Below are 288,358 nucleotides of genomic sequence, written 5' to 3' on the forward strand. Positions count from 1 at the left end.
GGGCGGGGGGTGGGGCAGGGAGTTCTTCCCCGGCCAGGATGGAGGCCTCACTCGGAGCTGAGTGGGCGGCTCGAGGCTTCAGCACTGTCCGGGCCCACCCCGTCGTTGAATTCCCCGGTCGTTGGGTTTTCACGCGTGATACATTTTTTCCCAACAGTTTAAAGATACAAACGTTAGTCACAGCTCACAGGCTGTACAAAATCAGAGAATGGGCTGCGTTCGGCCTCCGGGCCGTTTGCTGTGAAAGGAACTGAACAGGGATTTTACAGTAATTTCTAGCCCTCGCTGGTCTGGCCCAGTGCATAGAGCGTCAGCCTGTGGACTCAAGGGTTGGATTCTGGGCAAGGGCACGTGCCCAGGTTGCAGGCATGATCCCCAGTAGGGGGCGTGCAGGAGGCAGCCGATCAATGATTCTTCTCATTAATGTTTCTCTCTCTCCCTCTGAAATCAATAAAAATGTATTAAAAACATTTTTCAATTGCAGTTGATATCACTATTATGTTAGTTTCAGGTGTAAAGCATAGTGATTAGACACTTGTGAGGTGATCACCTGATAAGTTAGTACAAGATGGGATATTTTAGAGCAGCGGCTGCCAAACTTTCGGACCTCACGCACCACCAGTGATCCGCGGACCACCGGTTGGCGACCGCTGGTTTAGGGCAGGACCAAGGGGTGAAGGTGGCTTCACTCGCTCTTACCACTCAGGAGCCTCTCTTGGGGAGGGGACATTTGACCTGAGTCCTGAAGGAAGGGCTGGCTGTGGGATGAGAAAGGGGGTGAGCATTCCAGACAGAGTGAGCCGAGCCGGCAAGTGCAAAGGCCCTGGGGCACGTGTGAACTTGATGTGCTTAATGAATAGCAAGGAGGCCGGTGTGGCTTAGATGAGTGAGAGGCAGGGAGGCTGCTGTTTGTGAGTGAGGGGTCCGAGGCCTTCCCACAGTGGGCTGTGGTTTTCCCTTTGTCCTTGGTCACGAGTCAAACCAAAAAGTGCTGTTTGCTATCTGATGTGACCTCCCACTGGCCCTTGTACAAACAGGCCCAGTAAGTGACTAGCTCAAGGCTGCAGAGCTCGTGAAATCTAACGGAACTGTTGAACTGCTCTTTCTGTAGGTGGGGTATTCTTGTCATTTTTTTAACTTAAAAAATGTTTAGTTTCCTTTTATTGGGCTTGGATGTGCACCTTCCCGGGATTATCTCGTTTTATCCCGAAGACCACAGAGCAGGTGGCACAGCCCCATTTTGGGGGAGAGGCCGAGGCTGTGAGAGGGGAAGGCACAGTCACCCCACTGTCATCTTTCAGCTCACCTTTCTCGTCTCTGGGCCCTTGCCTGGCACACCCTTCCGTGTTACTCTCCAGGCCATCTTCCAGATGCCACCTCTGTAGCCACTCCCCACCCATAGCCCTGCTATCCTCTGTGTCAGACGCCTTACAAATAAGTTTTTACTGATTTTTAGAGAGGAAGGGAGAGAGAGAGAAACATCATGAGAAATATCCACCTGCTGTCTCCTGCACACCCCTTACTGGGGATCGATCCTGCAACCTGGGCAGGTGCCCTGACCGGGAATCAAACCGGCGGCCTCTTGGTACACATAGGACACTCAATCCACTGAGCCACACCGGCCGGGCAGCCTCAGCCTCTGATCCCTGGTCAGAGTTTACTGTCTCCTTTACTGCTGTGCCCCCTAACCTCACCCGACTCCAGCCCTTCCCACCCGAGCCACAGCTTCCTACACAAGAAAGCGGAGAAATGGTTATTTTCCAATAAATGGTTGCATTTCACTTTTCCTATTGATTTCACTAGGTAATACAGTCCTATGCCTCGAAGAGGGCCCTGTGTTAGTCCCGCCCAGCCACCATGGCCTCCTTCCTGCGCATCCCTGAGCCCGCATTTGCAAACCAGCGCAGAGGACGCTTCCTCGCCCTGTCTGTGCACAAGTGGCAGCATTTGATACACACCCTTCTGTCCCGTCCCCCTTTCTTTATGTCACCTGGAGCTTGGTGACATGTTGTTCCATGTTGGTACCCGTCTAGTGCGGCCCTGCATGTGGGAGAGGACAACGCCTGTCACAGCCCTCAGGTGATGGTATGCAGATGGGCAGGGGAACAGTGAGGGGCCCCTGGGACTCACCCCAAGTGGCTGCACGGGAGGGTCAGGAGTGGGCAGATAAGAGGGAAGGACTTGGGTGACCCAGACAGGACGGTGGGCCCTTCTTCCTCTGACTTTAGTCTGGGCCCAGTGTTCCCAGATGCCCAATGTCTCTGATTCCATGAATGAGGAGAGGAGGGAGGGCACCATGGGCTCTGCCCTGGTCCTTGCCCTTTTCTCTTAGCAATGGCCAGGCAGGGACCGGGACCGGGACCGCCCGGATGGTCTAGGGGTGATCTTGAATGCAATTAAGTCCTCTCGCCACCTGGTGGCCACTATGCAGAAGTGTAGCCCCAGAGAGAAAGGTGGGTTCAAGTCGTTCGTTCAGGGCTCTCCGTGCGAGCCAAGTACTGGAGACAAGTGCTGAGCAAAACAGCTGCGGCCTCTGCCCTTACCCGCCTGGTATTCTCATTGGGAAGCCGTCAGATGTGCATCTAAAGGTGGGGTAGATGCACTGGTGGTAAATAAGCAGGGTGAGAGGGAGTCCGATGGTGTGATTGCCCACGGCCCGAGAAGCTGCCTGTGAGCAAAAACTGAAGAGGTGGGGACAGAGCCGGGATTGCTAGGGCATCGATTCTAAACTCTGGCTGAACATTAGAAGCACCTGGGGAGATATAAAACCAACCAAAAATGCCCAGATGCCACTTCCCTGAATAATGACAACCGTCTCTCTGGGGCTTGGGCATCTGTACCTTGCAAAGCTGCTCGGGTGACCCTAATGGGCAGCCATGACTGAGAGCTACTAACCTGGTTGGAAGAACAACCCAGGTAGAAGGAAGAGCAAGAGTAAAAGGCCTGAGGCGGGAACCTGGCATCTTTCAGGAAGAGAAGGCAGGCCAGTGAGGCCAGGATGGAGGGCTCAGGGGTGGGGGTGGGGCTGAGGAGCTCAGAGAGGCGGAGGGCTGGCTGAGGTGGGAGGTGAGGTGGGTGTATCTGCATTGGTTAAACCAGTGGTCGGCAAACCGCGGCTCGAGAGCCACATGCCTCAATCAGATTGAGGACGTTTTTAGCAAAGGCCAGCTCAGGAGTACCCTAATTAAGTTAATAACAATGTACCTACCTATATAGTTTAAGTTGAAAACATTAGGCTCTCAAAAGAAATTTCAGTCGTTGTACTGTTGATACTTGGCTCTGTTGACTAATGAGTTTGCCAACCACTGCGTTAAACCTAGGTTCCACGAGGGTGTATCTGATAATTGAGTCTAAGTACCTGAGCTATTTAATTGGCTGAACCTGGATACCATCTTGGTCTATCTGATTGGTTGAGCGTAGGTCACGTGCTTACAGTCCAACTGCAAGGGAGGCTGGAAATGTGAGATTGCCTGCTTCTGGTGCAGACTCCTGAGGTGGGGAATTGTCCAAACAAAAGGCCTTGGGTTGACAGAAACATTGATAGCACCCACTGCAGAACTGTCCAAAGTTTCTGTCAGTCAGGTCAGTCGTAGAGAGCAGAATTCACCCAGCCAGTTAGAGCAGAAGGGTTTGGTAAGCCCATGGGAGTGGGGGGTGGGCGGGGGGTGGGGGAGTAATCTGTACTGTGTACATTTGGCTAGGTTGGGAACTACATTTCCCAGAATCCCTTTCCTTGAATGGTTCTAAGTTAAAATTGACCAAAAGAGCAACTTGTGTGAGATTTTTGAAGGTGGATAGGAAGCAGTGTTAGGGGCAGAAATAGAATTCTGGGGAGTAGCTATTGGTTGTAAGAAATACTTATAATAAATATTAATCATGCTCTGTTAACTGTGACTGTTTTGTTCTGGTTAAAGAAAGCATATTCTAACCTGGCTGGGAGGTGTACGGGGACCTGGGTACTCCCCCGGAGATGCTGCTCATCCGCTCCATCCGGGAGGTGCCTGTGACCATGGAAAGAATAACCTTGTTGAGGAAAGGAAACAATGGAGTCCCGGATGTCCCCTGCCCTTTGCAAACCCCCAGCCCACGTTGCTTGTAATCTGTAACCATTATACCCATTCTTATTCCTTTTGCCCACTTCCCCACGTAACCTTTGCCCTTGTACCCCATATGAACAGCTGGCTTATGGGGGAGGGGTGCAGAGGGGATTTTCGTGGGTGACCTGCTGCTCTCTCATGCTGCTGGCATTATTGGAATAAATGCTCCTATATGATTCCACCCGGTCTCTGTTGGATTGGCTCACATAGGGACAGGCAGCCTGGCCCCCTTGGTGGTCGTTTCAGCAGCAGCCTCTCTTCTTGCCAGGTCACGGTGGCTAACCCTGGCGGCAGGCAGGCAGCTGCAGCCGCGGCGGCAGGCTCCCTGGCCCTTGCTGTCCTCCGTGCTGCGTCCAGGTCTGCTTGGCTCCGGGACTCCAGTGCCTGTCCCACCCCGGATGCTTGGCTGCAGAGGTGACGGCTCCCCACTGATTTACCTACCAGTGCCCCTCCGCAGACCCACTCGGGTGGCAGGACGCGCCTCACGGCTCTTCAGGTTGCGCGGCTGCTGACTCCCTATGCCCCCTTTCAGACCTTCGCTTCCCCAGCTCCTCCCACCACGGGATAAGGTCCAATGCCCATCAGGTACTATTTACCCCAAACACCTGGGCCAGATTGGCTGCTTCCCTGATTGGGTCTGATTGACACAGGATGAGTATTTACAGAATCACTGGGAAGATGGAGAAAGCCACACTGCGGGACTGAGTCACCAGTGGGTTGGGGTTGGGTGGGGGTGGTGCTGTTCCCACAGGAGAGGGTTGGCCCACGCCGGCTTTGCTCTGGTCAGCACCTGCAGGCACGTGCCCCTTTCTCCCCACTGACCTCAGTACCTAATACAGCCTCTGTGACCGCAGCTGGTTGGCGGGCCGCACCTGCTCCAGATCCTGGCTGTAAGGGAGTCTGCGGGGCAGTTTGTTTTCTAGCCTCACCAGTTCAGGAAAGCGCAGCAGAAGGAGGAGGGCCGGCTGGATGTCGAACAAACCAGTTCTCACCCAGAGATGTGGCCGGGGATTAAACCTTTGGCTTTGCCATCTGGCCCAGGACATGGTGTTAATGGGAAACCGTTGTCTGCCTGGCCCGGCGTATAGTCCAAGGCCAGGCCGTGGGGCACGAGACAGCTTGTTAAAACAACCCAGCACTGACCTTGGTTCACCTTGATAAACGGAAGAAGGGAAGTTCGTTTACGCAGCATCTTCTATAGTTCAGGCAGTTTACGTACAGTGCATCGAACAACCTGCTGTTTGCAGCGGATGACATCAGGCCCAGAGATGGAGAAAGCTGCCTGAGGTCACACAGCTATTTAGTGGCAGAAGCTGAACTTGACCCCAGTCTGATGACACACAAAAAATGCCTGCTCTTAACCATTACTATACCTTTGTCACTACAGGAGAAGCTTTTGTATAAAAGCCACTTACTCACTCACTCACTCATTCATTCTTAATTAGGTACTCAGTCTCAGCTGCCGGTTTAGGCCGGATCCCAGTCAGACACCCCACAAGGAGTCCCTGATTGGAGAGGGTACAGGCCAGGCTGAAGGAACCCCTCCTGCCCCGTGCATGAATTTCATGCACCGGGCCTCTAGTATATACATACACATACACACACACACACACACACACACACACACACATATATATATATATATATATATATATATATATATATATATAGAGAGAGAGAGAGAGAGAGAGAGAGAGAGAGAGAGAGAGGAGGGCTGGGTCTCTGTAGGCCAATTTATAGCAGAGCAGGGGGCGGGGCTGTACGGGCAAAGACACACCCTCACTACCTACAGCCAAATACTCATTTTTTATTTATTTTTTGCCAAGTAGTTAATGATGGAATTTAAAAAGCAGTATTTGGCTGCAGCAAGCTTATCAGCATCCTCAGAAGTTCTGGATATGAAAATAAATCCCCATTTCCCCCCAAACAATTTAAACTATTATTACATTCACGTTATTAAAAATCAGAGCAGGCAGTGTTTCAAGTTGGGCAGAGCCCTGTGGGGCCGATGGCTCCTGAGGCCACCACAGCGCCCAGTTGCCTCCCAGCACAGACACTCCTCTCACCACGTGGCACAAGTCCGTTTACCACGAAGCCTGGGCGGGGCCTGAGGGAGATGCTTTGGGAAACCTTTCGAGGGCATGTGCAGGAGGCTCAGGCCGGCCGCGGCATCGCACTGCCCTCTGGTGGTCACCGAGAGCACAGCCCCGCCTGCGCTGAGCTAGCGTCCACAGGGGCTGAACAGTGCGGGGAGAGTGGTCCAGCTTCTCCACTCAGATTCTCCTTTCCCCAGAATGACTGCAGACCATGCAGCAACCGGAGCCACCTCAAAGGCATCAGGCGAGAGCGAAGCCAGGCACAGAGGGGAACATTCTGAGGGCCCGTTTACTCGTATATGAACTAGATAAGGCCAAACGAAGTGAGAACCAGAAGCCTGTGGAATGTGGGCAGAGGCTGGGCAGGGCCACCAGGGAGCTTTCTGGGGGCTCGGAAATACCTTCCGTCTCGATCGGGGTGGCGCTCACCCACGGGCAATCACAGGTAAAAACACATCAAGATGCCTGCTTGCGCTTTGTGGGTGAACTCCCTGGATTATAAAATAAAGCTAGAAAATCTCCTTTAAGTTCACGGGGAGTCCCGTGACCAAAGGCCCTGCCCCCATCCTTCCCACTCCAAGCCATTCTCCCCACAGTGGCCATTCTCCTGCTTAGAAGTCTGGGGTCCTCGTTGGATTTGGAATAAAATCCCTACTCCAACAAAGTCCAAAACCCATGAGCAAAAGGGTCCAGCCAGACCCGACCCGGCCTTGCCCTCTGCCCCCCTGGCCTCTGCCCAGGCCTCTGGCCACTCGGGCCTCCTTTCTTTTCCTGCAGCCGGAAAGCCCCCTCCTGCTCACCTGGGAACGCTGAGCCTCCCGGTCTCTCCCTGGGATGCGTTCTCCGGCTTTTCTCATCATCCGGGTCTGATCTCGGCTGTCACCTGCGCAGAGGTGACCAGCAACGCATCGCCCCCCCTGCAGCCAGGGTCTGAGGAGGAAGGCAGCCTCCATCGCTGACCGAGCAGCACCAGGCCGCGCATTCTGAAAGTCACAGTCTCAGCCAACAAGAAGACCCACCATGACCGTCCCTGGGACAAGCATGGGCCACTTGGTGGAGACTGAATGCTGCTGGGGATACAGCCTGGGACACTCACTCTCAGGACCCCTTTCAACGGGTCTCCTTGGTGTTGGCTGGCCTCAGCCTCCGATCCACCTTCTCCTCCCCCTGAGGTCACATGGCCTGCTCTCCCCTCCTGACCTCCTCCTCTTCCTGAAAGGGGACTGAGGTGTGACTCCAGCGGGAAAGCAAGCCTGTGTGTGGAGGAACAGGGCGTGCGGAGGAACAGGTGTGCGTGCTGGTTTCCTGCTCTGGCCCGCGGGCCCTCTCCGCCTTTCTTCTCGCAGGACAAGGCTGGTGAGTGAGAAAGTCGGGGTCACGGTTCGTCTGCCGGCTTCCTGGCGTGTTCCCTGCGCAGGAATGTCAGCTCCGGGAGGGTAGGGACGGCTTCTGTCCATTCGCACCCGGAAGTCGAGAAGAGCGCCTGGTAAATGGTTGACCCCTTGACCCCGCCTGACCAGGTGGGATGAATGAGTGGCTGCAGCACCACCAGTCACACCTGCCAGGACTTTCCTGGTGTCCCAGCCCAGACCGCGGACACCACCTCGGCCCTGCTTTGGCGGCAGTGGCTCGGCAGAGGCGAGGCTTCCTGGGATGGGGCAAGGAGGAGGTCGTCTGATTCACAGAACTGGTTTTCTCAGCCTTCGCACCAGCACCGTGAGGCCCACGGGGAAAGGGCTGGTGTTGTCATTTGGGGGGAGACTGTGGCCAGAAACAAGCTCCATCTGTCCATCCAAACATCTATCCACTCACTCACTCATCTTACCATAAAACCACACCATCATCCACTCATACAAACAGCCATCCACCCATTCATCTCCCCACACAAGCATTTGGTCATCAATTCAGTCTTCCATCCCATCATCCATCTACCCATAACGCTACATAGAAAACCATCCATCTAGTCATCCTAACATAGTTAATCATCCATTTACCCATCCATCCTCCTATCACCCAGCTAGCCATTCACCTTCTAATTCTCCACTATCCAGTCACCTAACCAACCACCCATCCACCCACCCAACTATTTAACCTCATATTCATCCATCTGTCCAAATGTCCATCTGACTATGATTCCAGCCATACTTCCACCCTCCCTTCCATCTCATCTAGAATGGGATTCTAATAGGTATCAGCATCCACTTGGTGCTTGTCTGGGATGCAGAGTCGAAACCAGCAGAACCTGCCCCCAGGGAGCTCAGGGTCTAGTGTGTGTGTGTGTGTGTGTGTGTGTGTGTGTGTGTGTGTGTGTGGTCTGTCTCACCCTGGGTGATGGCCTTCTAGCCTCAGAGATTCTAGCTCGGAGACCCCAATTACCGTGTCATCTCCCGACTCCACCAACGTGGATACACCAGCAATCGGTAAGCCTGGATTTCACCAACTCGGATAGAGGGGGGAGCCTAGACTTGTATTTAGCATCTAATCAGATGGATCCGGGCCCTGCTTGGAACTCTATGAGCAGCACAAGTCCTCCAGATGTCCTCAGAACTTCTCTAAATGACCCTCCTGCCCCATCCACCCACTGGAAAATGAAATCTTACCATTGGACTGGAAGGTGTTGTATTTTTCAGCCCAGCCCTCATTTCCCCCAGTCCTTTTAGTAACAGCCCACTGACTTTTCCTTTGGGGGACCAGCTCTCCCCAGCTTTATGTTCATGAGGGATCACACCCCAAATCCAGCTCCATGGAGCCCGTGACTCTTTCGGTCCGTGTGGTTTTGCTAGAAGATTCTCGGAGCCTCTTTGCCACTCAGGGAAGAGCCTGCCGGGGAGGTAAGGCCGCCCAGGGGAACATCACTTGGTCACCTGGATCCAGCCACGCCTGGAGGAGCCATCGCCTAAAGTTTCTGAAGACTTTTTTTTTGGGCTGCAGCCAGTCTGAGTTGGGTTTTATTCCTTTGTAAGTGAAAAGGTCCTGCAGAGACCAACAGATTCAGAAGCCGCAGGAGTGGCCGTGAAGTAACGACACCCTACCCAGTTCAAAATGTAAACGTGGTTTTATTTAATGCCTTTTCTCCATCACAAAGTACCGCCTCCTCCCCAGGGCCCCCTCTTCCTAGAAAACAAGATGGCAGCATAAGGCACGTGCACTGTCCACATGACGTCAGGTTAGGTCCTTAAACACAAAAATAAGCAACAGTCTTCCCACAGCCCCCAATCGCCTCCCTCACCGATTGCTCGAAGATGATTGTCCCCCCAAAGCACACCTGAGCGGAGTGCGTACATCAGAACCCCAGGCCGCTCCACGTGCCCGATCCAAAACCAAACCAGACCAACACTAAGGAAACCAACCACACGGGAATGAGAACATAACAGCGGGGGAATGAGATTCGTCCATAAATTAAGAAGAAGAAGAAGAAAACCCGAGCCTGTCCCGCCTCGTCCCAGCCCTCCCCCAGATGAGCAAACGCCTCGCTTTTGTTCTGTGAGACTCATAGGAAAGTCTGGACTCCCGGTCAGCCCTTTTCCCCGAAGTCAAACGCCCCAAAGCCACCGCTGGGGACTCTGCGTCTCCGGACCCGTGTCTGGACGGAAAGAACAGCTTCAGGGACGGTCCCGGACGGACGCCTCCTCCTGGCGGCAGGGACCCTGGCCCAGCGTCTGGCGGGAGGCGAGGCCTGGGCGGGGTGCTCCTGGGAGGCAGGTGTGACCACGGGTTCTGCTATAAATACTCCAGCTCCAGGGCGTGCCTCAGCGCCTCCAGGTCGGCGTGGCAGGATATCCGCCAGAAAGGCATGTTGTGCTGGAACACAGAACACCAGCCCACAGTTAGGCCCTGCTCCGCGCCCCGCAGCCCCCGGGGCCCGCACCCGGAGTCAGAGCCCTATGCGAGGGCAACGCGAGGCAGCAGGGCCGGTGGGCATCTTCCAAACCGGGAGGCACGGGACGTTGTCCCCAAACCGGTACCCACCCGTCAGGCCACACGGGTTTCATCCCCTCTGGCCTGTTCTCACCAGGTCATCCTGCGCGGCCTGACCCTCCACCGAGACCGCCTGGCATTAACCACGCAGCGAGGAAGCGGCTGATTTAAAACGTGTTCTCAATCCTGCTGCTTCCAGAAGTCTCAGCGAGGGGCCAGGCCCGCCCGGACACCTGTTCCTCTGCGCGAACAGTGTGCGGGGCAGGCCTCGGCGAGCAGGAGGGGAGTTTGTTTTCTTTGTCACGTTTGTTTTTCTCTTTTCCTTTTCTTTACAGCAGGTGATGCTCGCTCTGTGTTACTGCCACGGGATCAGTGTCCTTTCTTTTAATTTTTATATATTTATTTTTTAAAAAAGTGTGTTTTTATTGGTTTCAGGGAGAGGAAGAGAGAGGGAGAGAGAACCATCCATTGGCTGCCTCGGGCATGCCCCGAATTGGGGATTGAGCCAAAAACCCGGGCATGTGCCCTGACCGGGAATCGAACCAGGGTCCTCTTGGCTCATGGGTCGATGCTCAACTACTGAGCTACACCAGCCGGGCTTATTTGTTAATTTATACAGAGAGACAGAGAGAGAGCTCGAGAGAGAGAGTCACTGTTGTTCCACTTATCTGTGCTTTCACTGGTTGATTCTCACATGTGTCCTGACCAGGGATTGAACCTGCAACCTTGGCATATTGGGACGACTGAGCTACCTGGCCAGGGCAGGATCAATTTTTGAAATTTAATTTATTTTTAATTAAGTAATTAAATTTTGTTGTTGTTGTTGTTGTTAATCTTCACCTGAGGATATTTTCCCACTGATATTTTAGAGAGAGTGGAAGGGAGGGGAGAGACAGAGCGAGAGAAACATCGATGTGAGAGACACGACTGATTGCCTCCCACATGCGCTCGATCCCCAACCAGGGCTGGGGATTGAACCTGCAACCGAGGTATGTGACCTTGACTGGAACTGAACCCAAGACCCTTGAGTCCTCGGGCCAATGCTCTATCCACGGAACCAAACTGGCTAGGGCAGTTTTCCAATTTTAAATAGAAGTGAGTTGACTGGAAGGAACACATTAAGTAGATAATACTATAGGTCAGTGATTTTCAATCGCTGTGATGCAAGAATTTTTAAAGCATGCAATACCTGACTATTCAGGCAGGGACACTGACCTCTTTTCCCTTAGATTGTCAAAGAAAAAAAAAATGACAACATCCAACACAACAACAGCTGTCCAGTGTTAATGAATCAAAATTACACCTATTTTTTTTTTTTTTTTGGTCAAATCAACAACAAAAATTTTTTTTTGGTGTGCCGCAGAATTTTAATAATTAGTTTACGTGTGCCATGAGATGAAGAAGGTTGAAAATCGCTGGTATAGGTAGCATGCAGATAGAACAAAAGTGGTGGCTGGTCTGTGAAGTGGTGTGCTAACGCTGAAATCACTCCTGTGAGCAAGAAGTGTGTGAACTATTTCCACAGCCTGAGGGTTAGGAGCCATGTCCTGGCCAAAGCTCGGCTCTACCGCCACCTGCTGGGTGACCTTAAGCAAGTCACCCTGCTGTTGGTAAGATGTAAGCTATTTGCTGAGTCCCATCGCCGTGGCTAGTCACAGTGCACGTATACTAAGTGCTCCATAAACATTAGCTGCTATCATGATTATGTGTACGTACGTCATGTCTATTTCTACAAGGACATGTTGTATAAGTAGGACAAAGTCAGGAAGCATGCAGGACAGGCAGTATATGTATGTGAAGGGATGAATTTGGGGGGTCTTCAGCAGTTTAAACAATAAGTACGATGTGCAATGTTTTGACACACCATGTTTTAAATAATAGTCTTTTAAATCTACTATTACTGAGCCAGACACTGTGCTAGGTGCTTTATTATCTTGCTGAGTCACCAAAACAAACAAAAACACTCAAAACAAAAACATCTTTTTCCAGTGAGGGAGGAGAAAGAGAGGAGACTTTATGTAACTAAAGTTACGTTAGTGGCAAGCTAGCGATAACTAGGATTGCAATCGTAGTCGTAATGCAATGCATTACTCCATCTAACCCGGTCAGGACCCTCCGAGAGAGGCATATGTCTATCTTATTTTACAGACGAGGCAACTGAGGCACAGAGAGGTCATGTCTGGCTCCAGAGCAGAAAGCTGACTGCATTTTGTCACTGGAAAATGTAACCACTGGCTAAAGTGGTTGCCTGCCCCAAAGCCATCCTTCCTACCCTTTGCTTCCAGAACCCTGAATCTGGCAGCGCCATGTCCAGATGCAGGCGAGGAGCTGTGATAATCGAAGCGAGCAATGCAGCCCCGTTCCTATTTGCCAGGGATTTGTCCGGCGTCTCCCTGACTTGTGACCTGTTGAAGCCAACAGGGAAGTTGGCTGGGGCGTCTGGGAAAGGTTTGCTTCCGTGATGCGAGAGAAGCACCTGAGGCGAACTCCTAGCTCCTTACTTTCCCTTCCTATTGGGATGCAGGGTCATTGTCACCCAGAGAGATCCATGTCCCGGTCCCTAGCACCTGGGCATGTGCGACCTCACATGGCAAAGGGGTTCTGTGCACCTGGTTAAGTGAAGGGTCTGAGGTGGGGAGATGACCCGAGGGGAGGGGCTTTGTCCACCACTGTGTCTCCAAGGGGCCTCGGGATAGGGGCGACCACCTGTGGGGGTCACTTCGGAGTCTCGGGTAGTAAGTCCACAGACGAGACATAAACACGGTCATTTTATGTCGTGGTAAGTGCTCTGAAGGAAATAGAATGGAGGGCAGAACGCAGCTGAAGGGAGGGTGTCTACCTTTGCTGGCCGGGTCAGGGGAGGCCTCTGTGGAGGGGGGACATTTAAGCAGGTCCCAGAGGGTGAGAAGGAGGAACCGGGCAAACGCGTGGGGTGGCAGATGAGGCAGAAGGTCACAAGTGCAAAGCCCCGAGGAGGGGTCAGCTGGATGTCAGGTTCGCTGCGGCATCGCATGGCTCCGGGCACATATAGGTGCGCAGGCAATACTCGTGGGAGGAAGGGAAAGTGTGGAGCGGCTACAGCGTTCGGACAGGTTCAAGCCTCGGACTAACGAGAGGGCACGGTCCTTTCATGACAACGTCACGTGCGAGTCCCAGCTTGGAGGGCCAAGCCCTCCCAGCACAATTATAGCCAGAGGCTATGGTTGTAAGCTTGAACCTATGGTCCGAACACGTGGCCCCACGTGTCTGAGTGACGTGGGCTTGATAGAGTTCAGGTGCCTGTAACTGAGTGGATTGGAACGTTGTTAACATCTTGACCGCGCCCTTACTTTGCCTCGTGGAATCCGGCTATAAAATAGACTCGACTTGCGGGCGCTGTCGCTGTCTCTCCATCAGAGAAGCAGCGTCCCATCAAGACCCAGCTTTCATTCTATTGTCTGTCTTTTCTAAATCCTTCACTGCCCCCCCCTCAGGTTCACCCTTGGCCGTGCTGGCGTGGCACAGGAAAGAGGAAGGAGGGAGGAGGAGAGGGAAGGTGAGTTCGTCAAGCAAAGTCAGCAACAAACACCTCTCTCTCTCTCTCTCTCTCTCTCTCTCTCTCTCTCTCTCTCTCTCTCTCTCTCTCTCTCTCTCACAGATGGTGGGCTGCTGGCTGGTCAGAACCAGCCTTGGACATTTAGCCCATTCTCTTGCTCCAGGGAAGCAGAATCCTATCCATCACGGGCAGATGCCATCTCTAATGGCTTCCAGTGGCCCAGCTCCCCACCCCTCCTCGCCCCGCCCACCCTTCCTCCCTCTGCAAGGGTGGCTTCTGGTCGCCACTCCTGTCCCCCTTTAAGGACCGTCATTCACTTTTCCGGGAGGGTCTGAGCAAAGGAGGGAGGGAATGCTTCGGTCGCCTCCATCCCGGGCCTGATGGGTCCAGAGCGCAGGCGGACTTACCACGTGTGGAGAGGTGGAGACAAATGACCCGCTAAGAGGGAGATGTTAACAACACTGTCCGCCGGAACAAAGCCCTCTGTCCTGTCGCCATATTTCACGCTGCTCAGGTGTCAGGCGGCCGGGGCTAATGCCTCCCCCCCATCAGGCCAGGAGAGCCGCTGGCACCCAGCGCTCCTCACTAATGGGCTTCCGACACAGGAGGGTTTTAGGGGAGTCGGTGTGTGGGGGTGAGCCCTAGTCTTCTTTGGTGGACTCCATCTCATCTGACAAGCTCAGGGGTGTAGTCTGACAGTGTTTGAAACTCCTGAGTCTGTCTCCTTCCTGCCAGGTGCTTGGAGCAAAACGCACATCAGTTTGTCTGTACCAGCTGTGTGAGCTTAAGTAAATGAATTAACCCCTCTGAGTCTCAAATCTGTCTCCTGCAAAATGAAGTGGAATAATACCCGCTTTGCAGGGAGGTTTTGAGGATTAAATAAAGTGATAATGGCAGTAATAAAGAGTTGTAGTTAAGGGCATGAGTGTAAATAATTCTCCCGTTATTTCTCTAATAGAATCATTAGATACTGATGTTTTGGGCAGTTATCTGTTATACTATCATTAGTATTTCATTTCAGGATAATAAAGGGGTCATTTACACATATCTGTGCCCTATCCCAGTGGTCGGCAAACTCATTAGTCAACAGAGCCAAATATCAACAGTACAACGATTGAAATTTCTTTTGAGAGCCAAATTTTTTAAACTTAATCTTCTTCTAACGCCTCTTCTTCAAAATAGACTCGTCCAGGCCGTGGTATTTTGTGGAAGAGCCACACTCAAGGGGCCAAAGAGCCGCATGTGGCTCGCGAACCGCAGTTTGCTGACCACGGCCCTATCCAATTGGGCATTTGGCAGTGACTGGTCTAAGGATGCCCCTGACATTCTCCAGGTGAGAACGAGAGGGCGAGCTCAGGGCCACAGGCCGAAGCTGCGGTCCAACCCAACTTTGATAGAAGCAAAGCTCAATACTCAGTGTCCCGGCTTAGGGCGGAGCTTTCCACTCCATCGGCACTGGGAGGGGGAGAGGGGCTCTCGACGCCCCCTCGCCCTGGCAGTGGGTTTCGGGCCCTGGCAGTGGGCTGTGGGCAGTCTCACCATGCAGACCTGGCACGGGACCTGGCACGGCGCTTCTGGAACTCCAGTAACTCAGGGATAATTCCCGTGACTCAGGCCACCACTTTGGCCGTATCCTTGTGTATCGCCTCTATTACTGTCATTTATTTAATACCTTTCCCTCTAATCCAATTCATCTTTAAAAGTGAAAGCTCTTCCTCTTAAAGCAAGTGCTCAGAGTAAAAGCTGAGGGCCCCTCCCCTCCCCGCCACCACTCCCCACGTGCCTGGGCCGCCTCTGTGGCCACGCTGGCTCCCTGCAGGGGGCTCCAGCCTGCAGGCCTCTGAACGGCTTGGTTCCTCTCAGAATGCCCTCCCTCTGCTATCCACTTGGCTCACTTCTCTTCCTCCTCCCGTCTTCAATCCGATGTCACCTCGCAGGGAGGCCTGCCTTGGCCCCGAGTTATACTTGCAACCTGCCCCACCCCTAGAGTCCCCTCTGTTCCCACTCTCTGCTTTATTTCCCCCCAAAGCTCTGCTCACTGCCTGACACGCAGTTACACTTCAGTGCTTATTGCCCCAGCCTGTGAGCTGAGGGAGGGGTGAGAGCCCTGTCTGTTCTGCTCACTGCGGGATCCCCAACAACAGTGGCCGGCACACAGTAGGTACTCAGCCAATGGAGCTTACACTGCAGCTGGAGGATTTGTGATTAAGCCACTGATGACAGAGATAATCCTCTCATGACAAGTGGGGACAGCGTCCTGAAGAAAGAATAAGGACCGTGGGGGTGGGGAAGGGGGTCACCGGCAGGACTGATGTAGCTGGAAGGGCAGAGGGGGAGCCGGTCTGAGAACTCTTCACGCAGGAAGTACTGCTGGGCTGAGACCTGAAGGATGAGTGAGGGAGCGGGGAGAGGAGGAGGGGAGGGGGAGGGAAGGAACCTTCAAGGTGGAGGGAGCAGTGTATGCCCAGGTTCCAAGCTCTCCTCTCCCGAGCCCCTCTCCCACACCCTCGGGGCCCTCCCTCTCCGTATGGTTCATCCTCCGGGACCCTAAACATGGCTGCATTTCCTTGGAATTTGTTGCCGGGGAAGAGGGAGGAAACCAGCCCGAATGAAGCTCTGTGACATTAACAATCCACTTCCCAGGCCTCTGGGAGGGCCTGCAGGTCCCTGGGACGCTGTTGACAGGCCCGGACCCAGGCCTTGGGCAGCTGTTTCTTTTCTAAGAGCAGAGCTGCGGCTACCAGGACCCTGGCCCCTCTCCTCCCGGGCCTGAGATCACATGCGGGACTTTCTTTCTCATTAGCCTAATGCTGTCTTTATTAACTGGGAAGGGTTCCTGGAACATACGATCAGTGAGTATTACGTGAAACACACACGTGCCCCAGCCCCACCAGCCGGCCCCAACAGCGTCTCCTGCTCGGAGCAGTTGTCCCAGAAACAATCCAGGGCTACCAGGGCGGCGGCCCCAGGCGAGGAGGGGGATTTGCAGAAGGAAATTACTCAGGATGCTTCTGCGATGTGCAAATGGGAATGACCGGCAGCAAAGAGCCGGGAGGGGCCCGGCCAGCGGCAGGTGTGCTCAGAGCCCTGGGAACACGACAGGGCTCCGGAGAGGAGCAACAGCTGCTGTGGGATGGAAGAAGTACCTTTTTCGCTCCCTGCTCCTCTTCGACCCCGTCCCCGATCACGATGTAGACGGCTTTCCTGCCGAACCTCTGCATTATCCGCTCGAAGCAGCTCTCCTTCCCTGCACAGAAGAAGGAGAGGGGGGAGAGAAGCTCGTGAGGCACAGAGCGGGGTGAGTGAGGCGCGCTGGCTGAGCCCTCGCTGGGTGCACGGTCCTCCGAAGGGTCAAGTGTTCATCCTCTCACCCTCCAGCAACTGAGGCTCACTGGTGCCATCCCCATGTGACCGATGACAACCAGCGGCGCAGAGAGGTTAAGGGGCCCGCCCAGGGGGACACAGCAGAGGAGGCAGCACAGGGTTTGCAGCGGGCTCCGGAGTCTATGCAGCTGTCTGGGGTGGGAGTGATGGACCCATTTTCCAGAGGTGGTCCCGAGGCTCGAGGGGTGAGGCGATTTTCCCAGGGTGCCCAGGCCCACCGGTGATGACCGCCTCCCCTCTTCACCTTCTTCCCAGTGTCTGGGCAGCAGCGTAAGTCCAGACACGACGGATTCACATCTCAGTCCATCCTGATTGTGTCAGCAAGTTTGGTAACCATAACAACAACAAAACAGCACTAATAATAACGAGGGACTGCTGCACTCTGACTTCACTATGTACCAGGCTCTCTGCTAAGTGCTTCACCTACATCAGGCCTGCTCAGCATCAGCCTGCGGCCGTTTGGGCCGGACACGTCTGTGCTGTGGGGCATCCTGTGCACTGTGGGCCGGCAGTATCCCTGGTCTGTCCCCCTGTGGCTGCCAGTAGCAACTCTTCCAGTTATGAAAATGAAAACTATCCCCTGATGTTCTCAGCTGTCCTCCTGGAGGCACCTTGCCCCCACGGTTGGGAACCACTGACTTACATTAACTCACTCACTGAACTAACACAGCAATCCTGGTGAAATTGGAATCAACATAGTCCCCATTTTAGAGATAAAGAAACTGAGGCTCAAGGTTGGTTAGGTGCCTTGAAAATGAGTGGGATAGCAGGAGGAGGAATGAGAGTAATCACACAATAGCTCCTATTTTTGAGTACCTGTGCTCTGCTGGGAACTGCTCAATGTTTTCCACACACTATTCATCATGTGCTTAGAGGCATGTGAGCATCCATTTTACAGATGGGCAAGCTGAGGCAGAGAGAGGTGAAGTCCCCTGCCTTAGGCCAAGCGCAGGGCCAGGATTTGAACCCAGGCTGCCTGCGTCCAGTGTCTGAGCTCTGAACTCCTCTGCGAACACTGCTCTCAAGGGAATCAACTCTCTTGCAGACCATTCCTCCCTGGGGGCCTGTTTCCTCCTCTGTGGGAGCAGGGCTGGGTCAAAGCAGGGGGTCCTAACTGTCATCTGAGTTAACAGAATTATACCCACTGCAGTGCCTCCCACTAGAGGAGGTGGAGCTGTTTCCCACCCCACTGATGCTGGGTTGGCCATGTGACTTGCTTGGACCAATGACGTGTTAGGGGCCTGCCATGAGAAATGGGCGTGGGTGGTCTGTCTTGGGCCGCAGGTTCCACAATGAGGAGCTATGTGGAGCAGACCAGAACCTGGAGCCAAGCCCAGCAGAACCACAGCTGACTCACCAGCCCCGGAGTGAGAAATGAAAACTGGCTGCTGTCAGCCACCGAGGGTCGGGATGTTCGTTCTGCAGCATTATCAGAGCAGAACCTGACTTGAAAAACATATTATGATTTTTAGGTTAAAACAGGGAGCTGGTGACCAAACTCCTGTCCTATCTCAACGTTGGCTGTTGCAGTGCTTTGATCCTCAGGCTCCCCAAGTGGAAAACAAGTCGCTCTGCCACTTCTCTGACGCATTCGGCTCCTCTGACACAGGGGTCCCTGCATCTCTCACAGCCACTTGGGGCCTGACTTCCTATGATTTCAAAATCTAAAGGCACTTCTACGTGATGTTCGCATCTAGAATTTTAGTAAAGGCAAAAGTTGCTCTAAGAAAATGTTTCCAAAGTACTACAAATTGGCTTTTTATCTCCAGGAAAAAAAAAATCAAGGGTAAACATTTCTAATGAAAAACATCTTAACTAGATTTGTTATTTATTTATGTATTTTATTTTTCCATCACCATTTATCCCCTCCCTGCCCTCTCCCACCTCCACCCCCATAGGTTTATTTTTGAATTATTTATATTGGATTTAGTTTTTGTGTGATATAAGAATAAAAAATCCCAGTTCCCCCACACCTAAAAAAACCCCAAGCAAACCAGTATTACTTGCCCTGAAACTGTTAATTTTTAGTCACTAAATTCTCTTATCGCATAAAAGCTTTGAGCGTAAGCCTTGTTCTCTTTGTCAGTAAGGGAGATTACCAAGCGTTAGAGAGTTAGAGAGGTGTTAAAGCCAGTGAGCACTAAATGGAGACTCTCTCCTGAAAAGAGAATTAAAAACTTTTCTATGTGGTTCAAGGTTAAATTCAGGTTATCTGATGATTGTATCACCTAAATTAATCCCCTTATGTACCATGCTGTGGTGGGAACGGTTTTCCTCTTTTTCCTTAGTAATAGAATTCCATGAGTTCTACCTGTGCTCACAGTCACTTAGCTATGGACTACATTTCCCAGCCTCCCTTGCAACCAGTTGCAGCCACGGGACTAACATGAGCAGAAGTAGCTTGCACTCCTTCTGAATCTTGGCTTTAAAATATTGGATGGGCTTTACACCTTCCTCTTTTCCACCTCTGCATGCTCTGGCAGGTCGACGTGGCAGGACCCTGATTTGACCACATACGTGAGGATAAAACCGTAAGGGAGGGTGGAAAATAAAAGGGGGAGAACCTGGGTGAGCATAAGGAGAGGGTCACCCGCCAACCTGGATCACGCCCCTCTGGTCAGTGGGCCTGGGAGGGAGAATCAGCTTGGACTCCGACGTAAGCCTTTTATTTGGGGTGTTTGTGAGAGCCGGTGTGCAGGTATCCTAACTGTGGAAAACTCTGTTCCTAACCGAGTTCCGGTTGTAAGGGTTGTTTTGGGGATCTGAGCCCCGCCCTTGGACAAGTTCTGGAACATCACTAGTGCCGTCTTCCTTGAACGTTCCACGCCTGGGGCGGAACGCTAACCGCCCGCTGCGTTGCCTGAGGCTGGGGTCCCCTTACCTGTCTTGGTTGCGCTGTAGATATTCTCGATAGGAAACACGGAGCCCAGTCCGTACAGCAGGACTTTGGCCAGGGCAGGGATCAGCTGAGTGGTGGTGACCAGCACGTTGACACAGTTGGGCCTGAGGACGAGGGAGACCGCAGTCAGAACTCCAAGGGACCTCAAGGCCAGGCCCTCAGCAGTCACGGCAGCTACTTGCTCAGCCGCGGCACAAGGTGTCCCCGGGGAACTCGGCTTTATCAGATGTCTGGACAGTGCCAGTGAGGATCTGGAGAGTCCCATTCCCCCGAGTGTGGACGTGGGGGGAAGGAAAACGAGGGCTCCCACTTACCGGGAATGGATGAGGTTCAGTGCCTTCAGGGAGTGGGTCAGCCAGAGGTCGGTCAGAGCTTCCAGCTCAGCTCTGAGCTGCAGCCAGGTCTCTCTTTTGGGAGCGCCTATCAAGCCTATGGACACAGGGAAGAAAGATGCGGCGGCTGTCATTTTAGGAAGGCCTGGGAGGGCTTAGGACTAGGGAAGGGGCGTCTAGCTACCTTGAGGTTTCAAATCAGATGACCCCCAAAGTCAACTTCACTCCAGTAATCTTAATCTTATGTGGGGATTGCCTGATTGATCCATTCATCCATCCATCCAACAAACATTCAGAGGTGCCTTCTGCATGGTCAATATTGTGACAGGCACAGAACATACTGGGATAAACAAAGTATCCCAACTATAGAGCTTACACTGCTACAATGGAGACAAAAGTTAATAATAATAAAAAAAAGACTAACATTTATTGAGTGCCTACTGTGTGCAGGGCCCTGTGCTTTTAACATGACATTTCATTTTATTGTTACATGGGCCCTAAAGGCGGACACTTTTTATTTTTTTACGTTAAGATATAACATTAGGTTAGCCAGTTACAGAAACAGGCTTTGTGGGGCTTTCTGACTGGCTCACCATCGAGAGGAAATAATGGAGACAGGCAGCTGACCCCCGGAGCCCACTTTACCGTGTTTCTAAACCTGACTGTCATCTCTCAGCCATCAGTGTCCTTAAGAGAATGTGCAGACTCAACAGCCCATGGCCCTGCCCCACTGCCCTGATGTCCTTCCATTCCAGCCGAGTGGCCTCCTCATTGGTCCCTGAAACACCAAATATGTTCCTGCCTCAGGACCTTTACACGCCTCATGTCCTACCCTGAACCACTCTTCTTATCTTTTTTAATCCTCACCTGAGAACATGCTGAGAGAGAGAGGGGTGGGGAGAGAGAGAGAGGGGAGACTGGGGATAGAACCCATAAGCTTTTAGTGCACTGGATGATGCTCAACCAACTGAGCATGTTGACTGGGCCCACTCTTCTTATCTTACCTTGCCTTTTTGCCTTGCTACATCCTTCACGCTCATCATAAATGCCATTAATTCTGGAAGGCCTATTCTGGTCAGTTCCTTCTACTTTATGCTCTCCCAACACACTGTACCTCTTCTCACAGCTGTAATTTAAAGTGTATCTGTGTGATCATGAGTGTGGTGTCGGCCTCGGCCATTGGATGGTTGGCTCTATGAGGGCAGGAACCAAGTCGGTCTTGTTCACGCCACAGAACCAGCCCCACAGCTGGGGCTAACATGGCTGGTGATGTATCCGTATGTGTTGAAGCAAGAATGACTCATTGGGACAGAGTGCTGCCTGGTGCCTATGCTCTTTAGACAACATCATCTCCACGTAGAAGACCCTCCCCGTGGCCTACAAGGCCCTGCGCCATCTGGGCACTGGCCTCTCTCATCCCATCCCTTATGGCATGTCCCCTCGCGGCAGCCACACTGGCTTCTTTTTTTCCTGAAAAGCACCAAGTTCTTTTGTTCTTGGGGCTTTTCGTTTGCTATTTGTGGTAGACATGGCTAGCTGCCTTCTACTAGCCATTTCTCTCTTTAATACTTGACACAATAACGCTATAACAATCTCATTAGTAACGAGAACCATGATTTTAGAGCTAAGTACCTGGCTGCCATGCTAGAAGGCTACATTCCTCAGTCTCCACTGCAGCCTGAGCAGGCTAGTTCTGTGATGCAGAGTCAGCTTGGAGGTGGGGGAGGAGGCAGCAGAGACTGCACCGGGGAGAGAGGAGGGGGCTGCCCACTGGCATCCTGCCAGCTCTGAGCTCCCGGCCTGTTGACACGACGAGTAATTTCCCCTCAGTTTATGGGAAAGCAAAGCAGCCTGACAGAAACCCTGGGTATTTCCTGGGGCTTAACCTGGATGGGGAGCAGATGGCCTCCGCTGGCTGACTCCATCCCTGTCTCTCCACCCAAGCTCCCTTCCTCCCCTCTTTCTCCTTATAGGGCTGGGTGAGCGAGCAGGGAGCAGGGTTGACCCTGAAGCTCCCTGCTTCACTCCTGCAGTTGATAGATAGACAGGTGTGAGAGGCCTTGAATGTGGGTGAGGTGGTGGAGCCGCTGGCCCGAGCTGTGTGATGCGGGGCAGGTTACTTAAACTCTCTGATCTCAGTTTCCACCCTCACACAACATTGATGATAAAACCACTTAACTTATAGGGATGTTGTGAAGAGCAAATAAACTATTAGACAAAAAGCCCTCAAAACAAAGTCTGGCATAGAGTAAGTGCTCAAGCATTAGTTATTCCCAGGACTGCATTCGTCTGCAGCCACAGGCGAGAGCTGATCGTCCCTCTGGGAAAGTGGAAGACCCAGGAGATCCCAAAAAACTCCCAAGCAAAACTGGAAGGAACTAGTGACAAATGCTACCATTTGTTATTCAGTGCCTGCTTTGTACCAGGCACGGAGACAGGCCTTTTGTCTGCGTTAACAACAAACCTCCCCATCACCCAGGAAGCAGGATTATTTTTAGCCCCATTTCGTAGACTTAGAAACCGAGGCTCAGGGAGACTGACATAGAAGGTGCCAGCACTGGGACTGGAAGTGGATTCTACCTGGTTTGAGACCCTCCAGGGGTGAAGGAGGGGGCCTCGGAGCTTTGGGGCCAAGGGCATGTGGTAGACACTCCTAGCTTTCCCTTTGTGGGCTTGTCCCTTCAAATGCCTCCGGGGGTATCATCTCGTTAAGATCCATGGACTTAGAGGGTAGTGAGCTAGGGCCTGGGGACTGTGAGCCTACCCTGCCCCCAGCCCCTCCCAGACTGCTCGTTCGGTGCGGTAAAGCACCGCTCTCCTGCTCCAAGCCGGCAGCTTTCACGTCTGCGGCACATTAGCATCACCAGGGGACCGCCTGTATCCCGATGCCGGGGCTGCGGGCAGACCGAGGAAATCAGATCGGACATCCCTCAGGTGGTGCCAATAGGAGCCAAGTTTGAGAACCCGTGGCTTCCAGTGCTTCTTTGACTTGTTGCCACAGGTTACCCGGCGTCCTGAGATCTAACCAGCACCCAGGCGATGCTCATGCGGCTGGCCCACGGACCACCACCTGAGCAGCGAGGGCTGAAACCCCAGACTGGAGTGAGCGTCAGAATCACCTGGGGGGGGGGGGGGGGTGACAACCACCGAAGGCCGGGCCCGCCCCGGAGCTTCAGGCTCCGCAGGTCTGTGCGGGGCCAGGGCACCTGCGTTTCTAGCCCCTCCAGGCGATGCCCACGCTGCTGGCCGAGGACATCGGAGGAGCAGTGGTTGTGGGGGAGGCGTGGGGTGGGGTTCTGTAATCTTGGGCCACCTGCGTCCTCTATGCCTCAGCCTCCTCCCCGCACCGTGACGGTGGGGACACAGGAACCCTCTTCCAGGGCCAGCACGGGGATGGCACCGAGTGAGCGGATACCCGCAACCCGCTCGGAGCAGCGCCGGGCACGGAGCCCGCCAGGCCAGTGACAGGCCATCCTCGGTGCCCCGCCCTCGGTGGGGGGTGGCCCGCGCACCACCAGGCCCGCGACCAGGGTGGGCGCCCTCCTCCGGCCCACTCACCGCCGACGTCGTTCCGGTAGGTGTTGTACATCTCCTTGACCCGCCGGTAGCGGAAGGCCAGCTTCCTCATCCAGTCCACGCCGCCGTGGACGCCGGAGCCCAGGCACAGGTTGGCTCCCGGGGCCGAACTGTGGAAGCCATCGGCGGAGAAGTTGTAGGTGCTGGGGAGGCAGAGGGGGCAGGAGGGAGAAGAGGCAGTGTTAATGGGGGAGGGGGCCCTCGGAACCGTGGGTGGGGCTCAGGGGCCCACAGCCCCCGAGTGTGTAAGGTGCCGTGTGCGTGTGCGTCTGGGAGCAGCAGGACCACGGGGTTCTCAGCTTCCCGAAGAATCGGGGCGCCTTTTGCTCTTGCCTAATCAGCGTCCGTTTTCCTTTCTTTGGGTAGGAAATAACATGTCTCTTTTCTTTTTGGGGGGACGAGCCCTGTCCCTGTGTGCAGAGGCCACACTAGGGAAAGCCCCTCTTTCTCCCTTTAGAATTTCTGGATGAAAGAGAATTAAAAAAAAAAAGGTTGGATTTGGTTCACCCTGACAGAAGAGTCCATAAGAAAACCGGTTCCCACTACTGTGATCCCCGAATCTGCCCTGCTCCCCCTCCCTTCTAAGGCCAGCCTGCTGCCCCTGCTCCCCATTCTGTGAGCACCTCCATATCTTGCCACAGAAGTTCCCTGTTTTAATCTGTGTACTTGTTGCCAGAGGCGGAGTGGATTGCTGGTGCTTGGCAGGTAGAACCCCGCCCCGAATGTGGCTGCTGGGCCAAGGAGTTCCCGTGCGGAGACTGGGGCGCAGCCAGGGCCGCCCACGGAATTAGCCGGAGTGGCCTCTGGGAGCCAGGGGGACAGTGGGGAGGTTCCCACCCACGGCAGCCACAGCGTGAGCGTGGGAACCCCCGCTCTCCAGGGCGCACGGCCTTCCTTCCCCACCAGCAGCTGTGGGAGTAAATCACGGGGAGCGCGCTTGCTTTAAGGTCGCGGGGAAAACCCGAGTGTGTGTAGCAGGGTGTGTAGCCCAGAAGCTTCGAGGACACACGTGAGCGTCCCTTTAGAGAGAAGAAGGCGGGAAGGAAACAGTCACTCTGGTACCGGGCCGCCCGCCGCAGGGTGTGGGTGCGGCTGATGATTTTTGCTTTGCACTATTTGCTCTTTCTGCATTTTCTGCAAGTTCAGGAGTGAAAAAGACAATTCACCTTTTGAAAAGATGCAATGCAAGGACAATGAATCAACACTTGGAAATTGTATCTTAAGTACCTCCTGTTTAGCACCACTGCTACATGGAGATAAAAAGAAACTTGAGCCCGGCCAGCATGGCTCAGTGGTTGAGCATCGACCTCTGAACCAGGAGGTCACAGCTGGATTCCCGGTTGCAGGCTTGATCCCCAGCGTGGGGTGTGCAGGAGGCAGCCGATCCATGATCCTCTCTCATCATTGGTGTTTCTCTCTTCCTCCCTTCCTCTGTGAAATCAATTAAAAAAAAAAAATATATATATATATATAAAGGAATTTGAAAAGTGTGACGTGGGAACCAGAACGCGGCGTGATGTGACACGTGGCCATCACCCACGAAGCCTGGGCTCGGCCTTACTCTGAGCACAGGCCAGGCCTCCAGGCCTGGATGTAAAACTCCTTACATCATCTTTACATTCTTGCCCATTTACAGACAAGAATACTCACATATGCACATAGATCCACATAAACATGTACGCACCGCTCCCTGCTGTTCAGACATCGTGTGAGGGTGCACAAAATCGGAAGCAAGAGAGTCACAAGGTCAGAAAGCGGTTAGTCCGAGGTGGGGGGGCTACGGCGATTTTAGCCTCTCCTCTGCTCTTTACGGAAGGACTCAGATTCAGAGAGACCTGCTCTAACCACTCGTCTGCATAGACACTTCCTCTTCCCGTGAAAGGTGTGACAGACAGGCTGCTTCTTCGTCCCCCCCGGCTCCCGCCGGGGGTGCTGGTGGCCAGGGGCTGAAGATAAATGAAATGCACTCAACGGGTCAAGGGAGCAGGCAGCATCTCCCCCCGGGCCGGGCCCTTTATCAAGGACTGGCTGTGCGCCAGGCACTTTTCCAGCACCTTCTTAACCCGCCAGGAAGGGGCTCCAGGCCTTCGTCCCACCGCAGCCCCTGGTTCCCGAGCCCACACTTCAGTCACCACGTGGTCCTTCCGCTCTAGTGTGAAGGCTGCCATCGTGCTAATTTCTTTTTGACTTCCTGTCCATCTCATTTCCAGTTTCTGTTTAAGAGTCTGCGGAAGAATGGCTTCAGACCACACGTGGCTGCTCCTGCCCACTCAGTGGCCTGAGCGGTGGGGGCTGCAGGCCAGTCCTCGGGGAACCGGGTGGGCACGGAGGGCACCCGCGCCTGCAGACCCGCTGCCACCTGGGGTTGGGCAGCAGTGAACCCGGGAGCTGCAGCTGTCCGTCCGCCTTAAATCCCGCCTCCTCGCCAGTCTCCTCGGGATCTCGGCCCAGTAGAGGGCAGGCAGGACCTCCCGTGGGTGCTCACGCAGACGGTGCCACGCGTGTGCCGCACTTCCGGGGCCAGCACCCGCCTCAGACCCACCCTGTGAGCTTGTCCACCTGGCGCGGAGGGCAGGTGGCCCGCGGAGCTGTGGTAGGCAGGCCCTGGATCAGCACCCACGGAGGTCTCGGCTGCGGGAAGGCTGTCTGACCTGGTGAGTGCAGGTGCCAGGAGTGAAGCTGCCAGCCGCAGAAGTGGCCGTGGTGGCAGCAGTAAACTTCAGCACAGCCTGCTGGAGGCTATGACCCTGACGGGCTTTCGGGGGCAGCCAGGCACGAGCTGCCCCCCCCCCCCGAAGCTGCTCGCAGGCTCTCTTCAGACGTATGACGGAGCTGCCGTCCTTCCTGCTGCCGGCGGACTGTTCCATTTGGGAGTCAAGGCTGGCGCCACCGCACTGGCTCCTGCTGCAAGGACCCTGAGGACCGCCCCCTTCCTTCGCGGGACATGAGAGGCTCGGACACGGTGAACGTTTTCCTTTAAGTTCCCACGGAAACCCAGAGCAAAGCCGCGGGGCTGTCTCCGGGTGGTGCACACAGGCGAGATGATGTACTCTTGAAAGAGAACACTGGGAACTCGTCGGACACCCTGGGGAGCTGCCTGGATGTTCTGCCAAGAGGTGGAGGGCAGGGCAGGGTGTCCACGAACCCTGCTGCCCCTACTCCAGCTGCGTGAGGTTGGGCAGGGAACCTGATCTCTCTGTGCCCCCCGCTCCCCACTGTAGAACGGGGCTGATGAGAAGGTGAAGATGCAATGAGTTAATCCAGGTAAAACATCCGGAACAGGTTTAAATGACGTCAAGTAAGGACGTTACCAAGGTTGGTTTTTATTGCTAACTGAAGAAAAACAACAAAAGACAACAAGGGGTGTTTGATGCTTGGGGTCTAGCACATAATAGGCACTCAATAAACATCTCTTGAATGAGGAAGTGGGAAATTCGGGTTTTAGGGAGAAAAACACCCTGGGGCCTGGGGTCATGAGGAACCGGACAGCTCAGCATGAGACAGGGTGCAGAGGAACAGTGCTCTAAATCCCAAGCCAGCTACGGGAAAACTTAAAAAAACCGGAACCATCATTGCTCATAGCAATGACTTCATGGAAAGGGCACAGGTACCCTGGGCCTAGGGCTTATTTACTCCATCAATTGAGATGCCCGGGCTGGCATGGGAGCCTTGCTCCTTGCCAGTCCTGATGGCGAGGAGTTTTCTGAATGGCTAGTTAAAACAAAGCAGCCGCCTCCCCCGCCGCGCCCCCCTCCCCCCGTCACTTCTAATTGTGCTGGGCTTGGAGCAGACTTGCAGGGCTCAGTCACAGAACCTCTGGTGTCTTTTTCTGGAGTAGCTGGAAGACACACACCTAGGAAGCAAACACTAAGTGAAGTTACGACTGGCCCCATAAGCGAAACATAATTTGGCCTAATAATATTTTTGATGGGCCTGGAGGCGTCGAATTGTGATAATTTTGGATAAGCACAGGTTAACTATGGCTCGTTTTTATAAAGTTTCTCTAGGGGCAGGTTTGGAACATTCTAGCTACATTCTTCTGAAAGCTGTCTCGTTTTGAGCGGCTGGGCACCTGATTTCTGCAATCCATGTCTTAGGAGTGTTTTTCTCTAGGAACCAGATAGACATACCACTTACTCACTCAAGAAATATTTTTCTCTCTTACCGACTGTATTAACTTTCATATTAAACTAGAGGCCCAGTGCACGAAATTCGTTCACTAGGGAGGGGGGGTCCCTCAGCCCGGCCTGCACCCTCTCGCAGTCCAGGACCCCTTGCTCCTTACCGCCCGCCTGCTCGCTGCTCCTTATCACTGCCACGGAGGCAGGAGAAGCTCCTGCCACTGCCGCTGCGTTTGTCAGCTGAGAGCCCAGCTTCTGGTTGAGCGGTGCTCCCCCTGTGGGAGCGCACTGACCACCAGGGGGCAGCTCCTGTGTTGAGCGTCTGCCCCCTGGTGGTCAGTGTACGTCATAGTGACTGGTCGATCGGTCGTTCTGGTCATTCTGCCATTCGGTCGCTGGGCTTTGATTATATAGGACTAGAGGCCCAGTGCATGATTGAATCATGCACGTGTAGGGTCCCCTACACGCTTTCACTTTTCGAGGTGGAGCTGGGTGCCTGTCCGCTGCTGCCGGAGCAGACAGGCACCCAGTTCCCCCACTTTTGTTTTTTTTGTTTTGTTTTGTTTTTGTTGTGAAAGAGCTCATTTATTGGGGTGGTGGACTCAGTGGATCCAAAGTGGAGAGCTGGTGAAGGTATCGGTGGCTTCCAGTTTCAAGCGCTGGTTCTCAGTCCTGCGGCACCTGTTTATGGATCGCTTCGGCGAGGCTGGGCCAGGTCAGGGCTGCACGCACTTTGGCATCCGGGCCAGGGATGCTCTCCAGGCCCCACAGGGTGAAGCGGCTGAAACTGGCGGAGGCACGAATAAAGCGGTCGAAGTCCCGCTCCAGCGCCTCCGGGGGTTCCACCAGCTCCTGCTCGTCCTTGTCGGATCCCGCTGAAAAGTCCTGCTTCCCCACCGACTGCTCTTCCATCACCATCATGTATCCCAGCAGGCCAGGCGGCACCTCCACCTCCTCGCCCCTCAGACTGCGCCCCGAAACGACACTTCGAGTCCATCGGGACCCTGAGGGATGGCCGGGGTGAAAAAGCGCCCCACAGGGGCGGGCCGGTTAACCCGGACTTCACACGGCAGGAGGTGCAGTGTGTGCGCAGAGTGACGGGGCGTAGGTGGATGCGGTGCTTCTCCATGTCTTCCTCGTCGCTGCTCTCCATCCTCTGCCGGGTTTCCGTGGCTCGCTGACTGAGGCCAGAGCTCGCTCCCCCACTTTTGATGGTCCGGCCGCTGAGGGGGGCTACCCTGCAGTTGAGAGGCGCAGGGGGAGGGACCCCCTCAGCGGCCCCGGATCTGGCCTTTGAGAGGCAAAGGGGTCGGGAGTCCCGCCCCCTGCACCTCTCAACAGCAGCGTAGCCCCACTCAGTGGCAGCGGATCCGTGCCTCTCAATGGCCGGATAGGCCACTCCTAGTCCCGCCCCCCAGCCTCCCGCCGCCCAATCGTGGGCGTAGCGGAGTGATGGTAATTTACATGGTACTCTATTATTAGATAGGATAATATATGTATACTAAAGAATGCAATCAAACTTTAGAAGAATATATACCAAACTCTCTTTTTAAAAAATATTTTAAAATTTATTTCAGAGAGCAAGGGAGAGCGAGATAGAAACATCAATGATGAGAGAGAATCATTGATCAGCTGTCTCCTGCACGCCCCCTACTGGAGATTGAGCCCACAACCCAGGCATGTGCCCTGACCAGGAATTGAACCAGGACTCTTAGGTCTGCAGGCCGAAGCTCTATCCACTGAGCCAAACTGGCTAGGACTATACCAAACTCTTAATGGTGGTGATTCTGGGAGGCAAGGTCAGGAGTGGTTGAATAACAACAAAAAATGTTTTTATTTATTTATTTATTTTTGAGAGAGAGAGGAAGGGAGAGGGAGAGGGAGAGAGGAAGAGAGGGAGAGAGGGAGAGAGAGAGAAAGAGAGAAATCAACAAGAGAGAACCACTGACAGACTGCCTCCTGCACACCCCCTACTGGCATGTGCCCAGACCAGAACCAGACCTCTAGGTGTATGGGACAACGCTCAACCAACTGAGCCACACTGGCCACAGCTGAATTTTTTATAATGTGCATGTATTCCTTTAGCAAACAGGAAACAGAGAGAGGAACATAAGTAGGCTCACAGAGAATTTGTGGAAGTCTCAGCCTCAATGACTTGAGGGGATGTGGAGGAGGCTGCAGGTGGGGGTGTGATTTCTGAGCGCAGAGAAACAAGTCCCAGTTCTGGCTGGAAGCAGGTGTGTCTTGTTCTGATAACCAGCCCGCCCCGCCTCTCCACTTCCTAGTGAAAGGCCAGTGCGATGACCAATCCAAAGGGGCACACTTGACTCCCCTCCACCCATTCCTACCTTAAATCTTGGCCATTGTCATCGGATGAGACATCATCGACGTGGATCTGGTCACAATCCTATGGGGAATTTGGCAAGAAGAGGAAAAGAGGGAGAAACGTGACTGGTTAGATGCCACCTTTAAGAATTGGTTTCATAAAGGAGGGGTAGGATGAGCACTGGACTGGGAGGCAGAGCCCTGAATTCTAGTCTGAGCTTTGCCACTAAAGGTCGATGACTTTGGGCAAAGTATCATTCCTCTTTCACCGCTGGTTTCCTTATAAACAATGGGTTGGCTATAAGGATATAATTTATCATGCAAACCAAGGTAGTTTTGCAAGTAACAGGGGCTGCTATTAATATCACATTGGGAGGACGGGCACCCAATGGGACCACCCTGTCCATCCACTCCCAGGGACACCAGGGCATATGGTGGAAACCTCTGCTTCGTTCCAGGTGTTTCCTCTGCTTGGAATTCTCTCCCACCTTCACCTACTTAGTGAACCTTGTATTCTTTTGGCATTAGCTTCTGGATGTACCCCCTCCCAAGTCCCCTTCTGCGTCCCATGACCTGTAATCATGGCCTATTGAGCACTTACTATGGGCCAGGCACTACCCCAAGGGCTTGCCATTCAATAGACTCCAATGACATGCTGCTTGCGACCACCCACAGGTCTCTCAGTTCCCTTGGGGAAGCACCTTATCAAATGTGGGTTAAGACCACAGGGAGGGGAATGATGAAGGTGGGCACATAACCCAGGCTCAACCAATCCAAGGGACCTGCCATCCCTCTGGTCAAAGTGATTGCTTCAGGGAGAGCATGTGGTCTAAGCTGGACCAATGGGAACGAGCCGTGGGACTCTGGCGGGGACTTCTGGAAGAGAGGTGCTCTCTGGGAGCTGGAGGGAGGGGTCCCACTGTTTGGTCTCCTGGATCCAGCCATAACTGAAACCAAGCCACCTGGGCTATGGTCGGCTGAACAAAGGTCCCCCAAAGATGTCCACGTTCTAATCCCTGAAAACTTATATGGCAAAAGGGACCTGGCAGATGTGATTAAGTTAAGGATGTGAGGTGGGGAGATCGTCTGGATTCTCCAGGTGGCCCCAAATGTAATCACAAGGTCCCGTAAATACGAGGCGGAGGGATATTTGATGACAGAGGGGATAAGGAGATTGGAGTGGTGCCCTTTGAAGATGGAGGAAGAGGCCAGAAGCCAAGAAATACAAGAAGAAGCCGAAAAGGCAAAGGACAGATTTCCCCTCAGAGCTCCAGGAGAAACCCCCCCGCTGACACCTGCAGCCCAGTGAGCCTCACGTTGGCCTGCTGGCTTCCAGAACTGTAAGAGAATACACTGGTGTTGTTTTAAGCCACTAAGTGTGCGGTAATTTGTTACAGCAGCCACAGGAAACTGATACCTTTTCAGTTTAAGCTAGAGGGGTTGGATTTCTGTCACTTTGCAACCAGGAGTTAAGAGCGATGCTACGCACCCCACAGAAGCTACATGCAGTGCACACCAATCCTGTCAACTCCACCTCCATCGGAGAGTACATGGGGATATGCTGATGGGGCAAAACCTGTGAGCCTGCTGTGCCAGCCCGTTAGAGCTCAGGCTCCAGAGTCTTACCGCCTGGGCTTGGGTCCTGGATCCAACCACGTCCCAGCTGTGTGACCTCGAGCAACCAGAGGTCCGGCTGGTACGTGGAGATACTGATGGAACCTTTTTCACAGGGTTGATGGGAGGAAAAGGGAGATGCCTGGCAGGCAGTAGGTGATACGTAAATGTGAGTTCTTATTACTGTAAAGAACACGGTGGGCAGTGAAGGGTGATCCCAGTTGTGAGACTCTTTGGAGAGTGCTGGAAAAAACTGGGGGTCAGCGAGGGACCCCTCTGGAGCCGGCAGATAACTGGCCTACACCTAAAGCCTCTTCTGCTCATTATTTCGTATTTCCTTTCTTCCCATGTACAGGACTCTTAACTCATGTTTGGTGGTCTCAGGTATAATTTATGACCCCCTCCCCAAAGTAACTGAGTTCTATGGTGCACCTCAGAATTACAAAAATCTCACTGTCATGTTAATATTGTAGCAATTAGCCACATGTGGTTATCTATAGTTATATATAAATTAATTAAAATTAAATAAACTTCATAATTCAGTTCCTTAATTCAATTTTTCTTTCTTTTATTTTCCCCCCCTTAATCCGATTTCAAGTGCTCAATAGCCACACGGAGCTGGTGGCTACCATCGGGGATGGTGCATGTATTCCCATCATCACAGAAAATCCTATTGGGAGATTGAGGGATAAAAGAACTAGGCTGACAACTTATCTCCTATGCTGGTAAAGTCAATTAGGGAAGAGCTGACAAGCTGGCCGGGAGTCATAGCTTATTTAGCCACAGTGCACTTAACGTTTGTTTTTGGAAACCATACCCAGGTGTAAACCCAGGGAGTCTCCGTGTCTGTGTCTCTGTCTCAGACTTTCAGCTACTTTGAGAATTTACAAGCCCCGGCAATGTAGGGCTTGCATTCCTGTATCCCGGCAATCGACGGCTGGGACATCCAGTTCCCCCGTGTCTCCTGGGCTTTCTTCATTTTACATCGCCTGGTCGCTTGGCCTCTGAGGGCATCCACGGTTGAGACCTCTGATCCACAGCCATCTGACAGATGGAAGGGTCTTAGGACCAGTGCTCCTGGCATATTAATGAAAACTGTATTTAAAAGCCAACGCAGACTTGACAGACAGAGCACAGAGAAAATAAAATGAATAGCAGATTACCCCCAGCCCTTTGCTTTGCCTGAAATTGGAAAAACACCTCCCTATGCCCTCCAGTCCTTCGCTCAAGCTCAAAAGCTGCTCTGGGGGTCACAGGCTCCCGCCCCCTGGGCAGGGCTCCCTGCTCTTTCCCTGATGTCAGGGGAAAGGTATGTGGGAGGCTCTGGTTTTCCCATTTGCAAGGGGATTGTTGGGGGCGCTAAAGTGTGACAACAGTAGCGATCACATTTCGGACTTGGTAAAATACCATGACGTTCAGCGAGACACTACCTCATACTCCACCAGCTGACCTGGATTGAGTTACCTGCAATGGGGGAGGGGGACAAGGCGAGGACATAAGGACGGTGCTGAGCTCTTGGGGAAGCGGGTCCTATGCCTCTCAACCCTGCTAATGGCTTCCCCGGGTCAAAGTGTGATTATCCTGGGGGGTCTGAGCCGAACCAGCTGGCAAAGACAGAGGAGGGGACCCAGGGGGACATGGGTGAGGCACCGTGCAATCCTGGTCTCAAAGAATTCGCGCTTTCTGACTCAGAGAGGCGCCCGCCAAGCGCCTGTGCACGGATGCCCATCATCCCAGTGGAAACTGGAAAACCCCGAAGTTCCCGTGATTGGACCACAGCTAAATGAAATATGGTCCATCCAGTCAGGGGAGTCCTACCCAGCAGTTCAGAAGAACGGGGTGGGTTTTCATGTTAACACATGGAACTATTTCCAGAACACCCTATCGTGTGAGGAAAGCAGGCTGGAGACTGTAACAGCCATGGAACAGGACCTACCGCAGAGCGTGTCGTAAGGGTTCAATGAACCACACAGGTAAAGCAGTTTGGAAAGTGCTCTCCCACAGACAATGCCACGTACACGCTTGGAGAAATCATTGCTGTTATCACCTTTCAGCATTCCACAGGCCCAAACCCTGTGCCTGGTACCGTCATGGCCAAATTAAATCGAGGTCACCACTGAGAGAGGCTCATGGATGCCATCCTGCCGATGCGGCTGTTTAGAAGCAAAGCAGGACACTGACTCCTCAGCTCACTCTCCATGCATGCTCTGCACTCATGCACCCCAGGGAGCCAGGCAGACGAGGGCTGGGGCAGACACGCTCAGGTCCACGTGACCGAGACGTGTGGTGCCCTTGGCGTTCAAATGCCCCTCCCTGGGCTCCAATCCCTGCCCTGCATGTTCTGGGTGTGTCATCGCGGGCCACTTGCTTAATACCTTTGGATCGTCAGCTGTTGTTTTAAATAAGCTCTTAATGTTAGAATAGTTTTAGATTTACAGAAAAGTTGTGAATATAGTATAGAGAGGTCCCATATCTCCAAGCCCAGTTACCCTCATTGTTAACATCTGATAGTCACTGTTAACACCTGATAGTCATAGTCACAACTAATAAATAAACATCACTATATTATTATTAACTAACTAGAGGCCTGGTGCACGAAATTCGTGCACGGGTGTGTGTGTGTGTCCCTCAGCCCAGCCTGCACCCTCTCCAATCTGGGACCCCTCGAGGGCAGTCGGACATCCCTCTCACAATCCAGGACTGCTGGCTCCCAACTGCTCGCCTGCCTGCCTTCCTGATTGCCCCTAACCACTTCTGCCTGCCAGCCTGGTCACCCCCTAACCACTCCCCTGCCAGCCTGATTGATGTCTACCTGCTCCGCTGCCAGCCTGTTTGCCCCCAACTTCCCTTCTCTGCTGGCCTGGTCACCCCTAACTGCCCTCCCCTTCAGGCTTGATCGCCCCCAACTGCCCTCCCTTGCAGGCCTGGTCCCTCCCAACTGCCCTCCCCTGCTGGTCATCTTGTGTCCACATGGGAGCAGGATCTTTGACCACATGGGAGCAGCCATCTTGTGTGTTGGAGTGATGGTCAATTTGCATATTGCTCTTTTATTAGATAGGATGCCAGTTCTTTATCCGCTGTTTTCCCACTAATGTCCTTTTTTCTCTTCTAGGATCCCAGCCAGGGAACCCCGTTACGTTTTGTCATCTTGTCTCTTTAACCTTTTGCACTCAGATGTTGAATGTGACTCGACACAGTTAGCATCGGTAGCAGGAATTGAGAAAAAAGCAAGCGAGTGCAAAGGGTTAAGTTCCTCTGAGATGCGCTAGTTTCTCAGAATTTTTCCCTTGGTTTTGATGTCAATTTAAAGGAGTATTAGTCAGGAATTTTGTAGTGTCTCTCAACTGGGATTTGTCTGATGTTTTTCTCATGGCTGGAATGGGGTTATGAGTTTTGGGAAGGAAGATCACAGCGGTGAAATGCCATTCTCATCACATCGTATCAGGGTGCATGCTATAGGCACAGCGTATCGCTGTTGATGTTGACCTTGATCACCTGGCTCAGGAGCATTCATCAGGTTCTCCTCGGTAAAGTGATTCTCCCCCACCGTTCCACATTATACTCTTTGGAAGGAAGTCATGATGCAAAGTGACTCCACAATCAAGGGTGGAGGATCTAAATAAATTATCTGGAGTTTTTCTATATGAAGATAAGTTTATGTTCTCATGCCATGTTTATGGGGTGTCTTCCCTGCCCCACAGAATTAGCCATTTCTTTAGGAGCACTGGTTCTTTTTACTGGAAAATGGTATTAGAAACCAAGGTCTGGGCGGTGGGTGTGCTTGTTGCTACAGGAGTGTCATGGCTTCTGAGCCCTCTCTAGCCACAGAGCAAGGTCTCCAGTTTTTCTTTTTAAAAAAATTATGAATCATGGGGCCCTGGGAGTGTAGCTCTGTTGGTTAGAGCATCGTCCTGATATGCCAAGGTTGCAGGTTCTATCCCTAGTCAGGGCACCTATAAGAATCAATCAATGAATGCATAAATAGGTGGAACAACAAATCGATGTTTCTCTCTCTTCCCCCCGCCCTCCTAAATAAATAAATAAACATGTAAAATTATGAAACAGGGAGACTGTATCCATGTCAGGTGTGTTACGAGGCATGTGGCAGGCCTACTAAACGGCCCCAGTTAGGGTCCAGAGCATCTTTCACCAGAGGTCTGAAACGGAAGCCCAGACAGGCTCCAAGTGGAATCATGTTCAGAGTCACAGGGCACCAGCTGAGCGATCTGAGGGGTTGCAGGGACTGTATATCTGTCATGTGCCCAAAGTCCTAAAGATTTAGGTTCAGGGTGACACTGGTCTCCTAAAAGGCGTGGGAGAGGATTCAATTTTTCTCTTTGCTCTGTAGTTTGTGCAAGACGAGACTTATCCTTTCCTTCAGTGTCTGGTGGACTCGTGTTTAAAACTAGCTGATGCCTTTGTTTTTGGATTATATCCTCAACTACCATTTCAATTTCTCATGACCACTGGTTTCATTTATTTTTAAATTCCCTCTTGAGTTAATTTTGGTAATTTGTATCTTCCTGAAAAGTGTCCACTTCATCTAGGTTTTCAGACTCATTGGTATAATATTGTACATGGTGTTCTCATATTTTAAAATAAGAATCTCCCCTGAATCTGTAGTAACGATCCAGCCTTTTATTCTGAATGTTGTTTATCATTGATCTCTTCTTTTTCTTCTTTTATTTCCTGTTCATGCTTGCCAAAGGCTCCATGACCTTCACAGTCCTTTTCAATGACCACTTCTTATTCATTTTCCTGTTTTTCTAGTGAATGTAATTCAAGGCTGGATGTGTCTGTCTGGACCATCCTTTATCTGCATCCCACAGGTCTGGACACTTAGTATGCTCATTGTTGCTCATTTCTGAACAGCAAGTTCAGTGACTAATATTTATCAAACAAACCCTTTTCTGATTAAGCTGGTGACAGCCAGGGTTCCCCAACCTGCCCTCCTGTGGTCCGATCCCATTACTTTTTGTCCTTGGCTGCCTGGAGACACCACTGCAGAAAGGAAATTGTTGACAAATTTGCCTGAGAAAAATGACTCTTGTCAGGGCCCAGATGGGCTCCCTGGCCACCCCTCCTTCGAGGCAAGTATATTTTTAAGTGCGATTGCTTAATGCTGCTGCTCAACTAGCAGAGAGGGGCCTGCTCCCTGGAGGGGAACCGGGCCATCTTTCTTGTGTTGTCTAAATGTTTAACTTATCTTAAGAGCATTAAAGAGGCCGAGGGCCGCACTGCATTAATGGCCAGTTGGGCAGGACGCCTTGGAGAGCAGCTCAGCGCTGACACGGTGAAATATTACCCTCCCCGATAGCTCCTGCAGAACGGTAAATCACGCCTGCCCAGACCCCAGCCGCTCCGAGTCCCTCCACAGAGGTCCTTCCCGAAGCTCCGCGCATGTGGACATGCTCCCCTCCAGCCTGCCGCCTGCCTGGCCACTCCTGAACTGGACCAGAGCTACCTTCTGCGGAACCCTTTGGATTAATCTTGTTTCTTATGAAGGACTCTTTCCTTCCACTCACTCTGCTGACCCGCGCTCATTCTCTGCTCCGTAGTGCATCTGAAAACTACCTCCCAAGGCGAACAAATGCCTCAGCTTAGAAGTCAGCTTGGCCTGGAACCAAATCCGCACACTAGCTAGGCGACCCTGGGAAAACGACCTCTTTGGGCCTCACCTTTAAAGCAGAGATTTTAAAAATCTCCATTGCAGGGTTGTTGTGAGGTTTCAGTGAGAAAATGCATGTGTGATGCCTGGCACGGGGCAAGAGCTCAATACATGTCAGTGCTGGGCAAGTTAACCTCTCGGTGCCTCAGTTTCCCCGCCTCTAAAATGGGGACATATGGCAGTATTTACCTCCTGTGGCTGTTTGTAAAGGTTAAATGAATGCGTGCAGGTGAGCTCTCAGTACCTGTCAGCTGTGGTCGAGTTTAGTATTCCCCTCTGTACCCTCCACTCAGCCCCAATGGCAGTCCACGTCCTCCTTTCTAGAAATGCCTTCAGACCTTTTGCATACTGCTTTGCTCACCTTCAGGGTGGGGAGTGAGCGTGCTTTCTCCGTTCAATGTGGTTTTGGTGGTTATTTGTGTGACCTTTGTTTTGCATATACAATGCGCAGATGTGCTGACTCAGGGAGGAGTTTTCCATCTTTCCCCCGTCCTCCACGTCCTCTACGTCTACGCTGGGGATTTCCCCTCCCCTTGCTGCCAGCGCTTGCTTGTCCTCCTCCGGGCTTCCTGGCCACTCCATCCATCCCTGCTCTTCCAGGGACCCCACCCTCTCCAGGACCATGTAAGTCTAGATTTCCCGTTGGGAATCTTCTTTCTCAAACCAGATGGCAAGCATGTTCCCTGGGAAAATCCACAGCATAGCAAGTAGGTAAGTGCAAGGACTATGGGGCCAGGCCACATGGGCCTGAATATTGCCGCTGCCACCTGTGTGACTTTGGGCTGCTCACTTAACCTCTCTGTGCCCCAATTTCTTCACCTGTACAATGGGTGTTACGGAGTGAATTTTTGTAGTCCCCCCAGTATGGCTGTATGTGAGGATGGGACCTCTAAGGAAGTAATTACGGTCAAATGAGCTCATAAGGGCGGGGGCCTTGATCTCAGAGATTAGTGTCCTTTTACTAAGAAACATTAGAGCGCGCTCTCTCTCCCTCGATCTGCACAGGCATCGAGGAAAGACCAGGTGGAGACATAGTGAGAAGGCGACCTCCTACAAGCCAGGAGGAGAGTCCTCACCAGAAACCAAATCTGCAGGCGCCAGAATCTGGGAGTTTCGCCCCCAGAACTGTAAGAAAATTAATTTGTGTTGTACATGCATCCAGTCTGTGGGTATTTTGTTATGATAGCCCGAGCAGATGAATACAATGGGGATAATAATAGTGAGGGTTAAATGAGCTAATATATAAACGGCTCAAGACAGTGCCTGGCACATAGTAACTTCTCAGTAAATCTCAGCTATGACTACTGTTATCACCATCATAACAGAAAATACAGTCCATATCTTACAAATTAAAACTCTACAGAGTTACACTGTCTGGTAGAACTTTCTACAAGGATGTAAATGTTCTGTTCTGTCTAATACCATAGCCACCAGCCACATGTGGCTATTTACATTAAAATTTAGAAAAAAAGTTGCCTGGTGGCATTGTTCAGTGGTTGAGAGTAGACCTATGAACCAGGAGGTCTACACTCAACCATTCGGTTTCTGGTCAGGGCGCATGCCCAGGTTGCAGGCTCAGTCCCCAGTGTGGGACATGCAAGAGGCAGCCAATGATTCTCTCTCATCACTGATGTTTCCATCTCTCTCTCCCTCTTTCTTCCTCTCTGAAATCAATAAAAAATACTTTAAAAATTAGAAAAAAAATCAATAAAAATGTATTAAAAAGCCCAGCCAGTGTTGCTCAGTGGTTGAGCACCAACCCATGAACCAAGAGGTTGCTGGTTTGATTCATGGTCAGAGCACATGTCCGGGTTGCAGGCTCAATCCTCTGTAGGGGGCGTGCAGGAGGCAGATGATCAATGACGTTTCTCTCTCATCCATGTTTCTATCTCTCTATCCCTCTCCCTTCCTCTCTCTCTAAAAATAAAAAAATCAATAAAATTAGTTAAAATGAAATACAATGAAAAAGTCAGTGCCTCAGTTGCACTAGTCATATTTCAAGTTCCAGTGACCACATGTGACGAATGACCGCACGGGACAGGGCAGAAGGGAACATGTATGCCATTGTAGAGAACCCCATTGACAGCACTGGCTTCCACATGTTTTTGACTGTGACATTCAGTGAGGAATACATTTTCCATCACACAGACACTTACATGGCTGACACATACCTTATATTACTGAAATAAATTTTAAAGCAATATTCACCACTACTATTTGTGGTATATCCTATATTCTACTTTATTCCTTACTCTTTAATTATTTAAGATATTATGCTGGTCTTGACTCTTTATGTGGGTCATGGTTTGCTCTACTGCAGTACTGATACTGAATTATTGTAAAATCAGGGGTTGGGAAAGCTAGTTATATTTTCTAACTTGCAGTAAAATAAATATCTAACAATGTAAACAATTTGCCCCTCTACCAGGTACCCCTTGCATAGTACCAGTGGCACCTGTGGCCCTGGTTGGGCATGTAAAGTCTGCCAGGCTCTGGGCTGATTGCTTTCATCCATCTTCCACCATCATCACAACCTTGGAAGGTAGTGGCTTTTCTTCTAACCATTTAACAGATGAGGCAACTGAGGCTCAAAGAGAGGGAGCAACTTGCCCAAGACACAGCCTGGAGATGGTGGAGCCAGGACTCAAAGGCAGACTGAACTGGTTAGAAGGTGCTTTTCTTAAACTCCGAACACACATCCTGAATGGCCTGAGATACAGCTGAACGGGGCACCTACCTTGTCTTTGATATGCCTCACAGGCTCTCCTCCTGAGTGCTCTGGGAGTCTGGGAACCACTGACCTAACGCAGATACCTGTTTCCACCCTTGCCTCCTCCAGTCTGTTCTCCACCCAGCAGCCAGAGGGAGCCTCTAAGCCGTAAATCAGATCATATGGCTGCCCTGCTCAAAACCCTCCAATAGCTTTTTGTCATCCTTAGAATATTATCCAAAGCCTAACAGCCTAATGATGCACAAAGGCCCCACGGGATCTGCCTCTCACCCCCATTGATCACCACAATCCTTCCTGCTCCTTTTGCTCCCACTACCATGTTCGTGTAACCTACCCCAGGGCCTTTGCACTGCTATTCTCATGGCCTGACACACTCTTCATCCAGATTCTCACCTCCTTCCCAACTCTGCTCAGATGTCAAAGAAGCCTTATGTGGATAAGCCAAGAAAAAATAACACCCCTTGTAGCCATCACCTCCCTGACTCTCCTGGCCTCCCTTTGGAGCCCTCCACCTGACATTATTTATTCGGCTGTTTATGGTCCGCTTCCCCAGCTGGAAGGTCAATGCCTTGAGGATGGGGATCGTGCTGTGTTTGTTTGCCTCCGAATCCACAGCACTTAGGGGAGGGCTGGTAGAGGGTGAGTTCTCCCTAAATGGCTGCTGCACCCGGGAGCCGACCTACTTGCAGCAGGACGGCAGGCTCAGAGTAGAAAGGGTCTGACTTGGTTCCCTAAACCGGCCATCCTGCAGGAGCCTGGCCTCCCCTGGGCTCCACCAGGCCTTGGGCCTCTCCGCACCCCCCGCGGCCTCCCTGGGAGCCACAGGAGGCTGCCCTTAGATTTCCACAGGACCCCCTGCACCAGCAAGCAGTATGTTTTCACTTGTGTGAGTCTTAACTTCTCCATCCTGTAACATGGCTTCAATCCTGCCGAGATGCCCCGGGGGCTTCTGGCACTGGGGACACTTTTGAAAAAATTCAGAGAATAAAAACAAACTGGCTTCCCCAAGCGACTCCAGCTGGTAATTAAGGTCCTTCTCCAGGAGGTGCAACCTTGCCTTGGGGCCGGGGGTGGGGGTGGGGGGGGGGGGGACAGAAGGAGGGCAGGATGCTGAAGCGTGGCTCCAAACACACCAATCCCGCAGAATACCTGCTCTGAGCCTCAGGTTCAAGTAAGACTGACAAATGCCTACGGTGTGTCTGGCGTCTTTACTGCATGGGAGCTTCAGACTCCTGTATCTACCTGTCCACTTGGTATCTCAAACCCCATGTGCCCTTGACAGAAGGACGGACTTCCCCACTGCACGCCCACGCCTTCCCTGTTTGGGCCATCTCAGAGGACGGCACCTTCGCCCTGGTGGGACCAAGCCCAGGGGTCCCTCTGACTCCTCTCTCTCCTCAGCCCCACACCCAGCCCGTCAGCAAGCCCTCTGGGCTTTACCTCCATCCCAGGGCCCACATCTTCTTCCCACCTGGATCCAACCCACTTTTCCTCTTTTGCTTGGACAACTGCAATATCTCCCTCTGGTCTCCCTGCCTCCACCTTCCCCCTCCTATTGCTCATTCTCCATGCAGTAGCCAGAATGGTCTTTTAAAAACATAAACCAGGTCAGGTGCCCCCCAGCCCCATGGTGGTCCACAGTACAGACAAATATACTGATGTCTGTGACCATGTCGGGCTCATCTATCCCACCGGTCCTGCACTCCCTCAACCACTGCTCTCATGTGGCCTCTCTGACCCAGATCATTTCACACGTGTGCTCACCTCAGGGCCTCTGTACTTGTTGCCCCCACCTCCCTAGATTTCCACCTGCCTGGCTCAAGTGTCACCCCCTCCAGAGGCATTCCGGGCCCCTGTGAGAATGCTGGCCACCACCCTACCCCTTCTCACCCATCGCTCACTATCACATCTCATTGTTTTATTTTTTTCCACATCCTTTTCACTACCACAAATTCTCTTGTTTATGGATCTGTTTGGCTGTTTACTGCCTGGGCCAGGGAAATTTTGGGTGAACCAGGCAGACATGATCCCTGCTCTCAGGAAACTGACATTCTAAGGAGGAGACAGGGAAGAGTTAATCTACTTTTCCACCACAAGGCCAGTAACTTCCATTTTTTTGATAAAGTGAGTTGGGTTTCTTTTGCTATTTGCAGTCAGGCGAAGCCTTTGTTATGCTAGACTCCATAAGCCCTTGCTGAATTCACCTGACATGCTTATTTTGTTTTGTTCTGTTTTACTCAGTTTCTCTCCTTCCCTCTCCCTCTTCTTCTATTCCTCCCTCCCTCTCTTTTTTACCCCCCAAGACATGAAAGGTCATTTCAAGAGAAGCCTGCACACTGCCTTTGGCTAGGGAGACAGCCCTGGGCCTCGATGCTACTGGTATTCTCCTTCTTCATCAACAAGTTTCTACCTCAGTCCTCTCTTTGAAACACATGGTGGGCAGAGAGCAATGCCTTTTTGTAGACAGGAGGGCTGAGGCCCAAGCGGCCGGCCTAGCCTGGACAGAACGCAGACGGGTGCTTTCAGTGAGGACTTGCCCCCTGGGACTTGAGGGCTGCAGGCTGGGAAGGAAACCCCGAGTCCCCTCCTGATGGTGAACAATAGCAAGAGATCTGGCTGGTCAGGATGGATTTGGAACTCAGAGCCTTTATACTTCTGCTTCGCAGTTTAGACTCCAGCGATTTCCCAGATTCTGGGGGAAAAATTCCTACTAGGATCAGTAAAATTGTTCTTTCGCAAACAGTTTTATTTTAGGTTGCCTTTATTTTTCAATCTGGTAAACCAACAATGAGAATATAATTTATAAAGCCAGAAGATCCCTACATTACTCCTCTTATCAGCCAAAACAGCCCTTTTCACCTTGGAGAAAGCTGCTTGCTCTATCTTTGGGGGAGGTAAGCAATGCATATTTCCCTCTTTGCTTTGGCTACCAGGAAGCTCGGGGATTAACTCTGAACTTAACGTCAACAGTTAGCTTGAGCCGGATTTTTGGGGTACAATGCCTTACCCTAGCTTTCTATTCCTTTGCTGTAGTAGTTCCATTGAAAATATGTTTTCCATTTGAAATGATGTCCAAATCTTTTTGACACAGGCTGGATATAAGCAAATGAATTAAACTGATTTCTGAAGCTCCTCTCCCGCTGTGTCCTATCTCCTTTGAAGGTTGCTTAGGGCGCAGAAGCAGATACTTGAAATAAGCATAGTCCCTCTGCTCGCTCTCTCTCTTTGTAAAACATGTTTTCAGGGGGATGTAAATTGTTTTTGAAACCTTCCATCCTGGCCCACTGCTAATTATTACTGACCCAGGAGGATCTGTACTAATTTGCCTTAATCAAGTTATTAAACAGCAAATTTCAGGAGGAAGAAACTCGGCAGCCTTTATTGGATTAGTAAAGCTGCCAGGGGACGTCGCCGCTAGAGCAGAAAGGCCCATTAACTGCTCTGGGACGCTGGGGAGATAATCCGGTCAAGTGTGTTTTCAATAAACTGTCGCTGGCCATCGTTTCGTGCCTTTTGGGGGGTTGCTAGCACAAGTTTCTAGCCTCCAAAGGAAAAAGAGGGGGTGCGGGGGGTGGTGTGGAGAAAAGGCAGCATCTCTTCCCCCAAACCAGATGCAGGGGGTTACATACGGCGAATATGAAACGAAACAAGCAATTCCAAACCTCCAGGTCATTGAAGAACAGGTGCGTGTCTGCAAGGTTGAAGATCATTTCTTCCATCATCAGGCCGATGCGCACGGACGTCGTGGTGTCCTGCCAGAAGGAAGAGGGAGGGCCACGCGTGAGTGAGCCTTGTCGTTACAGCCTCCCTCTCCCTCCTGCCCCGCCTCCACAAGGCCTTTCCTCAACCGCAGGGCCCGCGCCCGGCCTCAGTCGTGTCTCCGCGTGGGGTCAGGGTGCTAATGTTATACAGCTTCTGAGACTTCCCTTCTAGCTTTTCATCACTTGTATTTACCCTCTTAGTATCCAATCTCCCCCAAATGCCCCTGGAATTGCAGCTGCGTTCAGTGTTGCAAGGACCAGAGTGGCTCTAATAAAGAAGGCCACTTTATGTGTCTTCAGGAAGGCTGAGAGATTTCGGGAAGGCAGTATAAACCACTGGCGAGCTGGGATGCTGGATCTCTCTTTACGACAATCTCTCTGAGGAGGCTGCCTTATTCCTCCTGGTATTTTAAATGCCACTGGTACCTAACAATGGAGATTCATTTAAAAAACAAACATACAAACAAAACCCACTATGGTGCATCCGTACCAGGGAAAACGAGGCAGCCATTAAAACAATGAAGTCATGCTAGCGCTGCTGACATGAAACTGTCATGAAGAAACATACTATTAAGGGACAAAAGCCAGTTACGTCACAGTGTCTGTGGGGAGCACACCGGACAACACAACAGCCCATTCTCACTCTCCGTCTCTTGTCTATGCACATGGCGTGTAGACGGCATTCCTCTTCACCCATATTTGGGATGCCTTCCTGAAGAGTCTCCCTGTAGGAGGTGATGTCTACCAGGGGTTGGCAAACTAAATCTCACCTGTTGCCTGTTTTTGTGTGGCTCATGAGCTAAGAATGATTTCTGCATTGAAACACTTTTATTTTTATTTTTTTTTAGGGAGAGGGAGAGAGAAAGAAACATCGATGCAAGAGTGCGACATTGATTGGCCACCTCCTGCACATCTTCCCCTGGGGATTGAGCCTGCAACCTGGGCATGTGCCCTGACTGGGAATCGAATCAAATCAGGCAACCTTTTGGTGCCTGGGACGATGCCCAACCAACTGAGCCACACCAGCCAGGCTGATTTCTGCAGTTTTCGACAGTGTTTGTCTATGACTACTTTTGTGCTTTGAAGGCAGTGGAGAGTCACTGCAACAGCAGTTGGTCTATGTCCCGTAGAGCCTAACATATTTACCATCTGGCTATTCCCAGTCTGCTGGCCCCGATGTACACCATCCCTATTGAACTCAGGTGTGATCATGTGACTTGCTTTGGCCAATGATATCTGAGCAGAAGCAATGTTTCACTTCTGGTCAGAAGCTTTAAGAGTCAGTGCATGGTTTGCTGTGCTTTACATAAAAGCTACCCTGACAGTCTGGGTTCTAGAATAAAGATGATATGTGTTGGGGCTGCAACAGATCACAATGGACATGTACCATAAATGAGAGGTCAATGAGATTTGGGGGATGTTTGTTACTACAGCATAACCTCACGGATCCAAACTGATACATGTGGAAAATATGCAGCATAAGGTTTCTCAAACCTGGCTGTACACTGCAATGATGTGAGGAGCATTTAAAAACCCCGAGGCTCAGCACCCCACACTGTAAAATCAGAATTGCTGAGGGTGAGGTCTGGGCATTGGGAATGTTTAAAGCTCCCCCACGTGATTTTAATGTACAGCCAAGGTTAAGAACCACTGATCTAAAAGGATATACACACTTAGGCATATTCCTGGTTAATATCTATTACTTGTTTTCTCTGTGCCACTTTATAAATATTAACACTTAATTCAGACAAAGCTCTTTGAGGTGAGCACTATTGTTTTCCCATTTTATAGATGAGAAAACTGAGGCTCACAAAGGTTAGGTAACGGCCTTGAGGTCACATGGCTAGGAAGTGCTAGGATCAGAACCCAGGAAATCTGGCTCTAGAGCAGCACTGCTTTTGAGGAGGTCTTGGAGGGGCCGGTGATGGGGTGCAAAGGGGACCTGAACTGTCACTCTGTATACCTCTCATTCTGTTTGAATTTTTTTTTTTAACTGAAAGGCTGTATTACTTCTGTTATAAAAATAAAAACGACATCAACCCTTCTCGACCCTTAAAAAAAAGGGAAAGAACGTGTAGCTGGTGATCTCAGCTTCACACACACACTGTGAAGAATGAAGCCCAGGAACGCAGCCATTAGGGGAAACACCTCATCAGGGCCCCAACCGCCAAAGCTTAGCACTCCGAGTCCTGGCTGGATGTCGCGGGGTAGAGTACTCAGTGAAAAATGGAGAGAAAATGAGGAAAACAAACTTTTCAGGGCCAAGGAGGGAATCATTGTGTGACCTGGGAAAAGGTTTTTGGGGTGTTTTCACACATTACTCATACCCAAACCGTTTCACCTCTGCAAACTTGCACATTCCTTGTAGGCCAGGCTGTCTGAACACCTAACCACCGATGGCCAGCCCTCGATGCACTGACAGGAAGCAAGAAGACGCTGCCATCCACACTCATCCGCTGAAAGGATTGACTTAGAAAAATGTCAACTCCCAGGCCAGCACATAAAACAGGAAAAGTAATTATTGTGTACAAAATGGCTTATCTGTGAAACATATTTGTGTAGTTATAAAAGGCAAATACTCTATGTTGATAAAGTGATTATTTATTGATATTGGGAGGAGGTCAAGAGAAAGCGTGCATGTGTGTGATGGGGGCAAGAATGAGAAAAAAAGAGCTGAATTCTTGTCTTCTAGTTTGGGAAGCCAGAGATCATGCCTTAAATAGACAAAAAGAAAAACCAAGAAGTAGTAATATAAGTAGGTTACTTAGAAATTTGGAGGTAAATACCAAAAGAATTAGCAAGAGTTGAAAGTTGTCACCTCTAGGCAGGCAGAAAGAAGGCGGGGGGAGGGGGGGTGGTAGCACTGGGGACCGCTGTTTTTCATTATACTTCCCTTTGGAGGACTATCTGAGTTTTAAACTATATGCATATATTTCTTGGATTAAAAATCTAAATTAAAAATAAGAAAACATTCTCAGTAATTCCACTTCTCATTATCTATCCTAGAAAAAAACCCATACATGTGAGCAAGGAACATGTAAAAAGATGTTCATTACAGAATTGTTTATAAATAGCCAAAGAATTGTTTGTCCAGTCAAAGGAGATTAGAGAAATGAAATATCTCTCCTTATAAAAGCCTAAATGACTGAATGACTGAACGACCATTTGACCAGTCACTATGATGGGCACTGACCACCAGAGGGCAGATGCTCAACGCAGACATCCCCCAAGAGGTCCCAGATTGCGGGAGGGCGCAGGCCAGGCTGAGGGATCCCACCGGTGCACAAATTCATGCACTGGGCCTCTAGTAGTAGTATATTCAACAATAGAAAACCAAATTCAATTGAAAGAAATGAACCTGACTTCCATGTATTGACATGGATACACACAAAAGATATTAATGTGTGAAAAAGCAGTAATCTTCTAAAAGTTATACACTGCATATTATTACCATATATAAGAAACACATAAAATGTTCTTACATATTTTCCTTGGGCACTTACATATTTATAAATATCAGAAAGGATATACCTAGAGTCAGAACAGTAATTACTCTTGGCAGACAGAGAGGAAGGAACAGGAATTAAAGGTGATGATCAAAGTAAACCAGCATTATCTAGAATATTCTGAATTTTTTTTAAAAGAGAAGGGATTCAAATAGTTATGTATAATTAAAAATTAAAATCGCCACCCAAACTGGTTTGGCTCAGTGGATAGAGCGTTGGCCTGCAGACTGAAGGGTCCCAGGCTCGATTCCAGTCAAGGGCATGTACCTTGGTTGTGGGCACATCCCCAGTAGGGGGTGTGCAGGAGGCAGCTGATCGATGTTTCTCTCTCATCGATGTTTCTAGCTCTCTATCCCTCTCCCTTCCTCTCTGTAAAAAATCAATAAAATATATATTAAAAAAAAATTTAAAATAGCCCTAGCTGGTACTCAGTTGGTTGGATGTCATACCATGCATTGAAAGATTGCTGGTTCGATTCCTGGTCAGGGCACATGCCCGGATTTTGGGCTCAATCCCCAGTAGGGGGTGTGCAGCCCATCAATTCTTCACTCTGGCATTGATGTTTCTCTCTCTCCCTCTCCCTTGCTCTCTCTCTGAAAAATCCTGTATAATAAAGAGGTAATATGCAAATGGTCATTACACCTGGATGCGTAATGACCAGCCGTGACGTGTAACAACCAACAGCAGGAGGGCAGGGCAGCGAGCTACAAGCAGCTGGAAACTAGAGGAGGGCAGGGCAGCAAGTTACCAGGGGCGGAGAGCTATGAGCGGCGGTGAGCTGGGCCGCCAGCTGAGGCAAGCGGCAGCGAGCTACTCAAATAAAGAAATAAAACAAAAATTCAAAGGTGCCCAAATGTTTCTGAGGAGAACCCTTAGGATACCAAGCTATTCCTTGAGCATTCTCATTATTTCTGGTTTTCTTAAAATCGGCGTGCACGTTGCTTATTAGATTGTTTTGAACTGTGGAGGTGGGACCTCCTTCAAGTTGTACAGAGGCAGAAAAGTCTGGAATAGCCCAAGCAAAGCACAGCTGTCCCAGTAGTTAAGTAATGCAGAGTGTTACCCTGGGCCAGACCCCTTTATCCAAGTAGAAGATGTTTTTCCAGGGTTGCAAAGACTGAGAAAATAAGAAGGAAAAAACAACACACACACACAAAAAAAACTGGTGGCGACTCGGCATTAATGAATGTGCAATACATCTGGAATAAGGGTAAGACAAAAGCCATCGGTTTCATCGTGAGCGGCCTGCTGAATACGTCCCTAATATAATCCAGAAACATACCACCCTGGTCTGGGCTTCAGTCACCCTGGGCAGCTCAGAGGGTGAGGACCCTCTGTCTGACCTAGCATGTCACCCAATGAAATAAAGCCTCCACGCCATGTTCCTCAGCTAATAAACGGCCACTGACCCATTCAAGTCCACTCTGATCCCTCTACCGTCTACTGTTGCTGTGAGGATGACATGAGATAGCACGTGTGTAAACACCAGCCCGACACGCAGCAGGCTCTGCCAGCGCCCCTCATTGTCAAACTCCCGCAACCCACTTTCTCGCACCCTTAAGCAGAGAACACGGAATCAGATGGTACCATCTCACATGAACACCATTTTCTTCTTCATTATATACTCTTTGGAGTAAAGACAGAAAATCAGTGTTTAATTTCCTAAACAAGCAACAGCAGAAAGAGATTTGCTTTTAAGACATGATCAGTTTAAACCAGAACAGAGAACTGAGAAAAGGGAATTTTTCCAAAACAGTCTTCAATGTGTACCTTGTCTGTCCAAGGACTGTGCTGGGGGCTGGGGGGGTTGGGTGGATGGAATGTCATCTTTGAGAGCTTGGGGGTGGTTCTCTCCCAGTGAAGGAACCAATCCGATTAGGGCACTGCAGGTTTTTTTTTCAATGCGCCCTAATGTTCTACAGATTCTCAGGGTTTGGTTTTGATGATGGCGAGGTGGGCTATATGCACCCATTCATTTAGGAGGCTCAGAGCACTGGACACCCGCTCCCCGGGCCCCAGGCAGATGCTGAGGACCTGGATGCCGCTCAGTAACCTAATTATTACGCATTCTTGGCAAAGTTCTCTTAATGAGAAGAGTTGGTGGGGACTTTCACCATATGGACTGCTCCCAGATCTGCCTGGAGGATCAGTAAATTATTTTGTGATGTATGGTTGCAATTCCTGGATGGAGGGGAGAGGGTAGGAGTGTAAAAAAGACTTTCTTTTTTAAGATATATTTTTATTGATTTCAGAGAGGAAGGGAGAGGGAGAAAGAACCTTCAATGATGAGAGAGAATCATTCATCGGCTGCCTCCAGCACGCCCCCTACTGGGGATCCAGCCAGTAACCAGGGCATGTGCCCTGACTGGGAATCAAACCATGACCTCCTGGTTCATAGGTCGATGCTCAACCACTGAGCCACTCCGGCTGGGCAAGAAAGTCTTTCTAAAATCAAAATTAATCTGATGTCACAATCAAATGAGGAAAATGGTATGTGGATTCTTGGAGGTTTCAAAACCCAAACGCAAAAGTTCATCAGGTTTAAGATGAGAGCAGTTGTTTCTATCAAGGGTCTCCACCATCCCCAACTCGCAAAGCTCCCCAATTTAAACTGCACCCCTACAGGTCTACTTCCCAATCCCCATAGGTCAGGAGGCAACCATTTTCATTAAAAATAAGTTGTTTTAATAACCCACAACTCTATGTATCCATTAAAGAATTTCCTTTTCTGAGTTTTCTAAGTTTTATAATAGATGGTTCTAAAGGGTGTTTAAGTCAAAGAAATGAGATCCACATACTGTTCAGAATCACAACCCTTTGAAGGCACACCCCAAATTCATCTTGAAATCGGCTTTTATGACTGTTTTTTTTGGATTCTTTCACAGCTGACTGAATAATAGTAACAACAATAATAACAATGATAACAATAGCCAATATTTATTGAGTGCTTTGGCGTATATGTTAAAAAGGTGGGCTCTGACCCTGGCTGGTGCTCAGTGGTTAGAGCGTCGTCCTGTAGGCCGTAGGGTTGTGAGTTTGATTCCCAGGCAAGGGCACGTACCTTGGATGCAGGCTCCATCCTCAGCCCTGGTTGGAATGTGTGGGAGGCAACCAGTCAATGCACCTCTCTCACATCGATATTTCTCTAACTCTCCTTCCTCCCCTCCATTCTCTCTAAAACAAATTCAATAGAAAAAATATATCCTCAGGTGAGGATTAACAAAAAAAGAAAAAAAAGAAAGAAAGGTGGGCTCTGAGCCAGACCGCTTATAATCCAGGCCAGTTCCATTTCTTACCAGCTAGATGACCTTGTACAAACGGTGTGCCTCAGTTTCTCCTCTGTGAAATGAGGTTACGTACCTCATAGGATTATTATGAAGATTAAACAAGTCTTTCAAAATGCAGGTAATAATCCTTTTAGTGAAAGTTTACTTGAACAACCAGTATTAAACAGGAAAAAGGAATGGAAGAAATACAAGAGAATCCAGAGGTAAGTAAACTATGGCCCACGGCCTATATTTATAACTAGAGTTTTATTTGGACGCAGCCATGCCCATTTGTTCATGTGTGTTTATAGCCGCTTTTGAGTTACAATGGCAGAGTTAGTAGTCACTACAGAGCCTAGCTTAAAGCCTGAAACATTTATTAGCCCTTTATGAAAAACGAGAGGCCCGGTGCACGAATCCGTGGGGTCCCTCGGTGTGGCCTGCAGACATTCCCCAAGGGGTCCCAGATTGCAAGAGAGCGCAGGCCAGGCTGAGGGACCCCTCCGGTGCACGATCAGGGCCGGGGAGGGACCGTGGGAGGGCTCCAGGGCATGTCTGGCCCATCTCGCCCAGTCCCGATCGGCTGGACCCCAGCAGCAAGCTAACCTACCGGTTGGAGCGTCTGCCCCCTGGTGGTCAGTGCACGTCATAGCGACTGGTTGAACGGTCGAATGAATGGTAGAACACTTAACATATTAGGCTTTTATTAGATAGGATAGTTGGCTAATCCCTAGAATAGATAACAAAATGTCAGAGTATGTCTTATACAGTAATGGTGAACTTCTATTTCGGTTGAAGTATGTGTGTGTGTGTGTTTTATATTGCAATGACTATTTCTACTGTTACTATGTGACTTGTTCAAGGTCACCTCTAAGAGGCAGTGTGGGGACAGGAGCTCAGATTCCATAATCCTCTGGCTATGCCATGATGCCTGTTCTGGCTTCCCTGCTTTGAGAGCGTGTTGGCCCCCCAGGGCCCAGCTGCATGACAAGAAAGAGGTCCCCTCGGGCCTTCATAGTATCGGGTGGTCTCCATTTGAACTGAGCCATTTACATGATTCCACTTGGGGTCCTGTCTGTGCAGGAAAGGCTTAACGCAGCAGGCCTGGGGCGATCAAACCCTGCACATTCCTAGGAGAGATCTGTCTTCAAGACTAGCCCTTGGCTGGCTGCTGGCAGATGAGCGCTGAGCCCTGAGGCCACGCAGGCCCAGTTGCCCTGATAGTTTACGCTCACAATGTGATTTATGGGGAACACCTGTTTTTGTTCTGGGGGGCTGGCATCTGAGTAGCTGAGGTCAATCCCAAAGGCACACATGCCTATGTCATTGACCCCAATAAGACCCTGGACATCAAAGCTCAGGTGAACTCCCCCGGCTGGCAACACTTCCCGCGTGTTGTCGCATGTCAGTGCTGGGAGGATGAACTGGCGTGCGGGCGCTCCACTGGGAGAGGACACTGGAAGGTTGTGCCTTTCTCCCGGACTTCACTCCATGCCCCCTTTCCCTTCGTTGACCTTAAGATGTTTTCATCGTCATAAACTGTAACCGTGAGTATGATAGCTTATAGGTCCTTCTCGCTACTCATCCAGCCGGAGGGTGTCTTGGGAACGCCCACTGCAGTGTCTTTACCAGACACCTTGAAAAAGAGGCTGCATGATATTGTGGAGATACGTAATCTCTCTGGGAATGAATCTCTATGTCTGTAAATTAGTGGTTAATCATTCTAGTAAAGAACATACCCAGGATAATCTTACTTCATAGGCCTGGCCGGGATCATAGTGACTGGTTCAGGATGGTCATGTGGTCAATGGGAGCCAATGAAGATTGGCTCTAGGACTTGAGCTATAACTATTGGGAAAGAGGAACCTTCTTTATTCTAGGGAGGCTGAGTTGGTAGACTCCACACTTGAGGATGCTGGTAGCCGTCTTGTCATGAACACAGGCGGAGCCTTCTTGGCCGTACACACATATTCACATGAAGTATTTGGGGATCAGATCCCATTGCTCCTGAGGTCTGCTGTATTTTTCCATGTATAAGACGCCCCCCACTTTTCCAACTCAAAATTCAGAAATCAATATTGTAAACATTTTGCTGGTTTTTCTCTTAAGGCCTTTTTCTTTTTTGGCATCTTAAGGAGTTATTCTTCCTGTTTTCTCCACTGTCTGATCATACACTCAGTGGGAGGAGGTCCAAATTGTCTCTCTCCATGCTCTTTTGCATAGCTGATTACATTCAGTTTGAATTTTGCAGAGTAAGACAATCACTTACTGTTATTTATCTTTTTATTTTTTAACATATTTATGGGCTCAGAACGCTCCGGTCCCTGTTGCAGCTGTGCACTCTCCACCTCCACCTCCACTTCCAATTAGGGCATCAGCTGATGTCAGTAACAATAAGGCTTGTGATTGGAGGAAGCTTGTTTGACAAGGTATGGGCAGCTATGTACCCTCGCGGCTCCCTCCTTGGGTGACTTCCGTGTATAAGACACCCCTCGATTTTCAGTCTAACGATTTCAGAAAAAAAACAAAAAAGCATCTTATACACGAAAAATACGGTACTTCTGGACATTTCAAGTTACATGAGCAAATACATTTTCCCTTTGGGCTTAAATGAATGGATTTTGAATTTCTGTTGCTTATAATGGAAAGATTCTTGACTCTGCTTGCCACTTCCCCAGGTCTATAGGAAAATGGGCGTTTCCAACATTGGCGATGTCCAGTGGGCAAACTTAGTGGTCATGTGGTCATGCTTCTACACATCTTAGCAACAACCAAGCTTTGCCAGACAGCGATTCAGAAAGACTGAATGTCTTCTCTTCTGATGGCACCTTTGATCCCCCCACCCAAGGTGATATAAGCCAGATGCATGGAAGGGTCTGAGTTATTATTTGTCTTAGAGCACATCTGTATGCTCTTCCTAGTGCACAGCCAGCATGGCTCAGTGATTGAGTGTTGACCTGTGAACCAGGAGGTCAGGGTTCAATTCCCGGTCAGGGCATATGCCAGGTTGCGGGCTTGATCCCCAGTTGGGGGCATGCAGGAGGCAGCCAATCAATAATTTTCTCTCATCATTGATGTTTCTATCTCTCTCTCCCTCTCTAAAATCAATAAAAATATGTAAAAAAACCCAAAACCCACTAGCTTCCCATGGCCTCTGAGTAAAGCCAGCATCCTTCAATGGCCACCATTTACTTCTCCGCTCCAGCTCATTTCTCTGCTCCTTGAACCTGCTAAACTTACTCCTGCCTCAGTGCCTTTGCACTTGCTGTTGCCACTACCCACAATTCCCTTTCCCTAGGCACTTCCAAGGCTGGTTCCTTTATGACATTCAGTTCCCACAAAGGATTTCTCTCATCATTTCATCTAGAGTAATCCCAGTGCCCACCCTCCACTCACTCTACATCTCATTATCCTGTTAAAGTTTTGACAGCATTTATCATTATCTGAAACTAGAGGCCTCATACAGGAGATTCGTGCACCGGGGGTGGGTGGGGGGTGGGTGGGGGGGGTGGGTAGGTGGGTGGGAGGGGTCAGGTCCCTCAGCCCCGCCTGCACCCTCTCACAGTCCGGGAGCCCTTGGGGGATGTGCGACTGACGGCTTAGGCCCACTCCCCATGGGCCTAAGCTGGCAGTTGGACATCCTTAGTGCTGCCACGGAGTTGGGAGAGGCTCCTGCTACTGCCTCTGCGCTCGCCAGCTGTGAGCTGGCTTCTGGCTGGGCAGTGCTCCTCCTGTGGGAGCGCCCTGACCACCAGGGGGCAACTCCTGCATTGAGCATCTGCCCCCTGGTGGTCAGTGCGTGTCAGAGCAATCGGTTGTTCTGCCTTGGTCGATTTGCATATTAGCCTTTCATCATATAGGATAACCTTTATTTTTAAACTTTTGATTTTTGATGCTTCTACCTCAACAGAAGGCTCTATGAGAACTATTGCTATGTCCCTTGTACCTGGCACATAGTCCAATACAGAGCAGGTGCTCAGTTAAGTATTTTTAAAATGAGTATATACATTATTACATTTCCTCCTCAAAATATCTCTTCCTATTTCACAGATAAATCAAGACTCAAAGCAACCATGTGACTTGTCCAAGGTCACTCTGCTAATAAGTGTCAGAGTTGGGATCCAAACCCAGGACTATCTGCTGAAGAACCCCCCAAGTCTTAACCTTTTTACTCACTGAATATGCCTTTGTTGGAACTAATAACATCAAATAAAATACTTCATTAGGGAAAAGAAGCTTAAGGCAGATTATCATCAGATTTTTTAAGCAAAAATAAATGCCTCATTTAAAACGGTTGAATATCTACTTTTAGTGAAATGAATGATCCATTGAATGAAATTCCGCTTCCATCCTTGGAAGAACTGACAAGCAGCTGCCATGAAAACGCAGCCCTGATTCCTGCCCCAGGCCTCAGGCTGGCTTTCCTTCCTATAACCGTTGGGCTTCGGGAGGATAAAGGTGGGAAAGATCTCCCCTTACTGCCTCTGAGCATTTGTGCTTTCATTTCCTGGACTTGATATGAAAAAGCCAAGTTCCCTTGTTAAATCCTCACTCCTCACTGCCCTCCTCCCTGCCCCAACGCCAGGAATGGCTCTATGGAAACCAGACACCTTGGCCGAGATTGGAAATCAGATCACTTTAGCCGACCCCAGAGGGCCCCAAATCCCTTCTTCGCTTCCCGGCCGCCCCCACTCCCCTCCCCACACACTGACTGGTACCCCTGTAACTTTTTTTAGGATGTCATCCTAGGAGTCAAAAAGAGGTGTGATATGGAAAGACCCATTTTAGTAACCAGCGTTAGGGCCTCTCTGGGTCCATTAATGGTATCAAACGCAATGTTTCCAAAGCAAACTTTCCGAAAGAACCCGACCAACCCACCCACCAACCAACGGAGCAAACAAAAGAGCAGAAGACAACGCGATGTAAATGCCGTCTGGTTCTCACAGTGACCGCGGCCAGGGCTGTCTCAGGCGGAATGCCACGGCCAGTCCTTCGAGATGAGGACAGGAAAGCCCAGTCTCTACTCCCAGATGCGTGAGTTCTGACATCCTGCCCATTAAGCTCCCTCCCAGTCCTGGTCCTCCGAGCAGGCCCAGTCCCCGGGGGGAGCCCGCCGGGGCTGTTTGCTTCTTTTTCCTGCTCCAAGCACAGCTCTGAGCGCTCCCAGGAGGGGAAGGTCTTGGTGGCTCCTAAGAGGCACCGGGAGATTCCTGATCACTTCTCAGCACGAAGCTTCTGGAATGACGAACTTGGTTTGAACCCCGCTTTGTGCTCCTCATGAGGCCTTTGGGAAGGAAGCTTGTATAGCAAGTAGAGGTCGGTGTTTGGGAATTGGGGCGCGGTTGTCAACTAGTCCTGTGCCAGCAAGGTCATCCATGGCTAATGTTTGGGTGAGAACTGTTAGCTCCTTAGATGTGTTTCTGAAAAACTTCTGGTGGCCTGGTGAGCAGTCTAAACCACTAAGATAATTACTTAGTTATTTTTAAAGATGCGGTTTGGCCCAGTCTTTACGGGGTCTGATAGGTGAGCACATTAATATTGCTTTTGTGTGCTTATAAAATGTCTCTAGAATGAGAAATGTGAGTGTTCAATAAATCCGGGTTTTTTCAGCCGCGGCACAGTTGACATTTGCGCCAGATCGTTCTTCACTGTGAGACGGTCCTGTGCACTGTAGGGTGTTTAGCAGCCTCCCTGGCCTCTACCCGCAGCACCCTTCCCCCAGTGACACCCAAATGGTCCCTAGACATTGTCACAGGTATTAGGGAAGCAAAATTGCACCCCCCCTCCCCACACACACTGGAGAGCCACTGCTCTAAATGATTAAAATAATGAAAAGGCTTGGGCCTTAGTGTCCGTCAATCAACTTTGTACTTACAGAGTGGGCAACCTTATTAATGAAACTGGCTTTCTAACTAAGTGATCAGTTAAAAAAAATTGAATCTGTCAACCAGCCGAGTGGAAGAAGCTGTTTTCCTGTCTCGCTGTGAGACCCTCGCTGCACGGAGACCTGTCTGCAAGCCCGGCTCTGCCCTTCCTGCCGGAAGGTGGGTGACTGGGCAAGTCGCTGTGCCCGTTTCCTCGTCTGTACCGTGTGGGCAGCTGCAGCATTCCCCGCCTAAAGGGAGGGGGGAGAGCAGGTGAGCTGATGTATTATGGAAAGCGCGGTAGGGGGTGTGGGCTCAGAGCTAGTCGTCCTGGGGGGTAAGTCCTTATTCCCAGAATGACTTCTTCCTGGGGGCTCCCTCAGCACTTGCGCTTGGCTGTCCTTTTCTCAGGTACCACCTGAGGGCAGGGCAGGGGATTACTGCAGGGTTGGAGCTCGGGTTGGCATTTCCCCATCTGGCCCTTCCTTCTCATCTCAGCGCCCAGACTGCCGTGAGCCAGGCTTGTGTCTCGGTGGGACCCTGTCTGGGCTTGCAGACTTTTGCTGCAAAGGGCAGACGTGCCCACTCTGGAGCCAGCTCACACACACAGGCAGCCAGCCACCTGCGCTCGCCTCGCTTTTCTTCTGTGATTACCCTGCCGTCCCAGGACAATGAGCTTCTGCACCTCTCCTGGAATGGAGACCTCTCCCCCCTCCCTCTTAAAGAAAAACACACACAAACACACAAAACCAGTCAAAGCCATCACACCATGCAAGCCAACTGGGCCTTTAAAAAAAATCACTGCCAACTAGCTGTTTACAAGCTGAACAAATAATTACTCTGCCACAAGGAAGAAAAGTATTAATTAAAGCTATTCATTAAACCAGCCTCCCTATTCTGTGGGGCTTATCTCTTGGAAGTGTCAGCCAGAGGTTAGGGATGGATTAACACACAATGGGGCGCTTGGCCAGTTAAACCTCCTCCTTGTGGTTAGCTTTGAATAATAAAGTTGTCATTAAAAGAGAGAATTTAATGGTTTTAATTGGGTTTAATTACTTGGAAACTCCTGGAAAACAGATCAGCTTGTTTAAAAGAGGAAGACAAGAAAATGATGGTTGTAAAGAAAAAACAGGTTGATTCACATGTTTGAACAGTCAAGTTAAAGAACACACAACAACCCGGCCGTTTCATAGAACACAGAAAAGAGACCTTAGCTCAGCAAATGGGTCTATTTGTACTAACAAGAATTTTACCAAAAGAGCTGTAAGATAAATCCCATCATTGCTGAATCACAAAAGAGTCAAGCTGACTACAGCTGATAAAATCACGGTCAAATTCAAGAGAACAAAGGAAGATGTCTAAGCAGGTTCCTCTCTGGGAGCTTTACGCAAACGCAAACGCTCAGTCTCTCAGGTCGGTTTATCCTTTGAAAAATGTTCTTTCAGCTGGAGGTATCTACCAGCGTTTAAAGCATTTCCTAGGATATAAATTTAAAGACAAAAAGCAATAAAAAAAATAGACACATGGAGCTGCGAATGCAGAGTAGGAAACCAGCTGTCCCCATGTGCCCCAGCTGAGGGGGTTCTTGGGACTTGGGACCTTGAGTGTTTAAAATGTGAACGTTCCAGACGGACCAGATGAGATGTTCACCCTAAACGCCCAGGACCAGGGGGCACTGCAGGGCATGGAGTTTACAGAAGTTCATACCAAGTACCTAGAACAGATCCTGACACTCACTCAGCAAGCCCCCACTGAGTCTGTCCAGCACCAACACTCCTCCTCAACATGGTGAGTCTTCAGGGAAACGTCAGCATGCCGTCCACGGAGGGGACATTCTTACACAAGCACCAACACGCCTCCAAAGCTGCAGTTCTTTAAAAGACTTTTACTTATTCATTCATTATTATTGATGATGATATGTATCCATTTAGTCTACAAAAGCTATTCACTGTGTATCAGGCACAGTATCAAGCACTTCGCATGGATTAGCTCATTTAAACCTCCCCCACAGACCCTGTGAGGTAAGTGTCATTGCTGCTAGACCATGTTACACAGGTGGAAACCGAGACACAGGGAGGCAAAGTGACTGGCCCGAGGTCACTGGCTAGGGAGTGGAGCCGGCTTTGAACCTGAGCGGTCTGGCTCCGGAGCCCATGTTATAAGCCTTCTCTATAAAGGGCCAGACAGCAAATATGTTAGGCTCTGTTGCCCATACGATCTCTGTCACAACTACTCAACTCTGCTGCTGTAAGCAAAAAAGCAGCCGTAGACAATATGTAAACAAATGGGCATGGCTGTGTTCCAATAAAACTTTATTTTTAAAAACAACAACAACAACAGGTGGCGTGCCAGATTGGGCCCACAAGATGGAGGCAGTTTGCCAGCTGCTGGTGTAGACCATTATGCTAACTGGCTCCTTGCTCTCAGACAGGGAAGTCCCTTGCCCCGTGAAGCTTGCATTCTAATTGGAGGGGGAGGGCCGGGAAAAACGAAGACACATTTCAGACAGTGACAGGTGCTCTGAAGAAAATGAGACATGAGGATTGCTGGGGAGGGGGCGGGGTGGCATGGAGAGAGAGAGAGAGAGAGAGAGAGAGAGCGCGGGCACACAGTGAATGTGTCTGTGTTTGTATGTTCTATAGAGGACTACTAGAGAGGGGTGGTCAGGGAAGTTCTCTCTGAGGAGGTGACATCAGAGCAAAGACCCAAATGAAACAAAGGTGCCAGCCAGGGGCAGGAACCGCCAGTGCAAAGGCCCTGAGGCAGGAACAAGCGCTGTGTGTTTGAGAAAGACCCCCACAGTGTAATGTCTGACATGGGAGAAACAGGGTTAGGCTGAGAGTTTTGAACTTGGGGGCCTTGTGATCGGCTGTGGTCGGCCCGGATGCAGAGGGGCTTGGAATGGGCTCTGGAGTTCTGGGTCTGTTTCCTTCTCTGCCACTTGCTAGCTTGGCAGTCTTGGCCTCCGTGTCCTCTGGGTAGAATGATGATCTCCATGTCTGCCTTGTAGTTTTGTCTTGAGGACCAAGGATATGACTCATGACCTAGTGCCATACATGTGGGGAGAGATTTATAGTTTTTATCCCTATAATTGAAGGTGTCTGGGTATGGCTTATATGCTACTAACTGAAAGTCACTGTGAAAGTAAATACTTTTTTTTTTTAATTTAGCTCTAGACACATAAATTTGACAATGAACGAAATGGACCAGTTCCTCGAAAACCTCAACTACTAAAACTCACCCAGGATGAAACAGCTACAAGTATGAAAGAAACTGAATTCACAGTTAAAAACCTCCAAAAACAAAGTCTCCAGGCTCAGATGATTTCACTGGAGAATTTTACCAAACGTTTCAAGAAGAATTAGCACCAGTTCTCCACGATCTTGGCCGGAAAAGAAAAGAGGAGGCCACGCTTCACAACTCATTTTATACGGCCAGCGTTTCCCTAACACCAGACCAGCCGAAGAGGATCTAAAAAACACACGAACAAACAAAAACACCCCAATTTTTAAAGTAAAAAACGTCCATTTTTAACCGGCTCCGGGAAGTTTGTCCTCCTTCAGCAGTTCCCATAGTGCCCTTTGGGAAACAGACGATTCTCAGACTGGTCTTTTGAGGTCAGTGGGGCAGGAATGGACATTCTAGTTTTACAGATGAGCAAACCTCTAGCTAGGCAGTTCCAACCTATTTTCACCGGCTCAAAGAGAAACTCCATATCCCCGAGGCATATCTCTACGGCTTTACCTGTTGTGGACATTTCATAGGAATAGAACCACACGACCTCTGAACTTGCGTGTCTGGCTTCTTTCACTTAGCATAATGCTTTTGGGGTCCGTCCGCATTGTAGCTCAAATCAGAACTTCATGCCTTTTTATAGCTGGAAAATATTCCATTGTGTGAATACCCTACGATGTGTTTATCCATTTATCCATGGATGGATTTTTCCAAAGAGATTCTTAAACTGCCTATTTCTACTTTGAATTAGGCCTCCTCAGGGGAATGTGCATAGGAGTTTCCCCCTCACCCTGCCATCAGAAAGGCCTGCAGATTCACTAATTCACAGAGGAAATGTGGGAAGCAGGCATGGTGTGTGTGTGTGGGGTTGGGGGGGAGACCTCCTATTTCCCCCAAGACAACCATCTTCCCGGGAGCGACACCCTCATCACCAGAGGCTCGCGGGATTTCCAGCGATCTTTGGACGGCTCAAGAGCCCTATTGTTGGGAAATAAGTACCGCAGACAGTGCAGGTGGGGCGCTGGGGGAGACAGCTTCTCAACCTGCTAGTTAAGTGTGAAGGAAAATTGTTCCCATTATTTAGGTTCGCAGGGTGCCTGGGATATTTTTTCACCACTTAGCATTGTGAAGCAGCAACCCCTATATTTACAGAAGACAAAAGAGCTTCTCACTCTACCCCAACCGGCAATTTGTTGTAGGTTTTGCATAGGAGACTTAAATCCCTCTTATTACCATCATTTTTTCAGATGCCCTTCAGCATTCATTGAAGGGTGGGACTAAGAGAAGGGGGGAAAAAAGTTGGCAAAAGACGCCTGGGGAAGCAGTTGGCATGTGTTAGATTTGTGGGCGGAAAATGAGAGCACTCGGGAGCCTTCACTAGCCCGAAACTCTCCACCTAATCTGCGAGGTCTTTCTCCCAGCAGCAGTGAGCACGGGCCTTCAAAGGCGGTCTCTGCTAATGAGCACTTTCCTGACAACCCCAAACCATCTCTAAAATATATTTTATGTTGGAAATAATCCTTTAATGCTCTAAAATACATAAGCAGAGGCACTTGGCATGGAAGCCCCTGGCTCAGGGAAGCGCTATTACAGGGGATTAAATCTACAAAGGGTCGCCCCCTACCCCCCAGCCCGTGGCCCCGGCAACTGTCATTCACCTCTAGGACATCTTTCAAAGCTCCAGCCTCCCCCTCAGCCACCCCGCCAGAATGACAGCTGCAGATGTCTGCGTCTTGCCCTTACTGGATGGAAAGAAGTGACGAGTTAAGTCACCATCCCTAGTCGTACAAAGCAAATCATCACTGCTGGAGAGGGCCAATCAAAGCCATCATTTCTTTATTAGCCACAAAGACTAAATGCCTTTTACTTAACGGAAAAAGAGCTGGGGGTGGGGAGGGGGAGATTTAAATACAAGGTTTAACCCCCAGTGGGGGAAAGAAATCTCCGACTTCCTCAGAAAATCCTTTCCAAATTGTATTCATCTTGACTTAATCCACATCTACCGAGTGAATTAGGCAGTATTTATTTTGAAAATCTATTTTATAGAGTTCCAAGGACTCTGTTTTCCTTGGGCAGGGCTGGAGGCCGCGGCGAGGGAGGGCCCGGCCAGGCCTGAAACGTCCAAGGTGCTCGCCTCACAGGGCTAACACAAGGTAAATAAACACAGCTGAGCCCGGAGAAGCGGGGAAGGTTTTCTCATTAAAGAAATAAAATAAACAGATGTCCTTAAGCACTTTGGCTTGTGTTTTGTCAGAGGATGGAAAGCTCTGGATGGCTGAGGGCAGAAGTGAATTAGAGCTGCATCTCAAGGTGGACGGGGAAGAAAGAAAAGGAAAGCCTGCGGTCCTCTGAATTAACTAATAGTCCTCCAGAGAGGGCACTTTTGATTTGAACCTTAGCAACTTCTACAAATAGTTTTTAACTGCAGGGTCATAAAAGTGCTTTTTTTTTTTAAAAATTTCTTCTCAAGTTTGTAAAGCAGTAACGGACAGGCCAGGCTGTGTATCGCCAACTGGATCTGATTACATCCCGATGGCACTGTGCTGGGGATTGGATTCTGGAATCCGAGCCGGGACCCTGTAATAACACGGCTGAGGAATGGTTCCGGGGAGGCCTGGCTGAGCGCAGGGGCACGGGGGCCCAAGCTCTGGCCGGGCGCTCCCTACCCAGCCTCTCCTAGGTACACAGGAGGCTGGCTGGACCCATGGGAAAAGCTGTCACCAGGTGAATTCATGGCTTACATCTCACTTCACAGACTAGTATGGGAAGGATTCACCTGGAGGTCAAGTTTACATGTCCATCCTAGTTCAGTACCTCTGCAATGGGACCCGAGACTGCATGTCTAGCAGATGCTGGTCCCTGGACCACATTTCCGGAAGCCAGGGGGGCTTGTGTTACCACAGGGGTCTGGCAGCGAGGAGTTTGAGTTCTGGTAAGAAGTCTGAGCAATCACACCCCCTCGATGTCTTAGTCTGGGTCTTCCCAAAGCATCCCCCGGCCTAGGATTCAGGTGCAAGCCGCTTCCCGGCGAGGTGACCCTGGGAAGCACTGGTGGCAGAGCGTGGAAGTAAGGGGGAGAGGAAGGAAGTCAACAAGGGTGGGTGAATGAGCAGGCTGCTGCTGTGGGCAACTGGGGCTCTGTCCCTCTGGGTGACACGTGGATGACTGTGAAGAACATTCCTGAGTGTCACAGGTACCCAGCTATCATGCCTATGAAAATGGGGAGGCTGCAGGGATAAAGGTGGGGCCTTAACCATGCTGCTAACTGAAAATTTAATATCAGCATGTTTATTTATTTATTTTATTTCAGAGAGGAAGGGAGAGGGAGAGATAAAAACATTGATGATGAGAAAGAATCATTGATCAGCTGCCTCCTGCATGCCTCCTACTGGGGACCGAGCCTGCAACCTGGGCATGTGCTCTTGACCAGAACCGAACTTGGGACCCTTCAGTCAGCAGGCCGACGTTCTATCCCCTGAGCCAAACCGGCTAGGGCTATTAGCAATGATTTTAGAATTCAAGAAAATTCCAGGGGACACAACTAAACCTGTGTTCAGGCCAAATCTAACCCTGGGTTGCCAGTTTGAAACTAATCTCTTCAGATTGAGCAGGGCACCTGGCCCTTTAAAAGTATGACATGGAAGGAAGTCCTGGAAAGGATTCTGCTCAGTAGACAACAAGGGTCACCTGGCCCCATCCCAGGTCCTCCACCTGCTAAAGTGTCAGTGGCCCCAAGCGTCGAGGAGCCACTTGCTAAACACTCCACAGCCTCTGTTGAGCCCCGCTGTGGGCTGAGCTCTGGGTGAGGCCAGGCCAGATGGCACGCAGCATCTCGGCCCTGGAGAGACGCTGACAGGCCTCTGTGTTGTCACAGTGTGGAGACTTGTTCCTTCGAGGGCAGGCACCCTGGCATCTCTTTTCTGCCATGCTTGCAACCACACATGCTGAAAAGTCCCTATCCACAAGCTATTTATTTATTTGTGTATTCAACAAATATTTGTTAAGTGGATGTGCCAGGCACTGCTGGGTGCCAGGGGATGAAGCTATGGACACATCAGACCCAGTCCCTGTGCTCTTGGAGCTCACAGGCCAAGCAGAAGGGTTTATTCTACCCCAGTCCATTCCCGTGACTCCTGGGGGCGCAGCTTAGATACATAGTTAAGAGTAGTGGGCCACATCCTAACTTTCATTCCTTCCAAGCCGGGTAACCTTGGCTGACTCACTCCACCTCGAGCCTCAGCTTCTCCGCAAATGGGCATAGTAGGAGAAGCCATGCGTTATAGGTTTGTGGTGGGGATTCAATGAGAGAGAGGGGCAGGGCTCAGAGCAGTCCTAAAGGAATCTTGCCACACGGTTGTCTGTGCTGGTGGGGAGTTAGCGGAGCCTGGTGTCCTCCCTGTGGGGGCTGCGGATAAGGAAGACATGGGACTCTGGGTTCAGAGCAGCAGTTTCTCAATAGCAGCACGATGGACATTGGGGGCTGGATAATTCTCGGTTGTGGGGACCATCTGTGTGCGGCAGGACATGGAGCAGCATCCCTGGCCTCCACCCACTAGATGCCAGCAGCACACCCCTAAGACGTGACAACCACAAATGTTTATGACACTACCAGATGTCCTCTGGGGCTACATCACCTCCAGCTGAGAACCACTGAGCTGGGCTTGTGGCAATGCGGAAGCATCTAGAACCACTGTGCAGAGGGGGAAACGTGAGAAGCACGGGGCACTTAAAGAATGCCATTGACATACGTGACAAGTTAATGCACACAAAAGAAAAATTCAAGTTTTACAGGAAAGCAAACAAGAAGCTACACATGAAACCATGGAGGGGGGGGGGCGGGGACGGGGGAGGAGCACAAGTGAGTCTAAAAGGAAATACACCACCTGTTCTAGGTGAAACAAGAAGGGGCCGTGTGTGGACAAAGAATATGAATAACTCAGTGTCTGCCTTTGAGGCCCAGCTTATAAGAACATTCACAGCAGAGCACTTGGCATATAGTGAACATGCAAAAAAACGGGAGAATTTGTCCAACAGGAATTTGCTAGTTGGCAATAGAGTGAGAAGAGACCCTTCAGAGGGAGATCATGGGCAGAAAACAGAACATCCTTGTAGCCTAGGGCAGTGGTCGGCAAACTCATTAGTCAACAGAGCCAAATACCAACAGTACAACGATTGAAATTTCTTTTGAGAGCCCAATTTTTTAAACTTAAACTTCTTCTAATGCCACTTCTTCAAAATGGACTCGCCCAAGCCGTGGTATTTTGTGGAAGAGCCACACTCAAGGGGCCAAAGAGCCGCATGTGGCTCGCGAGCCGCAGTTTGCCAACCACTGACCTAGGGGGTGAGAATAAGGAATCACGTTGCATCTGTGGTTGGTTCTGCCTTCAAAATCTATCCAGACCTCTGCACTTCTCACCACCCCATCTCCACCGCTCGTTCCAAATAACCGTGAGCTTTCAGCTGGACTGGTGCTGTAGCCTCCTCCTTGGCCTCCCTACTTCCAACCTTGCCCTTCTATAGTCTACTCTCCCCAGGGTTGGAGCAGAGGGATGCTTTAAAAATTTAACTCAGACCCTGTCCTTCCTCTACTCCAAACCACCATGGCTCCCACTGCAGAGCAAAAGCCAGTTGAGTTACTACTCCCCCCTTCGCTTGCTCTGCTCCATCCACACTAGCTGCCTTCTTGTCCTTCAAACCCACCAGGCAAACTGCTGCCTCAGGGCCTTTGCACTTGCCATTCCCTTTGCTCTTTCACTAGATATCTGTTCCTCTACTTCCTTCAAGTCTTCATTAAAAATTCACCTTCTCCATGAGGCCTCCTTCCCTGGTCACCTTTCCCTAAATTTATTTTCAACCCGTTCCCCCTGCTGTACTTCATATACTTTAAAGCAGCGGTCACCAACCTTTCGGACCTCGTGGACCACCGGTTGGTGACTGCCGCTTTAAAGGACACTATAAATAAAGTGGGGGAAAAAACTATAGAATGTGAGAAAATATTTGCAAATTATATGTCTGATAATGGACTGGTATCCAGAATATATAAAGAACTCTTACAACTCAACAATAAAAAAAAGACACACTAAAAAATGGGCAAAGGGATTTGAATACTATAGCTATTTCTCCAAAGAAGATATTACAACTGGCCAATAAGCAACAGAAAACATCATTGGTCAGTCAACATAATTAGTCATTAGGGAAATACAAATCAAAGTTACAATGAAATACCACTTCACATCCACTAAGAGGACGATAACCAAAAAGACAGACAATAACAAGTGACGGTGAGAATGTGGAGAAACTGGAGCCCTCACACATTGCTTATGGGAATGTAAAATGGTGCAGCTACTCTGGAAAACAGTCTGGCAGTTCCTCAAAATGATAAACCTAGCGTTACCATATGACCCCGCAATGCCAGTTCTAGGTATACACCGAAGAGCATTGAAAACGTATGTCCACACAAGAACCTGTACGCGAATGTTCACGGCAGCGCTGTTCCTAACAGCCAAAAGTGGCAGCATCCCAGCTGCCAAATGTGGTAGAATGGAAAATTGCGTGGCAACAAAAAGGAAGAAAGTGCTGTGCATCTACAACATGGATGGCCACGGAAAACATTATGCTACGTAAAAGAAGCCTCCCACCAAAGACCACATAATGCATGATCCAAGTCATACACAATGTCCAGAAGCAGCAAATCTATAGAGAGGGGAAGATCAGTGGTTGTCAGGGGCTGTGGGGAGGGGGAAATGAGGAATGTTTATTAACTGATATGGGTTTCTTTTTGGGTGATGAAAACGTTTTAAAATTAGACAGTGGTGATGGTCACACAACTCTGAATATACTAAAAGCCACTGAATCGTACACATTAACACGGTACATTTATGGTATGTGATTCTATCTCACTAAAGCTGTTATTAAAAACACACACACACACAACGAGGCCTGGAGCTGAGTTTCCAATTGGTACTGAGCTGTCTGGAAGGCAAGTTACAAAGAAGGAGCCTGGGCCGAGCCACTGTGAAGCCCAGGACTGCTGAGTAATCCCTCTCAGAATCCTGGCCACAGGCAGAGACTCCTGACCACCTTGCCTTTGCCTGATCTCAGCTGGAAAAAACAGAGTTCAGGGACAGGGCGGGAGGAGGAGAGGTCAGGAAAGAGGTGGCAGTTTCTGGCTACGCCAGCTCTCCAGGGAACTCCTAATGGATCCGCAGCCTGTGGGAGGGTACAGACACCAAAGGGATGCTCTGGCTCTGAGAACGGGGTAGGAAGAAATGGAAAGGAAGTGGAGAGATGACAGCCTCGAGCAGCACATGCTCTGACTGGGAACAGGAGTAGAGCCCGGTTTCTGTTTTAAAACTCAAACATTCTGGTTTGAATCATTCCTTAATCATTTTAGGTCTGTTGGTCTGATTTCCCTAAGTAAACAGTGAGCCACCCCTTTGGCTGGGACCACAATTGATATGATTTCCGCTTCCTGTACAGTGCTCAACACAATGGCCACAGGCAAATGGCGTGGATGTACAGGGGTCTTCGACTTCAGAGCCAATTCTGGACCTCCATAGTCTTCTCTCTCTTCTGGAAAGAGCACTTCAGTTTCTTTTGGGGGACCACTCCTTTTCACAGAGTTCATTTGGTTGGGATGGAGCTGACCTGATTCTCTACTCTCTCCATGCCAGAAATGGGCTGTTGATCTAGGCTTGCTAATCAGAGGCACGGAGGTTGGTGAATGGTTGGGCATTTGACCCAGTTTGGGGCAGTGAGATTCGAGCCTGAGAGTTGTGCTGAAATTTGGGAAGTAGAAGGTCTCCTTTTTAAGTTGGGATTGCTGAGAGGGAGCCACTATATGAAGAAAGTTGGCTGAGGGGTGCAGAAACACTAAACTCTGAGAATATTGCTTGAGCTCCTGGATCTAGCCCAACCTGAATCCCATATACCCCTGGAATTTTCATTTCTTGTGATCCAATAAGTTTCCACTGTAGCCTAAATACTCCATTCTTCACACTGAGAGTCATGCTTGATAATAGTTATTGTTTTTTCTTTTAATTTTTAAAATTTTATTTTTACTGTTGATAATACTAGATATTAATAATAAGCTCCACATGGCTGCAGCTACTGGAAAAGCACAAAGAGAAAGAGCTATGGGCCAAAAGTCAAGGCCAAGTGTTTTAGCTCTGTTATGAATACCCTGACTATATAACCTCCCTGTGTCGCAGTTACCCTGTCTGCAAAATGGGGCTCACACTCTCCTGTTCCTCTAGATCTTCTACAATTCTATGACCTTCAAGTTTATAGTCCAGACTTCTCTTTGGATCTTCAGACCCACAAATCCAATTGAACAGAACTTTTGAACAGCACTGATTTTATTTTTCCACAATATTTTTCTTTCATTGTTCTTCCTCTTATTACATGGTACTTTGTGCTGAAAACTGCTAGTTGTCTTCCAATATCAATTCTTCCTTTCTCCCTCTGAGAAAAATAGCCTCTAAATTTTAATGGGGCATATGACTAGACTACACGTCTCAGACTCCCTTGCAGCTAGGTGTGGCCATGTGATAAAATTCCAGCCAATGGGATGTGAGTGGAAATGATAAGTGTAACTTCTGGGTCTGGCCTTTAAAGAGAGGGACAAAAAAAATAAAATAAAATGAAGGATAGAGGGGTGAACTTCCCTTTTCCTCTTCCCCTTTCTAACTGGCTTAGAATCCACACACAGAGTGAGCTATGTCTTATCTTGGCAATGAGGGAGGGCAATGCTTAGGGATGGCAGAGAGTAAGACAGAAGTTCCCTGGTGCCCTATAGCAGCCTTACCAGCTTGAACTGCTACACCTGTTAGGCTAGGGGAATTTTCTATCTTGTCTAAGCCACAGTTATTTTGAATCTCTCTCAGGGTTGCTGGATTTAGTAAATAAAAAATACTCATTTCTCACCTAAGAGAGAGATGGAGGAGGGAGGGGGGAATTCTACAAGAGTAATGAAGATGGCACAGGACACCTGGGGGCTCCAATAGCTTCTCACCTCAGTTTTCCCTGTACATCCCGAGAGCACAAGGAGGCATGTGAGCCTGAAGTCTGACTCTTATTCTGTCCTGGATGATCTTTCGCTGAGCCTCAGTTTCTCTTTATGTACTATGAAGACTAATTGGGCATGATGGTCTCCTAGGTCCTTCCAGCTCTGACATTCTGTGGTTCTGTAATTCTAGGATGAATGTTGAAATTCAGATGCTAGCCCTAGCTGGTTTGGCTCAGTGGATAGAGTGATGGCCTGCAGACTGAAGGGTCCCAGGTTCTATTCCAGTTAAGGGCACATGCCCGGGTTGCGGGCTTGATCCCCAGTGTGGGGCATGCAGGAGGCATCCAATCAATGATTCTCTCTCATCATTGATGTTTCTCTCTCTCTCCCTCTACCTTTCTCTCTGAAATCAATAAAAAATATATATTTTTAAAAAGACATGTTCACTCAAAAATGATATGGCATTAAAAAAAAAGAAGGAAATTCAGATGCTAATGAGGTCAGCAGGGCCCCATAAACAAATTAAATAGGCCGGGTTGGGGCTGTGGATGGGCTGGAGAGAATACAGCCTGATAATAAGGCAGTTGCTACTCTGCTCCTGCTGATAGCTGCCTTTGGGAATGTAGGATAGACAGACTTTCTAATTTTTCAAGAAGAGCTAGAAATCTAGATTGTTTTGGTCTGTGCAGTCTCCTGATTTTTAAGTGTTGGCAACAAATTCACATTTTTCCAAGCACTCTAGAGACCAAACTAAAAATGTCTGCAGGCTGAATTTGGCTGGCAGCCATCAGTTAGAAATCTTTTGTTTTGATATTATTTTCCTTCCTTCCTTCCTTTATTCAACAAATATTTATTTGATGCCCACTATGTGGGGGGCACTGTCCTATGCCCTGGGGATAGAGCAACAAACAAAACAGGAGAAAGAGTGCCTGTCGTCACACAGCTTTCATTCTAGAGAATCACGCTGATTCATTCATGAAGCAAATATTTATTGAGCAATTCTGGATCATGCATTGACTTGTTGGGTTGATAAAATAATGTTCATGGTCCGTGCCCTCACAGTACATATATCCTAGGAGGGATAAAGACACTTAAGTATAGAATTATAATTATAAATGAAAAATACAGTTATGGGGAGAGATGCAATTTAGATGGAAAGTCCTCTTGGAGGAACTGAAAAGATAAATAAGATTTGACCTTGTAAAATAACTTTATAGATATAGCAAAGGCTTCTAATGTGCCTCTTTCCCAGGTCCCCTCAGCTGTCACCATTCCTGTACATGCAAAGGCTTTCCTTGCCCTCAACCCATGATAGAAGGGAACCTGTGGATAAATATCCCAGCACCCTCATTCTTTGGGTGGGTCCACTCTGAGGGTTCCTAGTGGAATTGAACCCCAGTTACCATAGTAACTATTTATGCACACTACATGGGCTGCCTCATTTCCTCCCTCTGCAGCGATGTCTCTTGGAATCCACCCCCCAATAAACTACCCACACTCATTTGTCTGAGGCTCTGTTTCTGGAAGAAGTCCAGCAGATAGGGGCGAGAACGTGGCAGGTTCAAGGACAGAAAGCAACTCAGGATGAGTAGGAGGAGATGGGGCTAGAGAGTAGGGCAAGAGCCAGCTCCTGAAGAGCCCTGAAGGCCGGGGTTAGGGCTTGTCAATGGGGAGCCCACTGATGGTTTTTTTCAGTAGGGGGAGTGATAGGACCAGGCTTGTGTGGGGGCTGTAAAGGGCAAGAGCGGGAGCTGGGAGACCAGATAGCTGGAGGAGAAGGTAGCTGGGATTAGGTGTTAGGCTTGGAGAGGTGGTTGACAATGAGGAATCACATGGACCAGGTGGCATGGGGTTTTGAAAGCAGCTCTTGGCTTTGCCCCTGTCTTGAGGGAGCCCACAATTTGGTTTAAGAAGTGGTGGTGGGACACAGACACAAAAATCATCCTTAAGATGACAAAGCCCTATACAATTCCCGAGAACCGATTGCTGCACAAGGTGTACAACCTCAGAGTGGGCTATCTCTAAGGGCAAGAAGAGTGAAGGGATGCTTTTTAGGGAAGGTGACTTGACCCGGGTGACGGTGGGTAGAAAACCCATAGAACACCCAGACCTGGAGAGCAACTCACTACAGCAGCCCCTTGGAACAGCCCCACTCTTGGCAATGGTGGCCAACTCCACTCGGGTGTTTTCTGCGGCTCTTGACTCTGCCCTCCTTTACCTCACCTGTGCATAGACCAAACACGCATGCTGGATTTCCTGCAGGCACTGCTAGACATATTAACGGCATTCCTACAACCATAAGAGATTTCTGCACCACCAACACCATTTTTATATTCTTTACAACATAATGGCAGACGATAAATCTATCTTGCTAATTGCACATCCAGCTTGTTATACCTCCCATAAAAAACACGAGCAGCTGGAAAAGCCATGAGGTGATGTCAAATCATATTCCTGGTCTCTAAACAGAAACAGAAATATTTTCCAGGCGCTGGCGAGTCTCATGGTTCCTACCCAGGCGTGGAAGCAGCTGCCAACAGGTCGTTCACCCCGGATGAGATGGGAACTCGCCAGTCCTCGGAAGCTCCACCCTTCCACCCCCACCCGTCTCCCTGTAGAGATGGCAGACATCTGGTGCATCCACATGTGGTTTGTTGGGAAGCCCACAGGATGAATGCAAAGAATCAGCAGGGTTTGGGTGTTAGCAATTGGGCCCATTTTTGCATTCTTCAGGTGGTTTCAATGTTTCTTCCATTCACCACCAATCAGCCCATAGCAATTGCCCAGCATTCTAAGGGAATGGTTCCCCAACATAATTTGTCAAGGATACATTTGCAAAGCTGTTGCTAAGTTCCATGCTGGAGCTGACAAAATGCCTCCCCCTCATCTCAGAAAAACGGAAGGAAAATTAAATTCATCTGCTGGAAACACTAAGATAAACAACAGGGAAGAAGAAAAAGATTTCACCTCATTTTATTTAAAGCTAGGATTACTGGTTTGGGCTGCAGCGTATCCTGGCCCTCTTAGAAAGAAGGTAGCCAACAACTATGAGCTTATATCTTATCAAGTGGGCTGTTGAATGCTTCATGTGTTGGAAGAAAAGGCATGGGAGACAATAGAAGGGGAAGCTAATTAAATTTTCACATGTCAAGGGAAAATTCCATAGGCTTTCTCCAACACAGGCAGACCCAAAGGGACTGCTTTTGTTAGAGAAGCTGCCTCATAAACTGCCCCCACAATTCCCTGGACAAATCAGCTGCACACAAAGTCATGTTGGAAAAAATGAGAGACAAATGGATTCTTACCTTCCCGTATCTGGATGCAAAAGTCCCCGTGAGTAAGGAGTGAAAAATAATTATTGTCTCATCCAAGTCCCACACGAACACACGCTGTGATAAAAAGAGAGGAAGAGAATGGAGACAAATGGACTCACTTGCGTCTGACTTAATGTCTGCAGGAATTAATTCCCTGGAGGAAAAAGAAGTCTTGAAAAACATTATCTTTAAGTTATAAAACATTCGACCTACTGATGCGTCCTTACGTCCCCATCCAACCTCAGCTGTGTAAAGAGCATGCTGATGGCCAAGTTTTGGGCTCCTCTCAACCCAGTCAATGCCAGAACCAAGAAGCCCATTCTTGCCTTCCACATAAAAGCTCAAAAAAGGAAAAATTCAGTCCAGAAATAGCAATAAAAATCATATAGCTCATTTGACAAAATGAAATATTAGCATTTTACATTCACAGCTCACCATAAGTCCAACTACTTCTGACCATTTCTCTTTTTAGCAACTCTGTTGGTTAACTCTAAATAACATACTTATATCTTTGTTTAACTGATGTGCCAACTTTAGACAATATCTTTTGACTTGGCAATCTGAAAGATTTGGGTTTATTTTCCCCATATGAATGCCTCTTATTTTCCATTCCATCAGCTTTGGATATTCTTCCTTGGCTAACACCGCCAATCCAATAGGAAGATATGAATATTGGAGTCCCTAGCCTTTCCCCTGCTTCCTCCCCTCTCAATCAGCTTTTGCCTTGCTTCAGCATTGTCAGTGTGGATAAACTGGTTTGTGCATGTGGCTTAATAACTACACTTCAGGCGTCTCTGCTCCGTCTATATGTTGCTTTTACAAGTTGGTAACCAGTAAAGAGCACTCACGTCTTGTGAAGACTGTTCACTGCAAAGCCAAGTAATGTACTAGCATTTCACTTCATTCGCTATGGGTCCAATGTTCTAACTCCAGAGCCAAGACTCTTCTTACCATCAAGGCCACAGTCTCCTTTTTTGCACTCCATCCAATTAAAATGATGCCATCTCTCAGTTTGTTCACATAGGAATCATACCTGTTAGATAAAACGGTTTGTTTTTTTGCTAGAGTTTATTAATTGCCTTAATTTTTTCTCATTTCCATTAATGTGCCTTCATTAGAATCTCAAATTCAGCCATACCCTCAGTATCAAAGTTGTCCATCCTCCATGACAGAATGCTCTAATATGGTGTGGATCATCTTTAGCTTGCTGCATAGCTAGCATGACTGTTATTTCTGGGTCAAATCTGCTGTTTCCTAGATCCCAAATCTCTTTCTTGCTTTTCTTCCTTGTTGTGCTTGAGTACATCTTTGAGTTTCTTCTTCTGAAAGGGTTCATGAAAAATAATTTTCCAGAATTCTTGCATATCTGGTGATATCTTCATTTTGCTCTACAGTTCCTGTGGGTACAGAATTCCAATAGGAAAACAATGCCCTCTAGTCCTTTGAAAGAATTCCTCAGCTTGTGGTGTCCAGTGTGATTGATGAGTAGTCTGATGTTTCATTGGTCCTCACTCCTTTGTAGGTTTTACTTTTTTTCTCTTTAGAATTTTTTTTAAGGACCTTTTCTTTATACTTGGTATCCTCAAAATTCCATAAAGATATATCTAGGTGTTGTCTTTTTTTCATTCATACAGTTCATATTTCCGATCTTATTTCTTTAAATAATTTCCTTCCATCTTTTCCACTGTTATCTCTTTCTGGAATTTCCAATAGTCAAATTAGACATCCTGAGTTGATGCTGCTTATCTTTAAAAATGTATTTTCTATAATTTTATCCTTTTTGTTGGTAGATTTCTTAAACTTCCTCTTCCAACTCTTCTATTAAACTTCTGATTCTTGCTGACATTTAAAAATTTACACTTACTTGTTGTTTGTCTTTGAGTATTCCTTTCCCAATAGCTCTGCCTCTTAATTTAAGAATGCAAGATCTTGAATCTTTATAAGAAAACCAATCAGAATTTTAAACATTTCCTTTCTCTTTCACCTTTCTTGATATTTATTTATCTTGGACCTTATTTTTCATACTGTTGTCCTAATTTTCCTGGTGGCCATTATTTTTAAGAACAAAAGGCCTAGTGATCACTGATACAGCTAGTCTTGGGCAAGGTCAGAATGGGGGACAAATGCACCTGCTAAGTATGCCATTGTCAACGAGCCACCTTAAAAACCTTTCTGGAGTTCAGTGGCTGTATTTATTCCTTAGCATTTGCCACGCCCTTAAGGATAAAGAGAAGGGTGGTATCTAGAAGTAAAAAGGTCAGTTAGTGCAGGGATTTTCAAACTGCAGACCTGCATATTATTTTTGTGAGTTTTTTTTTTTTTTTTGGTCTCATTATATAGTTATGTGTATGTAAATGCTGGGTCATGATATTAAGTATAGTTCTTACTTTGGGTCATAGTAAAAAAAAATGTTTAAAAACCACTGTTTTTGAGGAGGGCTTCTGAGGTTTAAATATCCAAGTCCTAATTTATCTGAACTAACTAGGTTGGTTAAACTTAGACATTTTAGTAAGAGAATTAAAAAAAAATCAGCAAATATTTTCAAATTTAATGCAGGCTCAATTAATTTACCTATATCTCCTCTGAAGCAGGCCTGTCCCTGTCCCCCACTAGCCTCCACTCTATCCCCCAGGCCTAGATCCTTAGTGGGCAAGTTCCTGGGGGCCATTCTGCAGGTAACCCTATTCCCTAGCCCACTGGGTTTGGTCTAGGTCGGGTCCCTAACTCCATTTGAGTCAGAGGCCTTGCCTTGGGAACTTAAAATTAGGGCCTAGAAGGAAATTAATCATCTTTGGGTGGTTGTTGGAGGCTACATGTGAAGGACAGGGAAGGCAGAGAGAGAGAGAGGAACAAAGAGGTGAAAGATGGAAAGACAACACTTTTGCAGGACCTGGCTTCAGTTAGAAGCTGAATGAGCCTGGCCGGTGTGTCTCAGTGGTTGAGCATCAACCCAGGAACAAAGAGGTCACCGGTTCTATTCCCGTTAGGCACATGCCTGGGTTGCGGGCTCGATCCCCAGTAGGGGGCATGCAGGAGGCAGCGGGTCAATGATGTTTCTCTCTCATCGATGCTTCTACCTTTCTATCCCTCTTCCTTCCTTTCTTCTAAAAATCAATAAAAACATATTAATAAAAAAAAAAGCAGAATGGGCTGTGCCCAGTAACCTGTGGCATGGGACACTCAAAAGACGTGCTTACTTGGAGCTTCTGGCACCTTCAGTGTGGCACAGGGGAGAGAAGTGTAAATGCAGTTCCTTGCCCGGCCACCTGTGGTCCTAGGTCTTGCTGATACTCCACTGTACCCTGTCCCTGGGTTCTAAGAGAATCTGTGTACCCTTAAAATAAATTCTGCTTTTTCGTTTAAGCTAGCTCAGGTTGGTTTCTGGCACCTGAAGTTGAGGAATTTAAACTAATACACACTCAGAATTTTCCTCCTTTCCACTTCTGTACATAATTTCTGTCTCAGGGGCTTCAGTCATTAGCAAAACTGCCAAGACTTAGGAGGTGCGATCGTGCAAACCCTCCCTGTGACAAGAAGCACAGAAGTGAAACACGGCTCACACCTTTTCAACTGTTCCTGCCCAGTGGTACTTACTTTGGAATCAAGAAGCAGATGTTTCCAGAATAATATCACCCTGCAATCCGCGACTTCCATGCCACCTCCACCTCCCTCTTAGTTTAATGAAAAAAATGTCTTTTTACCCCACCATCCCCTACCAAGAGCAGAAACCATGTTAGCTGACTGAACATACAAGCATATTGTTTTGAAATACTAAAGTATGGATTGCTCTGGGTGATTTCTATAGCTCTGCAACTTCAAGCTGGTAGAAAACCCTCAGGAATATGGGCGGGCATAAAGCAGGGACAACCTAGAGTCAAAACATTTCCTCTTCCTTTTGCTGAAGGGATTGTGCAATGTCTCCCCAATTTTGGAAGGTGGGGGTCTTTAAGAATTAGAGGAAAAACAAGGACAAAATCTCCTGGATTGAGAACAGTCCCAGGTGGCAGGCCCCCAGGGTGGTCAGCTCTCAGAGGAGATGGCTGCTGGAGGTTGACCAAATGTAGGGGACAAGCATGATCTCCGCGTCATGTCCCACATACTTAACACCTAGGAAGACTGGGACAGACACCAGTTGTAAATAACCACTACAGCCCTACCAGTGAACACTGGCTAAGTAACACAGCCCTACTAGTGAACACTGGCCAACTAGTACAGCCCTACCAGTGAATACTGGGTAAATATCAAATGCCCTGGCGGTGAGCATCTGTTATTTGGGCCCCCAGCGCACCCCCCCTTACAAGAGCACCAGTTTGCTTCTTTGTCCACTGTGTGCTGTCTTGGCGGGACTGTCCATCGGAGGCAAGCATAAGAGCCAGGCCAGGCCCATGGGATGCTGTCTCCTTGCATTGGAACATGGAGTGACGTGGCACTAGAATCAAATGGTTCGCCTCCAGCAGGGGCTGGCATCCCGAGGGTTCCCTGTGACTGTTCTTTCTAACCCTGGTTTCATGACTTCCTCCCAGTAAAATCCTTTTGGCTTAAGTAACCAGAACTGGATTCTGTTGCTTACAACCAAAGGATTGTAGCTCATAGTCCAAGGTTCTTGTCCTCAACAAGGATTTCCATGCCTGAGGTACAGCAATGGAAACCCCAGAGAGTGGTGGACTTGCACTGACCACAGCAGGCACTGACCGTGAGGAGGGTGGCAGTGACCAAGCCACACTGGACATTAGAAGCTCTTCTTCTGTTTCCTGAGACCACTTAAACCCCGAAACTCTCATACAATTCTGGGAGGAGAGGGGCCCCAATAATAAGACGGTATTTCCTACTCACCCAGATGGGATGGGGACTCAGGGTCAAAATTACCTTGATCTTAAAGAAATGATGAACATGGTCTTTCGTAGCATATCTGAATTTGCGGGCTGAGCTTTGTAGCTGTTACATGAATTGGACAGGATAAGGAATAGGGATGTGATGATGCATTTGAGTTTTTGGCACTGACACTGCCTTTGAAATACTATACACATTCCTATGGCACACTCAAGCCAACGAATGACTGCTTTTTGCAAATAAGTACAAACTACTGCACATGCTCATTTTTCTCCCTTGACAGGTAACAGTTGCCTCTGTTTTTTTTTTTGCATTCATCTGGCCTCTGTACCTTCTTCCTCTCTCATGCTATTCTATTTTGTTTTTTGAAAATGTCAGTGCCTGACCAATAATCCTACACCTGCTTTCTTACAATGAAGATTGGTGCATCCCTTACATCAGCCGTTCTCAGCCTGGGGCATATGAAAGAATAACCTGGATAGCTTAAAATCCTGATTCCTGGGTCCCATCCTCAGGGAGTCTGATTTAGTCGATCTTGGGTCCAGCTTGAGAACGAAGATTTCTCAAAGCTCCCAGGAGATTCCAAGGTGCAGCCCAGGCTGAGAACCACTGTCTGAGAAACTCAGAATCATAGGAACCATGTGTGCTCATCTGAGCCAGCCTCCTGTCTCCAGGCAGATAAATATCTAGGCCATATTGGAACCACTAGGGGAGCTTTCAGAACTCCCTGCAATGTCTATTTAATTACTCTGGGGTGGGGCCTGGGCATCTATATTTTAAAAGCACGCCAGGTGATTCTAATGTGTAGCCAGGGTTAAGAACCACTCGGACCCAGCGGGGAAGGTCCAATGCCCATTGTCCTGTGTATCAGGGGCTCCCAGAGTGTGGTCCCCAACCCAGCAGCATCAGCAGCATCTGGGAACTTGTTAGATATGCAAATTCTCAGGCCCTGCCCCAGATCTACTGAATTGGGGGTGGGGCCCAGCAGACTGGGTTTTCCTTAGTCCCTGAGGATTCTGCTGCTGCTTATGCTTGAGAACCACACTGTTCTTTACTAGCCCGTCAGTCAATAGTGTTTCCCTATGGCCAGCCTAATTCTTCCCCACTTTTCCTTCAAGGGCTCTTTTCTCTGTAACTGCGCTTTGTGAATGCAAGTGGCCATTCTCCTCCATGTACTTGGACAGAACTCTGTCCCCTGCCCTTCTGTTCAGGCCACAGATGGAGATTACATCCACCAAGTCAGAGGCAGTTGGAGTTACCTCGATCTCGTTGTCCCCTGCTGGGGAGGGGTCACTGCTCCGCTTAGAACGGCCTCGGAGCTTCCCGTCGGAGGCCCGGTGTGGCCTGTCTGTGTCTCCCTCTTTGGCTGGCGTGGAAGGTCCATTGTGCGTGTTATATTCACCTGGTGGAGGAAAGGGAAGCTTTGCTGAGAGTCTCCTCCCAGGAAATATCACATCAGAACTGTCTAACGCCAAAGTGGTGGGTCCCAAAGGCAGCATCGAAGGAAGAGATCATGTAGAATCAAAATCACTCCTGTCAGGCTCTTAAATTGCCCATGCATACTCATTCATTCGGCCAACAAACATTTACTGAGTAGACATAGTTTCAGGCACGGATGCCCATAGCACCTAAATTCTAGAGAGAGGAGAGACATTAGACAAACAAGTAAATATATAATGTGCCAGGTGGGGACATGCCTTATAGAGAATGAATAAAGTGCATGGGGAACAGGGAGTGCTGGGCGTGACTAATTTATACGGGGCTAGTCAGGGAATGCCTTGTGGATAAGCAGGCATCTGAACAAGGATCTCAGTAAAGTGAGGGTGAGGCCACTGGGGGAACAAATACACTAATAGAGGAAGAAAAGAAATATTTATATGTGGCTGGGCCTCAAATTCTTCTACCATTAAGAGACCCCCCTCCCTTGGGACTGATGGGGGTGTTGGAGAATTCTCTATGTTCCTGTCCCTGTGCAGCTTGCTCCTTTTAAGCTTTACTTGTTGAGAGACTTGTCCATTTGAGAATTAAATGAGATTATATACATCCAACACAGGGCTGGCAATTAGATGCTCAACTCAACCCACATGCATGCAAGGATCAGTCAGAAGGTGCAGGACAGAGGGGGGCACTGGCTGCTTCTCATCCATATGGGGTGTTGAGAGGCTGCCACACACATGCCCTTGGGCAATTGTCTAAGGACCCCGAACAAGTGAGCAGCACCCTCCTGGGACTCAGGTCCCAACGTCAGCACCCAAGTTGTATTGTTGTTTTAAGCACATACGTTTTCTTAAAAAATATGTTTTTATTGATTTCAGAGAGAGGAAGGGAGAGAGAAACATCAATAATGATAGAAAATCACTGATTGGCTGCCTCCTGTACAACCCCTACTGGGCATGTGCCCTGACCAGAATCAAACCATGACCTCCTGGTTCATGGGTCAAGCTCAACCACTGCACTGGCTGGGCTAAGCACGTAAATTTTAAATACATGGTTTTAAAAATTATACTTGATTATCTTTATTTAACTAATGAGGGAACTAAGGCTTAGTGAGATGATGAAGTCTGTGGTTACCCTGCAAATCAATGGTAGAGCCGGAGCTAAAACATGGGCCTGCCCTTGTCACTAGAGTGACAGAACTGTAGACCAGCATGGAACCTGAGAGGACATCCCATCCCACTTTCTCACTGTCCAGCTGCTTGTTTAGCTCCCAAATATAGACTCCACCTCTCCTCCATAATCGCCAGGGCTTGGGTCATCAGGGGGAAATGCTTTTGTCTAAAATACTTGGCAATGGACTGAGTTTTTTCCTACCCTGAAAGGATTATTTCCCTCCAAAACCCTAAGGACTGAACTTTGTTTATTTAATATTTACAAAACTTCTTAGCAGACTAAGAACATGGTAAGAAGAGACGTGATTTTGAGTTGTTGGGACTGCTGGGCTGTCTCCAACTCCCCATCATTTTCAGGATACAGCATCAGAGGTTCCCAAACATCCATCTAGCAAAGACTTTCTTCTGGACCACAAGGAACAGGCAGTAAACATATTCACAGATGCTTAAGAGTCAAGTAAATAAGGTTTATCCTCATTGACTTGTAGTTCTGAGAATGGGAGCTTAGAAAACATCTGTAGACACCATTAAAATCCAAGCAAATATTATTAAGCTAATGTTATTACCTACCTAGAAATGTCTAAATAAGGTATATGTAAAGCCAACTTATTAGAGGTGCCAAAATAAGCAGTCCTTTCCCACACATTATACATTCTTGAGAATGAAGGGTCAAAGTTCAAGGTCACAGTCAGGTACACAGGCTAGAGCAATGGATGTAAACCTTTCTTGGAGTCATTCTACTCTTTGTATTTCTCCCTTTTTATGTTTTTTTACTTGTTTAACAGCTTTATTGAGATATAATGGACATACAACAAATCACAGATATTTAGAGTGCACAATTTGATAACTTTTGACATACATATAAATCTATAAAACAAACACCACAGTCAAGATAATGAACAAATCCAGCACTTCCAAGAGTTTCCTTATAATTCCTTTGTAATCTCTTCTTCCTCTCTGCCCAGGCAACAACTGATCTGCTTTCTTTCAGTGTAAATTAGTTTGCATTTGCTGGAGTTTTAAACAAATGGATTCACACAGTCTGAGTTCAAATGCCTGAGAACCAGGGGAGCTGATGGTGGAACTCCCAGTCTGCGGCTGGCGACTTGAGACTCGGGAGATCCCTGATGTCAGTTCTGGAGTCCAAAGGCCAGAAAACCTAGAGCCCTAATGTCTGAGGTCCGGGAAAGATGGACGAACCACCTCAGGAAGTGAGAGAGACGGCCCTTCCTCTGCCTTTGTGCTCTCATGGGTCCTCAGTGGGTGTTAGATGAGGCCCACCTACATGGGTGAGAGCATGTTTTTTATTCAGTCTACTGATTCACATGCTCATCTCTTCTGGAGACACCCTCACAGACACACCCAGAAATAACATTTTACCTGTGACTGGGCATCCCTTAGCCCAGCCAAGTTGACACAAAATTAACCACCACACATGGGTTATTAAAAGTGTGTTATTTACCTTCCAAATATTTGGGAATTTTCCAAAAACATGTCAGTTATTTATTTCTAATTTAATTCTACTGTTTTCAGAGAACATTATTTATATGACTCGTATCCTTTTAAATGTAATGAAACTTGATTTAAAGCCCAGAATATGTCTATGTTGGTAAATGTCTCATGTGTACTTAAAAAAAAGTCTTTTGCTGTTGTTGAATGGAGTGGACTACAGACTGTCTGTAACAACTAGTCTCTTCTTTCCTCTAATTCCCTCCCCAGAGAAAATGTTAACTGTTGCCTTTGAATCCTTCCAGAAATTTCCTATGCAAATATGGGTATTAAACTATACTTAAAAAAAAAACCCAGGATCTTATTATACACATAGTTCTGCACTTTGCTTTTTTCCAACTCTCATAATCACTCAGAGAGATTCATGTTAGTGTAGATATATCTAGCTTACTCTTTTTAAAAAATATTCTTTCTTTATTTCTTTATTTTTATTTTATTAGCTTACTCTTAAATTTTTTTTTAAATTTATTTTTAGAGAGAGAGAGGAAAGGAGAAGGAGAGAAAGGGAGAAGGAGAGAGAGAGAAACATCAATGTGAGAGTGGAACATCCATAGGCTGCCTCCTGCATGCCCCCTACTGGGAATTGAGCCCACAAATTGGGTATGTGCCCTGACTGGGAATTGAACCAGCAACTTTTCAGTGCATAGGACAAAGCTCAATCAACTGAGTGAGCCATACCAGCCAGGGCTCTAGTTTACTCTTTTTAAGAGATGTATAGTATGTGACTCGTAGATGCACCATAAACTATTTAACCAGACTCCTGTTAATGTCATTTCCAGTCTTTTGCTATTATGCTGCTGCAATAAATAACCTTTTCACTTAAGTCTTTGGACCTATGTGGGAATTTATCTTTAAAATAAATTTCTACAAGTAGAAAAATTGGGTTAAAGAGTACACACATTTGTAATGTTGTTAGAGGTTGCCAAACTGCACGGAGGAGCTTCCAAGTTTCTTCTTCTTCGGAGATTTAAAAAAACTTTTCTCCTATTGACTAGAGGAAATGACCTAAGAAGTTTAAAAAAATCCTCCCACTTCTTTTTAGATAATTTATATCATACTTAAAAATTTTAAAAGAAAAAAAAGTTCTGAAGCCACACTACTGATTTGTCTTTTCTCTCGAGTAACGTCAGATGTTCAGGTTTTGCCCTTTTACATCAGCAAATTGCCCTGCAATCATCTGCAAATTGTTGGGGCTTCATATGACTGTTAGTGCATGTCCATGCAGAGTGCACTGCAGCGGGGCTGGGGGCCGCGGTGGCGGGGGGCGGGGGCGCGGGGAGACGAGCATCAGGCCACGCGAGTGAGCGAGATCTAGCTGTAATACATAAACCTCTCGAGCCTCTGGAGCTTGGAACCAACCACTCAAGGAGATCCTGAATAATTTCAAAAGTGGAGTTTTTATGGGAAAGTGGAGTGCCTGGGTGTGTGTGTGTGTGTGTGTGTGTGTGTGTGTGTGTGTACGTGTATGCGGAATGCTCTTCCTTTATAATGAACACTGGGGAAAAGAGATGGGATCTCGGTTGTAGCTGACAATTATTTATGTCACTAGATGTTATGTGCGCTTATTAGACTCACAGTAAAAACCATCTCAACCACTTATCATTGAACTGTAGACCAAGGGATAAATGAAGAACAATAAAGAAAAATTTCAAAGAGACACAAGGAGCCTTTATGTTCCCTTCTGATGGGGAACAAAAATGACCTTCCCACCTAACCCAAATTCTTGTGAAGTAAGCCTGTAGAATCCAGTTCCCCATCAAATTATAGAAAGGGGAATCTGCTTGGAGTTTTCCTGATTATATTTCCTTTCTGAAGCCGGTTTGGGGAGGCCACATTCTGAAAAGCAGGATGGTCCAAGATACTTCAAGATTATGAACAAAAAAAGTTTGTTAAATTTCATACCCTTCAAAGGAAGCATTTTGGAAATTGCTAAATAGATACGATGCATTCATTAAATATTCAGTAATGAGATCACAATGACCAAAATCAATGCTCAAGCCCTAAATTTCCTCAAAAGTTGATTTAAAAATGCTTGGCCATATTGTCTCCATGTATCGCCAACCCAAGGACATCTAATTCACCCTCAGGGAGGAAAAATACAAGGGCTAAAAGCAACAATTGCACAAAGAACCCCAGGAAACAAAGGGGTGTTCTTTTTCTAACCATCAACCAATTAATATTTATTGAACGAATGTCCACGCACCATCATGCTAGCTTAGCCCTACAGAGCTCCATAACATCAGCAGGTTTCAGACAAAAACAAACAAACAAACAAAAAACACACAAAAAATACCAAAACCAAAACTCAATGATATTTCTTTCCATTTGGATGTTATAATTTATTACTGTCAGTCATTTAATGTTGATAAGCCCCAACCATCTCATAAAAGAGAAGACATGTGTGTAGAAGATCTGTAGAACAAATGAATCCACAGGCTGATGAGTTAGTTGCACAGGGATATGCATCACCAAAGGGCCAAGATATGGACTCTCCCAAGTGTTGCTCATCATCTAGGTGGGTTCCATAGGTTGAAATTAGGATTTTTAGGTAAAAATTTCTGACTTTTAAATATGGGTGCAATTAAACACACACACACACACACACACACACACACACACACACACACACACGCCAACAAAATATATCTGAAGATTAGATTTAGCCCTTGGGTGACCAGTTCATTACAACTGAGACTTACATCCAGTCCCTCCTTCTTGTAAGAGTTCAGACCACAGCCATGAATGACCACAAGACAGTGACTGTACATACCTGGAAGCGATTCAGAACTCTGGTTGGGGACGTTGTGTGATGCCTCCTGGAGGACGTAGGTGGACGTGGAGATGGGGGAAGGGCAGATGCTGCTGGCTGGGACGTAAGGAGGGTTGTAGGATGAGCTGTAATACTGGGAGTATTGGCTCTGAGGGAAGCCAGGGTAGGCAGGATAGTCCTGGAAAGGGAAACATACAGGTGGGGAGTGAGGAAGGGGGTCTGGTCTTGGCCCTGTAGTAGGCCCGGTCACAGGCTGATGAAGGCGAGGGGCCTTGTGGGATGGGTCTACTCTCTTTGTCTCCCATCAGAATAAATGCTCTATGAGGGCAGGGACTTGCCCCAGAGTCAGACCCCAAGAGAAGGATGGGATGAAAGAGATTACCAGTTGGGGAGTGGGGAAGTGAGGTAGTGAAGGGAAGAGGAGAAAGCAGCCAATCCAGGGGCTTTAGGTGGGGACTGGAGTGAATTCTCCCAGGGAAATGCTGGGATGATAGAAAATACATGATCTCAAAGGATCTCTCCAAGGAGCAAGGGAGCTGGGCTGTTCATACGCCAATTGCAGCCAGTCTTTGAGAGCTGCTCCCAGGGGACATCAGTTCCCTGGCTCTTCCTGCCTGCCCCCTGCACTGGTTCTAAAAGACAGCCCAGGAATGCAGAGATTGGCAGCTGGAGGTCAGCAGGTGCACCCTGAGGGACATGGGTGTGGCCTGGCAGCATCTGTTTTGCTCACTGCTGTGTGCCCTGCGCCCAGGACAGTGATGGGTGCATTCAGGCTCTCAATAAATACTGGATAGTAAAGAACAAATGAATGAGTAATAAAGACTGCACATCCACATACCCAGGAGACTAGGTGGCATTTTAGGTTCATAAGGGGTGCAGATACCTACATGGCATTAGGGACCCAGAAACTTCTGTGAGGGAGTCTTGGAGAGCAAATCAAAGAGTGCCAATCCTCTTTTACCAAGCTCTGCTCAAGCCAACCAGACCTCCCAACTCTCCCATAGTAGCCGTTGTTTCAAACCTTCTGCTTCATCACCAGAAACCAGTGCTTCTCAACCTTGCAAGGAATCGGTGGGACATTCAGCTTCTTGGGCCCCTCACAGACCTACTGATTCAGAATTTCTGGGGATGGCATTTAGGGATCTGCATTTTTGACAAGCTCCCATGGTGAAATAAACTAATACTCAGAATAAAGAACTGTGCCTTAAAAACTACTCTTTTATTTACAAGTATTTTATCTACGTATATATTAAACTGCAAATAATACAAAAATATGTGAACTAATTTTCGCATATTCCAAGGGTGAAGTCATTTATATTCTTCAGCTCACTGGAGAAATAGTATATTCCCCATATTTAAATATGTTAAATATTCTGAAAGGCCCTCTACCTCAGGTAGTTTTAACACTAGCCTGAAAGCATGTTAATCTTTTGTTGTTGTTGTTGTTAATTCTCACCTGAGGATAATTTTTCCATTGATTTTTAGAGAGGGTGGGAGAGACAGACAGAGAGAAACATCACTGTGAGAGAGACACATCTATTGGTTGCCTCCGCACGCGGCCCAGATCGAGCCTGCAAATGAAGTAGGTGGAATTGAACCTGGGACCCCTCAGTCCACAGGCCAACACTCTATCCACTGAGCCAAACAGGCCAGGGCTTAATCTTTTGTTTTGAAATAAGTTTAGACAGAGCAAAGGTGCCCAGATAACACAGTGTTCCCGTACACCCTGGGCAGGTCAATTCTGAATGCACTCTCTAAAGTGAAACCACGGGAATCAAACTACAAGCCAGCATTCATCTTTAAAGTATTGACTTAGTTCGATTTCAGCTAACATTTATAAAGCCCCCACTGTGTGCCGGGCACTCCACACTCGGATGCTTTCACCCTTGAGAAGCCCATGGTCTGTGAAAGAGCAGACACCTTGCATTCCTGCATTCTAGATTCAACAGTCAAGGGGTGTCTTTGGCTCAGGTCAGTATGTAATATAGAATACCGCCTCTCTCATCCAATTTCTCTGCCTCTACCCTGTATCTTTCCAATGGCCATTTACAGTCTCCCCTGTGGCATCCAAACCCAGGGAAGAAGAGACTGGGATTTCTGGTGGGGGTCAGGGGCAGGAGAAGGCATTCTGGGTGCCCTGATTTAAGGGGACTTTTAAAGGAAAGAACCGAGACGACAACTGGTGGGTGTACCTGGTGCACACTTCCGAAACCTGCTGCGCTGGTCAGTCCATTCGCTCCTTGATAGATCCCTGCCGTGCCTGCGGGAAAAAGGAACAGGGCGCAGATGAGGTTTCTTACAGTCAGAGGGGGACACGGAGGAGGATGCTGCAGAAAGGTGCAGTCTTCGAAGTCCAACATGTTGGGAAGATGGAACCTGTGACCTTGGCAAGTTCCCAAATCTCTCTGAACCCCAGTTCTCTCAATCAATGAATAAAATACATAATACCTCATCAAAAGATTGGGTGATAAAGAAATGAGACGAAGCTTTAAAAATGATTTATTTTTTAAAAAAAATTGTGTGGAACATGTACATACAATTTACCCTTCTATTTTTAAGTGTACAGTTCAGTGGTATTCAGTACATTCATATGGTTGTGCAACTATTGCCACCATCCATTCCCAGAACTTTTTTCATCTTGTGAAACTGGAACTATTTACCCAGGAAACACTCCCCAATGTACCCTCCCCTCAGTCACTGGCACCTACTTTTCTACTCCGTCTTTATGAATTTGACTACTTTACGTACCTCTTATAAGTGGTATCATGCAGTGTTTGTCCTTCTGTGACTGACTTATTTCATTTAGCATAACCTCTGTAAGTTTGAGCCATGCTATGGTACTTGTTAGCATTTCCTTCTTTTTAAGGCTAAACAATATTCCATTGTATGTCTAGACCACATCTTGTTTATCCTTTCATCCACTGATGGACACTTGGGTTGCTTCCACATTTTTGCTATTGCAAATAATGCTGCAGTTTTGTGTGTTTTTTTTTTTTAAAAATCATTTATATGCCGTAAAATTTCCCCAATCTGAGGTATCAGTTGAATGATTTTTAAAGTCAGCACGATGCAGTTTTAAAACATTTCCATCACTCCAAAGTTCCCTTGTGCCTATTTTCAGTGCCTATTTCCCTTCTCCATCCTCAGTCACTAATCTATTGTTGATACTAGAGTTTTGATTTTCTAGAAATTTCACAGAAATGGGACCATACACATGTGCTTGTTGTATCTGGCCTCTTTCCTTAGCTGATGCTTTAGAAGTTTGTCCATGCCTTAATGTATATCAGAAGTTCATTCCTTCTTATTGCTGAACTAGAGACCTGGTTCATGAATTCATGCATAGGTGGGGTCCAGCTGGCCAGCTCTGATCTCACAGATCCGGCCAGGCAGCCTAGGGGGAGGGGGTGCAGGTGGTTGGCTGGCTGGCCCCGCCCCTGATCGGGGTGGGGGGCTGATCAGGGGTGGGGCTGGCGGGAGGGAGGGGCCGCAGGCAGTTGGTGGGCTGGCCCCACCCCTTGGTCGAACTCCTAGTTGAACTCCCGGTCGAGGGGACAATTTGCATATTAGCCTTTTATTATATAGGACAGCATTCCACGGTATGGAAACACCACATCTAGTTTTTGGCTATTATGGAAAATGCTGCTATAAACATTTGCATACACGTCCTTGTGTGTATATACGTTTTCATTTCTCCGGGACAAATCCTTAAGAGTAGCACTGTGAAGTCATGTGATGAGTCTGTTTCACTTTTTAAGAAAGGGCCAAACTGTCTTCCAAAGTGGCTGTGCCATTTTACCTTCCAGTCTCTCCAGCACTTCCTTTTTCAGTCTTTTTTATTATAGCTTTTCTAGTAGGTATATAGTGGTAACTCGCTGTGGTTTTAAGTAGCATTTCTCTAATGACTAACTATGTAGGGCATTTTTTTATGTTTATGAGCCATGCGTATACCTTCTTTGATAAAGATCTATTCAAATCTTTTGCCCATTAAAAAAGTTAGGTTTATTCTCATTACTGAGCTGTAAGAATTCCATATATATATATTATAAATATATGTAACATGTATACATATATTATTCTCCCCAAAATGTATATATACTTTGAATGATTATAAAGTCAGTGTTTATTAACATATGGTTCATTTAAAAATTTAAAAGAATCTACAGAAATGAATACTTTTTTTTTTTTATCAGCACCTGCTTTTAAAACCAATGACCATTCTGGTCTAGGCGCTGCTGATAACATGCAATAGAATCGCAAACATTAAGAATAATTTTGTTTGGTATTTGTGTGCCCTCAATTTGTCAACTGTTGCTGGTTCTGTACTATAAACTTTATCTTTTATGTATCCCCATAAAAAAGTCTAGTGGATAAATTTTCTTTGTTTAAAACTTACTTCACCCATTATTTCAATCAGCTAAATCTGAAAGGGAGTGAAAACTGAGTTATCAGCTGTTAAAGTGTGTATACATTTTCCCCAAATGTACTTCAACTGGGTTTTCAAACTTCCAGTAGCATTTTAGGATGAATTTCCTTTGTTCAAAGTTTAGTCTGGCTGAAAAGAAAGAAACATCAATTGAACTATCAGTTGTTAAAGTATGTATACATGTTTTTGGGACACCCTGTATATACTGGATATAAGTTCTTTATCAGATATACGATTTGAAAATATTATCTCCCAGTTTGTAGCTTGTCTTTTCACTTTCTTAATGGTGTATTTTGAAAAACAGAAGTTTTTTATTAAAAAAAATAGATGAATCTTTTTTTAAATTACACATTTTATCCTCCCATCCCTATTTATCCTCTCTATGCCCTCTTCCACCTCCACCCATTCCCCTCAGTCACCACACTGTTGTCCTTGTCCATGAGCTCTCTCTTTTTTCTGTTTTGCCCAATCCCTCCACTTCTACAACCTCTGCCCCTCTGCCCCACCTCCTAGCTGTCTGCTTGATCTCTATGAGTCTGTCTCTATTTTGCTTGGTAGTTCAGTTTGAAAAACCAAAAATTTTAAGTTATCTATGTTTTCTTCTATAGATCTTGCTTTTGCTGCCTAACCCAAGGTCATTAAAATTCTTTCCTATGTTTCCTTCTAGAAATTTTATGGTTTTAGCTCTAACTTAGGTATGATCTAATGCAAATTAATTTCTGTGTATGGTATGAGGTAAAGGTCTAAAGTAACCATTATGCATATGGATATTCAGTTGTTCCAGCACCACCGTAAAAAGTTTATCCTTTGCCAAAAATTAATTGACAGTAAGTGTGAGAATTTATTTTTGGATTCTCTCTTCTGTGCTACTGATGTATCTATCTTATACCAATTCCTTCCTGTCTTGATTACTGTAGCTTTACAGTAAGTTTTTTTAAAAAACATTTTTTTATTGATTTTAGAGAGGAAGGGAGAGGGAAAGAGAGATAGAAACATCAGTAATGACAGAGAATCATTGATCAGCTGCCTCCTGCATGCCCCCTACTGGGGATCGAGCCTGCAACCCAGACATATGCCTTGGGCCGGAATCAAACCTGGGACCTTTCAGTCCGCAGGCCGACGCTGTATCCACTGAGCTAAACCAGCTAGGGCTACAGTAAGTTTTGAAATCAGGTTGTGTAAGTTCTCCAATCCTGTTCTTATTTTTCAAGATTGTTTTGGCATCTATGTATAAATTTGGCATTCACATGTTAATTTTAAAATAAGCTTGTCAATTTCTATTGGCCAGAGGAAGTGGCACAATATTTTCCAAGTATGTCAACCCAGAATTTTATATCCAGAGGGCATATCTTTCAGGAATAAAATCAAGACATTCTCAGATGATGGGAGACTAAGAACCTGTCACAGCAAATCTACCCTGAAAGAATGGGCATAGGAAGTTCTTGAAACAGGAGGTTTAAAAACAAAAGGAGTCTTGAAGCATCAGGAAGAAAGAAAAAGAAAAGGAAAAAGATAAAAATATGGGTAAATAAAGCCTTCTTTCTGTATAGTTATGTCACCAACTCAATATATAGGGGGTGGAGAAAAGTAGGTTTAGAGTTTCTTATGAAAGTAATATAAATAAATAATAATTAATAAATAAACCTACTATAAACCTACTGTAAACAAATGTAAACCTACTTTTTCTCACCCCTATACAATTAGGTTCATAATAGTTCACTATCAAATTTGTGGAATTACTTTTTCAAATGTGCTTTATAATGATACTAGAGGCCCGGTGAACGACATTTGTGCACTCAGTGTGTGTGGGGGTGTGTCCCTCAGCCTGGCCTGCGCCCTCTCGCAGTCTGGGAGCCCTTGGGGGATGTCTGACTGCCGCAGAGGCGGGGAGGCTCCCGCCACCACCGCTGCACTAGCCAGCCATGAGCCTGGCTTCTGGCTGAGCGGTGCTCCCCCTGCGGGAGTGCTCTGACCACCAGGGGGCAGCTCCTGCATTGAGCGTCTGCCCCCTGGTGGTCAGTGCCCATCATAGCGACCGGTTGTTCCATCTTTGGTCAATTTGCATATTAGCCTTTTATTATATAGGATAAAATATTGAAATGGTTCCAAGGTCAAATCTACAAGATAAACTCTAACCAAGTGTGGGGATGAGGAGGCTATGTGCTGGGCACTGGGAGGTAGTGGAGCAGTAAGCTGCCAGTGAGTGCTTTCACTGGGAACTTGGGGGGTGCAGGGAAGGGTTCCATAATGCCAAGTGGGGAGGGGGCGGGGCTAGGGGAGGCTTCCTAGAGGAAATGACATCTAAACTATTTCTGAAGGATGAGCAGAAATTAGCCAGGTAAAGAGAAAGAACCAGAAACATGGCCACACCTGGGCATTATCTCCTGCTCTCCACTACTGTCTAAGGCTCAGAAACCACAGAATTGTCCACAGCAGTGCGACATGCTGCAATCCCATTCTATCCTCAATGGCCTGTCCAGACACGTCTGGCAGAGCTTTAGGCCAGCCTATTCCATTCAAGGTCATGGGGTCCTGGTTACCATGGCAATCCTATCTGCCAAAATTTAGGAACACACCTGCCTTAGGAAGTCTCCTGGATGCCTCCTTTTCTCACTTGATTTTGTGGTTTTTTTTTTTTTCCCCCTTTGTGTCAAATGACGCCTTAGGGCAGGTTTGGAAGCAAACAGACCACCATCCTATCCTTTGGTATTCTTTGTCCAAAACAGCCTCTCCTTTGTTTTCATGTTGTGACCCAGGGGCGTCTGAAGAACGGACAGCTGCACAAACTGCAGTTTGCTGAGGGCCGTCACAGAGCGCCTGGGTGAGAGAGCCATCCCATGCCAGAGAGGACCCAGGAGGAAGAGGGCACGTGGCCCCAGAAATCTTGTGCCACAGAATGTGGTCTCGGGAGCGTTTTGTAAATGGACTCATCTTGGACTGACTTCTTGCTTCTGTGTGGCTGGTGGAGTGGGCATTGAGGGCTGGGGAAGGCAAGGGCAGGCAGAGCAAACATCCTCTCTTAAAGGTGATGGTGGAAGGCCCTGCTAGGGGTCTCCCCGTACCCACTCACCCCTTCTCTTTCACATTAATAGAATCTCTGCTTTTAAGCTGGACACATAGCTAATTAGAATAAGCACTACATTTCCTGGTTTCCCTTGTGGCCGGTGCAGCCATGTGATGAATTCTAGATAAGGAGAGAGCTGAAGACTGTGACTTTAAGCAAAATAATGAAACCATGCATAATGAAACCAATGAGACCACAGGCTAATGGAAAGAAACAAGAGTTAAGTTTCTATGGCATATTTCTGGTCACAAAAACATCACCAAACTTGTAAATAAAAGACCCCAAACACTTCTAATATTAAACATTGAGATAAATATGAGCAATACATAGATTTAAGAAAGACAAATATAAACAAATAAGAGGATTCTTTTCCAACCCACTTATTCCCGTTCAGGGGTGAAGGTGGCTGGAGCCAATCCTGGCAGCTCAGGGTGCAAGGCGGGACCCACCCTGGACAGGACGGCCTTCCATCACAGGGCCACTCACACTCACTCACACTGGACAACATAGACTCGCCAATTCACCTCCCTTGCGCATCTGCAGGAGGAGAGAGGAGTATGAGAGTTCCTGGAGAAAACCCACGCAGACATGCGGAGGCTGTGCACACTCCACAGACAGCGGCCCCAGTTGGGAATTGTTTTTCTCATCAATGTTATAGCAACATTATTCGAGGACCTGCTGTAACTTCGTAAAAGAGTGGCCGCCCACCTGTGGGAGAACTCCTGCGAGCCTGGCAGCAGGTGTGCAACCAGGGGCACTTCAGGGCCTGCCCAATTCCAGAGCAGATTTCACAGGGTGGGCTAGACACCTGGAAGCTACATGTACAAGGGTATGTTTAATGGGGAGATACTACAGAAAATGCCAAGGGGGCGAGTGCTTTCTGGACATTTTTTCTCACTTCCTGCCGAAAAAGCACTCCCCCGGGGGCTGGTCCCCAGTGGACAATTTGATTTCACTCTTTTTTCCTCCACCAGTGACTCCTCCCCACGGAATCACAAGTGGGAGGCGGAAAGGGAGTCCAGGAATAGGGGTGGAAGGCAAGCGTGTCAGGGCAATGTTTTGATAAACACTGGTACTTCTCTTCCGTTGTCATGGGATGCCCAGGTGGGCAGAAAGAAATGAGTCATCAGCTCTTAGGTTCCAAAGTTTAGGTCCTAGAGTCTGGGAGGATTTAAGGAGCAGGCTAATGCTTCTCAAACTGTCTGGGAAGGACTAGATTTCTTTTTTTAAATTTCTTTATTGATTAAGGTGTCACATATTTGTCCTCATCCCCCCATTCCCATCCCACACCCCTCCCACGGATGCCCCAACCCCCTGTTGAACTTAACCATTGGTTAGGCTCATATGCATGCACACAAGTCCTTTGGTTGATCTCTCCCCCCTCCCCCCACCCTCCCCTATCCTCCCTCTGAGGCCCGATAGTCCGATCGATGCCTCCTTGTTTCTGGTTCTGTTCTTGTTCATCAGTCTATGTTGTTCATCATTTCCCCTAGATGAGCGAGATCATGTGTCACTAGAGATATACTTATATGAACTGAATGTGAGATGAGCAATACTAGTTATGCTGACAGGCAAATGAATCAGTCTGTAGTGAGTTTCTTTCTGGACCAACAGTTCTTTTGAGACCCAATATCAATGTCCACCAGTTCCTTATGTGTACATGTCGGCACTGACCCCTCAGCTCTGGATGGTGGACAAATGGTGGCAATGCAGGTTCGATTCCCTCTGGTTGGGTCTCGGCCGGACCCAGGGGCACGGCTTCACCCGGACCCAGGGGCACGTGGCCTCACCCGGACCCAGGGGGTGCATGGCCTCACCTGGACCCAGGTGCGCGCGGCTTTCCCCGGACCCGGGATCCAGCCTCACCCGGACCCAGGGTCGCGTGGCCTCACCCGGATCCAGGGGCGCACGGCCTCACCCGGACCGGAAGGACTAGATTTTAAATGCTTAACTCTTCGGGGATGAAGATGTGAGTTCAATGCCCATGCCACAGGCAGTTCACCGTGTGTAGACAACCCCGAGCTGTCTACACTCTGTGCTGGGAGACAAGTCCCTGATTACGTGCTTGGATGATGGGGCAATACCTAATTGTCCTGAATGTTTCTCTCTTACTCTTGGTTCCGTATTTATGTCTTGCAGGCCAGTAGCAGTCTGTGGACTGACGCCATTGGAGGTGTAACTGAGAATCAGATTGACGTGGGAAAATAGCTTAATAAGAAATTTAAGGGGAGAGCAATTCTTCTGGCTAGAGGAAAGGGGCAGGGTGGGAGGGAAGGGAGAGGAGTGGGTAAAGAATGAGAATGAGAGTGAACATGTAGTCCTGGGCAGAAGGATTCTATGCTCTGTACCCACACACAGCTGCTGAGAAAGCAGCAAGATCCCCAAATCAGAAGTGGCTGAGTGTGCTGACCTAAGATAGGCAGAGCTCAAACCTTACAGGCCCAGAGGGTGAGGGAAGGAGCTGGTACAGGCACAATGATAAATGACGACTGACACAGGGCTTCAGTATTGAGGAGTAACAGGGGATGGTGGGGATTGTGGCAAACTGGAATACACAGTTTCTATCTAAGGGGGTGGCAGTGTGTATCGGACAGTATTTGACATTCCCAATTCCGTTCTCCCTTGCTAGCTTCTTTCTTTGCTTTCCCAGTTTCCCTTGCAGCTCCAGGATGGCCATGTAATCTAGTTTTGGCCAAGGGGCTTCTGGGAAAGACTTTTCTTTTATTCCTCTGCTGGCTCCTCCCCTGGATTACATGAGGATGCGATGCCTGGAGTTACAGCAGCTGTTTTGGGACATGAGGTCACAAGTGTAAAAGAAAAGGCCTACATGCTGAGGCTGAAGGAGTGAAAGAATAAAGAGAACCTGGTCCTTGAAGATACAGTTGAGCTGCCAAACCAAGCTTGGGGTCCAGACTTCTTGCTAAATACACAATAAATGCCATTATGGTTTAAGTCAATGTTAGTTGGGTTTTTTGTTACTTGCAGCCAAAAGCATGCCTAACTGATATAATGCTACTCAACTCCAGCCAACCTCTGTCACCGGGAAATGTGAGTCAAATGTAGCTAGGCCTTCTGATTTTTTCAAGAGAAGCAGAACATTTTGATTTGTACATGAAATTTCCCGATTTTTTTAAACATAGATGACAAATTTAAAATAGTTCGACAAACCAAAACGGAAAATATGTCAGCAGGGTGGATGTGGCCTATGGATGTTCAGTTTGTGACCTCTGGTCTGAGCAGGCAGAACCACAAAGACTCCTGTGCCCACCATGTGGCAGTAACAGCAGTGAAGAGCCCCAGCTGGGAGGGGCTTCATGGGCCGAGAGAGTGGACAGTTCGGCAGCAGCCTGGTCCCAACGACAGACAGAGGTCGGAGGAGCCCCCGGCACCACAACACACTGGCACTAAGAGTCCAGAACCTTGGCCACAATTCTGGAGGGTTTGGGGAAAGCCCAGAAAGATGAAACTTTCCCACCAGCCCAGGGGAAGGGTGGCTCAAAATAGAAATTAGGTTGAAATGCCGAAAACAAAGTCAGTTCTATTTTTTAGCCCCTTGAGCTCACAGGTTAAGAGTATACATTTTATGCAACAGACAGAAGAATTCATTATGTCCCTGGAATTGTGCCTCCAGCAGGGGCGCAGGGCACCTGTGGTGGCAGCCCCTCACCCCTTTGCTAGTCTGTAAGACATTAGGTGCTAGTGTGGGGCTCATTCAAGTTCACGGGCACATTTCCACATTAGTCCACCCAAGATCCCTCTTTTTTTAAAATTTATTTCCTCTCATTCTCCGTCACTCCAAGGTTAAGAATTCTAGTGTCTGTGCATATTCTCGGCAAAGGGGGCACTCGTGTTTTGTGGGCAAGTATATAATTTCTGTAGGTTCTACGGTACGTTTCATACGGCTTCTTAGTTTCTTCGCCCAGCATTAAGTTCTTAGGCCCCATCCGTGTTGCTGTGAGAATGCTTCACCCGTCACCCTGGCAGCTGCCCAGGCCTCCCTCGTGGGTATTCTCCATCTCTCTCCTGCCGTCTGGTCTGGGAGATCACGTGGGATCCCTCCGCCCCCTCCCACCACCACAAGCCTGCCGTGAACATCCTTGGACCTGTCCCCTTGTGGGCCTGTGAGTTTCCTCAGGGTGTGTTCCCAGTGGGACAAGACCCAGTGTCCCTCAGGTCTGGGTGAGAGCCCTGGGCATGGCTGCCAGGTGCGCGTTCCCACCTGCTGTGCCAACAGTTCTCATGTCTCCCCCCCTCCCCCAGCTGTCATAGTCCCTCTTGCTGATTTCTGCTGTCCTGATAGCACTAACATGCCAGCTCATCTGTTGTCTGTGATTTGCAGTCCTCTGACTCCCGAGGACTCTGCACACCCTTCCTCCTGGGGCTCGCTGCCTCCTCGATGTCCTCTTTTCAAGGAGGTGGTGACAATCCCCATGAAATCCTCGCCTTCTCCTGGGCCAAGCTCAGCTTTAACTTAATCCAAGCCCCTGGACACCTCTGTTACGGGCATTAGCAGTTGGACACTAATAACAATAGCCCCCATTTACTGAGCACTTACTACCTTCCCCAGGGCTAGTCACTTTATACGCTTTATCTTGTTTAATCTGCACCACAACCCTAGGAAGCAGGTCCTACTAGGAAGTGCAGGGCCAGGGTTCAGGCCCGGGTCACCCTGACTCCGAAGCCCAGGCTCCCAGCCAGCGTGCAGCCCTGACTTCGGAGCAGCTGTGGGACTTGACACAGGTCACTGCCTGCCTCAGTGCTTTCAGGTCAACCCGATTTCACTGCACCCACGGTCTGACGTGCCGTCCCAGGCAGCACCAAGAAGGCCTCACGGATACTCTCAAGTGGCCCCTCCTCAATGTTCCTGCTTGGAATCCATCCTACAAAGGGACCTACTGTGCTGGGTCCACAGTAACACTCAAATGCATGTATTCATTCATCTGAATTAAGTCTTCCTGAGGCCAGTATCAAAATAAAATTGTTTAAAACATAGCAGAACTGCAAGTGAACAAGTTCTCGATATGTAATTGTGTGTGTGTGTGATATAAAAAGAAGTCAGCAGTTACTGCATAAAGTGAAAAAGCCCCAGTAGGGGGAGAGAGGCAGTCTGTTATGAAACCCCTCTGCTCAACTACCCCAGCCAGCACGGCCCAGGTTCCAGAAAGGAACAAACCACTGATCTTCACAGGTCAAGTTTTCTGTTTTGCTTTACCAAGAATACAAAGTGGTGGGGCCAGGGCTTGTGCCCATTCACCTGGGCATTCACTCATTTATTCACTAAATCTCTGCCGGGTGACAAGTATGTGCCAAGATTTCTATCTCGAGAAAGAGCTGGGCCCTGTCTTCTTGGATCTTAGGCCTGGACGCGGGTGGAAGACAACCGAACCCACATGTAATTGGTTATTTGCCCTGGTGATTATAGACAAGTGGCTGAAATTTCTATGCCTCCGTGTTCCCACCTGTAAAATGGAACTAGGCATAGTTTATTTATTTGGCTTATTATGAGGTTTCTGGGAGACATATGGGGCAGGGCCCAGCACAGAGTAAGTATTCAATAAGCAGGCATTCTTACTCTTTGTGCGTTCGTAATCACCACTGGAGATGCCAAGAATTCTAGTATTTCATTGATTCACCATTTAAAAAAAAATAGTCATGAGGCTAAACGTATTCAGGGAAGGTTAAAATAAAAATACAAAACAACTTGGATAGGACCAAACAGCTGATCCCGAATGAAAACAAAAGGATTTTGGGGACGCAGACTGAGCGCTCGGCTTTGCAACCAACAGAGCCAAATGGCCCATCTGCCAGGAAGAGAGGAGGCGTCCACATCCGTCTGGCTGACACTGAGTCGTCTAGTCCATTTTGCCATCTTAACAATCCAAACACACACCCAGAGCCCGCCCTGCATCTTTGCTCCACGTGCAGTCCAGCCCACATCTGTGTTTAATAAAATCAGTTGCTAAATGTCACAATGGCCTCATTCACAGGTAGCATAAAGCATAGTTAACTGCCAATAAAACAATCCGCATTCCTGAGAATGCCATTTCAGATAGGCTGCCCTGTCACCGTGTCTCTGCCACACGAGTCGGAATAATGCCGGGGCAGAGACGGGGGAGAAAGGGGCCGAGGGGCACAAGACGGCTGCAGAGGAGAAAGCGCCCACGCGCGGATCCGCACGCGCTGGTGTGGAGAGATGTCCCACATGCAGAGCGAGGTGGACAAAAGCCAGCGGCAGAGTTGTGCGGCTGCTCCGAGCTCACACGAGACTAAACGTTGCTCTTTGTTCATTTCAGTTGTGCAGAGTACTGATGGAGTTGGAGGGCCTCTTAGAGGAGGTGGTGGTTGAGCAGGAGCTAAATGGATGGGAAGGAACCAGCCACATGAAGGTCTGGGGAAAGAGCATTCCAGGTTGAGGGAAACAGAACATGCAAAGGCCCCGCAGTGGGAGGAAAAGAGAGAAAGCCAGTGCAGTGAAAGGGAGAGGAAGCGGGGAGGCAGTATCCACAATGAGGCCAGAGGATTTTCAGGTGCTGAATCACGCGGGGCTTGGCAGGGGGAGGCACAGCGAGGCACTGGCATTTATTTCTGATGCAACGGGAAGCCCCCGTTAGAGACTTTTAAGCAGGGGAGTGACATGATCTGACACAGCACGGGGAAGGGTTGACTGTGTGACTTCTTGACTCTGTGCCATAGAAACAGATCAGGGGGTCACAGTGGATCCCAAGACCAAATGCATTATTCTTACTGCCAAGATCCCCTCTGGAGGGATTCTAGGGAATGGTCCACCATAAAGATCAGAGTTTCTGAGGCAAATTATAGATGTTGGAGAGAGATTTCACTGAGAGAGTGTCCTGGGAAAGCAGTGAGGTTAGACACACCTCACACTGTCCTGGTGGAAATCCAGCAAGGGCGGAGTATGTGACCTGGACCACTCAGTGCATCACATTCCCCGGACCACCACAACCACAAGTCACTTGCCTACGGTCTGTGCATAGACCATCGGGCTGTGCCTCCACACTAAGCACATCCAATGAAAGGGAATCTGCAGACATTGCTTGGTAAGAAGATGGGAGCTGCTGCAGCCACCTGACCAGCACCAGGGCCCTTGGGTATTTATATATCTGCCCACTTCACAAGAGAGATAACATACCCACTTTTCACTGATCAGATAGGCCAAGAATGTCCGCTGAAAGATCAGCATGGATGATGGCATCATTATCCTTGATGCTCCTCCTCCTCGCATAGATCTAAATATCATCACCAATGTCTGTGAACAGAGCCTCTTAAATACCATGCAAGTCTATCCACTTTTCTCCATCTCCTCCACCACACCTCCACTTCCATGCCTCTATCATCTCTTTACATGAGGTCTGCAGTCTCCTCACTGACTTTCCTGCATCTGTCCTGAGCCTGGTTCAATCCGTTATCCTCTTAGCCAGATCAGTAAGAGCCTCTCCGGCTTACATCGCATGTCTAACTCTTCCCTGTGTCCACAGGACTGGTGTGACCTGCCTCTCCCCTGACCTCACTGAGCCCCACCTTTCCCCCTGTTGTGGGTTAAACTATGTCCCCTAAAAAGATGTATTCAAGTCCTAGCCCTCAGTGAATGTGACCTTATTTGGAAATAGGGTCTTTGCAGATGTAAGCAAGTTAAGATGAGGTCACAGTGGATTACGATGGGCACTAATCCAATGACCCGTGTTCTCATAAGAGAGAAATTTGGACACAGACACGCAGAGGGAAGAATGCCATGTGAAGAAGGAGGCAGAGACTGGAGGGATGAATCTATAAGCCAAGGAACAACAGGGACTGCTGGCAACCCCCAGAAGCCAGGCGGGAGGCAACGAAGGAGTTCCCCGAGAGCCTCCAGGAGGAACTGACCCTATCAACACCTTGACTTTGGACTTCCGGCCTCCGGAACTGTAAGAGAATAAATGTGTTGTTTTAAAGCAGCCAGTTTGTGTACTTTATTACAGCAGCCCTAGGAACCTCCCCCACAACGTCGCCTCCCTCCCTTGGCCTGGGTGGCTACAACATCATTTTAGGGTGCCTGCGTTTGCCCCTCTCTGCCCAGAATCCCTTCTTGTAGCCTAGCAGGTCTCAAACGTTAGTGCGCACAGGAATCATCAACAGGTCCCGTTACAGACCAGATTCTGCAGGTTCGGGGTGAGACCGAACCCTCCCAGGTGATGCCATGTTGCCAGACTTGCCAGATGGGGGACAACAGTGGAAGCCTTGACCCTTCCCACACTGGCTACTCCTCCTCAGTCAGGCCTCCGCTCAGATGTGACCTCCTGACCACTTCCCCCCGCCCCCCCGCCCCCCGCTACAGCACCTTACACATTACCCTGGTTGTTTTTTCATTGGGCACCACTGGCATCCTCTGAGCTCTGTGCTTAGACACACACTGATCGTCTATCTCCTTCCCACTAGGGTGCGAGCTCCGTGAGAGCAGGGGCTTTGCCTTCTGTTCACGGTTTATGCCCAGTTTCTAGAAGAGTCGGCAGTTCTCTGGAAATAATTTTTGAAAAAAGAAAGGAATGTCTGTCTTGTTCTTGGCCCCATTTTCAGCTTCTAGCACAGTACCTGGCATATAACAAACATTCAGTAGCTATTTATTGAATGAATAAATCAAAAAGAGTGAGTGAATGGTCCATGGCAGTTTCTGATTGTGGAGCATGTACTATGTGCCAGGAATGATGCTAATTCCCTGCCTTGGTGAACCTAGTTTATCCCACTGACAAGAACTAAACAAAGGCTCTGCTGTGGTCCCTTTTCAAGCATTTCACCAATGTTCAGTGAGCACCTACTGTGTGGCAGTCTGTCCTAAGCACTAGGACACAGCAATGGCCCAGAAGATGGAAATCACTGCTCAGTGGAGCTGACCTCCTCGTGGGAAATGGATGAGAGGGAATGAGTATGTGGAATAACGTGTTGGATGGTGATAGGAGCTGGAGATAAGCAAAACAAGGGTGGGAGCTAGGAACGTGGGGTCCATACAGGTTGAGTGGCCAGGGAAGGCTCGGCATTTCAGTCAAGATCGAGGCCCGGAGGTGAAGCCGCCTGTAATTCACAGCTCAGAGGTTATAAGTGGCAGAGCTGGGGTTCGAACCCGGGACTGCCTGACTCCGGGGCCTGCTGTTTTTCATCTCAGTGTTCTCCTACTTCCAACCTGCTGGAATTTCCACCGACTGGAAGGTTCATTAACAGTTTCCGTGGGTGTTTGATTTCACCGAGCTCAAAATTCCGTTCTCCTCTTCCCCCCAGCGCGCGCCTCGCTACTGCACTCGCTGCACGGGGTTCTGATCCCCCCTGCCCCCCGCCCCCACCAACAGATGGCTGCCTGCCGGGCCGTTTTGATCATGTTTGGCGATGCCAGCCGCCTGCACGGTGGCTGCGCTGCCCTGAAGCCCTGCAGAGAGCACGTTCATAACTCCCTGGCAGCCAGGCCTCAGCACGAGGGGCGGGTCTGTGGAGGCCAGCGGCTCGCCCTGGGGCAAAGAGGCCAACATCTGGTTTGTGACAGGATGGCCATCCAAAAAGCCACGGCACAGCCTCTGGTCTAAAGTTTCCTGGCAGTAAAGACAAGCTTCTCCAAATTGATACTTCTTCAAATAGGAGGTCAAGTGTTCACCAAAATGACCTCCCAGGGCGATCCTCAAATGCCTCACGAGATCACAAATCCTACATCTGTCCGACTTCACGGGCAAAGAGCGTCGTAAACGGTGCACTGCTCCCAGGCCCCCCTGCAGGAGCGCTGGGCTTGCTCTCCCCCTACGTCGGAACGGACTCCGCCCTTCTGCGTCCAAAGCTGCCTATTTCAAGTGTTTACCATTAGGAGTGAGGCTCCTTCCGCAGACCTGTGAATTCCAAGGGGGTCTATCTAATGCACCGCAGGAGGATGTGGGAGTAACTTACGCAAAGACCACACTTCCCGTACGGTGTCTCCCACTTTCAGATCAAAGCCGTCTTGTTCTTGGTCCTCACAGCCATAATTCACTCCTTGCCCTGAAACCTCACGTTGCTTTTAAAGATTTGATGGTCCGAGCAGCTGCGGACCTCGGCTTTCATCTCGGCTGGATTTATTTCCCCTTCTCTGGTCAGCTCTTCCAATCTTTGTAGCTTAAATTATTTCCAAAGTTCCAGAATTTGGGTGCCATTCTTCCCCACGCCCACCATCACTATGGGTGTTTTTAAGGCTGTCTTAAAATGCAAGGGAGCGGGGGGGTGGTCACATTTACAGAGCACATTCTAGGCATGAGGTCAGCCTAAAAGACAGACAAGGCCTGACCATGAGCCCTGCTGAATGCTGTGGGTATATCTCCCCACCCCTTCACAAGGAAAGCATTTAAGCCAATGGATGATGGGGTATGGACTCTGAGGGTCAAGGTTAACATCACTGGTAATAAGAAAGACCCATGTCACATAGCAGCCCCTGATAAGATGCACTGAGGGCATGACATCACTTGTGTGGTCTCTTGGCCCCAAATGCACAACCTCAATTTAATCACGAGAAAACATCAGACAAAGCCAAATTGAGGGCCATTCAACAAAATGCCTGACCAGTATCCATCAAAGGGTCAAGGTCATGAAAGACTGAGGGTCTGGCACAGAATGAAGACCAGAGAGGCACCACAACTAACTGCCATGTGGATCCTGGATTGGATCCTGGAACAGAAAATGGACGTTTGTGGAAAAACGGGTCAATTTCAAATAAGTTCTGTAGTTCAGGTAAAGGCATTGTGCCGCTGTTAATTTCCTGTTTCGGATGACTGCATTATGGTTCTGTAAGATGTTCACATGGGGGGAGGGAGGAAGGTACACGGGAGCTCTCTATACTGGTTTTGCCACTTTTCTGTAGGTCTAAACTTCTTTTAACATGAAAAGATAAAAAAATAATACAGATTCTGACTGACAGAATACATGACCCTGTGCAAGTTACTTAACCTGTGTGCCTCAATCTTGCCATCTATAAAATGGGTATTAAAAACAGCACCCACCTGCTATGGCTATTGTGAGACTCCAATGAATGAATACATGTAGTGTGTGGAGAACTGCATCTGATACTCAGAAATGCCAGAACAAATGCAATCCACTGATAGCATTCTTACTGCTCTCATGCTCCCATTTCCCGTTTTCTGGGAGAGAATGAGGTGAAATATGGACAGCAATTTAGTATATTCTGTCAGCATATCAACCTGCTACATTTCATGTTATCTGCCAGGGAATTACTGCATAAGATTTTAAAAACTAATACAAGTTAAAAACTTCATATGAAAGTACAGACTGAACAAAACGGTGAAGGAAGCTCTGGAAAATTGGGCCTGTTTTCTCACAAGCAATCAAACACGGCAATTGAGTAGTGCATACTCATATAGATGGGGCGTGTGCTCTCCACATGCCCACACTCCCCTCCCTCCCTGCTGCCTCCCCAGCACTAAGGAAGCAGCCTACCACCTTTGGCCTAATACCTTTCTTACAGTTAAAAAAATATTTCTGTGCAGCTGTGGTTGGCTGAATACTGCTTCTCAAAGATGTCTATGTCTTAATCCCCAAGAACCTGTGAATGTGTTAGTTTACATGACAAAAGGGACTTTTCAAATGAGATTAAATTAAGGATCTTGAAGGTGAGGGTATCCTGGATTACCCAGGTGAGTTCAATGTAATCACAACGGTTTTAATAAGAAAGGTAGGAGGGTCTGCATAAGAGAGGAGATTTTATATGGAAGCAGAGGTTGGAGAGATGTGCTTTAAAGGTGGAGGATGGGGCCACGAGCCAAGGAATGAGGGCAGCCTCTAGATGAAATGGATTCTCCCCTAGAGCCTCCAGAAGGAACACGGCCCTGCTGACTCCTTGATTTTAGATTCTGACCTCTGAAACTAAAAGGTAATGAGTTTGTGTTGTTTTAAGCCACTAAGTGTGTGGTAATTCCTTACAGCACCTATAGGACACTAACGCAGCACTCATGTCTCTAACAAAAAGGAGAGAAAAATACAGCAGAGGCCAGCCCACTTTACTCACTTCTGTGACCTGCCCTATTCCTGTGGGCATTTGTGTTTGCTGCCTCCAGGCCAGGAGTCTCATATCATTCATTCATTCATTCATTCATTCATGTATGCTTTATATTACTCACTGAGGATACAATGGCGAATGACACAGACCCTGCCCGTAAGGATCTTACAGTCTAAGTAGATATTCAAGGGGATTAAACATAACATTTAAGCTTCTAAAATAGAAAAAAATCATCTTTGAAAGATACACCTAATACATTTAGAAAATGGGCAAGTTGCCCCAATGTTATTTAAGTTTTGTCTTCACGACAATCTGGAGGAATAGCTATCATACCCTAACCGGACCATCTTAAAAGTAAGGAAAGTGACGCTCAGAGAAGTTAAGTAACACATTTTAGGTTGCACAACTGGCAATGGCAGGCTAGCTCCGGTAGGAGCCTCAGCTTGTTCTGTTTCTCCGTCGGGAGCACACCAGGCTGCTGAACTCTCGAACTCACCTTTCCAGTCTGCACTTCAGCAGTGGCACATTTTATAGCGACAAACCTGGCCCGGAGCTGGCCCTGGACCGGGCTGTTTGTGGTTGCAGCCACTTTGTGACACGTTATGAGCAGATGGAAGGACTAGTCCAGAAAAAGCAGAGCAGCGCTGACTTCACGCTTGGCTGGGAGGACTTGGACCCAATCCACCCCAACAGGAACCTCTCATCAAAGCTCATGCACTGGACATTTATACCAGGAGAGGCTGGGCATTCCAGTGGACAGCCTGCAGCCGACTGCTGTGTGCAGAGGTGACAGCAGACGTGGTCGCTGTCCCCCTTGGGCACATCCAAATGCTGGTCCCTCTTATCAGCCATGGGTGGCAGAGCCTGATAATTGTGCCCAGTGTTCGTTCCTTCCATCTCTGTCATAGTAACAAAGCCGCAAGGTGAGTTGGGACCATGGCTATCATGAATAAATACTGCATCTCCCAACTTCCCTTGTAGCTAGGCATGGCCAAGTGTCTAAGATCTAGCCAGTGCTGTGTGAGTAAATGTGTGGTATGCAACATCTGGGTTGTACTCTAAAGGAAGGTAGGACCCTTTCTTCCCCCTCATTTCCCTTCTCTCTGGGTGGGCGAGGCCTGATGTGAGCCATCCTGGGTCATGTGACTGAGGGCAGCAACTAGGGATTGTGGGACAACAAGATGGAAGGGGTCTGGGTACCTATCTTGGTGGAGCTGCTTACACCCAGAGAAAAATACACTGCTATCTTGTTGAACCACTGTTAATTTTGGTCTTTGTTATAGCAGCTGAGCACACACCCAGGCTATTCCTAAACCCTCATACACCACTGAAGCCAAACTAAACTCTCAAAGACAGGGTCCTGCCAATATTCTGAAAATTTGCTTTGACAGCAATTCCATTACTTATATAATTGTCAAGGAAAAGACGTTGGGGAAGAGAATGGGGTAGCCCCAGACAAAAATTTGTTCTAGTGACAAATTCATGGGAACACTGCATTCCAGCTATTCTAAAAACTTGTAAGAGGTTTTTAAGACAGAATGTTGTAGGTTAGCTTTAAATACAGGGTGGGACAAAAGTAGGTTTACAGTTGCTCGTACAGAAAATAGAACAATAGTTAATAAATAATCCTATATAATAAAAGCCTAATATGCAAATTGTTCTACCAGGAGTTTGACCGCTCGCTATGACATGTGCTGACCACCAGGGGGCGGCACGGACCATGGTGGGTGTCAACAATGCAGCGCTGGCAGCAGTGGAGGCACTGCTGGCCCCGAGGAGAGCGGGACTGCGGCGGGATGGTGGAACAGGTGAGCAGGCAGCACCAGGCCAAGGCGGGTGCGAGTGGGGCCCGATCGCCCTGCCGATCACCCCGCAGACAGCGATCAGCAGCGGCAGCGGGGGTTGGGGCTGCCGCCCAGGTTGCTAGATGAAAAGGGTTGTTCCCTGCCCTGCCACTTACTGGCTGTGTGACCTTGGGCAAGTCACTTCATCTCTCTTTACCTAAGAGTTTTTTTTTTTTTTTTTTTGACGATGAAGTGATATTGTGCATAGCCTGGTGGTTAAGAGCAAAGACCAGGGTCAGACAGGCTGGGTTCAATCCTGGGTCAAAGCCCGGCTCCCAGGTGCTGAGGGAGCTGGCGGGGGGCCTGAACCTAGGATGGTGAAGCAGGTGAGGGGGCGGTGCCAGGCCATGGCAGGGTGCCAGGCGGGGCTGCAGGGCTACGAGGCTGGGGGTGCGAGCTGGGGCCCAATCCCCATAGGCCACCCCAAGGGACCCCACCCATGTACGAATTCGTGCACCGGGCCTCTAGTAATACAAGAATAAACTCTGTTTTGCATATTCACGACTGTAAGCCTACCTTTGCCCCACTCTGTGGGGCTGCAAGGAATTCCTCTGAACCCTGTATACGGACGCCAGTCCTCCCATCTAGGGCTGGCGCTTCTTCCCCTCCTTCCCTTCTCCTGGAATCTGGGCTGGCCTTATCACTTGCTTTGTCCACGTGGCAGAAGTCATGTCCTGGAACTTCTAAGCTCAGGCCTTTAGGAGAGCTGGAGCTTCTACCTTCTTTTTCTTAGAACCCCGCTGCCATGCTGTAAGGAAGCTGATTAGACACCTGGAGGAAGAGAGGCTCAAGGAGAATCAAGGTGCCTAGCCCAGTGGTCGGCAAACTGCAGCTCTCGAGCCACATGCGGTTCTTTGGCCCCTTGAGTGTGGCTCTTCCACAAAATACCACGTGCGGGCGCACACGTACAGTGTGATTGAAACTTCGTGGCCCATGCACAGAAGTCGGTTTTCGGCGTGGGTGAGTCTATTTTGAAGAAGTGGCGTTAGAACATTCAAGGGGCCAAAGAGCCGCATGTGGCTCGCGAGCCGCGGTTTGCTGACCAGTGGCCTAGCCTATGGTAGCACCAACTGCCAGGTGAGCAAAGGTGACACTCACAGACATCTCAGCTGAATGTGGTGCAAGAGTGACCCTAGGCATCGCCAGGAAGAGCAGAAAAACCACCCTGCTGAGCCCAGTAACCCAAGCATTGTGAGGAATAATACACTGTTGCTGTTTTAAGCCACTAAGTTTTGGGGTGATTTGTTACCCAGCCAATCCATACACAGGAACTATTTTATTTTTCTTTGTATTTCCCCAGGACCAGTTATAGTTCCTCAAAACCCCCTGTACCCTTCATAGCAATGAGCATAACTGCAATCATTTCATTAGTGGATTATCTGTTCACTATACTTAAGTGGTGAGAAGCACTTGGGAGTTACTCAGACCTAGACTCAGAACCAGGTTCTTCCACTCCCTGCTTTGTGATCTTTTGGCAGGTCACTTTGCCTCTCTGGGACTCAATTTTCCCGTCTGCAAAATGGGAGAAATATTAATACTTACATCATGAGAGATGAAATGAGAGAATGTTAGTTAAGCACCTGGTACAGTGACTGGTACATAGCATATCCTCAATTAATATTTGTTGATGAAGAAATGAGTTCTACAAATACTCAATGGTTGCATGAATCAACTGCTCACTGTCACTGTCTTAGTGAGACCTCACCTGATCACATGATGGAAAGGTGTTCCTACCACTACACCCCTGATCCTCCTGATGACTCTACTGTGTTCTTTATCCATAGCATTTACCACCCTACAATATAATGTCCCTATTTATCCTATTACCTCTATTGGTTTTTGTCTGTCTCTTCCACCACAAAAATAGATTTCTTTTGTCTATTTTGTCCCTTGCTGCACCTCAAGTGTCTGGAATCATGCCCAGCATGCAGCAGATGTCCACAAACATTTGTTGAATGAATGAGTAAATGCAGTAAGTTTTCATCGGGACCATGAGGCCCTTCACTTTTTCAAAAGACACTCCAGCACCATATGTTGAAAATGGTCCTGAAGACGAAGTCTTTGATGACTCTGATGTGAAGGGTGCCCCTGGGAGCTTTGTAAAACCAAAGGCAAAGCCCCGGTGGGAAGGGCTGTGCTAGTAAACACCGCCCTGCTCCGCTCCACACAAACAAGGCCCACGATCCCCTTCCCAATGCCCTCTCTCAAAGGACACGGATTAGGTCTGTGGTTAAAATAACTTGTTGTCTCTGGACTTCACTGGGATCTGAAATCTCATCATGTTGAGCTATTCTACCTGACCATTGCAAAAATGAAGTAATTATTCAAAAGCCACCCAATACTGACTGGGCAGGTGTCAACTCTGTTGACCCACTCACACGGGACAATGATGATGATGCAACAATCTTAACTGGAAAATCACATGGCAGGAAAGTCCCTGTGAGCTTTATTCATATTAACTCATATAACTCCCATAACAATTCTACGAAGTGGGTGTTGTCATCAAGCCATTATACAGATGAGAATACTGTGGATCAGAGAGGTTAAGAAACGTGTCCAAGGCCACGCAGCTAGAAAATGCTAAGTCAGGCCAAGTTATAAATGAAAGGAGTACTGCCTTCTGAGAGCAGCACTGTAGGAAGGATGTGGTCCACACTCATGGCCACGGGCAGCTGCGAAGAAAAAAGACCGGCTCCAAGGCCACCTCCTGGGCTCGGCTGTAGCTGGAAGGCACCTGACACATTCTTCCTGAGACTTCTACGTGACCTCCCCAGGCTGAACGTTTGCTTCCCCTTTTAAAACATTCCCTTTCCATAGGTTCCCTGCCTGTGCCTTCTGTGGGGCTTAAATATACATCTGCACCACGCTGAACTTTCATTCCCCTGGAGTAAGTTTGCCAGTAAAAACAAAAGTGGCCTCAACATGTAGAAGTTCACAGAAAAGCCCTTTTATGGAAAAATGTAACATTCATGCTCTTGGGCACTGAGCTCTGTAGGAGAGCGGAGGGAACATTCCTGTATCACCGCTCCATAGGCTGGAAGGGGTCTCAGGGGCTGCCCCCCCCACCTCCCTCCTTCCCTTCTTTCAGCATTTATAGTTGTCTGATGGTTGCCTACTCAATGTCCGTTTCCTCAGCCCAGGGACAATGTGACCACTGGTGGCCATACCACACAAACCCAGCCACTAAAACAAAACCCGAGGACGCCTGCTTTCCTGACCTGGCTTTGCTCCTTCTGGGTTCTCCCTTCTCCGGCCCGCCTGGAATCTGGAGGTGAGGTTGGAGGTGGCATGAATTAGGATGAAAGCTCGAGGCTAAGGACAGCAGGGAAGACAGACAGAGGGAAGCTGGGACGCTGGGCTTTCTGTTGCGTGTGGCTGAATGAACTCTACAATGTATGCCAGATGCTCTGGGTCCTGTGAGATAAGGGGTATGTCTGTTACATAGGAGCTCAAATACAGCCCAATTCCTGCACTTTACAGATGGGGAAACTGAGGATCAGAGACAGAGACAGAATTAGAACCCAGATTTATGTGTTAAGACTAGACTTTCTAGTAGTCCAGGGGTCCCGCCGTGTGACAGAAACACACAGTGGTGCTACAAAAGATAACATTACACGAGTCCCTTTCCAATTCTCTTTTAACCTCTCTCATAGGCAGCCTCACTCAGCGGTTCAGAGTTTGGACTCTGGAGCTAGACTGCTTGGGACCAAATCCTGGCTTCACTGCTCCCCAGCTGAGTGACCCCAAACATGTTATTGGCCCTCACTGTGGCTCAGTTTCCTCCTCTATAAAATGGACACAGTAATAATTTCTATATTATACAGTAGCTATGATCATTTAATGAAGCAGCACCTGGAACACAGAGAGCATTACATAAATATTAATTATTACTAGGTCACGGAGAAAATCCCTAATACTCATGAATCTCCCTTTTCAGCTAAGAGAGAACAGCCTTCGGGTTTGGAGCCTTGGCTAGAATTTAATAATACTGTTGTATTTTCAGCGATTTTATTTTTACCGATTCCTTCCATTTATGGCAAACAATGCTAGCTTTCCACTCAAGGCAGGGCTATAAATTTGCCTTTTAAAATGAATTTATTTTAAGCCAAAAGAAGTCTGTAAAGTAAAAAAAAAAAATAATAGTAAAGCTAGTACTTAAATGTGACAAAATCGTGAATGTGATATTTGAGTGCCTGAGGTTTGGGAAGCACTTTCTGGACCAAGGAAGAAGCATCTGCAGCACCCACTCTGGAGATCCCACTCCACGGCCATGGCAGATCAATCCCTGCATGCCTTCCCACGGAGGCCGGCAAGGCCTCAGATGTTTATTGAGTGAAATTCACCAATGGCTTTGTGGATGGGTCCAGTTTTCTCTGACAGAATCTAGAACCTGAAGCTGTGATTTGGTGATGGAAAGACCAGAGAGGGTTGTTGTCAGTGGCTGAAAGGCCACGAGACCTGGTAGGTTTAGGACTGGGTTTTTTCCATGCGTATAGACAGTGTGGAATGTGACTTGCACAGACTATATCTGGAAGGACACCCAAGGAACTGGTGACAGGGGCTGCTCCCGGGGAAGAGTTGTGAGTGGTCATGGGGCAGGGCATGTGTTAACTATTCAAAAGCTCTAATACACCATGAAAGGAAAGGGCACGCAGGGAGGGGAAAGGCTCTGGTGAGTTGGAATTGCCAAGTTTCTCACTTTCCGAGGATCAGAGGGACCTTCAAACACTGGAGAACTGAAAGCAGGTTTGTCTAAGAATTCCAGCTCTTGGGGTGGGGGTGGCAGCTGAGCTGCTTGTCCTGTTCCAGCAGGTCAGGGGGTGTCGTGCCCGTGGCTGGCTACCTAACTTCCCTGCGGGAGGGTGGTTTATTCCTCCAATCAGGCCCAAGCTGCTTACCTTTGGGAGCCTCCTGGGGTGCTGGCCCCCTGCAGCTCTGAGCATACAGCTGGGGCACACGGAGGGGTTACCTGAACACGTGCCTCAGTGATTAGCCCCTGGATCTCTCTCCCCTCCTCTGCCCCATAGACACTCCCATTTCTAGACACAGTTCAACACAGTGTTAACAGCATTGAATGTTGACCAGCAGGCCTGAACTCAGACCCAAGCTCCACTACTTGCAAGCTGTGAGACCTCAAGCAGATGGCTTAATGTCTCTGTGTCTTAGTCTCCTCCTTTGTCACATGAGGCTAATTTCATCACTTACATGTTGGCATTGTTGCTGTCAACCGTATAGTGCACTGAGACCAGCTACTGCTATATGGTTGTGATTAAAAAAAAATAAGTATTTCAGAGAGGAAGGAAGAGGAAAAGAGAAATAGAAACATCAACGATGAGAGACAATCACTGATCGGCTGCCTCCTGCACATCCCCTACTGGGAGTCGAACCTGGGACCCTTCAGTCCATAAGCCAACACTCTATCTACTGAAGCAAACTGGCTCAGGCTATACGGTGGTGATTTTTATGTGATGATGAGTGCAGCACAGAAAGGGAAATGACAGAAGCAACGGGCCTGCACGTGCTGAGTGTCTCAGAGGCCACTTACCAAGAAACTTACCCAAAGTCCCCTATTCAGGAAGACATGAAGGGGGAAATAATGGGATCATATCATTCTTCAAAGACCACACTGTTCCCACTCCCCTATGGAACAGCATTTACAAACTGGGCAGACCCACTGGTGGGCCATGAAATGTACCTAGCAGAAGAAACCACCCCTGTAGAAGAGATGGACTTCAGTGCTGAAAATGGCCAACACTTGTCTGGTGCATGGTCCGCGCCAGGCAAGGCTAAATGTTGCACCCTTCCAAGTAATTTAGTGAAGAAGCTGAAGCCCAGAGGAGTTAAACAGTTTCCAGGGTCACGCAGTGAGCAGTAAAACCAAATTGAACCCAGGCAGTCTGGCCCAACAATCGGTATCCTTTATCACTATAAGATCCCCTGCCTCAAGGGAAGAGAAGAGAACTTGCAAATGTTTTCTGTCAAGGGTCACACGGTTAATATTTTCTGCTTTGGCCGTATGGCCTCTATTGTAACTGCTCAACTTTGCCCCTGGAGTGTGAAGGCAGCCATCGGCTGGGTGTCAATGAATGGACATGGCTGTGTGCCAATAAAACTTTATTTGTGGACAATGAAATTTGAATTTCATGTCACTTTTATGTGTCGTGAAACAGTCTTCTTCTTTTGATTCCCCTCCTCCCCCAACCATCAGAATGTGTAAAAACCATTCTTAGCTCCTGGGGGTACAAAAATAGATGGTGGGCAATTGGGCCTTCGGGTCCCACACCTGGTGTAGGTCAAAAACTGGAAACTCACTGATACAGAGCCTTCATCCACACCTGCCCTCCTGTTATTAGAAGCCTCTACTCCCTTCTTTAAAAGGGTCCCTCAGGAGACAAAGGCGGCACAATTCTCCGTCTATGAGCAATGTCAAATTGCCAAACACTTAAGAACAGGAAGTAGAATGGTGGTTGCCAGGGGCTGGGGGAGGGGAAAATGGGAGTTGTTATTCAATGGATTTAGTTTCAGTTCTGAAACATGAAAATGTTCTGGAGATCTGCTGCACAAGAATGTGCAACATTATTGTAACAGTACTGTACTGTAGACTGAAAAATGGTTAAGATGGTAAACTTTATGATATGTGATTTTTACCACAATAAACACACACACACATACACACACCCCTCAAAGTTCCTTCTGGCCTCTGTGCATTTGTCTCTGGAGCCTTCGTGTGGGCAGAAGCAACATTTGATCTGTCCCACTGCTAAGTGTCAGACCCGCTCCTGCCTGGCAGGGGACAGAGGGGCCCTTCCCTGACTTCTGACCCTCTTGTCTAGGGCCACAGGAAGCCAGGAGTCTCCCAGCCTGGGTCAGGACAGGGCCACTAAGGGGCTGCTCACCCTCGTGCCTGTCACCGCGGTCCGTGCCCTCCTCTCTCCTGGATGAAGGAAGTCACCACCCCGCTGGTCTCCCTGCGCAGCCCTCTGGGGCTGACAGAGTACTCCCCGCGTGGCAGACCCTGCTAGAACCTGCCGAGTGTTAAACGGTGTCCCCAAACCTCCAATTCCTGTCCACCCAGAACCTCAGGATATGATCTTCTTTGGAAAGAGGGTCTTTGCCGTAATCAAGGTAAGGGTTAAGATGAGATCCTCCTGCGTTAGGGTGGGCCCTAAATCCAATGAGAGACAGAAGAGGACGAGACACAGAGAGGAGGAGACGAAGTGAGGACGGAACAGAGACTGGAGGGACACAGCTACAAGCCAAAGCACCCCGGGAGCCCTCGGAAGCGGGAGGAAGCAGGAGGGAATCCTTCCCTACAGCCTTCCGAGGGAGCCTGGCCCGGCTGCACCTCGATTTCACACTTCTGGCTGTTGGAACTGAGAGAGAATACATTTTTGTTGTTTTAAGCGACCTGGTGTGCAGTAATTTGCGACAGCAGCCCAAGAAAGTAAGACAGAACCCGAGTCCCATTCTGTCCCTCCCCTTGGCATCATCTCTTCCCTCCCCGACCCTCGTTACCTCCACTCCAGCCACGCTGGCCCCTTTGCAGCTCCTCAGGCACGCAAGTGCACAGCCCCCTTTGCAGGTGCTGTTCCTTCTGCCCGGAATGCCCTTCCCCAAGGGTACCCTTCCTTTCCTTTGGTCTTTGCTCACCTTCTCAGCGAGGCTTTCCCGATCTCCCACTCCTACCTCAAATAGGAGATGGTCTGTACCAGCTTCTAATCTCCTCCTCTACTCTATTTTTCTATACGAATCCATCGCTGTCCAAAACACTCAGGACAGAGAATCTCATTTACTGTCTATCTCTCCTGTGAGTATGTGGGCTCTGCGAGGGTGGCGTTTCTATGTGTCGTCACTGCTGTGACCCCAAACCTGGGGCAGGGTGACTACTACGAACAAATGTTTGTTGACCGATGAGTGAGCGAGTGTGGTGAGAAGAGCCCTGGAACCTGTGACTATGTTGGTTCACGTGGCAAAAGGGAATTAAGGTTGCTGATTAGCTGACCCCAAAATAGGGGGAGCATCCTGGGTTATCCAGGTGGGCACCATGTTACCACTTAAAAGTGGACAAGGAAGTCAGGAGAGAGTCAGAGACGATGTGACCACAGAAGGTCAGAGTGATGAAATGTGAGCAGGGCTTGACCCACCGTTGCTGGCTCTGAAGATGGAGGAAGGGGCCATGAGCCAAGGAATGTGGGTGTCTCCAGAAACTGGAAAAGGAAAGGAAACACATTCTCCCCTAGAGCCTCCAGCAGGAACGCAGCCCTCTGACACCATGGTTTTAGCTCAGGGAGACCATGTTCGATTTTGGAGCTCCGGAACTGTAACATAAATTTGTGCTGTTTTAAGCCATTGATTTTGTGGTGATTTGTTGCAGCAGTCACAGAAAACTAATAGACTAATACTCATCAACAATAAGAATACCCAGGAAATGTGGTGTTTCCTCTGTGTCATGATCTAGTCTTGCTTCCTTCACCTGAGTCCCAGTCTTAATCCTGGTTCCGTCACTTCCCAGCTTTGTGATCTTTCTTCCTTGGAGCCTCAGCTTTCTCCTCTGTCAAATGGCAATGAACTTGCTACTAGCACTTCAGTGAGGACGGAGGGAGTGAATGCGGGCAAAGTGCTCAGCGTGGCGCCTGGCCCTGGAAACCCTCATCCTGTGTTAACTGCTTTCATGATGATTCAGCACCTGCCACCGAACTGGCCACTGATTCCCGGTGCCATGAGGAGGTTGGTAGTCACTCAATATTTATCAAACAAAGGCTGGCTATCAGGACACACGATTAGAGTCACCGCCCCAGGGTTCTGAGCTGCCATTAGAAGAGAACAGAGACACACGCTGGCAAGGCATCCATTATGAAATTGTTCCCCCTTGGGGAGGGGGTGGCGGGTGGTGGCAGACAGAAGGGGCCGGTTTTAAAACAATAAAGTCAATTTGGTACGGTCTGCTTCAGTGTTTTGAGATCTTTGAAAGAGATATTGTGTGGCTATGGGAGGGGGTGGTCAGGGAGGGGGTTGTATTTATACTGTAAAGAGCGAGCCCTGACCTTTGCTGGCAGCGGCCTCTCCTCGGTGAACTTGCAGGGGTCTGGACTGCCTTTGCCGCCACAGTCTTAGACTGAGACTAATGCAAGCCAGCTGAGCGGTGGGGCCTTGACCGACCTCTTTTGCTTGGGTGGTTTCAGTTTTTGCAGAGCCCAGCTATCTCAGGGACAGAACACAGCCCTCAGCCCCAAGCCTCTTGCTGCTCACGTAGGGACCCCTGGGTGGGTGATACTGTGGGTTGAACTGTGTCCCCCGAAAAGGCATGCTCAACTCTTAACCCCTGCTACCTGTGAATGTGACCTTATTTAGAGATGGGGTCTTTGCAGATGTCATCTAGTTAAGATGAGGTCATACTGGGTTAGGGTGAGACCTAATCCACTGACTGGTGTCCTTATAAGAAGAGGGAGATTTGGGCACAGCACAGAGGGAGGATGCCATGTGAAGACTAAGGCAGGCGTTGGGATGCCAAGGGTTGCCAGCAGCCAACAGGAGCTGGGAGAGAGGCATGGAGCACCTTCTCTCTCAGAGCCTCCAGCAGGAACCAACCTGCCATACCTTGATTCAAACTTCTATTCTCCAGAACTGGGAGACAACACACTTATATTCCTGAAAGGCATCCAGTTAGTGCAGTGGTTCTCAACCTTTCTAATGCCGCGACCCTTTAATACAGTTCCTCATGTTGTGGTGACCCCCAACCATAAAATTATTTTCGTTGCTACTTCATAACTGTAATTTTGCTACTGTTAATGAATCGTAATGTAAATATCTGTGTTTTCCGATGGTCTTAGGCGACCCTCCTAGCGGTTCTCAACCTGTGGGTCGCGACCCTGCTAGCGGTTCATTAACAGTAGCAAAATTACAGTTATGAAGTAGCAACGAAAATAATTTTATGGTTGGGGGTCACCACAACATGAGGAACTGTATTAAAGGGTCGTGGCATTAAAAAGGTTGAGAACCACTGACTGTTAGTGGTACCTTATTACGGCAGCCCTAGGAAACTGATACAGGCGATCGTGTTGACCTGCTGGTATTTATCAGTTTTCTTTCCAACTCTGGTGGGCACAGGACCATGGACACAAGGGCAGCCTGGCCTCTAAATGGCAAAATTCAGGAATGCCTCCTGGCCCTGCCACTGGGAAGCTGGGCCACCCAGGCAGAGCGTGTCCCCTCTCTGAGTCGCCACGTCCACATCTACGCAAAGAAGACATCGACTAGGGTCGTGTATCCAGACTTTACTCACCTCCCGACCCCCTATGTTCCTGCCATACCTTCAAACCACCTGTACTATTATTTTACTTAATACTCCTCTTAAATCGTCTTCAGATTGACTCACAGTTTTGTAAAATTTAGCTTTTCCCTAAACCATAATATCTATAAAATCACTCCTTGTTTTTACTTAAATAAATTTGAGAAGATTTTACCTCACTATTGTAAAGAGAAAAATCAATACCACTCGCCATCAATAATAAAAACATAAAAATAAAAAAATACATAAGAAACAAATGTTTACCATTCTAGCTAAATACTGCTGCCCGCCTAAGGCCCTAAACCTGGGTTCTTCCTCTCTTTTTGTTCAAGATAAATATTTGCAGGGATCAGGAGGCACTAAAGACATACTAACACTAAATAAGACGCCTATTTGCTTTATTATCGAATCAGAAAGCCTGAAAGAGAATAGAAAGAGACGTAACTTCTTCACTATGTGGACCAACGACTTTCATTGCCACTTTCATGTACCTTGTAAAATAATCTCTGTGCCAATAAATCAGTCAGGAGAGGTTATAATGTGCTGTGATAACAAACATCGTCAATATTTCAGGGGCTTAAATACAATCAAAGTAGATTCTCCCTTCATGCTGTATGTCCACACTCTGCTCATTGGAGTCACTCAGGGGCACCCAAGACACCCCCCTTCCAATCTGAACATGTTAGAGATCTTAAAGGGTCTCGTGTTGGCTGCTGAATGCCCTGGCCTGGAAGTGACATGGTCATTTCTACTCTCAACTCAGGGGTCAGCACTAATCAATTGCTCCTCCCCCACCACCCTGCCCAGCCACAAGAAAGAGCCAAAAATGCAATCCTTCCACTCTAGGTCATTTTGGGTCAAAGTAGGGACTCACCCAGACCTAGGGATGAGTTGACATAAATCAATCCATATCAGGAGTTGGCAAACTTGGTCTGTGAGCTGGCCACTTCCTTGTGTACATGAAGTTTTCCTGGAACACAGTCACGCCATTGGTGCCTATACTGCCTATGGCAGTGTTCATGGTATAATGGCAAAGCTGAGTAGTTGTGACAGAGACTGTATGGCCTGCAAAGCCTCAAAATATTTCCTCTTTGGTTCTTTTCAGAAAAAGCTTGCTGACCCATGTCCTAGGAGATCCCTTCCATCCCTTCTATAAGTACAGTTCCAGAATCTTGAGTTATATCTGGTTTTGACATTTGATTTTTCTTGACCTCTATTCCTTTAACCTTGAGGGATTAAAAATACTCCAAGGACCTGAGTCTCAGCTAACATCAAAGACAACTTCTCAAAAAAGTATCACAGAATTCTTCAAACACAATGGCACATGTTTAACAAGCACATACTATATGTCAGAGACTATTCTGTGTAGTTCATAGACACTTAACCCTTTCATCTTTACAATCCTATGAGTAGGGACCACTGCTGTCCTTCTAGCTGAAGAAGCTGAGGCACAGAAAGGCTAAGTAACTTGACCAAGAACACACAGCTTGTAAGGGGCAAAGCTGGAATCGAGATCTTGGCAGTTGGGGTCCAGAGGCCACACAGTCACTTGACCACTGTTTGGCTTTGCTTGAGACCAAAGTCAGAGCACTACCAGTTAATGCTATTAATAGTGACTACAACACCTACCATATCTAGCAAACTCTCAGAACCTATATAGAGGATGAGAAAATCTCCCCCCAAAAAGTTCAGGTGTGAATGTTCCCCTCTGTTCTGTTTCTCCATAGCAACTCTATATATTGAGACTGTTTTATAGAGATTCAACAAGACTTAAAAATGGCTCTCCTTATCGGGAAAAGCCATCTCCATTAATGAGCTCATTGGTAGACAGAAGGGACTAAACATTGGCCATCTACTGCTCCGGTCTACCCACCGTGTATTCCAATTTTGTCTTGCCCCAGGGGTGGGCATGTGACTCAGGTGGGACCAGTCAAGATCCCTTACCACAGGGCTGGTTGAAGAACCAATCAGAGATCTTGTATGGAATTTTTGACACTGGATCTGGGGGAGAGGAGCCTCTTTTCCGCTGGGTTTCAAGAACATGCAGAAGGCCCTAGGGGTAGCTGGCACGACTGTGGAGAACATGAAAACCCAGAGAGTCTCACTGATACACCCAAACTCACACAGCAGTTAGTGGTAGACCAGGCCTAAACCCTCTCCGGGCATGAGTTCTATAAGCTCCATGCATTCTCCCTGGCTAGGGTGTGTCCTGTGAATCCGTGGCCACCCTGGATTATGCTGTGGTCCTAGCATAACTGTTAGTGGTGTTCCCTTTCATACTGAAAATATGTCCAGGTTTGAACAATAAGTTATGTGGTCACTCCAACTATTACACTACTCAAAAAAATAATATTTTTTTCCTTCATTTTAACTTAATCATTTACATTTCATTCAAAAAAAGCCAGAAACTTAAGGGCAGTTTACCAAGTTACATTTTTAAAAAAATGTTTTTTATTTTTATTGATTTTAGAGATAGAAGAAGGGAGAAGGAGAGAGAGTGAAACATTGATGTGAGAGAAAAACATCCATCGGCTGCCTCCTGTATACTCCCCACAGGGGATTGAGCCCACAAACTGGGCATGTGTCCTGACTGGGAATCCAACTAGCGACCTCTCAGTGCACAAGATGATACCCAACCAACTGAGTCACACCAGCCAGGGCCCAAGTTACATTTTAATATATGTTCTCAAGAAGGAGAAACTAGCCAAACATGTCACAATAATGTGAATACAAATATACTCTTTGTGGCATCATCTATTAGACCAGGGGCAGCGAACAATTTCTGTGAAGGGCCAGATAGTAAATATTTTAGGTTTTTCAGGCCATGAGTTCTCTGTTGCAACTACTCAACTCTACAATATTGTCTCATACCATAGACAATATGTAGCAGCTGTAGACAATATGAACATGAATGGGTGTGGTGGTCCTGATAAAACTTTATTTATAAATAGAGGCTGCCAATTGGTCAGCTGTAGTTTGCTGACTCCTCTATGAGATGGAAAAAGCTGGTAACTCCTTAAGTGCCCATCTTTATGTGATTTGTTAAATAAATTATGGCATACCGATTCAATGGAGGTCATTCCAAAGCAGGTTTCCAAAGGAAGTTCATTGAGATGAGAAAACACACATAACATTTAAAACCCACAAAATCTAAATTCATGGATTCAACATAATCTAATTTTGCTCCAGACTATACATATGCTAAATTAAAGACATAAAGGGAACTGGTAGAACCAAAGATAAACCGAAATAGCTTAACTGAATGGTGGGAGTACAGATTACTAATAAAAATTCCTTTACTGTACTTTTATGGTACTTTCCAATGATTCCACAATGAACATATACTTGTAAGGTGGAGCAGAAAGAAATGATTAAAGAAAATTCAGCCTTCTCATTACAAGCTATCACCAGAAAAGACCCTATAGGTCAATTTGTCCAGAGTCTCAAACTGTAGGTCACGACCCAGGAGTGGGAGCATATCAATTTGTGTCCTGACCAGCAATGCTTTAAATGGAATAGGACTGTGTTTTGTTTCCTTTTTTTTCCCCTTCAGTGACACAGAAGAGAAACTATCAGGGTACAGAACTATAGAGTAGTTTTTTCCCCCCCTGTATAACCTTTGTAACTGATTGTGCACGCAAATATCCGCACATTGGGTGTGACTGCCTGTGAGGTAAAATTTATTTCCTAGTTGTGGACTGTGATCAAATAAGATTGAAAGACACTGATTTCTAGTCCAACTCTCTCATTCTACAGATGGTACAGCCGAGTCTCAGAGAGAGGATATGTTATACCTGACATTGTTTTGTGCTGGGCAAACACCAGAAGATGAGCCCCCTGCCCCCTTTTAAGAACCTGCCCCAACCTTCCAGGCCAGGGCAATGGGCCAGCCCTTCCAATGTGCGGTATCACATGTCCACATGATTAATGACCCCATGGCAGGTCACAAGGCACGAGAGAAGCTAAATCCTCAGCAACAGCAGATTCTAAAAATCTGGGCCCCCACGGTCACAAATCCCACCCTCCCCATGGTGGAGTCCTCCTATGCATCTTTTTAGCCCCATCCTCATTTTGGTCCCAGGGGTCTGAAAGGAGACCAGTCAGAGAAGCCTGGAGAATTTAAAGGTCAGGCAGCTGATTGGGGCCCAAATGCAGCAGCAGCTGGGATGGCCCTGGGCTATGTATGGCTTTGGGGGTTGCACAATCCTTTTCAGCGGCCAGTGCTTGGAGACTGCAATTTAGGGCGGGAGTGGCAGAGACGGCAGGTCTGGGGAGACATGGCGAGGCTTGCTGAAGGTGGAAGGGGCCTCTGGTTGAGATAAATACACAGAGGTGCGGATCCCAGTACAAAGTAGCAGGGACAGCAAATGGCCCAACAACCGAAGTTCCAGTGCAGCAACCAATATCCCTGGTAGCAACTATACTGTGGGGCAGACGCGGTACAGAGATGGTGAGCTTCGGAAGAGCTAAAAATAGTGAGACATTGGAAACAAGCTGATTGTCCTTCCGAAGGAGAATGGCTAAATAGCCAACACTAATGAAGAGCCCTGACTAATCTAGGCACTGTCCTAAAAACCCAGGTACATATCACCTGGTATCCAGCTCTCCAAGAGCCCACGAGGTCGGCTACTCCCATAGACCCCATTTCACAGATGAGAAAATCAAGTCTCAGAGATGCTATTTGCTTAAAGTCACACAGCCAGCAAGTGCTGGTGCTGGGATTCAAACCCAGTGGTCGGCTTTCTCTATGGAGTACTAGCAGCCAGAAAATAGAATAAGGGTTTATTTGAACTGACTTTGAAAGATCTCCAATATATGTTACGTATTTAGTGAAAAGATACAAAAGGCAATTTTTAAAACAAGATGCACAGCAAGATCTTATTTGCTAAAAAAGAACAACTTTCCAGTTGTGGGAGGAAACACACACCCACACCCACGCGCGTGTGCGTGCGCACACAGAGAAATTACAGAAAGGCACACACTAATATTACATACGTGATTTAAAAGAAATACATAAAAAATGTAAAAGCAGTACAAAAAGGCAGGGGGGTTGGGGTCTGAAGTTTAAGCCTGGGGCCTGTGGACACTGTTGAATATGAAATAATGCAGGTAGAGAGCACCCTACCAGGAGGGAATCAGAAAAATTCCCAGCAAATTCCCTCATTCCTCTTTACTTACTGAACTTTCAGGAGCAGAAAAAGTGAGATTTGCTTTAAGGGCGCAAATGATGTACCCCACAGTCTGACTGTGGCTTCTCTCTAGCAAAGATGGATTTGTAGTATCTGTTTGTCTGTCTGTGTCTCTCTCCTAACAAATGGCTTCCAGCCTGCGGCTGTCTCTTCCCTCCCCTCGCTGCCCACCCCTTCATTATCGCTTTCAATTCCTGAGCAGAAGGCCACTGCCCCGGGCTGGAGGCAGTTCTGTTCTCCACTCTTATCTCTAAAGAGTTACCCTGGTGGGCCTGTACCTCCAATAGGACCCTCCATACCAGTGTCTGCAGTTTTTGTTTTTTGGTTCCTTGCTGTTTTCTTTTTCTCACTCTTCTCTCTGACCCCAACATATCCTGATTATCAGAGAGATTTTTCATGTAACATTTTCAACAAATTTTGCAGACATACACCTTGGTATGAGCTTAGTTCCTATTTCACTGACGTGCTAGAAATAAAAATGAAAGCAAATAACACCAGAGTGACAACATCAAAGCCCTTCTCTGGGTCTTTGTTCCTTTGGGAATGAAAAGATAAAGATGATTCTAGAATTCTTTGGACCTAGTCGGCCCTGGCGAGTGTTGTTACAGGCAAGCTCTGTGAATGTTGGCTCCATTGTGCCCACAAGAAGGACTGGAGGGAAGGGGGAGCCAAGGATGGGGTGGTCCCTGCCTCTGCGAGACTTCCTCCTGGTCTCCTTGCATCTTCCATGACCCCCAGATAGTTCACTCGCCCCACCGCAGCCAACGGGTCTTTCTAAAATGCAAACCAGATCGCCCTCCCTGTTTTGAAACCCCTGATGGCTGCTGGTGCTCTCAAGACAAAATCCAAATGTCCCTCATGGTCATAGGCTCTGCGAGGTCTGCCTCACCCGCCCTCCACCTCTCTTCCCCCTGTGGCCAGCTGCTCAGCCTCCTGTCTGCCAGGAACACGCATGGCACATGGCTGCTTTTCTTAATTTGCATGTCATCAGTTCCGCCGTCACCAGCTCAAAGACCCTGCCCACCACCCAAACTAGACCCCCCTTCCTCAGTTTCTCTCTGCTACACCTCCCTGTTTATTTTCCTAAGCGCACTCCTCACTCCTGGCATCATGTTAACATCCTCTCATTTCCTTGCTCACTGTCATGGACTGAAGTGTGCCCTACCCCCCTATTCCTATGTTAAAGTCCTAACCCCCAATGTGAAAAGGTATCCTTATAAGAAGAGAGATAACCTCTCTCTCTCTCTCTCTCTCTCTCTCTCTCTCTCTGGTGCAGAGTAAAGGTCATGTGCAGACACAGTGAGAAGGTCTTTAAACTAGGAAGAGAGCTCTCACAGGAAATGGAATCTACTGGACACTCGGTGTTGCACTTCCAGCCTCCTGCATTGTGAGCAAATACATTTCTGTTGTTCAAGCCACCCCGTCTATGGCATTTTGTTATGGCAGCTAGACTGGGCTAATGTATTGTCTTTGTCCTCTCATGGGGATATACATTCCATAAAGACAGGGCTTGACTATCAGTTCAGGGCTGTAGGACCTGCACCTAGCATGCTGCATGGAACAGAGCTGGTGCTCATGAGTGTCTGCTGAGTGAATGACAGATTGCCACACATTGATAACAATCGTTATGATGCCATTCTGGCCCCGAGGTCCCTCTGCCCTAGAAATATGGATAAAAGTCATGGCTGGCCATCACGGTCACCGGGGAGTTATAATGTGGCTCTTTTACCTCCTTGCACCCTATCTTTAATGTGTTAACCTCTATCTCTTCCCTGTTGCTTTTTAGTTTCTCTTAAACTGACGTAATAAACCATGTTATCCAAGTATCTTAATTTGTTTGTGAGCTGTAGCCCCATGACCTCCGGGATTACATGTCCCTGGAGGCCATTCTGGGTGATTTCCCGAGGACACCACCAGCACTGTCCATAGAAGGATGTCTGTCTTTTGTGTGGAATCTACCAAGAGCTATTTCCCCGATGGAAAGCCACGTTGCTGACGGCCACACTGCTGGTAGTGTCTGTGTTGTCCACACAGCCATGTTCTTGTGAGTCTTCACATGCGTGTGTCTATTTCATTATATAACCTAGTATGGTCATACCTGGGTAGTTACATGTTCTAAAATATAGTTTATAAGCTCCTTCATTTTACAGTAATAGCATCCTTTTTGACTTTTTACAAATATGCATAAGTAGATTAAATTATATCTGAATTAAATTTCAAGGTAGTAGAGGGACTCTAGAGATAGCCACCTTCTCCCTGTGTCCTCATGTGTGCAGGAGGAGAGCTCTCTTGCTCTTCCTCTTCTTATGAGGACATCAATCCCTAATCTAACCCTAATGACCTTCCCAAACCCCTTGTCCAAATACGATCACATTGGGGTCAGGACTTCAGCATATGGGTTTTAGGAGAACACATTCAGCCCATCACACCTGCTAGTTAACCTCCCTACCCCAGCAGTAACCAGGCTATGAGTTGGCTTTGAGTTACTCTTTAGAGTTGTGCTGCCCAATATGGCAGCCACTAGCCACATTCACATTTAAATTATAATTAATTAAAATTAAACACCACGAATAATTCAATTCCTCAGTCGCACTACCCACATTTCAATGCTCGGTAGCCACACGTGGCTAATGGCTACATATTGGACAGCGCAGATGTAGAACATTGCCATCATCACCGAAAGGCCCACAGAAAGTGCTGCCTTAGTGAGCTGCTTACTAAACACCCTCAAAACTAACTCAGTCTCCCCAGCTGTTTTCATGGATCATCTCCTGTGGCTTCTGGAGATGGGGGCGACCAAATCAAACTTGTTATATAACCAGAAAAAATAAGACCATTCATTTAACCTCTGTATGTCCTAAATCCAAAAGACTTCAGCTCGAGCAGGAAGCAGCAAGCCTGCCAGCACACACGAAGGTGACAGGAAGGTGACCACCAGGGAGGAGGTGTTGCATGGCGCAAGAGTGCTGACATGTCAGAAAACCTCACCCACGTCATCGTGTGCAGAAGAGTTGCTGATTCACACCAGGAAACCGGACGTCAGTCCAGGAACCCGCAGGATGCCAAGCCTGGCTCCTGTCTTGACCGACATAGTGAGACCAGACAGACGTAGCCTGCTCAGAACTGGCTGGGCCAGGACAGCCTGAAATTTACGGCTGCCAAGAAGAAATAGGGAAATAATCTACTTTACCAGGAGGCCACTGGGTTCCAAGGCAGCTCTAACCACACCCACCATTCAAGCCCTCCTGGCCATGCCTCACTGATGAGGTAAGCCAGAGGTGAGGACCAAAAAGAGCGAGCTATCTGGCTTCCCAAGTCACCACTTGGGAAGTAATTTTCTCCTTCCATTGCTGGTCTCATGAACTGTGGTTCAGTTAAGAAAACATGGCCCTGGCTGGGTAGGTATGTTGGTTAGAGCATTGTCCTGATACGCCAAGGTTATGGGTTCAATACACAGTCATGGCACATACAAGAATCCACCAATGAATGCATAAATAAGTGGGAAAATGAATTGTCCTCTCCCCCCCCCCCCAAAAAAAAATCAATTTAAAAAATTGGAAAAAAAAATGGAACCACATTGCAAGATAAAGGCATAAGATCAATCCTACACACGTTCAATCAGTTGCCAATATTATAAAAGAATGAGATTTTACATTAAAATATAGTCTTGAGGATTACCTTGAAAATGGAAAGATTTGGCCTCTCTGGGGCTCCATTCTAGGGTAACACCGGTTCCCCAACCCTGATGGGCCGGATTCTCCAGTTTGCCATGGCCCCCCTCCTCCCCTGTAACATCAGATCTCCTCACTTCTCTCTTTTATTTAGAAGAATAACATCCCAGAGCAGGTTCAATCCATAGAACTGTAGAATCATTTTTAAAAGAGTAACAATTTGTTTCTGGTTTGATATGAGAATATTTATTCACAGTTTGCCACTTGTTTTTTGTTTCATTTGATTGTTTTTGCTGTTCTGACTTTACTTCTGGTGTTCTTTGCTATGCAAAAAAAAAAATCTATAGTCTGTCCATCTTTTCATTGAGGACTTTTGGATTTCTGAGTCATGGCTGGAAAAGCCTTTTCCACTCCAAGGTTATAAAAATTTTGCACATTCTCTTTCTAGTACTTTTATGATTTTACTTTTGACATTTAAACTGTTGGTCCATTTGGATTTTTTTCTGGTGTACAGTAATAGGAGTAGGTCTATTTTTCATCCCAGATGGCCAACAAGTTATTCCAACTCCATTCATTGAATATTTCACCTTTCCCCACTGATTTAGATGCCATCTACCTTATTTTCTAAATTCCCTGATATGTTTATCTCTTTCAGTATCATATTCTCCTGTTAGTCAAGCAGTCTGTTCATACATTAGAACCACACTGTTTTGATTATTGTAGCTTTATCATATGTTTGGATATTGGTTTGCCTTGCACCTCATCACTCCCCTTTGGCATCATTTTCCAAATCTAATCTCCTAGTTCACAGAAAAGGTAACACAAATTGTCAAATATCTAAAAAGACAATCAGCTTTGTATCACATTTACTAATTAGTGTTACACTGAGATGCTGTTTTTCATGCATCAGATTGGCAAAAATTCCAATAATGAGAAGATGGGGTTGATGAAGCAGGCACATTCAGACAATGCTGGTGGGTGTTTAAATCAGTAGACTCCATATGGAGGTCACCTGGAGCTATCTACCAAATTTAATATCGACTTTCCCTTGACCCTGAACTCCACTTCTGTTACATTACACAGAAGACTTAACTTTAAAAAGGAGCTGAAGGTATCTTAATGGAAGGGGGTTCAAGGACAATGGGGGTGCTAAATGATAAAAATAAGGGCAAAATGTACAAAGATTGGGGGAACTGCAAAATAAGTTCTTCAAACACAGAGCATGTGGCCACACTGAGGTCAGAGGAAGAACACAGGGCACCAGGAACAGAATGGAATTCCTGCAAGGTTGGTTTCCTCACCTGTGTTGTGCATTTTGCAGTCACTGTATGGACTGAAAAGCACGCGAATGAACCAGTGCAGCATTGCTTCTTCTTTTGGTCAAGACTGAGTCCGGGCACTGGCTTTACCCTCTCCCATGAAATAATTTAAAACTAGGTTTCCAAGACATTGGGCATCAGACAATGAAAGACAGTGATGCTTGAGAGAAGGGAAACGAGTCTTGAGCCGTATGACTGCCCCGATGTGGAAAGTCCCTAGGGAGGGGACCCAGGTGGTGCCCAGCGGCCTCTGAATTGAGGAGATGGAGCTGCCAGTCCAAGGAGGCCAAAGTGGAGAGAATGAGCTGAGCAGAGTGCCAGAAAAAAGGGAGCGGCACTGTGGGAGACATTTCCCTTGGGAGTACTGATTAGCACATACCTGTAAGGAAATGACCCAAGGCTGGAAGAGAACCACCTCAAAAGAGTAGAACAATCCTCAGAGCTCATAATAAAGTCTCAGATTTGTACTCCTTTCTTCTCTGACCACAGCTACATAAAACTGAGAGTTCAGTTCCTATTCCCACCAGCCAGAGTGGAAACCTCATAATTCATGGAGCACTGGGTAGAATACTCAGAAAGGCTCCCTCTCTAGTGGGAAAGACTGGTTAGGTCGAGAGAGCTGTAGACTAAATGCTGCTCTGCTCTCCCTAACAAAGCTTAAAGCAAGACCTGAAAGACTCGAATTATTTCCATGTAACTTAACTGCATCCCAGAACAAAGCTCAAGAATAGTTATAGGAATATAAAAATGTCCAGCACCCAACAAGGTAAAATTCACAATGTCTGGCATCCAATCAAAACTTAACAGGCATGCAAAGAAGCAAGAAAATATGACCTATAGGAGAAAAATCAATGAAAACGAACCCAGAAATGACACAGAATTAGTAGCTAAGCAACTTAAAACAGTTACTATAACTATATTCTGTTTGTTCAAGGAGCCAGAGGAATGACAGGACAGACATGGAAGGTATTTTTTAAAAGTCCCAAATCAAGCTTGTAGAGGTTAGAACTATGTCTGAGATGAAAACTTCCTAGGATGTAATTAGCATCAGAGCAGATACAGCGGAAGAAAAAATTAGTGAACTTGAAGACATGAGGGTGTGTGTGTGTGTGTGTGTGTGTGTGTGTGTGTGTGTGTAATATTTGAAGAAACAACAGCTGAAAAATTTCCAAATATGATGAAAACTATAAACTCACAGATCTAAGCTCAATGAACCCAAAACCCTACAGTCGTGAAGAAGACTACACCAAGGCAATTAAAATTAAACTGCTTAAAATCAGTGATCAGGAAGAAATCTTAAAAGCAAGTGAATCAATTCACCCTCAGAATTATACTGGTATCATTACCTTACTTATGACTCACGTATGAGTTAATTATTGTCATAGGAACATGCAATATAATAGATTGTGTACATGTTTGCTTCTATTTGCAAAAGGAAACTCTGGATGGATCCATGGAACCTGGTTCAAGTGCTGAACCGCTTGGGGTTTGGGAACTGAGTGGATGTGGGATGAAGATGAGAAAGCGATGTCTGTAGCTGTGTAAGTAGGTAAATGTATAACCTTGCTCAAAACACTTATATAAAAGAAGAGTAACTTTAAATGTATCTTTTCGTTCTTATTACAAAAGGAAAATATATCATCAGGAAGGGAAGAAGGGAGTGATGACTAATGGGCATGGGGTTTCCTTTCGGGTAATGAAAAGGTTGTGGCATTAGACAGTGGTGATGGTTGCATCGCTTTGTAAGTATAGCAAAACCACTGACTTGTACACTAAAAGGATGAATGTTATGGTATGTGAATTGTATCTCATAAAAAATAAATTAAAAAAATACAGAAAAAAGGAATACATACATGTTCACCATGAAAAAATTAGAGAATCAAAGAATTTTAACATAGCCTGGCCAGTGTGGCTCAGTCGTTGAGCACTGACCTATGAACTAGGAGGTCATGGTTCGATTACCAGTCAGCACACATGCTGGGTTGCGGGCTGGTCCTCAGTGGGGGGTGTGCAGGAGGCAGACAATCAATGATTCTCTCTCATCATTGATGTTTCTATCTCTCTCTCCCTCTCCCTTCCTCTGTGAATTAATAAAAATGCACTAAAAATAATTTTAACATAGGAAGAAGCCTAAAGATCACTGCAGTCAGGCCTTCCCTGTGAGTGCGGAACATTCATTTGGTGAGAGGGTCCCTGTTTCAAATCCACCTGGGAAAATCGACTACTGAATTCCATTCCTGGAGAGACACAGGCACGTCAGTCTGCAGGAGCTCTGAAAGTCCTGCAGCAAAGACATCTATTCAACTTTGAGCCACACGCTATTTACCAAATGTACTTGATGTATCTGACCATGCCCTTCTCTGACCTGTTTATTTTTTCAGTGAGCATTAGAGCTGTGAAACACAGATCGTGAGAGTTCAGTGACTTGTCCAAGGCCACACAGATTTTGCGTGCCAGAGATGGCGCTAGATTTCATAAATCTGACACAAACTGGCTTTGGAAGTCTCAGGCTGAGTTCACTTGGCTTATAAATCCCTTCACTGGCCTCGTCATTTTCCTACACGTCCTCGAATCCCGTACTTCTGTATTGCTCCTGAATGGCTCACCTTGGGTTCTGAGCTTTAGCATTCATGTTCCCTGGTTTTTTGGTAAATACAAAAGGGATTTCCATGGAAGAGGGCTCCCAGTATGTTTAAGTCCCTCTAAAATGAGGAGTTTATCCTGATTCAACAGTCTCAGGTTTGGATTCCTCTTCTCTGACCACAGCTACTTAAAACTAAGAGTTCAGGGAAGAGAAGTGAATATGGGAAGAACACAGACCATCAGACATGAAATTAGAATAACAATAAAATAATAATATCTGTAGAGTACTTAGTTTATGGCAGGTGGTGTTCTTTTTAAAAATATATATTTTATTGATTTTTTACAGAGAGGAAGGGAGAGGGATAGAGAGTTAGAAACATCAGTGAGAGAGAGACATCGATCAGCTGCCTCCTGCACACCTCCCACTGGGGATGTGCCCGCAACCAAGGTACATGCCCTTGACCGGAATCAAACCTGGGACCTTTCAGTCCACAGGCCGACACTCTATCCACTGAGCCAAACCAGTTAGGGTGGTGGTGTTCTTAACACTTCACAACCATTAACTCATTTAATTATTCAGCACCCCATGCATTAATATCCCCATTTTATAGGGGGAAAACTGAGGTAATAGTAAGTAACTTGGCTCAATGTCACATTGCATAACTGGGAAGTTAACTCAGTCTGACTTGAGAGTTACTGCTTTTAACTACCATGTTACGAAAGGAGCAATAAAAAGGACAACCAGGCTTTATAGCTTCATCTGAGGTGCCCAAGAATCATTCCATTTAGTCCTCCTGGTAGTCCCATTAGGCCAACTCTCCTGCTATGATGCCAATCCCACAGATGAGGAAACTGAGGCACAGAGAAGTCAAGAGCCTCACCCAAGAGCCATGGTGTGTGGGACAGAGCAGGACTGACTGCAGCCAGGTCCAGCGCTCTTAGCCTCTTACAACACACTCTCAAGATGGCTTTTTTCTCCTCTTTTTATTTTTTTTTAAATTTTTTAATATATTTTATTGATTTTTTACAGAGAGGAAGAGAGAGAGGGACAGAGAGTTAGAAACATCGATGAGAGAGAAACATCGATCAGCTGCCTCCTGCACACCCCCCACTGGGGATGTGCCCGCAACCAAGGTACATGCCCTTGACCGGAATCGAACCCGGGACCCTTCAGTCCGCAGGCCGACGCTCCATCCACTGAGCCAAACCGGTTTTGGCTTTTTCTCCTCTTTTTAATCTTTGTGGTCATTTCTGTGAACAGCAGTGTTTTAGCAGGAGAAGCCAAAAAGAAACAACAACAAAAACCAAACCCATAAGAAATACATTTCAGCTATAAAAACCCTTGGGTGAACTTCAAAAAGAAAATAAACAATCATGCAAAGGCTGGGCGAATGTTGTGAACTTTTCTCCTTTACGTTTATTGTACATTCGGTGGAGAGGCAGTGTTATCCAAACAGATACAGATCTCAAACCAGGGCCTTGAGGGGTGATGGCTCTGCAGAAGTTTCTGAGATTTGGTATAAGACCGAGGGATAGGCCTTGGGCTTACCTAATGGCTTGCCCTGTGACTATACATAAGCCACTCTGTTGCAGTGCCTCAGTTTACTCATCTGTAAAATGATGGGGTGGTCCTTACTTAGGTTCTTTTGCTTCTACGAAATTATAATTTTAATTTTTAGAAAAGAAAGACCCATTTTAGCTTCTAAGCATGGACTAATTTAACTCCAAGTCAATGCTTTCGGGCCTAAAATTGAGTCTCAGCCTCCCTCTTCATTTCCTCAACCCCGGTCTTCCATTCTGAAATGCGCACAGAGTAGTTGGGAGAGTTTATTTCTCCTCTGGAGCAACTTGGAAAAAAAAAGTTAATAGGAAGCACATGGGCATGGTGTGTGAGCGTTCTGTGTGTTTGTGTTTGAAAAAAATACTTCAGGAGGAATATGTCAGGCTTGCAAAATGCCTGGGCTGTCTCAAGAGCGGTTTATGGCCATTAGCATTAGACTGAAGGCACTTAATTGGGACAAAGTCCAGCTGTTGCTGTAGCCTTTCTGGCATCTTGGCCATAAGGAAGATTAAGAAAATAACCTGGATTATTCTCATGGCGGGGCAGGTGAGAAAGAGCAAGATGTCTTTTTTTCCATTTGTGAGGGGTTGGCGGGGATGGTGGTGGTGGTGGGGTGGGGTGTAGGCCAGGCTAACCCATGGAGAATCATCTCCTAGAAGAATCTATAAGAGTTAGAGGGCAGGATGGTGTGGTGGTTATCCTCCTGGGCTCTGGAGTGCAATTGCCTGGCTTCAAATCCCACCACCACAGCCATGTGACCTTGGCCAAGTTACTTTGCCATTTTGTAGCTCAGTTTCTCCACCTGTAAGAATGGGATCATGATAGAACCTATGTCATCGGCCTATTGGGAAGACGAAGGGGAATGGCGTATATGCAGAGCTTAGGAGTCCCGAAGGAGTTTTGGAAATAACACTAGGAGGATCAGCATGGGCTCCAAAATTCCAGAAACCCGAGTCAGAATCCCAGCTCGGAACACTTGGGCTCTGTGATCTCAGGCAAGTCACCTCTCCTCTCTGAGCCTCATTTTCATCATCTGTAAAGCAGAGCTGATGGTGCCCACCTCTCATGGTTGCTGTAAGGACCAGAGGGGAAATAACATTATTCTTGTGCCTGCTTCACCTTCTAACCTCATTTCCCTTACTCACTATGCCAAGATTCATGAGTCTGCTCTGGAGTCCTTCAACAATGAGAGCCTTTTCCTACCTCAGGGCCTTTGGTGGTGGGGTGGGGTGTAGGCCAGGCTAACCCATGGAGAATCATCTGTCCCCTCTTCCTGGGCTGTCCTGTCTCCAGCTGCTCACATGGTTGGATCTTTTTTATCACTCAGGTCTCCCTCACCACCTGAGTAATGTCCATCACCAATCCCCAACTCATTGCCCATCACACTGCCCTGTTTTTTTTGTCTTTTACAAGCTTTACCAATATTTTTAGCCACCTATTTATTTGTTAATTGATTATTGCCTGTCCTTCTCCTTGAGAGAATTGTCTTTGTTGACTGCTGTACCCTCAAGGGTGCCAGGCATACAGCTGGTGCTCAGTAATAGAGAATGATGAGTGGATGGGGAGCCATGCTTATATAACTTAACTCACGTATTACACAGCAGGGTGGGGAGGGGCTACCAGACTCGGGGAGGGTGGACTATGTTTGCTATTCAACCTCTGCAGCCTTAGATGCCCAAGGCAGTAAGTTCTGTTGCTATTGGCAAAGCTGGAAAAAAACAAAAAACTGGCTTGAGATTGGCCCAAATGCAAGTTCAAGTTTAGTGTCTTCACAAACCTTTATTATTGAGATTGGTACCACAATTCACTCTGCACTTAGAGAAGGTCCCAGCAGTTTGTACCCTTCAAGGGAACTCAGAAAGGCCACTGTGGGATGACAGAGGTGACAACAGAGGAAGAGGAGGTAGGGCAGTACCATGACGAAAAGCATGGGCTTTGGAGTTGGGATTCTACCAGACCACCAAGAGACCCGATTCAGTCTGTTTCCCGTTGCATTTGTAGATCAGTCATTCCCTCGATGTCTCAGTTTCCTCTCCTGGAAAATGGGAACAATACCAGCACCAATGCTTTCGAGTGTCATGAAGACTGTATCAGATGACCCAGCAACATCAGGTGGCATGTGGTGTCTGGCCAATGTCAGCTGATGGTGTCACCAGCAGTCTGCTGCAGACTTTTACATGGAAGTATTCCAAGTGCTGGGCATCAGTGCTCAGCGCCTGTTTCTCCTACATACTCCTATGATTATTTGCTGAATTTTCACAATGATTTTACCTAAAAGGCTGGACTTGACATCCATTTTAAAGAATGTAAAATGACAATATATTCAAATAGTTTTTAAAGAGAAAAGTACAATCAGTCATTAGTCCACCACCTTGTCATTACCTCTTCAGGTTTGCACATAACTTTTCAGACCCTTGGTGGTCATTTTCACCAGCTTTCATGAAGGAAAAAACACTGGGATGAAGATCTCCAAAAGTACTGCCACCAGCCCTCTGTTCCATGCATCAGCCCTAACATGCTCCCAATGGTGGATTGGAGAAGAGAAGAGGCCCATTGGGGGTAAAAGAGTGGAGGTGGACACAGGAGAATCTCGTAGGCCAGTTTCTTGGCCTATTTGAGGAGGGAGTTATGCACTGGAGTTCTTTCTTCTCCTCTGAAGGCCACCTTATGGGGATGCAGCCTTCAACCTCCTGCTGAAATAGCTCCTTTACTTGCCTGGCCACTATTCCCACCACCCAGCTCTTCTCTGAGTGTGCAGTGAACTTCCTGTCTATCACACTTAAAATCAAAGCCAACAGCCCTCAAGGCCTGTGTGACTCAGCTCTGCCTTCTCTCCAAAACTCTCTCCTCCTATGTCCCCGACTCTGCTCCAGCCTTGCTGGTCTTAGTTCTGTGCCTCAAAGATGCCAAGACATTTCCCTCCGTACAGCGTTTGCACTGACTTTTCCCTCTCCCTGGAATGCTCTTCCCCTAGGTCTGCACATAGCTGGCTCCACTCACCCTTTGGGTTTTTGTCCAACAAAGAGTCTTTCCTGATGACTCTACCTAAAGTTTCATATCCAGTGTCTCTTGACCCCCCACACAAGTGCTCATCACTCCCTATCCAAACACCACACTTATTTGCTTCTATTTGCACTCAACTCCTTCCAAATTAGCCGGTTTATTTGTTCCTTTGCTTAGTATCAGTTTCTATGAGGGCAGATCTCATATCTGTTCTGTCCACCACTGTAACTCCACTACTTTAAATAGATCCTGGCACATAGTAGGTACTCAAATCTGCTGAATAAATGAATGAATGACACCCAACTCAGGCAATGCCTTGGAGAGGGCAGGGAGGGGCCGCAGCGCCACACTGACCGTGCATCTGGTAGGTGTATGGGCTCTGTCCGGTGGGTGGGGTGCTGAAGCTGGAGCCATAGCTGAGGAATCCACTCTGGCCGGGGGAATGGTTCAAGCTGTCTTCTGTCTTGATGCCTTGGAAGGAAGAAGAAGAAGCACCAGGGACACGGGATTAGGATGCTACCTTGTCACCCGCAGAAGAGCTACTGAGTCAAGATAGCGTGCAAGTTTATCCGCTTCCAAACCAGGAGTTGCAAACTGTTGGCTTGTGAACCAAAGTTAGTCTACAGACATATTTTGCTAAGCCTGCATATTTTTAAGGAAAATCTGAATTTGTTTTTGTTTAAAAATCAGGAGGATTTCACCCCAAAATCTGGACTTATGCTTTCTCTTGAACAATGGGATGGTGCTATGCCTGTGTTCCCATGTGACAACAAGCTACCAGAGGCTTCCTGGATTGTGTACCCAGGTCACCCCGGATCCTGTGCTGTCTCTGAGACAATGAGGCTGGTTTTAAGGTGCTATATTTTGCACATGTGGCCAGCTTCCTGCTTCCTGCCTGGCTCTGAAGGAAGTGAGTTTACAACCCCCTACTCTATGGAGCAGCACACTTTATGGTTTAAAGTTCATCAGGAGTTTGGGTGAAGGTGTTAAATGAATCAGCCTTCCTCTATAATGATGATTCCACTTAACCCTAAGACACATTCTCTGTTTTTTTGTTTTTTGTCTTGGAGGAGGGGGTGGTGATGCTTATCCAAAGGCCACAGTTACAAATCTCCCTTCTGTTTTGGCCAAACTCTGACATCTTCTCCAAACTACAGGCTCCAATCCCATGAACAACTGGCTGGGGAAGGGACTGTATCAAGGGAGGGGGGCCAATCCACTATCAAAAGCCCAGATATTGTATTTTCATTGAAAATGTAATAAACTTTGATTAGATTTGTCTATCTTATAGGTGTAAAATAGTACTTTGATACTATTTAAATGTGTGTTTTTAAAAGAACATTTCTCGTTCTGGGGATGGTTTTAATAATTGTGGTTTCCCCCCTTCTCACCCATTCACTCCCATAAATGAAGAGAATGCTTAGAGGGGTAAAATGATTCCTTGGTGACTAGGACTAGGTTTCTCTTTATGAAATAATATACTGATACTTGCCAGCAGGGTTGTCAGGAGATTAAAGGAAGGGGAAATAATAAACAGATCAGGCTCTGAATGAGGGACTTAGCAACACACATCTCTTTCATTCTCACAACACTCCCACGGAACAGGCAGTATTGCTTTTCCCATTCTAAAGATGTGGAAACTGAGGTTCAGAAAGCCAGGCTACTCAACAGGGTCTTACAATTGGCCAATCATTCTTAAGTCAAGGTTCTTTTGCTGCATCTCAATAATGGGTGTGAAAGGATTTTAGGCAATAGATGGTATAGGACTTCAGGAGCAATCATGGTAACAGCAACAAGCAGTATTACAGGAACTTTCTTTTGCTCAGTCTGATAAGAAGGTTAATGGTGTATAGTGTACCTGGAGTCAAATCTAAACTCCTTGGGTGGCTCCAAGGTCCTACATGAGCTCTGCTCACCACGCTCCCTCGCTCACTCTTCTCAAACTGTGTGCTCATTTGTTTTAGTGGCCAGATGGAAATCCAAAGTATGAATACTACTGTTTATTCAGCCAGTCCCCTGATGATGGACTCTAGGTGGATTCTAATTTTCTTACTATCACCACCTGTGACAGAATGGACATGCCTCCTCACACAGTGTTAGAATGCTTGTCTAGCTTGGATATGAGAAGTGGAATTGCTGAGTCCAAGAGCATGCACATTTTTCATTTTAAATAGATACAGAAAAAACTGCGAGAATATGCTCATTCATTCATTAATTGCACAAACATGCAAACATTCATTCCACAAACGCACACCAGGGTTGCAAACTATGGCCCATGGGCCAAATGTGACTTCCTGCCTGTTTTCATAAACCACATTCTATTGAAACACAGACATATCCATTCACTTGTGCATTATCTGGCACTTTCAAGCTACAATGATAGAGTCCAGTAGTTTTAATACTGTAGGGCCTGCAAAGCCAAAATTCACTGTCAGGCTTTTTTACAGAAAAAGTTTGCTGGGCCCCCATGGCACACAAAGAAACGATAAACAGAGGAATGATAAACATCAATTCCAGGGCTGTGAGTATCTCTTAGAAGAAAGGGACAGAGCCTCCCTTTACATTTTATTTTTTAAGTTAGATGGCCAGTTTATATGGGTATCTGTAGTGTGACTCTTTATGCTTTTACATATGTCCTCGAATGTTGCATAATCAATTGAGAAAAAGACTCAATACTCCTAATCTCCTTGCCTCTAGTTTATTCAATTGTGTTATTTCCCCAGCAACTACTTAAATAAAGGTAATAATGCTAGTTGCCAAGGAGCATAAGGAAAGTTTCCTAACACGATTCAACAAGGTTTCTCTAGACAGTGAGCAAACACTGCTTGCTCAAGCACAGGCATATGTGAAGGGCAATGGCTTTTCATCCCACCTGTCATTATTCAGTGACAAGGACATTCCAGGTGTACATAGCAGCCTGGCTTCTACGCGCTGATTGAGCATTTTCCGTGGGCCAGGCCCTGTGAGCTAAGCCCTTCATGTAGGTCAGGGGTTGGCAAACTATGGTCCAATGGCCAAATCTGGCCCACTGCCTGCTTGTGTCAATAAAATTTTATTGGAACACACACTCATTACATACTGTCCGTCTGCTTTCACGCTCCAGTGGCAGAGTTGAGTGGTTGTGACCAAGCCTGTGTAGGCCACAAAGCCGAAACTATTCACTATCTGGCCCTTTACAGAAAAAGTAGCCAGGCCCCGATGCAGATGATCTCATTGCATCTTCACAGCAACCGCAAGAAGGCCAGACGTGGTTTGGCTCCACTGTATGAACGACGAAACTCACCCAGGGCCTCAGGACCAGCAAGGGGCAGCGGTGGGGTGTGAGCCCAGGACGTGTGTGCTCCCACCACCTATGCTGTGCTGTCAGAGAACAGACTCTCTGAAAGTAACTGAAGCCATACAATGACTTTGAACCAAATTAATTTCCCCCTGATGCCATGTTTTGTCTGGGAACAGGAGTGGGTTTCTCTTTTGTGCTGAAAAATAATATGGCTTCATTTTTCTTGGCCGTCGGCCAGGCGGGTAACTTACGTGTGACTGTATCACAAGTCTAGCACAGGAGGGACAGAAAGTTAAAAGTGGTGCCCACACCTGTTGGCCAAGGTCTGTCACAGGTAATCCCCCAGGATTTATGGAATGCACACTCTGGCAACGAAGCTTGGTCTTGGACTTCTGAGCCAGGCTGTCTGGATTTAATTCCACCTCTGCTACCGACCTGGGTCACCTTGGGAGTTATTAATTCCACCTCTCTGAGATCCCACTATTTATCCCTCAAAAGGGGATAATGGGGGGACCTTCCTTGTAGGGTTAAGGAATTAGTGGACACATAGCACTGAGAACTGTGGGTGGCAGCCGCTCAACCATGCTGACCATTACCAATGCCTGACCCGATGCCCACAGGACTTGTCACTGCCACCTCTAGGACTGCTCTTGAGTCTGCCTATTTCTGTGTGTACTGCCCTGTTCTGGGCTCCCACCACCACCCCACTCCTTCCTGTATCAGTCTCCCCTTGGCCTGCCTGCTTCTCCTCTGCTTCCCTGCAATCCAACGTCCCCATAGCGGCTAAGTGACCTGGAAAGCACCCGGAATGTACCCTACAGCCCTCAGCTTATACACCTGCCAATAAGAGTTCCTGTTTTACTTGTAATAAAATCCCAAATCCTTCCCAGGCCTCTCGGGCTCTGCCCACCTTGTTCCCCCCTGTGCTCCAGCTGACTGGGCTTCTTAGACTTGCCAAATGCCTTCCCATCCCAGGCCTTCCCACTGCGGTCCCCTCTGCCTGGACGCTCTCCCTCCTGAGCTTGCTCATGCTCATCTCTCAGTGCTCAGCTCCTCATCTAAAAGAGCTGCATGGCCCTGGAGCCTAAATTATTCTTCCTTTATACCATGCATCCATATCATGACATCACCGCTCTCCTGGCTCCCTGGCTTGCTAACTGCAGATCTTGGAACTTCTCAGCCTCCGTAATTGGGTGAGCCAATTCCTATTGTCTGTCTGTCTATCTATCTATCTATCTATCTATCTATCTATCTATCTATCTATCTAAACCAGTGGTCGGCAAACCGCGGCTCTCGAGCCACATGTGGCTCTTTGGCCCCTTGAGTGTGGCTCTTCCACAAAATACCATGTGCGGGTGCGCACGTACAGTGCAATTGAAACTTCGTGGCCCATGCGCAGAAGTCGGTTTTTGGCTCTCAAAAGAAATTTCAATCATTGTACTGTTGATATTTGGCTCTGTTGACTAATGAGTTTGCCGACCACTGATCTAAACTATCTATTTCCATCCCATTGGTTCTGTTACTCTGGAGCACCTTGGCCAATGCAGACAGGTGAGCAGTGGATGGTGGGCCTGGTTCACTGAGTCTCTAGTTCTTAGCAGTAAGGTTCTGACAGTCAAGGTCTGTAGCTCTGTTGATTTTGCCTTCCCAGCATCCAGTTCTCCTTCTGACACCATCACTGTGCTTTCCTTTAAGAGAACCATCCCTCCCACTTGTCCAATCCATAGGCTTCAGCCTCCTTATCTCTCGCACCCCAACCTTTTTGCTTTGTCACATGACCCAATTTGGGCCAGTGAGGCTCAATATGGGATTCTGGTGGAACTACTGGGAAAGATGAGTCCTCCTTCCACTGGGAGTGCTGAGCTGAAAGGATGCAAACTCAGAGTTGACAGGCACCATCTTTGCTGCCACAGGAGAAGAATTTATGTGGAAGTAAAACCAACTCAGGGGAAAATATCTGAATATGGAGTGAGATGTATTCTTCCTGACATCATTTGAGCACCTGGACCCAGCCATTCCTAATGTCAGACCCCAGTGTGTTAATCATTACATTTACATTTTCCCCTAAGCCAGCTTGGGTTAAGTTTCTTACTCTAGCAATCAAAAGAGGCCTTGATATACTCTTTAGAACTTGAACCATATTTAATGTGTCTGTCCTCTTCTATCTCCAATACAAAATCAGGCTGGAATCACTTCTGATTCTGCATTTAACTGAGGCAATAGGACAGAAGAAAGATCATGATATTGGGGCCCCACCGGGAAGCAAGGGCTTTGGCTGGTACTCACTGTAGGAAGGTATCCCATAGGCTTGTGCCGGAGGTGGGTAAGCTGTGTAGGGGGTGGCCTGTTGGATCCCCGTGCTGTACTGTGTCTGGCCGTAGGCTGCCATGGCCGTGGGAGGCTGGCTGGACAGGACACGTGGGCAAGGTCTGCACAGAAGGAGAGAAGATGAAATCTCCAAGCCCAGCCCAGCATCCCCTCCCCCTTTTTTGGTATCAATACCACCATTTTCCTTTGGGTATTGACTCTTTCCAGGGCAGAGACAATGGGCAAAAGCTACAGCATTTCCTTTAAGATCGGGAACAAGACAGGATCGTCTGCTTTCACCACTCTTATTCAACATTACTGGAAGTCCTAGCCACAGCAATCAGGCAAGAAGAAGAAATAAAAGGCATCCAGATTGAAAAGGAAGAAGTAAAACTGTCATTATTTGTGGATGACATGATACTGTATATAGAGAATCCTAAAGATTCCACCATAAAAACTACTTGAATGGATAAATGAATTCAGTAAAGTAGCAGGATACAAAATAAATAGCCAGAAATCAGTTGAATTTTTATACACCAATAATGTACTATCAGAAAGGCAAACTAAGAAAACAATCCCATTTCCACTTTGCATAAAAAAATACCTAGGAATACATTTAATCAAGGATGTAAAAGACCTGTACTCAGAATATTATAAGACAATGAAGAAAGAAATTGAAGAAGATAAAAATAAGTGGAAGTATATACCGTGTTCATGGATAGGAAGAATTAACATCATTAAAATGTCCACACTACCCAAAATAACCGACAGATTCAAAGCAATTCCTACCAATGCATATTTCAAAGAACTAGAACAAATGTTCCAAAAATTTATATTAAAGACCCCATAATAGTCTCAGCAATCTTGAGAAAGAAAAATAAAGTTGGTGGAATCATGTTACTGGATATCAAACTATACTAGAAGGCCAATCAAAACCGCATGGTTCTGGCATAAAAACAGAAATATACATCAATGGAACAGAATAGAGGGCCCAGAAATAAACCCAGACCTTTAATGGTCAATAAATATTTGACAAAAGAGGCAACAACATACAATAGGGTAAAAATAGTTTATTCAATAAATTATATTGGCGCCCTAGCTGGTTTGGCTCAGTGGATAGAGCGTTGGCCTGGGGACTGAAGGGTCCTGGGTTCAATTCCGGTCAGGGGCATATGCCCAGGTTGTGGGCTTGATCCCTAGTAGGGGGCGTGCACGAGGCAGCTATCGATGATTCTCTCTCATCATTGATGTTTCTATCTCTCTCTCTCCTTTACTCTCTGAAATCAATAAAAATATTTAAAAAATGATATTGGAAAAATAGGACAGATACATGCATAAAATGAAACTAGACCACCTTCTTATACCACACATGAGAATAAATTCAAAATGAATTAGAGACTTAAATGTTAGACTTACAACCATAAAAATCCCAGAAGAAAACAGACAGTAAAATTTTGAACATTACTCATAGCAATATTTTTTCTGCTATATCTCCTTGGGTAAGGGAAACAAAAGAAAAAACCAAAACAAATGGAACTACATCAAACTAACAAAGTTTTTGCACAGCAAAGGAAACCATCAACAAAATGAAAAGACAACCCACTGAATGGAAGATCATATTTGCCAATGATACATCTGATGAGGGGTTAATATCCAAAATTTATAAAGAACTTATAAAATTCAACACTAAAAATAAAACAATCTAATTAAAATATGGGCAAAGGATCTGAATAGACATGCCTCCAAAGAGGACAACAGATGGCCAATAGACATATGAAGAGATGCTCAATGTCACTAACCATCAGAAAAACGAAAATGAAAACCACAATGAGATATCATCTCACAACGGTCAGAATGGCTACTTCCATAAATGAACAAACAAGTGCTGCTGAGGATGTGGAGAAAAGGGAACCCTGGTGCACTCTTGCTGGGAATGCAGACTGGTGTAGTCACTATGGAAAGCGTTATGGAGTTAACTCAAAAAATTAAAAAGGGAACTGCCTTATGACCCAGCAATTCTAAAGAAACTTAAAGCACTAATTTGAAAAAGAATACATGCACTCCCATATTGATTGCAATATTATTTACAATAGCCAAGATTTGGAAGCAGCCCAAATATCCATCAGTAAATAAGCGGATAAAAAAAGCTGTGGCACATTTACACAATGGAATACTACTCAGCCGTAAAAAAGAAGGGAATCTCACCTTTTTTTGTGACAGCATGGATGGACCTGGAGAGCATTATGTTGTGTGAAATAAGCCAGTCAGAGAAAGACAAGTACCATATGATTCCAGTTATATGTGGAAACTAATGAACAAAATAAACAAACAAAATAGGAACAGACTCATAGATACAGAGAACAGCTGTCAGAGGGGGAGGGTTTGTGGGGACTGGGTAAAAATGGTGAAGAAACCCCACCAAACCTCATAGACATAGACAAGAGTGTGGTGATTACCAGAGGGAAAGGGGTTGGGGGAGGTAGAAGAGGGTAAAGGGGATAAATGGTGACAGGAGGAGACTTGACTTGGGGTCATGGACACACAATAGAATATACAGATGATGTATTATAGAATTGTACACCTGAAACCTATGTAATTTTATTAACCAGTGTCACCCCCATAAATTCAATAAAAAAGAGTACAGAAACCTCAAAAAAAGTCCCTTTGGGCTTACATCAGCTGGAGTCAATTTCTGTTACTTGCAACCATAGAGCACAAATGGATTCTGCACTCCATGGTGAGTGACAGGTTCCATGAAGGGCTAGGGTTTAAAGGGCTCCTTCCTAAGACATCTACACTAATAAAAGAGAAATATGCAAATTGACAGTCACTTCACGACACCCACCAGCCAATCAGGAGTGAGTATGAAAATTAACCTGACAAAGATGGAGGCAGCCACGCCCCCCCAGCATCTCCGGGCCTCTGGGCAGCATGCATGCAGGCTCCAAGCGGCCGGGCGGGGTGGGACGCCTGCTATGAGGAGGAGGGTGGGGGGGGGGTGGGCGGAGGGAGCTACAGGAGCAGCACTCCAGTTGGAGTGAAGACTGAAGGCAGCGGCCAGAGTGAAGGCCTGGGTCCCAGGTGCCGGAGGAAAACCAGTGCTGGCAGCCAGGGAAAGGAAGGCCTATTGCATGAATCTTGTGCAATGGGCCTCTAGTCTGTAATAAAATGACTACTACCAATTACTGAGTGCTTACCACAGCTAGAAATTGTCACTGAGGCCCAATGCGTGCATGAAATCTCATCATATGCTCATATCAACTCTCTGGGTGTGGGTGGGGGTCTTATACCTCTTATTTTAGAGAAGAGAAAACTGAAGCTCAGAGACCTGAAGTCACAGCTAGAAAGTGGGAAATCTAGAACTTAAACTCCGGAATCTGACTACAGAGCCCACAGTTACACTTGGAGCCATGAAACTTTGTTGCCTCTCAATACTTTGTTGAAGCAGCAATAAATAAAGTCAAGGTGGGCTGTTCTAACAGGAAGGGGGCAAGAGGGTGGCCCAGGGGCCATGTGCAGTCCATGCATCCATGGATATAATTTCTTTGGCCAGTAGTTATTTATTTGAATTCATTGCCAATATTTTAAAACCAGGAGGTTTGATTCTCTCCCCTTCCTCCTTATTACCCACTTCTCTTGCAAAGCAGAAGCTTTGACAAGCTGAGTCTGCACTCTGGTGTAGCACCATCAGCTGGATTTGAGTAGCAGCCACCTCTTCAAACTACCACACTCTGTCAGCAACAGTCTCCCCTGGGACCACTTCATGCTGAAAACAGCTAACCATTCTCGTGCCTTTCACATGCCAGGCACTACTGTCCGAATTACTGTGTGAATTGGCTCATTTAAACCTCACAACTGTGACAACCCTTGGAGGTAGTGATGAATCATATCCCCATTTTCCAGGTAAGAAAACAGGCAAAGAGAGACTAAGCAATGTACGAAAGGAACCCACAGCTGATACAGAATTTGAACCCTGCTGGCAGAGGCCATGGCCTTAATTACTGCGCTATGCCCCTTCACCCTTCAGTTACACACCTGGACACCACAGCCATGTGCACTTGACATCCCATATCTAACTATTCTAACCGGCATGCTTGCCAGTAAATGTTAATGAGATTCCCCAATCTGTATCTAATTCTATTTTGGTTAATCACTTTAAAGAAAACCTGTTTGGTTCCAGAGTCCCTCCTACATAGGAAGCCTCATGGCAGGTGTGAGACGGATGCAATACTTCATGGAATGATAAAAAGATGTTCTCGTGTCTTCCTTTCTTTTTGATTACTCCTGTGATAGAGGGTTGGGAAAGTGGTTCCAAAATGTATAAGAAACTCATTTGAACTGGAGACGCCAGAACCAATACGAGAAGGCGTTTGACCAGCCAATATTTTCTTTCTGGGAGGTGCCTGGAAATGCATCCAGTTGGTTGGGCCCTAGCAGTGAACCTTATCGGAAATGTTCCCAATGGACATCTGTCCTTAGAATTAGAAAGTGGAAATCTGAGATGATCAACTCCTGCTTCCCATCAAAACCAATTTACCCCACTCGGATTAAACTGGGGCTGAAATGAAAACCCGGAGAAAAGATGAGGGAGCTCTCTAATCCTGAGGCCAGAAAATAAGCTAGGAAGATTTAACAGACCTTGGTTGCTACTAACAACCCCCAAAACATCTGGAGGGAGAGGAAGGCTGGGAAAGATGCTCCTTAGAAATAGCTTCTCCAGGGTTGTCAAGGGAGGAGCACGTCCAGATAAGGAGTTGCTGGCCATCCCACAGGCCAAACCCAGGGGGCTCCCCAGGGCAGGTCACTGAGGGCCCTGGTAAGCTGTGGTCCCTCCCTGAGCTCCCTCTGCCCAGCACACATCTCCCGTGGAGCGTTTCTGTGGCCGGCATGCAGTGTTGAGATTTCTGATTTACTGGCCCGTCTACCCACTGGATTGGAAGCCTTCCGAGGCAGGGACCTCCAAGACTCCTGGGCTGTGTATGGGATTTGGTACCGAAACATGTTGGGTGAATGTTGGAGCAGAAAGGATGAAAGGAAGGAGGGTGAGGGAGGGAGAGAGGAAAGGAAAGAGAAAAGGATCGGGGGGGGGGGGGTTAGAGGGAAGGAGAGAGAGAGAGAAATAGAGAGGGAGAGAGAGAGAGAGAAGCCCATAGAGAGGAGGGAGAGAGAGAAAGAAGTGAGAGAGAAAGGAAGAGGAAAGGAAAAAAGAGAGACAAGGAAGAAGGGAGGAAGGAATTGAGAAAGAGTCTATGCATAGGAAAGGAGAGAAGAAAGAAAGGAAAAACTGAAAAATGAACAAAGAAAGATGAAAAAAACCCACAACAGCCAACACTGAAAACACTGTTCCGGGCCGCCTTCTAAGCGCTTTTTACGTTTTAGCTCATTTCATGGGACAGGCATTATGACTGTCCCTCTTTTCCAGATGGTGAGACTGAGGCCCGGGGAGGCGTGTCCTTTGCTCCAGGTCGCTCAGCTAGTACGTGCTGGCCTTGCAATTCCTCCCCAGGGAGTCTGGCTCTAGGTATCTGTCCTCCAAGAAAGAAAAAGGCAGAGGGTGTGAGGAGCCAAGGCAAAGAGCCAAGGCAAGGGTACTCACCTTGCCAAGAGCTGGGACACACGTGGAAGGGCCGATGCGGTAATGCCTGGGGGGGAAAGACAAAGTGGAATGGCTTTAGCGACCAGAGTGGTGTCCCACAGCAGTTGTGGCTTCAGATGCCACTTTAAGTGGGGAGAAACTTAGAGAGTCGCTGCCTGGGACCTTCTCAACCACAGTAGCTCCCGTGAGGCACATCTTAGCACTCTCCTTGAAAGCCCCTTCTGGGAGAGCTCTGTCTCCAGCACTGATGGAAGGACTACAGAGAATGACAGCACCTCAAAACATCAGCGTGGGATCCATCCTCCCACCCATTGCACAGGGAGAAACTGAGGCCACAGGGACAGAAAGAAGGTGCCTGACCAGGTCATATGACTAGATAGCGGCACAACTAGGACCTGAACTTGGTTTCCTGACTCTCAATATCCATTTCCCTTCTTCCGGTGACATTACTTTGATATTCCTCCCCTCCTTCCCCAGTTTCAGCCCATGGGGTTCAGGTAGGGCTGGCCCCAGCACTGAGGGGAAGGCACCTCTCGGATCATCTCCTAGGCTCCAGCGAGGGTACGCAGCAGGGAGATGGCAGTGGCCTGGGCTCCTGACTCATCCATATCTCTGGGCACACAGCATACAACCATCAGTGGGAGACAATAAGAGGAGGTGACAGAAAGATGCTAGAACTAAGCAAGGAGAGATGTTTGCAAGAGGATAATTTTACAAATAGACAGTTCAACTCTATGTCATCTTTCGTAACACAACTCAGTGTCCTCACTGTGAGGCCCTGGAAAATCCTAGATCTCATGTCTACTGATGGCCCCAACCTGCCAATGCACACTCTTTGGTGTGTAGGGCAGTGGGCTCTGAGCCTGAGCCTGATCCTCTCCCAGTCCCTGAGCTGGAGGCTAGAAGACCAACCGGAAATTCCAACTCTACCACGAGTAGCAGAGACTTTGGGCAGGCTGCCTAGAGTCTCTGGACCTCAATTCCTCCTGTGAAACGGGGGGAAATCTTTATCTCACAAGGATGTGTGAGAATTAAATGAGAAGGTCACGATGATATCCATCATCAACCCAGGTCTTGTGATGTGCCAAGCGCTCCTCTAAATACGTTATCTGGATTAATTATTTTAATCCTCATCATCACCCCATGAGCAGGGTTCGAGTCACATCCTCCTGTTACAGATGAAGACCTGGAGGCACAGGGAGTTACTCACCCAAGGCCACACAGGTCATACGGTGCAGATCTGTGATCTGAACCTGGGTGGTCTGGCTCTGGAGTCGGTCTTTGCAACCAGGACACTGCAGCCCACAGTGATGGTCAGCATACTAAGAGCAGCTCTCACCCACTGAGAAGCTCACTACATGCCAGGCCCCGAGTTCACTGCCTGTATGCATGATCTCACTTAGTCCTCACACAGTACAAGGCAGGCAATGGCATTCTCCCCAGTGTACAGATGGAGGAACTGGCGAGTGAGGGGAACATGCAAATCAAGCCAAACAACCTATGGGCATGGGACCTGGGACTTGAACCCAAGGGTTATTTCACTGCCAGGTCATTTATCCTAATCACCAGATTAGTTAAATTATGAGTTAAAAACAACTGAGGTGAGGGTGGGGTCCTGAAGTCCATTTAGAGAGCTACAACTAGAATTAAAGAATAAAAGAGACAATATCAGTGTGGAATACTCATAGTAATAAGGAAATGTGTGAAGCTTTTGTTCCAGCTATAGACACGAGAATGTTGTGTGTGTGTGTGTGTGTGTGTGTGTGTGTGTGTGTACAGAATGGCAGTGTCAAAAACAGATTTCTTACTATGTGTCTATTAAAAGAAAAGTTGGAGCAGGCTAATATCAAGGGAAGCCCCTGGCGCACAGTAGGTGCTCATTCAATGCTAATTTCCCTACTCCGGGTTTACTGCTCTGGGCAGGGCCTCCCACATCTCCTTCCTCATCCTCCCCCAGGACCAGAGAATGAACTGTCTCATTCTGAAGCATCCACAGTCTCATTATTGGTAAAAGCCTATGATTTGAGTGTGTTAGGTACATAAGTTACTGAATTAAACATTTTTAATATGTTTTCTTTAATAAATATGTAAATATTCATAGAAACCTGAATCTATGAAAACATTCCTATGGGCTGGGATCAACGTGGCAGCCAATAAATCTGAAGCGAGAGTCTTTGCCCCACAACCGTTCTGCCATGATTTGCATGTTCCCCTCACTCGGCTTCCTCTGTTCCGCTGAACTGTAGAGAGATCTGCCTTCCTCCCTCTCCTGCTGTGTAACCCTCTCCCATCCCCACCCTGGCAGCCCCGGGAAAACTGTGCATGCCAGACACAGGCATTCGGGAAGTGTAAAGATGGTGTGGGATGTGGTAACGAGTCTCTCCACGATGCCAAAGTGTTACAGACCCTGGCGGAGGGTGTGAGGGGGGCAAGTGTGCTGCGCCAGCATGGCCAGGTTCGATGAGCCTGAGGAGGGGCGGTGAAAGATTAAAGAAGACAGACAAGAGAATACAGCTGGGGCTAGGTGGGATCATTGTGCCTGGATGAGGACATAGTGACCCAGCCTGCAAGCCGAAGCTTTATTTTACAGTTAGAGCACACAAAGCAAAACAAGGGGAGTGGTCAACATGTTTACAATGTTCTTGTGAGTTTCCCCTTGTTTTGGCAGCACTTGCTGCACCTCCCACAGCCCATTAGCTACCTAGGAAGGAACTAGGGAGGACTAGAAGGTCAAGCTTAATTATGCTACCAGAGCTCTGCCCTCCAAGCTGGGACTTGTTTGTGGCCCTGCCATAGGTCAGTCCGATTCTTGGCCCTATAGCCCCTCCCTACAGGCAAGCATTCTGGCAATCTAGGGGAGTGGTCACACTGCTCATGGTCACCCCATCATATACATGGGGCTGTGAACACAAGGGCCAGATAAGCCTCTGACTCCTCTCTTCAAGTGAGCCCCAGGCATCTTTGGGGTGGTGACGACAACCACATTCAGCAGCAGCAGCTCCTTTGATATTTGTGGGGTCTGGTGCCTGGTAGATGGAGATGGACTTCCTAGTGATCACAACTTCCTGCTCTTAACCTTGTCAGTGTCACTGAACTTGCCATGATGGGCGAGGGTGAGGTCAAGGGAGGAGTCATTGATGGCAACTCCTATCCACGTTGCCAGTGGTGGAAGCAGCCTTGGTGGCTGACTCACCAGAACCACATCTGTTGACTCCAGGCTTCACCATGTGTCTCAGAGGGAGTGGCTGGCACATTAAATGGGGCAGGCAGCTCTCAAGTGGAGAGGGGCAGAGAGCCTCTTCCATTTACTTCTGAATTTAAAACTCTAAGCCTGCTCCTCCTCCCCAGCTTCCCATGGGTGAAGGGAGAAGGATGAGCTCAACAGATGGGCAGAGCCTCTGGGATGAACTCATTCATTCATTCATTGCCCACCAGGTGCCAGGCTTATGCTAAGAATGGGGTTCCAGTAGTGAACAAAAGCAGTCAGGGTCCTGCCCTCATGAACCCTCCTGCTGAGCAGAGAGATGGGTGGCAAACACAAATTACATCAATAAGTACTTCATTATAATTATAACAAGGTACAAGGCGGAAAGTGGATGGTGTAGAGCATTGCACCTGGAACCTTAATGGCACAGCACTGGCCTGGGGGGTCTTGCTAAAATGCAGACTACAGGTCTGCAGGGCAAGGAAGCTCCCAGGTGCTGCCGACACAGCAGGCCCAGGAGCCACACTCTCAGTAGAAGAGTCTAGACGAGTGGTCGGCAAACTGCGGCTCGTGAGCCACATGCGGCTCTTTGGCCCCTTGAGTGTGGCTCTTCCACAAAATACCACGTGCAGGCACGCACGTACAGTGCGATTGAAACTTTGTGGCCCATGCGCAGAAGTCAGTTTTCGGCCTGGGCGAGTCTATTTTGAAGAAGTGGCGTTAGAAGAAGTTTAAGTTTAAAAAATTTGGCTCTCAAAAGAAATTTCAATCGTTGTACTGTTGATATTTGGCTCTGTTGACTAATGAGTTTGCCGACCACTGGTCTAGACCATGAGCTAATAAAGAACTGCAAATTACAAAAAGGTATCACAATTCTGGGTTAATAAAAATAAATCTCCATTCCTGAAGTTACAAACTCAAATGCATATTGGGACCAAGAAGGTAATATAAATGAGCAAAGTCAAGATCCCACTTTAATATGAGGAAACTAAATCTGGGGTCTGTGTGTGTAAGTGCACACTTATGTGTGACTGTGTGTGTATGTGATTGTGTGAAGTAACTTGCCCACATTGTTCATTCATTCGCACTCAACGAATGTTTATTATGCACCTACTGTGGGCTAGATCTGCAATCCAAATCTCAGCATTTGTTAACTTAATATTCCTTCTGAAGAAAGCATGTGGGCAAGAAGGGGTCGGATCCAAATTCAAATCCTATTCTGCTTCAATAAAACTGCGTGCCTTTATGCCTGTGACCTTCTCTCTCAGCCTCGGTTTCTACATCTGCAAAATGGGGCAACATCTCACTCCCGCACAGCTGCTGCAAAGATTACACAGGCACGTACCTACCAAATGGTAACTGCTCAACATGCAGCAGCTATTATTAGCTTTCCAGTCTCCTGGGGCCCTCGCTTAAGCCATTTAAATCCAGGAGCCCAATTTGAATGTTCACACTTTTTTTTTTTTTTTTTACTTCTCACTGGGAGGATTAAGAAGCTAATGATTCTGAAAGCAGCAACCACTATTAAGATGTCTAACTGGCCCCCAGGGGCTGCTTCTAACTGATCTCCAAGAGATGAGATAATTTCTAGTGAGATGTTCGGAAGCAGGTCTTTGCCATAAAAGGTGCATGTCTATAACTGTATCAGCTCATTTCCCTCATGTGGGTGGTATAAACTGTTCCCGGGCCAGGGCCAGGGACAGTAGGAGGGAGCACTGTATTAGGAGTTCAGAAGTGAGCACCCCAACTTTGACTTGCATTGAGTGACCATGTGACAGTGAAGAAGTCATTTGTCCATCTCGGGGCTGTTCCTGAGGACTGAAAGGCATGAAGCCAGAGGATCCCAGAGTGTGGGGATTTGAGCGGCTATTCATATACACCTTTTTCTATTTAAATCATCACAGTCTTATTTTAATGAGTACGAGAATCATAACAAGTCTATCAGAGTTGTAACTTTTCATTTCTGGAACTGGCCTTAAGTCATCCTTTTAAAATGAATTTATTGAAAGGGAGTTGTTATAAAGAAAAATGAGTAAGCAAGTGACAGTATGAATATATGGCAGAGAAAGTGGCTTGAGAACGTGTGAAGTTTGTGAGATGCCACCGTAAGTGAAAGTCCTTTACCCATGGAGGGCATTAGGTAATTCATAATACTTCAGTGCCCTTTTTAAAAAAGAGGGGATTGGTAATTTCCTTAACACTAAACTAATTCTGTTCTGTGCCAGCAGGGGTCATTCTGGGTGCCAACTCACCCAGGAAGCCAGCTGAGATAGAGATGGGAAAGGTGAAGGTGACCTGTGGCTGCCCAGGTGAGGACCTGTGCAAAGCTCTGAGCAGCTCAATCGGGCTTGGGTGGAATGCACAAAGCCTGCCAGCCCCAGGCTGGAACCGGTGAGACTGAAACTCACAATCAGACCTTGCCAGGCCCAGGGCAGAGGAGTTGAGTTGCAGGAAGTCTGAGAGAAGATGACAGCCCAGCTTGTTCCATAGGGTGGTGGTTTCGGCTCTCCAAGGAAACACTTAAAGGGATTATAGCCTTGGCTTTTGCAAAATGTACCTGTATTTTTAAAAAATATATTTTTATCGAATTCAGAAAGGAAGGGAGAGAGAGAGAGAAACCTCAATGATGAGAAAGAATCATTGATTGGCTGTCTCCTGCCCCTCACTGGAGATGGAGCCCGCAACCTGGGCATGTGCCCTGACCGGGAATCAAACCATGATCTCCTGGTCATAGGTCAACACTCAACCACTGAGCCACACTGACTGGGCTGTATCTGCATTTTAAAAGAAAAAATTTTCTCTATTCAACTTTACTTCCTTAGTTCTGTAACATCCCCGCCGCCCTCCTTCCAGAAGATGGGATACGATTCAAATCCAAATTTCCCTTGAATGGTATGAAGGATAGCTAATATTTCTCGAGTGGTTCCAACAGGTCAGGCACTGTGCTAAAGGATTGCATGGCTCTTATCTCTTTTATTCCCACAACAATCCAATGAGGAAGTTATATTATCTGTACTTTACACACCTGGAAAATGAGGTTGGGGAAGTAAAGGAAACTTTACTAAGGGTTCAAAGCCAATATCAACCTGAAGTTATCTGTGATTCTTCAAGACTGCTCTGTATTCATCCAACTGCCCATCCATCCACCTGCCCATCCCTCCATCCATCAATCCATCCAATTTCCACCCATCTACTCATTTATCCATCCATCCACCCACTCATTTATCCACCTATCTATCCATCCATCCACCCATCCACCATCTTCCACTCATCTATCTATGCACCCCCCAACCCATAAATAATTTTGGGGCATCTACCATGAGCCAGGCACTGAGCTATGTACTCATTTGGAACAGAAATGTAAATACATACATTTAAATTAAAAATTGTCTTTGTCTTGAAGGAATTTAGCATCTAGAACAATAGTTCCCAACCCTGGGTGCACAATAAACTCATTCGGAGAGCTTTAAAAAATCCTATTGTCTAGGTCACACTTCTGACCAATTAGACTCTCTGAGGGTGGGATCTGGATATTAGCATTAATTATCTTTTTTTTCTTTTTACTTTCCAAGAGACTCCAATGTGCAGCCAGATTTAAAACCAGCACTGGAACCTGGTCCTTAGAGTTTGGTCACTGGACCAGCAGCATCAGCTTACCTGGGACTTGTTAGAAATGCACATTCTCAGAGTCCCCGCCCAAACCTTTATAGAATCAGAAATGGTAGGGGTGGGGCTCTTTGATCTGTGTGCTAACAGAACTTCCAAGGTGATTTGATACACAAGAGGATTTGAGAACCACCAGCTAGTACCTTGCTACCCAGAGGGCGGGTGGACCAGAGCGTAGGCATCACCTGGGAGCTTGTTAGAAATGCAGACTCTTGGGCTGGATCAGAATCTGCGGTTCAACAAGGTCCCCAGGTGATTCTCGGCACATTAAAGAGGGGGAGACACAGCTCATCTCTGCTGAGTGTTTTCTAAGCGGCCAGCATTCTGCAAAGCCTTTAACATCACGAGAAGCCTTTCTAACCACTGGCCCACATGCAGGCCACTCTCTACCACAGTCCAGCTTTACCTTCCATAGAAACCACCACCATCTGAAACCCCTTATTTGTTTAAAAATTCAGTACCTGCCCCTTCACTAGAACATAAGCTCTGGGAGCAGGGACTTGTCTGTCTTGTTCACTATTATATTCCCAGAACTTATTCCAGGCCCTGATCCATGGCAGGCATTTGGGGACAATTTACTGAACAAACTTTCATTATCTAGACAGGTGGCTGAGCCTCAGAATGGGGTAGACATTTGCCCAGGTTCACATAGTGAGCTGAGGGCAGGGCTGGGATACACAGGTGGCCGGGCTGAGCCCACACCCTGTAGGACGTGATGTGCAGGGACCCCTGGGAGCAGAGAGATGGTCACCCCTGAAGGTGGGCAGTGGGCAGCATCAGATCCCCACCAGTCCTAGTGCCTCGTACTCAATAGGTGCATCAAACAATCTGTTGACTATGTGATTAGAGGAGTAAAGGAACAAAAGAGAAACTACCGCCCTAGCTGGTTTGGCTCAGTGGATAGAGGGTCCTGGGTTCGATTCCAGTCAAGGGCACATGCCTAGGGTTGTGGGCTCAACCCCCAGTAGGCGGTGTGTAGGAGGCAGCCGATCAATGATTCCCTCTCATCATTGATGTTTCTATCTCTCTTTTCCCTCTCCCTTCCTTTCTGAAATCAATAAAAATATAAAAAAAAAAAAGAAGAGAGAGAGAAACTACCAACTGTGTCTGTGGAGGGACTCAGGAGGCAGAGGCGATGCTGGATAAGGGGGCGTTTGTAATGCAGAACGGAAGGGGCAGGGAGCCCTGTGAGGCTGCAGATCCACCTCTCAGCGTCTTCCCGAGAAACCGTGCACTTGTGCAAATAGCAGCCTGCATGGGACACCCCGGCAGCACTGATCATAAGAGAAAAAATAAAAAAATAAATCAACGACTGAGTGAAGAAGTGGGGACTCTGGAGTCGAAGTGCCTGGGTTTGATTCCTGGCCCTGCCACTACCTGTGCGACTTTAAGCTGGTTACTTAACTTCACCATGCCTCAGCGTCCGCACCTGAAAAGCGGGATCCTAGCCTAACAGGAGAGTGCTATTACATGAGGAACCGTCAGTGTACTCCTGACGGAACGGACTTCGGAGTCAGACTACCCAGGTTCCATTGTGGCCGTCGCTAAGCTGCGCCCTCTGACCAAGCTGCATCACGGCCCCGTGCTGCAGTTTCCTCTTGTGTAAAGGGAGGTTAGTAAGCCTCCACCTCTCAGAGTTGTGGGGACTGAGTGCGTTCAGACATTAACGTCGGGCACACGGCCCAGTGTTCGCTCCAATGGTGACAGAAGAGGAGGAGAATTAATCGATTTACATTGCTCTGAGCACAGAGTATGTGCTCACAAAAGTTAAAGACACCAGGTAGGGACTCACCTGTGGGACAACTGCCCCAGGCTCCCACTGTGGCAGCCAGCATTTCAAGAGAAACTGGAAATCCAGATTTTCCTCTGAACTGCCCCAATTTTTAGAACTTTTATTTAAAACACGGTGTTTAAAAAAAAAAAAAAAGCAGCATGCCTGAAGGTCAGCCTGGGCGGTGAGCTGCCAGTTTGCAACCTGCAACCGTGGCTTTGAACGAACTGCGATTATTGGAGTCAGAGGACAATGACGATGGAATAATAAGTTAAGCCATTATACCATGCCCCCAAGCAGGGCCAGGCACTTTGTATAATATTACTTCATTTAATCTTGCAGTAAGCACCCTGTGAAGTGGGTCATGATTATGCTCCCATTTGACAGAAAATTGAGAAAACTGAGGCACAGAAAAGCTCAATAATTTGTCCAAGACCATCGGGCGGGTTGGCAGTAGAGCTGGGACTCAGACTTGGGTCTTCCTTACTAGCAGCCTATGCCTTGTCCCATCTCTGCTGGCTCTGACATGAAGACGGTCTTAAGGTAACTTGTGCCTCCATCCATAGAAAGAAAAGGATGACTGACTTTGAATGGGGCTCAATACATCTTCTCAAATTCTGTAAGAGCCCAAGGGCTTTACACGCACGCTCCTAAGTGCCAGGGAGAGCGAGGTGGTGTTCTCTGCCCTGCGGTTTGGGCCTGGGAGCCCAGCCCCTGTTGGTGGCACTCAGAGGAGGGCTGTTCCAGCTTCATCACCGGCATGCAAAGGAAATGTCATAATCTTGGTGACATCAATCATGACTCCCAGAAGCCTGGAGTTGCTTAAAAGCAAATTCCTTGTGACGTTACATTACAACTAGAGACACATCTGCTTTTCCACGACAGTTACATAGCATTTGTGCCCCATGAGCTGGCATCAAACCCAGATGGTGAAGGAGAGACAGCCGGGGGTCCCAGAGTACAGGCAGCGAATCCCACAGCTGGCCCGATAAAGGGTTAAGCCCAATGGTAAACAGAATAGCTTAATGCCTTTTGTTAACTCCAGCCCTGCCAGGAAGGCTGACAGATCCCAAACAAGCAAACAATAGCTGGAATTGTTCTAGTGAAAACTCGTCTGGCTGCATCATTTGCCAATAATTTTAAAAAACAGCGTAACTCTCCTCGGCTTCCTTGACTTCAACCCGACCCGAAAGCAAAAGGTGGACGGGTTCTTGTCCCAACACCAACCCCCTTTAGACAAGACGCCCACTTGGATGCCACAGGGCTGGAGGGCGCGGAGGGACAGAGCGGAGACCAGGCCGGCCCTGGAACACACCCGAAACTGGCTACATCTGGGGAGGTGTCGGCAATTCTTGGAATTGGAGACCAAGACAGGAAGTTCAGAGCACGAACGAGCACACTTTCCCCCGCCAATGACTAGACAGAATTGTCAGCAACGTACGCTAAAGTTTTGGTCCAGAGGCAACAATCTAAATGACCGGAGGAGAAATTGTTATAACGATGGTACTTTCGAAAGGATGGGTGTCTAAGTCCGATAGCCCCTTACTATATTCCGCCGGGTGGGCAGGGACCACCTCGGGCCCACCACAGCTCATGCCAGGAGGCCTACCTTCTGCGCCACTCAGAGTCCGGACATCGGCGTCAGCAGTGAGCTTCAGTTTACCCACACAGGTGCTGTTTACAGTAAGACTGGGTGAGAGCACTAGTTCTAGCATTTCCTTGTACCTGAAAGAAAACAAAGGGAAATGTAATTTATTCATCAATTATGCATGCTTACTAATGATTTCTCTTTCTTTCCCTAAGAGTATAAATATGAAAGCTGATTACCTACACCCAGCCGTCTTATAAATTCTACATAATAAAAATTCACTAAACTTTTCATCAGAGGGAAATGAGGCATTGAAATGAAGTACTTGCTCCCCTCGGGAGAATACGCCCACTTGATTAAAACTTTCCCCTCCTTCCTACTATATTTTGCCATTTGAAAAATTATAGCTTGGTCTCTTTCAAATGTCATGTGAATGAGCTGGAGTGAGCCAGGGAGACTTCTCGGGAGAGGAAGGGAGAAATGGTAGGGAGAGAGTGATTGAATTTAGATTCCTCAAAGCCAGAGGCGTGGGGAGAAGTCCGAGTTGACTGTAGTTAAGAGGGGAAACGGATATGGTATTCCACAGTGTGACCTGCTCAGATGGAGAAAGGATCCGAACGCATCACTGATATTTAAGTCCCTCTAGGACAGCGGTCGGCAAACTCCTTAGTCAACAGAGCCAAATATCAACAGTACAACAATCGAAATTTCTTTTGAGAGCCCAATTTTTTAAACTTAAACTTCTTTTAACGCCACTTCTTCAAAATAGACTCGCCCAGGCCGTGGTATTTTGTGGAAGAGCCACACTCAAAGGGCCAAAGAGCCGCATGTGGCTCGCGAGCCGCGGTTTGCCGACCACTGCTCTAGGCAGCAAAACTCACAGCCCATCACTGTGGTCCCTCCCCAGAAAGAATACACTAGCTCCTGAATTACTCACAATTTTGATAAAATGTGAACAGAGGCAGGGACAAGTCTCCTGGGCTGTTTGATTGAAAACTTTTCCAACCCTTGCACTATGTCAGTACTTATTCCTCCCAAATTCCTACCCACTGTGGTTAGGAAATGAGGTTTCCGGTTCATGAGCACAACATTGTACATGGCAGTTAGCAAAGGACTCAACTACAACCAGCAACGTTTGGCGCTGATTCAAGTTGTCCTCAGAGAAAGGCTAAGTTTACTGACTGCACATCCGTATCCAAGGTCAGGATCCGATATCATTGTGTTAATAAACACGTACTGACTGAAGGCGAAGTGGTTATGAACTCAGATTTCTTCATGAAAAGGTTGTGGGTTCAAATTCTAGCGTCACTACTCCCTAGCCAGAGCAAGTGACCAAATTGCTTTAAGTCAAAAGTGTTCTCACCTGGACAGTGAGGATTATCAAAGTACCTCCTTGATGAGGTCATGGTGAGATGGAAAGAGATGATACATGTAAAGAAAGGACTTAGCAGTGGCAACCTAAATGCCCATGAATAACCAGGCAACATGCTCACACAATGGAATACAATACAGCTGTGCAAAAGGCTGAATGAAGCTCCACATAGCACAACAGACGGATTGCCAGGCAAAGTACTGAGCAAAGAGGTAGGAGGGTACCCAAGGTGTGATACTACTTCTATGAGGTGCAAAATATACAAACCAATATTATATACTGTTTAAAGATACAGACACATGCAATAAAAATATAACAGCATGTATAGGAACAATAAACACCAATTTCAGGACAATGGTTAACTCCAGGAATAGTAGGAGGGGTGGGGCAATTTGGGAAGTGGTACCTTGGGAGTGTCAACTGTGTGTGTGACATTTTCGTTCAGGAGTTGACACTGACTGTGGCCCATCAAAATCCAGCCTGCCATCTGTTTTGTGTAACCCATGAACTAAGGATTACTTTTACATTTTTAAATGGTTGAAAACATTCAAAAGAAGAATAACATTTCAGGATGTGAAAATTATATAAAATTCAAATTTCAGTGTCCATAAATAAAGTCTTTTGGAGCACAGCTCCCAATTGTCCATGACCACTTTCATGCTGCAACTTCGGAGTAATTGTGGTAGAGACCCACAAATATTTAGTATCTGCCAGAAAATATTTACCAGCCCAGTTTTAGTTTGTAAACAGGGTGATGGGCATACTACTATTATCCTCTGTTACCTGGTTACCTCTGCTACCTGGCATCTTTGTGTGCCTGAAACACTTAATTTAAAAAAAATGTTTTTATTGATTTTACAGAGAGAGGAATGGAGAGGGAGAGAGAGAGACATTGATTGGTTGCCTTCTGTGCACACTCCAACCAGGGATTGAACCAGCGACCTAGGCATGTGCCCTGACGGGGAATCGACTTGGTGACCTTTCGGTGCATGGACAATGTTCAACCAACACTGGCCAGGGCTGAAACACTTAATTAAAAAAAAAAGAAATAAATCAGTTATTCTAGGACTTATCATATTTTATATATACTTTTTAATCTGATAAAAGAATTCCACACAAATCAGCTTCTACTGCTTATGTCTTTATATTAGCGGATACACATTTAGTTCCTAAATGTTCCCAGGTATGCATGTATGCTGTGTGCCTGTTTTCTTGTTCCCCGAATGCCACAGACACTCCAGGAGAGAGGCCTAGGAGTCTCGTTCTTTGAATACTTCAAACATGTTGTATGGAGCTCAGCAAATAGCAGACGTTGAACCTATTGTCTGACTGTAGGTGCCAGGAATTTGCATTTTATCTAAACTCATTCCCTTCATCCTTTTGCATAAAGGTTATTCAGGGTTAAAAAATAAACAATGATGTAAAAAAATAGCACTGGTCTCTAAATATCCAGATGCTATGAGTATGGGTATTAGAGGCAGCAAATTGTTAGCTAAAGGACCAAATCCAGTTAAAAACAAAATGAATTCTCTCTCTGCATGCTCAGGGTTTAAAAGTCATTGCCAATATTTTAAAGTAAAGCAATTTCATACAGAAACCTAGATTTTCAGCTTCTCTTGAAAATGGAAGAATAGTGCCACATTTCTGCATGACAACAATTAGCTGAAGTTGAGTAGTGGCAGACCAACTTAGTGAAGGCCTATGGGCTCCAGTTTGCCACAGTCTCCACCCCTCCCTAGTGTCTTACATTTGACCCTCCTTTTCCTTTTATATTTCCTCCTGGTCTCTATAGGCATTTGCATTTGAAACCCATCAGGAAAGCCTGACAAGAAAAGAAATAGCAATGTGACTTCTGGCCTCAGTCACATAGCTTATTTATTTTACTGAGTGTTGCTGTCATCCTCAAGAGCTCTTAGCACATCCAAACAGCATTTGTTGACATTACAGCAGAGCAGGAATGTGTTTGTGAGTTTTAACTCTGGGACAGAGTATTGCTGCTAAAGCTTTTGGTGTCTTCACCCCTTGCCTAATATCCTTGCAGGCCAAGCAACATGGAAATCATCTGTATTTTCCCAACAGCACTTGACACAGAATCTTATTCATTCTGTCATCTGATTGACACCTGTGGGGATAGGAAGAAGGAAGGCGTGGAGGAGGAGAGGGACTGGGAGGAAGGGAGGGAGGAAATCTAGAATTGAGTGATTAGCTTCTTTCAACAAGATTTTTAAAAAAATCCTGTTTATCCTCATGTTTCCAATTCGTCCTACATAATAACTCTAATGTATTAAATGTGTCTTCTTAAATGATGTCATGTTGTTTTATGTGTGACAGACGTGTTTTAATTTACATGAATAGTGTTGTCTTCGAGATCTCGTTCTGTTTATTAGACTTCACCCCCAGTCGGCACTATGATTTTAAAATGGATACATATTGCTGGATGATTCTCTAGCTTGTGGCTAGAAGTCCATACTGTGCACCCGCTCTATTTATTTATGCATTGCCCTAATGGTGAACATGTAGGAAGCCTTCATCTCTCAGCCATCATAAACAATGCTGCAATGAACATCTTCATTTGAATATAATAAATATTTAAAAAATATAAAACATAATAAAATCATAAAACATATTTATGTATAAACACATATATTCTTTACATATATATATACATGTACTAGCAGACTGCTCTTCATAATTCCTGTATTAATCTAGATTCTCACCAGAAGTGCATAAGCATTCTAGTTTCATAAATTCTTTTTTTTTAAATTCTTTATTGTTTAAAGTATTACATAAGTCTCCTTCCCCCCCCCCCCCATTGACCTCTCCCTGCGCGCTCCCGCCTCCCACCACATGCCCCACCCCCCTATTGTCTGTGTCCATTGGTCATGCTCATATACATAGATACAAGTCCTTTGGTTGATCTCTTACCCTCCCAGTAGTTTGATAAATTCTTGCTAACACCTGGCATTGTCCACCTTTCTAATTTTTGCCACGCTGAAGGGGTGGAAAATTGTACCTTAGTTATTTTAAGTTGCATTTCTAAGATTACTAGTGAGTTTGAGCATATATTCAACCTAATAATGGGGCATATGAGTTTTGGAAAACTGCCTATTTGTATCTTTTATCCTTACCCATTTTTCTACTGGATTTTTTGTTTGTTTTCTTGTTGGGTTATTGAAGTGCCTTGTAGAATCTAGAATTCTATGGTTTTAGATGCTATAAGTTTCCTTAATCTTTCATTTTCTTTATTTATGGTGTTGTATAAAATTAAAAATGTCATATATTTGCCCAATAAGTTCTTCCCACCCCCCCCCCCCCTAAATGTAAAAATTCTTTCCCTAACACTTGGACATTAAAGTTTGTCTACATTTTAACTATTGACATGGAATTTTTTCATATTTAAGTCTTTAATTCATCTGAAGTCTTCCACTTAGTATGATTTAAAGTTGCATTTCCCTCCAATATTGGAGAAAATGAAAATAAGCCATTTTTCCTAATATGTATTCAACCCTCTAACTGAATTTACTCCTCAGATATTCTGGGATAGTTTTTATTTTGGTTTCATGTCATTACACAATAAAAAAAAATAAAAGCCACAAAACATTGTTTTAAGGCACCAGAGGACAATCAAGGCAGGGTGTGAGGGCCCAGGACCCCAGAGAGATGAGAAATGAACTGAGTTAAGTATGACCTCTACCACTTTTCCTTGCAAGACATTTGCCAATTTATAAGCACAGAGGACGAAAGTAAGGGTTTAGAGTTTTCCAGTCTCATTGGGCTGGGGAGACAAAAATTGGCATTGAACTATGGCAGTTAGCAAATATCCTAGAGAAATGAGAACAATAGAGAAGTGAGCCTAATATTGTTGACAGTCACTACCTTTGAGGCATTTGCTGATACCTAAGCTGGGTGGGGTGAGATCCAGAGAAGTCAAACAGAAAGGGGTAGCTAAGAAGGCAAGAAATGAAGCAGAGCTTTTGGCAAAGGCATATTTTGGAGTTCATGGCCCATTAAGGATGAGAGGCCTTGGTAAACACACCAAGCTTTTACTTTTAATTTTTTAAAATTTTATTTTTTAATTATAGTTTAATATACACCAGGCTTTTAATTGACACCCCTGAAGGGTTATTGTCTTGGAGCAAGGGCACACCAAATAGAGCCTGCCTTGAGTCATCTTAATCCCTTACTGGATCAAAGTGATTTGCCTCCTACTATCACCACCCACCAGAAGAAAAGTAATTTTCCTTTTGGAGAAGATGTCATTTTCCAAAGTCACCATAATTTTTATACACAATGTTTAGCATGTAATAAAAATCACCAGGCATGCAAGGATATAAGATGAAATGATAACAAAGACAAAAATCTAAATCCATATAAAATTCAGATATGGGGATTATCAAATATGGATTCTCCATCAACTTTGATAATATAATCAAGAAAATAGATTTAAGGTATAGAATGCCACTAGAGAACTAAAATCTTTAAAAAAATCAAATGGAAATTCTAAAACTGAAAAATACAATAACTGAAATTCAGAACTCAATAGAGTAGTTGAACCACAGATTAGATATAGCAGAAGAAAAACTAAATGAACTGGAAGGTAAGTCAGTAGACAAATCTCAGAAAGAAGGTTGGAAAATAGGTTAAAAAAAACATAAAAGCAACATGGGACATGGAGAAAAGGTCTAACATACATGTGATAGAGGCTATAGAAGGACAGGAGAGAGAGAACAAGTCAGAAACTATATTTAATGAAAAACTGACAGAAACATTTCCAAGACAGATGAGAGATATCAAGCTCATGGAATGAAAAAGTTCTGTGCCTCCCAAGCAGAATAAACAAAGAGAAAACACTCCTGGGCATATACGTATATAGTAGTCAAACTGCACATGTGTGAAAACATATTAATCTTAAAAGCAACCAGAGGGGAAATAAAATACAGGTTACCTATAAAGAAGGAGAAATAAGACGTCTCAATAGAAATGATGACTATCAGGAAAAAAAAAAAAAAAAAAAGGAATCTCACCTGCCAATGTAGAATTTTATGCCAGCAAGAAAATCCTTCAAAAGTGAAACAAGCCAATATTAAGATTATTTGCCACCAGAAGACCTACACTACAAAACAATGTTCTGGGAGCATGAAAATTCTGCAAGGAATAGGGAACTGCATAAAAAGGTGAATATGTGAGTAGGAGAGGGATAAACAAAGTTAACTTGTTTTAAGGACCTTGCATGTTCCAGGATGTGATAAAAGTACTAATTTATAGTAAAAAATTTGCCAAGGATGTATGCTATAATGTTAAGGGTAACTAGAGGACAATAATTTAAAAATGGCTACTAACAAGCTAATAGAGGAGAAAATAGAATAATAAAAATACTTGAGTAATCCAAAAGAAGGTAGAGAAAAAACATAGAAGAGATGGAACAAATCTATATATATAAAAGCCAAGTGACCAGAACGACCGGTCACTATGACGCGCACTGCGGCCAGCCAACCGGCCTGATGGGGGTGGGGCCGACCAGCCAACCTCCTGCGGCCCCTCCCCCTGGCCAGCCCGGCCCCCATCAGTCCCCCTGCCCCTGATCAGCCCCCTGACCATTGGGAGCGGGGCCAGCCAACCTCCTGCGTCCCCTACCCACCCCCGGCCAGCCTGATCGGGGAAGGCCAGCTGGCCGGACCCCACCCGTACACAAATTTGTGCACTGAGCCTCTAGTAGAGAAATAAAGTGATAAATTTAAACTCAAAGTTATCAATAATTGTATTAAACTTAATACACATTTACATTACATTGCAACAATTACGTTAAATATAAACAGAATAAATTAAAAGACCAAGATTACAAGTCTGGATTTAAAAAACTAACTACATGATTATTACAAGAGACCCTTTTAAATATAAAGATACACCAAGATTCAAAGCAAAATATTGTAAAAATCCATATGAAGCAAACACTAATCAAAAGAAAGCCGAAATAACTTCAAATTGACTTGACAATTAAAACCATTATCAAGATTTCGAGGGACATACAGTAATGATAAAAGAATCAATCCAGCAAGATATAGCAATTAACAAGCTTGCCCTTCCCCCAATTAATTTGCACGGTTTTGACTCCAAAAGGAAATAAGCCACTTGACTGAGTCTAGATCTTTGGTAGGCAATGCAAGATTGAATCAAACAGCCCTATAGCAATTCAAACATCATCCTGTGGAGGCAAAGAAACAGGTAACACTAACAAAGCTGAAGCAATAGAATTGTGATGCTCACAAAGTAAGCAGGACCTTAATTTAAGAACCTGACAATAGTTCTTTCTTGCTATAGCTTAGGAGGCTGCTATCTTGCAGAAGCAAACCATTCATCAAAAGTATAGCAATACAAAGAGAGAAAAACCCTTCCAAAAATTCTAATCATAGCTCTCATTTCTCAGGCACCTCTTACATGCCAGGAAATTAAACCGATCACTTTTACATCATATCCTTTAATTCTCTCAACCACCATGGGAGATAATAGTTATCTACCCTCTATTACCCGATAGGACGACTAAACACAGATTTAGGTCTGAGTAAAGCACAGGCACCAAGGAAATGTGAATCATTCCTATTTAGTGAACATATCCCGTTCTGCCACGAAGATCTAAAAAGCAGCTTTTAACATTTCAGCACAGGGTGAGTTTTATGTTTGCGTTTTGTGGGTCATATTGTTTTATTGCTGAATTACATGGGGCAGAGGAGGAGGGAGGCTGATCTCTTCGGTGTTTTGAGGCCTCTGAAGGTCTTAACAGGCCCTGATTATAGTGCTCTTTTTACAGATAATTCTAATAAAAATAGCTAACACTTAAAGAGCACTTACTCTGGAGCCAAGAGATCTTTGCATACATTGGCTCACTTAATCCTGTGAAGTCCAGGAAAGAGATGAGGAGACAGAGGTTCAGAGAGCGGCCTGGTGGTTAGTGTTAGAACCAGAATTCACAACCAGGTACTCTGGCTCCAGGGTCTGTGATCTTAACCACAGCCTGTAAGTAAAACTGGGTCAGAATTTGAACTCAGGGCCCATCCAGCTCCAATGTATCCCCTAAGCCACCGGGTCAGAGCACCGGCTCTGTCATCTGCCACAGGGGCTCAGATTCTAGCTCTGTGTCTTACCAGCTGGATGACCATAGGCAAGTTATTCAATGTCTCTGAGCCTCATCTATAAAGATGAGGAAAGTAAGAGTGCCCTTCGTGGCAGGCTCTTCTACAGATTAAGCGAGAGAAGGCACGAGCGAGTGGGTGCTCAACGGACATTTGAGGGGTAGCGACTACTGACGTGATTTGCATTCACACAGACAAAAGCCTGAAAACATACATTCCCGGCGGACACGGGGACCTGCCGTGAAGACAACCACTGGTTCCTATGGTGGCCTGACGGACAGAGTTGAGTTCGTTTACAATTTAGGGGGAGGCCTCCTCCCCATCTTCCCCTCTCCCCGCCTCACAATTACCTGAAATAGGAGACCAGCTTAGCCTCTTGGCAGGGGAGGGAAGAGGGAAATCAGTCTAACAGAATCTGGAGGGGGCGCGGGGAGGTGGGGTGGGGGGGGGGGGATAGAGAGACTTAGCTTCTCTTTCATGAAGGCAGGGAAAGGAAGAAAGGTATGGGATTCATTTACAAAACGTTTCTGCCCCGGCTGCATTGTTGCAAACCCCTGATAGCCCCGCTGCTGCTTCCGAAGCAGGCCAAGAGCAGCAGAAAGAAAGAGGCATTCGAAAGCCCCAGCCCTCTGGCCTTTTTCTTGGCCGGCTGCTGCCAGCGGCTTGCACCATTTGTTACCCTTGTCACCACCCCTGTCCCCAGGGACTGAGAAGCACTGGGGGAGTGTGAGGCTGCTGGAGGAGCCTGAGAGACGACAGCTGGAAGGTGGGGGGTGGGGGAGACTTCAAAGGCTGGGAGGGATCAAAAGCAGATGGAGGGTCCCAGGCGGGTGGGCAGCTCACCTTTCCACACACCCCCAGAGCACACTAGCTACCTTTGCTGAGAACAGTGGCCCTGCCTGCTGGATGGAGAGGACAGATGGCCAGTCAGCCAAGGGGACCGGAGAGAAGGCCAACTCCCAGCATCGTTCAAGGGCTTAGAGATCCAAACGTGCCGACGGCAATCACAGGTTTTTCGTTGGACAGCCGCTGTGGCCCCAACCTGGACATTTCTGGCCGCCTCCACACCTCTGGCCCCATTTGATTTCAATTCTACATACATCTGCTGGGCGCAAACGGGTTCTGCCCCAGTCTCCCCCACCTCAGGGGGAGCGTTGCTCACATTAAAAGCCCAGGATTGTCCCCCTCCGACCTCTCCTTCAACTCTCATATCCAATCCATCTCTAGGTGTCATCAAGTTTACCTCCTCAATATCCATGGAACTCACTGACTGCTCTCCACCTCCATGGCCATCACCCTCTCTGCCCTGGACAGCTCCCACAGCCTCTGGGCCCATCTCCTTGGGGCCACTGTGGCCTCCCTCCAGTTTGTTCTCAGCGCAGTGGCCTGCGGGACTGCAGACAACATAAATGAACCTGCGTCCTCACCTTACCGTCGCTTACAACCTCCAACGCTTTCCGTTATTCTGAGAATGAAGCCAAGACACAGCCTTGATCAGGCTTTCCTTCAGTCCATGTCTTGTTCCAGCACCATGGCCTTTGCACATGCTGTTCCCTCTGCTTGAAACACCATTCCCTCCTGCTTGCCCCTCAGAGGTCTCAGCTCTAGCATGATTTCCCCAGGCCCCCCCCCTGAGTACAGCCCGTTCCTCCTCTAGAGCAGCTTCCACAGGCCCACATCCCACCCTCTCATAGAGCAGTCACTATAACCATTTTCCCAGGCGTATGTAAGTTATTTAATTCCATCGGTCTGCCGGACCAGACTATAAGCAACCTGATGGCGGGGATATTGTCTGTTTTGTCCCCCATTACATTCCCCAAATCTTCTGCAGGGCCTGGCCCTTGAGAGCTGTTTAATAAATATTTGTGGCATAATAGGTGAATTTACTGTATGAATAAATGTATTCATTCAACCAGTATTTACGGAGTTCCTGCTATATGTGCTGGTCACTGCTATTGTCACCACCCCAGATGGGATACTCACTTATATGCCTGCCTGGCCCCTCTAGGCATGAGTTTGAGACCCCCTGGTTCACTCTTCTTCCCAGTGTCAGGACTGTATGTAGGATATGGTTAGAAGGACATGGATGTTGGATGCTACTGTCCCCAGGCCATCCCAGAAGGGAGAAGCGGTCCAAAAGCTCCTGTCCAGATGACACAAGGTACTCGTTCATTGTGGTTATGAGCCTATTAAGCTCTGCCTGGTTGCCATGTCTTTTGTAGTCCTGCTCCACCCTATCCCCCCATAGTTTATTATTTCCAGCTTTATTAAAATGTAATTGACATATTATATAAGTTCAAGGTGTACATGAGATGATTTGATACATGTATATATTGCAAAATTATCTTGGTGATCCTGCTTTGAGCTAAGAAAGCAGGAGGAGAAAGCGGAAACTTCCAGAGACACAGCATGGAGCCATCACTAAGAAGGAGCGTGCAGGAGCAGTGGGGTCCTGGGTATGGCCTGGTGGGTCTTGTGGCAATAGCATCCTTTCTTTCTTTGGGGGAACTGCCTCTCCCCTACTCTCAGACAATGTGGCTTGGGTGGGGCTGACCCTGAGCCTGGCAATTAGCAACTCCCATCCCCCCATCTCCAGTGACTGGCTCAGGGGTCGTGGTCACGAGTCCATGGGAGCTAATGAGAGGCCCAGGATGAGCTTCTGCAGAAGAGATGCCCTTTCCCACTGGGCATGAGCCTTGTGAGGTGTCTATGGGGAGCTGCTGGCAATACAGGGACACAGCCTACATTTGAATAGCACTATCTTAGAAGACTGTGACCCCCATTCTGGTCACATGTGCATCACATCTTTGGAGTTCAGTGTGAAAGTTCGAGTAGGAATCAACTACCTACCAGTGAAATTTGGGGGCTGCTGTTACTGTGGCCTACTTCTATGTCCACGGGAAGAGCCCACATGCTACAATGGTGCAGTCACAAGCCTCTTCTCCTCCCTACCTCCCTTATAACAGGGAAGGTATCACTTAATAGAAGTTGTGGGGGCAGGGCTGGGATACATAGGCAACCATCTGCTCAGATGAACAAGATACTTTCAGTCTCCTCTCCAAAGGCTATGAAGAAGGCAGATAAAGTAGGGACACAGTGGATGCTAAATTCATTCACTGATTCATTCATTCATTAAGTCAGGCTGCCAATCATTTGGCATCATTGCCTCTATTCATATCCCATACAAAAAATGAAAGTCTGCTCTTTTTACTAACTTATTTCACTTTTTTTTTTAAGGCCAAGGCCTGTTTCAGGCACAGGGAATACAATGCCAAATCAGACAGACCTGTTCCCTGCTCTCATGAAGTTGAGATCTAGAGTGGGACTTGTTATCCCGTCTTAGGTGGCATTCATCAGGGGTGACCCCAGAGAGCTGGGATATGGACAGCCTAGTCTCATAGATGTGTCTCCTCAAGCTGAGAAAATAACTGCATTAACTTTTCTTTCTTAAGATAAAAATTTAACCACCCAGGTAATATCTCAAAACATTTGTAAATAAATTTAAAAATTTTAGATAAAATTAAAGTTGCCTTTGGCCACGATATCCCAAGTACTAACAGGATGAATAGCTCTGAAGACCTTTCTCTGGTCATCAACACACACAAACGGCCAAATACTAGTATGTCCCTATGTACAGTATTTTATCAACATGTTTTAACCAGTGTCATTGATCTGTACATCCTGTTCCAAGACTTTTTTCACTCTAATCATAAAACTATCTTTTAAAAAAATATATTTTATTAATTTAAAGAGAGGAAGGGAGAGGGATAGAGAATTAGAACCATCGATGAGAGAGAAACATCAATCAGCTACCGCCTGCATGTCCCCCACTGGGGAGGAGTCAGCAACCAAGGTACATGCCCTTGACCAGAATCGAACCCGGGACCCTTTAGTCCAAGGGCCGATGCTCTATTCACTGAGCCAAACCGGTTAGAGCATAAAAATATCTTGATGTTCTTTCCATGTCAGGATGCAGTGATCTGGCTTATTCTTTTTCCCTGCAGCACAGCATTCCCAGGTATGTCTACACCCCAGTTCCTTTCAGCCAGTCCCCAGTTTTCCCAACTTCTGTTATTATAACCAATGTCACACGGATGGCCTGGGACAGACCTTGGGCACACGTGCATGTAGCTCTCTAGGTGTGATACCCCAAAGTAAAATTGCTGGGTCCACCTTTGAAATTGTCAAGGACACTGTCAGAGTGGCTGATCCAATTTATACTCCCAATGGTCGTGTCCTGTCCTCACCCTTGCGTTGTTTCTATTCCCTGAGCTGAAAGCTTTTATCCAAAACCCTTGTAGGAACACACAGCAATTATTTTAACGTGCCTCCTCAGAGTCAACTCCTCACCACCATCGTTCAGCCTTATGTTGTAGGGAGTCCTGTTGGGAAGGAGAACCAGCCCGGGTCTAGAATCTTAGCTTCAGACTAAGCTCTCCCACGCAGGCGGATAAATTCTCATCATGTGAACTTGGTGCAGAATAAAAACGGTTGAGGGAGAGTTTTCTCACACTTCCCTCATTCCTAATAGCATATGAAACAGGGGCCCTTTGTTTTGGCTAATCCAGTTTTGCTGTCCATGGGATATAATTTTTAAACTTTTTATTTTGACTTCATTATAGATTCCTAAGAAGTTGTAAAAAAATAGTACAGAGAGGTCCTGGGTATCCTTCCCTCAATTTCCCCCCAGTGATTACATGCTGCACAACTGGAGTACAATATCAACACCAGGAAATTGACATTGGTGCAATGTGTGACTGTGTAGAGCTCGGCGTCATCTTATCACACCGATCCAGAGAACTATTCCATCACCACCAAGATCACCCTATGCTGTCCCTTTCCAGGCTCACCAAGCCCCGCCCCCAGCACCTCTAATCCCTGGCAATCACGAATCCGACCTCCAACTCTAAAATGTCATTTTGAGAATGTTATGTAAATGCAATCATACAGTATATAACCGCTTGAGATTGGCTTTAAAAAAAAACATGACTCAAGTTCATATGCCTGCATTTTACAATGCGTTTTCCCAATATTCCCTAGGCCCACAGAGGCAGCCTTCAAAAAGTACCCAATGTGCGGTGACCAACCAGGACAGGACCACACACATTCTGCTGATTTCAGGTTGGGTTCAACAGGGCCCTGGAGCGAGATGCAGAACTTTATAGAACATTTCTCATGCAGAGCCATAGAAAAAAACAAAAAAAAGAAAAAGGAAAAAAAAACACACAACCCAACCCAACCCACAACCATCAAAACAAAGCACACAATGAAACACCGTGACTTTGACTGTAAGGGAAGGCCTGGCCCTGCCAGTGATGGCTGGAGAATGTCAAGTGCTGGAGGTGACGGGGAGCCCCAGCGCCCGGCCCCCCAAGAGACAGGAAAGGAAGCAGCAGGCTGCAGGCTGCATTCTCTTCGGTTACAAAGGCATTTTGTTTTGACTTTACATCCCCTACCCTTAGTGGATACCACACAAGCATCGCTGCCCGTCACTGTTCCTCTCCTTCTTGCTCACCCAACCACAACCGACCGCAATGACCTGGACCCATTTTAAACCATCTTAAACCATGGAGAGACTCATTCTGAAATTCCAGACTAGGGCATTTTAATTAAGTGAAGGGGAATGGATGGAAGAAAAATACTGGAGAAACGGTGAGAGAAACTGAATGCTAAAAACTTATATTAGAATATTAGAATACCTTCACGCTCCCCAAATCCTTATTCGTGCCCCCAGGAAGCAATGACCTTTACAAACCTGGAAGTAAGAATAGTCCACATGCAGTAAGCGCTGTCTAGGAGCCAGGTACTGTTTTAAATGCGATTCCTGTTTGAGCTTACTTAGTCTTCCCAGTAGCCCCTACAGGAGAGGGAAAACTCGGATCCCATCTTATAGATGAGGAAAGTAGGGACCGGAAGTTTAGGTCACTTGCCTAAAATCAACTATAAGTGGCAGAGATGGACTTAAAGCCAGGATGTCTGACTCTGAATGTTCCCCTCTCCTGCCATCTGCCACCGACAGCAGCAGATGTCTTAAAATTAATCTTCCCTAATGACTGATCTCCTCTAATTACACCATTACCCTGAGTTTTTAAATGTTTTTCTTGTTTTGAGGTTGCCTCAATTTTATATAATTTCATACAGCGAGGTCATTTTCTTTTTCCTCCTTGTTTGTTCTTTTTTAAAAAAAATGAAAAATCTCAAACATGCAAAAGCAGACAGAATAGTAAAATGAATCACCAAACACCAATCACAACCATTTTCAAGATTTTATCACGTGGGTCTCTTCTAAGCCTTTTTATTTGTTTATTTTTCTCTTCAGTGAAGTTTTAAAACCAAATTTGAACTTGAAGTCTTTTCTCTCTGCCACATTGCATTAGAAAATATGGACATACCTAACAAAATTCAAATCCATACCTGTGCCATCTTAAATACGGTCCCTACTCTACCTCTCCCCCCCCCGCCCAACTGTCTCCTCATGGCCTTTTAAGGTTGGTTTGTAAGATTCGGAATCTAAACAGAGTCCACATGTTACATGTGCTTAGGTACACTTACTTAATCTAGAATAGCCTCCCCTCCTTTTTATGCAGACTATTGACATGTTGACAAAACTAAGTTGTTTTGCAGAATATCTCACGTTCTGGATTTTTCTGTTTGCTTCCCCATGGTGGTGTTAACTTATTTCCCATATATTTACTTTAAAATTAAATTAGGTTCAGAGTAATTGAAGGGTGGGGCAGTAATGCGTCAAAGTTCTTCCCATTCATCGCATCAGAAGGGGCACAGCGTCCAGGTGCCCCCTTCTACGGATACGAATAGGGGTCAGTGGGTGCGGGTGGCAACACTCTCCTTCCATATTAAAGTTCCCCATAAACCTCTGATCTAATGGTTTCATCACTTATGGGATGAATCAATTATTTCATTAGGGGCTTATTAATTTAAAAAAAGTTAAGGGAGAGAGAATATTAATACATATTCATGGCAAATTGCTGTCACAAATCTTTCTTCACTGCACTCCCCAACCAGCCTGTGAGGTAGACGGAGCCAGCCGGAACCTGGAACAGTGGGGTGACTACGCAGGCTCCCTCGGGTACTTAGGTGCCTGGGTCAGACCCCAGCTCTGCCACTTCCTAATGGAATGGGATCTGGTTTGACGTGTCTGCCTCAATTTTCTCATCTTTCCAGGGCTGTTGTGAGGATGAAATGACATACTACTTGTGTAGTTCTTAGAACAGAGCAGGATCACAGTAAACGCTCTTCTCCACCCTACAAGGGAAAGGCCAATCCTCCTATATAATAAAAGAGAAATATGTAAATTGACCATACCTCCACTATGCTCACCAGCCAATCAGGAGTGAGTATGCAAATCAACCCAACAAATATGGTGGGTTAATTTGCATACACAGGCACCGGGTGGACAGCAGAGTGGGAGAGCTGGCGGGGAGTGGAGCAGCTTGGGGAACTTGGCTCCCCAAGCCACCAGACGGAGAGCAGAGAGGGAGAGCTAGCGGCTTGGAGGACTTGGCAGAGCGGGAGGCTGTGGGAGGGAGACAGAGCAGAAAGGGAGCATGGGGAGAACCAGGAATGCTGGGAATCATAGTTCTGGTGGCAGACAGATCTCCTAGACACTAGAGCAAAGTAAGCCTGGAGCAAGTTACTGTTGCGGTGGGGGATGGAGGGAAAGCAAAGGTGAGAGACATTAAGTAAAATCAAAGTCTTCTAGGAAAAATTAAAGGGAAGATATCCTAAAACTTCCAGGAAATCTCCACCAATGAAGCAAAGAAAAAAAAAAAGCCTCTATTATTCTGTGAGCAACAAACCAAACTGGGTTGGGGTCTCAGACAATTCGCTCATATGATTGCAAAGACAGACAGAAACTCCCGGATTGGAGAGGGCTCACCTGAGGGCTCCCAGATTGGAGAGGGTGCAGCTCGGGCTGAGGGACCCTGCCCCCGTGCATGAATCTTCGTGCACTGGGCCCCTAGTTGTTAAACAAATGTCCTCAGGTCCCTCTGCTAATGAGACAGGCCGAGCTGGAGCAGAAACCTTGTGCTCCTGCATTACGTGAAGTCGATGGAATGTTTTCCCACATTTGGAAAATAATTGCAAATAATTCGGAAAAAACACCTTTTGGCCATAATGACTTCTGGATGGATGGCTTAATATAACCCATAAGCCAAGGCCCCACATAATGTGGGCCCTGAGCACCCCTCCACTCTCATCTCCTTACTGCCTCTCCTGCAGGGACACTGCCCTTCTGTGATTACTCAAATATCTCATGGTTTTTCACTTGCTGTTCCTTCCTCCACAATTCCTCCTCCCCAGCTCTTTTCCTGACTCACTCCCTCACTCCACTTAGGTGTTTTCTCAAATGTCACCTCCTCAGGAATGACTTCCTTGAGCATATTATCAAACCTATTCCCCCATCTCTCCAACCTCCACCCCACTCCCTGCTTTCCATTCCCTGACCCTGTTGTATTTGTCTTTACAAATCTGATCGCTATCTTCAATTATGCTGCATATTTATTTGATCACTATATGGGGTGGGCGTGGGGCCTTGCATCCTTGGCAGCTAGGGCGGAAACTGTAAATGGCACTAAACGTCAGCCAATAAGTAGTAGTTAAATGAACGCTGAATAAGGACCCTACAGCCTCATAGCCTCTACACAGAATCTTGCACGCACCATTCATCAACAGCACTTTCAATATTTAACTTTTTGTAACATGCGTGACCCTCTGCATCCCCCTCTGCCCCACATTTAATAGTGAACTGTATTATAACGGTGTTTGTGCACAAAAGGGGGAGGAGTTTCCAACTTCTAAGTGAAGGCTAAACTCAACAGCCTGAAGCATGGATCCCCCTTCTGAGATCTGCCCTTGGCCAGGTTTAAAATCCCACCAGAACCTGCTGGGAAAAACTAAACAACCCCCCAAAGGGTGCATCGTGGGGCTGAAACAGGTTTGGGGCTCTGAGTTACGGTGGCTCATCTGATGACACTTCAGCTGACAGCGGCACTGAAGAACCCTGGGAGTCTGTCATCTCTGATATTCACAAGGACTGACGTCAAATATTCATTCCATAAACACTACAGAGCACCCACTATGTGACAGGCACTGATCTAATTCCTGGTCATCCAGGAGGGGGCAGACAGACGGCACCGCTGACGCCCGGAACCGACACCCTGGTAGATTTCACTTCGGATCATGGAATTCACTCTTGCTGGTAAAAATCCAGCTAGCAGTTCCTGTTACCTGAACACAGACAAGACCGAGGGGCCTCTGAGCCAATCTTCACACTGAGAAAGGGCTCCTCGTGTGCCAGCACTACGTTAGGTGTTTACATAGACTGGCTTATTTAATTCTCAAAATAACCCATAAGATAAACAGTATCGTCTCCCCCTTTTACAGAAGAGAAAACCGAGCACCAGGAAGATGAAACAACCTGCGTGAGGACACAGAGCTACGCAGGTGGAAGGCGCTAACCCGTCCTTCAGAGCAGAGGTTCTCAGTGGGGGCGATTTTGTCCTCCAGGGGTCGCTTGGCAATATCAGGAGCTGCAACTGGGGGAGGGTGCTACTGGGATCTCGTGGGTGGAGGTCAGGTCGGGCATGCTGCTAAACCTCCTGTACTGCATAGCACGGTCCCCACGACAAAGAAGCATCTGGCCCCGAATGTCCTAAGTGCCAAGGTTGAGAAACCTGTTTCTGAGCAATGTTTGTTCCTTGCCACCTTGGGGTGTATGCACAGCTGTTCCCTTCGCCCTGGATGCTCACCCTGCCTCTCTCACTTTTAGGTTTCTGCAAACATGTCGCAACGTCACTGCTTCCAGGAAGCCTTCCCTGACCTCTACTGGTACCACCACCTCCCTTACTGGATTAGCTGTCACTGCACCCCGAGCTCTGCATTCATGGCGTTCGTTACCACTGCAATGAATAATTAGCTGAGTATTTAGTTGTGTCATGCTCACCTCTCCCATTAGGCGCTATATGGTAGCCATGAGCCACCTGTGGTTTTTGAATATTTGAAACATGGCTAGTCCAAACTAAGATGTGTCCCAACACACCCTGGATGCCAAAGACTTAGTACAAAAAAAAAAATAAAGTAAAATCATGTATTAATAATCACAGAAATGTTGACTATATGTTGAAATGATAATGTTTTTGACAATTTAGGTAAAATAAAATATATTAACATTAATTTCTCTCTCTCTCTCTCTCTCTCTCTCTCTCTCTCTCTCTCACACGCACGCACACACATTTAATCCTCACTTGAGACTATGCTATGATTGATTTGAGAGAGAGAGAGAGAGAGAGAGAGAGAGAGAGAGAGAGAGAAACATCGATGTAAGAGGGAAACATTGATCTGTTGCCTCTATACGCACCTGGACTGGGGATTGAACCTGCAACCATTTTGGTGTATGGGACAATGCTCCAACCAACTGACCTACCTGGCCAGACTCTATATATTTTTTAAAGTGTCTACTAGAAAATTTAAAATTACATATGTGGCTCACATTTCCAACTCCCATTACATTTCTATTGGACAGTGCTGCTTGAGACCTTAATATGTTCCACAAGGATAGAGAGCCTGACAAGACTGTTCCCACTCAATAGCCAAGATATGGAAGCAGCCCAAGTGCCCATCAGTAGGTGAGTGGATGAAAAGCTGTGGTACATCTACACAATGGAATACTACTTGGCCATAAAAAAGAAGGAAATCTTACCTTCGGCGACAGCATGAATGGACCTGGAGAGTATTATGCTAAGGGAAATAAGCCAGTCAGAGAAAGACAAGTATTGTAGAATTTCACTTATATGTGGAATCTAATGAACAAAATAAACAAACAAAACAGAAACAGACTCATAGATACAAAGATCAGACTGATAGCTATGAGAGGGAAGGGGGTTGGGGTAAAAAGGTGAAGGGATTAAACAAAATCAACAACAACAACAACAACAAAAACAAACCCTCATAGACACAGACAACAGTATGGTGATTACCAGAGGGAAAGGAGGGTGGGGCAAGGTAGAAGAACACAAATGGGACATACTGGTAAATGGTAAAAGACGGAGACTTGACTTTGACTGGTGAACACCCAATACAATATATAGATGATGTATTGTAGAATTGTACACTTGAATCCTATATACTTTTATTAACCAATGTCACCCCAATCCTATCTAATAAAAGAGTAATATGCAAATTAACCACCACTCTGCTACACCCTCAAGCTACACCCACAAGCCACGCCCACCAGCCAATCAGGAGCAAATATGCAAATAAACCCAATCAAGATGGCTACGGCCACAGAGAGCAGGAGGGAGGCTTGGGTTTCCCCGGCAATGGAGGAAGCCAAGCTTTCCGCCTGCCTTTGCTGGCCTAGGCTTCCACTCAAGGTTACAAAGTTTCAATGATAGAAGATACATAAATCCAAACAGAAATGGCGGCAGCCACAGAGCTGGAAAGAGCAGGAGGCTAGGGTTGCCCCCGGCAATGGAGGAAGCCAAGCTTTCCACACACCCTGGCAGGCCCAGGCCTCCGCTTAAGGCTACAAAGTTTCAATTATAGAAGATACATAAATCCCAACAGAAATGGCTGCCGCCACGGAGCAAGCAGAAGGCTCTGCTCCAGGCTACAAAGTTTTAATTGTAGAAGATAAATAAACCCCAGATACCAGGGCCTCCACTTGGGTAGCCAGGGGGCATGGCCGGCCTGCAAACCACCACAGGCCCCTCACCCAGGCTGCCCCACACCCCAAGGGAACCCCCACCCTGATCCGGGACACCCTTCAGGGCAAACCAGCCGGCCCCACCCATACACCAGGCCTCTATCCTATCTAATAAAAGAGTAATATGCAGATTGACCATCACTCCAACACACAAGATGGCTGCTCCCATGTGGACAAAAGATGGCCACCACAAGATGGCCAGCAGGGGAGGGAAGTTGTGGGCGATCAGGCCAGCAGGGGAGGGCAGTTGGGAGGGACCAGGCCTGCAAGGGAGGGCAGTTGGGGGCGATCAAGCCTGCAGGGGAGGGCAGTTAGGGGTGACCAAGCCGGCAGAGGAGAAGTTGGGGGCGACCAGGCCTGCAAGGAAGGGCAGTTGGGAGGGACCCAGGCCTGCAGGGGAGAGCAGCTGGGGGGGGGGGGGACCAGGCCTGCAGGGGAGGGCTGTTAGGGGTGAACAGGCCTGCACGGGAGAGCAGTTGGGGAGGACCAGGCCTACAGGGGAGGGCAGTTAGGGGTGACCAGGCCTGCAGGGGAGAGCAGTTGGGGAGGGACCAGGCCTGCAGTGGAGGGCAGTTAGGGGCAAACAGGCTGGCAGGGGAGCAGTTAGGCATCAATCAGGCTGGCAGGGGAGTGGTTAGGGGGTGATCAGGCTGGCAGGTAGAAGCAGTTAGGGGCAATCAGGAAGGCAGGCAGGCAAGCAGTTGGGAGCCAGCAGTCCTGGATTGTGAGAGGGATGTCCGACTGGGAAGTTGGACATCCCTCGAGGGGTCTCAGATTGGAGAGGGTACAGGCTGGGCTGAGGGACACCCCCCTCCCCCGTGCATGAATTTTGTGCACTGGGCCTCTAGTACATTTAATAAACATAAATAAATAAATAAATAAATAAATAAATAAATAAATAAATGAAAAGGGAGTGGTTGAATAAAAAATAAATAAAAGACTGTTCCCACTCTATCCCTAGACCTAACAACAGTGCCTGGCACAGAGTATATGCTGACTAAATATTATGAATGAATGGATGAATGAATGAATGAAGTGTAAGAGATATATTAGTAAGAGCTTGCTTTGTTGGTATTCTGGTTGTCAGGAACAGTTTGCTTGTATATTGCATTTTAAAGCTCTCCAAACATTCATCAGGGGCTACACTTTACCTGCCTAGTCCGGGTCAACATAGACACCAGCTTTCTCTTTGGACACAATCCAGCTGGTTCCCTTGCTTCCTTTGCTGAGTCCACACCCCAGGAGAGAAGATGAGGCTTGAGAGAAACGTCCTGGAGAAACAGCCAGAGTCTCCCACAAAAGTCAACATACAGTGGCTTGGGAAGTCTGTCAACCTTGACTGAACACACACATTCTAGAAAGGGCCACTCGTACTTGCAGGGAACGGCATGGTAGACGGGAGCCAAGGAGGGCAAGGCTGTGCCAACCTGGGGGAGTCAAGAGGCCAAGAAGAAGTGTCTGGGAGGCTGAGCAAGCCTGGGCCCGAACCAACCAGGTGGGGTCACCTGTCTCCGTCCTAAGCCAAGGAAAACAGTTCTCTGAGACACGACGAGAAGCAGGTACACGAGGTCAGACTCAGGAGCTGTGCAGCCCGGGGGCCCAGGCCGGCATGGGAGTGGCCCTGGGGGGCTGTGACTCTGCATCACTCTTGGAGGCTGCCCCCTCCGAGGACCAGGGCTCTGGGGCCCACTGGCCCCAAAGCTCTAATTTGGGCCCACTGCTGGGTGGGGAGAAGGGATTAAGGATTTGTGGGGCCAGAAGAGAAACCAAACTTGGTGTCTTGGCCCCTTTTAAATGGGGCTTTAGCTGCTCAGGAGTGAGTTGGCTGTGAGCCTGCACCCCAGTCCTGGTGTTCGAATTACTGTTTGACCTTGAACAAGACCAACATGTCACACTTAGAAAGGGTTCACAACTGAGGCCCGGCTCAGTGCCAGGTGCTTGACATACAGTGCCTAACAACGAGAGTTAATACTCATACCGCAGGTCAGCAGCCCAGAGGGCAAGTGGCAGAGGCGGGATCAAGCCCAGGCAGCTCCAGTTCTGTCCACCCATTCCATGAGTGCGGACCCCATCTCTACTACTTACTTGCTACCTCAAGTTGGGAAACTGTAGTGCACCACTAACTATGATTTATCCAACATTTACCAAGCTCCGGTCACTCACTGCTCTAAGTGTATTACTCACTGAATGTATTACTCATTGAATCCTCAGGATAACCCTTGGCTATTATTGCCCCATAAATTCAAACTTAGGCAAAACGGCTCCCAGGTAACCACTACAGAGGCTGGAGAACACAGGCTCCAGAGCCACACTGCCTAGCTGGAGACCCAGCTAGCAACTTGATGGTGCCCTCTTTGGACCTCATTTCTTTATCTCTAAAATGGGAATAATAATAGTACGTACCAATGGGGTTGTTGTGAGGGTATCCTACATAATAAAAGAGTAGTATGCAAATTGTCCTCTCTACTGGGAGTTCGCCTGGGAGTTTGACCAGGGGGCGGGGCCGGCCAAGGGAAGGGAGGGAGTACCTGGCTGGTAGCCAGCAGCCCCTAGGGACCCTACCAGTGCATGCATTTCGTGCACTGGGCCTCTAGTTAAATGAATAAATACTTGAAAGTGTTTAGCAGAGTGTTTGGCAAAGAGAAAGTGTTCAAAGAAGAGCCCAATATCCATCATGCCTGCAATACCTGGGCCACAGGAGAGCTGACGAGTCAGACTCCCCAGAGAGGGGCGGGAGGCAGAACCCAAACTCAACCTCCAACCCTCCAGCCCCTGCACTCCCCGGGCACTTCGTGTGGACACCTGCCTCCCTTCAACAGCTACCTGCAGGCCCTCCACACCCGACACCACTCAGGTCTCCTCCTTAACCCCCGCTGACCAACTCCAGCAGCCCGTGTGGCGCTTCCCAGCCTCCACACGCCCAGAGTGAGATTTTAAAACATAAACCTGACCTTGTCCTGCCCCCATTAAAACCTCTTTAATGACTCCCCATCACTCTTGGGCTCGATTCCAAACTTTCACAGGGGTGAAAAACAGTGGCTTTCAAAATCTTTGAGACTCACAGTAGAAACACATTTTACAATGCAGTGCGGTGTACACCTTTATAAAACTTGAAATAAAACTTTCAAGAAACCACACTGAACTCATATGTAACACCCATGAGCACTTTCTATTCTTTTTTTTTTTTTTTTACGTTTCCCCAGTGCTGGCTGTGCCCCACCAAATTCATTTCATGACCCACTGATACACTGAGACCTGCAGTCTGAACAACACTGGCTTTAGAGCTCTCAGGCCCAGGTCCTGGCAGCCCTTTGGCCTCATTTCTCCTTACCCACTCCTGGCAGCCCAAGTTCTGGTCATGCTGAAGCCCCAGCATCATGTTCCCTCTTGCCACTGGGCCTTTGCACATGCTGTTCCCCCTGCCTAAAGCACTCTTCCTACTTGTCCATATGGCTTAGCCAAAGGCTACCTTCAGTCCTCACTTTGGATCAACTGAATTAAACATTTCTGGGGGTGAGGCCTGAACATCAGCATTTTAAAAACTCCCCAGTGAGTATCCAGAGAACCCCCTAGGTCCAAGAAGTCACCCTGTTTCATTTCTTCCACAGCACGTAAGACAATCTAAAGTAGCTTATGTGTTTGTTGATTTGTTTGCTCGTCTTGGATTTCTTGATATGCCTGTCCCTTCCCCCAGGGCTGAGGAAGGTGCCTACGCATGTGATACTGGATTGGTCTTAAGCCAAACCTCCGAGAAACATGATGGAGATGAAAAGTCAGCTTTCTGGCGGCATCTTCGCAGCGACTCCTAGGATGCTGGCTTTCTTTCCAGTAGCTGCTAAAATGCTCACTCGTTTAAACCTACAAAATACACCCCAAATCCAGCATGGCTCAGATGGCAGAATGGTGATTAGGGAAGGCCCCAGAGCAGGGCTGGCAAATGTTTTCTGCAAAAGGCCATACAATATTTCTGTAAATATTTTAGGCTTTGTGGGTCACACCGTCTCTTTGCAACTGCTCATCTCTGCCATTGGAGTTCTAAAGGAGCTCCATGTAAATGAATGAGGACTGTCTTGTCTCAATAAAATTTTATTTACAAAAACAAGCAGTGGGCCAGATTCGGTCCTAGAGACATAGCTTGCCCATCCCTGCACTAGAATGTAGGGCTTAAGGGCTGGATTAATGAAGCTCAGCGATGTAACCTTAGGCAAGTCATTTAACCTTTCTGTGCTTCAGTTTCCACATCCATTAAGCAAGAAGGTATCTCGTTCACAGGGTATTTGGGGGGAGGATTAAATAAATGAATGCATGTGAAGCACTCCAGATAGTACCTGACATTCAGTCAACACATCAATACATCTTAGCTGCCTTATTATCACTGTCTGAAAGCAGAGAGTCCTGAGATCAATCCTCGCTACACCTCTTACCAGGGTGTCCCTTGGGCAAAGTGTCTCTCTCAGCCTCCATCTCCTCAGCTGTAAAATGGGATAATAATAGTAGCCGCCCTCAGGGTTGCTATGGGATGAAATGAGCAAATATATGCCAAGTACATAGTAAGTGCTCCACAGCCGAAGTCAATAGTCCTGCATTATTCCCCAGAATGACATGACAGAAAAAAACACACAGAAGAAATCAAAACAAAACTTGGGTGAGTTGCAGCCCCTGCTGTGGGCTCAGGCTCCAGACCTGGCCTGAATCTGGTAGGTGTGGCCCTTTTTTGTTTTCTTGCAACTCTTTCCACACAACCCCTGTTGAGAGTTCAGAAGGCAAAGAATAACACTGGGCCGGCAGTTTCCCACACTCCCCTGCACCACCCCGCTGCATCCGGAGTTCCTGCGGACTTCAGTGGGACTGGATGCCTGGAGATTTTCAGAGAAAAGATGCCCTAGGATGGTGGTCGGGTTCAGCGTCAGTAAACGGACAACGGGGGAGGGAGAGGTAAGAGAGAACCGTCTGACACTTTCATATGCTGAAGTGGGGACAGTGAAAAGGAAGTGGGTGTGCATGCTTGTGTGTGTTGGGGCAGAGGGAGGGTCCAAGAATCAGTGATGCTGGAGGAAGGAGAGGACAATGAGGGTTGAGGGGATGCCATGAAGCCCCACAGAGGGGCGGTGCCTCACTATGATCAGCTAAAACAGTAATGGGAGCGAGTCTGACCCCAGGGGACACTGGGCAGTGTCTGGACATTTTCGGTTGTCGCAACTGGGGGCATCTACCTGCCGATTGGACTTGCCTCTGAAGCACTAAAGGCAAAGCTACACAATAAAAGGAGCCTGGGTCCCTGGTGGACCACATGCAGAACACCAGTCTACCAGGAACACAGCTACTGGTCTTACATTGTGAGAACTCAGTTGTGATTGTGGTAAGCTCTGAGACTACAGGTTTTATTTGTTACAGCAGCTAGCATTACCATAATCAATACAGATAGTCTATCCACACAATGGAACTTTATGCAGCTGTTGAAAACCATAGTAAGAGTTATCCCAGTTGTCTTGAAGGTAATTCCATGAATATCATTGAGGGAAAAATATAAGATGCTAAGCATGTGTAATATATTCTTTTTTTTATTTAATAAATCTTTATTGTTCAGATTATTACAATTTTTCCTCTTTTTCCCCTCATAGCTCCCCTCCACCCGGTTCCCACCCCACCCCTTGCCCTTACACCCTCCCCCCCGACTGTCCTCATCCATAGGTGTACAATTTTTGTCCAGTCTCTTCCCGCGCCCCCCACACCCCTTTCCAACTGAGAATTGTCAGTTCACTCCCTTTCTATGCCCCTGATTCTATTATATTCACCAGTTTATTCTGTTCATCAGATTTTTTATTCTCTTGATTTTTAGAATCACTTGTTGATAGATATGTATTTGTTGTTCATAAGTTTTATCTTTACCTTTTTCTTCTTCTTCCTCTTCTTAAAGAATACCTTTCAGCATTTCATATAATACTGATTTGGTGGTGATGAACTCCTTTAGCTTTTTCTTATCTGTGAAGCTCTTTATCTGACCTTCAATTCTGAATGATAGCTTTCTGGGTAGAGTAATCTTGGTTATAGGTTCTTGCTATTCATCACTTTGAATATTTTTTGCCACTCCTGTCTGGTCTGCATAGTTTCTATTGAGAAATCAGCTGACAATCGTATGGGTGTTCCCTTGTAGGTAACTAACTGTTTTTCTCTTGCTGCTTTCAATATTCTCTCTTTGTCTTTTGCTCTTGGCATTTTAATTATGATGTGTCTTGGTGTGGTCCTCTTTGGATTCTTTTTGTTTGGGGTTCTGTGCGCTTCCTGGACTTGTAAGTCTATTTCTTTCACCAGGTGGGGGAAGTTTTCTGTCATTATTTCTTCAAACAGGTTTTCAGTATCTTGCTCTCTCTCTTCTTCTGGCACCCCCATAATTCGGATGTTGGTACGCTTGAAGTTGTCCCAGAGGCTCCTTATACTATCTTCATATTTTTGGATTTTTTTTCTTTTTGGTTTTCCGGTTGGGTGTTTTTTGCTTCTTTGTATTTCAAATCTTTGACTTGATTCTTGTGATCCTCTAGTCTGCTGTTAGATCTCGGTATAATATTTTTTATTTCAGTCAGTGTATGCTTAATTTCTAGTTGGTCCTTTTTCATATCCTCGAGGGTCTCGCTAAATTTATTGGCCTTTTCTAGAAAATTCTTGAAAAACCTTATAACTGTGGTTTTGAACTCTATATCCAGTTGTTTGCTTTCCTCCATTTCTTTCATTTGTGATCTGTTTCTTTGTCTCTGCATTTTGGCTGCTTCCCTGAGTTGATAGAGTGGCTTTGTGTGCTAGGTGTCCAATAGGGCCCAGTGGCTCAGCCTCCCCAGTTACCTGAGGTGGACACTCTTGGTGCACCCCTTTGTGGGCTGTGTGCACAGTCGTGTTGTAGGTAAGCCTTGATTGTTGTTGGTATCACTGGGAGGAATTGACCTCCAGGCCAATTGGCTGTGAGGATCAGCTGTGTCTACGCTGGGAGAACTTCTGTGCTGGAGACACCCTTATGGGAGAAGACTTGCAAAAGCCTCTGTGCTCAGCTTGGATGGGGCGGAGTCTCAGGGCGGAGCAGACAGCATTGGTTTCCTGTCAGCCCTGCCCTAATAGGCTCCTGTGTCTCCGTGTCCTTTGGTAATTGCTGCAAGCACCTCTGAGAGAAAGCCGCCCTCGAGTTCCGCCCACTGCCAGACAGTCCAGTTTCTCCCCGAATGAGTCTGGGTCCCCAGTGTTTCGCCCGGAACTGGAGTTCAGCGTAGTCGGGAGCTTTTGTCTCCCTCCCGCTTGAGAAAGCCAGCCATGTACTAAGTTGCCCGCCCTCTCTGTGCGCGCCTCGGTACCTCTGCCTCCTGCAGCTCCTCTGAGTCTCAGTGTGCTTTTCTCTTTCCTTCTAGTTGTAGAATTTCCACTCAGCCAGCCTTCCTGTGGTTCTGGATGATGTCCATTTTGTCTTTTAGTTGTAGTTTTGAAATTGTTGTGCAAGGCAGCAGTTTAGGTGTTTACCTATGCCGCCATCTTGGTTTCTCCCTTAATATATTCTTTTTTTTTTTAAATATATTTATTGATTTCAGAGAGGAAGGGAGAGGGAGAGAGAGTTAGAAACATCAATGATGAGAGAGAATCATTGATTGGCTGCCTCCTGCATGGCCCCCACTGGGGTTTAAGCCTGCAACTTGCGCATGTGCCCTGACTAGGAATTGAACTGTGAACTCCTGGTTCATAAGTTGATGCTCAACCACTGAGACATGCCTGTTGGGCTATAATATATTCTTTAAAAAACAACAACAATCAGTGATTCTTCCTCCCTCTTCTATACTCCACCCCCTCCCCGCCCCCAACCAAACCAAAAATCAAGTAAAAGCAAACCTAAATTAATCTGTTTAGGTACAAATTGTTTTGGGGGAAAAGTGGGGAAGACTAAAAAGGTCAGAAGTTGCCAAACCATTGCCCGAAGGTCACATCTGGTCCACTAGCTGAGGTGTAAATAAAGTTTTATTAAAACACATCCATGGCCTTTGGTTTACATATTTCTATAGCAGCTTTCATGCTATGTTGGTGGAGTTGAGTAGTTATAATGGAGACTGCATGGCCCTCGAAGCCATAAAAATTTATTATCTGGCCCTTTACAGAAAAAGTTAGCTGACCCTTGTGACAACATAGGAAAAATAAAGATTATGCTATATCCACAAGCAAACCACTATTAGTAATGAGACAGAATAGATCTAGATGGAAAAATGTCCAAACATAGAAATGGAAAATAGTAAGTTATGGGGTAAAAAGTCTGATCCTATTTTTGTAAAAATAAAACAATACGAATTTGCAGGATGGCGTGTGGATATATTAAAACCCATCTGCAAGTGTCCACATCCAACCACTGAAGGAGGTCCTGCTGAAGAAGAAACTGGGGGTCGTCCACTTTTTACTCTCTATACTTCAGGGTCATCTTAATGTCTTCTGATGAGCATGCTACTTATTTTTGTAATTAAAAAGAAAACCAGTAAAGGGAAAAACAGTCACAAGAAACTTGAACCCTAAAGAATGTAAATGTTGCTGGCGAAGTAGTTTGTTGAGTGTGGTTCTTAAACCTCTTCAGGTTCTCTAATTGCTAAGCTGGGGCCTGGCTGACACATAGTAGGTGCTCATTAAATGTACGATGACTGCATGAACAAGTGTTGAAGAAAATGAGTAACACAGTAAAATAATGAGGAAAAGAAAAGGAAAAACCTAGTTCTCTTTGTTCACCAGCAAGTGCTAAGACATCAACCCAGACTGAGAAAATGGCCACAGGATGTGCTGATATTCCAGTCTGACCTTTAGAATAACCAAAGTCTCTGTTACTGCTTCTTCCTTACCCCCAAATCAAAGAAAACAAACAAACAAAAACACGGAGAATAAGTCCTCTGCCAAAAAATGTTCTGCTGGCAGACCACCAGCCCAGCCTCCCCGGGGCCTCGTGCACACCTCGTAACAACTGCGCACCATCAGAGCCCATTGCCCTTTGGGTCCAGTTCAGGACTGATGTGAACTCACACCGTTCAAGGTCGAGAATGAGATCATGAGGAGGACGAGGTGGCACTGGGTGTTTCCTGGTGTTTGGGGAACGACACCAGGAAACACAAGTTTCTTCATTCGCTCACCAGCTCAGAGGAAGGAGCATCTGTTTATGTTATTGCTGCTTTAACACAGATCGCTCATCAGCATGGTATTTCTGGAGAGAGGCGGCACAAAAATCACATTAATGTAATCCCTCAAAGGGAGCTAGCTGCCCAGAGCCTGCCTGCTACGCAAGTCTTTTGTCCATAAACCACAAGTTGAAATGAGATGGAATTCAGAGAAAAACACAGCTGTGTGGGTTTCAGGGTTGCTCCTTTACTGTAAGCTCCTGAATTTACTGATTTTATTTATCTTAATTGTTCTCCTTCCTCCGTCCCTTTCCAACCACCCCCGCCCCTCCCTCCCGTCCACAAATATTTATTGACCTTTTACCACGTGCCAAGCATTGTTCTAGGTTTGGGGGATGGAACAATGAACCAAACTCCCAGCCCTACTGGAGTTGACATTTTGGTGGGGGAGACAGACCATAAATTGGGGGACACATACATATTCTAGACAGGATGACCAGGGAAGGCCTCTTGGAAGAGGTGACATTTGAGCAGACACTTGACGTGGATTAACAAGTGATACAACAAGGAGATAAGGATGAACCACCAGGCAGAACAGCATGTACAAAGGCCCTGAGGCAGAAATGAGCCAGGCGTGTTTAAAGAACAGAAAGCATAACAGAGCAGTTGGAATGTGATGGTGAATGGAACAAGGGGTAGGAGAGCACGAGGAAGGAGTAGCCAGGGGCCGGATTGCACAGGGCCTTGTAGGCCTTGGCAAGGTTAAGAACATTGGGAATTCCCTGGGAGGTTCTGAACAAGAGTGGCATGATCGTTCTCAATGAGAGGTTCTTGGTTTATTCACAAAATCCATGCCTATTAAAGGAAATTTGTAAATCATAGGAGAGAAAAAGGAAGAAAAAAATGCCACCCATGATCTTAACAGCTACACCAGTGGTTCTCAACCAGAATGATTTTACCCGCCAAAGGGAAACTTGGCGATGTCTGGAGACATTTTTGGTTATTATAATGGGAGGAGGAGCTGGGTGCATCGAGTGGACAGATGCCAGGGATGCTGCTAAACATCCTATGACGAACAGGACAGCCCCGCAAGGAAGGATCAATGTCAGTATTGCCGAGATGGAGACACCCCACTCCAGACCAATGTTTGAACCATTTCATCTACCCCTAACCTCACTGGTTCCTTTATATGTTTGTTTGTTTCTTAAGGTAGATAAGCGCCTACTGAATTTTCTATGTTGATGTGCCCTTTCCACAGAACATGAAAACAATTATTCCCCAAGATTTTTACAAATACCCATGATAGCATCACATTCCTTAGGGTTAGGTATCATAACTCATTAACATGTTGTGGTGGTTATGGGCACAGCATCTGGGCCCCTCCTACCAGCTGAGTTAACCCGAGGAGTTACTGAGCCCTGGGACCTCAGTTTCCACATGTGTAACATGGGATTGAGAGTAAACCTGCCTCAGAGGGTCATCATACAGATAAAATGAATTAGTGTATGCAAAGCATCAAAAGTGGCACATTATTAAGTACCGGAAAAATATTACCTATTATGATTACTCAACTGTCTCTCTTTTACTTTTTCTAAGTTTTAATATCAGAAATAATGCTGTTAAAATATTTTTTAAAAATAGAATTCCAAGACTTCAAACGTTGGGTCTCTTAGAGTGGATTGATACTTGAAAATTGAATTATATGACTTGTGCAAAACTAAAACATAATGAAATGGAAATATTGATGAAGTCCTGTTTTCCATGCATTTAGACACAGAATGACTTACTTTCACTCCCATGGGGAAACCTCTTAAGTTTTGCATCTTAAAATAACTGGGACTGCAACCTCTTCCATTCAAGTCTCAGGATGGCCTGCTTCCATGCTGGCGGGCTGAGCTGGTGTGAGTTTCTTTAGAGGGAGTGACTTTTAAAAATATACATATTTTTATTGATTTCAGAGAAGGATGGGAGAGGGAGGGGGAGAGAGAGGGAGAGAGAGAGAGAGAGAGAGAGAGAGAGAGAGAGAGAGAGAGAGAGAGAGAGAGAGATGATAAGAAAGAATCATTCATCAGCAGCCTCCTGCAAACCCTGCACTGGGAATCGAGCTCGTAACCCAGGCATATGCCCTTGATGGGAATTGAACCCAGGACCCTTCAGTCCACAGGCCAATGCTCTATTCATTGAGCCAAACCAGCTAGGGCTAGAGGGAGTGATCTTATAGGGATCGGAGGGTGGGGGGACTGGATGGCAGGACTCAATCCCACCCGTGGCCTCCTTGCCCTTCGGAAGAAGAGCTCCAGGTGGCGGCTCGGGGTGAGGGGCAGTCTGTGGAGGAGTCTGGGCTTCCCTTCTCCTTTGCACACAGCCTCTCCATGTCCCACCATTACCTTTAAACAGGATGCACTGAGAGCTATTTCAACTATTGAGCACTTACTCTGGGCAGGCACTCTGTTGTGTTGCCAGCAGAGTGGAGAAAAACATGGGTTCTGGAACTGGCCTGCTGGGTACACACACCGACTCCAGCATTCATCATGCATAAGCCACGAGGCTTCTCTGTGCCATGCTTTCCTCATATGTCATAAGCACATTACACTCGGGTGGTTGTGAGGATTCAGTAGGTTAATACATGCAAACCCTTTAGGACCATGCTTGACTTTTGGTGAGCCATCAGTAAATGGAAAGTATTACTATGACCTCGTTTGAACTTCCTGGCAACTCCATGGGGTGGGTGCTATTCTTAGCTCCCATTACGCAGATGCAGAACTGAAGCAAACAGAGGTTGAGACCCTTGCCCAAAGCCACACGGTGAGCGGTACAGCCAGAGGTTGCAACCAAAGCAAATTGCTTCCACTCTTAACCTCGGTGCTCTACACAGACAAATGCAGAAAAGCCTTAAAATGGGTATCAACGTTAACACCTAAACAAAAGTATAAAGCATTTAAGCCAATCTCAAGCAGTCCGTTCATTTAATAGTTACTGAGCACCTATTGTATACCTGAGAGAATGTGGGGATGGAGCTACCTACACCATCTAGCTCCTAGTTCAGTCTGAAGATATAGAGCCAAAAAAGTGGAGAACAAAATCAAGAGTCAGAAAGCAACTGGAATCTTTTCCCTTGATCCGCACCTGAGGATATGTTTTTAGTAACTTTAGAGAGGTACGAAGGGAGAGAGAGAGAGAGAGAGAGAGAGAGAGAAAGGGAGAAAGAGAAACATCCACGTGAGGGAGACACATCCGTCGATTGCCTCCTGTACGTGTCCCGACTGACAGGGCATTGAACCCACAAAGATGATGTTCCAACCAAATGAGCCACCCAGCAGGCAGCAACGGGAATCTTGATTGCATCATCGGAGCCCTGATCCAGCCACACCTGAATGCAGCCCCAACCCTCAAGCTCATGCGTTCTGTTTACTGGCTAACCCAGTTTGCATTGGGTTTTCTGTCACTTGTAACTGGAAGTCTTGACTATGAGAGTAGGTTTGGCCCAACTTATTCTCATATGTAGTAGCAGGACAGCTTCTGAAGTACTAAACCCTCCCTAACTCCCCAATTTCACCTTAACTTCATATTTTTTTCCATAAAAGAAGCTGGGTTATCTGTGTTTTATAATACATTTCTGAGTTGATCCCTTAGCTCTTAAAAATAGGGTCTCAAGTGCCAACAGAAACTTAACCTTGTGTTTGGAGCATGGGAGACCCTGCTCCACTCCATATTGGTGGCATGTCTCAGGAGGCAGCATGGATGGTCTAGTGGTTAAAATTTACACTTGACCATGACCTACATGATCTTAGGCACATGACTCTGAGCTATAGTTTCCTCATCTGCACAAATGGAATAACGTGAGCTCCTACCTCCTGCACCTTTTGAGAAAATGAACTAAGATACTGTATATAAATCACCTGACATAATAAATAGTAAATGTATACAATAAAATAGATATATGATAAGCCGCACTTCTTGAAGTACAGATTTCAACACTACATTTATGGAGCTATCATCTCAAACATTTTCTGTGAAGGGCTGAATAGTAAATATTGAGGGACAACAGTCTCTGTTGCAACTATTCTGCTACATCAATGTAGAGGGAAAACAATCTCAGACCTTACAGAAGTGAGTGGATGTGGCTGTGTTCCAAAAAAACCTTTATTGATAAACTAGAGGCCCGATGCATGAAATTCGTGCAAGAGTAGGCCTTCCTTCCCCCGGCTGCTGGCACCAGCTTCCCTCTGGCACCCAGAACCCGGGCTTCTCTTGCAGCCCCGGCTTCGTCTGGAAGGTCGTCCAGAAGGACGTCCGGAAGGACGACCGGTCTAATTAGTATATTACGCTTTTATTATTATAGATTAGGCAGCTGGCCAGACTTGATCCATGGGCCAAAAATTCGCTGACTCCTGCTCTAGGGGATCAAATAAAGAAATAGAAACAGGCTGAAACCGAAGGAAGGACTTACATGTTAGATTCACACAGGAAGTAAAGATAAGTTCCTATTAGAACAAAGCCCCCATCATCTACATTAGGGGTCAGCAAACTATGGCCCATGGGCCAAATTCCAGCGGCCATCTCTATTCATCAGTAAAGTTTTATTCATGTCTGTGTTGTCTATGGCTGCTTTCATGCAATGACAGTGAAGTAGAGTAGCTGCAACAGAGACCATCGCATAAAACCTACAATATTTACTATCTGGCTCTTTACAAAAAATGTTTGCTGATTCCTGGCGACGCGGCCTTCTGCATGCCCAGGCTCACGTTCAAACAATGGTGTTTAGGGGCGCAGGGTGGACCCAGGACCATATCCTGAAAAATCCTTAGAACAAAGGGAGACCCAAGCAGAACGATATTTTTAATAAAGTAAATAGGGCAGAAACTAAAAACAAATCAAAGTAACGCCTGGCCCTGCACCCTGGAGTGATTTCGACCGCAGTGACGCTCAAGAAATGAGTTCACATCGAAGACGTGTGCCATAAATGTTAAAATAACAAGAACAATAAATAGTAATAAAACACAAAGCCACGCACCCGTCTCCACGGGCAAGACCTCCCAGGGTTTGGAGCTTAGAAGTAAGAAGGGAGCAGCCCTCGCCACTGATGGCCCGTCTTGGCAGAGCGTTTGCCGGTCCTACAGGGACCCAATGGGCGAGGTCCGGAGGAGGAAGAAGTTCAAACACAAGCAGGCTCTGGAGAAAGACGACCTCGGTCATGAAAACTCGAACTCCTACTGGGAAACAGAACCCAGATCCTGAGGTCAACACTTAATTCTTGAGACCCTTGGCGCTCAGGGCGTGGCCTGCGCTTTGAGTCAGCTCTCAGGACACTGGCTTGTCCCGCTGCCAGCCAGAGTGGGACAGCTCAGTGCCTTCCGCACTGTGAGGCCTCGCCAGGGCCACTGTCGCCAGCTGATGGCTCCATCGGAATGTCCCAGCCCCTCCATCCCCTGCAGGGAAGAATGCAGAAGGCCAGAAAAGCGAAACCAAAACACACCATCAGATCAAGAGCTTCCTACAAAAGCCGACTATTCACTTCTTTCCTGCAACACGCCCAGCTGGCCACAGAGGTGAAAGACAGAACCCGTCCCAAATATGCTAATGACCAGTGTGGAGTCATGATAAGTCTACCCAACCCCAGCTTCCCAAGTCGCCCCGAGCACTGGAGAACGTGGATGACAGTAATGGTACTTGTGATGGCCTACACTCCTGCAGGCTCCCAGGGCGCAGGGAACACCCTGCAGAGCATCTTGGGGAACTCGGCAGAAGGCAGGCAGAGTAATTCCTTTCACAGAACAGAAGCACTGAGGTGTGGGAGAGGTTGTTGAACTCTCTGAGATGTCTTGAAGTTGGTTAAGAACAGGGAGCTTGAGCTTTCTAAAAACCCATCAGACAGTCCCGGAGAGTACGGCCCAGCCGCCCTGGCTCAACGTCGCCAATTTTCACATAGCACTTAGGGAGTGGCAGGTACTGTTCTAGGGATATTCCGTAGAAGATATCCTTTAATCCACAATACCCCTAGGATGCAGATTCTGTGATTATCCCCATTTTACAGATGAGAAAACTAAGGCCCATAGAGGCTAAGGCCGCTGGATAATGGGGGTGGGGCGCACTTTCTACTGCTAACTGCAGGGGGCATGTTCTTTTTTAAGAGCCAAATGAATTGGCAGGAGACATTTGGCGCTGGATCACTCTTTGTCGTGGAGGCAGTCCTGGGTACTGCAGACATTTAGCAGCATCCCTGGCCTCTACCCATGAACAGATGCCTGCAGCATCCTCGCCCCAGTTGTGACAAATGAAAGTGCCTGCAGACACTGTGAAGTGTCCCCTGGTGGGCTGGGAACCATTGCTCTGCATGGGTTGCCCACGGAATGCTCCCTGTGAGGCACGTCTGTTGGTGTCCTCACTTCCTAGATGGGGACCTGGCTTGGGGAGGGTGAGTTGCCTGCCCTGGCCCAAAGTCACACAGCTCATGTCAGAGAAGGGACCAGAGTCCAGTGAGCCTTGCCCCAGAGTCTGGGTACAGAATTCCTCTCACGCCCAACCACGTGGATAACTACATCTTCAAGGCTGGTTGCTGGAGGGCCTCGAGCTGTTCCATTTGGCAGCTGGATAAACCCAACTCTCGACCACATGGAAATATCCCCAAGTGTCCGTGGCCCTCTGCCCCATTCCCCATCTTTTCTCTCAAAGGGTATTTCCGTTATAAAAAGGTGCCTTCCCTCAGATTGTCTACTGCACCTTTCTTGGTGAGGAATGTTCTAGAAAGAATGTTAATAATAAGAGTGCTAGTAACAATCACTTCATGGTCGACAAGCACTTTTATAACATTAAGGGCCAATATCTAGAGTGTACTAAGCTCCAAGAGCTTTTTAATATCTCATCTATCCCTTATGAATGAGGCTTTGAGGTAGAGGCTATGAGCATCTCCATGTTACAGACGAGGAGACCGAGGCACAGAGAGTGGAAGTGACTTGTTCCAGGTCACACAGCTGGTAGGTGGCAGAGCCAGCACTCTTAACCACGGTGCCGAACTGCCTCTCCTTCTAATGCTCACCAAAGTGTTCCAGGCATTTATTTTCTTACCGCAGCCCTGGCATATAGGTACTATCACCCTATTTTAGGAACTTAGAAACTGAGCCTCAAGAAGATTAAAGAGACCGCCTAGGCCACACAGCTAAGAAGGGGAAGAGCCAGGATTTGAACCTAGGAATTTGGTTCTAGATCGTGTGTAACCTACATCATGTCACTAAGTCCTTCTAGGATCTCTCTGGGGTCTCCGTGCCCGTTTTACAGAAGACTTATGTGATAGGTGGGTGACTTGCTCAAAGTCAGGCAGCTCTTAGTTAGTGGAAGAGCCAGGATTTGAACCCAGGCCGAGGGGATTCCAAGGCACAGCCCCGCCCACTGCACCATACAGCTGCTAGCCTCTGTGCTGGTGCCTCTGACCAGCCATCTCTGCAAATACACCCTGGCAGCCAGCAGGCTCGGGGCTTTGGAATGATGGGTGTCTTGCACATCTCCTACGGTTCCTAGTTGTTTCCCTGTGTTCACCACAGGGAACACTCAGAAATGATACTTCCAGGTGGTGAGACAGATGGCAAGTCAGGAGGCTGAGGAGCCGGCAGGCAAATCTGTCACCTCAGGGTCATGGCTTGCTCTGTAGGTCACACCACTGCCCTCCCACAGCTGCTGGGGCTTCACCCAGGAGGGGCCTGGGGGTGCTCAGGCCTGGTCAGTGGCAGACAGCTGGCCACAGCCCCCAATGCCACCAGCTGCCTGGAGCTGCTGCCCCTCCCTCAGCTGCCCGTCAACTTCCCCTCCCAGAGTCCTTTGCTTAGGCCTGGCCACCCTCACAGAACAAAGCATTTAATCCTCTGGGGGACAGAGGCCGACAGAGCTGGGCTTGAGCCCTGGCTTTGTGCCTTTTTAAAAACATCCTTATCATCATTCGAGTTTTGTGCCTATTACTGGGTGACCTCAATAATTGCTGTTCTTTTTATTTATTTTCTTATTTTTTACTTGTAACAGTAGTTTTTACAGAGTGGTTAAGACACCCAGACACTGCAGGTGCAGGGGAGAATCTAATTCTCGGTCCCCACTTAGGACCAGAGATATTGGGCAAATGTTTTAGCCGCTCCGTGCTTCTGTGTCCCTATCTGTAACAGTTCATCACGATACCCACCTCAAAGGCCATTAGGAATATTGTGAGGTGACATGGGAAAAGCACTTACAATCACTTCTGGTACATAGTAAGTGTTCAATAAACGTTAGCTAATGTTCATTTGCGTGCCTGCCCATTCTGCTTAGGAAGGCCTCTATCTATTTATTCACGTTTTTAAATTTGGGTGAATCCTTGAAAGGCCAGATCAAGCCTTTTCCCTGCCAAGAAGATTTCTGAGATATCAGGGCAAGCACATTAGACGTCTCATGTATCTTCTCACAGATCCTTGCACAATATTGAACACGGAGATATTTCATCTAATAACTAGAGGCCCAGTGCATAAAATTTGTGCGTTCGGCAAGGTCCCTCAGCCCAGCCTGTGGCCTCTTGCAGTCTGGGAGCTCTTGGGGGATGTTCAACTGACGGCTTAGGCCTGCTCCCTGCAGTCGGACATCCTTAGCATTGCTGCGGATGTGGAAGAGGCTCCCGCCACCGTCGCTGCGCTTGTCAGCTGTGAGCCTGGCTTCTGGCTGAGTGGCGCTCCCCCTGTGGGAGCGCACTGACCACCAGGGGGCAACTCCTGCGTTGAACGTCTGCTGCCCCCTGGTGGTCAGTGCAGGTCATAGCGACCGGTTGTTCCACTGTTTGGTCAATTTGCATATTAGCCTTTTATTATATAGGATAATTATGAATAGATAAATGTTACTGAGCACTTACTATATACCCAGCACTGTATCTATGCTTAACATATGTTATGTTATTTTACTCTCCCCTTAAACTTTATGTTTTAAAATCTACTCATTTTTACAGGTAAGGAAACTGAGACTTATAGAGGTTAAGTGACTTGTCCGAGATCCCAGCAATAATAAGTGAACAACTGGGACTTGGTAACTTCACTGGGATGGGCAAACCCATTCCGGAAGGTAGGAGGCTAGAGTTTTCTCTGCACCATCTCTTACAAATAGCAGGCAGGAAGCAAGGAACTCTTGACTTCTACGAATATCAGCCCTGCTTTCTCACAGCAAACTCCTGCTACAAACAAATTAGTTTTTGTGGTAAGGATTTACAGTAAGCCATTCTCTTTCCCTGGAAGATGCATGTATTACTCATCAGGACCCTTTCCATTGTAACTAACAGGAAATTTAGCTCAAACTGGTTAAAGTAAAAAGGGGAACTTACTGACTCACATAACTGGAAACCTTAGGAGCAGCCAGCCTCGAAAAAGATGCCCTAGTGACCTCTGCTTCCTGGTCTGTGTCACGCCCCTGTGAAGTCCCCTCCCACAGGGTCCCAGGGTTGGCCTGTGTGACCAATAGAATATGGCAGACGTGAAGCTATGTCACTTCTGGGATTAGCTTATAAAAGACTGTGGCTTCCATCTTGGCACGTTATCCCACCTCTTTTTCTCTTTCTCTCTCATCACTCACTTTGGGGACAGCCAGCTGATGTGTCATGAGCAGCCCTATGAAGGAGCCCACATGGAGAGGAGCTGAGGTTTTCCTACCAACAGCCGGGCGTGAGCTCAGTGATGCCTAACCTGCATGCAACCGCAGCTGACAGCTGATTCCAGCCTAGGACAGACCCTGAAGCAGAGGACCCAGCTAAGCTGCATCCAGATTCCTGAACCACCAATATTTGCTTTCTAGTTTGTTTTTTTTAAATTTGGGAGTCACTCATTATGCAGTAACACATAATTACTGCACACACTGAACTATTTGGGGGTGAAGAATCAGGATATCTGCAAGTAAATGGTTCAGCAACAGTGTGTTGAGACAGAGAGCGATTCAGCAAATATGGCAAACTTTTTACAATTGGTGAACCCATGTGACAGGCACATGATGCTCATGGTACCATACCAGTAACTTTTCTATGGGTTTGATATTTTCCAAATTATAAAGCTGAGGAGAAAAAGAGAGGAGTTCAGCCATTGGAGCCAGGCTATCTGGACTCTTATTTACCAGCTGTGTGCCCATGGGGTTACTTAACGTCTCTGTGCCTTAGTTTCCTCATCTGTAAATGGGGATAAAATAGCAGGATTGTGGTGATGGTTAAATGAATTGATGTATGTATAGCTCTTCAACCAGGGCCTTCTTCATCAAAGGGTCAGGTTTGCTACATCATCTCACTCTGTGCCGGGAACTGGGCACAGCGACCTGGCAACTAGTAAGGCCATTAGAAATTTTGTAGGATGAATGAATGAAAGAGTCAATTTTCTAACGAGTGGTTTGTAGCCTTCGCTCAGTTTTTGAAGAGTTCCTCTGTTAGCTGATGTGGCCAGAAAAATCTCTCTGGAATTCAAGAATTCCAAAAGGCCTTACTGGAAGCATGTCATGAAAAGTTGGATTAAAACAGAAAAAAAAATCAAGGCATGATGAAATGCGTGCATTGGACTCCCAGCTAGAAAACCAAGGAGGAACAGACAATTATAGGTTTCTGTTGCAAACAACAAGGCCATTCTCTAGCCTGGCTTTCCCATTGCCAAGCAGAAAATCACCACCAATCCCCAAACAAAAGTCTGTATAAGGCAACAGTAACTAATTCTTACCAACTGTGTCCACTGTTCTGGGCACTTTTCTAACTGCCTTACATCTAGTAATCCATTTAATCCTACAACAACCCTAGAAACTAGTACTAGTATTCTTTCCATTGTATAAATGAGGCACAGAGAGGTGAAGTAACTTGCTCAAGGTCACACAGCGTTGGAAGCTGTGATCTCGGGCAGTCTTGGATCAAGTCCTTGTAAATAAAAAATGTGTGACAATAGTAAAATCCTCTTCTCCCTGAAGTTCCTCCTATACTAGTAAGTCCGTGCACATGACTCCAACACCAATGCCCCAACCAGCAGAGTTGCTTTTTCTTTGGCAATGTGAGCTGGATATGTCTGTACTTTTTATACACATGCAAGGATTCACTCCTTTGCAATCAAATTGCTCCAGAGCTGGGTTGTCTTTTTCTTCACAGGGCATGACTGTCATAAATTAAAAGTGTTCCCCATTCAGCCTGGCACTTAGCTGGGCCACTTAAAATCACTTCGGACTTTGCCCTCAAGTGACTTTCAAACAGCTCAGGCATCACTGCTTCTGGGACCTGAGTGGGGTGTTGATCCCAAGAGTTTTCCTCTTGTAAATGGAGCCACAAATTATTCCCGGCACAAGAAAGAGAAGAATTCCCCAAGTCACGAAACTGCAATGCCGGTTATATTTATATTCTGGGAGCAACAGAACTGTTGAGGTGTGGGGGACACCCCTCCGGTTATCCTGGAGAAGTGGGTCAGGGAGAGGAACAAGCCTCATTCTTCTGTCCTGATTAAAAAGTTTGGGGAAGTTTTCCTCAATGTTTTTCTCCCCACCCAAGGAGCAATATTTCATATCCACGTGTTCTGAGTGGGGGAGGGATGGGGGGTAATGGGGGAATGAGGACGCATATGTAATACCTTAATCAATAAAGAAATTTAAAAAAGACATATGCTTTTTTAGAAGAAAATAGTGTCCCTTTTGCCCCAAAACCAAATGCTATCATTTCCCCTCAAAGTATCTGATGAGAAAATGATATTACTGATAACAGCCACCACTTAATAAGCCCCTTATTACGTTATAACTTCACTTAATTATCACTATCACTCCTACTTATTAAAAATGTACTTTTACTGCTCCTCATAATAATAATAATATCTATTTACTTGACATATACTGAAACTGTTCTGTGTGCACTTAAATGATTTATTTATGATTTATTTAATTTATAGCAGCCCTGTAAGGAGGTACTAATATTAGCCCTGTTTTTTCAAACGAGGAATCTGAGGCACAAAGAGATGACATCATTTGCCCAAGGTCACACAGTCACTAGGCGGTTTACCTCTCCACTGAAGTACATGCTATTACGGTCACCATTTTCCAAGTGAGGAAGAGGAATTTCGGGAGGCGATACCCCTTGAGGTCAGTCATAGTAATAACGGAAATGAATAACATCACCATTTATTGAGCATTTCTTAGGTGTCAAGCACTTTGCTCCCACGGTCTCACGAGGTAGGTGCTATCATTAAGCCATTTAATGGAGGACACCGAAGCCCAGCGAGGTAAGGCAGGTCACACAGCCAGCAGTGCACAGGGAAAGAAGGATTGGAATCTAGGCCGAGCAGTTCTGTTGGTGGCAGCCTGTGCAAACAGATGCTACAAAATTGTGCCCAGGAGGCTGCCCTGAAGGGGCACCAAGCAAGACTGAAAACCTGCCTCAAGCACTCACTCTGTATGCTACGGGCCTGGCTCTGCGTGGAGCTGTGGTGCAGGGGAAATGCGCTCCACACACCAGCTAAGTCTTTCCTTTCCTGCCTGGACTGGAGCACCAGCCCCTCTCCCCAGACTCAGTGTCTCCATTCCGGCCTCCTGTCGTTAGAAAGTAACCAGGGACTTTGTTCAGTCACACCCTAGGTGCTCAGCGAATGTGTTGGGTGACTGAATCAATTCTGAAACACAGATCAGGCCACAGCACTTTCCTCTTTTAATCGCTTGACATTCAAGGACCTCTGGTCAGGGGCCCCTGCTCAATTCTCCAACCTGGCCCACGCGCCTATCCTCCCAGCCCCTGCGCTCCACCTCCGTGAGCTCAGCTCTGTTTCCTAACCATGTCCGCCTACACCTCCGGGCCTTTTCTCATGCCGTTCCAAGATTCCCTTCCCTCTTCAGTTCCCGCGCCCCATCCTATAAACGCTCATTCGGCCCACACAGTCAGGCTCAAACAAACCATGTTCTTCCAGGTCCACTGGACACCCGTTGTCTGTACCTGCCCCGCATCTGTCTTCTCTAAGAGTGTCCTGGAGAACCGCTCGCTGGCTTTCCGCTCCGCGTCCACGTCGTTTGGACGGAGCTGATCCACCCTCACGGTCCACGCAGTGGTTTAAAGGGCCCACGTCTCAAGCCTGACCAATCAGAGCCTTGCTCCACCCCTGGACATTTCAATTGGTTCAGGGACTGGCACGTATTCCAGGCCTAGCCAATCAGAGCCTTTCCCATGTCTGGCCCTGGTGATTGGTTCAGAGATGGACACGGACCTAATATTGACCAGTGAGTCAATGCCCTGCCTTTGGAGCTCTGGGGAAAGGGAACCCCGAGGTTGCGCTGTTGCTAGCTGAAGCCACGTGGGCGCGCAGTCTCCTTTCCCGCCTCGTCCCGGAGGTGTGACCAGCCCACCCCGACTGCTGCTGCCGCTGCACATTTTCTTGTGCTGTCCCCGGCTCTCAGGGGTCCCTCACCCTCTGGACCTAACATTTGTTGAGTCCTTACCACATGCAAGGAACAGGGCCAAACACTTGGCACACCTTTCTTTTAAATCTACAATGACCCGAGGAGGAAGGTATCGATCAGTCTTTCCATTCTACTGGGGCAGAAACTGAGGTTCATAGAGAGTAAACCCTTTTGCCTAAACTTAACAGAGCTGGCGTTTAAACCCCATTCCAGATCTCACATCCTCGGAAACCACACGTGATCTGATAGGGGAGGCAAAGGGGTGGCCCCAGGTTTGAAGGATAGAGGTAGTTAGCCAGGTGGAGACAAGGAGGTGGATAAAAAGAGGGTATGCCAGATGGGAGAACTAGCAGACAAAGGTCTGGTGGTGGGAATTCAGGTGGGGCATACAAACAATGCCATCTGGCTGATGTGTTGAAGGGCAGAAGTAGGCTATGGTTGTGGGAGGGTGGGTGTGAAATTACAATCAAACTACTTAATCGCATCCCACCATCCTCAGTTCCTGAGCGGTCTCCTAGCGAGGCAGGCCGAGCCGTTAAGGCAGCCCTGTGGCTTTCCTGGCTGCCGAGCTGGCACCCTGAGGAAATTTCAGGGCATAGAAGATCAGAGCGCCGAGGACACAGTGTTCGAGCTATTTGTGGCCACATGAATTAATAATCTCTTCCATGTGCAAAGATATTTCCATAATTCTACTGAGACTCCTATTGGTGGGGAAGGCCAATGCTTGGATGGCTTCTCCTCGGGACGCTCAAGCCAAATGCGGCTACTCCTGCAGGCCGGAGATGATTGCACAGTGGTCAGCGAAAAATCGACCCAAATTGCAACCCCAGGCTCGACAGCAAAGGAGCAGAGTCAGCCACTTCGGAGATGGTGCCCTGAAATATGTCACGGGGTCCTGCGTTCCAGGACTGGGTATGTGAAATAGATACATGTTATTTTACATTTGTAAATAAGAATAACAGCTCAAAAAACAATAATAAATAAATCGAAGAAGAATAAAAGCTCATATTTATCAAAGCTGAATATCATCTACCTGCCAAGCACTGTTTTATTCACATTATCTTATTTAATCCTCACAACGACCCGATGAGGAGATATTATCCTTAGCCCCATTTTATAGAGAAGAAAACTGAGGCCTGGAGATGTTAAGTAACATGCCAGAGTTTCCAAGCTGGTAAGTGTATTCAATAAAGGCATTTGGCTCCAGAGCCTGTACTCTCAGCCACCATGCTACCAGTCTACTTTTTTCCCCCTAAAGACTTAATTTTTTTTAGAGTAGTTTTAGGTTCACAGCAAAATTGAAAGGAAGGGACAGAGATTTCCTTTATACCTCCTGCCCCTGCACATGCTTAGCCTTAGCAGCTTCCACCATCAACATCCCTCACTGAGTGGTACATTTGTGACAACTGATGAACTTTTAAATGGATACATTACCACCCAGAGTCCACAGTTGACATTTAGGGCTCACTCTTGGTGTTGTACATTCTGTGGATTTGGACAAATGAAAAATAACATGGGCCGGTCTTTATAGCACCACAGAGAGTAGATTCACTGCCCTGAAGACCCTCTGTGCTCCATCAATTCATCCTTCCTTCCCCCCAACCCTGGAAAACAAAGGTCTTTTTACCATCTCCAGAGTTTTGCCTTTTACAGAATATCATATAGCTGGAATGACACAGGATGTTATTGGCTTTTTTCAATTAGTATTACGCATTTAAGGTTCCTCCATGTCATGTCATGGCTTGATAGCTAATTTCTTTTTAGCACTAAATAATATTCCAGTCCATTTAACCACTCACCTACTCAAGGACATCTTGATTGCTTCCAAATTTTGGCAATTATGAGTAAACCTGTTAAAAATATCTGTGTGCAGATTTTTTGTGTGGACATGTTTTCAACTCCTTTGGGTAAATACCAAGGAGTGGAATTGCTGGATTATACGGTAAGAGTCTGCGTAGTTTTGTAAGAAACGATGGAACTGTCTTCCAAGTGGCTGTCACCAGCAACAAATGAGAACTCCTGTTGCTCCACATCCTCACCAGCTTTTGGTGCTGCCCAGACTATTGTAAAAACTTAATGAAACACCAGCATCTCCTCTTAGATGCCCATAGTCATTAAAAAAAAAAAAAAAAAAAGGTTTGGTGTGGCTCAGTGTTTGAGCGTCAACCTATGAACCAGGAGGTCATGGTTTGATTCCCAGTCAGGGCACATGCCCAGGTTGCGGGCTCGATCCCCAGTGTGGGGCCTGCTCAGGAGTCAGCCGATCAATGATAATCATCATTGATGTTTCTATCTCTCTCCCTCTTTCTTCCTCTCTGAAATCAATAAAAATATATTTAAAAGAAAAGGTTTAATCTAAGTTTTAGTCCATCCTGGGGTAAACTTGGGATCAAATCTGGGCCTGCGTCTTCAATCAGCTGGTTTACTAAGTTCAGTATTGAAAAGGCTTATCTCAGCTCTCAGCTCAATGGCACTGCGTGAATCCCTCCCCTTCTCTCAGCCTCCGTTTTCTCATCTACAAAGTGGACATCATGACCTCTAGTTGGCAAGGTGATCAAAGGCAATACACATGACATGTCCAATCACATGAGGCCAGTGGTTCGCAACTGGGGGGTGGTCCTGCCTCCCTGGAGACATCTGGCAACCTCTGGAAACATTTTTTGTTGTCACAACTTGAGATGAGGGTGGGGGACGCTACTGGGCTCTAGCGCTGCTAAAACATCCTACAGTGCTCAGCCCCCATGACAGAATTATCCAGCCCCAATGTCAGTCCTGCAAGGCTGAGAAACCCTGTGGTAGGCATTCCAAAGTGACCTCTATAGTTAATATTTCTTAGGGTTAGGTGGGTTGATCCTGACATACATTCCTAGCACTGTGCCTGGCACAGAATTAACTCTTCAAAACAGCTTGCTTTCTCCCAGTCTGCCTCCCTTCCATTAAGGCCAAAATGAGAGGAGAAAAGAACAAGTGCCACATGCAGTTGTTCATTAGTCTCTCTGTTAGCATCACCTGTGTCTTCGCTGCAGCATTTCTCAAAATGCACAGTCTAGAAACCAAGCCACAAACTCCTTTTCTGTCATCTTCTCTCTTCCAGCTATCTTTTGGTCTTTTCTGCAGTAGCACCCACCTCCCCATCCTCTCCTCAAACCACGCGGAAGTCTCACCCTGGGCAGGGGACAACAGAGCATCGTGTGTATGAGTGAGAGCTGATTCTCAAATAACAAACAAACAAATAAATAAACAAAAATACCGGACAGCCACCCTCTCTTTAGAACAAAGCAAGTCACTTCAACTCTCTGAGCCTGTTTCCTTATCTCTAAAATGGGATTAATTAAATACAGTAATATTTAAAAAGCTCCTTAGCACAGAATTCAATAAATGGCAGCTATTATCATCTGTCTTTAATTTTTACAAGCTTTTTTATTTTGCCCTAGCCAGTTTGGCTCAGTGGATAGAGTGTTGGCCTGCGGACTGAAGGGACCGGGTTCAATTCCGGTCAAGGGCACAAACCGCAGTTGCAGGCTTGATCTCCATCTTGGTCAGTGCAGAAGGCAACCAATCGATGTGCCTCTCACATCAATGTTTCTCTCTCTGTGTCTCCCCCTCTCCTTTCCACTCTCTCTAAAAATCAACAGAAAAATATCCTCGGGTGAGGATTAACAAAATTTTTTTAAATCAAAGTTTATGTAAAAACATACATGCAGTTTTAAAATTCATAAAATAATACAGAATTGATACTTAAGAAAAATCTCATCTCCAGCCTGCTTTTCCAGGGGCAACCACTGTCAATGTTTTTAGCTGTTCTTTCTGGTAATGAACTCCACATCTCCAAAAAATATGCTGACACAGTCATTTCTTTCTTTCTTCCCCCTCCCCCTCCCATTTCTTGATGTGTCAGTTTTAGGTTTGACTTTACATGCATTCCCCTTATCCTGTTTCATCCAAATCAGAAGCATATTTTCATAGAATCACAGAATCTTAGCAATGGAAAAGACTTTGACATAATCGAATCCTGATACTTCCAGACTTTTACATTCCACAAACTGGTAATTTTATAGAGGACACAGGAACATCCAAATACAGGAAGAGCATAGTCTCCAAGGACAATCTTTTACATAAACATCAATTCCATTTTTTCAGACTAAAACTTCCCTACGCCGTCCTCTTTGCCCTGGCACGCGGAGCAGTGTTGGTGAACCCCTGCTCCAGTCCTGCATCATAGCTCAAAGCTAGAACCGCTGTACCATCACCAGCCAGGCTGCGCTTGAATGCTTCTGAGGACGGTCCACTCACTACTGCAGGAGGCAGTCTCCTTGCAGCATTCGAAGCTCTAATGAGGGTGGAGTTGGAACTGTCCTTACAACCTTTTATCACCTGATACGAATTCATCCCTGAGACCTCTCATTTCCTCAAAAGAGGGTCTTTTCTCCAGCATGCTCTCAACCCACAAGCGTATTCTCCTGCCTCTCGCCCTTCACTAAAGGTCACTCCTAGCTCACTGTGCCCCTTCCAGCCGCCGGACGGGATCTTCCTTCTCCAAACATTCCTCACCTCCTTCAGGTGAGATTCCACGGGACTAGGATACTGACCCTTCCACAGTTGGTCTTGAAGGCCCTCTCTTCCTCTCAGCTTTAAGGACCAACGTTAGGTGACTATTATGATTATTGTTGCTGTTGTTGTTGGTATAACTTATTTGTGATGGCAAGCTCGTCTCCAGGCCTGTCCCACCCCACAGTTCCCTGAGCCTGCTCCAAACCCTCAATAACAATGCTTCCATTTTGCTATTTTCTCACGTTTCTCTCCCTCTGATGGCCTGCCCTGGCTAAAAGTAGCTGTTGGCAGCAGGATCCGCATTTCAAGTAGCCTGGGGGGGAGAGCGGGGCCAGAACACAATGTGCTCTTGTTGCCTGGAAGAATTTGCTTGTAGTTCAGAGGCAGAGGCCCCGACATTAGCACAGTGCCACTTCCGGGCCACACAGCCTTCTACGCCCCAACATAGAGCAGCCCCTGCAAGCTGTCCCTTCCCCTCCATCCACATCCTGACCCAGCAGGGGTGGGAAGGGAGACCCCAGCAGCAGAGGTCAGTTTTGCACGAGCACATGGGACATCACCATCCCCAGCACTGGTGATTGCACAGGCCTCCGAGCATAAGGGGATACAGTGCAAACGTCCCTCTCCCACCCCACTCTCCCCGCAGAGCCACTTTCATCAGCTTCCTGTCTATCCTTTAAAAATGTCTTTATAAGGAAGCAAACAGAAATGTATATTGCTATTCACGCCACCCCTATTTTTTAAACAAACAGTAGCATGCTACACGACTTCCTTTTTGTAGCATTTCTCTGGGGGCTTTTACCAAATTTGTGTCTGGATATAGAGTAGCGTCATTCTCTGTCACTGCTGCGTAGTACTCCACTGCGTGGATAGACCTAGCCCCGTGGTCGGCAAACCGCGGCTCATGAGCCACATGCGACTCTTTGGCCCCTTGAGTGTGGCTCTTCCACAAAATACCACGGCCTGGGCGAGTCTATTTTGAAGAAGTGGCATTAGAAGAAGTTGAAGAAAATTTGGCTCTCAAAAGAAATTGCAATCGTACTGTTGATATTTGGCTCTGTTGACTAAGGAGTTTGCCGACCACTGACCTAGTCTATGCAACCAGCTCTCTCTCTGGAAGCACCTGGTCCTTCCTGAACTTCCATGGTTAGAGATAGGCTACAATAAAGACTTAAAGGTGTTGCTTTGCACAGGAACAACCGCAATCAATTCCTACCAGCGGATGCTAGGTTAAAGGGTGGCTGCATTTGTCATTTGGAGAGATCCTGCCCAACTGCCCTCCAAAAGGACCCCCCAAAGACCAGACAGATACACACTCCAACCAACAATAGACGAGTGTTTGCTTCCCCACAGCCTCGCCAGCGGGGTATGCTAGCAAACGTTGGAAATTTTGCCCATCTTCTGGGTGTGGTTTTAATTGTGTTTCTTTTTCTGTGAGTTGCCTGATCGCATATTTCTTCCATTTTTTCTAACAGATTATTGTTATTGTTTCCTTATCAATTTCTCTCCAGAGTCTATGCCTGCCTGGTGACTCCTTTTGTGATTCAGCGAGAATCAGCAAGTGTTTGGTGTTAACAACCATCTAGCACCAACTTGAGACTTTCTTCTGGAGTTAAAGGAAGTGAACGTGAATGGAAATGAGGTTTGAGAAATCACTGGGTGATTTAATGTTATCCAATTCCCTGTCGGCATGTCACCTAAAAACCACACGGAAGCTTGGTTTCCCATGCTTTGGGACATGCTGGTTTAGTAGATCAGAGTGGGGGTTCTGGAGAGATTGACTTCTGTGAGAACACTGCTTTCTACTGATTTGCTAAGAGTCTTGGGGCACCTTCCCCTCCCTGAGCTTCCACTTCATCTTCTGTGAAAATGAGCATGTTAACCACACCTGATGTTAGGGGTCTCTGAGGAGTAAATCACATAACATGCCCGTGTCTCGCTATTCAATAAATGCCACGTACTACTATTATAACAATAGTAGTACGTTTTTGCTGGTAATAATTTTTATACTTTTTATTTGGAATTAATTTCAAACTTACTAGTACAAAGAATACTTGTATATCTTTGGATGCACCTGCTGTTAGCATCTCCTCCCATTTGATTTGTCAATTGCGTGCTCTCTCTTTCCACATATGCGCATAGATGAATGCACACACATACCCATCTGTTTTTTCTGAACCATTTAATAGTAAGTTATATTCATCATGAACCTTTACCCCTAAGTACTTCAGAGTGTATTTCCTAAGAATAAGGTCATTCTCTTACATGACCACAGGACAGTTATCAGCATCAGTGAATGTAACACCACTACAATACCTTACCCAATCCACTCTCCGAATCACAACCTGTCCACTGACTCATGTCCCTGATGGCATTTCCCCTCCGATGTAGGATCTGGTCTAGAATTAATTGCAGTTACTTGCCATCTCTCTTCAGGCTCCTTTAGCATTTCCCCTGCCTTTCTCGGTCTTATGACATCGGCATTTTTGAAGAATGAGGTGCCCTTTAGGAAACAGAACGTTCCACATCGGGCTTTGTCTGCTGGTTTCCTCACAATTACACAGGTTATCGTTCTCGGCCAGAACACTGCTTGGCTGACAGTGAGTCCTTCTCAGGGTATCACATGGCCACCCTCCCCTTAAGATGATGTTAATATCCATTCACTGTATCATCTGATTTGGCCACTGCACAGTGGCTATTTCCCGCCTTGAAATTAATAAGACATCTATGGGGAGATCCTTTAAGAGCATGCCAATATCCTAATCCTCATCAACACACCCCACCCCAGATTTTGTATCTACGGTGACTCCTTACCGAACCAATCTTTATCATAATGGTCACAAAATGATGTGTTTCTAACCCAGCCCTCCCCCCACATTTCCAGCTGTTCCTTGTCATTCTACTGTAAATAATAACCCTCCCTCCTGTTTATTTACTTGTCTATATATTATTGATATAGACTCATGGATTCATATTTTCTCAATGGTTTAGAAGTCAAGTCTGATGCTTGTTCCAGATGAAAGCCAGCTGTTACATTTCAAAATTCACTTATTTGAGTATAAAACCATCCAGGTCCCTATAAATGTTTTCAGAATGTAGAGTACATAAAGTGAAAAATAAAAGTCTCCTCCCACCCTCATTCCATGTCCCATAGATACCTGCAGTTAATGATTTCCCTCCCTTCTTCCAGAACTTTCTATGCATCTAAAATTACCAGGAGCCTTCCCTGACCTCGCTTGGGTTGTTCTTCAAATCCCTTTGCACTCCCCTCCTCTGGGGTAGAGGTGCCCTGGTTATTAAAAACTGTCTTTCCCCAAAGTGAAAGTTGGTGAGGATGCTCCAAAGAGAAAAGAAGCAAACTTGCTTTCCCTTCCCTTCTGTGCCTCAGATCCTTCATCAACAAAACAGGCCAATGTTGTCTTGTAGAAATATGAGTCCAATCGCTATGGAAAGGCTTTCGAGAGTGCTTTATCAGTGACAGAGAGTTTCATTACGATTAAAGGAAGCAGGGCAACTCAGCAAACGGGACAAACTGTATGAGTCTGTAGCAAGTGGGAGAGAGTCCACTCAAACGTTTTTGAAGCAAATGAAAAGGAATTGAATAGCCTGTGGCTGTAGCTGTCGGGACAGCTGGATGCAGGTGCTCACGTGCTGTCCTCGGGAGGCTTTTGCTCAAGTGATGTCATCAGGACTCCATATCGTCATCCTCAGGCTGGCCTCGTCTAAGCAACCTGGCCACATTCTACCGGGTTAGCCAGCCAGAGCAAAGGAGGTACCTTCCCCCAAGAACTCCAGCCAGGTTCCCAGGACTGGCTCCCACTCAACTTGAGTCACGTCCCTGTCCCTGAGCCACTCCCTGGGGGCTGGGGAATGGAATGCTGTGTCTGGCTGGATCTACACCTGGAACTGGGGAGTAAGATCTATACCTGGTCACGGGTCTACACCCGGAACTGAGGAGTAAGATAATGCTCTGTGGATGCAATGGGAACCAAAAAGGGAAGGAAAGGAAAGAACACTAGAAGACGGAATGCAAGCGAGGCTTCATTCACTTCGGAGGATGCAAAGGGAAACAGGAGACAATAAGTGTGGACGTCCTTTTAAAGTGTAAAGTGCTGCACAGGCATAAGAGTTTATACTCTGGGCCTCAGCCCGGGACCTAGAACCCAGTCCCAAGAAAACATCTGGGCCTGTTTTGTCTCACCTACTAGTCTCTAAGTTCCTTGAGGGGAGGACTGGGGTACTTCAGCCTCGAGTCTCCATAGCTGCTGTCACAGCGTCCCCACCCTGGAGGCTCCCCAGTTAAAAGCCAGCCAAAGTGTGGTCACAGCTGGATGTCCTGGCAGGGTGTGGAGAGGTGGTACCCGGCCAGCTTCCAAGCCGGGAAGAAGCGATAGGGATCAACAGTGGGCAGACCTGCCGAGGTGAAACCCCACGCCGCGTGTAGTTACGATTACCAGTTAGATGAGGGTTCTGGGTGGGTCTAGAAAAGGCAAAGACCATCTGCATTGTGCTAACAGTGAAAGGGGCGAGCAGAGCTCCCGGAGAGATGTCACGCCAACCAGAGGCATCCCGGCAGCTCCTGTTTCTCCCAGAGGAGTGGTGGCCCTGCCTCCGCAGCGGCACTTGGAGTGAGGGAGACAGGCCTGCCCTCACCCCCAGGATGGGAAACGGTGAGTCCAAGGAAAGTCTGGAAACCTCATACCATTTCAAGCAGCAGCTGGAGTTGTCTGAGGATCCTCAGACTCCAGGATTCCACCAGCTAGAAAGTCTCAAAAAACAGGAAAACGCTGGGAGAACCAACGCAAGAAGGCTACCATTTTGGTCTGCTAAGTAAAGTGTTTAAAAACCACAAATGTGCCATTGTTTAGCCATAAAAAGAAAACATGATACCTTTACAATGGAAAGGAAATAAAAAGAACAGTCCACTCGTTAAGTTGAACCCGTCTAGCTTTATGAAATGCTCCGGATCTACCTCCTTCCCCTCACTTTGCTACGGGCCCGATCAGGTCGTGGTCTGACCTGACTCCCATCTGCTGGTGTTTGTACTGGTTGGTGCTTGGCAAAAAGTTCCGAGGCCTTGTGCAGCCTGAGAGTCATGAGTTCGAATCTTGGCTTTGCCGTAATCTACAGGGTCGGTTGGCCCCTCTGAACCTCAATTTCCTCATCTATCCAACGGGACCGCCATTTCTGCCTTGCATGATGCCCATGCATTCACTCGCTACTATCTCGTGAGCACACTCTGCTGGATGCTGGGAATACAACAATGAAATGACAGGCACAGTTTAAAAGTCAGACGGAAGTATGCAAAAGATCACGCAATCATGCATTTAATGAGAAGTTTAAGTGCTCTGAGGAAGTACAAGATGTGACTAACTTCAGGGTGAGCTGACCCTCTGACCACTTCCGAGTATTGTGAGGATTAAATGAAACCAATCATTCTTGACTTTGTCACACCCCCAAACCACCTGTACTGCTTCCATGTTTTTCTTTAAATGGACTCTTATTCTCCCTTAAGTAAACTGAGCCTCGTTCTAAGAAATACCACTCATTTATGTACTTGATAGGCTACCTCGCTCTATTTCTTCCTGACACACACTGAAAGGAACGTGTCAGAATTGAAAGAAAGTTCCCAAGCTCACTTTGGAAAGCAGAAAGGCAATCTTCTCGCGAGGTTCTGGCACACAGGTATTCTGGAGGTGTTATTCTCTTTTTTCTTGGTCAACTCGCCCGCACAAAGAGGGATGGTCATTTTTAAAAATTCGGTGCCCTCAACTCTTCTCTCCGTGAGCCCTCCAATATGCCCCAGAAAGAAAGTCAATCTTAACCCAATCTCAACCCAGCTCCTGGATAGATCCTGAAAGGAGAGTTAAAACCACCTTGGGTTTGCACCCTGGCTTAAATTTACAGCCAAGTCCAGAAGCGGCAGTCCCAGAGCCAGGGAAAACCCACTTTCGTCCAATTCTATTCAGGGGAAATCCCATAAATCAAGAACACATCACAGATGCTTGCACACACACGCACACACAAGCATACTCATACGTACACTCTTTCTTGAGCAATTAAAGATTATTTAAACTTTTAAAAACTTTAAAAATTCAGTTTAATAGCATTTCAAGTTTCAGAGAAGTGGGGCAGATTAAGGTCATAGAAGTTTAATTCTGCCTTAAAAAAATAAGTGGAGACGATGGCCCTGGCATGCAGAGCCCACAGCGTAATGTTGGCAGAGAAGGGAAGGTAGCGTCAGTGAGTGAAGGGGCTGGCTCTTTCAACACTGATGTATTCTGTTTGCATATTAAATTCATAGGAATTTCTTTCCTTACCATAATAATGCTTTGTACCATTAGGGTTTTTTTTGTTTGTTTTTTATTTGAGAGAGAGAGGAAGCGGGGAGAGAGAGAGAGAGAGACCGAGACCAATGGGTTGCACAGGTCCTGACGGGGGATGGAGCCTGCAACCTAGGTATGTACTTTGACTGGGAATCCAACCCATGACCCTTCGGTGTAGGGGATGATACTCCAACCAACTGAGCCACATCGGCCAGAGCTGTACTATTAGTTTTTGAACCAATAGCCACTTCATTTCATCTTTTATTTCTTCACTGGAGTCCTGGTGCACAAATTCATGCACAGGTGGGGTCCCTCAGCCTGGCAGGTGATCAAGGCCTATTGGGGGACAACTGGGGTCTATGGGGGGTGGTGCGGCTGGCAGGGGGGAGGGGCCATGGGAGGTTGGCTGTGGGAGTGCACTGACCACCAGGGGCAGCTCCTGAGTTGAGCATCTGCCCCCTGGTGGTCAGTGTGTGTCATAGCGACCAGTCGACTGATAGTTCCGGTCATTCCGGTCGTTCAGTCGTAATGGTTGCTTAGGCTATTATTTGTATATAGATTTTTGACAAAGACACACGTTCAAGAAATGTTTTACTTTCCTCTTCATCCCACCACAAGAGGACCAGGAAGGGAAGCTCTATAACAGCAACTGACATTCAGCCCCAGTGTCCAAAGATACTAGAGGGAGGGGTGGGGACGGTGGCAAACTGAAGACGTGCTCTGCTACAGGAAGTGGTCATTACTGCGATCCTCAGCTGTCACCATGCAGGAATGTGGGCCTCATTTGGCTGATCTCCCACTGGACCAAGAGAAGCCAGAAATCTGGGTTTTTATATGGAATCTCCTGATTTTTAAATGCTGGCAACTCATTCAAATTAAAACACCCTCGGGCCAACAAAAATACATCTGTGGGGTAGAGGTGGCCACAGGCTGCCTGCTTGTGACCTCGGACAAAGGAGAAAGAAAAGGAGTCTGGAATCCAGAGGTCTGGGTCTGGCGGAGGCTTGGAGACCAACATAGCGCGCGGCACTCCTCCCCGGCCTCTCTGAGCCTCAGTTTTCCCATCTGTGTGATGCCAGGGCGGCTAGATAATAGCCACGCTCAGCCATCTCAGTCTGTCCGCAAAAGCCGTGAATGGAAAGACTGGCGTATCGACACCATGAAAGTGGGGCATAATTTGACACCATTTCAAACACTGGTAATTCAACGAGAAATGTTTCTCTTCCCCGGCTGAGGTTTTCGGAGGCAGTGGGCGTGTTTTTAAGAAAACACAACACACCAAGTCAGGAATTTCACCAGGAAAAACGTGGCAGCCCCGAATGGGCTCACATCTGGGGATTTGCTTGTTGAGAGAACATGCCGTTCTGTCTTCGACAAACGACAACTCAAGGCAGGAGGCTCTGCGGGGCCGAGGTCGGCTCCTCTGGGAGCCCGGGAGCAGAAAATGGCCAAGGACCAGCCGCCTGGTGCGCACAGCAAAAACACAGAAAGAGGCCTCCAATCTCCAGAACACCCCCCCCCCCCAAAAAAAAAAAAAAAAAAAGAAAAGAAAGGAAAAGGCCAAACCTCCAAGCTCTCAGTCACCATGTGCTTCGCAATCCCCGGGCCCAGCGCAGCTTCTAAGGTAACTCAGCTTTTGTCCAAAATTGAGCCTAACTTCCTAATTCCCTCTCTCAAACAATAATAGTCCTGAGACACCAGCACCCCCTCCCTCAGCCCCATGTGTGTGGGGGGCCAGGCACAGTGCCCTATGCACATCATCTCATGTCATCAGAGAGGGACCCTTTAATAAGCCCACTCCGCCGATGAAAACACGGACGCTCAGGCAAGTAAAGCTGGTAAGTGGCGGGTTCAAACCTATGTCTGCACAAAACCAAAGCCTTCTAAGCTATCGACTACTCATGTTTGTAAAGTGTAAATTTTACAGTGGAATATTAATCTTCCTGGGGTTCATCCAATAAAACTGTCTCGGAAAGAGGCTGGTGATGGAGCCACTGAGCAGAACCAACTGTGCTTGCCGTAACGGCTGGAGAGCTCTTTCTGCACAAGGGAGAGGGGCTCGGTGCCCCTGTTAGTTCCTTTCCGGGGTTTCTGTGCCTCCATGTCCTCAAAACAAAGGGGAGGAGTGGGGCCGGGAGAGCCCAGCAAACATGGCAGGACAGCGCAGTGGTAGTGTGCTGGGGTCTGGCAGGACTGAGTGCTGGGGTCTGGCCTGGCCACGCTGGTTAACCTCCCCGGGTCACTGTCACACCCCCTCTAAAATGGGACAATGAAAGAACCCACCAGTGAGGATGGGGGGCCATGGTGCATGTAAGCACTTACTCATAGGAGTGCTCCAACCTGCTCCTCCCCCGCCAGCCCCATCCTCCCAAATGCTTGGGCAGGACACCTTGCCCAGATCATTCCCTCAGCAAAGGCCATCATCTCCACCTTCAAAATATATCCAGGGTCACTTACTTCTCACCACTCCTGCTGCCACCCTCCTGGTCCAAGTCACCGTCACCTCTTGCCTACACAGTCTCCTCTTAGGAGTCCCTGCTCTGCCTTTGCCTTCTGTTCCCATGGCAGCCAGAGGGATTCTGCTCAAGGTAAGTCAGATCCTGTCCCTCCTCTGCGTGGAGCTCTCCTAGGGCTCCCGCCTCATTCAGAGTAGAAGCCAAAAACCTAACCATGGCATAAAGTGCTCTGGCTACTTCCCTGACCACATCTCCTGCCCCGCCCCCCTCACTGCTCCAGCTACAATGGACTCCTGGCCCTTCCTGAACACACCAGGCTCTGTCCCATTAGATCAGCCATGGTGAGAGGAGCTTGAAATCAGCCACGGTGAGAGTATTTACACAACAGGAAGTGGCAAACACTACAATTCAGTGCCTTTGCTTTCAAGAGAGCCAGATTACCAGCACAGCACCGCAGTGACCACTGTATTTTAAACTAAAATTAAACTAAAAACACTACTCTTCCCTATTCTCCCCTAATACTCCCTAGTCACCCACCCCTGCTCCATTTTATTCACAACACTTAACACACTGTTATACTAAATATATATTTGCTTATGTCCTTGTTTATTGACTATCTCTCTTCCACCAAAAACACAAGCTCCAAGAGGGCAAGGTGAGGTAAGCTTTGCTCTTAGCTTCTTGTCAAGTGCCTAGAACAGTAGCTGCCTCACAGTAGGTGTTCAGTAAATATGTGTTGAATGGATGATTGGCACCTATTATCATTATTATAAGGAAACCCAAGCATGGATATTTCAGACACTGGATGGGCTTTGGAGCATGGGTGAAAATCAAAAAGAAAACATCACGTGGCCCACAGTTCTAGCCTACGGGACTGCCCTCCCTCCCTGGACATCCGTTTCTTCTTGGGTTTCCATGGCAGACACCCGTTACCAATTGCAAAGATGCAGTCTTGGGGAAATTCACTCTCGGTGCTGTAGCTTCACAGAACCAGAGCTGGAGGAGGCATCCATGAGCCAGTCTTGATAGCCGCCCATTCACCATAGTAAGACCAACTGTTTGCAAATTTTTTCCAAGTAGCATCTACCGTGGCCTCTCTAAGGTACACGTTGAGAAATTCTCCAAAGACTCTAAGATTGTTCAACCTCTCATCCAACGCTAAATTCCTTCTCTAACATCTTAGACAGGCAGTCTTAAGTGGCCTCAACAGTTGGCAAGTCCACCTATGATTAAGCCAAAATCAGCCAACTCATAACCTCACTGCCAATCTGGGCCTATGGGGACATAATTCAGATCAGTTTTTCTTACTTATGGTGAGAAAACTTTTTTTTTTTTTTTTTTTTTTTTTACTAAACTGGTTGTGGGTGCCTGGACCTCAGGAAACGATTTACTTCTGAAAGGGGTAAGGTCCATATGTGGACATGTTAAATGCCATCCTATAATGCACAGGACGGACCTCCACAACAAAAATTGTCCAATCCCCACTGTTCATAGTGTCAATGTTGAGAAAACTTGACTTTACCCAAAGACACATGCTTTTTTCCCCCTCATTTCCTTAGCACTAATGACCAACTTGGTTTATACTTAATTTTCATACTTTTGTTGGAGACTTGGCTATAGGAAACATGTCCTTTTCCTCTTAAACCTACTGTGGAACAACCATCTCAACAGTAAATGGTGACTGAACCTGAGCCTAGGGTCGGGGAGACAATAGGGAGAGGTGGTGATTGTGGTGAACTGAGAACTCATCTATCTAAAAGAGACAATCATTTCCCAGCCCCAGCCAATTGAAATCATGTGGAAACGTGGGCATAGTGTTGACAGATCTTCTGATATTTTTAATGGAAGCCAGAAATCTGCATTTTTGTGTGAAATGTCCAGATTTTCAAGTACTGGCTCCCTTTTCTGCTTTAAATATTCTGCAGACCAAATCAAACGCATCTTGGTTGCTGGCGTGCAACCTCTGTTGCATCAGATGTTACTGCAGTGTCAGTAGATGGAACATGGAAAAGTCCAGCGGAGGCAAGAATGGAGGGCAAAGCTCAAAGGAGGAGAGGAACCATGGGCTGATCACCGGAGGCCCAAGAATGTGAGCCCAGCACAGCTGGCTCACTCCTTCCATGCCAGGTGATACTGAAGCATCTCCAACTTCTCTGCCGGAGTCCAGTGCATCTCCCACGCTAGGCTGGAGTGTCCCAAAGACTGAGTGCGGATTTTGTACAGGACACCATGAGAGATGACCCCCCCGAATGCCCTTCTTTGAAATACGATGATCCTCCAGGGTTGTGGGAACAGTCAGTAGCATGCCTTAAAAGTTCCAACCTCATAGGAGTGTTTGAGGAGAAAAGATGATTCACCAGAGCAAAGCGCAGCACCCGGAAAGGCTACAGACTTCACACAGGGCACTGCAGGCCAGTAGCAGAGCAGTGGAGAGGGCCAAGAGGTTCGTTAGAATGCCGTTTTGGGGGTCCACCACCCCACTCCCAGCAAACGTTGCTGACTGCAGTTTGGAAATCTATCCCTTTCTTACTCCATCCCTAGTTCCAGAGGTGGCACACGACAAAGTATAGAATCCTTCTGAATTAAGGATTAATTAAGAAATGGGTATGTCACCTACATTTGAGTTCTTGAACCAGCTGTACCCGAATGCAGGACTCCCCAGCACTTGTCATTTCCCCACGTCAATAAATTTCCTTTTACTGAAACCATCTCAAAAGTAAGTTTTCTGTTACTTACATGCAGAACAATCTCAACAGTTATGTGGCCCCATGGTCAGGATTTTGCCGACCCTGAGCTTTGGGGTGGGGAAGGCGGACTATGGATTCAGAGCCGTCAGCTTGGACATCTCGATTCTTGAAAGCTCTGAGAGCTGAGCTCACTTCCTCACCCCACGGCCCCTGCCTAATTACTCAACTCTCCAATCTCCTATGTGGAATCCTTCACGGCCCCCCTTTTTCCACTTTCATGTCTGTAGCCATTGGAAACTATCACCCCGTCCCTTGCAATGTGAACAACACAAGGAATGCTTTGCCATTCTAAACAGTGGCTGACAACCATTTATGAAACCTGCAAACATTTCACCACTCCTAAATCAACCCCAGATGACAAAATCATCATCATCAGGACACTAACGAAAACCCGAAGGAGGGTGAATTTGGACCACGTTGCCATTACCCATGATGAGGGGTGATCAGGACAAAAATCCTGAGAAAGACATAAAAATGAAGCAAACTGATTGCTCCTTGGAAGAAGTCTCAGCCCCCCCTTCCCAGGAGACTCAAGTCCTACTTTTTCCTGGAAACAATTTTTTAGCATCTCTTGGCATCCTTCTGGTCAGGAATTGGTAAAAAGAAAAGGAATGAGAGAATGAGAGAAGGCGCAATGCCTTTTCACTGAAATTAGATTCCTAGGATCTGTGGCTGTGTTTGGAAGAGTGATCACACACTGTGAGCAAGTATGTGCGTTTTGGTGGGTCCTCGTGGTGATTTAAAAATCAGGACATTTCTCATAAAAAAATCCAGAGTGTAGTGTCCTTTGAGAAATCAGAATACATGGCAATACAGGGTCTTCATTCCTCACCACCCTGCCCACTTCATTAACTTCGTTATCTGGCCACTTTGGGTATCTGAGCTTGCAATTATTGGTTTCAGATTTAGGTCCGATGTATCTATTAAAAAACCATTTCATTATTATAATGATCTTGACTTCAGACGTGTCTGATTGACACAGAATGGCTGTGGGATTCGAGCATGGCCCTACCTGGTCAGGCCCCTCCTCCATGACCTCATCTCCCCCTGCCCCTGAACCACTTGATCTCCCCCAGCCCCATCAGCCTCCAGGCCGCTTCCATCTCAGAGCTTTTGAACTTGCCCTTTCCTTTCTCTAGAATGTTCTTCCCCAGATATCGGCACCCTCCCTCCTTCAGAGCTGTGCTCAGTGGCTGCCTGCTCAGCGAGGCCTCCCTGTCCCCGGTCCATTCTATCCACCTTCTCTTGATTTTGCCACACAGGCTTGTCACCATCTGACAGTCTGTGTCCCTTACATGCTTATGTGCTTATATTTGGTCTTTCCACACTTAATTGCAGCTCCATGAGGGAGCGGGTTTCCGTTGTGTTTGTTCACTATTGTATTCTCTGTGCCCAGAGCAGTGTACACACGTTTTTGAATGAATGAATGAATGAACGAGGAAGTTCAGTTTTCCATATTCAGGAGGAAATGGAGGTGGGAGGTGAGGTGGAGGAGGAAGTTGAAGGAGGCAAACCCAGGAAGTCTGCCTCCCTAGTCACTGAAAATCAGGCAGACCTTTCTAGAGAAAAAGACATTTTCCCTGACAGAAGAAAGGGGATGAGAAGAAAAATGAAAATCCTGAAATTGGAGCCTACGGCAGCATTTTGATGTGTTCTTCTCCACCTCTGAGCCACGCGACCCAAAGTCCCAACTCTTCTTGGGACAGGGTGGGGTCTCTGTCACGGACTGGCCTTGTGACCACGGCAAGCCCTGCCCCGGGGCCTCAGTGCCCTCCTCTGTTCTAGGCTGCCGACTGAGGACTTGTCCTGGCAGCGTCTCACATGGGGACGCAAAGAGCCGGTGTCTCTGGCTGGGTCTGAAGTCACCTGGAAAAACCTGAGCTGTTTTCCAGCGTGAGCCTCACGTCCCAGGCACGCTTCCCTTCTCGTCCACAGCGGACTGTCCCAAAGTGCATTCGTGCCTCCCAAGAAGATCTGACTTCTACAGTTACTTTTTCCTCGACGGGGAATCAATAGCATTTAGCCATCACTTTTGCTGTGTGTCAGGTGCTCCCCTCGGCAGGTCATCGTTGTTAACTCCTACGATGTGGATTCACTTCATAAATGAGGAAACTGAGTCTGTAACAAGTTATGTAAACCCAGGGTTATGTGGCTGGTTAGTAGACTCTGGATTTGAACCAGGACAGACCAGTTTTTAACCCCTGTGTTATGCTGCACTTGAAAGTTAGTAGGACACACGAATACATCCTTGTAAAACACCGAGAAATTACTGCTAAGACTAATGCTGCCTTTGTTTCCCTCTCATGCCTGTCACTAATTAGTTAATTGTCCAGTTAAATGAAGGTGAGACAGAGGGTGATTTAATTCTTCCTGTGGTGGTTACAGAGGCAGGGAGTGCAGGAGTTATGAAGACAACCTGGAACCATCCTCCTGCACACAAAGCCTGGCACTGCTGCTTACTCACTGTGTGACCTTGAGTAAGTCACGTAACCTCTCTGTGCCTGACTTTCCTCTTCCTAAGTGGGCATTCTAATAGCACTTCCTTGGTAGAACCCTTGTGAGGAATAAATGAGTTGGTTCCTATACTCATTCAGAACAGATCCTAGCATTGAGTAATCAAGATGTTATTTTTACTAACAATATAGTCACCCAAAGGGTAGTCATTCTTCTTGTAAAGATATGAGACACACAGGCTAAATGTATTCGGACACTAGTGTGCCCTGATACAACTTTACCGACATCCTTAAGAGACCTCATTTATTTCATTCTATTCCCCTTGAGAACAGAGTATAGAAGTTCAATTCTGGTTAGGAGAAGGATGGTTATTTGGGCATTCATTCATTGTAAGCAGCTTGCGGGGAAGAGTTTTAGAAGTTGTAGAAAAGATTAAATGATTTCATTTAAATGAACAGATATTTGGAAAATGTCACATTTTCAGATTTGTGTTTCTCAGACTTTGTTCATGAATCTGCCACACCTGGGTGCCACTTTTGCTACTTCATTACCTGATGGACTTGATTTTAAACCATTTTTTTTGTCTTAAGCATTTAAAATGGGTGAAACCATTTGCTTGAAATACTTATTCTATCTTTTCCAAATGCATGATAAAATAAAGACAAAAACCTGCGAAAAAGTTCAATGCATGTTTCCAGTGAATGTGGAGAGGGTACACACCCCATTGGCAAGAAGACTGCCCTTCAGAGACTAGTGGAACCTTCCAGAATGTGTACAGTCTCGAGATGCAGCTACCTGAGGAACAGTCGGGAATAAGTCCAGGGGCAAGTGATCTTCACTTCCTTTGAGTACTTCTGGGGGAATAGGTGCAATTCCATAGAACCCTAAGCACAGCAATCGCGGAACGCACACACTGTGTTCCCACCAACAGTGTGCTTACGTTGTGTAACAAACCCCATGGAGACAGCATTTGCCCCATGAACGGGGGAAGAGTTTGGAGCTCAGAGGATTCCCGTGACCTGCCCAACTTCACACAGCAGGTGGGGGCTGGAGTGTGGAGTCGACCCTACCCCTTCCCCAACAGCTGCCCAACCTCCGACAACTCTGCTTCAAGGCCCCGCATGATAGCCAAGGGCCTGGCCTGGTCTGAGGAGAGGGCACACCCCCTTGGTCCGCAAGACAACGCAGAGGTTCTTCAAAAGACTGTCACCTAGAGAAGGATGTCTCCGCCCACTGCCGTGACTTTTTCCACTTGTTGTTGGAGAAAGAGTCCATCCATTCTTAATAAGACAGGTAAACGTCCACAAAGACTAGGGCTCACCGAGGATGAAGGATGCTGCAGAAATGTCAGACTGGACCGTGTATAACCCTCGTGGGTCAGGGAGAGGTCTCTGCGAGTGCCCGTGTGCTTGCTCCAGAAGGGCTGCAGGGCGTGCGGGGTCGGGCCTGGGCTTTGGGCCAGAGAGACCTGGAATGGAATGCCACTGGACAGCAGCTACAAGTGTCATGGGATTTTCGTTGTGGTTGTAGAAAGGATTAAATGAGTTTTGCGAAGGTGTCTGATACATCATAACTCCTGTGAGAGACGTTTAAATCCACTTCTTCCCTCTCCGATTCTCCTCCCTGAATATTGAGATTATTTTGATTCAAAACTCTTAGGTAAAGCCATACTGGTATACTTTAATTCTTCAAAGTCTCAGAAGTCTGGAGAAGTTTCATTCATGCGATAATGACACAAGGTTAAAACACCCCTAGGGATAGCTAACTCTTACACATTAGCATAGCCCTATGCAACATTTAATCTCTGTTCTGCGAGTAGGGAAACTGAGGCACAACCCGGCAGCGGGGCTCCCAAGTCCCGGCTCTCCATCATGCACCCATCATGCACTGCACTATAAATATAAGTGAGGACCAGGATTTAGACCAGGTTAACTGGTAGAGCATATTGGATCTGGGACATTCTGAGTGGGTACCATTCAACGCCGGGGTTAGGTGTGGGCCATGCGTCTTTGGCAGGATAAGGCAGCAGGAAAAAAATGAGAAAACTTTTGTTTTTCTTTTTCAGTTCATTAAGGTTTGTTGGGGTGAGCAAGAACCTCATTTTTTTTTTTCTTCCCATGACTTCCCTTTTATTTTAACGGGGAAACGTGCATTTCAAAGACTGCTCAATAGCAGCGTTGAAGTCTCAGGCTCAATCACAATGTCCCCATTGTGGCTGGAGGACTCCTTGGCCTTTAAGCTTGGGTTATAAAAATTTGGTCTGAGCCCAAAGTCTGGCTTTAATAGAATATTTTAATTTTGTTTAATGAATATTATTTTAAATCTGTTTGGCAGTTTTAAAATGTGTTCCTTTATTTTCAAATTAAAATTTACTAATGTTCAGTACTTTCTTGGGTGTGGGGGTGCAGCAAGGAGTGGGGGTGATAATAATACAAGCTACCATTTATTGAGTGCTTACTATGTGCCAAACACCCTGCTACGTGCTTTATGTGTGCAACCTCTTTTAACCCTCACAACCACCCAGTGAACAGCGGCCCTGTGGCCTCCACTGCCTGCGAAGTTGAGATGGTCAACTCCCAGCCCACCAAGGTGGCAGGGTTCGTGAGCAGTGGACTTAAGGCTCAGACCAGATCTGAGTTCAGGGTCTGTGCTATTAACCACAGCCATACATTCCCTTGATATTGAAAAAGGACTTGGCTGACCAATACCTTAAAGGCATATCACTGACCTAGGATACAATTCTCTGTAACTTCGAGGGTAGTAGTAGCTGGCTTGATCACAATGGCTAGCTTAGTAAGCATTCAGCGTAGACAGGCACTGTAGCAAAGCGAGGTGTTTTACATGTAACACCTCATTTAAATTCTCAAAGACTCTTTGAAGCAGTTATTATTGTTATTCTTATATTATCCCAGTTTCATAAAGGAGCAACTGAGGTCCAGAGAGCCTAAGTCATTTTCCTAGGGTCACACAGCTTAATAATAATCCTATCCAATAAAAGGGCAATATGCAAATTAACCATCATTCCGTCACAAAGATGGCGGCACCCATAGCCACAAGATGGTGGCGCCCAGTCCTCTTAGCCCCGCCGGAGTCCCCCAGTCCCGGGGTTGGGGGCCAGCTGCTGAGAGCGGGCAGTGTGAGCATTCCGCGCCCGGCCGTGGATGGGCCTCTGGGCCGTGGAGAGCCGCTGGGCAGAGGGCACAGAGCAGCCAGGCCCTGCAGAGAACTACTGGCGCACGGATTTGTGCGCAGGGCTACTAGTAATAATAATAATAATAATAATAATAATATAATAAACCAGTAACTGACACTGATAAAATTCATACTACTTGCCACATACTATTTCAAACACTTTATATTTATTAACTTGATCTCCACAATAGCTCTTTGAGGAAGGCATATTATTATCCAGCCTGTTTTACAGATGAAGAAACTGAGGCAGGGAAAAGTTTGGTAACTTGCCTAATGTTAAGTAGTTGGTTAATGCTGAGCAGGGATTTGAACCCAAGCAGCCTGGCCCCTGGGTTCATGCTCTTAATCTCTAGGCTGTAAGTCAGAGCTAACGCTTGGGCAGTCTGACTCCCCTGACTCCTACCTGTTCCCCACCACCTCTGAAGGAAAGCAGAAGGTTGACGTCTGTCTGCGGCCGGAAGTGGGCCATGGCATTGCCTGACACAGCTCGAGGTGCAGGAGCCAGTGCACTGCTCTTACGGACTCAGGCGTGGCTTCGCTGGGTGAGGGTCTGCAGAGCTGGTCTTTCCCTCCATCCTGCTGCTTGAACATTGGAAAGCTCGAGAAGTCATATCGCTGCTCTCTGAGTCCTCAATGGGAAAGAGAGGCAGCGAGATATTGGTACAAACACACTGGGATCCTGCTATCAGAGGGGCCGGGTTGGGTCCTTCTTGCTCTGGATCCCCAGGAATCAGCCTAGCACCTAGAACACAGCTCAGTACATACTGTTGAAAAATGAGTGAAAGAATGAACGCATTTGTAATTTTCTCCCATCACGTGCAAAGTCTCAGGCATGTAGGAGACATTTGGTTAATAATAAATCAGTGAAATGGTCTATGAAATGTCCCAAGAGCATATTCTTCCTTGTCAACAAAATTTGTCTTGTCATATTGCAATAGCTCAGGAGTCAGCACACCTCTCCGGTAACGGGCCAGAGAGGAAATAGATTAGGCTTGGCAGGTCATGTGATCTCTGTTCTTGAGTTAACTACTCAACTGCTGTTTGAGCACGAAAGCAGCCACGGGCAACAGCTTAGACCAGAGAACTGCAGGGAAGCAGCCGCCAGGTCAGTAGATTCCAACTCGAAACCTTCCTCCAGTCCTACAAGGACAGGCTGGAGAGCCTGTGAGAATCAGCAGGTGTCTTGTACCTGAACCCAACTTTTGTTGGCTGAAGCCAACCTGCTCATCAGTTCATATCCCCAAGGCAAAAGCAGCTCTCCTAGGCAGGCGGGCGGGCAGAGGAAAGGTAGCTCTTATAACACCAGAGGGACAGACCTAGGAATCAAGGCTGGGTTCAGTCCTGGCCACGACACAAGCCGTGTGGCCTGGCACACGTTGCTTCACCTCCCTGAGATGCGGTTGCCGCAGCCGTAAAACAGGGATAATAAGAATAATAGCACGTTCCATCGGAGGCTATTTAGAGACAAAAATATAAGTGTTTGCTTAGCACGTAAGTGTTCAATAAATATGGGCTACTTGTTATTTCCAAATAAATCGTGTGTTCTCTTAAAAACAAAAACCAATTTACTAAAAATAAGCCTGGCTGCCAATCCACACACACACACACACACACACACACACACACACGCACACGCACACACGCTAGCCAAGCTGCAGGAAAAGACATTTCCAAAATCAGCTTTCTAAAGACACTCCAGCAAGGCATTCCAGGGGTCCCAAGCTGTCAGAAAATCCCCCACGTTAGCTCAAGCCCCCCAATCTCTCTGTCTGTGTCTATGTCCTCTTTGTCCCTTTGCCTTTCTTGTCGGTGCCAGAGCCAAACTGAAGACATTCGGAGCGTTTCAGACATTTGCTGAGTTTAAGACATTCTTGCTCCTTCCCCTGCTCCACACCCCAACGTTGACGTCTCCAGGGAGTATGGCATCTTTTGCCAGAGGACAGCTCGGGCCCATGGCAGGCCGGAGGTGAATAATCTCCTCGGCTCCATTCTCGTTCACGGCTGGATGGGACCAAAACTCTGTTTACAACACAGGGGGCAAGTCACAACGTGCGATGCCACATGACACCATCCCAGCAGCGAGTCACCGCTTCCTGCTACCGCACCAGTCACACAAAAGGCCGGAGGTGCAGGAATCTGGCCGCGTCCTCCTTCCCCGCCACCCCCTTTCTGACCAAGAGGGACATTCAGACCTTTGCTAGAGAGACAAATGCTTCTAGAACACACTGAAACCAAAGTCCCTGTACATGCAAACAGTACACACCCACAAAAGAAAACAACCTCTCTGCACGGACACCCTTGCTCTCTCTCCTAAAAAAAAAAAAAAAGTTTTCTCCCTGCGTGGAATTCCCATCAGCACCTGGCTGGTACCAAGCAAGGGGATGACGTGGACACCCCTCCCCCGCTCCGGCCCCCCCGTCTCTCCGTATGTCAGGGAGCTGCCAATCAACAAGACCTAAAGGTTGGTACTTACACGTTGCACCCCAAATGCTAAAAACAGGTACATGTTTGCAGGAATAAAAAAAATTGTTCCGGGAACTATTCATGCCTTCATCACAACGTGACTACAGGAAGGAGATGGGAAGTGAGGAAACCGACCGGAAGGAACACAAGACATTTTCAACCGTTGGCCTCTGTGCACCCAAACACCAGGAATAAAACGTGTGCTTTGGAGTGAGGGGTGGCTCCTGAACCCACTTTTTCTCCTGAGCAGTAAGAGGGGTGATTGAAGGAGGTGGAAATCCTGGGCCTCCTATCTCACTTCACCCCAAGAATGTCTTCAATTGTCCTCAGAATCCAAATCGGATGGAGATTGTTCAAACCGTGGGCTCAGAAACCCCCTTTCTGTGTCCACTTCAGCTAAACACGTCTATGAGGCAGGAATTGAGACTTGGCCGAGGTAAGGAGAACTGGTGATCCCTCTCCGCGCCCCCCCCCCCCGCCCCCCGTTTTGGTGACCTTCATGGGGCTTATTTATACACTTCAAGCTCATGACCTAATACATGTTGGTTTGGCTTCTCTTCTCATAATAGCAGCCTGTAAAAAGCTTTTGAGAATTCCCCGTGTTTTCTTATTTTGGGTCAAGAAAATAAAATCGATATCTAAGTACCCTTCAAAAAATGGTCTGCACAATCTAAAAATTTGGCATGTTTCCACTAGGGCTAAGGATATCTCTTAAAGCCTCAAAGATCATCCAAGTTCAGACCAACATTTGCCATTTTTAAGGTGCGATATTTGGTACCGGCATATGTGAGAATTAGCTAAGAGGGACTTTTTGACATAAGTCAAACAATGACATTTAAAACTCACGTTAAAGCAATTACCGTGCGGAATTTTCCGTGTTTTTCCCATTTCTTAAACAGAGTGTATATGTTTTCAACATATTTCTTGCTGTAATTTTCTTTCTTGGCAAACCCACATCTTACCATGAAACCCAAAGTATGCACGCTTCAGAAACAATAATGGTTGAAACAGACCCGGCTGTCGCAGGCATGATTTTTCTTTACGAAATTAAAATGTCTTTTGGCTAACACGCTGTATATTTCAGCTATGAAAGACGATTCTTGGGAGATGACTAGGAAAGAAAGGGGAACTGACAGATTCAGCTGATGCGAGACAAAAGTAAGTTGCTATATTCACACAGTAGTCAGGCTCTCTCCGGTGCCTCATTCTTTGGGGGAAAGAGATGTCGATTTTTATCATTTTGCTTAAGTTAAATGCACAGAGAATTGAAAACTCTCCCTGGAATGACTATGAGCAGATATGTATGGATATGCTACATCTGGGAATGCACAGATTTAAAAAAAAAATAAAAATCTAACTTTACACTCACAAAGAAAACAGAAGGGGGAATCCAAAGCCATTGAAATCACATGTTCATGTTATCGACGCATCACTACTGACACTAAACGACAACATCATTTCTAGCCTCTTTTAAATGCTTCATTCATTTAAAAATACGTTAAAATTAGCATTATCGGGGCAAGACAGTCGGGCCATGGGCACATCCTGAAAGCTGGTAAGAATGAAGCTGTCTGCCGGCTAGCTGTTCAGCGAAGTTCCTGCTGCAAATGTCTGCATCTATCCGAAACAGAGGCAGGCTTTGCAAAGCAGCTTGAGCAGACACATCTGCGCCCTAACTAGCATCGTCAGAAGGGCGATGACAGCGATGACGAAGCCCCTGCTCCAGACCCGGGACGTGTGCAGAGACCCTCTCATCCATCCTGCCAGGCCGCGCCCCCTGACCCTCAGCCCGCCTGTCCCTGATTCAGGCAGCCTATGGCCTCCCTTAACCCTCTAAGTGGCAAAGAGAAAGTTTTCCAGTTACCTGACTCTTGGGACCACCTGTTCCAAATTATTCTTCGCTCTCCAAATGTTTATAATCTAACCCTCAAACAACAACCCACCCAATAGCAATCTAGCACCTTCCAGTAAACTCAATTTGGGCTGCCTCCCGTAACATTTTAGGGCCTCGCCACTGCCGATAAATTTATTGACTCTTTTTAGGAACTGAAATGTGTGGTGTTTTAGTATCGAAGGAACAAATCAAATTAGCCCTTGTAAATAAACAGTCATTTTCCCTTACGGAACCACACACACACACAGCCTGCTAAATATCACGACTCACAAAGGCTTATAGCTGTGTTTTCTAAATAATATGATTTTTTTTTCCTGTTTTAAAACAACAACAAATAACTTCAGGGCAGCATCAGAAAGTAATTGTGCTCACCCGGCCAGCATAGCTCAATGGTTGAGCATCAACTTATGAACCAGGAGGTCACGGTTCGATTCCTGGTCAGGGTGTATGCCTGGGTTGCAGGATCGATCTCCAGTGTGGGGTGTGCAGGAGGCAGCCGATCAATGATTCTCTCTTATCATTGATGTTTCTATTTCTCCCTCCCTCTCCCTTCCTCTCTGAAATCAATAAAAACATACAAAAAATCATAATTGTGCTCCATGCACTTAAAACCATCCAAATTCAGCATCTCTCTGCAAGGGGAATGAGGGCATAAATGTTCTCTGGGCCAAGAGTTCATAGCACACGGCGAAGGCCGAGGTCTGAAGGCCTAGATTCTGGTTTCACTTACTCCGTGGCCTCTCACGAGTCATTGGACTTGAGACTCAATTTTCTCGTTAACGGAGTTGGAATAATAGTAATAGAATAAATACCTGACTCAAAGGGTTGTTGTGAGAACCCATCCTAAAAACACATGTCTGAGAGTCGCCTCCAGGCCTGGCATACCAGTGCTCAATTAAGTGGTAGCTACTTCCACCACGATCATTAACACAAGGACATAATTTGCAAACGGAGAGAAATGGCAAAGGCACCAATACGATGAAAATGAGCAAAAAGGGGCAGCAAAAGTAAATTTAAAAGACTGTGGCTTTTTTCATCCTTCTCACCCTAAAGACAACCTGGCAGGTTCTTTCATATCTTGAAATTGATTTTAAATCACACACAGTAAAGAACCCAGTCCCTGCCCTTCTTGATTCATTTACAAGGAGACAAGTGAGTCTGAGCCAGTTACACTAAGTACTTGCCACCGAATGAGGGGGGCTGTCCCCGGATTAGAAGAGGTGCTAGCCAAACACCATTAGGCCAGTTAAGATCCTCAAACAGCAAAAACGAAGCATTGTCTCTCGGCTAATTGTTTCCCTACCAGAGCCTTCGTTTGGTCTTGTGTGTGTTTGGGACTGTTTGAACTGCCAAACTGATTGGGCGGAGGGGGGAGAGGGCCACTAAGAAAGCTGTTATGATATTGGGGGATGGGGATCAGGGAGGAAGGTGGGAAGTGTGGGTGAGTGTGTATGTGTGTGTTTTGTGTCAACAGGCTGTGTTTTCTCAACTGTGGGGTTAATTCTCTGCAAAGAGATTCCTTTTGAGTGCAGTCCACCAACTCCTTTTGCAGAGCAGCTAGCTGGGAGAAAAGTTTCCTTCCACTAACAAAACCAGACTTGGCAAGAGTCAGAGGGTTCAGCCTTTGGAGGTAACCGAATAACCAGCCACTTCACGTCCACAAACGCCACAGATAAGCACTACATAATTAGGCGAGTTCCTCCCTTACATAAAATCTTTGGGGGAGAAGGTTCCCCTCTCTCCTGAGGAATTCCTGTCTTCTCACCCAGCCTACACACACACACACACACACACACCACTCAACGCTCACACACACACCACATGCACCTCTGACCTGTGGCCACTGCATGCAATCCCTTACATGCAATTTAAATACTGACCCTTTTACTTCTTCCTCAAGCATTTTTACACGAAGGAGGCCTGCCCAGCCAAGACAAAACCTTACCCCAGCTGTAACGTCCACCCGTCCTCTCCTAGAGGCTAATGCTTTTCTCATGGTGTCCGTGGATATTTAGGGACAAGCAAATATCGAAACTAGATATCTCACTCCCTTCATCTGCTCCTGACAGCCCCGGGGCGCTCTCTCTCTCAGGCGGCCGAGAGAGGCATCTGTCACGAGCTGCTGGGAACCCCACTTATGCACCATAACGGCCTGCGATTTTATTATACAAGGAGTTTATTGCTGGCCTAATTAGTTTCAAACTGGGCATTCCAGCTGAGGACACCTAAAAAACATCTGGTAGAAGGAGCGAGAAGGAGTCCTTGTTCTGAGCGGGCTATGGTTGGGTTTCTGCGTAACTCGGGTCTCCTGCACCGGACACAAGTTATCTTTGGAAAAGTAACTGAAAAAAATAAGGAAACGGTTTCTTCTTTGTGGGAAAGGAGTCGTCTTGTCATGGGGGAACCAAAGCGTCTTAAAGTGGACGTGCTCGGACTGTGTGCACTTTCCCCCAAGCGGCTGGGATCTCAATAGCTTGCTCAAACCTAATGCAAAATGTACTTGGCTGCACCACAGGGCGGTTTTGCTGAGGACTGTTTCGTTCTCCCAACAGCAGCTAGCACTTTATCAATTTATCCGTCTGGAACAGGGCTTGCCATCGCTTACATGCAATTTAAAGCAGAAGCAACACCGCTGATTTGAAACAGCGTGTCTTGGGTGTTTTTTTTTGCCAAATGGTAATCCTATAACAAGTCAACAAATCATATCTCTTTATATGTTCAACACAACACAAAAGACAGGATAAAGGAGATCCTAAAACGTAAGTGATTAAAGCATCTGTTGTCTAAAAATCCCCAAGTATTGGATCACATCTTTGTTTTCTTTATTTCACTTGAACTTTCTTTAGTTATTTAATATTTGGGAAAGAGATTTATGTGTTTACAGAGTTTTCTCATACCCACAGCCACGGTACTCGATGAGCTATTTCAAGATGGAGGAAAAAACGCTAATTCCTTTCAGAGAAAATAATAATATTGTGAAGCCTAAGTTGCAAGAGAAGAATGGAGTAACTATTAAAACTATGGATGAGACAAATGAACTCATGAAGAAAAAGTTCAGCTCCTTTCAAATCTGGCCAGCTCTGGTTGAAATGGCAAAATGTGGAGTTTCCTCCAAAGGCCAGGAGATTACGAATACAAACACTATTTACAGGTAGTCAAAAGCAAGATTCAAGCCATCCTCATTTGTTACATAAAATTTTTGTTAACGTTCCTTAGTCTGAGGATGTCTAAATGCAAGCAAGTATAAAGTTTAAGGGGTTGAAAGTGATGGGGAGAGGAAAGTGGGAAGTAGGTAAAGTTGCCTGCAAGATTTTTTTTTCACAAAGATTATTTTTTAAAGGAGGGTCCTCTCTCTCTTCCCCCAAATGGGGCATCCACGGGTAATACGGCTAGCTACTAGCTCAGAGCTCATACCCTGGTAGCAGACATTTCCCTCAAGCAAGAGAGGAAGGGCTCATGAAATTAATACATTCGGTTTGAAATACAACAACTGTCCGCTGCTCATAATTTCCTTTGGAAGGGAGCTCCCTAACTCAAACATAATTCAGCACTCAGATTCTTACTTGATGTTTGTAAATCATTCTACCTCCCCTCCGCTCTGGCGAGCAACTCCCCACTCTGATACTCACTCATTCCACTGCACCTCGTAATTAAAAGGTACCTCCACCAGGAGTGATTTATACCTCCACCGTATATAAAAAAAAAGTAATTAAAGATTACGTAGCATTTCGGGGAAAGGGGAAGAAAAGAAAATAGGATCCATAAAAATGCGGCATTGGTCTAGTGTATTTTTTAGAAAAATAACACTAATTCAGAACGCAGCCTCGTGCACGCTTGTCACTCACTGACGAGGCTTCACTTGGGGGTGACAGGGACCTTGCACCGCCAAGGCGCCCCACTTTGAACAGCTGAGAAATGCGCGTTGAGGATTCTGTGATGCGAGTATTTGTATTTTTACCAGTCAAGCTTTCCTAGCAGTCTTTGAGCTTCTAAACTATTCACTTGGGGGCAGGAAATATACTTAAGGAGCTGGGGCCAGCACGGCCTTTGAACCTGAGACGCAGGGCTGGGAAACAATGCCATTCTCTACTTTCTCCCATTACAACAAAACCCTCGCCTCCTAAGCATCCTTTGGATGTAAAGTTTTAAAGTTTCAACTCCAACTTCAGCAAGCGCCAGGACGCCCGCTCCCTCACAAAGCCCGGGGAGCTGGACCAGCGCAGGCCGAGCGCAGAGGAACTTTAAGAAAGAAACGCAGCCTCCGGGAGAAGGCTCAGCGCGCCGCTCCAGCCCCGCCGGGAATCCCAGCGGTCGCTCCTCGGTGACCCCATCAAGAGCGCCCGGGGGCGTGAGTTGGGTTCCGGCTCCCGGTGCCTCCTCGGTCCGATTGGGGGAGCGCCCCTTTCGAGAACCACCCGGGCCGTAAAACTACCCAAACGCAGTCCGTCCAGACGCGTCCACACCACTTGCGCGACATGCACTTGTCCCGCGCGGGAGTGCAAACTTCAGGGTCGTTGCTCCCCAAACGCACGGGGAAACCGAGGCCCGGAACCGGGACAGACTTTCTCGGGAGAGGATCTGTCCACTGTCCCGGCTGCCCTTTGTACCTCCTCCGGCCTGGGAGCCCCGATGGACCCGTGCGCCCCCCGGGTACCCCGACAGCTGCGGAGGCCCAGGCTGGGCAAGTGCTGCCGAGAGGCGCCGGGCGAGGGGGTCCGCGTCGACCCCGGCCCGGCGAGTCCCGCGGGCGGCCCCGGGGTGGGCGCCGCGGGAGGTACTCACCGCGCGCAGTGGAGAGAGCGCCCCGGCGCGGTGCGGGCTGACGGACCGGCGGGCGCGGGTCCGAAGCGGCGGGCGACTGCGGCGGGCACGTTGCCGCCTCTGCCGCCGCCGCTGCCTCCGCCTCCTGGGCTGCCGCGGCTGCTTGCTCCGGGAGGACCGGCCCCTTCCCCTCCCTGGGCCGGGCCCTCCCTCTGCCCCCGCCCGGGTACCCGCGCCGGTGCGTGGGCGCGTGGGGGAGCCGAGGCGCGGCGCTGGGCTTGGCGGGTACACACCTCCGGCGCCTGGACGCGGGCGCGGGGCTCCGGCCCTGCAGCTGGCGCCGCGCTGCTCTCAGCGCCTGCAGCCCAGCGGAGCGCGCTCGCTCCTGCCGGTCCTGGAGGGAGGCGAGGGCCCAGCTCCTCCCCACCCACCGACACCCCACACCTCCTCCCTCTGCAACCCAGGCGCGGCCCCTGAGAAAGGAAAGACGGCTTGGAAGGAACCTCAACAATGACACTGGATTCATTCATTCATCCACCTATTCATTCAATGTACATGGCTGCCGTGCGGGGTACAGCACCTGGGAGGTTCAACTAAATCAAGGTGGACTCGGGGTTTTTTTGCCCTCCAGCAACTTACATTCACATGGGAACACAGACCATAAACAAACAAGTACAGAATCAAGACAATTTCAGAAAGTTATAATTACTGTGGAGGGGGAAATTATGTGCTGTGGCAAAGGGACAGTGATCTTAGCCAGCGTAGTCAGGGAAGACGTCTCTGAGGAGGTGGCCCCTGCATTAGGAGAAAGCTCCATGGCTGGTGATATCTGCGGGAGGAGAGTTCAGGGATCTCCTTTGCATCCATTTTACAAACAGGGAAACTGAGGTCCCTGAACTTAATTGGCTTATCCAAAGTCAGTGGTTTAATCTCCTCTACACACATCCTCAAATTAAGGCACCCACCTACTCTCATGGCCACCGCTTTCAACCTTCCCCACAATAAACTGTCTTGAACAGAGTCTGTGTGGCATTTTTCTCCCTCATACCCACTTTCTAATGTTTATGAACCCTGTACTGGGACACTCAGGATGCCTCAATCACTGCCAATCAATCACTGCCAACAGGATGCCTCAATCACTGCCCACAATACCAATCACTGCCATTTGTTAAGCTCAGTAAAATACAGGATGCCCCGATAAATCTGGATTTCATAGAAACAAGGAATGAATTTTAGTCTAACTATGTCTTATGCAATAGGTGGTACATACACTAAAAATAGTATTCGTTGTTTCTCTGAAGTTAAATTTAAGTGGGTTTCTTATTTTTATTCGCTAAATCGGGCAACTCTGAGCCCCACCCTTCTTTATTTCCGTTAATCTCCCAAAGACTCGGAAAGGTAGAAGCTGCTAGCATGCCCCTTTTACAAATGACCAAGTCTAAGTTCAAAGAAGGCAGAAAGCAGCTGAGCCAGGGCTGAAATTCAGGTCCAGCTGACTCCAAAGCTCTTGGTTTTGAGATAATGACATAGAGCCTGTTGTAGGGTTACTGGGAAGCTGATGAAACTTAAGCTCCTGACCCCTCACTTGCTGGGCCCCTTACTAAGGCTGGGTAGCGGCCTAGAAATGTGTTCACATGGTCACTTGTTCATGCAAGATTAACAAAAATCATTTGCTTTTGACATTTAACAGCCATCAGCAGAAACACCATCTCTTTCCACTTAGATTCCCCACTATAGCACTTGACCTTGAGTAGGGCGGGGTGAACTGGCCACTGGCATTTTGGGGATTCAGTGAAGGGAAAGCTGATTTGAGACTTTGTGATGTTTGTGGTATCTTTCAGCTTCTTAAAAATCTGAATTTGTTGTGATACCTTTTAATTCAAAAGAATTATTCACTTTTGTACCTTCATTTTGGACTCATAGTTTTGTATTCTCTTTCTTAAATAAGACCCCCAAATTGTGTATGCAGCAGGCCCCACATACCTGGATCCACCTCTGGTTGTAACTTATTCCAACCTCTTTCTACTCCCCAAACTTCAGACAAGCAAATGTGTTCAGTAAGCACAGTGGTTCTCCCATGAGCTGGGTGAGGGGTAGACCTGCTGCCTCTGGGTGAAGATGATTCTTCTGCTTTGGACGTAGGTACTTGGTCTTGATTTCCTCACCTCTACAATGAAGATAAGAGTACTCATCTTGTATTTTTACTGTGACAATTCACTGAGATCATGCTCGTAAAACACTTTCTACTATGACTATTACTGGCACTAGCAATCGCTCAACAAATATTATGACTGTATATGCAACTTCACTTCCCATCACACCTTTGCAAAAAGCTCCAAGTCATTATCAATGGAGCGCCTTAATGCTCTCCAGAGGTGTTTAATTTATTTTGGCCCATGAACCTTAATATAATGTTGTTTAAAGAGTGTTAGTAGGCAGAATTTTTTTTTTCCTTGAAGGAATAGAATGGAAGAGACTGGAATAGAAAATACCAAATGAATTGCATGCAACGAGAGAGAGAGAGAGAGAGAGAGAGAGAGAGAGAGAGAGAGAGAGAGAGAATACTGTGGACCCGGATGGGAAATGTGTTTCTTCTTTGCAGATCATGGGGACAGTGTTGAAGATCACTTGTTAACTAAGGGTACTCTATGGAATACAAAGGGTCAATCAGTTTCCGCCCAACCATTTTACTGGCTCATTATCTCATACATCACAGCCACACCCCGCAGCCCCCTGAGAGATCTACAGGAGGCAGGTGCTTATTAGTTTTATTTTTCCTTCTCTTAGGGCAGTGGTTCTCAACCCTGGCTGCACATTAGAATCTCCAGGGCAGCTTTTAAAAATCCCCATCCTGGGGCCCCACCCCAGACCAATTAAACCAGACTCGGGGAGGGACTGAGACATCGTATTTTTTAAAGCTCCCCTGGCGATTCCAGTGTGGAGCAGGGAGAGAGTGAGACGCCCTGTCTTTGGAAGAATAAGGACTTGACCCCAGATTCACAGTAGATGAGGTAGAAGCTGAGATAAGACTTAAGGCTCTCAATTCTTCTTCAAGACATTGAAATCCATCCACCTTCCTATGTAGGAGTGCCCCCTTCGCATCTCTTTCTTTCCCTTGATTTCTTCTTGTGAAGTATTTGGGCTCTAATGACCAGCACCATAATCCCAGACAAAAATTGAAAATGCTAACCCACGAAGCAGACTCTTTGGAGGGTAGACCACAGACACGCCTACCCTGGAATAAAACACTTTTTTCCCCCGAGAGTCTTCCAAGTAAATGTCCTCTGAAGCCAGAAGACCAGCCTACCCTTGAAAACTACAAACTTCACAATGTGTCCAACATGCATATACACATCGCACAAGCACACGTATGTATTCTCCATGCCAAACCATGCTTTATTTCTATACACATTTCTTTCCTGATGTGCAGAGATCTCTACAGAAAAAGCGCTCCATTATAAAAACTCTTTTATTTAAATATTGGCTCTTTTCAAAACAGATCTGAGGCAGCATGCAAAAACATATATATGGCAACAGGGAAAAGAAAACAAGAAAATCAGTGAAGGAACACGGGGAGGAGAAGAGGTGAAAGCGAAGGGTGAGGTTTTCACACAAAATGTGGGCGAGGAGGTCCTGGACACTTGTCCGTGGTGGACTGAGAATTAGTTGCTGAGCTTCCTGGCAGCCAGTGCAAAGCAGAAAATGTGATCAATTACATCAGTGCCTTTCTAACTTCCTGTTCTTCAAAAGTAAGCATGTTGCACTCATTTCAGCAGCATATGTACTGAAAGTGGATTAAAACAAAGATCAGCATGGCCACCATGCAAGGATGACACACACATTTGCGAAGCGTTCCATATTTTTATAGATGAATTAAAAAAAAAAAGATCAAGTATGCATAGATAGAAACTCAGTATGAAAAAGGAGGCGAAGGATCCCATCCCCACCTTTATGCCTCACAGCTTCCTCCTGCGGGTACTTGTAAAGCATTTTAAGTATTTACTTCCATTGTAGAAAAGTATTAGGGGGCTGGGGTTGACGTGTCATACATTATAATTTTTTTTCCACTTAAAATTACAGGAAATCAGCTCTTGGGCATATTTTTAGGCAGAGCATCAGAATTTCAGGATCACTAATGTCCAGTGGGAGACACTTATTCCCATATGGAGAGGGGTCTTCCAGACACCCACACATGCTGTCCCTCGGCCCACACCACCCTACAGACACAGTCCCATGGATTTCATGTTCACTCCATTCAGAACTCTGCTCATATGTCTCCACCCCAGACAGGTCCTTTAGACCACTCTGTCCAAAGCAGCATCCTCAGCCAGCTCATGCATTTATCATTCCAGAACACTACATCACACATGTTTATCTGTTCACTGTCTGTCTCTCCCACCAGATATCAGCTCCATGTGAGCAGGGACTTGACTGTTTTGCTCATGGCTATGCCCCAGTGCCTAGAACAGTGCCTGGTACACAAAGAAGAACTCAATCAATAGTGGATGAATGAAGACAAAATACAAATGAGAGGATACGGCTCTTGATGTTGCCCAAAATGACCACAGTCACGCTGCCCTTTCTAATTTCCTCTACTGCCTACCCTAAAATAAATAAAAAGGATAAAGGTGATTCAGAAACTCATTCTTTTGAAGAACCACAAAGAGCTCAAGGTAAGGTTAAGGTTTTCTTCTCTTTTTCTTTTATGCTCTCTCTACTTGTTCTTCAGCAAAGATCTTGAGGACTCAAAGATGGGGAGTGGAGAGTAACCCAGATGGCTAAAGTCTATTCTTCCCTTCAGGGACTAGTTAGGAGGCAACAGAAGTTGCCAAATGAGAGGAGGAGGAGATAAAGCTTTTGCCGGTTGATGATAAAATCCAACAATGGAACAACAGCCTTTATACAACTGCCCAGATCCTGTAGTCATGAACAGCTTTCCAATGGATCTGTATGTGAAGGGCACTCAGACCACTCCAAGCAGGTTCTTGCAGCCAAGCTGGGGTCAGGCTGGCATTTCAATATTAATCCCCAGAATTTCTACCCCTCACCTCTTTGGCATTTCCTTCCAAGACATCCCACTTTTTGCTTTCTTTTTTCCTTAAGGAGAATAAGTATATAGGATGGCTTTTAAATACGTTTTCTTTTTGCTTTTAGTTGAATATTATCTTTGATGGTGAACAAAGCTGACTGGTCTTCAGAGGAAACACTGACTGAGAGACATCAGAAGTTTCCAGGATCCAATCGATATTGTTCTAAATTCTAAAAGAATTTGTGTCCTGAAGACAGAGGGAGTATTCGAAGAGATTACAGAATTCCAAGTTCAAAGGTCTAGAGACTTCTGGTCAAGATGGCAGAGTAGGGAAACACTGTGCTGACCTCCTCCCATGACCACATCAAAATGACAACTAAATTATAGAACAACTGCCTTGAGAACCAGCTGAAGTCTAGCTAAACAGAAGTCCTGTAACTAAGGAGATAAAGAAGAAGCCACACTGAGACTGATGGGAGGGGCAGAGATGTCAAATGGGCTGGCCCCATACCCAAGTGTGGCGGTTCAGAAACCCAAGGGATGTCTTGACTGCAGAAGTCCCCCTGAGGAGCTCGGGACCCAGCCCCACACTGGGCTCCCGAGCCAGGGGCACCAGAACCAGGAAGTCAGGAGTCCCCATAACATCTGGCTGCCAAAGACAGCCAGGATTGCACCCCCGTGAGGAGGAGGGCCGCCGTAGTCCCAAGCATTCCTCTTGAGGAGTTTGCCAATAGACTCATTTGCTCACAGACTCATTTGCTCTGAGCTCCAGTGCTGGGGTAGCAGCTCAAAAAGTGCCAGGGACATATGGGGAGGAACTAAACTGAGTGGCTGCAGGAGGAGGGCTGGAGGGGCAGGAGTCAGGGCCGCTCTCTCTGGTGACAGAAGCATGAGCAGGCGCCACTGCTTCTTTGTTCCGCCCTTCCCCATCCAGCCGCCGGTTCAGGTGGGCCCCAACTCTGAGGTCTCCGTTAACCAAAGGTCGAGAGACCTTTGGAGAGTGGAACATTTTGAGAGTGAAAGGGATACTGTTAATAACACAGCATAAACCAGAACTGTCCCAGGCAAACAAGGACAGATAGCCACCCTGCCTAAGCAGGATGACTTAGATATGTCCTGAGAAGCAAAGACGTCTCAAATTTAATCAAATAATCACATGGGAGGTAGTTGCAAACTTTCATGAGTAGATCAGGGGCTGTGAGCAGCCCTTCTTGCAATTATGAAATTGACATAACAGTTCTCGTTATGGTTCAGGGGATCTCATCCACATCTCTGACAATCCTTTAGTGCCCTGAACCAAATCGCTGGTTGTTATGCAACCTCATCGTACTGAGAAATGGTCTCCCCAAACCCATGGGATGATACGATGGATTCCCACATGGATACTGAAAACACTTTCCCTGGATGTCTGCAGTCTCTTATCTCTACTCTGCTGGAATCTCTAGAAGATGTGCCAGGGACCTCTTTGGCAGTTTGGTGAAGTCTAAGGACATCATCTGAAAACAATGTTGCAAAATACATAAAAATGCATGCAATGTACACATGGTGGGAAAACTGAATATCGATAAGAAAAAAATTAACATAGATTCTTTACCTCATGTAATACACACAAAATCAACCCAGAATGAATTACAGACCTAAAGGTAAAGCCTAAAACCATAAACTTTCTAGAAAATAACATGGGAGAAAATTGTTGCAACCTTGGCGTAGGTTAAGGTTTCTTATAACACAAAAAGTACAAACCATGAAAGAAAACATTGATAAATTAGACTTCAACATAATTTAAAACTTTTGCTCGTTAAAAGACAAAATTGAGAAAAATAAGAGGCAAGCTACAGACTGGGAGAAATGCAAAACATCTATCAGATAGATATAAAAACATATAAGAAATGTATAACAAATATATGAACAGTCCTAACCGGTTTGGTTTAGTGGATAGAGCGTTGGCCTGCGGACTGAAGGGTCCCAGGTTCGATTCTGGTCAAGGGCATGTACCTTGGTTGCGGGCACATCCCCAGTAGGGGGTGTTTCTCTCTCATTGATGTTTCTAACTCTCTATCCCTCTCCCTTCCTCTCTGTAAAAAAATCAATAAAATATACTTTAAAAAACCCAAATATATGAACATATTTTACAACTCAATAGTAATACAACAAATAACTCAATTTTTTAAAAGGGCAAAAATTTTGAACCATTGCTTCAAAAAGGAAGATATGCAGATGGCCAACAGGCACATAAAAGATGCTCAACATCATCAGTCTTCAGGGAAATGCAAATTAAACCACAATGAAATACCATTACATATCCATTAGATCGGCTAAAATTACAAAGACTGAATGTAGCAAGTGTTGACAAGGATGTGGAGCAACTAGCCTCTCATATGCTGCTGGCGGGAATATGAAATGGGACAACCAATTTGGAAAATAGTTTGTCAGTTTCTTAAAAAGTTAAAAATTTCCCTACCATATGACCCAGCCATTTGACACCCAAGAGAAAGGAAAACATAAGTCAGCACGAAGATTTGTATATGAATGTTAATAGCAAGTTTATTTGTAACAGCTAAAAATTAGAAGCATTGTAATTGTTCATCAGCAGGTAAATGATAAACAAATTGTGGTAGATCTATACAATGGGTTACTACTCTGCAATAAAAAGGAATAAAAGCGATGTATGATATGCACTCAGCATGAATGTCAAAATCATTATGATGAGTGAAAAGATTCCCTCAACCCTCCCTCCTCCCCCAAGAATCATAATGCATGATTTCATTTATGTAAAATTCTCAAAAATGCAAACTCATTTATAGTGACAGAAAACAAAGCAATGGTCACCCATGGCCTGTTGTTAGATCTTATTTTTTTAATGTATTAATAAAGAAATTCATGACGAGTGCCCTCGGTGTCTCTTGCTTCAACAGTGTTCCGTCCTAACACTGTTGAAGCAAGAGACACCGAGGGCACTCGTCATGAATTTCTAACAACAGGCCTTATAGCTTCCATAACTTGGAAATAATGCTGAATATAAAAGATATTTTAGGATATTTGTAACAACCATAATCTGATATGAAAATACCTGTGATTTGTACTGATGACAAGATCAGAGGTCCTGCTAATGCTACTGTGGTTAGTTGCCACATTCATATTGGAATGCTACATTCAGTTAGAGGTTGGTGAGAATAAATATCCTTTTTCCATCCACATTTACAGACCCCTCTGAATTCCATCCACGGACCCAGGTGAAGTGCTGAGTTGGAAGCAGCCTCAGCCACCTCAGGTAAGAATATCCCTAGAAGGTAAGCATGTTTACACCCCAGGAATATTTAGAGTTAATTATAGAAATGTCCAAAGAAATGTTATCAGTAAGCATATTTTGAGATAAGATTCAGAAATAAATGTGGAAGACTTTGACAGGGTCAAAAATCACGATATTAATATTTTTTGTTAAGAAGGAATCTGTTCATACTTAGTAATTTACATATTTTAAGAGGCTTATGTGTAAGAGATATAGGACTATTAGAGTAACCTATTGATCAGACATGTTGAGTATAATTTAAAATGTAATTGAATCATTGCTTACACATACAATTTTAAAATTAAAGTCTTATTAAGTGTATATGCAATCGTTGGAATGCTGAAGAGAACAGAGTTGCTGTATAAGTGTGATTTGTTAGACCCATAAGAATGGATGAAGTAAGTAGAAACATTGGACGTTTGAAGGCTTGCAAAGAAAATCCACAATATCAACTTTAGAAAAAGCAGTTTAAAATGTTTAAAGGCATTGAATTAGCTAAGCTTAAATAGGGCCAAATATTAATCAACGACTTCCTTAAAAACAATGACTGATTTTGGTTCTTCTAGTCTTAGAATCAGAACAATAGATTTGAAAAGAAAACTTAAAAACTCAAGCCGGAAAACTAGGTTTTGGGAAATTGTCATTTTGGTAATTCCAAATTATTTCCTAGAATTTGTGCACAGTTTATTCTGATACAAATCCCGTCCAAACTCTCATAAGACAGAGTGGATGACTGAAAATAGAATGAGCCACAGGAAATCCAGGATCCTTCTCTCATCCCGTGTTTATTTTTCACCTAAGCGTCTCTCCTGTCCCCTTATTTGGGCCTCTGCCATGGAGGAATTAGCCACAAACACAAGAAAATTCTTTTCAGTGACCTGAGGAGAAGAAAGGTCACTCGTTACACTGGGCTTAGGAACAAATTTAAATTACTGAACCACTTAATTTTCAAAACAGCGGAATCTAAACAAATGCTAAACTGGTGAACAAATGTGCATTCATTGCCAAAACCCCAGTTGGTTTGGACAACATTTCCCCCTGGTTCCTTCAGCAGAGCTGAATCCCTTGGCCTGCCCTCTCCAGCAGTGTAGAAAATTCCCCAGCAGAATAAAACAGTCTTACAATAAGCATTTTAAACATTCTACAACATTAATGGCCGATAAATGCCAGTATATTAACTTCCCTTCTCGAAGAACTACTGGGAAGATATAAAATAAAATAATCTTTTTATGGTCTCCCCAATTTGACATAATTTCTTTCTTTACTAGATAATTCCCTTTCAGCATTCAGTGACTGTTTTATTTAGGGTATCAATTTGGTTGCTGTTACAAGCAGACATCTCTCAAAAGTGGCTTTTATTTGACCCCTTCCCCCCCTCATTTAAAAGTCTGGGTAGGTGCCCTCGCTGGTTTGGCTCAGTGGATAGAGCGTCGGCCTGTGGACTGAAGGATCCTGTGTTCGATTCCGGTCAAGGGCATGTACCTCGGTTGCAGGCTCCTGGCCCTGGTCCGGGGCATGCTGAAAGCAACCAATTGATGTGTCTCTCTCACATCCATGTTTCTCTCTGTCTCTCCCTCTCCCTTCTACTCTCTCTCTAAAAATCAATGGAAAAACATCCTCTAGTGAGGATTAAAAAAAAAAAGGTCTGGGTAGGTGATTGATGGCTGGTTGGGTGGCTCCACAATCTAGGATCCAAGGTCCTTCTGTTCTATTGCTCTGCCATCATCAGCAAGTGGCTCCCATTTTATAGTCCAATGTGGCTGCTCTAACTCCAGCCATCACATCTGCATTCCAGTCAGCAGGAAGGGGGGAAGAGCTGTTGGGCTCACTTCTTTCTCCCAAAGGAATTGCCCAGAAATTACCTCCATTCACATCTTATTGACCTAATGATATGACCACCATGCTTAGCTGCTTGGGAGAATGGGAAATGTAGATTTTATCTAAGCAGTTGGACAAAGCCAAGCTAAATACTGTATTACTATGGTAGGAATGGAGAACACGTACTGAGTGACAGCTATCAGTGTCTATCACATTCTCCATGCAACTCTCCATGTCATTGAATTTTGTGTGCATTGTGATTTCTCTTGTGAAACATTCCTTGTAAGCGTGAATTGGTGTGACGATTATCAAGGGAAATTTGGAAATACCTATTGAGCTCTAAAGTGTTACCCAGGAATTCTATTACCCATATTCTTTCTAGAGAAATGCATAAAGTAGTCTACAATGAGCATAGGCAAGGTGTTCATTGAGCCTTGTGTATAAGAGTAAAAGGATGGAAATAAATGGCAATCAAAGAGAAATGGCTAAATGACCTCCCATATCCATATTTTAGAGCACTTGAGAAGGAGGTGATTCTTTATGTGTGGAAAATCTAGTTTGTAGAATGTCATAAATGGTATGAAGTACATTGTTTACATATTTAAAAAAGAATACATGTGTACACACACATACCTGTAAATATTCACAGAACTGTATGGAACTTTTGTATATTAAAAAGTTCTGGAAAGGTTTATATCTTAAAAAAGAAAACATATCCATATAAAACATGTATTTTAAAAGAAAACAACTATATATTCCAATATATAACATGTATAATACTATCCTATATAATAAAAACCTAATATGCTAAGTGTCCGGTCATCCGTTCAACCAATCAAAGGGTAATATGCTAATGATATGCTAAGGCCATTTAATCACTCGCTATGATGTGCACTGACCACCAGGGGGCAGATGCTTCGACTAGTAGGTTAGCTTGCTGCTGGGGTCCGGCCAATTGGGACTGAGTGAGATGGACTGGATATACCCTGGAGCCCTCCTGTGGCCCCGCCCCAGCTGGCAACCTCCCATGTACTTCCCTGGCCCCAATCGTGCACCCGTGGGGTCCCTTGGCCTGGCCTGCAGCCTCTCGCAATCCAGGACCACTAGGGGGATGTCAGAGAGCTGGTTTTGGACAGGCCGAGGGACCCCACTGGTGCACAAATTCATGCATCAGGCCTCTAGTATATCATAATATAATATTATTATGCATTAACTAACATACTATTAGCATACCAGTTACGTGCAGAATATCCCTCATTTAGATTAATCTGATGTTTTCTCATGCTTAGATTTAGGTTATGCATCTTTGGCAAGAATACCATGGAAGCGATGGTGTGTTTTTGCAGCACATGTTTTCAATTTGTCCCATTGATGGTGATATTAACCCTAATAACTAAGGTGGTGTATGCCAGGCTTCTCCACTATCAAGTTACTCTTTTCCCTTGTAATTAATAAGTATTTTGTGGGGATATACTTTGAGACTATGTGCATATCCTGCTCCTCATCAAACTTTCAATTTATTGATCTATTTGTTTTTACTCTTTTATTTAGTGGGTGTAATCCATTACTGTTTTATTTATTTTGATGTCTATGCTGTCCCAGACAGGGCCGGTAAAGCCGTACATGCTGGCTCCTGTGTCTATTTGACATCTTTGACCACTTTCTTCCTTTCTTTCAAAATGAGATGTTTAGGTTCACCTTCTACTTGTCTTGACCCAGTCCTGTTATTAGCCATTTCTCCAAGAATCTTTGGTTCCTTTTAGCGGAAAATAATTTTTAGAAATTAAGATCTGGGCGCTAAGTGTGTCTGGTGTTACTCTTGGGTCTTTGATTTCAGACCCCTTAGTGGGCAGAGCTATATACACACACATATACAGACACTTAAACACATACAGACACACACAGAAGCATACACACTTACACATACAGATGCATATACATATATAGACACTCATATCATTATTCTTTTTGAGTGTCATAGCTGATTCTATAATTCATTTGAAAGAGGAAATATCTGATAAGAAGATCTTGAAAATGAATAACAAATTGCCTTTCTAGATATCAAAACAGATAGTGGAGTTATAATAATTAAAATGGAAAAGTGTTGGCATAGAGTCAATGTAAGAGACTGTGGGGTCTAGGCGCAAACACGTATTTATGCAGATTTGTTCTGCTCAGTGGGGAAAGCATGTATTGCTTAATGCTGTGGGAACAGTTGGCTCCCCATTGGGAAAGGTTAGTTCTTACCTCTCTCCTGTCACTGAAACAAATTTCAAATTAAAAAAACAAGGGACAGTTTAGAAGAAACATTGCTAAATATAAAGCAGACAAACTATTAATAGTTCAGAATACATTTATCGAGTTCCTACAAATCACTAAGAAAAAGACAAACAACTCAGTATAATAGTGAATAAAGAGTATGAATATGCAATTAATAAACCATGAAGTAGAAATGACCAATAAACATTTAAAAAGATGCTCAACTTCATAAAAAATCAGGAATATTTCTGTCTTTCTATTTCTCCCTCTCCCTTTTACTCTCTCTCAAAATCAATGGAAAAAATATCCTCAGGTGAAGATGTAGATGTGTATGTTCATAATGTGTATGTTCATAATGTAGATGTAGATGTGTATGTTCATATCCTCAGGTGAAGATGTAGATGTGTATGTTCCTCTGGATATATCATTAAATGAAAAGGAATTACAAAACAAATATGTAAAATGTGGTCCCATTTATGTTTAAGAAAATCCCACAAAACACAACTCTCCCTCACTCTTACACTCACCTCCATATATTCCGGAAATGTATACTAAAACTAATACCAGTGGTTACTTAAAAAGAAGGGGGTTGATTTTCGAGGAAGAATAGAAGCGGAATCAAGGGAAAGTTCAGTTTAGATGCTTTTTTGATTTTTTAAATGATGATACTGTATTAATATATGACTGGGGTAATTGAAAATAAATTGTAGCCCTAGTCAATGTGGCTAAGTGGATAGAGCGTCGGCCTATGGACTGAAGGGTACTGGGTTTGATTCTGGTCAAGGGCATGTACCTCGGTTGCAGGCTCTATCCCTGTCCCTAGTCGGGCATGTGCGGGAGGCAACCAATCAATGTGTCTCTCTCACATCGATGTTTCTCTCTGCCTCTCCCCCTCCCTTCCACTCTCTTAATATCAGTGGAAAAATATCCTTGGGTGAGGATGAACAAAAATAAAATAAATTACAAAACCTATCATTTTAAAAAGAGAAATTGTTTTAGGTTAAAAGAACTACAAGTAATACATGCAAATCACATAGCACAGACCTGGCACATAATGCAATGGGAGCTATCATTACCCTATATTTAGAGCTTTTTGACAAAATCGATTTCCCAGGATTCCAAGTTCCCGGCTTTCTCATTAGTTTGCCCTGTGACTGTTCACGTTTCTGATTCCCCATTGCTCCTCTGTCAAATGAAGGGGTTGGACTAAAGTCTCTCAGCATTAAGACTCTGTCATGTGACACATTTTGCAAAAGTCCACACACATGAATTTTCTGTTAGTTTCCTATTGCTGTGGAACAAATGATCACAAATTCAGCGGCTGAAAACAACATCTGTTGACTAGCTCACCGCTGCTGTGGGTCCGGAGTGCAGGCCCGGCCTCACTGGGCCCTCTGCCTGTCTCCCCAGGCTGCTGTCACGGGAGGGCCTGGCTGTGCTTTCATCGGAGGCTTACCGACTCGGGGAGGACCCACTCCCACGCTCATTCGGGTTGCTGGCACCACTCATTTCCTGTGGCTGCATGACTGAGGACCCAGCTCCTTACGGGACACGGCTGCAGGCCACCCTGCGATCCCAGAGACTGCCTGCGATTTCCCGCCACGTGGTCCCCTCGCCATGGGCAGTTCAACTCACCGAAGGGGCTCACCCTCGCCATAGACAGTTCACACATTGCTTCTTCTAGGCCAGAATCTCTCTTACTCTAGCGCATGCTAGCAAGACAGGGTCACACACACACACACACACACACACACACACGCACGCACACACACAATCTTTATGTATATTTTTATATGTACAATTCCTATGATTTGAATGTATATAAATTAAATATACAAATATATGTAAATTATATATATAAAATCACAGGAATGACTTCCTTCGCCTTTGCCATATAATGACACCTAATGAAGCTAGTGAGCTTGAAGCAAGTCACAAATGCCCCCCACTCCTGCAACCTACAGGGCATAACACCAGGGAGTGGAAATCATGGGGACCACCTTAGAATTCTGCCTGTCTCAACATCTCTTAAATTGCAATTATTTTAAAAAACAATCTTCTGTCTTTACATGGTAAAATTATTTGGACAGTGGAGTAGCGGGCAGGCAAAGGGGTTTATCAGGAAGGTAAAATTTCATTTTCAAAATGGAGTTCTGCAGCAAAGGTGACAAAGCTTTACTGCTAGAAATTCTATTTATGATTCACAGCCTATGATACTAGTATATACTAATTTTAAGTCGTTCCTTCAAGCCATAGAGCACTGAAAAATGCATATTTAAAGAGCAGGTGAAATTGAATCACCTCTAGACAATTATTTTGAAGAATTAATTCTTGCCTGATATAAAAAAAAAATCAAGTCCATCATTTAGATTCCATTTCCCCCCATAATTTTTGTACAATCATATTAAAAATTGAGCACTGGGTGATTGGCATGCTTGGAGGGCAAAGTTAAGATTAAAGAATCAAATAAAATGACTCCCTTTGAAATGTGTATTGAGGCTGCGATCATTTGCATGGAATTGTGTGAAACAAGAAAGAGAGGAATTAACCTGATATGCATTAAAAAAATATGGCAAATGTCAACCAAGGAGCAGGCCCAGAAAATAAAGAGGGCTGGGAGGAAGAGGAAAGGAGAGCCGAGCTTCGCACGGGGGAGAGTTGTGTGTTTGGGTGGAGTGGACGCCACTGTGACTATCAAGGCCTCCCTTGGATGTCAGGTGTTGCATCTGCAGGGCTGAGATGTGAACTCGCACCCCGTCTGGACAGGCGGGCGTCTTCCTTCCATCCCTAGGCCGCTGTGGCCTCTTTTCCAGAGGGAAACAGGCAAATCTGCAGACGCCTTTCTAAAGTGACCTCACGACATGTTTGTGGGGGGAAAGGCTTGGCTGTTCTTCTTGGCCTCCCGGCCAATGAATGATTTGCCACAGCAGTTAAAACAAATGTTTGCGTTCGGGAGCTACTTCCCAGGCGAATAAACTTCTTCAGCAGAAGTAAACATGAAGGGTATTAGGACAGAGCAACATAAAGCCCTTGGCAGCCAGGGATGCCAGTGAAGTTGAAATGGAGTTATGTGTGAAAGTGTCCTGAAGCAGCTGGCTTCAGAGGGGACTTTTGTCCATCGGTGTTTCAAAAAAGAGTGTTTTTTAAATTAGATGTCATCATTAACAAGAAATTGTCATATAATATCTGGATTCCTAGCTTTTCCTGAAAAAAAAAAAAAAAAAAGGAGAGGGGTTGGCATCTGTCAACCCTCAACTTATATTCCTGCCTAACTGATACCAACTGATACTGAGTGGTGGTTATTCTCTCCAGTTCACCGCTCCCTATTGCTTCACACGTGACCTTCTTTGTTCATTTATCTTTATTCCCTGGTCCCTGTAGGAATTTGCATTTACAGCCCTTGATTGGATGTATAGCTAAGCTTTTCAACGTGGAGAACATCAAGTCTCTCTGATCTGACAAGAGGCAATCACAGTTAGGTAGAGACTGAACTGAACTAGATCCCAGTCTCCTGACTCCCCACGCCAGATTTATTGAGATACTATATATATATAAAAGCCTAAGCGACCGTCTGACCGGTAGCTATGACATGCACTGACCACCAGGGGGCAGACGCTCAACGCAGGAGCTGCCGAGCTGTGGTGACTTGGCAGCTGCGGTTCTCAGGTGACACACCCAGAACTAGAGAGAAGGGAGCCTGATTCCAGGGTGCATCACCCGAGAACAGCCCTCTCGCAATCTGGGACCCCTCGGGGGATGTCAGAGAGCCGGTTTTGGCCCAATCCCCGCAGGCCAGGCCAAGGGACCCCACCTGTGCACGAATCCGTGCACCGGGCCTCTAGTTAACATATAACACTGTGTAAGTTTAAGATGTGCAAGGTGTTGATTTGATACACTTATATATTACAATATGATTATTAGCTAACGCCTCCATCACGTCATGTAACTGCCATTTCTTTTTGTGGTGAGAACTTTTAAGATTTACTCTCTTAGCAACTTTCAAGTATAATGCAGTATTGCTAACTGTAATCACAATACTGGGCATTAGATCCCCAGAAATTATTCAACTTCTAACTGGAAATGTGTGCTCTTTGACTTCTCTCTCTGCTGTGGCCCTGCTTCCCTGGCTCCACATTCCTCACTAGAGAGTTCAGGTTCTCTAAATCTCCTTCCAACTACATGATTCAAATGTTAATTGAATCTTCTTCTTCCTCCTCCTCCTTCTTTGAGAAACCTTAATCTCTTAGCATCTGTTTGAGCAGAAAGTCTGCTCTGAGGCTCCTCAGTGACCTCTCATTGGAATTCATGACTTAGGGCAGTGTCACCAAGGCATTCTAGACCAGGCCATCCATGGGATCCAGAAGACAATATATGACCTTCTATTTCTAATATATCATTTTAATCTAAAATAATAAGAAAGACTTTCAGCTTTACTAATACTTACTATTCCAGCTGGCAGTGGAGCCCCCTCTGGCTGTGTAAATGGTCTTGGATCTGGATGTCTCAGACATGCTCAGGATTTGTGCTCTCCTAGTTAGAGACCAGGGTGTCAGCCTACTCGGTGAATGGTGGACTGGCTTGGATCTGAAAGTCTCGGCTGACCAAAATGAGGTGATTCTCTTTGGGGAACTGGGAGAGAGAAAATTCACAGTTCTGCCCCAAATCTGAAAACCCATTTCAAGGGCTGCTCTTATGACTTCGACTGCCACCGTGAAATTCTTTCCAAAAAATATGGGACGAGGGGTGATGAATAGTGTCTGAGAATGGAGAGGGTATACACATCATTTCTAAGGAGTATTTGTGAATCTCTAAGGAGCATAAGTTAATTGACTAACCATCAACACATCACAAGTGTGTTGCTCCCCAGTCCTTGGCATTGGAAAACTCAAGCGTAAATCCTGGTGCACTCTTTCGCAGGCCAGCAGCTGCCTAGAGACCTCTCAAAATAAGAACTCAAATTAGAGTTTGCCTGACACTTTAGTGGGAAAAGAGGAGCCCCATCAAATGGCCTTCTGAAGTGGCTGCCCATCTAGAGGAGGCAGCTGAGTGACACCAATTTGGCCCGATTAACTGTCCCTATCAATTTTCAGGACAGTTATACCCAATGGAGGCCCAATTACCATATATCTGAATATCAAAATGTTAAACAAAACATGTTCTAGCCTCCTACTCTTACAAATACACCTTCATGATGACCTGGAGAGCCAGGTTCAGGTTTAGGATTCTTGGGCTTCTCCATGTTCTGGCTGGAATATCACCCGGCCCACAACGCATTTCCCTTTCTTTCTATCTCCAGCTCAGTCTTACTACGAGGGGCTCTGTGCACGTGCGTTTGCATGTGCCAGCCTGAATGTCCAAGCTCTGCCCCACTCCCTTGGCCTTCCTGGGGCTGCAGGGTGTGTATCTTGCTGATGCAATCTGCTCTTGGGAGGTCAGCCCTGGGGAAGAAGCTCACACAGTCCTAGAAGGAAATCCCGGGACCCCAGGGTGCATGGTCTGGGACACTGAGTGTGGACTGTGGGTGTGTAGTCCCCTTAGCCTTGCTGACTCCGCCTCCATGAAGAGGGAACAGCAGAGAAGGACCAGATGGGGGCTTTGTGGCCACTCCACTTTTAATTGACCCAACCCTTCCCAATGGCAATGGACAAGTGGCCAAAGAGATTCCTTGGGGAGAAGACGATGTGAGTAATACAAGCACGGGAAGAGGGCAGAGTTCACATTCCTGCCACTGCAGGCCCTTGGTTAGCCACACACTTATTCCGGGCCTTCGGGGTAAAGGTGGCACTTGAAAAATGAGAGAGACAAGGATTGCTTTTTAAAAGAAAACTGGACTATGGAGAGAGCAATGTGAAAAGAGATGTTTGGAGGGCTCTTGTTAAGGGATTGCTGTTGACATATTCACACTATTGAAAATTATGTAAATTACCTATAGAAATGCTCAAAACTGCACATAATTTAAAGGCCTGGAAACAGGATTTTCTGATACAATTTAAATCATCCCAACCTAGTACTTCTGTGGATTTTAAAGTCTTGTGTTGATAGTGTAAAGATTCAACACTTTCGATTCATTTTCAAGAAGAGTAGCTTAATCTCAAGGAAGCGAGAAATAAACACATTTCAACAAAAACCTTTGAAAAATTGGTATATGGAATTGGAAGGTGGAAATAATTTTTTAAAAATAACTACAACAAATGATACCCTTCTTCCAGTTGGAAGACGTATCTTTATGAGGTTACTTTTTCATTTATGACGGCCATTAAAATCAAATGTTGATATAAGCTGGACCATATAATTATACACCAAGAATTTTAAAATAATGAAGGATTTTGAGTCACACTGTTTTCAATATGGAAATATTAATAGTAATTTAGTGAGAGTAAAAATATTTTAATGTGTTTTAGTAATTTTTCAAAATATCATTTATTTCTTTATCGCCTCCTCTTTACACTTTTTTTGCATATGATGCAGCATTCACAGAATATGTTAATATAGTAGTATATGTCTATGCTTAATAAGAAAATCAATAAATATTGAGGGAGTTGTTGCAAACTGCTATGTCTGATCAGAAGTTCGGAGACCACTGATTTAGGGTAAAAAATGATCCAGGATAAAACCAAACGTGGCCTGCCCCTTTGTCATTGCCAATGTGGCAGGTCAATCCAAGAATGGATGCTTTCTTTCTTCTTTTTCCTTTTAGACCTTTTCAACTAAATTCTGCCATCTGCTTCTGGGGGCTGGTTGGGGCGGGGGTGAGGGGGCCGAGGGGCGGAGTTGTTATCTTGATACATTCAGCACTCGGGAGCCTCTGGTTTCTATTTCACAATCCCAGGGATGCAGGCAGCGAGGAGGCACAGTTTGCTTTTGTTTAAACTCTTGGTTTTTGGGACTGATCTGAGGAATCCTGTTTACCGAATCCCAAGCAGAGAAGTCACTGCTGAGGGCTGGAGACAGTGGGAGCCATCCAGCAGTGGTGAGCATGTTGGTGCTTTGCAAGTGTTTGGTAACAGATGGGAAGGAGCTAGCAGTAAAAGTCGCTGTCGTTTATAGAACCCTCACCTAGCAGGGCACTGCGGACTTCGTCTCTGTTCAATCTGCATTCCATCCCTATATGGCGAGAACTGCTACTCACCCCAATTTTAAATTCTGCACTTTGAAATAATTTCAGAAAAATTGCAGAACTAGTATACCCTTCACCCAGCTTCCCCTATGTTAACAATTTACATAACCATAGTACAACCCTCAAGTTCCAATCCCCTCACAATTAACATTGGCGCAATGCTACCAACTAAATTACAGACTTTATTTAAATTTTACCAGGTTTCCCGCTCACGTCCTTTTTCCATCCCAAAATCCAGTCTGGAAATCCACATTGCATTTAGATGTTTAGTCTTCTCCAACCTGTGACAATTTCTTTATCTTCCTTGTTTTGTTTTGTTTTTTTCATGGCCTCAGCTCTTATGATAAGCAGAGGCCAGTTATTTTGAAGAATGTCTTTCCATTTGGGTTAGTCTGATGTTTTCTCGTGATTAGACCGAGGTGGTGCATTTTGGCAAGAACTCTAGAGAAGCGATACTGCATCCTCAGGGCATCTTAGAGGGGCGAGTGAGGTGGATGTGTCTTATTACTGCTGATGTTAAACCTACATCACTTAGTCAAGGCGGCATCTGCTGGGTTTCTCCACTGTGAGGTTACCAGGTCTCTCTTTGTAATTAATAAACATCTTGGAGGGGGAGGCGGGGGTGAAACTTCAAGGCTATTCTGTTTCTCTGCAAACCCTCATCCACTGATTTTGGCAATCGTGAGTGGATCTAGTCTATAACCGTTATTACTGTGGCGTTTGCCTAATGAAACACACCCTCATGTTGTACGTGAGGCAAGTGGGGCTCACCGAGTTGAAGTGACTTGCCCAGGGCCACACAAACCGTGAATCTCTTCTGTCACCATCCTGCCATGGCCCCCACCTCAGGGGAAAAGCCAAAATCTTGACAAGCATCCTGAAGGCCGCCCACAATCAAGCCCCTGTTTATACTTCATTTTTTACCCCGGCATTCCCCTCTATTTCCCTGGGCCACTATGGCTTCCTTGCTCTTCCTAAAAAATGCTCCTGTGTCTGGACCTTTGAACTGGCTGTTCCCACAGCCTGGAACACCTCCCTTTTGCCAATGTCTGCTTTGCTCATTCCTTCACTTCCTTGAGTCTCTGCTCAAATGTCACCGTGGCGGCGAGGCCTTCCCTGACAACCCTATTAATCCCTCCCACAACCCGGGCACTCTTTATCCTCCTCCCTTGTTTTCATTCTCTGCGCCTGAGATGCTATTTTTACTGATTTTTATGTATATGTGCAAGAAGGTGACACCGATTGCCTGTCAACCCTCCTCGCTGTCACCTCCATGAGGACAGCAAGTCTGTGTGTTTTGATCACTGCCGCATCCCCAGTGTCTAGGACAGTGCTCAGCATATAGTAGACGGCAACAGTTGTTGAGTGAATGAATAAGCTTTGGAACACGAATGACTTACCTCTGTTTATAGGTAACAGAAAAACACAACTCAAAGTGACTTCCTCTAAAGGGAGGCTGGAGACTGGCCTACCTGCAGGTCTGGCGGTGGGGCAGGCTACAGGGAGGCACTTTCAGGACTCTGGCCTCATTTCTCTGTGAGAGTCTCAGCTCTCCGCGTCTTCTGCATGCTGGCCCATTCTTGGGCTGTTCTCCCAAGAATCTCTAGAGAAGTGGTTCTCAATTTTTCTAATGCCGCAACCCTTTAATACAGTTCCTCATGTTGTGGTGACCCCCAACCATAAAATTATTTTCGTTGCTACTTCATAACTGTAATTTTGCTACTGTTATGAATCGTAATGTACCGTATTTTCCGGCGTATAAGACGACTGGGCATATAGAAGATTTTCCTGGGTTAAAAAGTCGTCTTATACGCCGGAAAATACGGTAAATATCTGTGTTTTCCAATGGTCTTAGGTGACCCTGCTAGCGGTTCTCAACCTGTGGGTTGCGACCCACAGTGAGAACCGCTGCTGTAGAGCCTAAGACCATCGGAAAACACAGATATTTGCATTACGATTCATTAACAGTAGCAAAATTACAGTTATGAAGTAGCAACGAAAATAATTTTATGGTTGGGGGTCACCACAACATGAGGAACTGTATGAAAGGGTCGCGGCATGAGAAAGGTTGAGAACCACGGCTCTAGAACTTCTCTTTCCCTCTTCAGCTCGATTTTGCCTATGGAAGGCTTCCCTGTCCGGTGGGTCCTCACCAGGTGGCGGCCCCTGGCTCTGCAGGCGTACGTCACCTTCACAGCGCGTGTTTCCAATGGTAAAAGAGGTCTTCTCTTTCCCAAGATTTCCAGTAAAATTCTGGGACTGGGGCTCCCTGGCTCAGGTCACATTGAATGTCCATCCCTGAACATTGAAGGCCCAATCACTGTGGACAGATGGACCAAATTCTCTGATTGGCCAGGCTTAGGTCATGTGCTTACCTACTGGGGAGCAATCATTACCCCCCTTCCCAATTGTATGGACTGAAACTTGGTGAAGGGGTTTTAGAAGGAAAACGGGTTTCTAGAGGAAAGGGGAATGTATGCTGGCTGGGAAAAATTATTACCATTCTGCATGTCAAATTTTATGTACCCTCCCTGGTCATACCCACTGGGATTCTGCTGCTTTAGGTCTGGGGAGGGGTCCAGGAATTTGTGTTTTTAGGAAGCATGCCAAGGGGATTTTGATTTACAGCCAGGGTTGGGAATGACTGGTTTATGGAATTTGTATTAATCTCCCTGGAGTAAGAAGGGGACCCATTTCATAAACGTGATTCTAAAGTTTCTCAGTTGAAAGGCATTGACAAGAGTTCACATCCATTGTGTTGAGACTGTGATAGGAGACATCTGCTAGTTGTGCTCTGGGCATCCTTTCATCCTCCTATATAGGGGCTGTCAATCATGACCATCCCAACCCTTCCTCAATTCTCCTACCTCAGGGCTGACCATGTGACTCAGGAGGGCCAATCACAGTTCTCCATTGCCTTAGCTATAATGCTAGGCTCAACAATGGGCACATGAATCAAGCCAGGCCAACAGAAGTCCTTTCTGGGGCTTTGTTTGGAGCTGTCCGGGAAGTGTTGCTCCATTTACTTTGGGAACACAAATATGAGGACCATGTGAGCCCAGAACTGTTGACAACAGTGTTTATCAAAGTGGGAAGAGGCCTGCCTATAAATAAAACTAACCTAAAAGAAAGAAGAGGTGAGAACTGGAAAGAAAAGGTAATAATGATTGTTTTTAGTGCACTGAATTCAGCCATGACTGAAGCTGACATGATCACTGGACTTTTCAGTTGCCTGGTCTAATAAATATCCTTTGTTTTGTTTAAAATCAGTTAGGGCTGTATTTCTGTGACCAGATATTAGAGGAGTCCTAATTAACTCGGTATGAACTACAACCACCTCAATTTGAGACCTGTTGATGAGGTGAAGACTGGTATAAGAAAGGCCTTTGAAATATAAAGAACAAACCATCCCACATATTCATACAAATATTACATGCAAGTCTACATGTATATTAAGTACCTTCCATGTACAAGGCAGGGTGGGAGACACTATAGAACAAGTAAAGAACATCCTAAAAAGAAATAAAATATAGTCCTGCTCTTAAAGTCTATAAAACCCTATGCAGTTATTCTCAAACTTTTTTGTGCATAAACATTACATGAGGAACTTATTAAAGCACTAGGTTCTAGGACTCAGTCACAGAGATTGATTCAGTAGGTCTGGGTTGGGGCCCAAGAATCTGGGTTTTTGACTAATCGTCCCCATCTCTCACCCTGCTGGTGACTCAAAAAATATTTGAAGAAATAATGGCTGAAAATGTCTCAAATTTGATGAAAGACATGAATTCACAGATTCGGAATGTTCAATGAACACCAGGAAGAAAAAGATGACAAAGGCCATGCTGAAGTCAAACTAAAGAGAAAATGATGAAAACAGCAAGAGAAAAACAACAGGTGATATATAGGGGACAATTTGATTAATGTTTGACACCCCACGAGAAACTACAGAACACAGAAGAGAGTGGAATACCATTTTTTTAAATAATGAAATAATGGAAAATAAACCCTGTTAACCTAGAATTCTATATCCAGGGAAAATATCCTTTAAGCATGGAGGATATTATCAGGTAAAAGAGAACTTAAGAGAATTGGCTTTGCCAGCAGATCTGCACTACACAAAAAGCTGGTTGAAGTTCTTCAAGCCGAACAGAAATGATGGAAACTTGGTGCCTCAGAAAAGAATGAAGATCACTGCAAATGTTAAGTAGCTAATGAATACCAAAGATTATGTTTTTGTGTTTTTTTCCTTATCATTCTTTATAATACATATGGTTGTTTAAACAAAAAAATTATAACACTGCCTTGTTGGGTTTACAAGTATGTTGACTTGATACATATAACAATTATAGCAGAAAAGATGGGAGAATGTGGACCTATATGGTTATAATATTTCTACATTTTACAGGAAGTAGTACAACACTAACTCTAAATACAAGACTATTAAAAATTAAGGATATACATTTCAATTCCTAGAGCAACCACTAAAAATAATGCAAAGATTATAGCTAAAGGTTAATATAAAAATTAAAATATAGCTATATAACCAATCATATGGGCTGAATTGTATCCCTCTCCCCAATCCATATGCTGAAGTCTTAACCTCTAAGACCCTACAATGTGACTGTATTTGGAAATAAGGTCTTTAAAGAGATAATTAAGCTAAAATGAGGTCATTAGGGTGGGCTCCAATCCAATATTACTGGGGCCCTTATAAAAAGAGGAAATTTGGACATAGATGGGTATGAAGAAAACACTTTGTGAATACAGCTATATATACACACCAAGGACAGAGACCTTGGTTGAAACCAGTAATGATCGCTGGGTCTCCCACCAGCAGCTTATGCCAACTCCCATTGCTCTACGTACTTATGAATACATGGTATTGCCAAATAAGTTATTTTATTGGATAACTTTAGAGTTAAAGAGGTAATCTTGAAGTTAAAATGTTTTACTTAAAAAATATTCAGAACTTATTTGAACATTGAATGATGCCCAGATGTCTGATCAGATTGAGAACTTGTCAAGGCAGGTGATTTTTTTTTCTTTTGAATCAACTTTAATGAGGTATCTTTTACATATAATAAAATGCACACATTTTAAGTTACAGTTTGATGAGTTTTTACAAATGTCTATATCTGTGTAGTCACAACCACAATCAAGAGATAAAACATTTGCATCACCCCAAAATGTTCCTTGTGCTCCTTGCCAGTCAATGCTCACCCCCACTCCTGATCCCAGGAAACTGGTCTGCTTTCTGTCACTACAGATTGGATTGCTATTTTCAAGTGTCTTATAAATGGAATCATACTATATCAACTCTTTTGTGTCTGGCTTCTCAGGTTCAGCATGCTTTTAAGATTCATCATATTATTGCATGGAATGGAAGTTCCTACCTTTTTTTTATTGCTAAGTAGCATTCCATTGTATGAATATATCACATTTGTTTGTCCATTAACCATTTGATGGACATCTGGGTGGTTCTACTTTTGGGCTATCGTGAATAATGCTGCTATGATCATTTTATGCACAAGTCTTTGTGTGGACACATGCTTCCATTTATTTTGGGTAAATAAGAACGGAATTGGCTACTTCATAGGGCAGGTGTGTGTTTAAGGCAAGAACATTGGTGTCTCTGTCTTAGTACAGTAGGTCCTCGGGTTACGTCGGAGATCCGTTCCTACGGCTCAATGTAACGCAATTTTCACCATAAGTCGGAACCCACCTACATAAGCACCTACGTCACTCACATGGAGCACATACACAGCAGAAATGAAGGGAAACAGTAAAAAAAATTTTAAAAAAAGATAACAATTCCTGACCTTTTCTTGTGGTAAATAAATAACAAAAACCATAAAGCACATATGTACATACATCAAAATGACAGAACTTTTTTTTTTTTGTAAATAAGTGGGAGATGGCGACATAACCATGAAATGACGTATGTCGAGTCCAACATAACCCAAGTACTGCCTGTAGTTGTATTGCCTTATGCAGGACCTATCTGGATTCTAGTGGGTAGACAAGTAAGTTTCCCCCGAGAGAGAGAAAAGGGAAAACAATTTGGAGAAAAGGCAGATAGAAGAAATATAGATTTCTTTGACTCACCATCCTGGATTTCCAACCCTGAAATAGAATCCACACAGAAAAGGCAAGATAAGCATTTGACTCTTTTCTTTATTAACTAGAGGCCTGGTGCACGGATTCATGCACCGGTGAGGTCCCTCAGCCTGGCCTGTGCCCTCTCACAATCCAGGACCCCTTGGGGGATGTCAGACTGTGGTTTCAGCCTGATCCCTGCAGGCCAGGCCGAGGACCCCACTGGTGCATGAATCGGTGCACCGGGCCTTTCGTATGCATGTAAGATCTTTGGTATGCATATAAGATCTTCCCATCCTCCCCTCTTCCCCCTTCTCCCTTCTCCCTTCCCCCTTCCCCCTTCCCTCTTCCCTCTGAGATTCATCAGTTGCTTAGGCCTTTATATATTATAGATTGGCAAAATAATGCAGGAGTGCAAAGGGGGATAATAGATTTTAGTCTAATATGAGGAAACATTCTAAGGGAATTGTTCAAAGGTGAAATAAACTCCCAAGAAAGATTTAAACAGAAGCAGGGTGACAATTTGGTGGGGGGGTGTTATGGGAGAAATTTAAGCCTCAAAGGGTGGGCTACAGAACGTTTAAAAAAAATTGTACCCTTCAAATATCTACATCATTGCTTATACAGATATGTGGCCAGGTAAGCCATCAAGTGCTGGGAAAGGCCATGACACACTTGATTGTGATGTTGATTTTAAGCCCAGGAACTTAAAACCCAGGAACTTGGCAATCTGGAGTAAATGGGACTTTATAGTAAGGTCATCAGAAGCTCATGGAATTGGCAGGAACGCTGCAGAACTGGGGAGAGAAACAGGCAGGACCCAGGACACTCTGGAAGGCAGCAGGAATGAACTCACCTGTGTTTTGGTCTTGTGGTCACTTTGGACTCAAATTCCAGAGAAGGGGCCCCTGGTTGTCCTAGTCTGGGTAACTCCCATGCCCTCTTTTAGGCCAGCAGATGGTGACACCTGAATAACGCCTCTGTTGTCCCCAAGACACATGCAGTGAGTGAAGAAAAGTCATAGTCCTTGGACTAGATATGGGAAAAGAGATTAGGAAATCATTCATTCATTCAAATCAAACAGAAAACGTTTGATTTGTGCCTACCAGGAGCCAAGCTCGGTGATGGCCACCTGGGCCAGAGGGATGTAGGAAAGACGAGAGAAAGCAAGTCCTGTCTGGTGGGGATGTGGTGCTTGAGTTTGTCCATACCTCGGGGCAGGCGGTGAGTGCAGTGGATGCCAGACAGACAGACTTGGATTGGCATCTTGGCTCTGCTCCTCTCTGCTGTGTGACCTTGGGAAGGTCACCACAGCTCTGTAAGCCTGTTTTCTCATCTGTGAAATGGGAGCAAGAATCTCTACCTCGGGGGGAGGATCCAGTTTTGTGGCTTCTGAAGCTTAGATAATGTCGGAGGTCCTTTTTGAGAGCAAGTAAGAAACGGTCTTACTTTCGTCAATATTGCAGCACATGCCCTCAGGGGGTTATTTCAGGGGCCCACCCAGGGCTTTGGAAGAGGCCATGCGAGTGACTCCTAAATTTCAGTAGCTTCTTGCTAAATCCACCTTTGCTAACTTGCAGCATTTTAATCTTCATTAAAAAAAATACATTTTTAAAATATTTATTTCAGGGGAAGGGAGAAGGAGAGAGAGATAGAAACATCAACGATGAGAGAGAATCATTGATTGGCCGCCTCCTGCACACCCCTCACTGGGGATCGAGCCCGCAACCCGGGCATGTGCCCCCACCGGGAAGCAAACCCTGACCCCCTGGTTCATAGGTCGACACTCAACCACTGAGCCACGCTGGCCAGGTAATCTTAATTTTTTAAATGATGAAACGAAATAAGGCACATGTTGAACTAACATAGAGAACTAAGCGTCATGCCATAGCACAGAACAGCTAACAAGTGGCAGTTTCCATGAGCTGGCGATGTTCTAAGCATTTGACATATATTAACTTACTTAATGCTCACAGTGAATTTCCGAGGTAGGTGCAATTGAAGACTCCATTTTCCAGATTAGAAAATCGAGGCCCCGAGGGTGAAACAATCCATGTCATGTCTCCCAACCTGTGAAAGATCTGGCAGCCTGGCTCCAGGGCCCCTGCCCTGAACCCCTGGGCTTTCTGGCTCTTGTTGAAAGGGATTTTTATTACCTTTTCTTGACTATTGTGAGCATGCCCCGTCGCGGGAAAGTCCCTATAAGCAAAATGAGTTTTTTATCCTGCAGTGTAGGTGAGAGCCCTGCTGGGACCCCAGGATCCTGTTTCCGAGGATTGACTCCTGGTGAGAGAAAATGCTCCTCCCCCGGGGACGTTGTGTGAAAGTGCTACCCCCCCCCAGAACATGATCCAAACTGAGTGCTGGCCACAGTCCCAGTTCCCCGACACGACACAGTGAACTCTGACCTCAACTAACTTCCACCTCCCCTTCATACGATCCCTAGTGGGAGAAGCAGGGACAATCCAGTTCTACTTGCCGTGCAGATACTGTCTTACAAGTGATGCTGAGGTTGCTGCCCCTTCGGCTCTTTTCCAAGGTGGGGTTTGTCCCGTGCTCCCCGTCCTCCCCACCTCCCCCGACCCCTGTGGAGGACGGCTGTGGCCTGCCTGCTGGGCAAGGGCTGAGCTGCTGAAAGGTTGTCGCTGCCTAGTTCCTAGAAGGGTTTTGGGTGCTTGGTTGTATATGCCACAAGAAATACATTTTTTACGATTTTTTAAAATTGATTTTTTTAGAGAGAGAGAGAAACATCGACGTGAGAGTGAAACATCGATCTGCTGCCTCCTGCGCACCCCATACTGGGATCCAGCCCTGACCTGGAATCCAACCGGCAACCTTTCGGTGCACAGGATGACACTCAACCAACTGAACCACATGGGCCAGGGCAAGAAACACATTTTTTAAAATTGCAGGGCACGTGGCATGCAGTGGCCCTTGGCACAAGCAACCTTTTCTTTCCACTGAGGCAAGAAATCACTTGAATAAATCATAGAAATAACAGGATGACGAGAGGGTCATCTTTTCCTGGGAAAGCATCTCTGGGTTGTTACATCAGTTGGAGGAGCACATATCACCTGAAGGGGTTTCACTGGAACACGTGGTTGCCGAACCTCGTGGTTTGCTTCAACAGGGTTGTTTGCAAGATCTGACCTTGAAAAGCAATGTTTCTCCCCTGTCGTCTCACTTACCATGAAGCTCTTAGCTCAGAAAATGGGAACGCAATTTAGAATCTTCAGGCTCTTCCTCTGAACCCTGCAATGGCTTCTCACTGCCCTGAGGATCAAGGCTGGACCCGAACATGGTTAAGATGCCCTTCAGGAGCTGGCTCCTGCCTACCTCCCAGAGTCATCTCTCTCACTCCAAGTTCACAGGTGGCAGCTCACTTCCTGAGCTTTCCCAGTTCCTCCGAAGCATCCCTGGTTCTCTCTGGTCTCCAGGGCCTCTACTGGAACAGGCCTTTCCTTCCTTCTTCCTGTGGAGCCCGCCCCGCATAATTCCTTCTTCTGGGAAGAGCATCTCAGTCCCCTTGGTGTCCTCATAATTTGAAACAGGACCACGTCTAGCCAAATTAGAGCCGACCTCAGGACTTCTGCTGACACTGTTGTAAGGTGACTTTCTACTGGGGTTTTAAATAGGATGGCGGCCTAGAGCTGCTCAGGCCACCAGGAGGAGAAGCCAGCTTGAAAATGAAGGTTTACACAGAGAACTGCAGATCTAGGAGATAGAGACAGTTTTTCGATGATATCACTTGAGTACCTGGATCTAGCCATCCCTGAAGCTAACTGCTTTTGGACTTTCCACTTACAGGAGGCAAATGTGTTTGTTACATGAGCCCATGTATTTCTGTGTTTGCTTAAGACAACTTGAGCTAAGTTTCTGTCAATTACAAGTAAAAAGTTCCTCAAGAATACACTTCCCCTTTTATTGGGTTAACTCTTGTCCATCCTTCATGCATCTTTGATTCTTACTCGTAAGTGTGGATTGAGTCTCTCCTCTGTACATCCTCAGAATCCTCTACTTTGCACATATTAACAATATAACATTGCACCATAGTTTCCTATTTGCTTCTTTGGTCCTCTCCCTTAAGCATGAATCTTCCTGTGGTATTTAACATTGTGTCTTGCTCTGTGCCTGGTGTATAGTAGGCTGTTAGTAATTTTTGTTGATCAAATGGTTTACTTAATTAGAATCACTGAACCTGTGTCTGGGAGGCTACAGCTATCAATTTTGAGAGATTCAGAGTTGGTGTGTGAGTTACTTTGGTAAGAATTCTGAGACTTGCCGAAACCGGTTTGGCTCAGTGGATAGAGCGTCGGCCTGCGGACTCAAGGGTCCCAGGTTCGATTCCGGTCAAGGGCATGTACCTTGGTTGCGGGCACATCCCCAGTAGGGGGTGTGCAAGAGGCAGCTGATCAATGTTTCTAACTCTCTATCCCTCTCTCTTCCTCTCTGTAAAAAATCAATAAAATATATATTTAAAAAAAAAAAGAATTCTGAGACTAAATTCAGATTCATCATGGAAAAAATGCTGTGATGGATTAGTGATGCCTGTCACGGGTCTGGAAATGAAGAGCTGTTATATACGTGTCACCTCTCACGATCTTTGGTCTTTATTATCACTGAATTATTGTTCTTTGCTCTTTATTTGTTCCATAAGTGAATATTTTGTCTTTTTAATAGATTGTAACCTCTTTGAAGGCATGGATCAGATCTTTGGCTTTTCAAGCCCTACTAATTTCTTTGGATCAGACATACAATTGCTCAGTAAACATTTGTTGGCTGACAGACTGACATTCTTTCCAAGTAACAAAGTAGAGACTTTGCACTGTAACGGTCCAATCAGCCTCATTGCGTGTCCATGGCCTAATGAGGGGCAGGCCAGGAATCACTTCCCCCATTTTATAGGTTAGGAAAGAGAGAAAGAGGGGCACACAGCAGCATTTCCCTCCTCTTTCTACTTGATGCTTGTGATGGTTAATTGATGTGCCAACTTGACTGACACGTGGGTGACCAGATTAAAAATTATTTCTGAGTGTCTGTGAGGGTGTTTCCAGATGAGATTGGCATTTGAATCAGTGGACTCAGTAAAGCAGATTGGCCTTCCCAATGTGGGTGGGCATCATGCAACCCATCAGGGCCCCACGAGGACAAAAGGCAGAGGAAGGAGGAATTCGCTCCTCTTTTGCTTCCCGCCTGCCTGCTTGAGTTGGGACATCTCATCTCACCTCCTTTGGTCCTTGGATGAATTTAAACCATAGGCTTCCTTGCTCTCAGGCCTTTGAATTCAGATTCAGAATTACACCACCAGCTTTCCTGGTGGGTCTTTAACTTGCAGATGGCAGATCGGAGGACTTCTCAGCCTCCACAGTTGTGTATGTAAATAGGTCATAATAAATCTCTCTATATATCTTATCTCTATCTCTAATCTCTATCCTACCAGCTCTGTTTTTCTGGAGAACCCTGACATGCACTGCAGGTGCTATTACATGGCATTTAGGAGCACCAGGTCTTGTACTAATGAAAGGGTTTTAATAACTGCTAAGAATGGCATGAACAGGCTTCAAGAATTCCTAGGATTGTGGTCAGCGAGTGAGCAGGGTGATGTAGGCGATCTCTCCTCTACTGTAGGGACTCCCTGATAGCTGGCTTCCTATAGGTTCTACCGATGAGGGGCATTGGGGCATTCATGGAAGCAGGAGAGGAGAGAGGCATGTTCCCAGCTCCTGGTGACGCCTCTGACAGGTGGCAGGGGCAGCACCAACAGAAGCAGTGGTGGCAGGGCTGACAGGAGGCTTCTGGTCCTGCTCAGGCAGCTCGTTCTGATCAGCAGCAGACTCAGAGGCAGCAGGCCGTACCTGTGGACTTTGGTAACCTCACATGCGCCCTCTTGTTCCTCCAGCCCTTCCAACACCTTAATAATCAATTCCCTGCATTAAATTCTCCAGTGAAATACGACACTGGACACTTACTGATAAAATCAATTGTATAACAGGCACACTTTCTGTTATCGACCTAGCCCAGTGGTCGGCAAACTGCGGCTCGCAAGCCACATGAAGCTCTTTGGCCCCTTGAGTGTGGCTCTTCCACAAAATACCATGGCCTGGGCGAGTCTATTTTGAAGAAGTGGCGTTAGAAGAAGTTTAAGTTTAAAAAATCTGGCTCTCAAAAGAAATTTCAATCGTTGTACTGTTGATATTTGGCTCTGTTGACTAATGAGTTTGCCGACCACTGACCTAGCCCAATTTGCTGGGAATGGCCTACAATGACCCATATGTAGGGAGCCCTGAGGCTGAGTGTTTACCATCTGACCCCCTCCCTCCTCTCACCTGATTCAAACTGGGCCAATCAGATTTGCTCTCCAGGGAATTAGAATCTGTGACACATGATCACTGAGTGGTCTCTGCTATTGCTCAAATTTAAAACAAGTCAATCTGTGCAGAGTAGCAGGTCTCACCTGGCATGACACTGCCTCTCCCAGGGCAAGGTCTGGAGACATTGTTGCTCATCACAACTTGGGCGGTGCTGCCGCCACCTAGTGGCTGGAGGCCAGGTGTAATACACAGGAAGGCCCCCACAGCAGAGAATGATCCTGTTCAAGATGTCAGTTGTGAGGATGGATATACAGGCTGGAGGTTTGGAGTGGCCATACTTGCCCACATGCTGCTGGGGAGGGAAAACGTAGCTGCAAGTGAAAGAGGAAATAATGCTGACTCATCCAGTGGGCAGGGCAGGTGGTGGGTTAGGAATGTAGATGTGTAAAGAAATTTTATTTATTTTCTTTTTTAAAAAATATATTTTTTATTGATTTCAGAGAGGAAAGGAGAGGGGGAGAGAGAGATAGAAACATCAACGATGAGAGAGAATCATTGATTGGCTGCCTCCTGCATGCCCCATGTGCCCTTAACCAGAATCAAACCCAGGACCCTTCAGTCTGCAGACCAATGCTCTATCCACTGAGCCAAACCATCTAGGGCTATTTATTTTGTAATTCACTGGTTCCTCCTGAGCCCCCTTTTGTGGGGGAAACAATTTTACTCATCTCTATGTGGTTAAAACTTTGGTGAAAATGAATGAACCACAGCTGCGTGAAATGTGGATAAATCCTAGCAATAAAATGGAGAGAGGCCATTTTCCCAGCTCCAAACTGTATTTGAAAAACAATTCCCTTTAAATTATAGATGATATGATATCATTTTTATAAAGCTTCCACACAAGCAAAAATTTTTACAAATGTTGCTTAGGGAGACATATGTATTTGTTAAAACTCTGATTAAAAAGAGAAGCTAAAACATAAACACAAATTTGATGATGTGTTCTCCTTGGGGTAGGGTGGTGGGGAGACAGGGTCATGGGAGAAGGGTACAAAGTCAATGGTATTAGGAATATATTGAACTTTAAGTTGGGTGCTGGGTTCACAGGTTTTTGCATATAATTCTTTGTATGAATCAAATATTAGAAGGACCAGTGAACTATGGCCCATGGGCCAAACCTACCTGTGGCCTGTTTTCATCTGACCTGCGAACTAAGAATGATTTTTAAACTTTGAAATGGTTGAAGAAAATCAAAAGACTTTATGACACATGAAATTACATGAAATTGAAATTTCAGTGTCCATAAGTTTTATTGGAGCTTGGCCACATTCAACAAATGTCTGCGGCTGTTCTTTCTCTACAATAGCAGAATTGAATATCCACAACAGAGACCATGTCGCTTGGAAAACTGAAAACATTTACTATCTGCCCCTTTTAGAAAAAAGTTTGCTGACCCCTTAAATATCACATTAAAGAAGGAAAAAAATTTAAACTGTCTTACAAAAAGAGTCTACTTCAATAGTTCTAATAGTTCTAGGTAATGCTCAGCCCCAATTGGGTTCATCGGGTACCCTGTTTATGTGTCTGCTCTGTTGAGATGACCTCCAGGTGTTTGGGGGCAGGGTGAGTGCAGGTGCCTGAGTGGTCTGGAGGGAAGATGTCCTTGCCCACCTACAGCTTGTCCTGCTATTGTGACTCCTCGGGTCGCTGGGGGCGCTGGGCCTCTGCAGTGGGAGCTGATGGCTGATAGAGTAGGACATCTGTTTTTCCTCAGCTCGGCCAGGACCCGACTAGTAAAGCTCTCTCCTTAGCTTTGGGACCCTTTGAGCCAACCTCCTCCTCCCCCAGTGGCTGCTACACCCTCTGGCCTGGACAGCCCACCTTCCACTCCAGGCTCTGCACCACCTGGCCCGTGACAGATGAACTAGATTTCGACTTAGCTGCCTCCTGAGTCCCACCTTATGAAACCTCAGGGACTGCCAGGCCTCATCCTTACGACATAGAAACCAGGAACAGCAGGGGAAAGCGAAAACACCAAGGCTGCCCTTGGCCTCACCAACTTGCAGCTCAAAGTTCACTTCCATGTGACCGTCCCTGGGTATGGACAAGTCGCCAGAGAAAGCCACAGAGAGGATCCAGAGCTGGCATGGGGATTGAGGCGGGAGGTCCTCTTTCCTCAGGTTCCCCACATCTGCCTGATGCAAGGCCCCCACCTCCTGGCCGAAACCCAAGGTGGAAAGTTCAGATACAGATGTTTGCTTTTCTCTCCTTGTCTCGGTCAAGTCATTCCTTGTCCCCACCCTGTGATAAATCTTAAGGCTCGGATCCAAGGAAGGGGGCTGCACATAGAACAAGATTTAAAGGGCAAAATCAACATGTACTTATTTCTGCAGGGACTTGCAGAGAGAGAGGAGAGACGTGTGTTGCACAGAATGAGAGGTGTCATCGTCTGACCCCAATAGATTTTCATTCTTGTCTTGTACCTGCTGAGGCTGGCCTGCATGTTTAGACTTTGAAATCCATGGGACACCCTGATTCCTTATAACACACTCCTTTGTTTGGTTTAGAAGGACCCACTGCAGTTTTATTTAAGTTTATCTTACTTTCAGTGCAGAACCTACTTAACCCAACCCACCTCTCAAAGGATTCCACAGTGCATTCACACATTTTAGTAGATGTGTCCTTGACTGGGGGAGTGGAGGGAAATTCTTCCACAGCACAAATATTTCACTGTTGATTGTGTCTTTAAACAGCTCCCCACCAACACACAGTTACTCAGACATTTTGTCCAAAAATGAAAATCAGCCTTCCCCCCATCATCCTCAGCTCTTCAAGGGTGTTGAATGATGTTTAAAGTAGACAGTCTGGGAGAAACAATGAAGGAGATTAAAGTATATTTACTCAACGGACTAACATGCAGACGATGGAAGACAAACAAGAAGCCAGGCTCAGGGTATCAAGTCATCACAGCAGCCACCGTTTCTGTAGATTCCACGGTGCATCGGGGACTGGGCTGGGTTTGTCCACACTTCAGCTCATGTAATCCCGTCAACACTGTGATCTCGCTGTTTTGATTCTTACCGTACAGAGAAAGAAGCCAGGGCAGACAGAGTTATATGCAGAACTAGGTCTTATAACATCCTGGAGCAGCCCAAATTGGAACTCAGGCTCCCTTGGTACCAAACCTATAGCTTCTAACCACGTGGCTGTATTTCATACTTAAAAGTTATATGCTACGGGTTTGCAAACTATGGCCTGTTGGCCACTTGTTTTTGTAAAAAGGCTTCATTGGAACACAGCTTCACCCATTTACATAGTATTGTCTGTGGCTGCTTTGCCATACAACAGCCTTGAATAGCTGCAGTAAAGATGGTATGGCGTTCAAAGCCTAAATTATTTACCATTAGGCCCTTTTATAGAGAAAGTTTGCTGACCCCTAGTATACACAATATTTTATCAAGTGTAAAAAGGCAAACCACAGAGCTGTAACGATACCCCCCTCCTCCTACCCCCAAAAGATGTCCATGGATGATGGTTAAACAAGACGAGAAAGAAGTGAGTATATATGTTTAAGCAAATAGATGAAATATCTGTCTTCCTCCCCACCCCCCGAGGGATGGGAGACTTAAAGTTGTCCTAATAAATAAAATTTCAAATTAAGAAGTTGATTGAATTTTTGGTGCTAAAACTAGGAAATGAATTGATTAGATTTTGTAAAGACTGCAACAAAAATTTGGAACATCTCTGCTTGAGTTGGATGGTGTTTTCGAAACACACAAGTGTTTTCTCCTTGGGTTAAAACTCCGCACTCCTGAGAGATAATCTGGCTCTTGCTAACTTGTCAGGAGCGAGAAGAATTCCGAGTGTCTCAAAAGGCAAATCATTGCAAATTGTGGGAAATACTCAGATCAAAATCTTTTGTCTTCTGGGGAATTTCTGGAAACTTTTACTGCCTTGGAATAGGACATTTTGAGTTTTTTTAGTAAAACCTGGGAGCAGGGCTGTGGGGAGGGGGGAAGAGGAGGAGAAATGGGCGAAATAGCCCCAAAAGGCTTGTCAGGTCCTTCTTAGCCCGTATCACTGTAACCTGGGAGGGGTGCGTGTGCAGAGAGAGAGAGACAGCAGGCAGAGCTGCTGAGGTCACAGAATCAGCTGCTGCCTAGGTGAGTCTGTCGAGTGACGTCTCTCTGGTTGCATTAGGAAAATGGGGAAATGATAGGCCAGTGGTCGGCAAACTCATTAGTCAGCAGAGCCAAATATCAACAGTACAACGATTGAAATTTCTTTTGAGAGCCAAATTTAAACTTCTTCTAATGCCACTTCTTCAAAATAGACTCTCCCAGGCCATGGTATTTTGTGGAAGAGCCACACTCAAGGGGCCAAAGAGCCGCATGTGGCTCACGAGCCGTGGTTTGCCGACCACTGTGATAGCCCTTCTTGCTGAGTTGGTCTGGAGGAGAAAATGGGGTCATGCACATAAAATGCCTAGGACAGGGTCTGGTGCAGATAACGCTTTTTATTATTTTTGAACTTGATCATCATGGGTCATGGATATTGAGATCTGTTACCTATGCATCTCAGGCCACAAGCTCAGGTGAGCAACAAATGCCACATTCCTTCATGTTCGCGAAGTCCTGAAGTTTATGAAGCTAAAATGATTTTAGGTGAGAGCACGTTTGGGTATGTGGACCTGACTGTATATAACATTGACTCACATGAGAGAAATTTATTCCACCTTCAATTCTCTAATCCTTCAAGGACAAAGTCTCCCTGGGGTGCTCGTCTGTCCTAAACTCTGTCCTTTCTAATTTTGATCCATCTCTTTTTTTGTAACAGAGAGGAAAAACCATGGGGAAGGGGGGAGCAAAGTCCTTAGCTAGAGTTTATTAATATCGTTTGGCTGTCGATTGAATATCATTTTTTTCAGTTACCTCTTTATATCTTAAAGGGATATTTCCATTTTTTATTAGTGACATGAAGTTCTGTTTAAGAATAATTTCATCTAAATGAGAATGTGATATGGGTTTAAAGAAAATACTAACTAAATGTTAGAACAGTTGGCTTCTTCTCATAAAATAGATGAGGTGGTGCATAGTTACGGTAAAAATCTTGAAGGTGGGGTTGCTAGATTTAACAAATAATAATACAAGATGTATTTTTAAATGCGAATTTTAGAAAAACAAATAACTGTTCAATATAAGTATGTCTGAAATATTGAGGGAAGGTGGTCAGAGGAGAAACACCAACCAGCCCAAACAAGCTCGGATGACTAATTTCTTCTTAGCAGTGTTTGGGGCACACTTGTACTAAGAAATTATTTGCTATTTATTGGCAAGTATTTTTACACCCAGTAAATTGGTTACTGTGTAAAATAACTCTCTTAGATGGGGACTGCTATCCCCCTTTCACAGATGAGGAAAAGGAGGCTAAGAGAGGTGTATCAGTGGTCTATTGCTGTGTAACAAATCACCCCCAAACTGACTGGCACAAAACAATGGTGATTTCTTCTTTCTCATGGTTCCGCAGGTTGGCTGGGCAGTTTCTCTGACGATTTGTTGGCTCACCAATGTAACTACATAAATCTGGGAGATGGACTGGGTCTTAAAGGACCCACAGCCTCCCTCCCTGTCTGGCTGGCTGCTGACTGGAGTGCCTCGGTTTTCTTCCACGTAGTGTCTCATCCTCCAGGAGGCTAGACTGACTGCTGCACAGTCTCAAGGTTCCAAGAAGGTGAAAGCAGAAGCTTTAAGGTTTCTTAAGACCCAAGCTCTGGGACTCGCACGGTGGCGTTTCCACCACATTATAATTGGTTCAATCAAGTCACGAGGTCAAGCCCAGATTCAAAGGGGTGGAGAAACAGACAGTGCCTTCGGATGGGACACGAAGCAGTCACATTGCAAAGGGGCATGCTTGCTGGGTGGGAGGAACTTGTGGACATTAAATAATCAGCCACAAAAGGTGAGTTCTTTTGACCGGGATCCATGTCAAGAAAGATGTAGAATGGGATAGGAAAGCCAGAAGCAGGCGGAATCGCTGGGAAGGTACTAGAAAGAAGAGGCAGAGGCCTGTGACTCAGTTACAATCCTGGGAGACACGACTGGTGCAGTTCGTATCCAGGGCTCGTGATTTGCCCTGGCGGGGATGCCTGTCTTAGTCCGTTCGGGCTGCTATAACAAAATGCCAGAGAGTGGGTGGGTTATAAACAACTGAAATATATTTCTCACAGTTCTGGAGGCTGGAAAGTCCAAAATCATGGCACCAGCAGATGTGGTGTCTGGTGACAACCTGTTTCCTGTGCATAGCTGGTGCCTGTTGCGTGACCACATGGTAGAGGGGGTGAGGATGCTCTGTGGGGGAATTTACATTCGAAACCAAGATCATTGGCTGGTTGGGAGCAATTAAAATGATGCTTCCAAAATTTTTTTATTCAGTCTTGAATAAAACAACATTTACAATCAGAGGCCACACATTTTTAATGGCACCTTAATAGAAAGAGAAATTGTGAATTGTTGGTGTGAATACTTCAAATGGCAAAGCATTGAGCCAGTTGTTACATGTGGTTATCTAAATAAGGGAGGGAGCTGATAGATGTTTGCAAGTCAGACCTTGAAGACCATAAATGTAAATATAAGCAGGTGGATGGGGAACTTCTTTCCTACCAGTTTTAGGCATATTCTATACCTTATTCTCATAAAATTCAATTCAACTATATGTTTTTATTAATGTAACCTTGAGTTTGAATTTATAAACCAGCCTATTAATATTTAACTCAATGACAATGACTTCACTGATCTTTCTGCTCTCTTTTTCATGCATAAATTCAGTTGTGATGAATAAATTAAAGCAAGTAAAAATAAGTTTTGGTTATAGCAGAAGTAATTAAAATGATCTGGGCTTTCCCCACCATGTTCAGTGGCATCAGTGGAGGAAGAGGCAGAAGGCAGTGGGTGATGGAGGAAGTCCTGGCCAGGTGGCCACTCCTTCTGTAACTGTCCCCATGAAGTATAGTGGGAACAAAATAGATTTCATGCCCAAAAGGTCTCTGGTTCAAATCCCTGCCTCTGTACTTTCCAGCTGTGTGACCTTGGGCCGGTCATTGCACTTCCTCTCAGCCTTTTTTTTTTCAATTGTAGAAATAATGCCCTTATTTCAAGGTTGCTTTGAGCCCCAAATGAGAGAATGCCCTCTTTCTCTCACCCGAGGGCATCTGATGACACCTCAGGATGTCTTCGATCCTTGAAAACTTTCAGAGTCCAAATGAGCAATGAGTCCCAGACTGGTTGGATCACCTGCTCAAGGTCACAAAGCCAGTCAGTGGCATATCTGGGATTTGAACCCACATATGTCTGACTCCATCTAGTGCTATTTTCAGTACATCAGTATTTCTGGAATTTCCACCACCTTCATCACACACTTTTTGCCAGATATGCATATCACCTGCAATATTATTTTCTTAAAGTATTTTTTTAAATCAACTGATTTTTATTACTGCAATAAATTTACTTAAGATATGTTACATCTCTAGTCAAAATGGAAAATCAGCATCACTATAAAACAAAGACAGTAACTAATATTTTGTATATAAGTACACACACACACACACATATTTTTGAAGGAAACCAAAACAATGTTGTTCAATCCCATCTTGAGGCTGTGGTCTGCAGAGAGCTCTAAGCCTGAAGCTACTCTGCCTTGGTTACACAGGGAAATTAACAAAGGTCAGAGTGTTAAAGACATCCTGTCCCCAGGTGAGACTTCTCCTGGATGCAATCAGAGCGACTGAAAGGTAATTGAACAGGGGCTATTGATGCTATCTCTGTGATAAAATGTTATTTAATATCATATCCATGTACAGTAGGTATCCAAACATCATTTCCCATGCACAGGGGGAAATGCCCTACACTTTGCTAAACACTGTCTTACACTGAGGAACCTCCATAAAAGGTCTTGAAATACACTATTTTTCACTAAATTTTATGATCACAACCTATGGTAACAAATACATGTCCACACTGATAACCATATCTATACCCACATCTGTATCCTCGTCTGTGTCTGGAATCATGCATCACAAAAGTTTTTATGTAATATGCACATTTGTTACTAAGAATTTGTGCTTTGCACATAGATATTATTTCCTTCTGTTCCCTTCCTTTTTTTATCCTTGTCTATTTAATTTTGAAAAATGCTTATCAGGATCAATAAAATAAATACTAAAAACCAATGATAGATAAAAGCTAAGAAGATTTAGGCGGGGGCCGGGCGGGGGTCGGGGGGGAGGAGGGGAGGAGAGATCAAGATCTTAATGTGCCTAAATACCCTAAGATAGTTATGCTCAAAATGGCTTCAGTGAGCCTGGGTTCCTCCAGATCCACCAGGGAATCCACAAGATCAAAACTAGTTTTGGTTTGATATAACAATACTAAGGTGTTATTTGCCTTTTCCACTCTCATTCTCTCAGAATGTGCAGTGGAGTTTTCCAGAGGTTACATGGCATGTGATGATGTCATCCGCCTGATAGTAACATGTAATGCGTTTGTTATTGTTCTCTTCACACAAACTAAAATTTCAAAAATTTCTCACCTTTTAAAAAATATATATATATTTATTTATTTCAGAGAGGAAGGGAGAGGGATAGAGAGATAGCAACATCAGTGATGAGAGAGAATCATTGATTGGCTGCCTCCTGCACGCCCCCTACTGGGGATCAAGCCCACAACCCGGGCATGTGCCCTTGGCTGGAATTGAACCTGGGACCCTTCAGTCTGCAGGCTGATGCTCTATCCACTGACCCAAACCGGCTAGGGCAAATTCTCAGCTTTGGTTTCTAATATGGTAAAAACCAACAGCTATAACCCATGTAGACAACAATTCTTTGGGGTCCTCTATACTTGGCAAGACTATGGAGGGGTCATGAGGCCAGAAGCCTTGAGAACAGCTTTTAAAGAAATTTACCTGTTGGATGAATGAATGAAGAATGAGGTTGTGTGGCCAGTTGAAGGAGGGAAAGCAAGCTCTTGTTGCGCTGTGGTTCTCGGGGAAGGTTTCACATGATGGATGGAGAGCCCCAGCTAGGCACTGAAAATGCAGGTGGGCTTATTCTGTCATGGGAGGGAGGGCGTTCCAGGAAGGTGGCTCAGCATGTGCAAAGGCCAGGTGGTAGGGAATGGGATGGGGTGGGGTCAAGGGTGGTGAGATCAGCCCGGCTTGGTTGGAGGGGCCATTTGGAACAGACATTCTGGGATCAGAGTTGAAGACCCTTCCACCCCCTTGGTGGTGTCTGAAGCTGACTCATAGCCCCCTTGGCCAGAGAAAATCAAAGTCTGGTTTGTGCTTCCTTAACATTCCCTCCCGCTGCTCCTGGGAGCCGAGACCTCACCCACGGGTCCCCCATGTTGCATGGGATGGGAGCCTGCAGTCCACCACAGAGCTGAGCAAAACCTAAACTGTTTCTTTTCTTTGGAAGGCCTCTAGAAACAGGAAGAGAGGCTGTTTTCTAGGATTTGCCAAGAGTTAAGTCATTCCTCGCTGATACAAACAATTTCTCAGGTTACTCTTTGGGGCCCAGGAACATTCATGAACTGCGCTGGGTCTGAACTCTTCAACTCTGAACTTCAGTTCCCTGGGTCGTCTGCCTGGGGCTGGGGCATGCTCTCTGGCCCTGCGTGGGTTTTCAGAGACATGGCCCGGCCACCTCTGGGGAGGGACCTCAGAAATTCTCATCCAGAGCTGTTTCGAGGCGTAGGCTGACTTCCGCCTTCCGCCTGAGTTAGACCAATGGATGCCAGGTTTCCAGAAGTAGGTAGCCAGGTGTGTCGTAAGTGAAGCAATGCACAGATGTAGAGGCAGTGGAAGAGAGTGCACACATTCAGGACATCAACATATATTGAGCTGGTCATTTATTATGCCGTGCCCTGTCCTGAGCACCTTGAATGTTTTTGCTCATTTAATTCTCACAACCACTTAAGAAGGTGATATATGCCGAAACCGGTTTGGCTCAGTGGATAGAGCGTCGGCCTGCGGACTGAAGGGTCCCAGGTTCGATTCCGGTCAAGGGCACGTACCTTGGTTGCGGGCACATCCCCAGTAGGGGGTGTGCAGGAGGCAGCTGATCGATGTTTCTCTCTCATCGATGTTTCTAACTCTCTATCCCTCTCCCTTCCTCTCTGTAAAAAATCAATAAAATATTTTTTTTTTTTTAAAAGAAGGTGATGTGTAGTGGTTCTTAGGGGCAAAAAAATCTTACTCTTTAATGCATTCAACACAGATATACTGTACATCAGTGGTATTAAAATTCCATGGAAGGGAGGTGAAATTAGGGTAAAGATGTCTTTAAAAGGCTCCTTAGGGAGGCAATAATGAAAAATGGGGAAGTGCTGGTCTAGACGTTACTGTTTTGCCAAAATCTCCTCTCAGATCCCCCGCCTGGGGAGAAGGCACACTTCCTGCTCACCTCCTGTCTCCAGAGAGGCACTCTCCCAAATGCCGGTGGCCTGTGGCGTAGGGGAGGCCATTCTCAGCCATGGGTGAGTGCTGGGGCGTCATGGGTAAGTGCTGGGGCAAGGCTCAGTGTCACAGGTGTGACCTGCACGTCACACAGGACCTGTGCTTAGAGCGGCCTTGCACTTGGCTTAATGCTCTGCTGTCCCGGTCTTGAAATTCTTAGTAATTTTTAAACGGCAACCCCCCACGTTTTCTTTTTGCACTGGGACCTGCCATCATGTAGGCAGTCCAACCTGGGCTGTAGAAGCACAACTTTGCTACCTATCAGATATTTGACTCAGGCAAATTATCTAACCTCTCAGCTGCAGTTTCTTAGCCTGTGAAAAAGGCATAACGTGGCACTTTTCTCCAAGAGTAGTTGGGAGTGAGGATGGTTTGGGCTAGTGCCTGTGAAGGGCATAGAGTAGGCACTCACTCAGTGCAGCTATGACGATTTTTAGTCTTCCAGAGCATTGGCCTGGAGCTCTTCTTAGTGAGTCAGTTGGTTTTGCCTGGTGACGGCTCTGATTGGTTTGTGTGTTTCCACATTTGTTCTGATTGGTCAATGCCTGAATGGTACTTGTTAGTAAACAGTGGGACTATGTGCCTGCTTACAAGTGTTCTTTTCTTTAAGTGACCCTCTCTTATCACTGGCATCCTGGACCCTCTGAAGGATCTGCTCTACCAGCAAACCATCCCCCATCCCAGGGCCCATGTCCTGCCAGGTGAGGAGTCATCCAGACCCATTGTATAGCAGTTTAACACATTTTCACAATTGTCAAAGTGCGATTTTGTACCCAAATCCAAGCTTATGATCTCACATCCATGCTGAGAATGAGCTGGATAGGTTTTGGGGACATTATATCCACATCGTCCCCTAGAACATGCAGATTTGGGGTACCTCATAAAACTTCCTGTTTTACACTGAGGGGCATGTCTTACTTCTTCCTCTTACCCCTGGAAAGGAGGCCTGGTCCAAGGGAAGGGAGGAAAGACCAGATTCTAGGATTATGTGTTTGCACAGGGAAGGGGGTGGGGTGAAAGGCCAATGTGGTCTAGAAGCAAAAGCAACAGAAGAGAATCAGGAACAAACTGTCCCGGCCTTGCCACTGACTCCCTGGGGAAACTTGGACAAGTCATGAACCTTCTTTGGGTCTCTGTTTCTCCATTTGCAAAATAAGGAGCATATTAGTGGCTTTTTGGTTATAAGTGACAAATGAATGACAGCCACTCAAACTCACATAGACCACAGAGGGGATTTTATCAGCCCATGAAACTATATGTGGCTTCAGGCACAAGTGGATTCAGGTGTCCTGTCCCAGCAACAGAAGTCTCTTTTCATCTCTTGGCTCTGATTTCACTCTCAGGTAGGCCTTCCCGCAAGCTGGTGGCAAAGATGGGCCCTGCAGTTCCAGGCTTACCTCTCATTAATTCAATATCCCCCTGGCTGATAGTTATAGCAAAACCCCTGAATTTGACTCCAATTCTTTCTTCTTAGAGAGTCTTTCTTCTTGGATCACATGCTGGTCCCTCAACCATTCACCGTGTATAGGGAGAGGAAATATTTCCATTGGCTAGGTTTAGGTCACTTTTGAACAATCACTGTGGCTGGGTGAAGAATACTCTGATTGGCTGAGCCTGGGTCACATGCTCACTCTGAGCTAGGACATGGGATCAGGGCTACCTAAACCATGTGGACAGAGAGTCTGGGTGGGAAAGGTTACACTTATTTTATTGAGAAGAAGTTGAGGTGGATCAATGGCTTACTAGTATAGACTGGGCTCAGGAGAGACTTAAAGGGAATCCCCAAACATTAAAAACATTGTATTTATGTTGAAATAATACATTCACATGGTTCAAAACTCAAACAGTATACTATTTTCACTCTATACCTTCCCACTCCTGCTCCTCAACTATTTCACCTTCCCAGAGGCAACAAATGTTATGAGTTTCTTGGGTATGTGTATTAGTGTCCCCTTGCTGCTGTAACAAATTGCCATAAATATAGTGGCTTAAACCAACAGAAAGTTATTATCTTTTCCTTCTGTAGGATAGACGTCTGACACGGGTCTTATTGGCTAAAATATAGGTGTCATGTATTTAATTTAAAACATAATAAAAAGCAACTTTGCACATTCAAATGTACTATTTTATACCTAATTTTAATATACTGAAACTGGACAGCCAATAATTGCCATGGGTCATGACCATCATCTATTTTTAAGGAAATAGAATGCATAGCACATATGAAAAGTAAGTACTGCTTTATGAAACTCTTATTTCTGTCTTTTGGTGGGTGAGTGCCTATGTGTGAACTGGGCCATGATATAAAAAGTATTTTCTACTATGAGTCATAGTAAAAAATGTTGGGAAGTTATTATTATATAGTTTAGTGGTTCTGTGAGGTTTTTCTGGGGTCAGACTGTCTGGCTCCATCACTTACCAGCTGTGTGACCTTGAATAACTGACTCAGTCTCTCTGGGCCTCAGTTTCCTTGTCTGTAAAAGAGAGATAATAATCCTACCCTGCCTTACAGGGTTGATGGGAAGATTAAATGAGGTGAAACATACTAAGGGCTTAACACATTACTTGGTACACGATGAACACTATTATTATCCTCGTTTGTATTATTGTTATTATTCCTTTAAAGGTTGAGAGGGGGTGAGATTTTTCAGGGGAGAAAGAGCAGAGGTGAGACTGGGATTTGTGTGCAGACAGGAAGTGTGGCCTCAGCTCAGAGCAGGGAAGGCAGCGGGGGGTGGGATGGTGTGGGAGGTGTGCTCATGCTAACCCAGACCAGGTGACAAGTCACGCTGTAGAACTGTGGCAGCTCCAGGTGAAGATTTGGAGATGCCTAATGAGATGCAGATGAGTTTGTAATCTGACTGGGTGCTGTCTATTAACCCATCGAAATTCTCCAAACCTGAGCACAAATCAGTTGATTTAATTTGTTCATCCAATCAGTGAGTATTTATGAAGTTCTTAATGTGTGTCAAGTCTTGTTCTAGGGGTGGGGACTCAGCAGGGGGACAGTGAGACAGTGTCTTTGTCTCCAGGGTGTACACAGCCTAGAGCTGTGCAGGCTTTAGACAGGTGAGTGACTACAGGTGTGTTAGATGGTATTAAGGAGAAATACAGAACATTAAGGGCAGGTAAAATGGGGACTCTGATGTACCTGGGTAGAGGGCACATGGAGAATTCCCCAAGGAGTGTAGTTGGCCAGCTATCTGCAAAATGAGTAGCAGCAAGCAAGGTCAAGAAGAACTTCAGGTGGATAGCAGAGAACCTGCAAAAACCTGGATGTGGGACATGACATGGCCTTGTGTGAGGACTGAAGCAAATTCAGTGTGTCATGAGGAACCTAAGGGAGGGAAGCATCGAACAGGAGCCAGGGAACATGGGTCTCAGGACAGTGGTGTTGAAAAGAGGCCACAGAACCCTAGCTGGTTTGGTTCAGTGGCCCGAGGGTCGGCCTGTGGACTGAAGGGTCCCTGGCTCGATTCCTGTCAAGGGCACATGCCCAGGTTGTGGGCGCGATCCCCAGTGGGGGGCATGCAAGAGGCAGCCGATCAATGATTCTCTCTCATCATTGATGTATTTCTCTCTCTCCCTCTCCCTTGCTCTCTGAAATCAATAAACATATATTTTTAAAAAAGAAAAGGAAGGAAAAGAAAAGAAGCCACAGAGAAGAGAGGCTGAGGTCTTCCGAAGTCCTAAGTGGGAAGAAAGTAGCATTAAGCTCTTGTGGATTTAGGAAGGAACAAAACAAAACTTAAGAGCTGTTTTAGAAGGAAGGCATGCCAATGTTTAGGGAAAAGAAGGATAGAAGGCAGCTGTTCAGGGGGATGCAGATTGGGGGCTCAGGAGAAGTGATGAGAAGGAGGCCCCAAGTCAGCTGGGGCCCAGCTGTCCAAGAAACTCCAGACCCCATGGCACATTCTGGCAAAATTCCAAGGGTTCTACAATGTCAGGATCTGTTGGTGAGAACTAATAAGCTAAAATTTCATTCAGATCAATGTTAAGGTCAGCCTATGGAGTCATCCATTCATTCAACAAGCATTCATCAAATTATACTTTGAAATCAAAAGGGCCTGGGTTAAAATCTGGAGTCTGTCACTTATTAAATCCTTAAGAAAGTGTTCACTCTCTGCCTCAGTTTCCCTATCTGTTACTTGGGAGTGGAAATATCTGCTTTTTCAGAGGGTGGGAAGCATTAATGTTGGGAATGGGCTGACACATTGTAGACTCCCAGGAAATGTTGGTTCTGGAATCTAGACAGGGCTTAGAGGACACACAAATGAAAAAGGCAGACATCTGGCCTCAAGTAGCTGTAGTTTTTTGGGGGACACATATAAGAGAAGCGGTCATTACTATACCCTGTGATGATGGAAGCATTGAAGACTGTGGAAGCAGAGAGAGGGGATGGATGCCTTGGGTCATAAAATCGACTGCTGATGAATACATAGGTTACTCCTCAGAGTTACTCAGGTCTCTGAGTTGTAAATAACAGAACTAACTACAACTGACTTTTATTGGTTCACACAGTGGATAAGTACAGGAGTAAAGGCTTCAGGCCTGGCTGGATCCAAGTGCTCATTGGAGGTCCTTAGCACTTGTTCTCACTCTGTGTTTCTGATCTGCTTTCCCCTGTATTGGCTTCATTCTCAAGCAGGCTTGTAGTGGCCGAATGGCCCCAGTAGCTCCAGGCTTATTTCCTGCCAGTGTAGTTACTCCAGTACAGAGAGCTTTTATGTCCTCAATAATTCCAAACAAATTCCAAGGATTGAGTCTCATTCCATTGCCTTGGGTCATATATTCATCTCTGAACCCATCGCTGGGACCAAGAGAATAAACTCTGCTGACTGGCCCTGCCTGGGTCACATGCTCAGGCTTAGAGCTAAGGTGGGAGTGGTCTGGGAAGAACTCAGGCCCACAAGACCACATGGTCCTGCTCTCCTCTATTTGTTTTAGTCTCAAGTATGCTGCCACCAAGAGGTGGCCAAATGCACTTTCCTGCTGACCAAAGAGGGGAAAGGACGATGTCATTTGAGTAATTCCTCAAGGCAGAGGAGGGGGCGTGCTCCCACAGCAGCTGTAACACAAAGTAACCAAGGGGTAGAGCTTAGGGTGCTAGAGAATGGAACACAAAGATTAAAATAAGAGTTATTATTGGCTAAATACTATCCCCCCCTCACTTCCAAATATTTGTTAGCGTCATGCGGGAAGATTGATATTTCTGCCTGGATGATGTTTTACTAAATGGGACATTGGTTCTTAATTACAGGGATTCATATATGTACATGTGTTACAGATAGATTTAAAATGCTCCTCTTGGTCTCTTGTTCCATGTCATGTGCACCCCCCACCTTTCACACTCTCAGTCAGGAAGGATGACCCTGGACCCAGCTTCCAGGAATGCACACGTGGCTCAGGCCTGGTCAACCAGAACTCTCCACCTTCTTAGCCAAAGGTTCAGGGATGAGCCAATGTGAGGTATCTGCAGGATGACTCAAGCAAAAGGCATTGTTTCCATGGAGTGTGCTAAGTGTCCCCACTGGAAGGCTAGAGTTGCTAGAGCTAAAATATGGGGACCCAGCTACCAGACAGAGAATGAGTTCTCGTGATGTCACTGGAATGCCCCAATTCCACTTTGCCTAAACTCCATGTCTAGATATATTTTTTTAGTTACTTGAATCAGTAATATCCCCCTTCTTTTTATTTTTAAATGAAATATTTTTAGATAAATTTATGTCCCTTGCAACGGAAAACATCCTGCTTAATACAGAGACCATCACCATTCTCGTCCCCACCACACCACCATGCAGAGAATGACTCTCAACCCAACTCAGTGACTTTAAATGAACTCATTTCAACAAGCATTTTTTGAGTCCCTACTATGTGCCAGTCCCAGAACTGGTCTTATCACTACAGATACAAATAACACAGGATCCTCTGTCCTCAGGGAAACATATCCACAGCTTATTATGGCAAACTTGAGATTGTGGTAAGGATAGAAAATCAATTTGTCCAAAGCCATTTGTTAATCTGTAATATATACAAGTGCTGAACTGGTAAGGCCATAATGGCAAGCAAGGCTTATTTCCTGCCAATTTAACCTATCCAAGGAATATGCATAATATAGGGGAGAGGACTAACAGCAAAGCACAAATAAATAGCAGCATAAAATAAAACAAAATAAAAAGAAAGTATGATTGGTGCTCAGGTAGAGAGGCCCAGAGTGTTATGGGAGCATATAGTCTGGGGTAGGTGATGCCCAGGATGATTAACGTGATGGTTAAATTTTTGTGTCATTTTGATCGGACCACAGGGTGTCCAGGTATTTATTTGGTCAAACATTATTCTGAATGTTTCCATAACAGTGTTTTTGGATCAGATTAACATTTAAAGTGATAGACTGAGTAAAGCAGATTGCTGTCCCTGATATAGGTGGGCCTCATCCAATCAGTTGAAAGCTTGAATTAGAACAAAAAGGCTAACCCTCCTCCAAGTAAGAGAGAATTCTTTCTGTGTAATGGCTTTGAACTGGGACATCAGCTTTTCCTGCCTTTGGACTCAAACTAAAATATCAGCTCTTCCTGGGGCTTGAGCCTGCTGGCCTTCAGAATGGAAGCACACCATTGGCTGTCCTGGTCTAAGGCCTTCAGACTTGGGCTAGAGCTAAACCATCACCTCTCCTGGGTCTCCAGCTTGGGATTGTGGGACATGTCAGCCTCTATAATCACACGAGCCAATTCCTGTACTCACATCTATCCATCTTATCACTATTACTCATCAAAGCAAAGAACAACCTTAATGCCAAGGTTTGTCATTCCCAGTACAATTAGGAAAGCTCTACATCATATTTGCTTATGAACAGAGATGCTAAAATTCTCAATAAAATGTCAGCAAATGTAATTCAGTGGCATATTAAAAGAATAATATATCATGAGCCAATAGCACCTGTTTCAGGAGGCAGGAATGGTTCATCATCAGAAAATCTGTGTCATAATTCATTGCATTGATACATCAGCAAATTCAGAGAGCAAAACCAGAGGTTATATAAAAATATGCTGGAACAGCATTTGATAAAATTCTACAGCTGTTTCTAGGAAAAAACTCTACATAAAACCAAGGATGGAAAGAAACTATGTGAATAGAATAAAAATAATTACTACAAACGAACAGTAGATATACTATGATACATGAAATCGGGCCGAGTTAAATAAGAAATAAGGCAGGATGTCTACGATCTATTCACTGACTGTTATTTCAGTTTCTAGCTAATGCAATTATAGGAAGGAAATGGAATATATAGTGTAAATATTGAAAATAAAGGGGTAAAATTAATCTCTTTCTTGGCAGATGAAATAATTATACCATTTTACATTCCTACCAGCAGTATTAAAAAAATCCCCATATTGCCATATTTTTGCCATCACTGTGTATGGCTCTTTGAAATCTTTCCCAATCTGATTGTTTATTATTTATTTATTTATTTTTATTGACTTATTTTTGAGAGGGAGAGAGGAAGGGGGGAGAAAGAGAAACATCAATCTGTTGTCCCACCCATCCATGCATTCATTGGTTGACTCTTGCATGTGTTTTGACCAGGGATCGAAGTGGAAACCCTGGCGTATCTGGACGATGCTCCAAGCAACTGAGCTACCAGCCAGGGCACTTGCTTATTATTATTATTATTTTTTAAAATGGAAACCAATCTCATGATTATTTTAACTTTTTTTATGATTAGTATAAGTCAATAACCTTTTTGTTTTTCTTAAAATTAAAAAAAAGAAACAAATTTAGGAATCTATTTATTTCTTCAGGCGACAAATATTCAGAGCGTCCTTTGTGCCAGGCACTCTGCTCCTGCAGATGAGGTCATGGATTGCAGAGCAGGGACAGAACCTGGACATCTGGTCCAAGTCCTTGGTTTTGTGGATGAAGAAACTAAAGCACAAAGGTCTGTGATTTGCTCAAATCAAAGGGTCATAAGTTGAAGATCTAGAGCCACAATTTGGATCTCTGTGCTTGTTTGCTGACAGAACGGCTGCCTCGAAAAATAAAACAGACTACTGCAGACTATTTACCTGGAAAGTATGATTTGGGGCGAGGGGATTGGAAGTGAGGCTGGAATGAGGGAAAATGGTTTAGTCCAACCTCGGTAGCTGTGGGGACTTGGCGTTGGTCTGCGGAGTGTTGCAAATGTGACATTCTGCAGTCGGTCCCCAGAGTTTGGGGAGAGAAGTAAACGTCAGGAAATTAGCTCTGTTGGCTGTCTTTGCCATTCTGAACCCCTCACCCCTACCCTTAACCCCTCCCCAAACCCATTTCAGAAATCCGGTCCCATTTTTCTTGCCTCTGACCCTGGTGGCTGAAATTTCTCTCAGTATCATAAAACCTGAGGTTGTAAAATTCATATTGTAACTTTAAGAGCCACATCTGTTTTAATCATTTTTTTGTTTGTTTTAAGAACACAACGGGATTTTAATGGCAGCAATAAAATGGAAAAGTTGAAGGAAATTATCACAGATTTGTAAAGCTATAAGGCAGGTTCCTGGGCTCATGTGAGCAGTCAAATTACAAAGAAAGAACTCAATTGCTTTTATTGCAGGCAGATCTCTGGTTTAAGCATTTCTCAGTTTAATCTATTGATGAGGATTAGCATTTTATTCACTTCGGCACTCATAACAGCTTTGGTACATCTTACCCTGATGGGCCAGACTGGTGATAATCACGCCTCGCAGAGATGCAGAGAAATCCAGAAAAAGCGCGTGAGGGGGAAATATTGGGTCTGGCAACCTAGATAGATCTAATTTTAATCCTGAATCCACCATGTTTAACTGGCTTTAGGCAAAGTCTTAATTCCTCTAAGCTTTGCCTTCTTCATCTACATATGGGACCATGTGAGCAAATTGGGCAGTGAAATTATGCAAGGAAACCACTGAGCATGATGCCAGGCAAACAGTAGCTGCTTCGTGAATGGGGGCCGTCATCTGGTTTGTCTCTGATGAGTCAGCTATTTAGAGCAGCCTTTGTAGGTGTCCTGTCTGCATCCTTCTGCACTGACCTCATCTCACCAAACAACGCCCACTGCCCTGCAACACCTGTGATTCTTCACCTGAGGCTCTTTCTCTGGTTCCTGCAGCATGCGTGGCCCATGTTTCGGGAAAGCCAGAGTGCTGATGAGTTAATGCCCTCAGAAGCAGGCAGCCGTGTTGTCAGCAAACGAGCGCAGAGATCCAAACTGTGGCTCTAGATCTTCAACTTATGACCCTTTGATTTGAGCAAATCACAGACCATTGTGTTTTAGTTTCTTCATCCACAAAACCAAGGACTTGGACCAGATGTCCAGGTTCTGTCCCTGCTCTGCAATTCCATGACCTCATCTGCAGGAGCAGAGTGCCTGGCACAAAGGACGCTCTGAATATTTGTCGCCTGAAGAAATAAATAGATTCCTAAATTTGTTTCTTTTTTTTAATTTTAAGAAAAACAGGTGGGGAATGGAGGACACATTCCTCTGCTCCCTCTCCCTGTTCTGTGCTGCCTCCCAGAGAGCCCTAGTGGGATAATCCTCTGTCTACCTGGTGGTAACTTGCTTGGTAACAGTCTTTTTACAAATTAAAAAATTTTTTTTCAAGTATGTACTGTTGACATTCAATATTATATTAGTTTCAGGGGTACAGTATAGTAGTTAGACATATATGTAATGTATGAAGTGATCCCCTTCACTACCTCCCCCAGCCGCTGACCCCCACCACACATTGCAGACTTGATGGTGGATAAAGAGTAAGCTCTCTGGGGCCCCTTTCATAAGGGCACTAATCCCATTCATAAGGGCTCCACCCTCATGACCTAATAACTCCCCAAAGCCCCACCTCCAAATGCTATCACAATGGGGATTATGTTTCAACATATGGATTTTGTGGGGCATCGCAAACATTGATAAAATTGAATGCACAAGGAGAGAAGGGACAAGCAGAACAGGGGGGACAAGGAAACAGTCCCTGGTTGCCTTAGTCACATCTGCCTGACTGTATCGCCATCCGCGCCTGGGAGCTCCTTGCTCTGAAACTGTGGAAAGCCTTGCTGCTGGCAGGAAGAAGTACCCCCAAGCTGCCACTGCACCTCCAGCTCCTAACCAGTGAGTCTTAGGATTTAGTATATGGACACCTCAGCTCCCTCGGGCAGAATAATTCCTGTGCTCTGCTCCATTTTCCGGGATTTGTCCGAGGGAGGAAGCTGTAGTCCCCCATGTGGTCGCTGGCTTGATAAGGCACAATCTGGTGGTTGCTTCTCTCTCCAGTCTCATTCCCTGCTTCCCTTGGGTTTGTCATCTCTCACCTCTCAGCTGAATGACATGCCTTCCAATCTTTGTCTTGGTGACTGCTTCTGGGGAAACCCAAATGTCAGGTGTCTGCTATTTGAGTGAAATAAAAATGGTGCCTGGATTTTTATTTTATTTTATTTTTTTGGTGGTGACATTTTTTGGGGTGTGGAAGATGGTGGGAGAGTAAGGAGGAATCGAAGATCATAGCGTATAGCAGATAAGAGCACAAAGTGTGGAGCCAAGCCCCTGGGTTCATATCCCAGCTTCACCACTTACCATCTGCAGGGACTTAGGCAAGTGATGAAACCCCTCGATGCCTTGATTTCCTCATCTGTACAATGGACCAATGAGGACTGGGTGCTGGTGAGAACTAAATGAGTTAAAATATGTAAAGCACCTAGAACCGTCCTGGTGTGGTAAACACTCTGTCATCATCATCATTATTACTTTATTACTATTATTAATACTATTACGACTACTACTGCTTTGGACATAAGATTGAGATGCCTGTTGACATCCAATTATATCTGGCCTAAGTCTTTCTAACTCTCCAGGGACACTGTGGTCAGATAATAACAGAACTGAGAGGGTCTTGAAAACTCTTTGTTTATCCTACCGTCTGCCCCTCTGAGCTCCAGAGACCGTGGCTAAGTCCCCTTGGTCCCAGGGCTGGACGGGGGGCTGCACAGAGCGGCAGCTCAGGGTGTCCACTGTGGGAATAAGTCAGTGAACCAACAGAGCAGCTCTTGCTGGCCACAGGTGAGGGACCATTAATGAGATGATGTCAGTGGAGGTTCCAGATCGGATCCATTCTGGAGCTGCTCTCCTTGCCCCAGGGCAGCGCCAGGGTTTTAGAATGTGTCTACCTGAGTTGAAAGGGTTTCCTGAGAATGAAGGGTGCAGGGCAGGGACTTTGCAGACCTGAGATAAGGCAGCATCAGAGCCTGCAGTAACCCGAACTGCCCAGCTTTGGCAGAGCCGCTGGGTGTTTCTCACAAATGAGCGAGGACAGAAAGCCAGCCCAGGGAGGCATGCCAGCTCCTGGTTCCCCTTAGACAAGGACTGACTAGGAAGATAACGAACCTTTGCTTAAAACAGCTAAGTCCCGCCAGATGCTTGAACATGGAGCTCACTGTGGGAGTGGTCGTTTTGTAACCCTTTGAAAAGGCAGACCGTCAAGGTACGACAGAGCCTAGTTGAGCCAAGTTGGGGTCTGAGACCAAAGGGAAAATGTGCATCCCTAATATATATGCTTTTGTGTAATTTTTTTCATGGTTAATTTCTTCCCAGAAGAATATTTCGAAAATATTAGTAATGAGGTTGCTTCGATGGGAGCCAGGAAAGTTCTGTTCGGGGCATAAATAAAATACTTAAATATACAATAATGCTGTGAGTTTAATATGCCTAGCTTTCAACCTTGCAATATTTTTTCAACTAATGTTCTGGGAAAAATGATCATTAAAAAATATATTAAAATATATCGAGAAAGGCACGCATTTCCTTTGGCCACGGGCTCTGATAAAGCTCCGTACGACACTGCTGGATTCTGTCGGTAAGATTTTGCTGTTTTATTCATTGGAGCTTGTTTCTAGCATTCATTTTGACTTTTAAAAATGTTGCATTCGATATGATTTATCTTGATTACTGAGTTTTTTTGTGGTGTCCCCTTAAATGTTGTGCCTGGGTCAGTGCCTTGATTACCTCGCCCTAGTCCCAGCCCTGGTGGAACCAAACCATACTGAGCCTGACCCCGCGATAGCTCCCCTGGGATCTAACACTACAGAAAACCTCACCGTGCAGGGCGCAAAGAGGCGCGCTCAGCGGTGGTCACTGTAGCTTAGGGGAACCAACGGCAATCCCCGCCCCCCTCCCTCCCCTGCCCCCGCAGAGCAGACTGCTTAAATATGTGATGGCCCATTATCGGATGGCATAGTCTACAGCTATGAAGGAAAACATGTGATTGCTTTGACATTTCTGGCACAGAAAAAAAAGGTCTAAGAGATATTGAGAAAAAAGTTACCAAATCAATACAATAAAGCTCATATTCCTATTTGCACTGCGAGAAGTGTTTCGTGTGCATTAGCTCAGTGAATCTCACAGCCTTCCTAAGAGGCTATAGATGAGGAAACTTGGACCCAGAGAAGTTAAGTAATTTTCCTAGGGACACATAGCAGGGAACAGCAGAATCGGGTTTTTTGAATACAGGCAGTCCTGCCCCAGCATCCAAGATTTTTTATTTTATTCTCACCCAAGAATAATTTTTCTATTGACCTTTAGAGAAAGAGTGAAAGGGAGGAGAAGGGGAGAGAGAAGAGAGAGAGAGAGAGAGAGAGAGAGAGAGAGAGAGAGAGAGAGAGAGAGGCATTGATGTGAGAGAGTCACATCGACTGGTTGCCCCCTGCACATGCTCCTGCAACAGAGGTACATGCCTTTGACCGGGAATCGAACCTGTTATCCTTCGGTCCACAAGCTGATGCTCTAACCACTGAGAAACACCGGCCAGGACGATCATCGAAGATTTTAACCACCAACTTAAATTGCTTCTCGTTTGATTTCAGCATCTATCTTTATGTATATACATAAATGTAGGGAAAAACATCATGGGGCAAAACACAAAACTATTACGAAAGGTTATCTCAGATGCAGGTTGAAAGTACAGGATACCTTAGCTTTGAATCTTGTACAATTTGATAAAATGTGAATTCTTAATAATGAGTATGTGCTATTTTAATAAGAACTAAAAAATACTTCATTAAGTACTTACTGAGGACCAGGTCCTATGCTAGACACCTTCAAGGCACTTACCTCCCCAACAGCCCTATTATTACCCCATTCTACAGATGAGAAAACTGAGGCTGGCAAAGGTGAAGGGACCTGACCAACCTGGCTGAGCTCCAAAGGATTATGCCAAGTACCGTGCTGCCCTGCGCACTGCAGGTCTTCCCCGGCCGGCCTGCGGAACTGCAGCGCACGTTTGCTAGTCAGCCCCCTATTGGGCATTCAGGTTACCAGGAGGGGCCCACTCTTTCAGCAGCGAGGCGGGAAAGGGAGGCCCCTTGGCCAGGGGCGCAACACCCCAGATTCCCAGCCCCAAAGGAACCTCCTTGCTGTGCGGGGCCCCGGCTCTTGTCCCGCCTCCCGGTCCCTGGGGGACCGCGGTACCCCTGCCGTGGGCGGGCGGCACCATCTGTGCCGCGCAGGTGTGCCCGCCCTCCGGCCCAACCTGGGGGTTGCGAACACTGGGCCGATTGTGGCCCCCCGCGAGCCCGGCGGGCAGCTGCGCCCGGACTGCCATCTGTGAGCACCAGGCCGAGGGGCAGGCTGGGGGTGGGGTGGCGGCTGGGGGGGGTGGGAAGGGGGGGGCCGCCGGGACGCACCCTCGCTAGGCCCCATTCAAGCACTGCCAAGGCCTAATTGATGAGAAATGGCCCCGAGCAGGTGCGAACCTGTCTCCGGAGGCGGCAGGGGCCCGGAGGGGGTGGCTGCTTAGTGCGAGCAGCTGTCGAGGGGTCATTACCACGGCGGCTTCCCCCGGGGGGGGGGGGGGGGGGGCATCCAGCCTGGAGGTGGGGTGAGGGTGGAGGGAGGGAGGGAGGGAGAGCAAGCGATAGAAGGAAGAAAGAAGGAAAGGTGGTGGATGAGGGTGTGGGGAGGAGACCTTTCTCACTGGAGGAGACTGAAGCCAGGTGGGACCAGCGTCACACCCAAAGGATACCCAGCAAGTGGCAGGGCCACCAGGGACTCCCAGCCCGGGGCTGTCCCCAAAAGACGCTGGTGGTGTTGAGTGACCCCTTCAATTATATTTTACTTACTGCGCTACGTTGGGTAAGTATGGGAAACACTATAGGGGAGTGGTTTGAAATTCTGTCCTATTTTACATGTGCATCAACCCTTTTGAACACCCCTCTTCTGCCAAATGCCAATCAAAATGCAATCAAATGGTGCTTTTTCCTGAGAGGTTCAGGGCTGATGTGCACAGTTAAAGTGCTGTAAGCCCTGTGCACAGGCGGCCAGGCTGTGCCGAGAGGCCAGCTGGGCGGTGAGCCGCTCCTCTGCATGGCCAGCCTCCTGTTGCGTGAGCTGCTGCTGCTCCTTGGTCCGTGGGACTGAGCTGAGAGCTCATTTAGGTGTAATTTCCAACAACCTAAGATAAGATCCTTCTCAGCAGTGCAACTCAGGGACAAGGGGTCCTCCTGGTCCCACCCCTCACTTCTCACAACACCTCTTCCCTCGGCTGCCCCAGAGGCCAGCTGAATGGGACCCACGTTCTCCGTGTGGGAGACAGGGTGCCAGGTTTCCACCTGCAGCAGCGTCTCCCAGCCGCAGTCAGAGAGATCTTTTCAGAGTGCAAATCAAAGCTCGCCCCCCACTGCTGAAAACCCTCTAAAACTCCCTGTTCGCAAGAATAAACGTTTGATCCCTACCCTGGCCCGTGGGCCATGGTGGTCTTGCTTGGGGACACCTCTTTTTCCTGGATACGTACTAATCCTGCCACCTTCGGGCAGCCTTCCAGTCAAGTGCCCACGCGGTGTCGGGCACTGCTCTGAACTCCTGGGAAACAGCAGTGAACAAAACAGACCAAACTCCCATCTGCACAGGCTGGCATTGCAGTGGGGAGGCGGACAAGAAACAAACATTTAAATTATAATGGTGTGGCTGACTCTGGGTCCGTCAAAATCATCATAGTTGCCCTTCGCACATGCTATTCCCATGGCCCGTCACACTGTTCCATAGAAATGCACCTGCTTGGAATCTTCCGGTCTTTGTCCAATGTATGTTGCCTTCTCAGTGAGGCCCTATTCCGCCCCTCCCCATCCATCACCGGCAGGTCAACACTTTCGAACCATTTGCCCCGCACGGGGGCCCTCAGCCTCCAAACACTCCGAGCCGCTCCAGTTTGGGCCCTATTTTCCTGGGAGGCGAGTGTTGAGTGCAGAAGGGAGAGATGCATAATTGATGAGACTCCAAGCCTGGCTGGCTAAAGAGGTCAATTAATTATTAAATACAGACTCAACGGGGAGAAATTTCATTATGGGGTCATTTAATTAAGTGGCAGGCCAGAGGGACATTCCAAGATGGGATTTCAAAGGCTCTTGTTTCCGAGTTTGGTCCTGGACGAAGAAATAGGGAATGGCTCTAAAACCTGGAGTCTTGGTATGAATACACCCCCCCTCACCCCTTCTTCCTGCTTTTCCCCCTCCCTCCCACTGTTCCTCTCTCCTCCCTCCCTCCCTCCCTCCCTCCCTCCCTCCCTCCCAACCTTCCTTCCTTCATTATTTCAAATATATTTATTGAGCATCTTGCACGAACCAGGCATTGTTTTAAACATCAGGGCTACAAGGGTGAAAAAACAGTTAATTCTACTAGGGAGACAAGTAGTAACCAAGTAAAGGAATACATAAACAGAAGGCATCGCATAGGGGTGACTGCCCTGCCAAGCTGAAATGCAAGCTGACGGGGGACCGTCTAGATCAGCTTGTCGAGATGGTCCCTCCGTGGGGTCAGTATTTGAGTTGAGTCCTGAATCCTGAGAAGGAAACTGTTGTAGGACAACCAGGCAGGAGAGCACTCCGGGCAGAGGGCCCAGGGAGTGCAAAGGCCCTGAAGTGGGACAAGCTGGTGCGCTCCAGTGGCTGGATCCGAGTGGATGAGGGAACGCAGAGTAGGATGAGGTTCAAGAGGTGGTCAGTGCCTAGTGGATGATTGATGGGCAGGGATTTCTTTTTCCAAAGGCACTGGGGTAAACTGCCTACCACTCACCGTATGAGTCAGGGCCCTTTTCAGCTCTATGTGGTGGAAATCCAACTCAAGCTGTCTTATTTGAAACAGAGGAATATATTGGATCATGTTTCTAAAAAAAACCACCAAAAACATAGTTAACAGGCTTCAGGCATGGAGAAACCCAGCAGTTCAAAAGATCCTATATAATAAAAGCCTAATATGCAAACCGACTGAAAGGCAGAATAAATGATGGAATGACCGGTCACTGACCACCAGGGGGCAGACACTCAATGCAGGAGTTGCCCCCAGCCTACAGGCCCCAGGCCAGCCAAGGCAGGTGCCAGGGGGGGGGGGGGGGGGGGGGGGGGGGGGGGCAATCATCCTGCCGGTTGTCCCACAGATCGGCCTTGATCACCAGCCAGGCCTAGGGACCCTACCAGTGCACACATTTTGTGTACCCGGCCTCTAGTGTTGATATAATAATGAATCTGTGATTCTCCCTCCCCTCCTCTCTCCTCTGCTACCTCTCCTCCTCCTTTCCCTTCTCCCCTCCCTCCTCTGTTTCCTTTCTCAAGTGGGCTTTCCTCGCATCATGGCCAAGGTGGCCTCCAGCACATCCACTTTACTCTCCAAGCTCAGAAACCTCAGAAGAGAGAGAACACCTCTTCCTGAAAATTTCCAACTGATATCCTCGGTTAAAATTTTACCAGATAACGTGGGTCAGTTGCCCATCACTGTGGCTGTGAGTGTGGGTTACTCTCCTGGGTCAATAATTGGAGGTCAGATGGACCCCCACAAACTAGGAGCAGGGGAGGGACAGATCCCCAGATAACAACCGGGGTTCTCCAGCCAGAAGAAGAAGAAATGGATTCTGAGCAGACATAAACAACAGATGTCCATTACTCCTCTTGGGCAGACAGCCTCTTCTTTGTCCGAAAGAGGCTGTTGTTTTGAAGAATCCATCAAGAGGAATTATCCCGTCTTGACAATGGGCATGCATGAGCTGCGGCCATTGACATAAATCCTGATCACACAGGATTACCAGGCACGAGTTTGGAGTCAGAAAGGCTGCATAGAAATTGGGATGCGCTTCAGCTCCAGGGCCCAACAAACTAGAATTCAAGGTGAAGAGCTTTGAAAAGGACAAAGAGGGAAATTGCATATGAACGAGAGGAAATCCCCATCTAAAGGAGTCTTGGGTTTTGGTGTACTTAACAATGAAAGCTCAAAGTGTTAAAAGTAATGAAAACTGGATAAAGCAGTATTTTCTGGTGGGAGGGTATCCTGATGCAGCCATTCTGAAGTGTAAACAGGTATCACTGAGTCAAATTAAGTACCTGGAAAAGTATAGGACCCCAGCTTCTTCTCCTAGGTATCAATCCCAGGCAAATTCCTATGGGGTCCATAAGTGCACCTTAAGGATGTCATGCGAGCATCCGTGGTGGTGGAGAGGAGGGGGAGGTTACTAGAGTATCCATTGTGGATAAAATGTGGGTGCACGCTCACAGTTCTGAGCAGCCATTATGCAATAGGTGAGGCATACACACCACCACATGGCCACATCCTGAGAACCTAATCCCGTGCAGAGTGAAAGATGTAAGAGCTGTACAGCATCAGACCATCTACAGAAGATAGAAATACATATCTATGCAAAATAATACAAAGTGTGTAGGAACACATGCAAGCCCAAGATACATCTTCAACACACCCGAGTGGTGGCCTGTGGATCATTGTAGAAGGGTGAATGAACATAATCAGAAGTGGACATCTGGAATTTTAGAACATGAATGGCAAATAGCTTTAATTGTTGGAAATGCTGGTTTCCTTGCATAATGATTAGGGGGAATTTGAGGAGACAGCTCTGAAGCTTCCAGTGCAGGGCTGGTCTCTTTCCTCATCTCCTTATAATGGTGCACCAGATGCTGGGGAAGGACAGGCAACCAGGCCGTGGATGCTGCTCTTATGCTACTTTCCAAGCCACGTCTAGAAGCTGGTGTTT

General features: G+C 46.6%; 1 protein-coding gene and 1 pseudogene across 4 annotated transcripts; both read right to left on the minus strand.

Moving 5' to 3' along the window:
- Window positions 1-9,832: 9,832 nt before the first annotated feature.
- Window positions 9,833-154,467, minus strand: EYA2 (EYA transcriptional coactivator and phosphatase 2; the record flags this gene model as incomplete). 3 transcript variants are annotated; one of them, XM_079783315.1, is made up of 15 exons in its annotated part: window positions 9,833-9,994; window positions 16,793-16,893; window positions 19,912-20,033; window positions 20,244-20,358; window positions 23,820-23,980; window positions 30,307-30,365; window positions 43,959-44,048; window positions 72,240-72,323; window positions 78,338-78,480; window positions 83,967-84,144; window positions 86,159-86,226; window positions 133,279-133,395; window positions 138,491-138,633; window positions 144,108-144,153; window positions 154,359-154,467. In XM_079783315.1, the coding sequence occupies 15 exons, from the start codon at window positions 154,462-154,464 to the stop codon at window positions 9,914-9,916; spliced, it is 1,614 nt and encodes a 537-aa protein (XP_079639441.1). In that variant the 3' UTR covers window positions 9,833-9,913. The 3 variants fall into 3 exon arrangements, with proteins under 3 accessions (XP_079639441.1, XP_079639440.1, XP_079639439.1); XM_079783314.1 differs by lacking the exon at window positions 144,108-144,153 and having other exon boundaries at window positions 138,491-138,659; window positions 154,324-154,467; XM_079783313.1 differs by lacking the exons at window positions 19,912-20,033; window positions 20,244-20,358 and having other exon boundaries at window positions 154,359-154,464.
- LOC307107066 (ribonuclease H2 subunit C-like) lies at window positions 28,588-29,190 on the minus strand (annotated as a pseudogene). Its single transcript has one exon. The product of its transcript is annotated as a ribonuclease H2 subunit C-like (transcript).
- Window positions 154,468-288,358: the final 133,891 nt, after the last annotated feature.

This window comes from Cnephaeus nilssonii (genome assembly GCF_951640355.1).
Source record: "Cnephaeus nilssonii genome assembly, chromosome: 11".
Classification (NCBI taxonomy): Eukaryota; Metazoa; Chordata; class Mammalia; order Chiroptera; family Vespertilionidae; genus Cnephaeus; species Cnephaeus nilssonii.